Source organism: Staurois parvus, unplaced genomic scaffold, assembly GCF_062004578.1.
Source record: "Staurois parvus isolate SC_StPar_1 unplaced genomic scaffold, SC_StPar_1.0 ptg000230l, whole genome shotgun sequence".
NCBI classification, from domain to species: domain Eukaryota; kingdom Metazoa; phylum Chordata; class Amphibia; order Anura; family Ranidae; genus Staurois; species Staurois parvus.
Window position 1 is genome coordinate 1712407 of NW_028318026.1, and position 288358 is coordinate 2000764.

At 40.3% G+C, this 288358-nt stretch overlaps 1 protein-coding gene and 1 long non-coding RNA gene across 10 annotated transcripts; both read left to right on the plus strand.

The window, feature by feature from the left end:
- The first annotated feature begins 8080 nt into the window (after window positions 1–8080).
- Window positions 8081–10619, plus strand: LOC149460415 (uncharacterized). The gene is made up of 2 exons (XR_016313077.1): window positions 8081–8202; window positions 9945–10619. It is a non-coding gene; the product is annotated as an uncharacterized LOC149460415 (long non-coding RNA).
- Window positions 10620–27795: 17176 nt separating this feature from the next.
- RUNX1T1 (RUNX1 partner transcriptional co-repressor 1) lies at window positions 27796–227915 on the plus strand. Of its 9 annotated transcripts, none has more exons than XM_089679680.1 (13): window positions 27796–28241; window positions 154839–154976; window positions 162823–163064; window positions 171202–171291; window positions 183396–183577; window positions 192027–192268; window positions 193858–193943; window positions 195985–196074; window positions 196761–196808; window positions 199184–199382; window positions 209587–209655; window positions 214266–214456; window positions 222586–227915. In XM_089679680.1, the coding sequence occupies exons 1-13, from the start codon at window positions 28214–28216 to the stop codon at window positions 222859–222861; spliced, it is 1881 nt and encodes a 626-aa protein (XP_089535806.1). In that variant the 5' UTR covers window positions 27796–28213; the 3' UTR covers window positions 222862–227915. The 9 variants fall into 9 exon arrangements, with proteins under 9 accessions (XP_089535806.1, XP_089535804.1, XP_089535802.1 ...); XM_089679678.1 differs by lacking the exon at window positions 27796–28241 and adding an exon at window positions 30147–30277; XM_089679676.1 differs by lacking the exon at window positions 27796–28241 and adding an exon at window positions 34003–34024.
- Window positions 227916–288358: the final 60443 nt, after the last annotated feature.

The following is a 288358-nucleotide window of genomic DNA, read 5'->3' on the forward strand; positions in this document are numbered from 1 at the left end:
GGTTAATTGGCTCCTGTTTAACTTGGCTCTAGTATATGTGCATGTGAGATAGGCACCTTAGATTGTAAGCTCCTTGAGGGCAGGGACTGATGTAGATGTACAATACGTAAAGCTAAATTGTCAGCTCTATAGAAATATTATATAATAATAACACTCTGCAATTGTGTATGATTTACAAAAACTCTACACGCCTATCTACACACCTTTATGCTCATTTATAACACACCCTAGTGCTCAGAGACATGCTACAATGAAGGGTGTAGAATGGTAAAAAGGCTGTAGTCACGTGTGGCCTCCTTTCCAGTCCAAGCTTGTGTACTGTTTCCATCTGCAAGAATGATTCTCCAATGTACGGTGTATTTCAGCAATTTCATACACACATCCAAACAGCTGTAGAGTGAGGATCCTCCAGAAACCTTCCTAAGAGTTTCCAGGAACTCAGTGTAACAACTAATGCTAAATGACTTCTACTCTCCAAACATGACAATAACTTGTTTTATAGAACATGACACGTCACCAAGAACACTGAGCACACATGTTGCCAGGAAGAGTAGGAGAAACATCACATGTCCTAGATTAACATGCCGTACTCCTAAAGAAGTTCAAAGCAGGGACAAATTATCATTATTATTATACAGGACTTATATAGCGCCAGCAGTTTGTGCAACATTTTACAAAATAAATGGAGACAGTATAATTAACATTTAATTTGATACAGAAGGGTTTAGAGGGTCCAGCTTGTGGGAGCTTGCAATCTAAAAGGAAATAATTATGAGGTATGAACTGATGGAGAAAGTAAAAGTTTAGTTTTTAGGTGGAGGCGTAATAGGCTTCCCTGTAGAGATGAGTTTTCAGGGATCACCTAAAGGCAGATAGAGTAGGAGACAGCTGTAGTGATTGAGGTATGGAGTTCCAGTGAATGGGAGAGGCTCTGGAGAAGTCCTAATGGCAAGCGAGAAAGGAGATGTTGAGGGAGGTAGATTGCAGGAGATTGGATAAATCTGATAGCAGCCAAAGTAACTGACGCAAAGCAGGTGTGCCAAGGGGAACACATATATGACCAATGTTTTGTAGGGATGCAATGATACCAGTTTTTTAGGAATGAGTACAAGTACCGATATTTTTTATCAGGTACTCACCGATACCAATTACTGATACCTATTTTTCGTGCAGTGCGATTTGAGATCATACAAAATGAATGGGCTCAAATTGCACTGCAAAGAGTCGCATGTGATAAGAACAGCAATGCAGTGCAATTCTCTGTGAAGCCAGGTTGTAGCCACGATGACAAGCCTGGGTTCACACAGGACTGACCTACCTGATTCCTACACTGACCTACCTGATACCTACACTGACCTACACTGACCACTACACTTACCTACCTGATTTTTACACTGACTTACTTGACCACTACACTGACCTACCTGACCACTACACTGACCTACACTGACCTACCTGACCACTACACTGACCTACCTGATTCTTATACTGACCTAACATCCACTATCTCCTGCGCTCAAGAACTCATATCTAACGAACGTTAATAACAAACAGTGTGTTCATCCACTGGTGATCAAAGTTTGTGCAGCTCTATCATGAAGCTGGGGAAGCTTGATAAAACTGTAAAAGGGGATAAAAGAAAGAGCGCACAAACCTTGTGCATTACCTCAATAAACAATGAATAATTTTATTTTATTTAGGAAATATATTCACAAGAGTATCGGTAAAACAGGCATAAATTAACCATAATCCACACAGGGTTACAGGTCAATCCAAAGGGGAGATAAAATCTAACGCGTTTCGAAGGGTGCTCCTTCTTCAACAGAGATTTCGTCTTTTTTTCAATTCCTGGAATGCAGACAGAGGAGTCAGTAGAATCCCTGAAACAGATTACCAGCTGATCTAATTAGCACACACATCCTGTACTGAACTCATTAGTACCTCATTAGTAAATAAAATAAAATAATTAATTGTTAATTGAGGTAATGCGCAAGGTTTGTGCGCTCTTTCTTTTATCCTGTTATACTGACCTACCTGATTCCTACACTGATCACCTGACCTTTACACACTGACCTACCTGACCACTACACTGACATACTTGACCACTACTCTGACCTACCTAATTCCTACACTAACCTACTTGATTCCTACACTGACCTACCTGACCACTGCACTAACCTACCTGATTCCTACACTGTCCTACCTGACCACTACACTAACCTACCTGATTCCTACACTGACCTACCTGACCACTACACTAACCTACCTGATTCCTACACTGTCCTACCTGACCACTACACTGACATACTTGACCACCATACTGACCTACCTAATTCCTACACTAACCTACCTGGTTCCTACACTGACCTACCTGACCAGTACACTGACCTACCTGATTCCTACACTGACTTACCTGACCACTACACTGACCTACCTGATTCCTACATTGACCTGACTGACCATTACACTGGCTTACATGACCACTATACTGACCTATCTGTTTCCTACATTGACCTACCTGATTCCTACACTGACCTACCTGACCACCACAATGACCTACCTGACCACTACATTGACCTACCTGATTCCTACACTGACCTATCTGACTACCACACTGACCTACCTGATTCTTACTAACCCAGACTAGATTTCCTGTACATCTGCTGGAAAGTGATCTCCAGCCCACAGTACAGTCCCCACACACAGTACAATGCAGATCAGTAGAACCTTCTCATCTCTCCATGTCCAAAAGTTGCCATGGTAGATCTATGATTTCTAAACATTTCTGCTGCTTGTACATTATCCAATTAGTTATTGGATCAACAGTAACATCCCTGCCCCTCTGCCAAGATGACCACCTTCACCAAGGGACACAATGTGGAACACGACCGCTGGTTTGCCTGGCCTCTAGTACAGTTAAAGAGGAACCTCACCCAAAAAGGGAAGTTCTGCTTGTCTCCCTCCCCCACTTTATGTTTTGGCGCTTGTATTTTTTTGGGGTGAGCAGGTACCTGGTTTTGATAGGTATCCACTCTCACTTCCAGTAGGATCACCCTTCTTCCCCTGCAGCCTTCTGGGACACATCACAAGTCTCAGAAAGCTGGGGGGCCATTCACAAACCTCAGTGAAGCTTGCCCATGCACAGTGGGAAGCTGGCTATGAAGCGCAAGCTGACAAAGTTGGCTTCCCAAAGTAAATATGCCGGCACCTGGACCTGTAGATGGCTGAGGAGCAGCTCAGGTGAGGACAGCGCTGGATCCCTGGACAGGTAAGTGTCCTATTATTAAAAGTCAGCAGCTACAGTATTTGTAGCTTCTGACGTTTAAGTTTTTTATTTTTAGCCTGAAGAACAGCTTTAAGAGCACTATCAGTAAACAGAACAGTAGATCTATAATGGCAATAGTTGGATAAAGTATTAATTAATAGTCTATGGTGCAATAGCAGCCCATGTTACTACTGATATGGAGCCCAGAAAAACAGAACAGCCAGTACTGCCTGGCTACACTGTGGTTTATGCAGATAACAATAGCATTTGAGAAAAGCTTTTGGATAAAATTAATGTATACAGGTTTGGGAACTAGGTTTGCTATTAAAGCAATTATTTTTCTGTATGATTAGAGAAATCGATAGGGCTGGATTTACCAATAGGCACAGTAAAATAGAGCTGTGCCTATAAGTGGCAGAGGCAAAGGGGTGTTTTTTTTCCCCCCGTACAATCATTGACCATCCAATTTTCCCCATCAACAGAAATATATTCATCACACATAAACCTATATAAGAGCATAGTCACAATATTCTAACAAGATAAAGTACAGGAAAAGAGGTAATTCTAGCACAGGAAGTTATTTGGGCACCTAAGGTTGTGTGTCCACAAACTACATTGATAGAAATCCAGGTAATGGTTTAGCCTTTGTGATGTAGATAAGAAAAGCAAGGGGTCAGAATGGTTTTACTGTGGAGCCCAATCACACAGTGTAGAGTAGATGGCAGTAGATTTAGTACGCAAAAATGAGTAGAAGTTGTAATAGAAATTGTAGTAGTAGAAGTAGTCCCTCTTAGATTGTAAGCTCCAAGGAGCAGGACCCTCCTAATCCTCTTGCATTGAACTGCATCGTTGCTGTATCATCTCCCTTAATATTGTAAAGTGCTGAGCAAACTGTTGGCGCTATACAAATCCTGTATAATAATAGTATTAACACAGTATCATTAGTAGCACTAATACAGCAGCCAAGGTACGATTTTCCTTTAGGTTGAGAAGAAACCTCTCTATAGGTGCAGAGACAAAGAGAGTGTTTTTACTTGTATAGTTGTCAGCCACAATATTTTTGCCATCATTAGTAGAGATACATTCATCTCTTATAAGCTTTACTTGCTTGTTGTCACCATATGCAAAGCCATGTTATGCCCAGTAATATTCTTTGTAACAAAAGTGATTGTAGCAGAGAGGTGTTGCTTGGGTGTCTACAAAATTCAGTGATGGAACTCCAGCTCTGACACTAGCAGTATCAGCATGGAAGTAGTAGTAATAGCACTAAAGTGATAGGAGTAAATCTCATATAAGCAATCAACAACAAAATACCAGTAGCACATTAGTACTAGTGATAATATTATAAACAATACCAAGGGAAATAAAAGACATGCATGTGGGGTAGATTTATTAAAACTGGAGCATTCAAAATCTGGTGCCGCTGTGCATTATAGCCAATCAGCTTATAACTTCGGCTTGTTCAGTTAAGCTTTGACAATAAAACTTGGAAGCCAATTGGTTTTCTGAGTTGCACCAGATTTTGCACTCTCCACTTTTAGTAAATATCCCCAAGAAGTTGAACCATAAAGTTGCTTGCTTATGGATTTTAAACTTGAGTAGGCCAAGTTGGAAAAACGTGGAAAAAAAAAACAAGCAAGCATATATAGCCACCAATTATGCTCCCAAAGTCCATCACATGGGTGGCTACTGCCACATAATCAATCAGCCTTCTTGTAAGAGAACAATTTTATTGGTTTAACATTGCAGAATATAAAGGTCACGCCTTGACTAATGCCACTTTACAGCTAAGAAGTCCTCCTACCCGGAAAACCTCACCCTGTGCTGGTTGTACAATTATGCCTGAGGGAGTGCAACGTTAGTCAATGACCTCTGCCTCATATTTTTGTAGAACTGTTTCAGTGTTCTGCCTTTGATGATCCAAAGAAACAGTTCAATCCATTCAATGAAGTGTTTTATCTCAGTCGGGTGATTAATCCTTTATGCCATGGCCTCTTGTGTAGGACCCAAGTTACAGAGAGCCTGCATTTCCGATGTAAAACCTGCCTTATGTTCCATGTTTTGGAGAAGCATCTGATTACCGAATATATTATTTTCATATAAATGACCTGGTTTTTGCCAAATATTTATCAAGAATGATAAATAGCTTATTTTAGAGCAAACTTTGTATTAAAAACTCATGGCACTAAAATGTCAGTAAAAAGAAGAATGCCATACCAACTCTTTCCAATGGAGGAAATTTTGCAGCCAGTAAGTACAAAGGTCCACTCAGTTGACTTTGTATTTTTTTTTGTATGAGATTTTTCACAGTGATTCCTGGTAGAGCTGTAGACTATTATCACATCATTCTGTACTTGGAAGATGGGTCATGGAACCAGGAAACATTTGTTCTTTATTTTCACAGGCACCTGACAAGCTATGCTAGGATTAATCAGAAAAAAGGATGTGTTAGAGGAAATTCAATGCAGGATAAGGAAGCACATTTCTCGGGGTTCAGTTTTTAAAGAGAGCCTGAGCTCAAAAAGTGAAAATGTGCTATCTTAGAGGAAGCATTTTAATTATGCCTAAGCAGTACCCTGAAAAGTTTTTTGGCTTGAATTCCTCCTGAAAAATAGCAATGCATGCTTGGGCCTTCACGCTATAGCTGTAAACCTGCAGGTGTGGGCAGTGCCAAGACAAGGTCATCCAGTGCCCATGGCAAAGATACAAAACTGCACACCTGCCCCCAATTATGTTTGAGCTTAAGGGTTCCTACCTCCAGCAGTGGACCTGGAAGTGCGCAGTGACATTGTGACGCAGCAAAATCTACCAGACATGTAGAGATTGGCGGATGACAAGCCCACTGAACTCAACACATTCTGGCTAACAACGAAGCACCACAAATGCCCCGTACATTTATGAATGGATTTGTGTTGAAAACTAAGTAGTGCGATCAGTCACCATTGTCCTCACTTCATCTGTCTACACTCATATGAATGACTTTGTTTACTTTCAAACTTATTCATATAATTAACAGATCTGAAAGTATTCAAAGCCTTGTGGTCTGGCAGATCAGGACTTTGCAGGGTTTGCAAAGTTTGCCTACCTGCCCCCTATCGCAATTTCTACTGCCAATGTGGGGAGGAGGTGGCCGGGTGGGAAACATGACAAAAAAGATGCAGCTAGGGAGCGGGTAATTAACACAGCACAGTTCTGATCTGACAGCACTCCTGTATTAATAAGCCGGCAGCTGTGCATGCAGGAAAACAGGAGCACTGCACTGGCAGGAAGAAGGAGGTGGAGGAGAGAGAACTCCCCCTGGCTCTCTCCTCCACTCCTGGCCTCTTCTAGCACTCAGCTATGCTCTCTCTCTCCCTCTTCCCTCCTTTCAGTGCTCCTGTATTCCTGTGAACACCGCCGTTGGCTTCTGAATACAGGAGCAGCACTGGCAAGAGGGAAAAGGGGGGAAGAGAACACAGCCTGTACCTGCTCTCGGCTCTCTCCTCCTCACCTCGCCACCCCCAGCGTAGGCTGATAAGAATAGTGATGCCACTGTCACTACTCCTGTCAGCCTTGTAAGCAAAATGAGCTTACCAGAGGTTACTTCCATCACCATAGTAAACTGCTGTGTCCAGGGCAGCCTCCCTTCTGCCAACCTCTTGTCTTTGCCCGGGGTGTGGGATCTTCTATCTCTGACTTGTAGACTCATGGAATTTGGAGTGAGATTTGATGTCACTGCTGTGCTTCTCACTTTACTCCATGCTAGAGAGGAAGTTGTACCTGAAGGGTTGCAGTGCAAAGACCCTCTACTCTATTTATTCCACATATCTATGATTTCTGAAGCTCTACTGCTGCTGTTTGATCATTACTCCACCACTCATCAGATCACTAATCATCATGATGGGGGCAACTTTAACATAAGGAAGCAAATCCCTGCTTCCATACCAAGATAGTCACCTCCACCAAGAAGCACAGTGTGAAACAAGGCATTGTATGTTGACTCTGGAGAAAAGATCAGCTTCTGGAAGTCTACAGGCAATACTGATGATTAGTCCGTTGTCCTCTGCTTGCCTTTATTGGGTAAAGCTTCTCCTATACAGGTCCTCTTTAACTTCTTTTGGTTAATGTTAATTTCTTTTCATTGTGATGTATGTTATTGGAGTACTATTGTCTAAACAGAAATCATGCTTTATCATGAGAGATGCTCAGATCTCTAAGTACAGTATAAGCTTAAAGCTGAAGTTTAGTTTTTGGGCTTTTATTTATTTATTTGGCTACAGCTTCCCATAACTTACCTGTAACAAAGTGTATTCCCTGTTTTGACTGACTGCAATACATCCTGTGAATAGGGGAGAGGCAGACACATGTCATGCTCCTCTCCTCCATTCACAGAAAATTTTGCAATTTGGGTAAGTAATACAAAGATTTTTCTGAATTGAGAAGAGCACATAAAGGGGTGGGAAGCTGTCAGGAATTCTTCAGTGTAACACAATGTTAGCCCCAAGACAGTTAACCCATACTGCAGCAGAAGTTCAGCACTGTGAAGAGGACTTGCCATCCCTGGAGTGATTTCTACACTAAGGAGCAGTCAGCAGGATAAAGAAACCACTTAATTACAGTAACATATGTGACTGAATCTATAGCTAAATAAAAACATTTTTTAACTAAAAGTCAGCTTTAAACACTGGGGCTGACTAACTGAAAGTGTTAATTTAAAAGTATTAATCTTCAATTAGCTTAGTAAAAATGGAGGGACTGTCTTTGAATACCCAATCATGTGCTAGAGAAATTGTTTTAAAAGGTTAAAGCACCCAAAATGTATATTTCTGTTTTTCTAGGTGCTAGAAAGATATACTACATGCCAATATCTCCTGGAGACTGAACTGGTAATATTTCTATGCTTGAGTTCCTCGGCCTGCACACCTGCTGTGACCATTGTGAGAGGATCCTACTCTACGGTAATTGTGAGATATTGTCTTTATGGTATAGTTTGGAGCAGAGACATAACTAGAACCTCCATTGCCCGAGTGCAAAAAACATGAAGGACCCCCCCTTCAGTCAAAACTGTATGACAAAATGTGAGCATGACCAAGATTATGAAAGATCTGGGGCACCCAGGAAAATGGCAAACATTAGACATGGCCAGTGGGAGGGTCTTAAAGGGGGGTTGAACAGAATCTGTGCCTACAGTATACATTGCACACATATACCACAGTCCTTCTATCCACATTACTAAGGGGCACTTTGGAAGATGTAAGGAGGCATTCTAGAGGATGTAAGGGGGTACTCTAGTTCTAAGTTATTACCTCGAGAGTTCCCCATACATCCTTTAGCGGGACTCCTTACATCCTCCTCCAGAGTGCCCTTCTTAGCGCTTCCAGAGTGCTCCCTTACATCCTTCAGGGTGCCCTCTTAATATTGTACTGAGGGGGCACTTTGGAGAATGTAAGGGGGCACTCTGGAGGAGCAGGAAATAAGGGGGCACTTTGGATAATGTAAAGGGGCACTCTGGAGGCACTAAGGGGGAACTCTGAAGGTACTTCCAGATTGCCCCTTTACACCCTCCTCCAGAGTACCCCCTTATGGCTTGCTCCTTCAGAGAACTCCCTAAGTTAGTGCCCCCTTATATCCCCCTGGTTCTCCAGAGTGCCCCCTTATGTCCTGCTCCTCCATAGTGCCCCCTAAGCTAATTCCCCCTTGTGTCATCCTGTTCCTCTAGAGTACCCTCAAAGTTAGCGCCCTCTTATTTACTCCTCTGCCTGAGTGTCCCCTTTCCCATACCTTCTGGCCTGGCTGTGGCTCACAACTCGCGAGCGGCTGGCGGTAAAACACTTAAGAAACTAAAAAAAATTCTTCTCTGTGATTGTGCCAGGCCAAAAACTAACAAGGAGATTTTTTTACAGGCACTTTTCTCTTGTCTATGGACAGGAGAAAAGTGCTTGTTTTGGCAACATTGCCTCTTGGGGCCCCCCAATGTGGCAGAACGACATGGCCCAGTCGCAAATGCGATCTTGGTGACCCTGGTAGTTCCGCCACTGGTATGAAGAATCATGTCTAGGTAGATCGGAATAGAGTTGGAAACAATGATTGGTAGATATGTAAGATGGCAGACATAAGAAGCCAGGGGTGGACTCAGCCCATGATGCTCCATTTTTAATTAAAATATTTTGAGGTGGACTGATCCTTTAAAATGATTGAGAATAAGTGCTTTGAGGTCATGTTATGTGGTCATGCAAAGAGCTCTTAACAGAGATCTTTATATAAGCTAATGTTTTGAGTTGTATAATAACTATGCCTCAACCAGGCTTTTTCTTGCTTTCAAAACGTATCATAAGGCAAAAAAATCATGTAAATGTACACAAAGAAAGCCAGACTAAATAAGGACATGAAATCATACCATTTGATAGACAAATGTGTGCTGCTTCATTTTATTAATCTCTGCACATTTTAATGAGAAAATAGAGGGTATTAATTACATCTAATTATGTTAATATATATCTTGGCATGTTCTGTGCATTGTAGACATAGGGATGTACTGTCATGGTGCCAGTTTCATAAAAAAAAGTTAATTAAAAATAATTGCACTAATTGTCTTAATTAAACATGTAATTAACATTGTTCTGAACATTTTTAGATGATGCATATTTAAGTCTATTGATCTATGTTTTTGTTTGTTGTTTTCTTTCTTTCCTCATTTTAGATGCAAGTGCTATTTAACTCATTTAGATGCATGTTAGATGCACTGTTTAACAAAGAAAATAACAACAGCACTAGACCCAATTTGTTTCAGAAATTTGATTGCAACAAACTCTTAAGGGTCCGCTAGATTTTCAAGAACCATCATAAGTGCTTCACAATTTGACCACCCTCAGGCATTTCTGTCATGTAGTGCACTCCCAGGCGCAAATGACTGGCTTGGCTGCACATCTGTGTTCACTAAATGGAAAGAGAAGGCAGCATGTTATCACAGGAATGAACAATAGTGATCAACAAACAATTGTTCTTCTCAAGAGCATTCATGCATAGGAGCCTATTTCCTTGCTGGATTGGATGACTGTTGTTTCACACCTTTGGATATGTGGCCATACATGGGATTTTATAGGTTGCTCAAACTTCTTATTCAGTTTTTGTTTTTTTTTCAAATGGAAAGTCAATCAAACACATGACATAGCAATTCATTATAGACATACTATAACCCATATTTTATTAGCCACCAGAATAACACTAACGGAACACTGGATATCAGGCCATATCTCTTCTTACTATGAGACTAATTCCAGGAAGTTGTCCTCAGTTTCTCGATTCCATTAGGCATCCCATACATCCCTTACCCCATCGAAGTTATTAACCTCTTTAATAAAAACAAAAAAACCAAGCTCAATGACTGGTTTCTGACTCCTGGATGCAAGTTCATGAAAATACGTGTTGCCTGGCTGTACAGGACTATATGGGGGACCCAAATACTTAGCAACTCCTAAAGGGATAGTGCTGCATATGGAAGCATTGGATCCTTTTAAAGGTTTTTATCAATGTTGATGTCCCCACTGGGAAGGTTCACTCTCTATTTGTGCTGGTCATGCCCTGGTGAGCAGTCCTGGTGGAGGCCACTAGGACTAATAGTAAAGGAAAATCCAAAATTGTGAGTTGTCACTTGCACAAGATAGTGGGGAAATCTTCCAATGGGAACACACATTCCAGTGGTAGCTGTCCAAGAGGGAGTTTTTCCTTACTTTTGAGAGATCTCTTCTCACTTTCCGAGGGCAACTAGTGTAGGGAAATCTCACCAACGGGACATGTCAAAACAAACATGACAGGTGTTTTAAGACATCCCTACTCTATCCAAAACCAACTAAAAGTTTAAAAACTTTAAAGTGAAACATCAAAAATAAGAAACAGTAAGGCTTAGTTTGAGCTTAAGGGGTTAACCTCCAGCAATTAGAAGTCAAAGAAGTAATGCATAACATTCCAGAGAAGTCCCCCTTCACTAGATAATCACTCCAAGGAACTTCTGCCCTATAGTAAAAGAAAGAGATGAGGAAGAGAAATTGTAAACAATGATTACAAATGATGACAAAAGAGCCAATGTTATCTTCAGTATGTTTCCATTATTCTTCAGACATCTACTGTTTATTAAAAGCCAACAAATAATATATGAGACACATTGTAAAGTTACTGCAGTATTTAAAATTCCAATTACATCACAGCCAAAGCTTACGAGAAGAAAGTGATGGACTGTTTCAATGAATGGCACATACAAGTATATATAAGCTGTTTAATCTTAGTTAACCTGGTTAACCAAACAGTGCATGCCATCAAAATATACACACTTTTCAGTATATATCTATCAAATGGCTCCAATGTCAAGAATGAGTTTTGAATACTCATGGAGTAGTGTTCATCTGCTAACATTTTTGAAATCTATGGAAGACAACCCGTACTGCTTACCCTAATAGCAACTATGTAATTCATCAAAGAATGTTTTTTTCACTATTAACGAAACCTCTTTGTGGGGTTCTGTGGAAATGAGGAATGTATGTGGTACACAAGTAGCCCTGTCAGAAGTGCAGATCATTTACAAAAAGAAAACATCTTTGGAACAACAGAATTATGGAATGCAGGCCTGGTTTTTATTACTCGAAATGATGGAAGTCTTGAAAACTGCATACTTGGAAACACATGATTTTTCACTAAGTAAACTTTTTGAATGCTATAGTAACATTTACTGGAAATTTAGAGGTTTTTTTCTTTTTTATGTAAATGTATTACAGATTTCTTGCTAAATGGTTCACCTGTAGTATCTGTATGTCAAGAAGGAAAGTCATTGAGATTGAGTTACTAAAGAAAAATAGACTGTTAGGCCCTTGACCTCCAGAAGGTTTTACCCCCTTCATGACCAGAGCTGCATTAATTTAGCTGGCAATTGCGCTGTTATTCAACCATGTACCCAAATGAAATTTATATAATTTTTTTCACACAAATAGAGCTTTCTATTGGTGGTATTTGATCACCACTTTGTTTTTGTTAATAAAGGAAAAAAGTCAAACAATGTTGGAAAAAACAATATTTTCTATTTTCTGGTATAAAACATATCCAATAAAAAATGTAAAAATCACATTTCTTCAAAGATTTAGGCCACAATGTATTCTACTACATATCTTTGGTAAAAAAGTGCGAAGTCAACAGGTAGTTAAAAGAACTTCAGCTTCTTTCTAGACTGCTCAGGTTTAATTCACCAGGTTTGAGGTTGTGTGTCCAGTATAGATCAGCTTTTGTCAGCCTTTTTTGCCCCTGAGGTAACCTCTTAGGTTGGTGGTCAGTGGAAAATTGTATCCTTGTATAGATGAGAGATGAAAGCTCCATGGCTTAGGGAAACCCTAGCAACATCAGGAAGAGCCCTTGGGTTTCACAGAAATCTAGCAGATAAAGGCTTGTTTAGGTGGTAATAGTGCCTGCTGGAAATCTAATTTATAAAAACAAAAATCATCCAAGTTGTTGGTTTTGGACTAGGGTTAATGCCCTGTAATTTTAATAATCCCCAAAAAATCCCATGAAGAGACCATGCTGGGGGTTACTCCCTCCACATCCCAAGGAGATCAAGAAAGTTATTGCCTTGCATGTTTATAGCTGCTAGAATAACTGTAGCTAGAGGTTGGCAAAATTCAGTGATTCCATTGGATTTAGTAAAAAACAAACTTACCTGGATCATAGTGAATGACGGGTTGTATAGCTTTTTGAATAACTCACAGACCAAATGTGCAGCCACCTAGGACACATGGATCCATTACTTTTCACCTCCATGACCCATACAAAGTTTATGTTGTACTAGAGCCTTTTTCTTCCCTTCCCATTCCCCTCTACCTCCCTTCCATAATTTTTTTAATTTATATCGATATGATTTCACAGCATATATCGCTGTGGAAGAGATACTTTGACTTTTATGTATGGAAGCTTGAGAAGTTGGTTTTGCTGCCTTTCATACGCTTTTGTGAAAAAGAATATTTATGCTCTTTCTAGTATTCAAATTACTTTCTATGTATAAACACAGTTCTGTAAAACTTAAAAAAATCTTGCAAAACAAAAAAACAATATATGAATAAAATATACACAGATAAAAATATATTTAATTAATGATGTGAAAGCGCCTTTCCATAAAACATAGTTATCCTGAATAAACTCACTAATTCTAGGCAGCAGCCCCTTTATGTGCAAATAGACACTAGAAATGTGAACAAAACATTGAAAGTAGGCACTAGCCTTCCATATACAAACTCATACTACAAATGGTGCAAAATACAAAAATACATCAAATAAAGTTAAATATTATTATTTGGACTTTTAAATTATATTATCACATGCCACTTTGTTTTTTGTATTTTTGTATTTTGCACTATTTGTAGTATGATTTTGTATTTGGAAGGCTAGCACCTACTTTCATTGATTTGTTCAGATAAAAATATATTCATCAACTTTAACTGCATTATTTCAATTGCACTTCATAGTCAGGTTTTTATTTGAAGAAAAAAAAAACATCTAGAAGAATATGGCCAATGAAATTTCCAAAGGAACAACAGCCAGGTGAACATCATGGAAACAACCCTTGGGTTCACAGCACTGTGCATTAAAATGGAATTCCAGTCATTACCTAACTAATGCTAAACTTCCATCCCCATTCTAAAGCTAATCTATCTAACCCTGTAAAGGAAAGATTGCTATACTTACCTATTCTGAAGCCGCTCTGGTCCAGTCCCAGGTTAAGCTGTCTTCTGTGTGCAGGAGGGGGACCAACAACAGATGCCCCATAGTAAGTCTATGGGTGGCATCAGGGGCGGACTGACAACTCATGGGGCCCCCGGGCAATAGGGGATCGTGGGGCCCTTGTGTCCTTGCCCAAACTCAAAAAAGCCTATGAAAAAGGTACCAGGGACATCTCATGGGGCCCCCTACTGACCCCAGGCCCTCGGGCAGTGCCCACGTTTCCAAATGGTCAGTCCGCCCCTGGGTGGCATCAATTCCTAGGCATTTCCCAGCCATAGTTAGCTTTCTCTCCTGCACAAAAGCTGTCGCTGGAGACCGGAGCGGCTTTAAAGTATAACTAAAAGTGAAACTTTTTTTAGTTTTGGACACAGTGGAGCCTGAGTGAAAGTAAAAGAAAATCCCAAATGTTAGGCTTCCCCTAGAAAATAAACCGCTTGACAACCACTCCACAGCATAGTAATGCTACAGGGCAGCCGTGCTGTACAAAATCATGCATATATATGTGATATATAATAATACATGGTATATATAATTCCAGGTAGGAGGCGTGCACGTGTGCACCACCCTGCCCTGCTACTATTGGCTCCTGAGGATGTCAATCACCAGGTCCCGGATGACGATTCCCGGCCGGGACTCGGTAATCGTCGGCGAAGCTGAGAGGGGAGAGATCTGTCTGTAAACTACACAGATCTCTCTCCTGTCAGCATGGATGTGCTGCTTTCTATCTCTGTGCACAGCATGTCTCCCTAGTAAAACACAAAACATTACACTGTATAATCACTCCCTAACGTACAGTTAACCCTTTGATTGCCCCAGATGTTAACTCCTTCCTGCCTAGTGTCATTAGTACAGTGTCAGGGTTTTTTATTAGCACTGATTACTGTATTAGTGTTACTGGAGATGTCAGTAGCAGTTAGTCAGTTCCCCCCCAGTGTCAGAATGCCTGCTGCAGTCCCGATATAAGTCGCTGATCGTCCCCATTACTAGTAAAAAAAAAAAAAAATCCAGTATACTATATATATATATATATACACCACCATTTGTAGACGCTATAACTTTCACATAAACCAATTAATATACACTTACTGGGATTTTGTTTAGCATAGACATGTAGCAGAATACGTTGTGGCCTAAATTTATGAAGAAATTTAATTTTTTTTTTGTTATTGGATATGTTTTATAGCAAAAAGCAAAAAATATTGTATGTTTTTCAAAATTGTCAGTCTTTTTTTGTTTATAGCGCAAAAAGTAAACAACGCTGAGGTGATCAAATACCACCAAAAGAAATCTCTATTTGTGAAGAAAAAAAATGACATAAATTTAATTTAGGTACAGCACTGCATGACTGTCAGTTAAAGTAACGCAACGCCGTATTGCAAAACATAGCCTGGTCAGGAAGGTAAATCTTCTGGAGGGCAAGTGGTTAATAGAAGGGAAATCTTCCAATAGGAAACTAGTTCTGGTGATCTAGGGGCCCCAAGGGATTCCCGTAATTTGCAGGGATTTCCTCTCACTTCCTGTTTGACTATGGGACATGAAGTGAAGGGAAATCTCCCCAATGGGAAACAGATGGCAAAAAAAAACCTGACAGAGGTTATAACCCTCCCAAAATGGAAAAAAAATGTTTTGCCTATAGTTTTACTAAAGGAAGGACTACCCACTACCAGAGGGAATAAGGGGAGGACAACCTCAAGTCTCCCTGACTGAACTGAAGAAAATTGGGGGAAAATATGTACCCTAAAAAATGGGGGTGTGATCTTTGTGCGTAACCGGCAGTTGGGCATTAATACGTGGTACTGTTGTCCTCATCGCTGCTTTTCTACCTAGCCTATCCCTGACCTGGATCCATTATGCAGCATCATCGCTAGTGGAGCATGACGTTAGTGAATCAAGCCCTCAGAATTATTTTCATTTGCATGCAGGAGGGAAGGAGTATTATTTTAGCCGGTAATAGAAGGGACTTAGTGCAGTTGCTGATTACTTAAGCCAAATTAGGGGACAGAGAGAGCATTTACAATTATTAAACCTGTAACCAAAAGCAGTGCAAGTCATTTTAATCATAAATGACCTACATGCATCATGTTATTTAATATCTTCATGAATGTCAGAATTGTGCCATATCTGATTGCAATAATGGACATTCACTTACATATATACCAGGTTATTCAAGAATTATATTGTTCTTCATATTTAGTTCTAGCTTTTATATTACACTGAGAACTTGGTGGTGCGTTGATTCTTATACAAGTATGTCCAATTATCTTGTCATAATGTAGGATAATAATGATATGGGTAATTGAAATCCAACAACAAGGTTTTTAACCTTAAGAAGATACCACTGAAAGAGTAAAATGTGGGAAACATCAATAATAGCAAATTATATTTCTAAGCTGTATGTTCTACAATGGATACCAGGAACATATTTACCTGTGGAAAAAACATAATATTCTGGTCTGTCCAATGAGGCTGTTGAAGTGTTACTAAACCCACAACAGTAAAATCAGTCTGTATATGAAGTAAAGCATGCTTGTTATACTCACTGTGGAACCTAAGGGGTTAATCCTCTGTATTGGTTAAAAAAAGGATGTATGATCCCTTCTTCTCTGATCCTCCTCTTCTTTCAGTGCCCCCTTTATCTTCTGATAAGACATGTGTGGAGTCACTCTTCACATGTTCAGTTTGGTGTGTATTGCTAGATAGGGTTTTTTTTTTCGTGGGAGAGTGCATGTGATCAGCACAGGGCCAATCAACACTGTCCAGACAGCGGTCAGGGGTTCTGCATCCTGCTAGAGCAGGAAGAAAACTCCTCCTACAAGCTTTAACCAGTGTTCTGCTGGACACTGATAGAAGTCACAAGACTGCTCTAACTGCTGATGAGACAAGGTATTTAGCAGTTTATATTTACTAAAATAATTGTATTTCCATTTTATGTGTACTGTGGGAGACCAGATATAGTGAATGCAGAGTCCTGGGTTTAATAACATTTTAAGTCATGCAGGAACTTGTAGTTTCCCAAAATATGCTCTAATGCAAAAGGTGAACCAGAATGGTTGCTTTCATATTTTTTGATATACTGTACATGTCAATCTGATCAGTTAATGTAACAAATCTAATGCATGCATGGTATTGTTTAAAAAATAATAAAACTAACAAAAATGTTTTTCCACTTGTAGCTCATAATTGCAGATGTACATGTGGACAGCCCCTAGTACATATACTGTATGTTATGCTTCCTTTATTAGGCCTCATGCACACTGAGCGGTATTTTCCCTTTAGAGGCAAAAAAAATGCAAGCGCTTCCAGGAGCCGCAGCCTTTTTGCAGAAAAAAATGCTTGATGTGTCTACTGTAAATGCGTGTAAATGCATATAAACGCTAGGCATTTGTAGCACTTGAGCATTAATTCATTTCAGTGGCCAGAATAAATTATGATTCTGGAAAATTAAATGAATTACCGCCCAACAGATTCATGTGCCCCTAAATATGTCTAAATGAGTTTCCATGCGTCAAGCTTTTTTTTTTTTTTTTGCTAAAGCGCTGCTGCCAGGAGGAAAAGCCTTTAGGAGCGCTGGTCAACTGCCCTGCATCTGTCATGAAAGAAATAAGAGAGCTGCCATTGCTGATCTTTCCTTCTGAAAATGCTAGTTGATAGACTGTTACTCTGGCTTTCCCATTTTTTTAGTTACTGGCCGATAACAGGCGTACAGGAAAGTCAGAAAAAAAGTCATTAATTGCATACTTCTTTCAGGTAAGGGGGTCAAAGACTTAAAGAAAGACAATAATCATGGCAGCCAAACAACTAGCATTTTCTAAAGGAAAGCTCAACGATGACAATCTCTGGCTTTGGTAAGTTTCTTTTAGGTAGTAGGTCATAGACTTTAATGGATAGCAAAATCTGTCAGCTGACCACTTTATCTTCAGTCCTGGGTAATGCCAATGGTGCAGGAAGGTGGAGGTACAGCCAGACATTTCCAGTGGTGGCTTATCTTGGAGATCAGAGAAAGTTTCTAATTTCTCCAATCAATCCTTCCCCTGGAGATCAGTTGGCTGGATTGTCTACTTATACCATAGGCTTGAGATTTACATATACAGTAGCTTGTAGTGCTACTCAGAGCAGAAAGAGAGTGTGTTGTCCTGCTGGTACTCAGGAATGGGATGTCGGCATTAAATATCGCCATTCAGTAGTGTATATCATAGAAACGGCACAATCTCTATTAGTATTCTGACGCAGTGAACGCGGTGCCAGACCCCTGACCTTCTCATCAACTCATGACAAAGGACCAGCCAATCTCACACCGCGGTCACTTGCATAACAATGCCACTCTCAGCTGCACCCTGCACAAACTTTTTCCAGCTCGCGGGACCACAATCTATGTGCCAGCAGTCTGAGATCGATTGTCACTTGGTTAATTAATTACGCAATTAACCTTTCAAATTCCAAACTGCCACCAGATAGCTTTGGGACTATCAACCCATCACAATATTAGCAAGAACAAATGTGAACAATAAACGTCTGTAATACACACTGTCACCACATACAGGTATATTCAGAGGATTATTATATACAGTAGCACTCTTCAAGAGACAGGGATTCTTAACCTCCCTAGCGGTATGATTATGTCCATATTTCTGTGCTCAAAGCGGTACATTTTTTTGCACGGAAATATGTTTTTTTTTTATTGTAGGCCTATAATTTTTAGGAATAACTCACTGAAATCTGTCTGAACAAGAGTCTAGTAAACATCCCGGGTATGTTAAAATTTCAAACACGAAATCATAACTTATAATTTAATAAATAATCATAAAAAATAATAATATAATAATAATAAATTTAATTCAATAATATAATCAAACCAAAAACACTGAAATTTGAAATATAGCACCAAGTTCGCACATCACTGAGCAAAGTCGCAAAATCGTTTTCAGTGTCTGATGATGAATTTCCCCACGAATCATTATCACTCAATTCTGCAAGTGGTTCTGATTTACTATCGCTGTTCTCTAGCTGGTCTTAAACCGCTTTTGTCCTAAAGGGACGCTTTTTGGACGCCATAGAAATTTCTCTGTTTCCAGGCAGAAAGAACAGTAAGAATGCAGGCAGGGCGCCGGACAAAGCACTCGGGACAAAATGTATGTGAAATGGTTTGATACAGTAATGTTTTACTATGCAATTTTAGTGATTTTAGCGAATGTCACTTTTTGTCATTTTCAAATTTCCCGCCGTTCCGTCCCCCGTACGTCCCGACGCTCTCAGGGGACGGAACCCAGATAACAGATGCCGCAATCCGCCGGATTACATTGCCGGGGACACTGCAGGAGGGACATCGCGGGAGCGCAGGACAAGGTAAGTGATTGAGGGATCGCGGCGCAGCGCTACATGGTAAGCCTGAGTGTAGCTCGAGGTTACCTCTTGTGGTACTGAAACTTTACCCCGAGCTACACTCGGGAATACTGCCAGGGAGGTTAAGTTTGCATTAAAAGCTTTCAAGACAGTTTCAACACTTTTCAAAACAGGGTCTATTATTAAAATGGTGCAATTAAAATATTTACTGAAAGGGATATTACAAAGAAATGAAAAGAACAATAAAGCAACAGAGAAATTAAAGAAAGTAGTTAAGAAGGCAGAATACTTGCAAAGTCCTTGGTTTTAGAGAGTCCAGTTGTCTGAGCAAAAACATTGCCTTGGCTCTCAAGTCCCTTAAGATGTTCCTTGGTTGATGTTAAACGAGAGCTCCTTTACTAGATCCGGTCAGTCTCTTTTCTATGATATCAAAGGGGTGTAGCCTGAGAACAACTGACAATCATCCGGTTTAGGGGATGGGTGCTAGGAGGTCACCAAATTTATGACAAAGTCCCAACTACAGTTTCATTCTAATATTAATACCTTCCAGTATGTGCAGGTGGTATTCTAGCAAGATGGCAGATTATTATTCAGAATTATATTTAGAACCCAGGGATACCAAACACAGTGTACATTTGTCACCCAGGAGGGGAGAGATGCTTTCTCCCCTTTCCTATGTGCTAACATAGTCGTGTATGACCTTGATTTGTTCGGTATATTTCCCATTCAAATATATACCTAATATTAATGTGCCCTGTTACTGTTGAATTCTATGAATTGTATGCGGAAGAGACTTAATGGCCTAACAGGTCATTTTTCAGGGCTTGACTGAGTTATTATTATTTTATGATAGGGCAGAGAAAAGTGTTTTCCATGGCTCCTGGAAACAGACATCCTGCCAAGACTAATTAGCTGTTGACAGCTGTCATCCAGGCCTAGGGTCTGGCGTCTATTGTGTTTTAATTAAGATAAGAGTCTCTTTTGAAGTTCGTTAAAAGTTACAGATGCAAATTCCAGTTTTTAGGAGGGAGGAGGAGGGGTGGAAGATTATTGCTCATGAAAAACTAAAATGTCTGTCGCGTACAGGTTCCATGTCTCTATTGCGCACAATCGTTACAAGTATATGAATGTGCCAGCCTCAGCCTGCATGGCTCCACAAGCCATGCAAACTGATGAGTTTCGCCACGCCCATCAAGACTTAGTTATATGACTAAGCCCTGATGGGCGGGCAAAATGTGTCAGAGGGCGTGGCTTGTGAAGCAGTACAGGCGTAGGCTGTCACATACATATACTAATACAGATTGTGCTGGAAAAGAGGCAGTTTTTGCTTCTGTAGCCTTGAGATTGTCACCGTTCAGTGATGTGTGCAGGAGGAGAGGCAAGTATATACTCTCTGCTTTACAGGCACATCTTTTATGCGTGACATGGTTGCTTTACTGGAAAATGTTACACATTGTTAAAAAAAAAATCTAGTAAAAAATCATTTTCACATAAACTACGAAATAACATCTGAAAATGTGCATTCATGTGAAATGCACACATTAGTGCTGATATTATTATTATTGTTATTATTATTATTATTATTATTAATATTAATAATATCAATAACAACAGAGGTACAGGTAAATTACTAGTATCACTTGCTTTATTTTTCCATGATGGACTCCAGTTCCTGATATTCTGGGACATGTACTGAATTTTGGCTGATTCCTGCTGAATTGGATGAAATTTTTTCTGTGGGTGGCATTGTCAGCACCACCTGGCTTGACAAAAGTCTATTTTTCAATCAAGTTTTGACAGATCTAGGAGGAATATTGTCAGCTGAGCCATGTCTGCATCCAATCAGATGCAGGCACTGTTTAGGTATTCTGTCAGCTGCGGGTACCGGCTGTCCAAATACAATAGCCAGCATCACCCGTTCATATAAATGGATGGAAGAATCTGGTAAATTTCTTTTGTTCAGGCCATGGGGCTAAATAAAAGCAAATGAATGCATGCCAACTGCCAACTTATCCTTGTGCACTTGCATTTTAAATTGAGCCTATGAGGAAAAACAAAAAGGTATTTCTACTTCTAGTTTATACTAGCGTATGTACACATAAAAAGCTCTGTGTACATACTGTACATGCTGTGCTTCCAAATGAAAGTAAATCTGTCATATAAGGCCCTTTTCACGCGGCCAATCCGATCAAGTCCGCCTGTCAGTTATTTCAGATGGTCCATGTATCCCCATAGACTGGCGGGTGCAAACGAACATGTGTCTTTTTACTCCTGCCTACCTCCAATCCGATCCGGTTTGCTAAAAAAAAACAGAAAGAAAGGAAATCCGTCTCCCTCCTTCTAGGCAGATCGGATCAGAGGGCACTCAGGTGTAAATAGACAGCCGTTACGTTTACACCTGACTACCCATAGAGCAGAGTGGGCTGTGTCCTTGTCTGCACTGCGCTGGACATGGACCTGTCATCTGCCTGTTCTGCTCTGATTTGACCAAATAGAGTCAGCCTTGTGTGAAAGAAATAGTGGGGCTGCCATTGCTGCCATTTCCTTCTGCTGAGTTTCCCATTTTTTTAGGTACTGACTCAGGTGTGCAGATCAGGTGTGCAGATCAGGACAATCAGAAAAGAGTCATAATTCACATACTTTTTTCAGGTCAGGGATTCCAAAAATTAAAGAAAGACAATCTGCATGACAGCCAGGCAACTAGTATTTTCAAAGGGAAATCTCAGCAACTGCAGTCTCTGATTTTCTTTAACCAATTCAATACCGGGCAATTTTACACCTTCCTGCCCTTTCTTTCCCTTTGAAAATACTAGTTGCCTGGCTGTCATGCAGATTGTCTTTCTTTAATTTTTGGAATCCCTGACCTGAAAAAAGTATGTGAATTATGACTCTTTTCTGATTGTCCTGATCTGCACACCTGATCTGCACACCTGAGTCAGTACCTAAAAAAATGGGAAACTCAGCAGAAGGAAATGGCAGCAATGGCAGCCCCACTATTTCTTTCACACAAGGCTGACTCTATTTGGTCAAATCAGAGCAGAACAGGCAGATGACAGGTCCATGTCCAGCGCAGTGCAGACAAGGACACAGCCCACTCTGCTCTATGGGTAGTCAGGTGTAAACGTAACGGCTGTCTATTTACACCTGAGTGCCCTCTGATCCGATCTGCCTAGAAGGAGGGAGAGGTTTCAGCACTCTCACACTTTGAATGACAATTGCGCGGTCATACAACATTGTACCCAAACTAAAATTTTATCATTTTCTTCACACAAATAGAGCTTTCTTTTCGTGGTATTTAATCACCGCTGGGGTTTTTATTTTTTGCTAAATTAACAAAAAAAGACCAAATATTTTGAAAAAAAACACACGTTTTTCTTTGTTTCTGTTATAAAAGTTTGCAAATAAATAATTGTTCTTCATAAATTTAGGCCGAGATGTATTCTGCTACATGTCTTTGGTGAAAATAACCCAAATTAGGATGTATTATTTAGTTTGTAGGAAAGTTATAGAGTTCACAAACTATGGTATAGATCTGAAAATTGATCAATCCTGAAGTACTGACAGCCAATCTAATTTCTTGAGGTCCAAGAATGTCAGAACAGTACAGATATTCCCCAGATGACCCCTTTTTGCAGAGTAGACAGTCCGACGAACTTCATAAGAGGCATGGCGAGTTTTTTGAAGTTGTATTTTTTTTGTCATAATTTTTCAGAAAATTAAAAAATTAAAAAAATTAGTTTCACTATTTTTTTTACATATTGTCACCAGTGCAGTACAGCGTCATCATATAACTGGCATGGCGGTGATCAGGGACACTGACTGGTGACAGTATGAAAAAGAAAAAAATATTTGTTTTTTTTATTTTATTTTAATTATTTTTTATTAAATTTTTTTTAAGATTTTTTTTCATATTTCACTATGACCAAAGTAGTACAATGTTACCATAGTAACACTGTACTACTTTGGGGAAGTGATCAGTATTTTTTTTTTTTTACACAATTTGTTTATAGCAAAGAATTACTTTGCTATAAGCAAGCATTTACCTGAATGACATCGATTCATTCAGGGTTTTTTTTTTTTTTTTGTGCTTAGCTGTGATTTGGCCACAGCTAATCACATGACATGTGCATGTGACCTGCTGTGACCATTCACAGCTAGGCACTTGTATACAATGGATGGCATGAATGAAGCCATCCATTGTATACAACTGTCATGTGACCTGCTGTGATTGGTCACAGCAGGTCACATGGTACCGGCAACGGGGGCCGATACTCAGATCTGTCATCGGCCGTGTCCAAGGTACACAACCAGTGACAGATTGCGCCGCTACGCGGCTCTGCAGGAGCGCAATCTGCGCATGTGCGGGAGGACGCCATATGGCGTCCAACCAGAACGCTGATGACATTTACCGGCTGCCATTCGGCCATAGGGCGGGCGGCAAATGGTTAAGGAGTTTGGGGGAGCATAGACTTAAAAAAGCAAACAATTGAACATATTGCACCCTCCTAGATAGCTAGGGGGAGCTAATTTCAAATTGTTGGATTTGACTGAGTAGCAGCCCAGGTGCAACAGTCAGCAGGGTCAATTGTGGTCAGAGCTAAGAGGGCTGCAGATCAGCTCTCTGAGACTTTCCCCTGCACTAGAACTTTGGAGAAAGTTCTAGATGCAGTGGGTAGAGGTTAGGAATGGTTGATCTGCACTTTTATTGGATCCTGGCCAATCCCCAACATTGGGTTTGGCATGGGGTCAAGACAGCACATAAAAGTGACAGAGCCTTCTCAACAGCAGGACAGTTTGCGTGGAAGATGGAGAAGTGAGGCTAGAGAGTAGGAGCCTGGGATGGAGCCCAGATGGGAAGGGGCTCACCTACAGGCAGGGAAGCTTGGAAGGAGGAAAGCTCGGGACTTCTCCGGTCCCCAGAGTGAGAACCACCTATACAGCAGGGAACGAGCCGCCCAGCAGAAGTCCTGAGAGCAGCCACTGACCCATCAGCAGCATAGGAGAAGGATTGAGTGAGTAGACCTGCAACCCCTGGGCCAGATAGGGGAAGGAGGCAATCTGGTGGGAAACTGGATTAGCTGCTACTTGGGACTGTCTTCTCTTAAAGTGACAGGCACTGGATTCCCTGCCCAGGGATTCACCCAGAAAAGCTGGATTAGGAGAATCTGGGGTCTGAGGTGGTACTATAAGAGATGCTGGCTAGCTCTCCAGGAGATTATTGTTGCTGTAAAGACTTAGTTCAGGAAGATTGCCTTCTATTGCCGTTCTCCTGGGCATCCCATACACCCCTTACCCCATCTATGTTTAAACTCCCCTAATAAAATCCAGAAAAAAAAGAACTGGTTACTGTCTCCTGGATGCAAGTCAGAATGGAAAATGCATGTTATCTGGCTGTGCAGGACTATAGGGGGACCCAAAACTCAGCAACTCCTACGGGGGTAGTGCTACAAACATATTGCAGCTTACCAGTCCTTAGATGGGGTGGCTGTGTTCGTTTCTTTTTTAGTCTTTTTTCTCTGTTTTCACCTGGTAATATGGCCAGTAATACACCCCCTGTGTTAGAGTGCCTCCACTCTGGATGAAGGAGCAACAGAGACATCTCATCGTTAATCTAGGGGGAGGAGAGTGTTAGGTGCACTAGCAGATTTAGATACACTAACAAATTAAAGCCAAACTGCAGCTCACAAGGAGTTACAACAACAATTTTTTTAATTCTACATAAATATATGGAAGCTGATCATTGTAAGCACCCATGTCAATGGTAAATGGTTTGTCCCAACCCTTTAACTGTAACATCTGCAGGACAGCTTGTTCTGTTGAAAAAAACACAGATTTACTGGCTAGATAACCAGGTGAAAATAAAGAAAGAAACCCTAAAAAATAAAATGAATGCAGCCATCACATCTAAGAACTGGTAAGCAACAATATAACAAATATTTGCTTTTGGGTTTTATACCACTAAAAGCAGTAGTAAACCCCAGTTTTTAACGTGTACCTACAATTAAGCCAATAATAAGGCTTACCTGTTGGTACGGTTATTCTCTAAGGTCCAGAATGTGGGTAGGAGGCGGGTACACAAACCCTGCACAGTCCTGAAGAGGGGTGATTTGGGGGGTATCTTTGCTAGAAGAGAGAAGGGAGGATTTGTGCTGGGGGAATTGGGTGGGAGGGGATTTGTGCTGGGAGGGGGAATTTGGAGGGTGATGAGGGTAAGATTTGTTCTAGGAGGGGAAATATGGGAGGGATTTGTGCTGGGAGAGGGGATGGGGAAAATGATTTGTGCTAAGAGGGAGAATTGGGTTGGATCATGTTAGGGCGGAATTGGGGGTGGTGATGTGAGCTGCCGGGAATTTGGGGGGCAGCGGGGAGTAAGATTTGTTTTAGGATGGGAAATTTGGGGGAGAAGCATGTGCTAGGAGAGGGGATTTGTGCTGAGGGGAAGATGATTGCTAGGAGGAGGGATTTGGGAGAGGGGAGAAGATTTGTGCTATGAGGGGAAATTCTTTTTGGGAAGAATGTATGTTAGTAAGGAGGATTTGTGCTAATAGAGATGATTGGGGGGGGGGTATTTATGTTAGGAGGGGAAATTTGAGGAGAGAGAATATGAGCTGGGAGGGAGGATGGGGGGGAAAGATTTGTGCTGGGAGGGGGGATTTGTACTGGGAGGAAGGGTAATTTTTGTTTGGGTATAATTTTGACCTGCAAATGAAATTTATGCTTAGGGGGTAAGTGCTATGAGGGGAAATTTTTTTTGGGGGGAATTTATGTTAGTAAGGGGGATTTGTGCTAATAGAGATGATTGGGTGGTACTTATGCTAGGAGGGGAGATTTGAGGAGAGAGGATATAAGCTGGGAGGGAGGGGCAAAGATCTGTGCTGGGCGGGGGGATTTGTACTGGGAAGAAGGGTAATTTTTGTTTGGGTATAATTTTGACCTGCAAATGAAATTTATGCTTAGGGGGTAAGTGCTATGAGGGGAAATTTTTTTTGGGGGGGATTTATGTTAGTAAGGGGGATTTGTGCTAATAGAGATGATTTGGTGCTACTTATGCTAGGAGGGGAGAATTGAGGAGAGAGGATATAAGCTGGGAGGGAGGATGGGGGGGGGGGGGCAAAGATTTGTGCTGGGAGGGGGGATTTGTACTGGGAGGAAGGGTCATTTTTGTTTGGGTATAATTTTGACCTGCAAATTAAATTTGTGCTTAGGGGGTAAGTGCGCAGATTAGTGCTTGATTTTTATCGGGGAGGTCAATTTTGCTGACACATAATGCACATACATCTTGGGGGGAGGGCTCAATTTGGCATCTTTTCTAGGCACCAGGTGACCTTGTCCTGGCACTGCTGGCATGCATGCGGGAGGAAAACTGGGTGAAGATGGGATCCTTGTCAGTAGTGACAACTAGCCACTGGAGGGATCTGTTTTATAGGGAAATCAGTGCATACCAGCAGTGCATACTTGCAGATTATGACATTAACCTGCTGGGGGACCATTTTTTTTTAGCAGTTTACTACTGCTGCAAAGAGGATAGCCAAGCTTGATTGTCAGGAGATGACATGATTTGCAGTTCTGGTTTATACCAAAGGAAGAACGGCGGAGGCACAGACAGACCTCGCATGTATAGCCAGCTTCAATTTCAAATCTCATTGAAGTCAGCTGAAAAGAACTTTCTGGAAAATAAGGCTCCTTATCCTTTTACGTTAGCATTTTCATTGTGCCTATAAGTGTAGCAGACCACCAAAGGACCATCTGATGATTCCCATGGAAGATGTGTCCCAGGTTCTCACCATTGATGGCCTGCACAGACAATTCTTTTTTTTTTTTTCTCTCTCTCTCCATATTAAAGTCAGATATTGCTGTCTATTGCTGCTTGCAATCTTGCCTGCACTAGATTCCAAATAAAAAAAAAAGTTTTTTTGTCAGATGAAGAGGAAATTGGAGACAAGTCACACCTCTTTGTTGTCCCTTAGACCATTACTTAATGCAAAAACAAACAGATTGAAAAAAAAAAAGAATGTAGTAACAGAAGGGGATTAGGATGTGAGAGAGGCTTGGATTGTGTGCACAGTGATGAGTCCCAGGCAGCCAGGAGGAGCTGTGACAGTCCAGATGGCCAGGGGGGAAAGTGCTTGTCTTGGGTTACTGCAGGCCAGGCAGATTTAGGGAACATGTTACCAGTCCACCAGGTCTAAGGAGGACAAAACATCGACGAGAAAGCAGCAGGCACAGAGCCCAAAAAAGAGCCAATGTGCTGTCCCTATTGTTAGCAGGACTTGACCCCCCCTGACCCCTTCCCGACACAGATGTCTGCAGCTACCTCTATCACCTCCCACTGCTGGGGGAGCCCTCCCTGCCCCGCACCTGGGGAGCACCGCCCGGCCGTCTGCTGCCAGTGTGCTGCCTGACTTTACAAGGAGACGAACTGTCAGAGAGAGGAAGGAATAAACAGAGTGGAGGGGAGGAGGTGAAGGGAGGAGGGGAGGGAGAGATCGCAGCCTTATGGTGGGAATCAGCGCAGATCAGGCTCCTTCCTCCTCGGTGACACAGACACACAGCGCTCCTAATCGACGCGTCTCGGCACCGCTGCAGTGACACCCCCGATTCCTCGCCGTCTGTACAGTGCGGCGCCCCCCCGGCTCAGCCCCCCATCCTCACCTCCTCCGGCTGGACGTCTTCTTCATTGACCTGGGACAGTGGACGCCGAGCATCTGGCCGCAGTCCTCCTCTTCTTCTCTTACACTTTGGGGCTTCCACTTTCCTGACCACCCCATCCCAGCCCCCCCCCCCCCTTTCCTCTGTCCCCCCCACCCCCAGACGTCTCCGCTTCCCCCCGGCACGGAGCAGGAACTTTTATTTGCAGTTACAAGCCTGTGGCGAATGGTGGGAATCTCAAGCCCCTTCCAGTGTAAGTAGGCTGTCAGCAGTCGATGCTTTTCAGAGAGGTCTCTGCTGGGGGTATGGGGGGGGGGGGGGGTGCTGAAAGTTTACATGCTTCATGGGGTGATCAGGAATGTGCAATGATTGGATTTATATGGGGTGATCCGGAATGTGCAATGATTGGATCTATATGAGGTGATCAAGGGGTGCATTGATTGGATCTATATGGGGTGATCAAGGGGTGCATTGATTGGATCTATATCGGGTGATCAGGAATGTGCAAATTTTTGGATCTATATGGGTTGATCAATTATTTTATCTCTATGAGGTTATCAGGAGCGTGCAATGATTGGATCTATATGTAGTGATCAAGGGGTGCAATGATTAGTTCTATATGGTGATTAGAGGGGTGCAATGTTTGGAACTATATGGGGTGATCAGAAGGGTGCAATAATTAAATGTATATGGAGTCATAGGAGGGTGCAATGTTTAGATCTATAAGGGATGATCAGGAGAGTTCAATGGTCAGCTCTGTATGGGATGTTGAGAAGGGTCCAATGATTAGATCTATATGGGGTGATCAGAAGGCTCCAATGATTAGATCTATATGGGGTGATCAGAAGGGTCCAATTATTAGATCTATATGGGGTTATTAGGAGGGTGCAATGATTAGATATATATGGGGTGATCAGAAGGGTCCAATTATTAGATCTATATGGGGTTATTAGGAGGGTGCAATGATTAGATCTATATGGGGCGATCACAACGGTCGAATGATTAGATCTATATGGGGTTATTAGGAGCAATGATTAGTTGTATTTGTTATGACCAGAAGTGTGCAATAATTACATTTATATGGGGTGATTAGGAGGGTGAAATGAATTGATCTATAGGGGGTGATCAGTAGGGTGCAGTGATCAGCTCTATATGGGGTGATCAGGAGGGTCCAATGATTAGATCTGTATGGGGTATCAGGAGGGTGTAATGATTAGATCTATATGGAGTGATCAGGAGGGGTACATTGAATAGCTTTATATGAGTTGAACAGAGAAGTATCTTAAATATCTCTGTATGGGGTGAACAGAAGAGTACATTAAATAAGCAGCTATAAGCATTATATATTGTAAAATTCTATATAGGATGTTCTGTTATACTCTACAGCTCTTTATGGGGTGATCATGATTTTATATTATACAGCTCTTTATGGGATGATCAGAAATGTATATTATACAGCTATATATGAGATGATCAACATTTGATATTGTACAGCTCTGTATGGGATGATCATGATTTTATATTATACAGCTCTATATGGGATTATCAGAAATGTATATTGTGCTGCTCTGTATGGGATGATCATGGTGTTATATTATACATCTCTGTATGGGATGATCAACATTGTGCAGCTCTGTATGGGGTGATCAAGAATTTATACTGTACAGTTCTCTATGGGATGATCAAATGTTATATTATACAGCTCTGTATGGAGGGATCAGGATTTTATGTGCAGTATTGTATGGGGTGATCAGGATTTTATGTGCAGTATTGTATGGGGTGATCAGGATTTTATGTGCAGTATTGTATGGGGTGATCAGGATTTTATTTGCAGTATTGTATGGGGTGGTCAGCATTTTATTTTGTACAAAACTATATGGGATTATCAGGAATGTACATCGTAGAGCTCTATATGGGGTGATCCGATGTGTCACTTTGTACAGCTCTTTATAGGGTGATCAAAATGATGTGCAGCTCTTTACGGGGTGATCAGGGGAACACTATTCAGCTCTGTATAGAGTGCTCAGGATCATATAGTGTATATTTCTGAATGGGGTCATCAGGGATGTATACTGTACAGATCTGTATGGGGTGACAAGACGTGTACATTGTACAGTGATCAGGAATGTACATTGTGCATATCTATATGGGGGGATCGGGAATATACACAGTACATGTCTATATGGGATGATCAAGACTCACACTCTATATGAAATGATGGAGATTGTACAGTTTGTTTTGGGATGATGCAGGAAGATATACTATACAGCTCTATCTGGAGTGATGCAAGTATGCACATTGTACAGTTTTATGTGGGGTGATGCAGGATTATACATTGTACAGCTCTGTATGGGGTGATACAGATTGCAGAAGTGTACTTAGTAGAGTCCTATGTGGGAATAATACAAGATTATGCAATGCACAGCTGTATATGGGGTAGTGCAGGAGTGTACCTTATACAGCTTTATACATTGTACCTGTCTATATGGGGTGATGTAAGTCAGCTTTTCAATGGGTGATGCAGCAGAACAGACCTTTAGAAACTGGATTCTATTACGGATCATGCTAGATACGTTTGGGGTGATATGTAGGTTATGATATGAGCCACTGGATGTGATGCATGGGTGTTATAGTACTGATATGGGATGATGCATAGCTGAATTATCTCACTGACATCCATTATCAGAGCAATATTTACGGTTATGTACCAATGTATTGTAATATTATATTTTTTGAGTCATGTGGAAGTTCCATATTGTATAATAGGAATTAGAATGAAGAAGTGAAGAAGTAGATATTTAAAGTTAAATTGTTCTATTATTATTATTATTATTACTATTATTAATATTGTGATGTGGTTCCTGATATATTTATCATTTTAAGTTGCTCTTGTACATGTTGTAATAAATGTCTGAATTATTGGATTTTCTGGTGCTATAAAGGACAGTTGTAATTTCTGTCCTACTTTGTAGCCACATAGCATGAATAAAGGAGGGGGAAGGGAGAGACTGTCTGCAGCATATTGTTTAAATCGCCTTAATCAGATAGAACAAAGACGTCTTTATTACAGAATTTATGGCAAACATAGAGAGCTCTGTTATATGATGGGGGAAACAGATTTCTGTCTGAGGTTTCCAGTCCTGGCTTGATGGTCTTCCAGGATGTAAAGTTTAAGGAGCTGCTGTCAGTGAACATTAAAGTGTAAGCTCCTGGGTTCAGGGCTGCTCTCCATGTTATCCATGTATGTCCATGCTCCATGTGCAGCTCTGTATACACTCAGACTGAGCAGTGAGGAGTGACATAAAACAGGACACGTCTGGCTTGGTCTCCTTATACAGTATGTGCACAGTAGCCTCTAGTCCTATGTGCTTCTTTCAAGTGCAAATATTTGGCCACAACAGATCCTTGTAATATACCAGGGATGAGTTAAAAAAAAACTCCAGCAAAAACGTCTTGCTTGCAGCTGGCAATCAAATATCACTCTTTACAACAGAATCCTTCATTCTAGGTCATAGTTGCAGTTTTGCCCCAGTTTGTATAAATGAACTGTTGGGTATTTGTTCTGCATGTTATCCATTAAAAATCATGTTATTACATGTAATCAGCATTTTCCCACCAGTTCCTGATCAAGCAAGTGGGCAGTGTGTTCCTGAATGACCCACTCTATGTGTTTGTTTATCTTGACAGTGACAGTTGACACATCCAGGTGACATCTATTGTAGTCCTTGTCCCAGCCTGTGCAGTGCAGGGCTTGCTGGGCTGCCTGTCTCTGGCCACATGTATCTTTTTCCATTGTGGAGCCTTTAATCCTGTCGTGGAAGTGACCGGGCATCTGGCCTTGTTTTCTAACAGATTTGAGGCTTGCCAGAGATAAGCAGCAGCCTGCTTTGGGTGGTTGATAGTGTGCTTTGTGTTTCCTGGTGGGACACACAATGTCATGCACAGTTTCCTTGCAGATCAGCACAGATTTCCTTAGGAAACCCAATGTGAACAGGCAGCTTCCTCCAGCTTTTTGCAAGCTTCATCCAAATCAAGTTCTCAGAGCAGGCTGCCAATCCATAGCGATCAATAGCTGGGTCTTGTATCTCATATTATTCATTGTGGCTCCTGGTGGGCATCTCTGGATGATCCCAGCAGCTCCTCTCTGTCTAGATTTGGTGACAGTGGCATTGGATCAATGTTCTAATCCAAGATATGTGGCACTCCATGAAGCTCATTGTCATGAAGGCTTTGGATTAATTTAAAGTAATGTGCTGATCAATACAGGGCTTCTTTCAGGAGTTCTTTAAGCACTTTAAAATGATCAGGTTAAAAAAACCCTATTGTAGTATAAAAAGGAATAAATCAATATATAAGCAGAGATACCAATGAGCCTAGCCTGAGCTCAGGGCAGCAGTTCTGGCCAAATAACATTGTGTTCCAATTTTAATACTGCTGAGGACTGTTTTCAATAGACTACATCCTGCTGCCAAATATTTAACTGCATCCAGCTTATTATATAGAAGGTTGCAGCTTAGTTAAGCCTACAATTGTGTGCCTAAATTACACTAGGCTGCTGATGGTAAAATCAGAGCTCTGGTCACCACTGGGACTCTGGAGCGTTTGTGGTACTATAAGTAGCAGCAGGATGTTTGCAAGGTATGCTGAGCTATGTAGTGCTACAGCAGCAGAGCTTGCACTTCTTCTGGACAAATGTGACCTATGAGGCTGAGGCTTTTATGGGACTATAAGTAGCAGCAGAATGTTTGCAAGTTATGCTGAGCTATGTAGTGTTACAGCAACAGAACTTGCATTTCTGCTGAATAAGTGTCATCTATAAGGCTGAAGTTTTTGTGGGACTATAAGTAGCAGCAGGATGGTTGCACGATATGCTCAGATTTGTAGTGCTACAGCAGCAGAGCTTGCATTTCTGCTGAATAAATGTCATCTATAAGGCTAAGGCTTTTGTGGGACTATAAGTAGCAGCAGGATGGTTGCAAGATATGATCAGATTTGTAGTGCTACAGCATCAGAGCTTGCATTTCTGCTGGATAAATGTGATCTATAAGGCTAAGGCTTTTGTGGGACTATAAGTAGCAGCAGGATGCTTGAAAGGTTTGCTGAGCTATGTAGTGCTAAGGCAACAGAGCTTGCACTTCTGCTGAATAAATTTGATCTATAAGGCTTTTGTGGAAGTATAAATAACAGCACGATAATTGTAAGGTATGCTGAGAGATGTAGTGCTATAGAAGAGCTTTCACTTCTGCTTTACAAAAGTAGCCTATTTGGCTGAAGATGTTTTGGGAACTATAAACAGTCGCAGGATGCTTGCAAGGCATGCTGATATATGTAGTGTTACAACAGCAGAGCTTGCACTTCTCCAAGACAAATGTGATCTATGAGGATAAAGCACGATGTTTGCAAGACATGCTGAGATTAGTAGTGCTGAAACAGCAGAGCTTGCACTTCTGTTGGACAAAATGTAATCTGGAAGGTTGAAGCTTTGGTGGAACTTTAAGTAGCAGCAGGATGCTTGCATGGCTTGCTGGGATGTGTAGTGCTTGCACTTCTCCTGGACAAATGTGCCCTGATGGAACTACAGATCCCAGCAGGGTCTCAATGGTTTGATAACATTGGCCAATTTGTGGAACTTTAATCCTAACATTGGTTTGTGGTTCTACTATTTATACTATTTATAGGAGCTGGGATGGTTTTTATAGTAATAAGCGTCAGTATATATTTTTGTTAAATAAATGTTTAAATGCACGGTTGTTCTAATCATTAGAGGGCTTTCTGTAATCTGTCACAAGAAGAGTCGTCCTTTCCTTTCCTTCTTTTCCCTTCCTTGGTGTCACCTGGCAATGGGATGTGACATCCTTTGTGTTCTGATGTGAAAAGCCCCGAAATGGGCAGTCATTGTATGCCATGGCTGGGATCTGCATGGAGTGGGCACGCTGATGGCTGGCTTTTGTGTGGATGAAAAGCTGTCACATGCTGGGCCGCGGAAGGTGATCCAGGGACTCGGTGCCCGATTCTCACCCTCCACTCCTCGCTCAGGTCCGGATCGCAAATGGGGGTGTTCTAAGATTCTAGTTGGCGGCCTGGAAAAAAGATAGAGAGTGGGCTCCCAGACAGGCAGATCGCCAATCACCCACGATTAATATGGGCGCTGATTGTGCGTGTCAATGTGGAGGAGCTCGGCTGAGCAATACACAACCGATTACATCTACAGGACACAGACAATCATATCCAAACACAGCCGATCACACATCGACAGGACAAAGATAATCATATCCATTCACCACCGATCACATCTACAGGACACAAACAATCATATCCATACACAACCGATCACATGTACAGGACAAAGATAATCATATCCATTCACAACCGATCACATCTACAGGACACAGACAATCATATCCATACACAGCCGATCACACATCGACAGGACAAAGATAATCATATCCATTCACCACCGATCACATCTACAGGACACAGACAATCATATCCATACACAACCGATCACATGTACAGGACACAGACAATCATATCTGTACACAACCAATCACATGTACATGCAGGGGCAATCATATCCATACACAATCGATCACATCTACAGGACAGGGACAATCATATCCATACACAACCAATGACATCTACAGGACACAGACAATCTTATCCATACACAACCGATCACACACCTACAGGACGGGGATAAACACATATATACAGCAATACAACAACGTGTGTTTGTGTGAGATCTGTAAGCATGCCTGTCTTTTTTTCTTTATTTATATATATCGATATATCATGTATTTTTTATTTTTGTTCTATAAATCTCTCCTTCTCTTTTATTTTCTATTTCTTTCTTTCTTTCTTTCTTTCTTTCTTTCTTTCTTTCTTTCTTTCTTTCTTTCTTTCTTTCTTTCTTTCTTTCTTTCTTTCTTTCTTTCTTTCTTTCTTATCAGCTTCGATAGCTTCGATGATATATGTGTTTGTGTGTTTGTATATTTTTTTGTGTTTTGTAGCTTTTATATAACTGTATTTGTTATATCTGAGTTTGCCCAGTAGTGTTTTGGGGATTTGTGTTTGTAGCATAAACATTATTGTATGAAGTCGTCCAAATTTCCACTTTCTAATTAATTGGACTGTTGTGTGTTTTACTTCATTTATAAAGTAATTTATACAATTGTTTGTAATGTGTGGGATACTCATTTATACGCGTAGATCCTAAGATCCTACATTGAAATATTCTGCATTTACATACAAATGCATTTCTTTTGTGTGTGTATATATATATATATATCCATACACACACAACATCGGGATAGATAGATGGATAGATAGATAGAAAGAAAGAAAGAAAGAAAGAAAGAAAGAAAGAAAGAAAGAAAGATGATAGATAGATAGATAGATAGATAGATAGATAGATAGATAGATAGATAGATAGATAGTAAGTTATTGTGGCTATAAGTAGGTTTGCATACATATTTATGTATATATAATATAGATATATACACATCTAAAGCACAATTTCACTTATATAAAAATGTGTATGTGTAGATAGCTAGATAGATCATTTGGTTATAGGTAGGTGTATATATTTGTACAGTATATAGGTATGCATGCATCTATAGCATTGTTTCTCCCATCTGTAAAATGGAAAGAAAGAAAGAAAGAAAGAGAAAGAAAGAAAGACTATAGCGACTACGTATGCATTTATAGCATATTTTCCTATATGTAAAATGTGTATGTGTGTATGAAGAAAGAAAGAAAGAAAGAAAGAAAGAAAGAAAAGAAAGAAAGAAAGAAAGAAAGAAAGAAAGAAAGAAAGAAAGAAAGAAAGAAAATAAAGAAAGAGAGAGAAAGAAGAATAGAAAGAAAAGAAAGAAAGAAAGAAAGAAAGAAAGAAAGAAAGAAAAAAAGAAAGAAAGACTATAGCGCCCATAGGTAGGTGTGCATATGAGCAGTATATAGGTATATATAGCATTCTTTCACTCATATATAACATGTTGCTATGATTAGACAGATGAATGGATTGATAAATGATCCAAGTGGATGTGCTGTCTGTAGGAAGGTCCTCCTGCGCTGGGTATCTGAAGTGCTGGGGTGTGGTGGATGCTTTGGGCTGACTCCTGGCACAGAGCTGTGAAGACAGGACCGGCTCCCAGACTGAGGGGTTGTCGGAATCCACAAGGACGGACACACACGTCTGATAGACGCCCCCCTCCAGAGGTCACATGGATCTGCACGACATCTGTTTACAGTAATAATGAGCATAATTAGGATGAGAATTACAGATGAAGTGATGGAGAAGAGCTCCTCTCCTACAATGGTCAGATGTTGGAGTTCTCACATTATCGCACGCTACGGTACACCGAATCTCTTTATTTCCCCAGGCTGAGTGTGTGTAACCCCTTCCCTGCCGATTGGTGGCAGCTGGAGAAGATGGGGTTAATGTGAGGGTCTCTGATGATCGGTGATTACACTCATTAAGTGTGATTGAATGTTCTATTTAGTACATTTTGCTAAGGCTAGATAGGTGTAGGTTAATTCACTTTAGTAATATTTTTGAAACTATAGAGAATAATCAGAGCTGAATAAAGATGGATTTCTCCATACAGTTGGTTTCCTTTCCAGTAATTCAATAGAAGAAATGGATCATTGGTTCGGTGCTGTTATATTGCTCTGACCCATGTATCTAATACCATGCCAGATACACAGGAATAAAGTGCTTGAGGGATCGACCTGGTATAGGAACTTCATTTCGATACAATGTTGGATGTGTATTTGGTCTCAAAAGAGTTCTGAAAATATATTTTTGTGTTCTTGAACATAGAGTTTAGTGAATAAAATGAGCAGATATGACACTTTAGAGTCACTGGCCCTTTAAGAGTTCATCCAGTGTGGGAAACAATGTAACAAGTTAAAAGAAATGGTTTGATCCCACGTGACCCAGACGAGGTCCATAAGATTCCATGTCAATTCCTCCACATTCCATCCTGAGATGTGTTGGAGGTGTTCTGACTTTCCTCCAAGTCCTGGTGATAGTCCCAGTGATAGGACAATGTTTGGACATTATATGAATTAGTTCTGGAGTGGAGAAGCACCCCCCCCCCCTCTCTCTGATGTTCCAGAGGGATCCCCTCCCCCCCACCTCCTGGCTGATGTGATCACTCTTAATTCTCACTCACTACATTACATCGACCACACTTCTGTACGATCGTATAGTAAATCAGGGCACATGATATGGAAGCAGATCGCAATGAACCTGATGGGTCAGAACCTGATGCCATCACATTTTATATAAAGAGACTGTAAACAGGATCATTACAGCAGCTCCAACTCTATAGAAAGAGCAATTTACTGCCATCTCTGCATTGCAACCTTACATCAGGCTGTGATCTGCCAACCCAGCATATCACCCCCTGTATATGTCATGGAATGAACAATCATAGGCAATAATTAGCGTGAATAATTAATAAAACTAATTAAAACACCAAGGAGGTTCATACTACTAAACATATGTTGGGAGAGCAAAAGGCATGCAAGGAGCTCTGGTTATGTATTGTAGAATAACAGGCTGATGATAAAAGGGATGGATACATTATTTATATGCAGCTAACGTGTTGTGTGTGTGTATATATATATATATATATACATATATATATATATATGCTCTAACTCCTAGATTGTAAACTCTAACTCCTAGATTGTAAACTCTAACAAGAAGGACCCTCTGTTTCCTCTTGTACCAATTTGTATTGTAACTGTAATGTCTACCCTCATTTTGCAAAGCGCTGTGCAAACTGTTGGTGCTATATAAATCCTGTATAATGTAATAAATATATATATATATATATATATATATATATGCATGTATGCAGCTATATGTATGTATATAGTATATAGATAATAGATAGATATCTGTGTGTGTATCTATATTTAGGATAAAGATATATAGATAGATAGATAGATAGATAGATAGATAGATAGATAGATAGATAGATAGATTTTATATATGTATATATATATATATATATATATATATATACACATACACACCAGTCCCTACCCTACCCAAGCAGCTTACAATTCAAGTTCCCCAACTTAGATGCATACCTAGAATTATTAGGGCCACCTTGGACAGGAGCCACCTACCAGTATGTCTTTGGACATATATATATATATATATATATATATACACAACATCAATAATGTCCATAGATAGATAGATAGATAGATACCGTAGATATTTTGGGTCCTGCAGAGTTTCCAAATTTCCAGGTGGTCTGCTTTTTTTGGCCCCTGATTTCAGTATTACATTTTCTACTATTTTTATCTATTTTCCAATATCATGTATAGCCTTCTAATTATAATTTGATAAATTGCTCACTAATTCCTCTGCTTATTTCAGATAATTTTATTAATTAATAACCAGCTTACCAGATGGTTCCCCTTTTTTTTAAATTATAACATTGCTGAAAATGGTGATATTATAATATAATACAATGGACAGGACAGTGTATATATGTTCTTGCACTGGTCCAGTCACTTTTGGTGTCATGTTTTTTTTTATTTTTGGTCCCTGCCTGAAATCTTTGCCAGTCCCCCCCCCCCCTTTCTCTCTCTCTCTCTCTCTCTCTCTCTCACCTTCCTCTCCTCTCTTCTCCAATCTCACCACTGCCTCCCCTCTACATCTGGGCCATGCTGATACTGTAATCAGTGTGCTGCACATTGCCTGTCTCCTCAGCCTCACACATTGTGCTGTCCTGATGACAAGCCTCTGGCTCTAGATAAGCTAAGAAGGGTGTTTAATGAATACAGAAATCCACTGTACCTCGCCTGCCCTCAACCACTTATTTTTCCTCACCTTCCTCCCTTTCCTCCCGCTACATAGCCTTTTATAATGTTTTGTCACATAATTATTTTTTCTTGTCGTATAAATATTCTGTGCAGGTAGATTTATTGTTCTGGTATAAAGAACAGACATACTTGATTTTCTGATTTTTTTTTTTATTTTTAGCTAGGTAAATACTTATCCATGCATCCATCCTCCCGTCAATATGTATGAAGCTTAACAGGCTATATTTTTTTTGTGAAGCTGAATAAAAGCTGTTTGTGGGATCTGCATGACTCTGACAAATATACACATGTGGAAGAATTCTAAAAATGTGGAGCCCAATCTGACTGCTCTCCCTGGACATGTCATAGATGTCTATGGGTGGGGATGGGGAAGATGGCTACCACTGACTCCCAATGTTTCTAATGTGACCCTGTCACCTGAAATAAAATGTTGTAAAACATGTAGTCTGAAAAATAAGATAAATGCTAAAGGTGGCCATGTGGCCCCAGTTTTGGCGATTCCTGCTGGCCAGTGTTTGACTGCCCTGGCACACCTCGATTGTTCAATCGACCTTTGTTAAAGGACCCTGTCAGAAAATTGTCACTCAATCAGTGTCTGCATCTAGTCAGATGGTTGGGTATCCTGACAATTAGCTGAGTAAAATAGCCCTGTAAAGGAAATTCACCAATCTGGGCATGGTTATTTATTTTATTTATTTCAGGTACTTATATAGTGCCGCCAATTTATTTAGTGCTTTACATATATATTGTACATTCACATCAGTCCCTAACCCTCAAGGGGCATACAATCAAAAGTTAATACCTTACATTCATACATACTAGGGCCAATTTAGACAGGATAAAATTAACCTACCAGCATGTCTTTAGAGTGTGGGAAACCCAAGCAGGCACAGGAGAACATGCAAACTCCAGGCAGGTGGTGACATGGTTGTGATTTGAACCAACAATCCTGGTACTGTGAGGTGGGAGTGCTAACCATTTAGCCACTGTGCTGCCCCAATGTGTTTAGCATGGATGATGTAATCTGTTAGATTTCTTTAGAATATTATTTATCAGAATGTATATCAAGCCAACAGTTTGCACAGCACTTTACAAAATGAAGGCAGACAGTACAATTACAGTACAATTCAATACAAGAGCAATTAGAGAGCCCTGCTCAGTAGAGCTTACAATCTAAGAGGGAGGGTCAAGTGATACAAAAGGTAATAACTGTAAGGGGTAAGCTATTGGAGAAAGTAAAAAAGACAGTTTCTTAGTCAAAGGCAGGATAGGTTTCTCTAAAGAGATGGATTTTCAGAGGATGGAGTGGGAGATAGTAGGACAGATTAGGGTAAGGGGTTCCAGAGGATGAGAGAGGCTCTGGAGAAGTCCTGTAGGTGAGGGGAGGAGGTAACAAGGGATTCAGAGTTTAGCCTGTGGGGTTGATTTACTAAAAATAGAGAGTGCAAAATCTGGTGCAGCTGTGCATGGTAGCCAATTAACTTCTAACTTCAGCTTGTTAAAAAAAAAAATGGAAGCTGATTGGTTTCTAGGCAGAGCTGCACCTGATTTTGCACTCTTCTGTTTTAGTATATCAACCCGTGTGTATGGCCAGCCTTCCTTACCATTTTGCTGGACAGCGAGTCCTATATTTGCCAAAGTCTAAAAATCTCGTTCCGCCAGAGAGTTTTGGGTGTTCCATCCACCTTTGTGTGTTTCAGCTCCTCCTGTTGCAATTTCCATCTGAACGTGCCCTTAATGCATGAACGTTGAATGCATGTTCTACATGTGTTGCATTAGGAAGTCCATTCATTTTAATGTTTGTGTTTTTATGTAGGACACCACACTTTTCTTAACACTGTCCACCGCAGCGTGCAGATTGTTCTCATCTGTGTGCCATGGAGCATTACAACGTCCATGGACTGCAGTGCTTTGTGTTAGTGTATTGGGGTGCTATTCAAAAGGGATGGCAAAGCACTGTGCAGCAGTAGACACACCGCTGTGCGTTTGCAGCAATTCATGATAAAATATGCTTCATGTGTGTTAATGCAATGCATAGGTGTAAACGGGCTATGAAAGTCTAAAAATACAGAAGTGAGAGAGGAAGTTATTATTATTATTATTATACAGGATTTATATAGCACCAACAGTTTGCTCAGCGCTTTACAATATAACAGGAGACAATACAGCAACAATACAGTTCAATACAAGAGGGATTTGAGGGCCCTGCTCCTTGGAGCTTACAATCTAGGAGGGAGGGGCTAGTGGTTCAAAAGGTAGTAACTGTGGGGTAGTTCCTCTCAATGGCCCCCAGCAGGTATGCAGAGCTGGGAACTCACCCTAATCTTAATAAAGCTGGCCACTGAGTTGAGTTATTAAAACTGGAGAGTGCAAAATCTGGTGTAGTTCTGCATGGTAGCCAATCAGCTTCTAACTTCAGCTTGTTCAATTAAGCTTTGACAAAAAAAAAAAAATGGAAGCTGATTGGTTTCTATGCAGAGCTGCACCAGATTTTGCACTCTCCAATTCTAGTAAATCAACCCCCTCATTTTTTTTCAGTAATCCACTGTGCTGTTGTATACTGACAGTGGAACTCCTCCATTGCCAGAGTACACTGATTATCGCTGCAGCTGATTGGCTGCAAGTGCAGACTGAGTGAATATATACCAACAGTCCCATTCAGGAGAAGTCAATCACTAGATCAACTCCTTTCAAATGGGATCAGCTATACATGCATTGAAATTTGGCCTGTTCTTGCTGAACCAGCTGAATTTTGATCCTTGTATGGCCAGTTTGAAGTCCTTGATAGATGTAAGACACTGCCATGTTGTTTAACTCTCCAGCAACTACCAAACGTTGAAATATCTGTTTTGGGTGGACTGATCCTTTAACCAGTTGGCCGCCACCTTATAGCAGAAGCACTGCGACAAGGCAGCAGGGCTGCGCAAATTCACGTGTATATATACGTGATTTGCATTTTGGGGTTTGGGGCTACCCTACCCATGCCACCATTGGCGGCTAAGGATGCCAATCACCGGGTCCCGGCCGAAGATTCTCCGCCGGCAATCGGAGATCACCGATTAATACTGATGGGAGAGAAACCTGAGTATAAACAACACAGGTCTCTCTCCTGCCAGCAACAACATGCTGCTGTGTATTTCTCTGCACAGCAGAAAAATACACAGCAGCATGTTTCCCAAGTAAAACACACACAACACATGTTGTAAAACGGCACACAGCATATAATTAACCCTTTGATCGCCCCAGATGTTAACCTCTTCCTGCCCAATGCCATTAGTACAGTGTCAGTGCTGTTTATTAGCACTGATCACTGTATTGGTGTCATTGGGATATAGGTGACAATTAGTCAGTTCCCACCCAGTGTCAGAATGCCCACCGCAGTTACGCTATAAGTCGCCGATCGCATCCATTACTAGCAGAAAAAAAAAATCCAGTATATATACCGCCATTTGTAGACACTATAACTTTCATGTAAACCAATTTATTTATGTTTATTATTATTATTTATTTCTTTATAACTTTTTTTACTGGATATGTTTCATAGCAAAAAGTCACAAATACTGGGTTTTTTTTTCAAAATTGTTGGTCTTTTTTCGTTTATAGTGCAAAAAAAAAAAAATCGCAGAGATGTTAAATACCACCAAAAGAAAGCTCTATTTTTGGGAAAAAAGGACATAAATTTTATTTGGGTGCAGCATTGCATGACCGCGCAATTGTCAGGTAAAATAACGCAGCACCATATCGCAAAAAATGGCCTGGTCAGGAAGGGGGTAAATCCTCTGGAGGGCAAGTAGTTAATCTCTTCTGATCATTTGACCACTGTGAGAGCCAATCACAATAATCACATGCCAGGAGGTGGCATTAAGGGGTTAATCAAATAATTGTTCCTGCTCAGGGCAATTGAGGAGGGGAGTGAGGTATCAGGAAAAACAATCATGATCAGGCATTCTCATTTTAAGAATTTGCACAATGGGGGAGATTTTCTAAAACTGGAGCACTCAGAATCTGGTGCAGCTGTGCATGGCAGACAATCAGCTTCTAAATTCAGCTTGTTCAAATAAGCTTTGACAATAAGTTCACATCTGTGCAGGTAATGCCGCTGCGGATCCGCACGAAAATCTGTGCAGTTGCACCACTCGCACAGAGGAATGCAGACCTGCGGGTGCCATTATTTCTAATGGCACGCCGCCCACACTGGAAAATGCAACCGTACTGGGAACCGAGGTTCCCATGCGGGCTGCGTTTTCAGAAGAAGTGCACGGGAGTCCATTTAAATGAATGGGCTCTCGTGCCCGTGCAAAACGCGGCCCGGATGGCTGCATATATGTGAATCAGGGGTAAAACCTGGAAGATAACTGGTTTCTTTGCGCAGCTGCACAAGATTTTGCACTCTCCAGTTTTTGTAAATCTCCCCCTATGCTCCATACTGACTGGAGTAAAATAGGTTGTCACCTAATGTTTTTGGATGCCTTGCCCAAGGGTTATAGGGAGCTTGAAAACCTCTGAGTCTGCCTGAAAACTCAGTGCTCAAGGTTATACAGAATCAGTAAGTAACTTTCTGTTAAACGTTTCCTTTTAATCACTGAAAGTGGTAAAGATGTAACTTGTTATCTTCTGCATTTGGTTGAAGGAAAATCTTTTGTATCTCATCCTGCAGCAGTGTGGGTGTGTGTGTGCTCAGTAACATGTTCCTGCCAGGTCTGTCAATGTTCAGATTATGATAAAATATTACAGAAAATGAACACTAGGGTCAACCATGTTGAATATTTAAGGCACCACAAACTCTTGGCTGTGCATTGCTGACTATTAAAGTGTATCTAAACCCAAAAACAAAAATGTAATTTATCACAATTGATCGATCCTAAAATATCATGGCTGCATTAGTTTTCTTTTTTCCCCTTATTTTTACCTGGTGATCTGACCTGTAACACGCTACCTGTCTCCACTGTATAGAAGAGCAACAGAGCCACCTTAGGACAGCAGCATTATCAAACTGGGCAGAAGGTAGTGTTAGATGCACTATCAGATAAAGCCCACCTCCAGGAAAATTTTTTTTTTATCATGTAGTGGGGGTGTATCCACACTGCATGGGTTAACTGCTCATTTTATCTAGGGGTGAGCAGAAAGCTTATACACTCCAGATTCTTCGATCCTATGGCTCCCCCATGGTCCAGTAGTGGACTGTTCCTGGTCTATGGAGCCTGCTCTAGGTGTGATGACATCAGGAGCAGTCCACTTTTTCAAGACTACTGGCGCATGGGGGTGCCTGGACCTGTGTTGCTCTGGGAAGATCGATGGATTAGGTAAGTATATCTCGCTCTCCTCTCTCCTAGACAAAAAACAGCAGTTAATCCGTGCAGTGTGGGCACAGCCCCAGTGCATGGGAAAAATACATTTTACCCAGAGTTAAGCTTTAAAGCTGAACTCCCTCTAAAACCATTTAAGCAGTTACAGCAGTTTTTTTTAATAAGAAATTTTAAGTGGATCAATGTAAGCATTCCTGACAATAGTGAATGGTTTGTCTCAACCCTGTAATTGCAACTTTTACTGGACAGTCTGGTCTGTTAAAGGAAGTGGAAAAATAGCAAACTTACTTGATGGAGCAACAGAAGAAAATAGGGAAAGCCTAAAACTAAAGCCACTACATGTAAGTCTTGGCAAGCTTCAGTGTATTACAGGTTTGATTTTAGGTTGATGCATGCTTTAAACAATGGCAGTACTATGTTTATATCATATAATATATACATATATATGTATTTTTTTGTGGGGGGGGGGCTTGCCCTTTATATTCCACAGGCAGTATACAGTACATACATTGTAGTAAGCAGAAGCTTAGCCCCGAGAAAAACTTTTTTTGTTTCTTACATAGGCACATGTACACCTATAGACCTATGCAGTAGCATGGGTATTGCAATGTGAGTTTGCTCTTTAAAAATGCTATGACCAGAATGTTATTAACAGCCATGGCTGCAGAATGGGTACTAGGGGGGCCAAACCCCAGGATTCCCACCCAGAGTTTGTGATCACATAACAATGTTTCATTGGTACTTTGACATAACAATTACATTCAAGGAGGAAAGAGAGAGAGAGATTCCTATGGTATGTTCATGTTCTTTGTACCTCCAAAAGAAGTATTAAAACCACCAGATCAGAATGACTCTGGTCACAAACGCACAAGCCATGGACTTGAAGGAGTTAATTTGTGAGCATGAACATGTGGGGGGAAGGAGTGTACTTTTTAATGTATATATAGTCTCTATATATTTGTTCAACATGAGTGTGTCTATGTGTGTGTCACACAGTTCCTGCTGCCCCAGGCTAGCTCTTGACTTCATCTGCCATCACCTCTTGCTTCAAAAACATTTCCATGAGTGAGATTAGCAGAGCCTTTATCTGGAATTTGGGGTTAGTTAGTCAGTGGACACAATGGATGAGGGGAAACTGATAATTTATGATCTGGGCCGCTGGACCGGTTAACTTGTAGTGAAGCTATGTGGAGCTAAGTAGGATGTGAGTCACCCTGTGATGGGAGAGCTTTGATTTATGAAGGATTTGACTTCCTTCATCCCATCATTTATTTATCTGTAGATCGATCTGCTGATTGCTCACTTTCTTTGACTCTCCTTTAAGATATAATAACACTTATACTGTATATCCCTACATATATTTAATGTATATGTAAAGATGTCTGTGTGCCCACACATAGTAACACACATATACAAGTAGATCTACAGTATACACAATGCTCTATCTACTACTCATGTTATAGTTGCCTTTTAGGATCACCATGTACTGTAGCTCCTATAACATTACATAACGCTTCCCTATAAAGGGACTCAACATATCAGAATGCCAATTTTTTTGTATGACAAATAAAACTGTAATATATATGAGCTCTGCCATGGAGCCATTCACTTTGGAGAGGCATTTTTGATCACCATACTGTTTGTTACTGATTTTTGGACCTGATATCAGAAAGATAAAAGATCACCTTTCCCATTAAAAAGCATGTACTGTATGTGCCAAAGGTTAGACAACAGCAGTTTAAATGACAGACTTTAAGTGAATTTCAAAAAAAGTCTAAATGTTTTTCCTATTACAAGAATTTAGAAAGACACCTAGAAGTAAAAGTTTGTAAAGAACAACTAAATGGGAGCAGTAATCCTTTATGCCGAAACACAATGGGGGTCATTAACTAAAGTAGTTAATCCCATTCACTTTGCTTGTTCACTTGTTAGCAAAGAAGGTGACCATGAATTCACTTTGAACACCCAGTCAGGAATTTAAAAAATACTGTTTTTGTACCGTAATGAACACAGCTTCACTTTATTTACCAACATTCACTTTGCTAAGTGAACAGTTTCTACGTATTTTGCAGACCATCCACAGTATATATTGCCAGTGGGTTAACACTGATGTAAAGTTTAGGTCTTTGTAAAGTTAGGGAAGAACTGGAGAAGCTGTAGAGGGTAGACATATTGAAATGGGCAGCTCTGCAATTCCAGGTCACATGATCTCTACTCTACATTAGATCGCATTACCTGCAGCAGATTAGTATTGTGGGTGTCAACCTCAATTAACACTTTATGCACCTTGACTGAAGTCAACCTCTATAGGGACATTCTTAACCAAGGTTCTGTGGAACCCCAGGGTTCCTCAAGAGCTTTCTGGTGTTTCCTCAAGAAATGAGCAATTTCTGCCTCTTAAACAAGTAACGACTGACAACAGTCATATTTTCAGCTATCTGCAAGGAGGTAATTCTTCCCATTGAGCGCAAATGTAAGGGGAATTCTTCCCAGTGACCATCAGTGTAAGGAGGATCCTTCTTCTACTGACCATCAATGTAAAGGGGATCTTCTCAGAATGACCTCTAATGCAAGGAGGTCCTTCACTATGCAATGGTCACTTCACCAACCACCATTGTAAAGTGGCACTTTTCCTATGACCACCAGTGTAAGGGGGCATTTTTCCAATGACCACCAACAAAAGGGGGAATTTTTCCATTGACTACCAATGTGGTACTATTTCATATTATTACAGAAACTAACGTTTTTCATAGAGAAGCCTTGAGTGTATATACGAAGGTTCTTCAAAAAGTTTCCGCGCTTTTTTAAAACATATATATACAAGGTGGTATCAGTTTCAAGACTAGTTTTGTAACATGCCAAAAGATGGCAGCACAAGGTTGCACGCACACTCACAGGGAACACCGACCTTCATAAGTCAGTGTGGGAAAAGACATTGTTCTGTGTACATCGGGAGCTGTGCAATTGGTGCTATTCTGACCACGTGCGTTACCAAGAGAGCAAATGTGAAATTCTTTGCGTAACCTGTACACCCTATGCTGTGGATTGTTCTCTGATGATCATGAGCTTGTTGAAGATCTTCCTGATCTCTCGTCGTCTTCCACTAATGTTCTTCAACTATTGAAGCATGCATGCCACTCAAAACACCTCGAACGACGCATTGCAGCATCACTGTAAATTTGCCGAATCATGTTAAACATCTCTGTGACAGATTTGTCCAGTTTCACGCAAAACTTCACATTTGCACTTTGTTCTAAATTTCTGTCTGTGATGAAATAGAAGACATAGTAGTGTATGTGGTCAGAACAGCACCAGTTGCACAGCTCCCAATGCACACAGGACAGTGTCTTTTTGGTGCACTGATTTATGAAGGCTGGTGCTCCCTGGGACCGTGCATGTAGCTTTGTGCTGGCATCTGTAGTTACAAAACTAGTCTCGTAACTTTTTGATACCACCTCTTGTATGTGTATAGAAGTGCAGAAACGTTTTGAAGATCCCTCGTACATTAAATATCCCACATTCCTTATTCTCTTATGTCCACAACTCTCTGTTTATGCTGATGTCCTGTGAGCTGTAAATATAATAATATTTCATGAGACCTGAAGGTCATTTCAAGGGTTCCTTCATGTAAAAAAGGTTGAGAAAATCTGCTCTAGTACATGATTGTTGGGAATGTCATGTAGGTCACCTACAATTGAAGTGCCATGGGATCTTATTGCCAGAGGGGACATCATTCTAGTATCATTACCATACTTTCCTAACGCAATCCTATTTTGTAAAGGGGACCTACATCTTGAGTATAGATTGGCTTTTAAAGGATATAAATAGCCTATTGAGTATAGATCAGCTTTTAAAGGATATAAATATCCTATTTGTATACAGTCTTTGTGATTAGCATAATGTTATGTGTGTTAATGTTTTACAGAATTGTTTCTGTGTTGTGTGTAACTATAAATCTACTTGCGATAGTCATATTGGACCTTTAAATCTGTAGGCTTCCTTCAGTAGTGCTGTACAGTACTTCTATGTTACTACTCTTCTTCCTTATTGTAAGGCTATCAGTCCTATTCCTTCTTTTCCATGAAGTGAACATATTCCAGGCCTCTGGTTTCTGCAATGACCATGATAAACCACTACCATTCATAGACCCGATGGCCGCCATGACACTTATATTATTGGATTTCAGCTGTGTCTTCAGGTTCGCTTATCACCAGGGCTGAATAGTGCAGGCACGATGACACTGGGAATTACAATGGGCTGCAGTTCAACTTTTAATAGACTGAGACACAGCTGAATGTAGCAGTTTAATTGCAGCTGGGATTATTTAGTGGGAAGGTGCTGATTCCTTTGCAGTTTATGTACTTTTTAACTCACTCAGAATTTATCAGCACAGACAATGTGATTCATTGTGTTTTATTACAGTGGAAACAACTACTCCTAACACATGCACAGCTGCAGAACCTAGATTCCAGTGTTATCAGCCATGCTGGAGAACATATGTGAATCCAATAGGCCCAATGTATCAAACAACAACCACGCACAACACAAACTTTTATCCCAAAAGTATCAAAAAGTTGTATCTGAAGGCAAATACGACTAGAAAGGAAGCTTTGTCTGGTGCTGATTTTTTTTTTTGTATGATCAGCTCTTCAATTAACAATCCAAAGTAATAAAAGGTTTGTTCCTTGTTTAAGGACAGAGAGTGGAGCTATGCAAACCATTCCTTTATGTTCCCATAGCTATGGCCACAGGGGCATAAAGAAATTAATTACAATCCACCAACAGTCCTTCCTTAAATGGGGAGTAAACATCATTTTTATTATTATTATTATACAGTATTTATATAGCGCCAAAGGGTTTGCTCAGCGCTGTACAATAGCAAGGGGGAAAGAACATGAGACAAGACAGAAACAATACAATACACAAGGGGTTCGAGGGCCCTGCTCTTTCGAGCTTACAATCTAGGAGATTGTTTGTTTTGTGGTAGAAATGATGGCTTGTATATTTTGGGTAGACACTTCTTACCTCACCATAAACTGAGTGAATTTAAAGGCTGACTTTGCAGTACAAAATAAACAGTGTATCATATCAGTGTCTTCAGTTTAGCTTCTTTGGGTTTTTCAAGGGCCCACATTTCCTTTGAATCATCTGAAACGCTTTACATTGCTTCTTATGGAACAAAAAATGCCATAAAAGGCACTGTTGACATGAACCTTATGCAAAAAAGTGTTAGAAGCAAAAGCAGCTTATACAAAGATCTAATAAGTATATGCAATTGCAAAACAAAACATGTACAAAGCTACAACAGTAAAGAGAGAATTGCATGTATGCATACCGACTAGGGGTAAAAGAGCTAGGAACAAAAATTAAAGCCCAAAGAACAAAACATTGACATATTGCAGCATACTAGTTCTTAGATAAGGTTGTTGCATTACTTTTCTTTTTAAAGCCCATCTCTGGGTAGTGTTAGATACACTAGCAGATTTAAATGGACTTGACTAACAAATCACAGCCCAACTCAAGGCAAAAAAATTTTTCCCATGCAGTGAGACTTTGCCCACACTGCACGGGTCAACTACTTATTTTGCCTAGGGATGAGCAGAAAGCTTATACTCACCCAATCCTTCAATCCTCCAGAAAACAGCGTTTCCCCACAGTCCAGTGGTTGACTGTTCCTGGTCTATGGAGCCTACGCTGAGTATGATGATTTCAGGAACAGTGCACTATTCCAGACTGCTGGAGCACAGGGGTGCTGGACCGGTCTTGTGTTGGGAGGATCGGAGGATCAGGTACGTATATCTCTGCTCTTCTCTCCCCTAAACAAAAACAGCTTCACTGCATGAGGAAAAAAAGGTTCCTGGAGTTGGGCTTTAAAGGTTTTTTCCATTATTTTCACCACATTTCCTATCCCAGGGTGACATTGCGCACCTATTGTACAGTATAGATAATCATCATTGTCAACCTAGGATTGGACTACATAACACCCCCCTCCTCTTCTCCATAACTCAAGAGAGGTGTTTTGTAGTACACAGAAATGGTTGGGCACAATGTAACTGATAACACTACAGCACAGGCAGAGAGTACAGGAAGCTATCAGCATACCTAAGAACTTTTGAAAATACATGGGCCTAAGAATGGGGGTGGGACAGAGGGAAAAGTAAGGAGTGGGGTTACAGTGGCATGCATTACATGCTTCGCTAAAACATATACAATGGTTGTGGCATACGCCAAGTAGTGCCAATGGTTATTATTGCTGTGTCAGTGGGAAGAAAAAATGCTGCTTCGTCAATGGTGTCAGTCCAAGGAGGTATGTCTTGGCTTTCGGGAGCTGGGGTGGGGATCTCTTTGGGGTGCACTGAACTATGGTGATAGTAAGGCTGATGATGGAGCGATAGTGATGGACAGGGGCAGACTGAAAATTCGTGCACTCAGGCACTGCCCGAGGGCCCGGGGTCAGTAAGGGGCCCCAGAAGAAGCCCCTAGTACCTTTCATAGGCTTTTTTGGGTGTGGTTTGAGTGTGAGTGAGGACACAGGGGCCCCATGATCCCCTATTGCCCGGGGGCCCCATGAGTTGTCAGTCCGCCCCTGGTGATGGAATATATTTATTAAGCCAGATTGTATGCATGTAGAAAGTAGGTAAGTTCTAAGAAGATATACAAAGGTTTCTTAGGGATGGTCATTGTCAATTGGTATGTTAAAGAGGGTTCCAGAACAGCAGACAGGCACATGAGAAGTCTACACTGAGAGTCTGAATAACCTAGAACAAAGGAGACTAGAAGTCTGTTTGCAATGGGTAGGTTATGATTATTATTATTATACAGGATTTATATATGATTGGGATAAAACCTGAAATTATTGAGTATAGGGTAGAACCAGCTTGGTTGTTTTGTGGTCCTACCTCACTATTAAATTCAGTGTAGTTGGCCTTTAAGTTAGAGGAGTGAGGACTGCAATTTGAACATGGTAGGTTTTTCAGGAGATCAGCAGATGCCATGTGTACATTTTCTGAAGGCCAAATGCTTCAATTCAGATAAGATAAGCTATAAAAGGAAAGGGAAAAATGCAATCATTTTTATTTTGTGTTTTTCAATTTGTGTCGGATAGGAAGAGCTATTTTGTTAAACTGCTACATCTGCTTCAATATGAATATTGAGCCTGTACCACTAAAATAGCACCCTGTAATTTAGGAGCCTCTGTAATCTTTTGTTAATGCAAGTGGTTTTCAAACAACATCAATTTTCTATTCTGAAATTCCTTTGCCTAATGTGAATTTTTGGTTCTCTCCACTTATCTTTGGTGGATAAAAATGGTATTCTACAATTAGAACGCTGTGCATAAGGCAGACCCAGTGTTTTACTCTAGACACCATTAGAGACACAAGCAATAAATCATAGGGCATATTTCACATATTTTAAGTGGCATGTAGTGCATTTTCCTGTTTGTGTAACATTCTTTCAATCACTGACATTTTGGGCCTTGATTTACATAGGTCGTAAGCTTGCTCTCTAATTTTTTAAACATGGGCAATACACTGGGGATAGCTGGTAAAAAGCAAACATAATGCACATGAAACATACATACATACCCGACCTCAATAACTCAGACTCACTTAAAGAGAGACCTAAGAGACCTGTTTTTTGTTTGTTTTTTCGTTTTTTTTGTGAATCTGTTGCATAGTTGCTTTCCCGGTATGCCAGTAACAGCAATGTTTGGCCATTGCCTTGGAATTAACATTAGTATTGTCAGCTTGTTGTATACGCACTTGGCCATTGGACCTCCACTAGGCAAATGGGCTTCCTTTCTGCTAGACCTGATAGTAAATGGAAGGATTTATTTCCGATTTATTTACAGAATATTAACTTTTCATTTTAATTTGATACTGTGCAGATGATTTCATTTATTCATTGTTCTGGACATGAAAATTTGAAAATTTAAAATGCATTTTGCTAAATTAATGCATATAAAATACTCACATTGCATTATAAATATAAGAAGGCTGATAGCTGGTGAGGTGAAAATTCAGATGAGTTTTGTTTTTTGTTATCTTTTTTAAACCTTCACTGTTTTTCCAACATGTGACTATTTTTTTGGCAGCCTGTTGCAAATGTCTTACAAATTATTGCTCAAAAACCTATTTTAACCCTTTTTTTAGAGAGCTGCTCCAGACAATTAATGAATTCATCCATCAGTGGAATACTATGGAGTCATGTTGCAAGAGGACTATGTAGCTCTAATATGTGATATCCTAAATACAAAACAACTCACAGCTAAAAACAATATTCATACAGTCAAACAACTGCAATATATAAATCATCCCAGCATACAATGAAATGTACCAGAAGTAACATCATATTGAAAAAATATATATATTTTTAAATATTTTATTTTAAAGGGTACGTATAAATATATGTGTTATATATGTTTCCCCTATTCCTCTGTATTATTGACCAAATGATAAAACATTAACGCATTTTATTAAAAAATAAATAAATAAAAACAAGACAATTTACTATTTGCATGTAAAAAAAGTGACAAACAGGCATAAGAATGAACCCTGAGTCTCAAACTATGTTGACCTTCCAACAGCATCTGCACTCCCGTACACAGTGAACAAAAACAAACAAGGGCGCACTCCCTTCGTGCATTAGCGAGGTACACCACGTATTTATAAAAAAATTGTAGATAAATACTCACAAACCAAAAAGGGATAAAAACAGAACAGGTGATCCATAAGGACAGTCCAATGGATTCAACACCTTGTAAGCTACCGCGTTTCGGGAGACGAACCCCCTTCCTCAGAGCTAAAATGTAGACCTTTTTTAATAAATACGTGGTGTACCACGTTAATGCATGATGGGAGTGCGCCCTTGTTTGTTTTTTTCACCATTACCTAGATTTCCCGATCTCTGAAGGGCTTCACCTCAACGTTTGGCATTCAGAATTTCCTTTAGTCTGCATGAAGATTTGAGCGCTGGTTTCGTTTTGTACTCCTGTACACAGGCTACGAGATTAAGCCCATCAATTTGCTGAGATTGCTTTGTATGTATATTGTGCTTATTTAATTGATGTTGATCATAAGAATATTGTTTTGATGTGTAAGTTATTTTGTATATTTAGGATATCATATGAGCGCTATTGAATAATTTATGTATAAAGCTTAGTATACATGATGAGAAAATGGTACAAAAAAAAAAAACATTTTCGTAGCGATCGTCCGAAAATCTGTTTGTTAGTACACAGTTTTCGAGAGCCGATCACGAACGTTCATGCAAAAATATCCAAAAGGACAAACACTAATTTTTTTCTCGTAAGATAACAGAATAAATGATTTTTGTTTATTTAGTACAGTGTCCATCCATGAAAAATCGAGTTACCAAGACTGCGTATGTTGTAATGGACATTACAATACATTACAACATCGCTGTATGATCATTCACCCGACATTCCCATCGTGTGTGCCAGGCATAACTTGTATCAAGTCTAACTTGAAGAACAATTGTAGCAGTTTTATATGTATTGATGTTAGTTATAAGCAGGGGCGGACTGACAACTCATGGGGCCCCCGGGCAATAGGGGATCATGGGGCCCCTGTGTCTTTGCCCAAACTCAAAAAAGCCTATGAAAAAGGTACCAGGGGCATCTCATGAGGCCCCCCTGACCCCAGGCCCTCGGGCAGTGCCCGAGTTTCCAAATGGTCAGTCTGCCGCTGGTTAGAAGCATTACGTTTGTGTTTATATGACAACTGAGCCAAAGTTACTTAGTCACAAAGGCCCAGGTTATCCCAACAGCACCTGCTTTTAATTAGATACAGTATTTTTCCATGCAGTTTCTTACATTTTTCAGTTGAAATTTGATGGTCAGAGAGATGGTGACAGGGACACCTACTGATAGAATTTCAGTAGGTTCATTTGAAATTCGTTTAGTGTATGGCCAGCTTAGGACCTCATTTATTCTTGTAGTTGTCCTTGTTATAGGTGTAGGCCATTTACATACGTCAAGAAGCCAGAATGGAATACTCCCAGGATGTTACTAAATGAAGCCTAGTCATTACTGCTCGTCCCCACCATCACAGGAGATGCTGAGCTCAGAGCTACTACATCATGGAGAGAAAGATCATGTGAGGGGGTCTGAATCAGAGCAAGAGCTCACTCCTGTGATGGAGGGGGGGAGCTGTAATGACTAGGCCTCACTTAGCAAAATCTTAGCAAATTATCCCCCATGTGCTATTTGGTGAATACAGTTTTTTCAACTGGAGCCATGTCGCAATCAATCCGCAACAACCTGCAACACAGTGCACAGTGGTTTGAGTTTACTCCCTGGTTCACACTGATGTGGTGTGGAATTTGCAGCGTCTTCTGTGCGAATTCCGCACCACGTCACAATCGCATCCCATTCATGCGAACCGCTGCGGTTGTTAACAACACCCCAAAAGCGGTCCGCAAAACGTGGTGTGATGTGCAGAATCAGATCTTATAGGTGTGAATACCCATGCGATCTGATTCTAGTGTGGACCAAAAAAAGTGTCCTGCGCCTTGTTGGTGCAGGTGTGGTGTGATTAGAGCCATACAAAATGTATGGTTCCGATCGCTCCGCACACAAATCGCATGTGTTTTGCACAGGAATGCGGTGCGGTTCCTGTGCGAATCGCATGCGATATACCGCACCGCAGAGGATTAGAGATTAAAACATTCGGTGAGGAGATGACATAACATGATTCCACCACAGAATGTAACAAGCTGTAAGTCCATTCCTGTGACTAGGATCAGTAGACTTTGTGTCAGCGCCTCTTATGAGCAGCCTCTATGCAACTTTTCTCTCAGTCCCTAGAGAGGGACCAAGTAAACTGCAGCAGGTGGAGTTGAGAACACCTAACCTGCAGGCGAGAGAGCCGGTGTTCTCAGTGCAGAGATTAATGGAAGCTGTGATGGGGGGGACATGATGAGTCTGCTGCAATAAAGCAATATCCAGGGCATATTGGTGGTTTCCTATAAGCATTTCAAAGCATCATCTCTAAATTCCAACTGGAATGTACTTCAAACTCTGCTCTGTGTAATTACTTGTAATCCTCTTTACACACAATTCCTCCCTTCCCTGACCCACACGCTGTCATTTCAGTTGTGGCTGACAGACGAGGTACCTGCACTGGCTCCTGAATGTGAGGTGAATGGAGTGAAATCCCAACACTGGACTCTCCTAATCACAGTAGGAATTGTATTTACATTCATATATTTACAGTCACTGTGGAAAATATTCGGAGTTCAAGCACACGTTAGGCATATTTCAGGTTCATTTGTTGCAGTGCCTCTGTGCGGCCATTATACTGGGGAGAGTTGGAGAGATCAGGACTGGCTGCTTATCTGCTGGTCTACAGAAATAATATTATGCTGTGAAGTCTGACCTCCCTGGCCTAGTGGTGGTGGTCACTTGTAAATGAAGGCCTGCATGAGATTGGTAGTACCTCTAAACCTAGGTTCACATATGTGCAGGTTGGGAACGTGATAATCGCACATGTTCCTGACCCGCAGGCAAAACAAGCTGCTCTTTAGCAGATATGCGAGGTGCCAACAGTTATTTATTTATTTCACATACTTATATAGGGCCTTCAATTTACGCAGCGCTTTACAGATATATTGTACATTCACATCAGTCCCTAACCCTCAAGGGGTGTACAATCTAAGGTCCCTAAGGCCCCTTTCACACGGGTGTTCCGTATGTCCGTTTTTCATCTGTCCGTTTACAGATGAAAAATGGACACCCATGTATATCTATGGACTAGCAGATGTAAATGGATGATTATCTGTTTACTTGCCCGTATCCGTTAACATCCGTTTTTTGAACGGAAGAAAACTCTATTTTTCTTCTGTAAAAAAACCCGGAACGGTCAAAAAACTGATGTAAAAGGACAAAAAACAGATGTAGACGGATTAAAACGGACAAAAACGGATGTAAATGGATAAAAAACAAATGAAAAACAGATGAAAACGGATGAAAAAACTGATGTAACCTGATGTAAAACGGATGTAAACTGATGAAAAAACGGATGTAAACTGATGAAAAAACAGATGTAAACTGATCCGTTTTTGCTTGAATAAAACATGACTGAAATTATGAAAAAGAAAAATGCAATGCCTGTGTGAAAGGGGCCTAACTCACATTCATACATACTAGGGCCAATTTAGACAGGATCCAATAAACCTACCAGCATGTCTTTGGAGTTTGGGAGGAAACCCACACAGGCACAGGGAGAACATACAAACTCCAGGCAGGTTGTGCTGTGGTTGGGATTTGAATCAATGACCCTAGTACTGCCAGGCAGAGGTGCTACCCATTTAGCCACTGTGCTGCCCGCATTCTTAATGCATCTTTAAAACACCCGCAATGGCGTAACAGCACCATGTGGTTCTGTGCAACATGTTTTTATAAAAGGAGTGGGCTGCTGTACCTGCGGCATACACACAAACATGCATGCATAAGTGTGAAGCTGCACTAGGGGCTCATTCGCATATGCAGACATTTTTGTTGTCTGCCCATCTAAAAAAAAAGCCATTGGCGATGGATCGCTCTTGACAGGAGGTGAGGGAACGATATGACTCACCGTACTTCAACTACATACATTGCACAAAGTTGCAGGGCACTGCGAAATGGCCCCATTCACTTGAATGGATTGCGTTCAGCAGCATTACCGCCTTTCAAATACAACATGACATTTGATTTTTGCTGCGGCGGCGAGTGGCTGAATTTTTATGTTTAGGTTGGTGCTTGGCAGGACAGTAACACCGCAGCTCAACCACCTGTTTTGCCATCCTCTAGCCTCCCATCTAAATGAGCCCTTAATAAAAAAAATCTAAACTGGGTATTTGCCCTCCAAAATAGCTGCATTGTGTTTGTGTAGGTGACAGGTACACTTTAAAATAAACACAATGGCAAATGCTGGCAGGAAATTGTGACAGTGTGATAATTATAGCTGGCAGTCATTAGAAGCACTAATTACACTTAAAATGAGGATCTCCAGTCACATGAGGTGGATGGTTTATCAGATAATAGAGTTGTTATTTGGTAAACACAAGCAGTGGTGGGGATTGTGGCCTGCAGGCTGAGGCCTTCCATTCATCTCTGACCTACACATCACAACTTCTGTAGCATCAACTGCTGGCAATAGAATCTGCAGAGAGAGAGAGACGGCCTTAATCATTCCATAGACATTAAAGGAAGGCCAGTTATGTGAGTAAAATCCATTTCCAACAATTCTGGTTTTGTTTGAATAATCATTGCATTACCACGAACACGCAACCTAGAATAGTAATAGGCCCTCAGAGTAACTTGGCTATTTAAATGAACCCTTCTTACCGAGCCTAGGCATCCCTTTAACTGGGTTAATACGCTCTGGGGAGCAGGAAGGATTTCCTGATGTCATGACCATGGACACATACGTGTAATGTATGAGCAATAAAGCCCATCCTTTTTGGTGCCGCACAAATGTGTTACATGGGTGGCAAATGGTTAAGCTCCAACCAACTGGGCTAATATATTTTTTTTTCCTTTGTTGTGCTGTAATCTTATATTTTAGCTGTTATTTTCTGCCCACCTCTCTTTTGCACTTCCCCAAACTTCCGGTAAAGAGCGCGACCTGAGATCATTCAAGATCTTCAGGGCTACAGGTCCCATGATTGCTGCACATACTGTGCATGCATCCAGACAAAACACCAGACCACTGCTCGAACTGCACATGCGTCCCCAAGCACTGCGCCAGTGTGCTGCCTGTAATTCATCTGTGTCCCTCGAGCATAGCAGCAGAGTGCTTATGTCCCCCATGCATGGCACCAGATGGTAGGAAGATTTAGTCTTGGCCAGGAGCACATCAGGGTGGCTCCAGGGAGACACAGGAAGTTGAAGGAGCCACACAGCCTCTACACTCCAGACTTTTAAAGGCGCATTAAAATGCTGCAAAGACTGTACAAATAAGCGGACAGAAAACAATGATGGTGTAAAGTATGTTGCTACATTAATTATTTTTATTTTTTTTCGTGGAGAGGGGGGTTAATAACGTTTTATTATTTATGGTGGAGAGCTACAGGAGAGTGGTTAGACACACCAATGACCCAAAAAACCCAGCAAACCAGTGTGTTGCCTTTATCTTTGTAGACGATCAGCTTCTGCAAACACAGTGATAGAGGCCAGACTTGACCAAAATGGACCTAATGTAACTGGTCTTTCTCCAATCAAATGGTTCTTGCATCAGCTACACACTGGTCAGTTAGATAAACTGCCAAGGTCTGTTATTTTTTTAGTACCTAACAAGAATGCACAAGTTGCATTGGTTGGATGCAGGCCACATCTGGTATGGAGGAGGACTTGTCATCTAGAAGTAAGGTCCTTGATAAGCAGACCCAGCAGATAACTTTCCCTAACAAGTTAACAAGTATCTTATTCCTCATTATACCAGCATTGAGGTAGAAGGCACTGAGTTAGCACTTTGTGTAGAGGTACTGGAAACCTCTTAAAAATACATTAAAATAGAAGTCCACCTTTTCTGGCCCATATTTAGAGTGTAACATGAAACATGGTCAAAGTCTGCAGCACCCCACCCTAAAACCAGCCCCCCACCTATAGAATCTGGGGATTATTCTCCCCAACGGCTCCAGTTTTTATTTGAATTTGGCGTGATTGTGCATCACTTTGCCACAGAGTCCCATCTACCATTGTTAAAGAGAGGTGTGTAGTTCTCCATGGAGCACAAGTGCTGTGATGTCATTGATTCTTCCTTTAGTTCCATAACTGAAGGTCCATATCTTCGTGTATCTCTGTTGAAGGAGAGGATCCCAGTTCATCTAGTGCTCATTTTCATTAGAGGGTTTTGGTCATGTGTCCAGCACTGAAAGAAACCCGGATCAGCATTTTCTCCAGGAAAGGTAAGCATTTCAGCCCTTCTGCTCTTTATCTATCCCACCTCAATGTAATATAACATTTGAGTATAGATCCACTGCAACTTTAAATAATTCAGCAATTATTCAATGACTATAATTAATGATACAGTTAATGTCTCAGCTGTCTGCTTAATAATAGCAATATTAACAATAACAATCATAATAATAACTACTTTCATGGAGTCCTTCTGCGCCAATCCTGCTCATAAATATCAATGTTTCATCTATGTTGCGGTCCAGTCCTACAAAGCCTAATTTATTCAGAAGCTGCTCATTTTACCCAGCACCGTGGCTTTGATGTCGGTGGTGGAAGCTGCACAATGTATATGTGTGCAGTTGTGGGATCAGCTGACGGAATATTGACCGCATCATATCTGCAGCTGGGCAATTACAATGCACCCTAAGATCTGTGAGCTTCAGCCCTGAACACAGATGCCTTCAAAGTTCTGTTTTTCTTCCATGTGGAAGTCATTGGCATAGAACAGATGCCTTCATTTTGGAGAAACCAGTCTCTGGATATAATTGGTTCTCTCTTCCCGTGTCCTCTAGGGACAGTCTATTGCAGATTAAATTAGATAAAAAAGAAAATGAACACAAAACAAAAGCTTTTCATGGCGCTTTCACCGCTCTTCCCAAGGAAAACTTCTCGGTTCGGAGAATTTGGCATCTTTTAATGACACCGCGTTCTCTTCAGTCCACCGTTGCATAAATTAAATACATACATCACGATGGCATTCAAAAGCAGCTCTCATTATTAATTCATTCTCCTTTCTGGTTATAGTATAGGGATTATTATAGTTCATTTTTAATGGTGAATGCCATTAAGTTTGCCTTTGCATTGTGATTTTGTAAAGCATTTATTTTTAACAACCGCCGTGCATTTGCTGATAGTTAAAGTAGATGATAAGGCAGACAGGATGTACGATAATCAAAATAAAGCGCTGTACGCAGCACGGCTGTAGAGCTAATGGATCGCTCCCATTATAGAGACAGTCATTTAAAAAAGATGTGCGTTGGATCAAAGGGTTTGTAATTTGTATTGATGAGGGAGAATGTAGACTTGTTCAGTGCCTTTTACATATGGGCTGATTTAAAGAGCAGGATATCGTTTTATAACAAGAAGCAGTTGAAATCGCTCAATATATCCACATCTCACTTTTATTTCCTCTCCCAGTAATGACAACTCATTGATATGTAACCACTACCCAACAGCCCAAGGCCCTGTTCTCACTGGCATTAGAAATAGGCGTTGAAGCATGTTTTTGATGCTTCTTGAACTCCTGGAAAAGCAGCCTGCAGTGGATAATATGGACAGTAGACAGAGCTGTTCACAATTGAAAAAAAAAATGCTGTGTGGCAGAAATAAAGCTGCATGTCGAGTCTGGGAGAAGGTGAAGCTTGTCAACTCTTTCTATTCAAGTCTATGGTAACTTGCCATAAACACGCCTATAGCGTTTGCAGCACGTTTACGGCACATTTACGATGCTTTTGACAAGCATTTGGCAACCTTTGATTATATATCAGTGAAGTGGAAGGTGGAATATGACTTGGAGGGCATCCGGGGCGTGTTTTTTTTTTAATGCTCCTTAAATGCACATTAAATGCATAAAAAATGCACATTAATGCTATAGACACATTGGTTCGCGTTACTGTAAGCATTAGTATTCTTAGCAAGTGTGAACCTAGCCTTAAAATGCTGTGTCAGTGCCCTATGACTTACATACTGCTGATGCTTACACAATACTAGTATAACCGCTTGTTGACTGCTCACTGTAGCTTTGCTGCTACAGTGTGGTCCCGATGTGCTGGATCACATATTTATTTATATATATATATATATATATATATATATATATATATGATCCAGCCAGGGGTGGACTCACAAATCATGTGGCCCCCGGGCAATAGGGGATCATGGGGCCCCTGTGTCCTTGCCCAAACTCAAAAAAGCCTATGAAAAAGGTACCAGGGGCATCTCATGGGGCCCCCTACTGACCCTGGGCCCTCGGGCAGTGCTCGAATGGTCAGTCCGCCCTTGGTCGGTGGAGAAATTTCAGCATTGCATGACCGCACAATTACCAGTTAAAATAGCGCAGTGCTAAGTAGCAAAAATTGGCCTGGTCATGAAAGTGGTAAAAACTTCTAGAGCTTACGTGGTTAAACTACTAATAGCTCCTGCTGCATCATGTTATCTAATCTTTTTTATTCCTTGGCACATATTGGCTCAGCCATGACACTGAGAAAGAACAGCAACAGACAGGTCCTAATGTTTTGCGTTTCTTTCACATGTGCCTGATTGTTAGATACATGAAGACTCCATAAAAGGTAGATAGTCTTACACCCTAAGGACCCATTCACATGTGCAGAGTTCTATTTTTTGTCCAACACAGTGCACTACAGTACTCGGCACATTTGAGGATTGTGTAGTGCTGAACAGCACTACAATTCTTTACACTGTATAAGTGCCTTTGGGTGGCATTTAGAATGAATAGTAATGAACCCCAATGAACATATGCTACGTGTTTTTGATGTTAACGTATGCACAAGCACGAGTGTGTAGGTGGTAATCGAGTCTAGGGGTTGTCATTTTTTTATTTGCATTAGAGTTATGTTATGTGGTCTGTCTAGACACAAACAGTGCTTAGGGGAATTGTTTAATAACAGAGTGCAAAAAGCAATAGGATGCTGTAATGTAGAGTGAGATTTCAGGGAACAGTTTCCTTACGTTGATCATTAGACTGAGTGCTAGCCACTGAAGACTATAGGGGAAGATTTACTAAAACTGGTGCACACAGAATCTGCTGCAGCTGTGCATGGTAACCAATCAGCATCTAAGTTTTATTGTCAAAGCTTAAAGTGACACTAAACCCACAACAGTAAAATCAGTCTGTATATGAGTAAAGCATGTTTGTCATACTGAATGTCGAAGGTATTAACCCTCTGAATTGTGTAAAAAGGATGTTTGATCCTGTCTTCTCTGATCCTACCCTTCTTCTACTGTTCCCAATCCATCTGCTGATAGAATAGAGCAATGGGGCAAGCTGTTCATGCTCAGTTTGGTGTGTATTGCTAGCGAGTTGTTTTTTTTTTCTTGGGAGAGTGCATGTGATCAGCACAGGGCCAATCAGAGCTGTCCAGACAGAGGGTCAGGGGTTCTGCTGCCTCATAGGACAGTCAGAGAAGAATGGAAACTCCTCCTACAAGCTTTATCAGTGCTCTGCTGGACACTGATAGAAGTCACAAAACTGCTATATACTTAGGTATTTAGCAGTTTATTTTTACTAAAATAATTGCATTTCCATGTTCTGTGTACTGTGGAAGACCAGATACAGTGAATGCAGGGTCCTGGGTTTAGTAACACTTTAACTGAACAAACTGAAGTTAGAAGCTGATTGGTTACTATGCACAGCGGCACCAGATTCTGTGTGCACAAGTTTTAGTAAATCCCCCCATTGTATGGGCCTCATTTGTGAAAATGACAACAGATAGAATTACCATAGGTGAAACAAAGTCCAGCCAGCTCAGCATGATAGAATTTATTGAATTTTGATCCATTTAAGGCCAGGCTGGATATACTGAAGTCATTCTAACGATTGACTTGTGTACAACCAGTCCTTCGAGTTTTTCCCAGTCAGTGCTGCTGGCTATAGCCAGCAGCACTGATCAATGTATTCTGATGGCAGGGAAGGCTCTCCACCGACCAAGGGCGGACTGACCATTCGAGCACTGCCCGAGGGCCCGGGGTCAGTAGAGGACCCCATGAGATGCCCCTGGTACCTTTCATTGGCCTTTTCATAGGCTTTTTTGGGTGTTGGCGATGACACAGGGGCCCCATGATCCCCTATTGCTCGGGGGCCCCATGTGTTGTCAGTCTGCCCCTGCCATCAACAGAACACAATAGCACAGTGAGAGGGATTTCTCCATCTACCTCCAATGTGTGAATGGGGGAATTGAGTTATTTTTTTTTTTCTTTCAACCTGCCAGTGGAACTAAAATAAAAAATTGCATTATGTATGGCTATCAGAAGACAGTCTGTATAAACCCACCAATTAGATTTTCTCTTTCATTCTCCCATATTGCAAAGGAAAAATTGACTGGTTACTGTGGAGCAACACAGACTGTCCAGAGCTACCCAAGAATTTTAACGGACAGTTGGACATGCTCTCACAATCATAATATTACATGATATTAGATAAGCAAGCACCTAGCTTTAGAAATCACAGCACGTACATCTGCAATGGAGCCTGCCACGAATGGGTCTCCCTGCATAGACAGACTGCATAATGATTTATCTCAGTCTTGGTAGTGTTTGGTGAGCTATTTAGGATAAAATGAATGCATGTTTTTTATAAAAACATAGTATTTCTCTTTTTCTTCATATCAGTTTTTCCTTTTCTTTTCTGCTATCTACATAGTGTTTTAGGGACTGAAAAATATTACTTTTATTGGTTAGAAAGTATTATAAAGTATTATTATTTATTTTATTAAAAACAGATTTTGCTGAAGGAATAAGAGTCTGTTCAAGTAGTGAATGCTCAGTGAACTTAGTAAATAGTATGAGGATGTGTTCACTTCAATTGACCAAACATGCTAGCCAAAAATTTAGTTTTTCTTTTTTCCCCTTGCACGCGATTGGGTATCAATTGGGATTGGAGATAATGAGGACAAAACAACTTTATTTACTATGATTAACTTTGCTAAAGCTGGCCATGCATGTTAGGATTTGATACATTGACTCTGCAGCTGTCAGAATACCTGGACAGCGACTGCATCTGATTTGATATATTCATTGTACAGCCCAGAATTTTCCTCCCTGTTCCTTTGATTTTCAGATCGAAGTTTGTCATGCAGAGTGGTGCCGACAAGGCTACCCATGCCTTGAATTTAAACATGAAATATGAACAAAGCATAGCACTCTATAGTGTGTACTTGCCTGAATTGAGAGCACTAAGTGTAATATCTGTCTGCTGCTTTGTTTCTCTGCTATCAGCATGCATCATTTCTGACAAGTTTTCCTCTCACCAAGAGTAAAATGGTGACCGGGAGGGCCCTCCAGCAGATTGACAGCCTCAGCTCTATTCCTATGAGCTGTGTGGAGCAGGGTGTGTCTCTTCTCTCCAATCAGCTCTCAGAGCTTTCCTCTCTGAGCTCTGCAGAGTGTAGCTTCAGCTCTCCACCCCCTTTTTTCTGAACACTTTGAACAGATGTAGAGAACAGAAGACTACAGATAAACAGGTACAACTTATGCTGGAGGATTTGTTCCATCTCTGTGTATCACCTAAGGCCAGTCAATTCACTGAGTATAAGTAAGTTTTACAACCACTTTAAGCCAATTCAGCAGGAATGGGCTGATTCAAGCCATGTATGGACATCATAAGTGGACAGCCTCTACTCCTTTAGTAAATCCAACCCAAACACTTAATGGGAAAAGGTTTTTTTTGTCTGGGATATGAGCGGCCTTTGGTTTCGGGGCTTTTAGATGTTTAATCACACCTCTGGTGTTCACAGTCAGATTGTTTATTAACTACAGTGTTTATTAACAATATACAGTTGTTAAAGTAATATGTTGTTAATTTAATATACAGGAAGAATATCATATAACACACCAACGAGGTATAGCGCACATATTAAATCATCATGTTTTCCATGGAATGTTTATTTTGAAAGTATAAAATCCCGACATTTACAGAGCAGAGGTGACATTAATCAGAGACTTATTGGTGAAAGCCACCTGCAGTTCATTGACTACACCTGGACCCTCTTCTCAAGAGGCTGCCATACAGCTGCCTGATCTATTGTGTTTTTATGTGTGTCGATGCATTTATGGGAGCGTATGAGTGCAACTTTCTGTTTGTTATTATTACCATATGACCTGCGCCACCAGGAGTGCCATATAAATCTAAAATATGATATTCAATGTTCCATGATCTGCTGCTAAACCTCGCTGCAATCTAGAACTCACACAGGCCGATGTCACAGCTGCAATCTTAGATACCATATTGTACTGTTTGCTTGTTGTAGGTATACCAAGGGGATCATTGCTATCATGTTTTACTAAACTGACAGTCATATCTCATAGCACTTGCACTGGTGGGGATAATTATACTTAAAAGCCTATAGATAGAAACTGACATGCATATGCAAACATGTACAGATGTATATTGCCTAACTGTACACACGGGGGGTTATTTATTAAAATTGGAGCATGCAAAATCTGGTACAACTCTGCAAAGAAACCAATCAGCTTCCAGGTTTTATTTGCGAAGCTTAACTGAACAAGTTGAAGCTAGAAGCTGATTGGCTAGCATACACAGCTGCACCGAATCCTGAGTGCACCAGTTTTAGTAAATCTCCCCCAAGTTGTCTTGCCAAGAGAATAGCATTTGTCTTCCAAACTGTGGGGGTTATTTACTAAAACTGCATGGTGCAAAATCTGGTGCAGCGCTGCATAGAGACCAATCAGCTTCCAGGTTTTTTGTTCAAAGCTTAATTGAACAAACTGACGTTAGAAGCTGATTGGCTACCATGCACACTTGCACCAGATTTTGAGTGCGCCAGTTTTAGTAAATCTCTCCCATTATTTCTTAGCTTAATTTCACCTGTAAAATTGCATAGTATACAGATAGATGGGAAGTTAGTTTAATGTTGTTATTGGGAAGTACACCCAAAATATAACCTTTTCTTCTTGCAATTTGCATTTAGGCCATTTTCACACGGGTGCTCCCTGTTCCGCCTCAGTAGGGGACACTAGACTTATCCTCTGCTGAATCAAAGCAGAATGGAAATGGATGTCACTTATATGACATCTGTATATGTTTCCTTATGATGCAGGAAAAATGGAGTCATACAGTTCTTATTGGTTGCTAGATGCCCCCCCTATATCTGGCTAAATCCGGTCAGGTCTGTACAAGCGGATTTGGATGCAAACTTACTACTTTCTTTCCGATCAGCCTGAACAGACCTGGAAGCACATTCACTTATATCCGGCTGCCCATAGGAATATATTGTGAACCGTTTTTGTTTCATCTAATCACAAGTTAGAAATTAGTGGAGCCAAGTGCAGGAACTTGTTCAGGTACTGGAGTCCAGGACTCAGCCCAGATCCACCTGGATCACCAGGGACACCTGGATTTTTCTTAAATCTCAGGACAGTCTTGCGGAATCTGGGATGGCTGGGAGGTATGAATATAATCTATAATGTACAAAAGTTTCTATACTACCAAGGTGCCATTGCTGCAAGGGACTGCAGTTGAAGCAGCATGGTGAGTTTAAAGACTAGATTGGAAAATCCATCACTTTTGTACGTGAAGCTTTCGTATGTGTTTTTCTCTTAGTGAACAGAAAACTGGAAATTCTAAAGTAGATGTAAGCTCTAATTGAGTATCATAAACAATAGCCATTTTTTACAAACTCGTTTTCACTTTTTTCCTTCTTTTGTTGCATCTCAGTGCTGCTGATCTCCTGCAGCCTTTTCTTTCTGTCTACATTTCCACTAGTGATGGCTACATGGCATTTCTCAGGATGCCTTTCCTAATGGTGACAGCAGTGCACCATGTCTGCACAATGGGTGTCAGCAAGGCCACTTGCAGTTTCCTTCAGGACCCCCCCGTGACATGATGACAATACAGGTGTGCTATCAGGAGACAAAATGCTGTCACTCAATAACAGAAAGTGTCTTTACAAGGACCTTAGTGACAGATTAAAAATATTGAAAATCACCTTTGAAACTCGATTGATATTTTAAAGTTTATAAGAGATTTTAGTAATTGGCATTCATATGCTTTAAAAAATAAAACAGTTGTTTTCTTGACCTAACTGCGGGATCCAGTTGGTTTCTTTGGATAACATAAATTCTTAATTTATTTCCACAATAAGCACATAAAGCTCTGTATATATAGCATCTACCAGACCAATCATTCTGATATGCATAACCCATATTTGTTGAAGCTACAATCTGGGGAAATGAAAACGAAATACCCTTTGCATTAGGACTTCCCCTATGCTGTAAGGGTTTAATTGCTTCTGTTTGCCTAGGGTACCATTAAAAAGCAAATTTACTTATCTTATCTCCCGCTCCCGCAAGCTCGCCCCCTCCACATGACTGAGCCCTCCACAGCCTCTTCTCTTCAGTACTATGGCTGGCAATCGTAGATGTCACACCATCATGTACAATGATCATGTACAATGAAGGGCCAGTGGTCCTGCATTGTAAGTATGGATTCTGGAGGCTACCCCGTAGCTGGAGCATTGGAGGAAGAGAAGAGCGATGTCTGTTGGGGGAATAGGGGGATAAAGTCAGTATCTAGCCGCTCCAACCAAAACAAAAAAAAAGTTTTGCCTTTAGTTAACTTTAAGGAATGAGGAATTTTTTAAGGAAGGAGCCCCAGTGCAATGATAGTTTTTTTTTTCATTTTCCTGGAGTTCAGGTATTAAAAACAACTGGAAAAATATAAATTTTTTACCATTCATCCTAAGCCTATTAGTGTTACAGTATATATATATTTTGGAAAGGGTCTTTAGTAAAACTGCATCGTTGTACCAAAGTGTTAATTTGATAGAGGACACATCGCATTGGGATAAATGAATACCAAATGGTGGCAGCACGCCATGGGAAATATGTTTAGGCCATGAAGGAATTCCGTAATGGATAATGGCAATTGATTTCTTATGTGGCTGATTCATAAGCTCATATTGTTTGCATCCTGTTACACTCTGAAAAATAAAGTAATGTAAAAATGATTTGCCAACAAGTTTCCTTTTTGTGTATGAAGTTTGGCTTCAGTGTAGCCAACAGTGATGCTTACAAGACAGCGATGATGTGACAGCCCCATAGAATAAAACAGATATTGCTTTAAAATTAAGAATTTTTGTTAACAGGGCTAATGGGAACTGTACTTTATGTTTGTATATTACCACTGTGTTCTCTGTTTTTCACAGTACAAGTTCATTGTATTTCGCTGGAAAAATTCAATAAACCCTTTGTGAAATAAAATTAAGAATTGTTGTTATCACTAATAGAAGTTAGAAGTGCTTCTGCTATCACTTTGACCTGTTTTATGTACAAACACATTGGTAGTCCAATATTTAAGATGCATGTAAACTCATTATCTATTTTTCAGTATGTTCAGCCTTATGCCTCACTGTATATATTTTTTGTAAGTTTCTTATGTGGAGATCCTACCAATAACAACACTTCCTGTTGCAGACTGACAACAATAAGACACTGCCTCGCAATTAGACAAAGTGTTGTCAACCTTTTGTGACAGAGCTGATGGGCAAATCTTCAGTTGACCATTGGGCTGCCTATCTGGTCTGTCAGATAGGCAATCAAATGGCCAACTAAAGGTACTTGAAAGCAGATTTAGTGTTTCATCCCCTTTTAAAACAATGTAACAGAGCACAGTTGGGAGACAGGAAAGAGTTGTCATCCTTCCTGTTGAGTTCCTTATCAGGTCTATCAGATAGGTAGACCAATGGCCAACTGAATGAGTTTCTTATAACGAAGCTTTTTTTTTACATTTTGGATAGACTGTTGGACTGCTTGAGTTCTGGGCATTTATCCCTGGGTACATACTGCCCTAAACGTTAGTAACGCTTGGTACATCAACCAGCACCATCCAGCTGCAGTATCTTTCAGACCTTTCGTAAAGTTATAGACGCTGCCAGTAGTGTGCTTGTGCCTTCTGCCATACAAAAATGCCGGAATCACATGCACCCCATCAATAAAAAAGTTGTCTTTTTGCATTCTGAAATTGCATTGTGGTTGTTGTTATATGGCCAGTTTACATGCATATTAGTGGAGCATTTCTTTAATGGCCCATAAGATACTAGTTTGGATTCAGATAGAAACCCCAATCAAATGATTGCATTCTTTAGTAAAAGAAATACATTTTGCATATGGTTAGGATTGATAAAAAAAAGGATTTTGTGTTCCAGTGATTACATTCCCATCTGTGATTAAGGCTCTCTGTCTACATCTGGCTTTCACATTATATTGCTGTAACAAGAATCCTTTATAAGGCAGGCTCCACTCTGTATTTTGTATTAGTTGCAGCCGCAACTACTGCACGCCGTTCAGCTTTCACATGTGTTGCTCATTACTTCATACCACTGAGAAAAAGTAATATTTGTTTGGGAATTGCTGTTTCTCTCCATTTCCATAGCAATGCAACATGTTGAGATTTTGCTGTTCTTTTTTTCTCTTTCCCCTTTTTACGGTTGTCTTTGAAAGTTCCAGATTGTTGGTGACATATTTTTGGATGACTTATTACAGTTCAGCCGTCTATCACTTGACATTTCAGGTAGAATGGAAAGCAGACACAAATAAGGCATTGTGGGGGGGAATTGACAGCTTGAGCATATGTAGCAGACACAGAATACCCAATGGAATATATAGAAAGAAAAACATATACTTTTCTGTTTTCAAAGGAAAGAATAACAGTAAAGATGCTCTAAAAACTTGTTTGTAAAAAAAAAAAAAAGCTATTGGTAGACTTTTAAACAGGTTACCATGCCAACCTAAAGACAGTTGCTTTAGCCAAAATTGTTTCTGTTTTTTGTGGAGGGGTCTGGGGGGGTTGTATCACACTCTGGCTTCTTTTATTTCCTGGCGACTAGAGAGGCAGTATTACCCTTCCATAGCTCTGCTCCCCCACCTTTGAGTTTCACATCTCTGGAAACCAGGGTTTTTTTCTAGGTGGACATACTGCATTTATTGCATGTTGAAGTACATAAAATCAGTACTTAGAAGCATTTTGGGGCAGAAAGAACTCACTGCCAGTGCTTCTAGGAGCAATGGCTTTTGGGCAGAAAAATCACTTGACACATGTAACTGCGTCTAAACTTGCGTTCATGCTAGGCGTGTTTAGAGCTTGAACGTTAATTCAGTTCAATGGCCAGAATAAATTATTATTATGGGCAATTAAAGAAATTAATGCCCACATACTTGATGTGGCTAAATGTGCCTAAATGCGTTGCACACGATTACAAGCGTCAGGAGAAAAGGTCAATGAGAGCTACAAAAACTTCCACTGTGCATGAAGCCTTAAAAGGCAGAGTGGGAACCTCTGATAATTTTTGCATCTGCTGTGTAGGTGTAGAAATCTCAGGTCCCTGAGAGATAGACGAAAGTGGTAGGTGAATTTATTTTTCCAGCATCTCTCCCAAAAACTATAATATTACTTTTGGGTCAACCATTTCCTTATTGAAGAAACAAGGATATCCAACACATCACTGGTTTATAAGACAGACACAATTTGAAAAATAAAGACCTTTTAAGCCATCTAACATGCATATAATGTTCTCAGACTTATTAGTTATCATCAGTGAATAATATGGAGACCATAACTTCATTAGGTCTTTGGGAGAAGTGAGACAGCACAACCCTTAAAGAGGAACTTCACCCTCCTGCTATAATTATTTCCCCTTTTACCTGGTTTCCTGGGTTATCTCCAAAATACATGCTCACATGTTCAGAAAACTCAGCACTGTTCTGATCTAATCCATGCCCTGTGCCAACATTGTCTTTTCTGACATCATCAGAAGCCAGTCACGGGTCCTAGAAGTTGGTCCTGATGCTGCTCCACTGTGCATGTGCATTGTGTTCAGCGCAAAGCCTCCTGTGACACATGACATGGTTAACCTCGGGAGTGTATTTACCACAAGGCAAACAAGGCATTTGCCTATGGTGGCATTTTTTAGGGGGGCATCGGTGCCCCCGGAAGAAGGGACATAAGTGGCATGGAGACCAGTTAAGATCTGAGGGAGGCTGTGGGCTGCTTGATGGTGTATGCAGAGCCTAGCTGTTGTTCCTGGGGATGGCCAGAGGGGGTGGGGTTGTTAGTGGCAGGCTCTCTCGGGTGGGGGCGTCCAATTTTTCTGTTGCCTAGGGCAACACAGAGCCTAAATACACCACTGGGTAACCCAGGAGTCTTTGTTCAGTTGGGGACATCCTTCTAGCCTTACAAAGAAAGAAAGAAACACAAGCTGCACTTCCCAAAAAGGTATTTCACCCTAAATGTTTTTAAATAACTGTGTCCTGAAGGGGGGAGAAGTAAGATTCATTAAAGGCATACATAAGAGTAAAGGATCACTTTAAGGCAATCATGAGCTAGGCTAAAAGGAACAAAAGTACTCTGAATGGCAAAAAGAGACCTGACCATCGCACCTATATGATCTTGTTGGACATTCCATTCTGAAACATAGGCATTCTGTTGTTCTGTCATTCTATTTTTTCATGATTTATTTTGCTTGATTTATATATTTTTTTACTCACATTGTTATTATATGCTGTCCCTATTATAATTTGTTTGTTGTGATTATTCAATTCTGGGAAGGCTTTCTATAAGATTTTGGAGTGTGTATGTAGGCATTTGTAGCCATTCAGCCAAAAGAGCATTTGAGAGGTACCTATATTGGATGACAAAATATGGCTCATAATTCATTCCAAAAGTATTTAGGAAAGTTGGTGTCAGGGCTCTGTGTAGGCCATCTGAGATCCTCCATCCTCCTCCAACTAAAATCAATCTTTATGGACCCGACTTTGTGCGCACAGCCCTACTGGGAAATAAAATGGCCTTCCCCAATCTGTTACCATAAGGTTGGAAGTGCCATACTGTAAATGTCCATGGTCATGATAATGAGGTGTACCATGGTCTACTGTATTATGAAGCACCTCATTGCCTTCTTAAGAGAAGTGTTGACAGTTTATCACTTCTATCCACCAAAAATAAAGAAAATAAGGCCAGTGTGTGGAGCCATGCAAATGATTCCATTATGCCTGGTGGGTGACTGTGCATTCATTTACAGCACAAATTCAGGTTGAAATGTGGAGCCATTTATCACAAGTGTCTTGGCCCACATTAGGTGTCCCATTTATTTTACCATATATTTGGGCTGCACTTTGGTTCATTCAACTACAATATTAATAGCACATTTTACAATAATAATAATTATTGATGGCAGCGCTGACCCTTGCAGAAACTGTCTGTATTGACTCTGTTCAATATAAAAAAAGGAATGGTAATGAGCTGTAAATGACCTCTCCAACAAATTGCTGTGTTGTAAATCACCCTGCAAGAGTGCCCTGTTTATGGCCCTGCAAGTGTAAATGTGAACACCTCTACTGTTCTGTGTACTTAACCTGTCATCCATCATTAGTCTTCTTCTGTCATCAGGATATAAATCCATGCACAGTCCCCACACAGCATATTATCATTAGGGCAACTGGAGATCCCCACCCACACAATAAGAAAGGGCTGATGATGAGCTACTAGTGAAAACCAAGTACTAAAAAGCTGCCTATGGACTTCCACATGACGCATTTGTCCACTATTCAGAAATCTGGTTGAATTCATTAAATGAGTTATGCTAAAAGTGGTCATCATACGATGATAAAACCATGGAGAGATCTAAACATTCCTGCCCATTAAATTTCAAGCATCTAATTCATCATTTGGATTTAATTTTACCCCATAAAAAAAGCAATATTTATCTTATTTGGTCTGAAATGTATTAAAAGCCATCACAGTTGCCCCATATAACCATGTGTATGATTATTAAAAAGGAACCAGCTTTAAAGATACACTCAAGTTAAAAATAATGAATTAATAGGACTTAGTAGACACAGCCCACTACTTATGCTGCTCTAATTTCATTTTGGCATTTATGTTCAGCACCTTCCTGGCCCTTTAGCAAAATCTTCATACTTGCAGGTGGTTCCATCTTCTCCTTGGCCCTGATTTGGTGCCTGTGAAAATGGAAGGTTGTTCCCCCTGGTCCATGCACTGGTCTCTGTCCAAGATCACATGGAGGTTATATGGTGCTCACGTGACAAAGGCTTCTATCCCACTCAAAGCATTAGAAGTTCTCTAATAACTTACACTTGTTGATATTTCATCTGAGTGTATGCTGGACAATAAAAACAAAGGCAAAGCTATGTGATTTTATGCAGCTGCTTACCTAAAAGCAATGGTAGTGCACTTTTATATCTGATATTTAAACATGGAAAAGTGCTGCAAAACATAAGAGCTATTTAAGAACTGATTTATAGGCATTTGTATATAACATTTATAAGTTTTGGAATTCATGAATATTGGCTTGCTTGATTTTTTTAAAAGCTTCAGAACTGTAAAATTACAATTTTCAAATTTAAAGGGCTGCTAAATCTACAACACAAGACAGAGTTATATAAAAGGTCTAGTCTAAGCATGTAGGATTCTATGTCAAGTGGGATTATCAGAATTACAGACATTGCATATAATATGTTAACCACTGGGGCAATATTGTTCCAATTCCACCCATTCCATTAAAGGACCTCTTGAAAGTTTGCAGTTGAAAACCAATAGTTGAAATTTTTTTGCATTTAGCTGAACGAGTAATATCAAGTAAGTAAGAAATATTTTAAACCATGTCAACACCCATTCAGTTATATATTTGTTATTTTTTTTAATGATCCTTTGATAATTAATCAGACTGTGACACTTTCCTGGTTATCTCATGGTGGTTTGTTCATTGAAAGCTAATCCATGTTTACATCTGGTGTGAAAAATAATCCCCTGCTCATATGACTATGCATGCAGCCGGTTTTTGAATTATGACATATACATTCTTGCTTTTATGATGGTGGAAAAGGTTTACACATTGCCATATGGTAAAACTCTTTTTAATCTTAACCTTTAACGGAGTGGAAATAGATTGTAGTGGACACAGTGCTGGTTAGAAAACCTGTCTTCTCTTTAAACTTCCAATCAAACTAATAAGAAATCTGTTTTTTAAACATTTTTTAAGTCATTAGTAAGTCAGTGTCCTAAATCTGCAGTATCTGTGTTCAATATTAATGGATGAGTTACTTTTAATTCCAGTCATTATTTTATCTCATGATAATTTCCGCCAAAAATGTTCAGTTCACCAACAAATAATAAGCCTTAGATCAGTGGTCTCCAAACTGCGGCCTGGGGGCCAGATGTGCTTTGCCTGTCTTTATCTGACCTTTGAGGCCCTATTCCACCCACTGACAGCATTAATAGGGCACCAATCCCCTTACTAATACCATCAATGGGGCACTATTCTTCTCACTGATAGCAACGATGGGGCACTATTCCTCCTATTACAACCAATGATGGGACATTTTCTACTCCTAATGGCCACAATCCATCCCCCCCTAAAGCCTGAGGAACAGTAAACTGGCCCTTTCCTTAGAAAGTTTGGAAACCCCTGGCTTAGATGAATAATTGTTATATCGTCCCATGTAATAGATATTTTAATTTTCTCTTCTCCTAGGAGGAAAGGTAAGATTTTAATTTCAGATGGTACAACATGATATGAAGTTGTTATTTTGCCCCATGGACACCAGCAGTACCCTGGACACTGCCTGTCTATTTACGTTGGTGGATATGGTAGGTGGATAATCCATCTGCCACTGCTCACTGCTCAAGGAACCCCTAGCAACCTATGGAGGAACCTTAGGGCTTCACATAACCCTGGTTGAGAAAGTCTGTACTAGTGATTCAAACATCATAAACAGGGATTTGATGTAAAATGTGGTCTATCATATACAGAATGCACAATTTCCGAGGATACAGCTCAGAAATAAGGGGCCATGGTGATGCTTGAGCACCCTGTCTTACCTTTACATGCCCTGTGCCCCTGTTGATTACCCCTAACCTACCACTATGGCATCCATTCTCAACCAGGGTTTTGTGAAACCCAAAGGTTCCTCCAGAGATTGCTGGGGGTTCCTGGAACTGTTGCTGATTGACCTTTCTTTTAAAGGTGCTTGCATAGTTCTTGGGTAAATGCCACTGGGAAGAGTCAGCTGCATGAACCCAATGATCTTTTTGGCTTTCCATAAGGGTGACATTATGACCACCACTTTAAGGAAGACATTCTTACCACTAGTCGCCAATGTAAGGGGCATTTTTCCTACTGATTTCCAATGGATTGTTTTTTGCAAGGTTTCCCTGAGACTTTAAAATTATTTCAAGGGTTCTTCTGCAGAAAAAAGGTTGAGAAAGGTTGTACAATAAGTTATCCATTCTCAACCAGGGTTTTGTAAACCCAAAGGCTCCTCCAGAGGTTGCTGGGGGTTTCTGGAACTGTTTCTGATTGACCTTCCTTTGATAGTGCTACCATAGTTCTCGGGTAAATGCCACTGGGCAGAGTCAGCTGCATGAACCAAAGGGTCTTTATGGTTGTCTGTAAGGGTGACATTGTGACCACCACTTTAAGGAACACATTCTTCCTACTAGCCGCCAATTTAAGGGACATTTTTCCTAATCATTTTCAATAAATTGGGTTTTGCAAGGGTTCCCTGAGACCTTAAAAGTATTTCAAGGGTTCTTCTGCAGAAAAAAGGTTTAGCAAGGCTTTACAGCGAGTTATATTGTGTGCTTTGTCTGTACGTTGGTTAGTTAGAAAAAAAACATATTGCAGTCCCAGATATCAGGTCAGTGTTTACAGGAAAGACTGAATTTCCTCGTGCAAATGTTTCCATTCATAGCCCCCGTCTGATTTATCTCTTTCTGTTCTGGGATGTAGAAGTGGTCTACGGCAGCCTTAATGGGCTGCGCCCCACACAGAGCTCTGAGAATAATGTAACTGCGCTGGCTGATCCCAGGTCAGTATGATGCGTGAAATCAATTTATTTGAATCTCTTTGCCTCTATAGGAATTTGGCTGTTTGCCAGTTGTTTTCATTTAATGTCCTTTGTGTTGAACACAGACAAGCAGAATTGCTTTTGTGTTTTTTTTTTCTTCGCTCCTCTGACGGTTGTTCGAGACCACATTATACTTAGTGATCTCTGGGATGTGAAGGGAATGGATTTTTGTATTGCTTTTAAAAATTTGGATTAAATTAAATTGAAAATGAATACATGGATAAATTATTAGCTAGTTTACCATTCACAAATCATTTTACTGTGTTACTGGGAGTAACAGCAATGCTGGAGGACATGGCAAAAGGTTCGACTAGTTTCTCTATATTTTGTTAGGTAAGGAAGGGCTGGATTATATGTTTTGCATTGTTCCCATCAATCTGCAGGCACCACACTGACTTCACTGTGTGTTACATAATAGCTAATAATATAGACAAGACAACACCCATATCCATTTACTGGTCAGGGGAGCTGCCGAAAACAAATTGGCACTTATCCGATAAACAATGAAAAAAGAAATGATGTGCGCAAACCCATGGCAACCAATCAGAACTTACCTTCCTTCTGTTGAGTGTAGGTTGATTATTAAAAGTTGATTTCTGATTGGTTGCCATTGATTGCTGCACAATTCTAGCTTTTGCATTATGGCGTTTGAAGTGTCATTGAACTGCCCTCTCCTAAGTTGAGAGTATAAATGCATTTTTAAGAATTAAAACAAGATGTTTTTATTTTCTAATGAACTTTTACTCGGATTTCAAAAAATACTCATACATTAACAACATAAAAGAGCAATGAGAAATGAGAGTATTAGCAAAAAATGTATTAATACATTCATCCTGTGTATTCTTACTTGAATCTTGGTGTGCTCTGTGTAATTCTTCCAGATCTGTGCAGTAATTCAATGTGAGACTTTGCTTCTGTGTAGGATCTTCCTGTGATAGAGACCTATCGATACTGTACTATCTCCTTGTGCAGGGTGACTAGTCTTGTCTCCGCCCCCTCCTGTAATTTTCCGCAGGCAGCCTGTGGTGGGTGGGGTTTTCTGGGTACCTACCTCCCACAATTCTGCTTTCTGCACAGGTTATGTACAACACAGTGGTGATGTCACTGTTACTTTTACAAGGTAATCTCTGAGTTTGCAAAGATAATTAGTGCACACAAAGTGGATTTATATCCTTTGTGGCTATTGAGAAATATATTTAAATGTTTTTGTGCCCAGAATTCAGGTTTTATAATCACATCAATAGCAGCCCTAAAGGCGCTACAAATTAAGTGCAGTTTAAAGTTTAATAAGGATGAATTAAAATACATGGAAGTGAACCACAGTAAGAGTGTTGATGCGCACTGTAGTATCTGTGTATTACCTCAATGCATAGTTACGAATGGGTCTTCCTTTACCAGATATAGAGAAGGCCATTGGCTATAGTAACCTTTCTCAAACATTTTACCATGGAGGAACCCTTGAAATAATTTCTCAGTCTCAAGGAAACACTGCTAGCATATACTATATCTACATGGAACATTAGTGTGATGGTCCATGGATAAAATGCTCCTTACCCATGTGGTGATTGGGGAGAATCCCATCCTTACAAATAGCTAAAAAGATTGTCTTTGTCAGTAGTTACTTATCTGAGAGGCAGAAACCTCTTAGTTCAGAAAGGATGGACTATAGTATGCATTGTAAAACACTCCAATGGTATCTTGTCTTCCCTTATTCCACAACAATAGAATAGTGTTGATTGGTTAAGGTTGAGACTGTTCATTCTGCAAACGTAACATTGGTAAATATGGTTTTCACTTCAACTAACCAATCATGTGCTAGAAAAAATTAAATATTTATTACATTTCCCTTTCACATGATTTGGATTCAAAGTAAATACCATCATTGACTTCGTAAGAAGACCGGCCTCTACCCCTGTAGTAAATGAAACCCAGAATAGAATAAACGTGATGAGATGTTGTTGTTTTCATTTCTTTGTAGTAAAGGTAATATTAAATTAAAATAAATAAATTTGATGTAAATAGAATCAAACAGGATGTCAGTGATCCATGATATCAATAAAGCCCTGCCCGTGCAGAATAAATGGTTGCAGAGAATATGTTGCAGACATTGTACTATTATAGCTGATTGTTCAGTCTTTTCTCCTTGTCCCCATTGTATACAACGAGGACTGGAGACGCCGTGGAGATCAGCATGCTGCTTCCAGTTTATTCTGCATCTTCTCTATGTCACTGTCAGTGTATGACAAGTCCAGATCACACAGTCCAGGACCAGCCTGGCCTGCACATGTTTCAGTGGAGTGCTGAAACAGCACTGAGCTCTGTGGGGAATTACAGCTCATAAACAAGACTGTCTCTGATAATCTAGAGCCATATGGTTCCCCTACACTAAACCCATTTCACATATCCATCCAGGCACACTGCAAAACAACGCCACTGATTGCAAATGTGCTCAGGATCTGCATACTGCTGACTTTTACATGGGGACCCTGAGGGGATGCGTTTAACCCCTTCCAGACTGTGAGCGCCAAACACACACGCTGGGGGCAACAGACCAGCAGAGCAAGATAGGCAAACAGTACATACAGAAATACAACAGATAGTCATATAGGGGTGAGAGAGATAGAGTACTGTAAATACAGAAAGTGAGAGGAAAGAGAAAGAAAGAAAGAAAGAAAGAAAGAAAGAAAGAAAGAAAGAAAGAAAGAAAGAAAGAAAGAAAGAAAGAAAGAAAGAAAGAAAGAAAAACCAAAACAGACATTTATGGAAGGAAAGGGCAGAGATGATAGATAGATAGATAGATAGATAGATAGATAGATAGATAGATAGATAGATAGATAGAGTAAATAAACATTTATAGAAGGAAATGGCAGAAATAGATAGATAGATAGATAGATAGATAGATAGATATAGTAAATAGACATTTATGGAAGGAAAGGGCAGAAATAGACAGATAGATAGATAGATAAATAGATAGATAGATAGATAGATAGATAGATAGATAGATACAACAAACAAGAATAAGACAGAAATTAGAGATATGATAGATGGATAAAGAGAGATTGAGAAATAATCTAGATAGAAAAAGAAAAGAAAAAAAAGAATGAAAGCGAAAATAAACGAATATAGAAGGATATGATAGATAGATAGATAGATAGAGACATTAGGATAAAGTTCTATATACAATACAGAAGGGCATGAAATCAGTTCTTCCACGTTGTATAGATAAAAGAGGGGTCAGGTAATGCTGTGAGATGTACAGGGACAGGACTTGGTATCAAGACACTTGTCACACACAGGCCATGTACCATGCCCCCCATACATCTGGGTAATGTAAGTGTGGTCGCTCCCTGTGTAGCCTCCCATGGACAGACATGACATACACACATCCAGCTGAGTGTGCGTTGTCGGTTTTGTAATAAAAGAGAAGTGTGTCTATGAAATGATTGCTTGCGAGTGAGAGAGCAGAAGGCATTATCAGTGAGCATTTGTTTCCAGGGGCTGGCCAGGATGGGGTGGGTGGGGGATGTGCAGCGGCAGGCTGTTCTTGGGGAAGCTGATAGGCAGAATATTGGAGCCGAGGCACCGGGGTCAGATCCATGCACGCTTCCTTGTTATAATTACCCGCAGAGCAAAACATCTCCTCACAGGGTGTGTGAACGGGCTGTATCTTGGGCTGCAGATCACACATCCTGCCGGTCTGTGACAGCGGCCTATCTGTGCACTGCCTGTGTTCCTTCCATTCACCGAGCCCATTGTGTGCAGCAGGGTTGGGTCAGGAACTGGCCGCTCTCCCTCTCCTCCTGCACTGCTGACAGATACACTTTTTGCTCATACCTTGGCCTATGCCCAGTGGCTGTGCAGGATCAGTCAGGACAACGAGGGACTAGGAGAGGAAAGGCAATACAAGCATGGGGTCTGCAATCTGATTTCTACATGCTGCAACCAAGGGCAATGGCTGAGCTGCCTTTAGTTACCATCCCCATTTCACCTGTCATTTGTCTCAGATTTAAAAATTAAAAAAGGACACCTGCTTCAGTGGTAGGCCAATGCAGAGTACAGGCCCAGACCTGCAGAAAACCCAAATAATTCCAGGGGGGGGGGGGGGCAAAATGCAAAATGAAAGGGAATATCAAATGAAATAATAACAGGAATTATACATTTCCACAGAAGTTAAATAATCTTTACGTAGAACAGAAGGCAAAAAATGTTAACGGTTTAAAGTAAGGGAGTTTTATAAGCCCTTTTAGCTTTCTGTGTCCCATTGTGGATAGTCCCCTTCTTTTCCTGCCCCATAGTTACAACAGAAAGAGAGAGGAAATCCCTGGTAGTCACCAGAACTACACTCACCAGCCACTTTATTAGATACACCTGTTCAATTGCTTGGTTATACAAATTGCTAATCAGCCAATCACATGTCAGCAACTCAATGCATTTAGGCATCTATATGTGGTGAAGACTACTTGAAGTTTAAAACGAGCATCAGAATGGGGAAGAAAGGGGATTTAGGTGACTTTGAATGTGGCATGGTTGTTGGTGCCAAAAGGGCTGATCTGAGTATTTAAAAAACTGCTGATCTACTGGGATTTTCATGCACAACCAACTCTAGGGTTTACAGAGAATGGTCCGGGAAAGAGAATATATCCAATGAGTGGCAATTGTGTGGATGAAAATGCCTTTTTGAGGTCAGAGGAGAATGGGCAGACTGGTTCGAGACAATAGAAAGGCAGCAGTAATTCATGTCAATATGGACCAAAACGTCTGAGGAATATTTCCAACACCTTGTTGAATCTATGCCATGAATAATCAAGGCAGTTCTGAAGGCAAAAGGGGGTCCAACCCGGTACTAGCAAGGTGTACCTAATAAAGTGAGTGTAGTGACCCCCATTGGACGATTCCCCCTCTGTTCTTGTTCTGGTAGCAGCTCAAAATGTGGGATTTGGAAGTTTTGCCTTTAGTTTTGCTTTTGAAAGCCTCATGCACACTGCAGCTAAACACCCCCATGTTACAAGCATTTTTCTTTTTCCCCTCCATGTTAGCCTGTTCCTTGCACACAATATGACTGAGGTCAAAGAGCAAGTCTAGCCAAGTACATGTCTAAAACTGTCCCTTGCCACTACAAAATCTACAGTTGGGTTCAGTTAGCTCTACTAGTAATTAATGGGAGGCGACCCAAAGATGTATTCATGGGGTCACATTTTTGTGCCCTTTCCAAGTCTTTAAGATTTAGTCAGATATGTATAGTGAATTCATTTAACTATTTGGGTTCCCATTCTTGTGCAAAAGTCCAGTTGGGTGATCCACTCTTAAAATGTATGCAGAGCTTTAGAGCTCATGCAGGCAAGCTTTGAAATGCACCTAAAAAGCATGTCTGAAGAACATCATTTACCTAAACTGTATAGAGTTGATGGCCATTCTAAGGCTGGCCATACGTGGAGTGAATTTCAGCAGGTTCCTCCCATCCGACATTCTTTAATCTGAAAATCGATGGAGCCAAGCAGAAACATGTTGGCTAAACAGTGCCTGCATCCAATCATGTGCAGCCACTGTTCAGGTATTCTGACAGCCGCGGGTGCCCACCCTTGTTCTCTGCTGTCTAAGCCTATGGATGGACGTACAGGACATTCGTATGTGGGTGGAGTATTTCAAACTGATAACCACAATATATGCATATGTTTAATCCATATAAACAATAGCAGAAGTTAGCAGCACTGAGGGCTCATTCACAATGTGAGGTGTGTGCTACCATGCACTTTTCTGTGCGTTCCTACACATTGTGTCCATTTCAGGGGGCTGCCCTGTGCATGTGAAACACGCAAAAAAGAGCATACATGATTTTTACAATCACACCCCACCAAACCACATTTATTTTATTATTTATTACAGGTATTTATATTGCGGCATCAATTTACACAGTGCTTTACATATATATTGTACATTAACATCAGTCCCTAACCGTCAAGGGGCGTACAATCTAAGGTCCCTAATTCACACACATACACATAATAGGGCCAGTTTAGACAGGAGCCAATTAACCTACCAGCATGTCTTTGGAGTGTGGGAGGAAAATGTAGTACCCAGAGGAAACTCACGCAGGCACGGGGAGAACATGCAAACTCCAGGCAGGTGGTGCTATGGTTGGGATTCAAACCAATGACCCTAGTACTGCCAGGCAGAAATACTAATCATTTAGGCACATAGTACTGCGGTACCATGTATTCTGACATCTGTGAACGCACGCCCGTTTGCTAGTGGGGATGCCATTAAGATGTATACTGTATGTACCTGTATATGTCCCTCTCTGATTTAGTGCAACTCTGCTGTGTGTGAAACAAAGGGGAGATTTACTACAACTGGAGCACTCAGAATCTGGTGCAGCTGTGCACAGTAGCCAATCAGCTTTTAACTTCTGATTGTTCAGTTAAGCTTTGACAATAAAACCTGGAAGCTGATTGGTCTCTAAGCTGAGCTGCACCAGATTTTGCATTCTCCAGTTTTAGTAAATCCCCCCTATTGCCTCCAGACACAATGCAGTCCAAACACTCCAACTACCCAAAACACAAATTGCATTTATGGAGCATTTACAGTTTTTTTTTCTTGAATTCAGATACTTACAGCAACCAATCATATTTCGGATAACTGTTTGCTAACAACTTTAAAGCTGAGTTCTGATTGGCTGTGTAGCTCTTTGCAGCAATTTAGTGAATTTGCCTGCTTTCCCTTTTATTTTTTTGTTCTCAGCATATTCCAATGCATCAGTGTTATTATTTGTATTTTTTCAGTGAAAGCAAGAGTGGCATTTAAATAGTGATTATTTGTTTTGTTCTTGCCACTCATCTCTAGTTCCAACTGATAAATCACTTCCACTGTCAGCCCAGATTCCTATCACTGCTCAGTAGCTCCACCTGGCGGATCCTACGACTAACTGCGCCAACATGAACATTCATGGCATTCCACACATAGCATAGATGAGTATGAGTGTGTATCCTGGTGACAAGTGTGGAAGAAATATGGTTTAACCAAACACCCTTGCAGCAAGTACCTCTTTGTGTTCATTTTAAATGCTGCAATACACTGGGCCCAATTACCTATGACTGGTAGTTGTAAGGCGCAACAATTCCCGTTCCTTCACATCTGACTTTTGCGCATTGTATTTCAAATAAATTATTAAGTATAGTTTATTAGGTGCAAAGTAGAAGGTTTCGAAACTGCGCAGTTTTTGAACCAATAATAATTTGAATTAATCTATTATTATTTGATATATTTCTTGTGCAAAAGGTTTTATTAAGGGTTTTGCATATAGTATATAGAAGAAGAGCTACGTCAACATGAAATGTTCAAAACCTCCATACAGGGAGGACAGTATGGGTCAGAAATAAGAAAAAGAATAAGACTGCATTACAACTGTAGCAGCAACAAATAAGACATTTCCTGCTTTCGTTTTTTTTTTTTTTATGGAATTCAACATCACATTTCTTGCATACAATGCATGTCTACAGGATAAGAATAATTCTTCCTTTCAATATAGGAATGTGTATTTATATATATATATTTTAGATTACCCATCCATTTTACTAATGCCACCCACCTTAAATTGTTATCCACAAAAATACCACTGACATACATGTTTACATTAATAATTGCACTCCAAACACATTCCAGTGCACTTGATAAGTATGATCTGACCGACTTGCACCATTATCCTCTTGGCACACTACTGCACACCTCTATTGCACTAAATACTGACAAGTGCTTTTTCTGAACAATTATTTATTTGGAGCAGAACATGGGGCATTTGTTCATTTTGGGATTTTTTTTAACATTTGGTGCACTAGTCGCATCTGACTTTCAAACCTTTCAACAGGAACAGACGTTTGGCTCATTCTATAACTCAGTTTTCTGTGTGCCAATTACTTGGCACACTATCAATAGTTTAGCATATATATATATGTTCTATTTTTATTTTAGAACATAAATCCTCTATCACTGTGCCAAAATGAACTGGAAAGTGTCCTTCTCCAACCCAAAGGCACCAGCCCAGGCTATGGTTAGGTACGCTTGGTCAGATTTCCGGACATGACTCACCATGTTAGTATCTGATGACTTCTTTACTTAATCTTAACCTTTTTCATATTAAACTGAACTCCATGCAAACGGCTTAATACAAATGTTAAGAAAAACGTTCCTACCCCTGCCACCTGCCTATCCTACCTAACCTGTGTACTTACCTACTTTTAATCTACTCCAGTCTGGTCACATGATCCCATAACTCTGGTTTCTCTGTGACAGTAAGTAACTGCTGCAAAGGAGAGAAGGGAGAGCCAACATGGGAGCCTAAGAGTGATGTATGACTCCTGGAATTCAGAGTAAATTGTTGAGCGCTCCCATACATAGAGCTTCAGGATCACGTGACCAGAGTGGAATAAAAATACTGTAAGTACACAGATCTTTGTTATACAGGTTAGGCAGGATTGTGGGGGGGGGGGGGGGGGTCATTTTTAAGAATAGATATAGTTAGGGTTTTCTTCCACTTTAGGTTTACTGTTCTTACATATCTGAAGAACAATCTAGCTAAACTTTTGGCTGAAATCTTTGCAGGTTTGCCACCAATATTATAATGCAGTGCATGGATTTTGCCCCTGGTGAGCTGAGTCCAAAGAGCAAATAACTTTTTAGGAATTGATAATCCTGACCCCTTTCTATAAAAAGGTGAGCTCACAGCAATCTGTTGGGGACAGCTGACAATTCTGTGTAGGGAGAGGGATTCTGGTTACTTTTTAATTTTGGTATTGGTCCCCATGACAATGGCTGGCTTCCCATGCCTTTGTTTGATAGTAGCTTGCTTATTATAACTGAAAATGGACAAAAATTGAAAAAAAAAAAGATTTCTGCCCCTTAGACGTTGCTGCAAAGTATATTTATTACAGGTATTTATTTAGTGCTGACTATTTATGCAGCACTTTTACATACTGTACATTCACATCAGTCCCCACCCTCAAGGAGCTTAAATCCAAGGTCCCTATTTCACATGCATATATAAACTAGGGCCAAATTACCAGCATGTCTTTGGAGTGTGGGAAGACACCCTGGCAAGCACAGGGAGAACATGCAAACTCCATGCAAATTGTATGCTAACCAGTATTTGAGCCAGAGACCCCAATGCTGCAAGACAGAAGTGATAATCACGAAAGCTGGCCATAGACGGTGCGATTTTCTTTCCTGCAACCACAAGTTGCAGGATAGAAAATCGCTGTATCCCCCATCACCACAGTCATTGTTGATGGGGAAATCCCTCTTGCGGAGCTATTGTATTCCCCCGGTGGGGGGGGGGGCGCAGGGTTGGGGAGATCCATCCCTGCCGGGAGAACACAGTGATTAGTGTAGCGGCTATAATAACCGCTAGCAATAATTACATGTAAAATGTTGTTCAATCAATTTGGGTACATTCAGAATGCCCATACATGGTTAGAAACTTGGTTGGTTCCTGCTGAATCAGCCGAGATTATGGCTGGTTTAAGCCATTATGTTGCCTGTGTGTGCAAATGTCTAACTTTGAGAAAATATCTGCAAACTAAACCTTGACAATTGGCTTATCTCTATCTAGAAGACCTATTGAATATCTCCTTACATTCAGTTCCATTTTATCTGCTCCTGGCCCATTCTACATCAGTCAGGATCCAACCCAAAAAAATATAAGATATTGATCAATGGATCATATTGATCAATTGACGGTGACTTGGAAAGACAAGATGTCCAAACTGGTTTGCACAGTACTATACTTTGTACCACCTTTGCAACCTCTATAGCAGCAGCAATGTCAATAAGAGAGGAATGGGGACCCTTCACTTTGTCTATTTTTAATTCTCAGTCTATGTGAAAGAAATTTATAGACCTATCTCATTGTCTTCATAATAATAACACCAGTCATGGTTGTCCTGATTAGCATTTATTGTTGGAAGCGGACAAGTCGAAAACGTGAAATTGGTATGTCATGAATAGCTCAACACAGCTCGAGAGCCTTGTAATGGAGCCCGTAGTGAGACGAGGGGTGGGCATGGAGGGGAGGCTGTCCAGATGGCAGCCAGCAGACAGCAAAGCTGCAGGTTTTTGTCCCTGCTGATGAGAGGAGGGGAAGGTTCACTGGAGCATATGCAATCACCCTCGCATTTTAACAAAACTAACTCACCATCACTCACAACCAAGAGGGGCTGACATTAAAACAATGGCTTTTCAATAAAATGTTAAGAGACCTTGTGCAATGAATTTAGTTGAATTTTAATACCGCCATCTCTTTTTTTTTTTTTTTTTTGCCTGGAAGAATCGCCGTACTGAAGTCTGTTTGCTGCACAGTCTGTTCAGTTAATACCGCCTAGGAGAAGGCAGAGTGAATAGACAATCCTATTTTATTTCATAGACTGTTTGCAATTCATTGGGATTCTATGCAAAGCCACCTGTTCTTTTAACTGATAGATTAATTTATATGCGGCAGACATAGGCAGATAGAAGCTTGTGTATATTTGCTACCAGACCTTTTCTCCCAAGTGGATGGGAATTATTATCCGAGTCAAATATTTGTTTGGTGTTCTTTTAATACCATATATAGTTTCATTAAATAACACGGTCAACGTGGGCATTGGCTTCCCCCAACAGCCGTAATTTAGGCACCTTCTTTTTATACCTGGTATATATGAACACATTAATGATGAGATTCAAATCCTGTACAAATCATTATGGGACCTTTATATGACAGTGTGTGCATTATACAGGACCACGGGAAATTGGAATTGTTTATATGTTAGAAAAATTCAGACGACCCACCATTGTTCTCTGCTGTCTATGCCTATGGATGGACTTATAGGATGTTCGTATGTTGGTGATGTATCTCAAACTGATAACCACAATATATACATGTGTTTAAGCCAGATAAACAAAGACAGAAGTTAACAACACTGAGGGCTTGTTCACACCATGGAATGTGTCGGCATGCAATCATGCACTTTTTTGTGTGTTCCCACGCATTGCATTTTAGAGTAACCTAGTCAATTCAAAGGGCCACCCTATGCATGTGAAATGCAGGCATGATTTTTAGGCCCCATGCACACTTGGGCTAAAAACGTTGCTTTTACTAGTGTTTGAGCTTTTTTTTTCTCTGCCTCTGGTTTTTAATTTTTTTTTTATGTTTATTGTTCATTTTATTGTTATTTAATTTTTATTATTTTAATTATTCTTCTCTATTATTTCTCCATGTTAGTCTATGTGTCCAAGCACACTATAGGCATTTACAGGAGTTTAGAGGCAGAGGTGTTTAGAGGCAGAAAAAAAAACATCACTTGTGCATTCATGAGAGTAGCATTTAGGCAGGAAAAACGTCTGGCGCGCCTAAAAACAGGTGAAAGCGTGCAAACATGTCTAAATGCCCTTGAGCGCTTATTTTTCATTTATTTATTTATTTTGTTATTCTATATTTTTTTCCATTTCATTCTATGTGTCCATGCACACTATAGGCATTTACAGGAATTTAGAGGTAGAAAAAAACCCATCACTTGTGCATTCAAGAGAGTAGCGTAAAAATGTCTCTAACCACAGGTAAATGTGTGCAAACATGTCTAAATGCACCTGAGTGCTAGGTACATATAGCACTTGAGTGTTTTTTTCATTTCAATGGCCAGAATAATTAATATTAAATAATCACCTAAACATGTTTGCAAAAATGTGACTTAGAAGCATTTTTTTAAACTGCTTTTTTCCTGCAAGGAGAAAATCATTTATAAAAGCCCCTGTGTGCATGAAATCTTAAAATTGCGCCTCACCAAACCACATGGTACCATGCACTTTGGCAGCTGTGAATGTACGTGCGTGTACTAGTAGGGGTGCCAGAAAAACGCGTGACTTCACGTGAACCTGGTGTGAACTAGTCCAGAAACAAATTTGGAACCAAATCATTTTTGAATTGCTATGTCTTAGAGGGTCATATGTTTATAAAATTATAGCAGACCATGTAACTGCTATGGGACCCAACAACATTGTACCAGTTAGCAGGTAGTTTCTGATTACATACATGTGTGCTACTACATGTTATCCAGAGCTATAGTTTATGTCTGACTGAAAATAACTCATGGGTGTTGGTCATAACATTTTTCCATAATCAGCTATTGCTTTGGCCATGACATCCAAGTTGGGTGTATGGAGGTGTGATCCTTCCGGAGATATAGCCCTACCAAGGTCCAGGAGACCATCCAATATATAGTACATTTTGGGTGTACTTGCACCATTTTTGGTTAATCAATATTATTTGGTCTAATTTTTTTTTTTAAATTATAATTACTTTATCTATGTACTCTCTATTGTTTTGGCAATGCCGTCCTAGTTGGGTGTATAGAGGTGTGATCCTTCTGGAGATATAGCCCTACCAAGGTCCAGGAGACCATCCAATATATAATATATTTTTGGTGTACTTATGCCCTTTTGGTTAAGCAATATTATTTGGTCTAATTATTTTTTTAATTATAATTAATTTATCTATGTACTCTCTATCTAAATATTGTACGCCTTCATTACAAAAACACTAGCTAGAGCACTTACCATTCATCCCTGCACCATAGCAATGATAATAATGAATGTTTTAAAGCGTGTGAATTGATTGCTTTTACTGGTGTGAAGTTAGGGCATCCAGCACAGCTCTACCCACCCATATCGCTCCCCCCATTAGGTGGGTTTTCCCTATCAGTGGGATACTTTAGGAAAACACTAATAGCCTCCAGCTAGGTGGAAAATTTGAGAGGCTGAAAGAAAACCTTAGACAAATTTGAATTTGAAAGACCTGCAATTGCACATACTTCTATGTCCCCCAAAGAGATTGCTTTCTAATGTGCCAGCCACAATTGGTAGCCACTGGTCTGAGAGGAAAAATGGAGCAGAATGTGGACACTAGCAAATCCGCCCATCCAAGCTGGTTTGTCACCGAGTCCCAGCGCACACCCGAAGAAGAAGGGTCTATTGACCATTCATCAATGCTACTTGGCCGATCATTGAGTTCCGCCTCCTCTTTCAGTTTATCAAGTCTTGCACAGAGAAAGGCAAGAATAAAAAGGCTTCATTGAGCTTTGTTAAAGCCAACAAGGAGTAAAAGTCGCCATTTGAACCCTTTCTGGCCCTGTTTTTTTTTTCTCTCTGTTAATGCAGCCCTGCTTAGAAGATCGCCTTTATTTGCCGGGTTAGAATATCTAAAACTATTATTTCTCTTGAAGAGAATAGCTGGTGGCAGGCCAGAGCAGATGGGAAAGGGGTGTATTTGGTCGGGTGTATTGCTTTCAATTAGGATCAATCAGGTGTCAGCTTCTTTTGAATGCACTCACTTAATACCCACTGTGTGAAGTCATGAATTCTCTATGCATCACCAAAGAGGAGCTTATAAGTAGGGGGGAACTTAGCGAGAGCCTCAGCAGACACACCATATCCCGGTTTATTCCTGGTCAGCGCTTGTCTTCTCTGACATCCAGATGCATTTTTATAGCAACTTACACCATGCTGGTAAGTTCAGTTTACAGATCTGTCCAGTCTAGGAGGCCTATCAGTATCAGCTTAGCACTTGGCTCTAGTAAAATGTGTTCATTAGAAAGCTCTTAAGATGTGTATCAACTAGTCTCTTGGTACCTGCCCGTTTACACGTTTATTAAGCCAGCTATGTCCTGTATTGTGTTCCATCTTAACTGCTAATCTTCCATCCATCTCCGTTATTCCGTGTCTTAATTCTTTGCCTATTTTGCCTTGTTTATCACTTTTTTTTTAATGATGCAAAATGTTATTTTAGCTGTATTAAAAAAAGGCGCACATCTAAAGAAATATGTATTCAGGGAGAGCTGCCAACAACGCTGAAATCTGCAACTATTAAATAATGAGGAAAAGTGAGCTTGCAGCTGGCTTCTAGACAGGGGAAAAGACTGAAGTGTATTCAGATGCTCCGGTATCCTGTCAACCCTTTTCTACAACCGGCTTCAAGGTGACAATCCCCAGGGATCCTGCTTCTGTTGACATGGATCAATTTAAAGTGGCAATTACGCTAGTCAGATAACGACTTTAAAAGGCTTTTTTCACAAGGAAAGGATGTATAATCGTGCAGCACATGGGAGCTGAATTTTAAGTCAGGGCACGGTGCAATGTTTTTTTTTTTTTCATCCATTTTTATTAATCTTGTATCTGTTTTTAGGGTTTTAACTGGTTGCAGCTTTTTTACACAGAATTACACCTTTTTGCCCGGCGCTCTTAACACATTTTTTTTTTTTATCATCAATAACTTGAAACTTGAAATCTTTACCAGCTAATGTAGCTTGTGTTAAGAATCCAGCACGAGGCTCAGTTCACAGGCCTTAAGGCTGCATTCACATTTGGTTGCTCTAAAAATGCAGGACGAATTGTGAATTTTCAGAAACATGGCAAAATGCACTTTCAGTGCCATTATTTCTTAAAGTGGTTTTAAAGGCTTGTTTTTTTTTCTCTTTAAAATAATAAACACATAATACTTACCTGCTCTGTGCAATGGTTTTGCACAGAGCAGCCCCAGTTCTCCTCTTTCTTGGTCACTCACTGGCACTCCTGGCTCCTCCCCCCTTCTGAGTGCTCTCATAGCAAGCCACTTGCTATGGGGGCACTTAGCAGGAGGAGGAACAAGGAAGAAATCCTCCTCTTCCTTGGTTCCTCACTGGCACTCCTGGCTCCTCCCCCCTGCTGAGTGCCCCCATAGCAAGTCAATTGCACTCGTGCGTGCTCGCGTCCAAGCTGCCTCTGTGTGTCTATGAGACACAGAACGTGGCTCAGTCCCACCCCCACTCCCTTCTCATTGGCTATGTCTCAGCCAAATGAGAAAAGAGAGTTCTGGGAGAGCCACTGCTCTCATGCACATCGCTGGATTGAGGTTGGGCTCAGGTAAGTATTAGGCCTCTTGTACATGGTACTGATGTTTGAGCATCAGCATTTTTGGACGTAATTTGAGGTTTGTTTTGAGTGTATTTTGTTCCTTCAAACATACAATACATTCCTAGGCAAAATCCATTAACCGCTTTCCCACCACCCTATAGCAGATATATTGCTACAGGGCAGCAGGGTTGTGCATTTCTGGGTAGGGTGCGTGCGCCCTACCCGCGCCGCCATTCGCAGCTGTCAATCGTTGGGTCCCGGCCGGTGATTACCGATCATCTCCGACAGGGAGGAGGACTGTTTTGTTTACTAACAGTCCTCTTCCCTGTCAGCTCGGGCACACTGCTCTGGACGGCTGTGCACAGGACAGCCATCCAGAGCAGTGTGGTTACAGTGAAGCACACAGACACCGCCCCCCAGTAAAACACTCCCTGCACACAGTTAACTCTTTGATCGCCCCTCATGTTAACCCCTTCCTGCCCAGGGCCATTAGTACAGTGTTGGTGCTTTTTTAGCACTGATCACTGTATTGGTGTCGCTGAGAATGTCAGTGACACCAAGTAAGTTCCCCCCAGTGTCTGAATGCCTGCTGCAGTCCCGCTAAAAGTCACTGATTACTAGTAAAAAGTAAAAATTTTAAATTCCAGTATATATGCTGCCATTTGGAACACTATAACGTTCACGTAAACCAATTAATTTACACGTATTGTGATTTTCTTTAGCAAAGACATGGAGCAGAATACATTTTGGCCTAAATTTATTACGAAATTCGATTTTTAACTTTTTTTTACTGGACATGTTTAATAGCAAAAAGTCAAAAATATTATTTTTTTCTGAAAATTGTCAGTCTATTTTTTTTATAGCACAAAAAAAAACATAGAGGCAATCAAATACCTCAGAAAGAAAGCTCTATTTGTGGGAAAAAAGGACGTAAATTTCATCTGGGTGCAGCGCTGCAAGACTGCGCAATTGTCAGTCAAAGTAACGCAGCGCCGTAATGCAAAAAATGGCCTGGTCGGGAAGAGGGGCAAATCCTCAGGAGGGCAAGTGGTTAATTTTGTGTATTTGCGTTCATAAGAGCATTCACACGTACAATACATTCCTAGGTAAAATCCATTAATTATGCTCATGTTTCTGTATTTGCATGCATTTGCATGTACTGCCACAAAATACTGACCAGGAACGCAAATTTTTCAGTTTTTTTTTAATTTGAGAATACGCAGTACTTGCTTACGTGCCTGTGTGTACAGGCACATAGTAAACAATGGGCTGCATTTTAGATCAGTAAAAAAATATGCTGAGCTTTTCAAGCTGTATTGTGCAAGTGGCCTTGGGGGGCTTCAGGGGGAGCTGCATACTGAAGGTTTTTTACCTTCATGCATGGAACGCGTGAAGGTAAAAACACTTCAGCCTTTAGAGCCACTTTAATGGCACCCCAAAAGCGGTGCAATTTTTCCACATTCACCAATTGCATCTGGTTTGTTGCCAGAAATTGTCATACAAGCGCTTTTGGTGCGTTTGTTGCATTTAGGGCAGCATAATTACTTGAATGGGCAAACGCACCAAAGGAGCTCTCTTGAATGGGCTGCCCTTGGCACAACCAGTGAGAAAATTCGCAACAAAAACTCTAGCTTGGTGTCAGATTTTTGCGCATGAGCTTCTTTGGTGTGTTTGTGGCGCATAGGGCAGCCCACTCACTTCAATGGGCATACGCACCAAAGAAGCTCCCTTGAATGGGCTAGCATACATGACCAGTGGGAATGCATGTTCCGCTACACAAAGTGTTAATGGGGCCTAATACAAGAGTAAGGATTGTTGTTTTGGGCATGTGACTGTTGTTTTCAAATATCTTTGGACTCTCAAAAGAAATCATCTAGCTTTCAGAATCCTGCATAAGGACACTGTCTACACAGATCAACACTGGCTTGACACAAGGGCACATGGAAAACCATTTTTGGTATACGTGTCCTGTTCACAGCACAATGTTGCAGTGCATGGCGCAGTGCGTAAAAATGCCGACGTGCTACATTTTTACACAGCGCAACTTATTGCATCAGACTGGGGTGCATACACTTAAATGTCGTTCTGTGACACTTCAATAAACGTCTGTACAAATAAAAAAGGTAACAATGCAAAGCACCGTCCCTACACAATGGACACCAGCATGCATGTGTTTTTGTGTGTGGGCTGGTGTGTGTGAACAAGCCTTTATACAAGGAACAAGGACAAGGAAATGTTACACTGAAAAGCCCATGTTGTGCAATCAAACGGCATTAACACACCTCTGCTGTAAAATACTCCGAACACGTAGAAAATGATATTATAGTTTTTAAATCTATTTAAAGGAGAAGTATGGGGTTATATATTGAAAAAAAAAAGCTTCCATACTCATCTCTATGCTGCAGCATTGGTCTGATGCTGCAGCTGTCTACTATCAACTCTAAGACCGAGAACTGAAAGATCATCTGACCGCTGATTGCACTGCTCTCTGTCTGCTTGGAGACCAAAAGCAGTGCAATATCATCTATCTATCTATCTATCTATCTATCTATCTATCTATCTATCTATCTATCTATCTATCTACCTAATCTATCTACCTAATCTATCTACCTACTTACCTATCTATCTATTCTGGTAGGTGAATTGGCTCCTGTCTATATTGGTCCTAGTATGTGTATGTATGAATGTGAGATAGGGACCTTAGATTGTACAGCCCTTGAGGGTTAGGGACTGATGTGAATGTTCAATATATATGTAAAGCACAGCGTAAATTGACGGCGCTATATAAGTACCTGATATAAAGAGAGAGAGAGCGAGAGAAAGAGAGAGGTTTGTCCTCTTATTACATCGTTTTGGTAAATCCAAAGCTGACCATACAATCTGATTGTACAATCTCTGTACAATTTCCTTTAGACTCATCAAAATTAAGTAATCTGAGGACAAACCTACGCAAAGCATCACATTTGTATCACATCATATAGGCTCTTATACTACATAGTTGATGATTGGAGATTGTACAATCACATTGTGTATGGACATCTTAAGGCCTTGGTCACATGGGTGATAGTAAAAGGTGGCTGAGCCATGGTTATATTGCTCCTTGCTGCCCACATAACGTTGTATAATGTACATTGTATAGTCCTTTTAAAAGAGATTGTATGGTCAGATTGCACCTTGTGTGGTGAAATTATTGTGTCTTGCTCTGTTGCCTTTCAAAACAAGCACCCTCATGCAAGTAATGCCTCCTCCATGCAGCTGTCAGGGGCCCAGTAATGCTCTGGGTGAATATAGATGCTTCATTCTGTTGAACCTTGGAGCTGCCGCCTGTGGGAACAAGCCCTACAGGATACAGAGATTGTGTAATCTGATTGTATAGTGTTAAGGAGATTGTACGGTCAGATTGCACCATGTGTGGTGAGATTTAAAGTGGAATCATAGGCTGGCCATACATTATACAATTTTCTTACAGTTTTCTGACCAATTTCTGCCCAATTTCCTTTAGATTTACCTTCCACTATGTAATGCAAGGGCCTGCCTAATAAGATACAATTGAAAGTGTTGTTTAGGTTTGACCTCCATATTATATGGTTTTTGGTAAATCTAAAGCAAAAATCTCAAGAAAATTGTGTAATGTATGGTCAGCCATACTCTCCTCCAATCCAGCTCCCTTGTTGACCACTGACATCTCTGGTTGGTCTTCTTCCACGTTGTGTCCTTTGGCCATTTTGTTTGGCTGGGGCATGATTACGTCACTCCCACCCATGTGTGAGCGTTCATCCATCATGGCAGATGCTGAAATTGTGCGCAGAGCTGTGCATATGTAGCAGGCAGATAAGAATACTTTAAGGGCTCATACACACCATTGTTGCTGTCAGAAGAGCGGTCTACATTTGGATCACTTTTCAGACAGCATTTGGCAGGTAGTGAGGAGGTGTTGTATCTCATCCTCATCGCCTGCTTTAACCCCTTGTACCCTGCACTAGCGTGCCGCAATCACAGTTGGCGGGATGGTTGCAAAGCAGCCTCATTTACTTGGGTATCACCAACTGAAAGTGACAGGGGGTATAATTCCTGCCACAAAGCAAAGCATCTTCTGGCTGCTGTCTCTGCAGCTAAAGGGGGAGAAGTTGGGGAGTGGCAGAACTGTGGCTGAAATGTAAGGTTTTACCAACCCCAAGCACTATTGTGAACAAGGGCCAATTCACATCTGACGATTTGGGATTGCAGGCAGAATCGCAGCAAATCTGCGCACAATTCCAAATCGCACTGCAAAAATGGCCATTCAATGTTAATGGCACCTCAAACACATTGCAGTTTTGCTGCGACTGTCAATTGATAAATCATGCGGAAGTCACAGCAAACCACATTGTGCAAAGCTTGTTGCCCAAAAAAGAGCAGGAGCTTTTACTGGGCGACAAGCTTTGCGAAATGCAGTTTGCCATGCGACAATCGGGGCAAAACTGTACCACGTTTAGGTGCCATTAAAAACAAATGACACCCAAACATGCGTGGTGCATTTTGCTAATATTGCAATGCGATTTGGAATTTCGGGCAGAATCGTGATCCCAAATCTCCAGGTGTGTATGGGGCCTAATACAGATGAGGCTAAAGCTAGCCATACATGTATAGATTTTCGTTCAAGAATTTTTGTTTCAAGAATAGTCGTTTGATTTTCTAATTGTTAGTGGGATCAAATCGATGTTTGTTTTCGACAGCAGTGACAGGAAAATTCAAAGGGGCAGAATGGAAAACTTTTCTTGATCAAACAAATTTTCGGCCAGTATTTATGGTGATCATTCAGAAATTACATTCATTTTAAACGTGAATGTTAAAAGCAAAAGACAATTTTCGAACCACATTCATCCATTCACTGTATGTTCAAAGAATTTTCATGACTTTTTGTATGAATATTCATGTCCGAAAATCTACACGTGTATGGCCAGCTTTAGTATGCCTCTTCTGAAATAAAAGGCCCGCATGCGCTACACTTTTACTGCTCCCCAACTGCCCCTCCTCCCCCCTTAGCTGCAATAAGCAGTGCAATTGGGGTGTTTGAGCCCCTGTTCACACTGATGCGGTGCGGGAAATGCAGTCATTCCTGTGCGTTTCCAGCACCATATGGCAATCACACTGTGTTCTGCGATCTGCTGCTGGAAAGTTAACGACACCCCAAAATCAAGTCAAAAACGTAGTGCGTTTGCTTGAACCAGATTGCATGAATATAAACACTCATGCAATCCGGTTCCAGTTCGAATTAAAAAAAGATACCTGCACCTTTTTGATGTAGATGTGGTGCGATTTGAGCCACTGAGTCCCAGCTCACAGTGATGTGGTGCAGGAAAGGCAGCGATTCTTGTGAGTTTCCTGCACCACATAGCAATTGCACTGTGTTCTGCAATCTGCTGCAGGTGTCAATGGATAGTTAATGACACCCTATAATGAGGTAGCAAACACAATGCGATTGCCTGAACCGGATTGCATGGGTATAAACACTCATGTGATCCAGTTCCAGTGCAAAAAAAAGCTGCCCGCACCTTTTTGATGCAGATGCAATATGTTTTGAGCCATTCAAAATGAATTGGCTCAAATCGCACCACATAGAATTGCATGTGATTTGCACAGGAAAGTGGTGCAATTCCTGTGCGATCTACAGTGTGAACCTAGGCTAAGGCCTGGTTCAGGCCTATGCAGGTTGCAGTTGATGCATTTTCCTAGTGCATTTTGCATTCTTTAAGGGCTAGTTCACACTAGATGCAGTTCAGTGTGCTTTTTTTCTGCACCAAAAATGCATGCATAGTGTTGGTTCACACCAGTGCAGTCAGTTCCAGTTTCCGGTGCAGAAAAAAAGTAGAACATGCATTTTTGCTGAACAGAACCATACTGGGACATAGCAAACTGCATCACAACTGCACCGGAACTGCGTGTGGTGGGAACTGTAAGAAACAATGTATCCAGAATGCATCCGGAGTGCATTTTTGGCATGTGCCCTGGCCCTAAGGCGTTTTCGACACGTTACTGTACTTTTTTATGTGTTCCAGTGTTCTAGTTCATTTTTTCCCCTCTCATTTCCTTCAATTTAAATAGAGACATCTGTGTTCCAGTGCGTTTTTTATGCGTTTTGGTGCGTTCCCGTACAGTTCTGTGCAGAAAAAAATGCAGCATGTTCTACTTTTTTTTCTGCACCCAGAACGCACTGGAACTGCAAGCATTGATGGTGAACCATGACATTGACAACCATATAACCTACTTTCTGTGCGTTTTGGATGCAGAAAAAAAGCAACTGAAATGCATGTAGTGTGAACTGGCCCTCAGCCTGTGTTCACACTTGGGCGATGCAACATACCGCATGTGATTCGCACAGGAACCACACCGCATTCCTGTGCAAATCACATACGAATTCTGTGCGGTGCGATTTGAGCCATACATTTTGTATGGCTCAAATCGCACCACATTCGCACCAAAAAGGTGCAGGACCCTTCTTTTGTCCGCACTAGAATTGGATCGCATGGGTGTTTACACCTATGCAATCCGATTCTGCACATCGCACCTCATTTTTTGAAGTGATTTCGGGGTGTCGTTAACTTAAATTACACACCCGCAATGGTTCGTGTAAACGGGATGCGATTATGATGAGGTGCAGAAATCATTTTTAGTGCATTTTGATACGTTTTGGGAGGTGTCTGTTGTCTTGCGGGAGAAACCATTTGGAAACTCGGGCACTGCCCGAGGGCCCGGGGTCAGTAGGGGGCCCCATGAGATGCCCCTGGTACCTTTTTCATAGGCTTTTTTTGAGTTTGGGCAAGGACACAGGGGCCTCATGATCCCCTATTGCCCGGGGGCCCCATGAGTTGTCAGTCCGCCCCTGCCCCTTTCCAAAAAACACCGGTGTTAAACGCAGAGATGTAAATGTGACCCATAGGAAACCACGCTAAATGGACTGTAATGTGTTTCTGCAAAACTAAAAACGCACTAAAAAATGCATAGGTGTGAATCAGGTCTAAATACCTCAATCGCGATGCCTCACTTTGCGGCCGTGGCAAAAATGACCCAACGTGGGACTCAGAAAGCCCAGCAAACTTGACGCAAACAGGTGAAAGGGGAAGAGCCATAAACGCCCTGCAGCGCAGTTGCTGTGCATTTGTCAGCAAAAATGGGGTTAAACAGTTGTCAATTGCCTCTGAAAAGTGATCGGAATGCGGATTGCACTTCTGAGCAGAGCTACATTTAGACGCACATGTAAATCTAGGCTAACATTCCACTTTAATAGCGCAGTGACACCTTGCTGGGTTTGGCAGCATGTTGCTGTGCTTTGTGTGCATCCTCCATGCAGCTGTCAGCGAGCAGTCTGGTGCTTGATTGTGGTGAGGCTTGTAGCTGCCTGCTGTGCGGAGCCCATTATCCGGAGATGTGTTCCTCGGCAGACGGAGGAGGAAGCCAGGCAGGAGGAGGGGACGCGGTGTCAGCCCATAGATATCATTAGCCGGCTACACACAAGTGTCTGGGTGACATCAGATAACACAGCGCAGCAGCCGACTATTCACACGGCGACCATTGAGGGCCCCGGAGAAGAAGACAAGGAGCTGGAATGATGCAAAGGGGCCCCCCCGGGACTGTGGAATATAATCATCTCCTGACCTCCCCCGGACTGTAGCCGACACTGGACAGGTACATCGGAGACGCGAGTTGTGCGCGGTGTGTGCGGCGTGTGCCCCGCGGGGGCTCGGCCAGGGGTCAGGAGTGGACGGAGCGCTCCTCCAGGTAGAGTCCCGGCCCGGGCGGACACATTGCCGGGACTTGTGTTCTCCGGAGAGGTAAGGATCTCATACAAAGGACTGAGGAGACACCGCTGGGAGGAAAATCGTCCTCCGCCGAACAAAAGGCACTTTATGTATCATGGTGTCCATTAGAGCTGATTAGAGGAGAGTGCTCGGAGCTTTTCTTCTATCATTCATGGCAGGATAAACACTGGGAGCGTGCTGATTGTTAAGGCTTGGCAGGAGACACTTTGTTTCCTGTCCTATGGATCAGCATGGCACATGGCTCAGATTGGGGGGGACGCTGCCAATGTTTGGAGCCTGTCAATGCGCGGAGCCCACTGGGGGGGCCCGGACCGTTCTTTTTACACACTTCAGGGGCCAACAAAGAGCAGCACACTGAATAGGGACATAGAAAATAAATCTCTCTAGAGGGGGGGGGGGGGGATCTTCCACAGCCAGACAAAGAGCATCTTCATCAGGGATGGGAGGGAGCCAGGTGATCGGATGCTGCACGCAGACATACTCCATGCGTACACACATCCCTAGCATTGTTCTGCCTGGAGAGACGGGGCTGGCTTCAGGGACACATGTGCTGCTGTCATCTCTCACATCTCCGCCAGCCCGACTGTCACACCTCCGCCTGTCCGCGCCTGGCTCACGGCTCCGCATGGACGGGGGAGCTCCGCACTGCCACCGGGCCGGGACACTCTGCTAGGACCGGGGGACCGGGGAGGAGCTCACAGCCCTGTCCGTGCAACATGCCCGGTGAGTCCTCTTCATTACCATCATCCTGACACCTACTACTACAGATACCATCACAGCACCATGCCTGGGATATACACCAGAGAGAGATAGATACCCACCCTATATAATAGATACCCACCCTATATCATACTACTACAGCGACCACCACAGCACCATGCCTGGGATATACACCAGAGAGAGAGAGATACCCACCCTATATCATACTACTACAGGGACCACCACAGCACCATGCCTGGGATATACACCAGATGGATAGATAGATACCCACCCTATATAATACTACTACAGGGACCACCACAGCACCATGCCAGGGATATACACCAGAGAGAGAGAAATAGATACCCACCCTATATCATACTACTACAGCGACCACCACAGCACCATGCCTGGGATATACACCAGAGAGAGAGAGATACCCACCCTATATCATACTACTACAGGGACCACCACAGCACCATGCCTGGGATATACACCAGATGGATAGATAGATACCCACCCTATATAATACTACTACAGGGACCACCACAGCACCATGCCTGGGATATACACCAGATGGATAGATAGATACCCACCCTATATAATACTACTACAGGGACCACCACAGCACCATGCCAGGGATATACACCAGAGAGAGAGAAATAGATACCCACCCTATATCATACTACTACAGGGACCACCACAGCACCATGCCAGGGATATACACCAGATGGATAGATAGATATCCTTTATAATAACAATACTACAGTATAATATCAATAGAATGTTCATCTAATGTGTGGACAACATGCCCTGTGAGTCCCCTTCATAACCATCATCCTGACAACTAGTAGAGGGATCAGGAGAGCACTATGCCAGGGATACACAGGAGATATATATATATATATATATATATATATATATATATATATATATATATGAGAGAGACTCATATGATAATACAATAATGATGTACTAATGGAATATATATATATATATATATATATATATATATATATATATATATATATATATATGTACACAGAACATTCCTGGTGAGTGACCTCTATTACCATCATCCTGACAACTAGTACAGGGATCATAACAGCACCATGCCAGGGTTATACATAATATATACAGTATATATATAGCAAGAGTGATCGTATATACTGTGTGTGTGTGTATGTATGTGTATATATATATATATATATATATAGAGAGAGAGAGAGAGACTCTTTAGTATATAATATACTAATCGAATGTAGATCCTAAGATAAATATATATATATATTTATGTGTGTGTGTGCAACATGCTTGGTGAGTCTCCTTTATTGCCAACTAATAGGGGAATCAGACTAATAAATTATATATGTCTATATTGTAAATAATATTATACAACTATAATGTAGATTTTAATGTGTGTCGACATGCAGGGTGAGTCTCCTTTGCAATATTGCAATACCCTACTAGCTACCAGGGGGAATGACACTATTATATGTGTGGTTGTGTATAATAGAATATAAAATTAAAATGTAGATCCCAATATGTGTGCAGATATATCATACACATATGCAACATGCCTTGTAAGGCTCCTTTATTGCAATGCCCTGTCAACTACTAGCAGAAAGAAAACAGAATTTTATATATATATATATATATATATATATATATATATATATATATATTATAACTGTGAATGTATATATTTATATAGAAAGAAAGGGCAAGAATGACACGTGTATGTGTTTATAGGTGTGTGTATATATATGTGTGTATATATATATATATATATCTAAGACTCACATGTATACAATATGTATATATTAATATGTGTGTGAATATATCAGGGGCTCACACAATATACAAATGCATATATCCTAATAAACAGATTATATACTTATAAACACTATATTGATAAGTGCATAAAGACTTGTGATTATATATTAAAGATCATACATGTCAGTATATAAAAGATGAAAACCTTATAAAGCCAGCAGGCATGTGTAGAGAGATATTGGCTTTATAATATAAATAATATTTGATGGCAATGTTTCATGCTTCGAATTCCTTTGCTGCAAACATATGAAGTATGAAGTGTGATTTCAGAATAAAGGACGGTTTTCTGCTGCTAGCTTTCCTTACTTTTATCGTCTCCTCCATGTAGCTGTTTGGTGATGTCGTCTGTCTGTTGGATGATTTTATAGATAAGTGAGGAGGATTTCGGTTTTGTATTTCCTGGATGAAGGGATTACAGATAAGAGATGGGGTGTCTGTGTATGTAGGTGTTGGTTTGATGAATGCTATATCCTGTGTAAAATGTACATTTAAATAGCAGTAACGTGGTTTGGTCTGGTATGGTCTGTATCTGTTTAGCTCATTACTGGTCTTTGATGATTAATGCTGATTAAGGTCCTTGTTCATATCTCAGCTGGGCTGTAATTTGTATTTAAAGTGCTTTTTATTTGGGCTGAATGAGATGTAAAAATGTCTGCAGAAGTAGTTATGCTGTGTATACTGTGGTTGGAACTGTGATTTTTTTTCCTCCAAGTCAAATATGCAGAAGAAAATATTAATGTTGGATGAGGGTCCGTTCCCCAATTTAAGATGCAGAGCCAGTAAAAACACATCTGGCTTAGCTGGATAGGACCAGTGGAAAGAGCATGGCTGGGGTGGAAGTGTCAGGGGACAGGGTAGGCCGTGTAACACTTTGGATTCTAGCGGGCATACGGTACTGCTAGAGACAGGGAGTGTTCTGTGCTGTCTCCTTGCATTCCTGGATGTTGTCTGATTTCGGCAGGACATGCTGCTTTTTTGGTTGGAGAGCCTGTGCACAGCACAGATGGTGTTTTGAAACACTATCTGGCTGCCAGCTTGCTGTGGCCACATTTGTGTGAAGGTATTGGCAGTTGTTTGAAGAATGTCTTTTCTTAGGGTTGATATGTGGTCACAGTCCTGGGCCGCCGTGTGTGCTTATATTGCAGTGCCGCCAGAGTGACAAGGTAGAAAAACCTCAATTGATTTCTGAGGGATGCCTGGCCAATTCTTTAATTATATATGCATATTAATGAGGCTATACTTTCCAAACACCTTGGAGCTTATCTGAACCTTTCCTTCCTTTGTTTTTTTTTATTTTTCCTTATTTTGTATTTGGATAGTTTTTGTTTTTTATGTAATTTTTAAAAATGTGTATTTTTCATAGAATTCTTAAATAGAAGGTTGTAAATCAAATGGATATTTTTGCACCTTTGTTATCTGCTACTGTGTGCTTGGTAGTGTTCTGTGGGGAAGCATGTGATTCTCTTCCCTTCCTTACATGTGATAGCACTAGTTCTTTGGATTTGACTCTTCCCTTCCCTCGGTATTTGACTCTCTTCCTTCCATGTGACAGCATTAGTGCTGGCTCTCATGTTTTCTTTCCATGTGACAGCACTGGTACTTGGAACTTGACAATATTCCCTTCCTTCCATGTGAGATGCTTGGAATTTGACATTCTTCCCATCCTTTCTTGTGACAGCAGTGGTGCTTGGAATTTGACTTTCTTCTCTTATTTCCATGTGACAGTACTGGTTCTTTGTATTTGACTCTCTTCCCTTCCCTCTGTATTTGACTTTCTTCCTTCCACGTGACAGCATTAGTGCGGACTCTCTTCTCTTCCTTTAGTTTGACAGCACTAGTTTTTTTAATTTGACTTTCTTCCCTTCCTTCCATGTGAGAGCACTGGTACTTGGCATTTGACTCTCTTTGCTTCCCTCTGTATTTGACTCTCTTCCTTCCACATGACATCACTAGTTCTTTGGATTTTACTCTTCCCTTCCCTTCCCTCGGTATTTGACTCTCTTCCTTCCATATGACAGTACTAGTTCCTTGGATTTGACTCTTCCCTTCCCTCACTATTTGACTCTCTTCCTTCCATGTGACAGCATTAGTGGTGTCTCTCATCTTTTCCTTCCATGTGACAGCACTGGCGCTTGGAATTTGACTTTACTCCCTTCCTTCCATGTGTGATGCTTGGAATTTGACATTCTGCCCATCCTTTCTTGTGACAGTACTGGTTCTTGGCATTTGACCCTCTTCCCTTCCTTCCATGTGACCGCAGTGGTGCTTGGAATTTGACTTTTCTCTTCCTTCCATGTGACAGTACTTGTTCTTCGTATTTGACTCTTCTTCCTTCCATCTGTATTTGATTCTCTTCCTTCTATGTGACAGCATTAGTTCTGGCTCTCTTCTCTTCCTTTAGATTGACAGCACTAGTTTTTTAAATTTGTTTTTCTTCCCTTCCTTCCACGTGACAGCACGGGTGCTTGGCATTTGACTTTATTCCCTTCCTTCCATGTGACAGCACTGGTTCTCAGCATTTGACTCTCTTCGCTTCTCTCTGTATTTGACTCTCTTCCTTCCACATGACAGTACTAGTGTTGGCTCTCTTCCATGTGACAGCACAGGTTCTTGGAATTTGACCCTATTCCCTTCCTTCCATTTGACATCAGTGGTGCTTGGAATTTGACTTTCTTACCTTCCTTCCATGTGACAGCACTGGTTCTTGGTATTTGATCTTCTTCCTTCCACGTGACAGAATTATTGCTGGCTTTCTTCTCTTCCTTCAATGTGACAGCACTGTTTCTTGGAATTTGAATTTTTTTTTTCCCTTCCTTCCATGTGTGGTGTTGGAATTTGATATTCTCCCCTTCCTTTCTTGTGATAGCACTGGTTCTTGGAATTTGTCCCTCTTCCATGTGACATCAGTGGTGCTTGGAATTTGATTTTCTTACCTTCCTTCCATGTGACAGCACTGGTTCTTGCCATTTGACCCTCTTCCCCTCCTTCCATGTGACAGCACTGGTTTTTGCCATTTGACCCTCTTCCCCTCCTTCCATGTGACAGCACTGGTTCTTGCCATTTGACCCTCTTCCCCTCCTTCCATGTGACAGCACTGGTTCTTGCCATTTGACTCTTGTCCCTTCCCTTAGTATTTGACTCTCTTTCTTCCATGTGACATCACTATTGCTGGCTCTCTTTCCCTCCTTCCACATGACAGGACTGGCTCTTGGCATTTGACTCTTCCCCCTCCCTCTATGTGTCACCCTTAGTCTCCTAAAAAAAAAATGTCAGTGTCACACCTCCCAAGGGGATGTGTTTCTAGAAGGGCCTAAACATTGCAATATTCTGATGCTCATGGAAACGCGTACACAAAATGATGGCATTAGACGTTTGTCTGTGTATGTGTGTACGGGGGCTGACTAGAAGAAACAGCCAGCTCTCAATGATGGAGGAAAGAAAATGGTGAGGCATAGGGGGAGAGGTGCCAGGAGAGCTTCATCTGCAAGGGGGACTGCTGGGTTCCACAGCCTTGTAGTTATTTTTATTATTCATGATCTATAGGGAACGTTTACTATAGGTGGTGCAAGGTCCTCTGGAGTCTAGGAAGCTCTGCAAATGTGCTAATACCAGAAAATCATTCTAGTTCTCATATTTCGGCTCTGTTACCCACTGCAACCATAGAATGCACACAACTCTTCACAGTGACATTGGATGTGAACTTCTTGAAGTCTGAAGTTCCTCTCTGTGATTGCTGGCACCAGTAGGGTTGGATCTTATTGGTGGCTGTAAGAAATATCTTAATATTGAATATATTTTCACTTGGTGAGGCTTGGATAAAAACCTGGACCACAGAGCACAAAACTGCTGCCCATATACATGCCAATTTTAAAGTAGTAGTAAACCCTTACTAGATGACCTCTAGTTTGCTAAAGCCCTATGTATCATAAATCATCCTTTTTTCTTTAAGATGAAATTCCAGTGTCTCAGATCTCCTGCCACTCGTATTCGTTCTATATGCATTGCACTCCAGCAATGTGGCTCCATAACCTTGCTTGGGGTAGGATTTGTGATGGTGACCACAGACGGACTGTGCCTATATAGTGTGTGTTGTAATCTCCACTGGCAGCCTGTGTGCCAGAGTGACAACGCAGGAGAATGGGACAGAGTGTTGTCACCCTAAAACAGGAAGTGCCTGAACAAGGACCTTCATGGCAAGAGGTATTTTAATAAAAGCTACGTTACATATAAGCATTACATATAAGCTTTACATACATATTAAACGTTACATAATTGCATATATTTAATTTTTGATCTTGGCTGGAGGGTAAATGTTATATGGATAACAGGAATGATGTTTTCATATTTACTCCTGAACAGTAGCTTTTTTTTTTTTTTTTAAACAGTAGCAACTTACTCGAATAAAAATAAATCAGCAGCACAATAATAACCTGTGATACTAATATAAAAAAATCCAATTGAATCTGTCATCAGTATTTATACCACATTCCCTGTTAAACAAGCTTAAATTATTACTGCCTTCCTCTAAAAGTAGAAGCAAGCACTAGTGTTTTCAAATGTTTGCAGCGAGTGCCAGCAAGGCTTGCACTTGGAAACAGAGAATACATTAACAGCTGTGACTACGAACATGTGCCAACAGAGAAATACTCCAGCAAATCTGACACTTGGCTATTTTTGACACCCATCTGTATGTTTTTTTTTAATACTCTCTCCAGTAGGATGAACTGTCTTTCAGTCCGTTTATTGCATATTTGCCTTTTTTGAAAATACAGGACTCTGGGATGCTTGCTGGGATGGAGCCCTGTTTTAAAGTGGCATTAAACCCAAAAGCAAACATTTATTATATTGCAGCTTACCAATTTTTAGATGTGATGGTTGCATTTTTTTTTTTTTTAGGTTTTCTTTTATTTTCATCTGATGAACCAGCCAGTAAATCTGTTGTTTTTTGAACAGAACAAGCTGTCCTGCAGATGTAGCAGTTAGAGCACTGGGACAAACCATTTAACACTGACAGGGGTGCTTATAATGATCAACTTTTATTTATGCATGTAAAACCTTTATCCCCAAAGGAACAAAACTATTGCTTTAACTGCTTGTGTAACTGCAGTGTGAGCTGGAGTTTGTCCTAAAGTTGCTAGTGAATCTAAATCTGCTAGTACATCTAACACTCCTCTTCCCCCAGAATTAACAATGCACCTGTGCTCCCTGTGCACTTTCAGCCCAAATGGGGGCACTCTAATACAGGAGGGATGTTACTGGCCAGATTACTAGGTGAAAACAGGGGAAAATGACTAAAAAAGAAAACTAATGCAGCTATTACATCTAATGATTAGTAAGCTGCAATATGTTACATTTTTGGTTTTGGGTTTAATCCGGCTTTAATGACGGCTTGTGTTTAACCCTGTGAGTGGTCTTGCACTTTCTATGGTCCTGTATGATTACCGAGGCTATAGGTCCTTAGAATATTTATTATACAGGAATTAAATATCGCAAATAGTTTGAGCAGCACTTTACAAAATAAAAGGGGACAGTACAGTTATAATTGAAAACAAGAGGGTCAGGAGGATCCTGGTTATGAGAGCTTACAATCTAAGAGGGAAGAACAAGTGATCCATAAAGGATGTGGGAGATGAGTTGATGGAGAAAGCAAGACCTCTTTCCCATGAGCTGTAGACTTTACCGCCTTCTGAAAAACAATTCACAGTGGACCGGTTTTCAGATGGAGTTGACAGCTTCCTTAATGTCTGTCTTTCGATTCTCAGTGGTATTTTTTTTTTTTATGCTATCCCAATGGGGATTTTACATGGAACTACTGTGTTGCAACAACCAGAGCCATGATTGGCACTCAGTTGAAGCGGGATCCCATGACTTCAAGGCGTGAGTTTGACAGGTGGTGCTGTTTGTCAGAATTGCCACACTGCGGTGGACGGTCGGGGTGGTGGTGGTGGGGGGGGGGGGTGTTATGAAAAAAAAAGAAGCCCCCGTGATGCCAGTGTGAACTAGTGAACTAAGCCTAAAAATTCAGTTTTTAGGTGGAGGTGGGATAGGCTTATGAGTTTTCAGGGATTGCCTAAAGGCAGACAGAGTAGGAGATAGCCGGACAGATTGAGGTAGGGAGTTCCAGGGAGGCTCTGGAGAAGTTCTGGACGTGGTGACCAGGGTGCTAGGGAGCAGGACGTCTTGGGAGGAGTGAAGAGGACTCTCACGTATACAGTATGTAAAAGCTGAAAGAGAGAGCCCACAATATGTAGAAAATTTTGATATTTATTTGATACCTGAGTCTCTTGTGGATGAAGTGAAAGCCGTAGCATTTGGCTACTGCTGGTGACATGGCTGTCAGATCTCAGCATTAAATCAAACACTGCTGTGCTGGTGGGATGTGTAGCCTTCTATGATATCAGATGGTATACTCTGTTACAGTGCCTGCAGTCCTGGTTTGGGAACATGCATGGCAGGCTGACAACCCAACCACAATACTCTAGTATCTGAGATTAGCGCTGCCACCCGTTTACAGCAGGAGGATGGCACTGGCAGGATCAACAGATATTTTATTGTACTTTGAAGACACCTATAAAGAAAAGCTTGATATAATAAATGTTATATTTACAAAGGAACTGCTTAAAGGCATTTTATAGTTTGGGTTTACAAAATAGTTAATGTTTGAACTCTGGAGGACTATGTAGACCACTTTTAATGAGATTGGATGCAAATAAAATAAAGGTATGCAATACAGTATATAATTGTGCATAGCCAGACCCAAGTGTGTATGTTTTAAATGAATACACCTACTGCCCACCCATATAATTCACATACATGCTACCAAGCAGCAGCATATAAGGATGTCGAATAATCTGTTTTTAATATGAAATAATATTTAGGAATCATTTCACTATGCACATGAAACCTACATAGAAGGCTGATGAAAATGTTGAATGTGACTTGTTTATTTCTTCCTTAAGCCTTGGTTCACATATATGCGATTTGGATGCGTTTTGAACCGCATCTGATTCACATGACGTGAACTAAAAGGCTTTTCTGTGGAGGCAGTTCACATGTGTGGGCTGGCCGCAGTACGATTTAAAAAAAAGTTCGGTATGATTTTCATGCGCGATTTCCAATATCATAACAGGGATTGAAAGCACGCTGCGAACCGCCCCCGCACATATGTGAACTCAGGCTTCAAGTGGAACTACACTGCATCTGAGCAACACAAACCAAAAAATGCTATTTAATTCATTTCTAATATTCAAAACAAACTCCCCCACCCATCCATGTCTCCATGATTTATTTTGCTGAGAACCCCCTGGCATTTCTGGCAGTGGCCATATTGAGTAAGGGCAGAGGATATATGTAGCATTTACTTCCTGGAATCCATCTGCCCTTAGCTCAGCAATAGGTTGAGCTGAGAAACCTCCCTCCCCTCCTGAAGACTCTTGGGATGTATGGCATCATTTGCCTAGGCACAAAACCAGGAAGTAACTAAAGAAATGTAAAAACAAATAATATATAAAGCAAGTAAATATAATATACTTTCCCATCTATTTGCTAATGTTAGCGGCATGAGGATTAAAAATAGTCCATGTTGATTGACAGAGTGAAGTTTCCGCTTTAAGCTGAACTCCAGGATAAGCAAATCTTGAATCTTGGTGTGCTTTGTGTATTTCTTCCAGATCTGTGCAGTAATCCAGTGTGAGACTTTTCTTCCTGTAATAAAGACTGGTCACTGCTGCTCTCTCTCCTGGTACAGGGTGACTGGTCTTGTCTCCACCCCCTCTTGTAGTTTTCTGCAGGCAGTGCATAGTGGGCAGACCTGCTGAGTCCCTCCCACAGCTCTGTCCACTACATGGGTTATGTCCAGCATAGTCCTGATGTCACGACTACTTTTACAAGTCATTGTCTGGGATTGTAAAGGCATTTGGTGCAAAGTGAATGTATATTCTTTGTGTTTATTGAGGACTATATTTATATTAAACATTTTGTTTCAAGGGGTCAGCTGTAGGCTGGTTCACATCCTGAATTGTACAGGAATGCACCATGCCTTCCTGTGCTATTCACATGCAATCCGAGTGCAGCGCAACAGTAAAAAAGCAGTAGCAGACTGATAAGGTCACGTTTCTGCTCACTCTGCTCTATTCCCCTATCAGCATGATCCCTGTCAGCACAATAGCATGCAGCATACCTGATTGGCACATAGCCTGACCCCTCCCTGGGTATAGGGGATTGCAAGAGGGTGATGCAAAGTCAAATTCAGGTACCTACACTAGTTGTGTCTTATTAAAGTGTTACTAAACCCAGGACCCTGCATTCACTATATCTGGTCTCCCACAGTACACCTAACATGGAAATGCAATTATTTTAGTAAATATAAACTGCTAAATACCTTTTCTCATCAGCAGTTAGAGTTGTCTTGTGACTTCAGCAGGGCACTGGTTAAAGCTTGTAGGAGGAGTTTTCCTTCTGCTCTGGCTGTCCTATGAGGCTACATAACCCCTGATCCTCTGTCTGGACAGCGATGATTGGCCCTGTGCTGATCACATGCACTCTCCCAAAGGAAAAGGACTGAAACAGCTTTGTATATGACAGAGAGGAGCTGTAGGGTCAGGAATCATGAGGGTTGGGTTTTCAGGCCTTTTTACACAGATTAATCCATTATTTAACTATGGCCCAAATATGTTTTTATTTTGAATATGTTGCTAAAAACTGACATTTTTTGAAGCAGTAAAGCAGAACTGACACTCTCACTTCACTGTCACATGCAAAGAAGTCCATATTCTCCATAAGACTCGTGTCTTGCACTCCATTGTTCTCTCCATGTGTTCTGCATATTTGAAATACTGCTTGGCAGTGAAATGGGATCTTAATAAGGGATGTCTTAATACAATTAGCCTGCTTTGGTTACTGTTCAAGGAAGAGTTAAAATAGCGATCTGGTGACCAGACCTGTGCATATATGGTCATGGTCCAAAATAGTGAAGCGACTTATTGTCAGGATACTAATTTGGTGTCATGTCAGTATTTTTATTACAATAAAGTAAAAGACAGTAATGGGACTATTAATTGATTTCTGATGCCCATTGGTGAAACATGGTCATGCCAAACATATTATTTATGACGCATTCCAGTGCGTTTTTGATTCTTTCCAGTTAATTTTTTTCCCACTCTTTTTCTTCAATTTAAATAGGGACATGTGTGTTCCAGTGCATTTTTGGTATGTTTTACAGCACTTCAGTGAGTTCTGGTGTGTTTTGGATGCATTTTACCCCATTCCACTACAGTTCTGTGCAGGAAAATGCAGCGTGTTCTACTTTTTTTTTTTGTACAATTGGAACACACTGGAACTGCAAGCACTGATGTAAACTATGACATTGATAACCATATAACCTACTTTCTGTGCATTTTGGATGCAGAAAAAAAGTACACTGAAACACATGTAGTGTGAACTGGTCCTTAAAGAGGATCTGTACTGTGGAAGCTCTACCCAAGAGACAAGTAGAGGGCAAAGGTCTAGTCACCAGTATAGGCTCCCTACAGCTGATCCTTCCTCATGTGCCTTTATTTTGTACTGTTTTTGGGTAGGGCCATCTTGGTCCATGGCAGGACTTTGCTTTTTCATTGTTACCTACTGATGACTGGTTGGGTAATGATTAAAAAGCAATAGGAGAGTACAGAAATCCTATATCTACATAATGAATGAAGCAAGAGCAGGGTTATTCGTGCACTGCAGGTCCTCAAGTACAGCTTTCTCTTCAGCAAGTAAAACAGTGAGCAGGATGGTAGGAACATCACCAAATGTTACCCAAAATCTTCTGAGATTAGCAGTCACAGGTAGCAGTACCTTAACCTCACACTACAGATATACAGTTACGAGGCACAAACTATGTCAGGGGTGGGCAAACTTTTTGACTTGAGGGCCGCAATGGGTTCATATATTGGACCCGGGGGCCGGACCAAGAGTAGATGAATGATGTGTATGTGTCATCCATAGTAGGTATAGTAATATTCCCCCATAGTAAGCATAGTAATTAATCCCCCATATAGTAATTCATCCCCCATATAGTAATTCATCCCCCATAGTAATTCATCCCCCATATAGTAATTCATCCCCCATAGTAATTCATCCCCCATATAGTAATTCATCCCCCATAGTAATTCATCCCCCATATAGTAATTCATCCCCCATAGTAATTCATCCCCCATAGTAATTCATCCCCCATATAGTAATTCATCCCCCCTATAGTAATTCATCCCCCATATAGTAATTCATCCCCCATATAGTAATTCATCCCCCATAGTAATTCATCCCCCATAGAGTAATTCATCCCCCATAGTAATTCATCCCCCATATAGTAATTCATCCCCCATAGTAATTCATCCCCCATAGTAATTCATCCCCCATATAGTAATTCATCCCCCATAGTAATTCATCCCCCATATAGTAATTTATCCCCCCTATAGTAATTCATCCCCCATATAGTAATTCATCCCCCATATAGTAATTCATCCCCCATAGTAATTCATCCCCCATATAGTAATTCATCCCCCATATAGTAATTCATCCCCCATAGTAATTCATCCCCCATAGTAATTCATCCCCCATATAGTAATTCATCCCCCATAGTAATTCATCCCCCATATAGTAATTCATCCCCCATAGTAATTCATCCCCCATAGTAATTCATCCCCCATATAGTAATTCATCCCCCATAGTAATTCATCCCCCATATAGTAATTCATCCCCCATAGTAATTCATCCCCCATAGTAATTCATCCCCCCATATAGTAATTCATCCCCCATAGTAATTCATCCCCCATAGTAATTCATCCCCCATATAGTAATTCATCCCCCATAGTAATTCATCCCCCATATAGTAATTCATCCCCCCTATAGTAAGTCCCCCCTGTGTCAATTTACTTACCTTTGCTCCGCGCATTCTTCTCGCCGTGTTCCCGCGCCATTCCGGTCTTCAGGGCGGACTGTGAGAGGAGCCTAGCTCCCCTCACGTTCGTCACGCTGCCCCGCCTACACACATCCTGACAGCCTCACATCACGCTCCGCGGGCCGGATTAAAAGGTCCGCCGGGCCGTAGTTTGCCCATTGCTGAACTATGTCCTGTGCCTAGACAGTAGTTCCTAGACCCAAAAAGTGCTCTACTATTTTTAGAAAGAATTCAAGATGAAAGTTAGAATTTTCATGGTACTGCATACACACTATTACCTTCTCTAGATATTCCCCATAAGCTAGCAGATCTTCACTTTTTGAGTTCAGGTCCACTTTAAAATGTACACATAATTTATTATTTATTATGGAGCGCTGTATAGATCATATTTGATTCGTTGGTTCAAAATGTGAAAGTATTGAATGCATTGCATTGATAAGCAGTAATTCCCCATTACATTTCTCTACTAGGGATACTGTTCAATGGCCGTTTATTATTCCTGTGTGCGATTCGCAGACAGCCATTAAGTGAATAGGTTTTTAAGCATATGTGAGGTATCAAACAGAAAACAAGCTGTTTTAACGTGTATGCCTGCCTTGGTTTACTGTAAGCCAGCCAGTGCTTTCACGGGTCTTTGAAAGTATATTTCATATGCTAATTGAAGTCCCTGAATTAATGAAAGTTAATTCATGCGACAATGGCATTTCAGGTGAAAGGCTCTATCTTTCATATGTTCCTTATGATGAAATATATATATAAAAAAAGCAATCATAGTTTCCAGTGAAAAATAGAATTACTACATTGACAACCGTCTTAAGGTTCCAGACGTATTTATGTCTATTTTTACTGTTCCATACAGAAAACGCAGGGCTGTAATAATGGCGGATGGATTTGTGAATGTGAGAAAACAAGCAGAGTTCCTTCCCATAATGACCACTCATCTTTCGCATTTCCTTAACTCCTTTTACTTTGATGTAAAATAGGGGTCTATAAACTTTCTAAGCAAAGCACCAGTTTACTGTCCTTCAGGCTTTAAGGGGGCTGGACTGTGGTCAGTGGAAGTCGAAAATTCCCCATCAGTGTTAGGAATAGTGCCCAATCGTTGGTGTCAGTGGGAGGAATAGCACCTCATCTTTGGTGTTAATGGGAGAAATAGTGCCCCAATGTTGGTGTCAGTGGGAGGAATAGCACCTCATCTTTGGTGTTAATGGGAGAAATAGTGCCCCAATGTTGGTGTCAGTGGGAGGAATGGCACCTCATCTTTGGTGTTAATGGGAGAAATAGTGCCCCAATGTTGGTGTCAGTGGCAGGAATAGTGTCCTATTGTTGGTATCAGTGGAAGGAATACTGCCCCACTTTTGGTGTCAGTGGAAGAATGTGAGGGATGCCATCGCTGACTAACTTGTGACTTTACCTGGCAGTATATAACTTCAGTACCTCTGAGTTATAGACCTGGAACTAGAATGTAGTAAACAGACGTCAGAGAAAGGTCAGAGTTCTCTGTACTAGCCCTGGGTCAGTGGCTTGGGAAGTGTGGAAACTAAAGCATCACCATGACAGCCAGAGAACTAGCATTTTGCATAGGGACATATTTCTACCATGACTAGTTAAAACATGATTATTGATGATGATGTAACAATAACTGTGCGTTAGAACTGTTTATTTATACTTAAATAATTCCAGTTAAACAGAAGATGAGGATATTATTTTAAAATTGCAGGTATTTGCTCTATTGCTTTGCACAGTGCAGTCAGTCTAACACAGTGAGCAGACTTACTGGATGTTAGAGCACAAGCGTAACCTCTTCAGCGTACTGCAGATTCTTTTAAGACTTGTTGACATCAACACTTGACGTATGATATGAGTTACAACATGCGTTACTGCAGTACATGGTAATTCTCTGTAGATTATTGTTGCATTGTAATGCAAAGTTATTTAAACTCCAACATACATCTAGAGTGTACACCATATTAATAGATACATATGGTCTACATGCTGTGCTCAAAAAAAAAAAAAAAAAAAAAAAAAAAAAAAAGGACTTTTTTTGGGTTGACAGCCAATTACCTCTATTGCCTATGTATTGTAGCACTGTTTAATAGGTTCCTAGAGAATCGTTGGGGTTAAGGCTGTATGTGGGAGACAGGTACCCTTTGATCGTGAATACATACATTGATACGAGATGTCAATAATGTAGACTGCAGCTAGAAACATTTGATAAATCATTCATGTTTACTTTGCAAGCATCATCTAGAAACGATCCAGGTCGAATAGCTTTGGCTTAGTAGTAGGAAGGAACAGATGCTGGCCTACAAAACATGTCTGCATTGCCTGTGGCTCAGTTGGATTCTGTTTCCATAAAAGGACAGTCGGTTATCAGTCAACATCGGCCAGCAATAATAATCTTCCTTAGAAGATGTCCTGGCATTGGGTCAGACCACCCCTTTCCAGGCTCCTGCTGGCCAGATGTGCTTGGATCTGTTCCTTTTTCAAAGTTCATGTTTCAAAAATGGATTTGTTTTTAGAATCTGGTTTTACTTAAGACATCTCCATCACGGAGTGCATTTCATAAATTACCCACATATTTTTTTAGCAGAGAACTTAACTGACTGTAATTTCTAACACATGGCTACATCATGTGAGATTTTCAAAACACTTGCACATAAGTTTAAGATGGTCCCTGAAGAAATGATCCATCAGCCCACAGCCAGACCCCCTTTTTCTTCTTTTACTTTTTTTTTTTAATAGCGTGTCCGTATTTTCCATTTAGTCCAGCTATATATCATAGAGGCATTTTTCTGCTGTATTATAATGGTACATTGTTTATTGAAAACTCTGAACAACTTTACTGCCTGCTGAAAATTGAATTGGCATTTATTGCCTGTTTTCAAGACCACTTTTGTTTTCAAAATTGCTTATTTTTTGCCCGTAATTCTTTGCCTAAAAAAGTGAAGACTTCTAATGAGTGCGGACACTTAACTACCAGTTATCTTGGTAATTGAATGTTTGGGTAATACATGCATCTCGGTTATGTTGCAGTCTAAGGATCTTTTTGCCATCAATATTTTGAATCAGGCTTCATTGCTGCCAATTGTTGAAGTGCTTTCAGTAATAGGCTAAAAACTGTTCAGGAGCTCTGCAATTCAGCTTTAGACAATCCGGTTAATATCAGAGCTGGAAGGCTTGTGTTTTTTGAAACATTGGAACAGACTCTGGAGCATCTGTAAAAAATAATTTTAAAATGAACTTAATAATAATGTCACTATGAACAGTTTTTTTTTTCTGTAGAAAATCCCTAAATTGTTTCAGCAAATTTGGTTGCAGTCATGTAACTGCTAAGTTCTGCTGTGAAGTTTGTGGAGCTAGGGTTGTGGGAGTAGAGTAGCAATGGCAATCACCTCTGTCCATGTCACACTTGCCATGCCAAGGGGATCAGGAGTACAGTCATCTCCACCCACGTCACTTATACCATGCCAGGGAGAATAGGCATACAGTCACTTCCACCCATGTCATCCTTGCCATGTCAGGGAGATAGAGAGTACAGTCACCTCCATCCCTTGTCACTCTTGCCATGCCAGGGAGATCTGGTGCACAACCACCTCCACCCACATTACTCTTGCCATGCCAAGAAGATCGGGAATACAGTCACCTCCACCCACATCATTCTTGCCATGCCAAGGAGATTGGGAGTAAAGTCACTTCCATCCATGTTACTCTTACCATGCTAGGAAGATGGGGAGTACAGTCCCCTTCACCCACATCACTCTTGCCATGCCAGGGAGATCTGGAGTACAGTCACCTCTACCCACTTCACTGTTGCCATGTCAGGGAGATCGGATGTACAGTCACTTCCGCCATGTCATTTTTGCCATGCCAGGAAAATCAGGAGTACAGTCACCTTCACCCACATCATTCTTTCCATGCCAGGGAGATCGGGAGTACAATCATCTCCACCCACATTGTTCTTACCATGCCAGGGAGATCGGGAGTACAGTCACCTCCACCCATGATTTTCTTACCATGCCCGGGAGATCGGGAGTACAGTCACCTCCACCCACATCATTCTTACCATGCCAGGGAGATTGGGAGTACAGTCACCTCCACCCACATTATTCTTACCATGCCAGGGAGATCGGGAGTACAGTCACCTCCACCCACGTTATTCTTACCATGCCAGGGAGATTGGGAGTACAGTCACTTCCACTCACGTTATTCTTACCATGCCAGGGAGATCGGGAGTACAGTCACCTCCACCCACATCATTGTTACCATGCCAGGAAGATCGGGAGTACAGTCACCTCCACCCACATCATTCTTACCATGCCAGGAAGATCGGGAGTACAGTCAGTGGAGGTAGCCACTAATAATCACAGAAACACCTGACAATGTTGTAAGAAATGTAAGAAACTCAGTGGGCATATTACAACGTTGTTCCCCGAAAATAGCAAAAAAGTAAAAAGCACCTCACTTATTGAAGGTTAGGTGTTTTCTACTTTACAATGTCATAATTTTAAATTTTTTCCTTAAAATTGTTGGTTATCGTCTATGGTTATGTAGGTAAGAATCTGTATGAAAATGAATGTGTTAAAGGTGATTGAGTAATTAGAGCAGAAAACAAAACAAAGCTCATTAAGGGCTATGCTCATTACAGCAAGAAAGGTTAATAAAACATAGCCATGTGAACTGAATTTGTGAAAGGCAATGTGTAGATACTAATCCACAGACAATGTTGATTTCACTCTTTGACTGAGGTCTATGGCCACTTGCATTGCAAATGTGATTGCCTAATAACAACACCAGCTCTTCAGTATGAGACCATTCTACATGCACTATGGCCCATACAATATGAAAATTTGGTTCTGGCAACAAATGCCTCAGATTTGAAGATACACACTTACAAGCTAAACACTCCTGGGAGAGAGTGATTTCTGTCCTTCTAGTAGATCGTTGGCATTAAGTCCAGGTTCGCTCAAATATGGGCTGTTAGAGTTGGGTAGATGTCATAGGATAAAAACAACTGGCAGTTTCTTTTGATTTCCAGATCCCCATTGAAAGAACACCACTTGTGAGTTCCTTGCTATAGAAATTACCATAACTATAACTGTTTCAATCCACTGGGCAGAGCCCCTGATTGGCGTTTTGTATGGATATGAACAGTTGGAAGCTGTGTCAGCCCACTGATCTCTAGCCAGTCATTGACATTTCAGTTTTGATTCTTTAACTGTGTTCTGTAGGTTTTTTTGGGTACTTATAGGCAATGGTCTCATCTTACCACCCATTTTGAACCAGTGCTTGCCAATGTAAAGTTCATTTTTGTGCATGAGGATATATTTAGGTGTAAACTGAATAATGGTATTTCATCCAGTGTTGGGATTTTAATTGCTATTACACCCCGGTCACATCAAAGCCAATTTTGAAATCGTGCGACTTACAGTGAAGTTGCATGATTTCAAAATCGGGTGACCTGCTGAATTCCTTGTGATTTGCAAGACATCTGACATAGATGTCTATGCAAATCGCAACAAAAGTAGTGCATGCACTACTATAGAATCGGTGCGGCAAGTCATAAACACAGCGTTATGACCGCTCTAAAAGTGGACAATAGGGTGCGATTTGGCATACGATTTGCAAGTCACCTGGCATGCAAATCACATGCCAAATCGCACCCTATGTGACTGGGGGCTTATGCTTAAACCAGTACGCAGAATACAATGTATAGTTTTATATATTATATAGTAACAAGCAACATTAAATTTGGCCATTGGTCTTGTGTCCTAAAGCTAGTTGGAGAACAGGAGTACACTATATTACAGTTGTAGTGAGAAATAAAAATGTTAAGTTCAGCAGGGCAGGTAATCTTTTCTATCACCATCCCTGCTCTTGTTCATCTTTTATCTTGAGACAAGTTCCTTATTTCAGTTGTAATTTAATTCACACTGATAATAGAGTCCACCAGTTCTATAATAAGCTCAATATCTCCAATAAAGTTGATATCACTGAAATCACTTCTGTCTGAACAAAGTCTATTAAATTCCTCTATCCCCTCTCGCACACTGGCTGTGCAGTCATCAGACAATTAAAGTTTATTTCCAGGAAATCTTAGTTTTTAATAGCTTTTGTCAAATTGTGGTGGACTGACCTCGAGAGTGATCAGGATTCTAAACAGCCCTAAAAACAATTCAGTCATTGGCAATCGCTCCCATTTAGAGAGAAAGAGAGAGAGAGAGAGAGAGAGAGAGTGCATTAGAGGCTGTTTTTGTCTTTTGTCGATAACAGTCATCATATTGGATCATTAAGCTTTCTAACTGATATATATGGCAGGAAGGGACTTTGAAGCTTTGATGTTGGTTTTCTGTTATATGTGCACAATAATGGTTTTTGTGTATATCTTTTGTTTCACTTAACTGAAGGTACATCTTTTGATGAAGAAAGTGCAGTATGTACGAATCCAGTTTACTACAATATGATAATTGTGCTTTTTACTATCCAAGGTGAAATTGTCACATTTTAAAGTATATGTGAACCTTCACCTTGTAAACCCACCCACTCGGTTTAAAATAGAAATGCAAGGTAAAAACATGTTAAATACCTTTTTATAAGTGATCACATACTCTCTTTTCTCAGCTGCATAAAGAGCTCAGAGAACAAGGAGATGAGAAGTAGTATCACACTGAACTTCCCTGTGAATGGCTGGGGAGCCATGTCAGCAGAAGTCTGATCATTGGAGGAGGGCAGATTGAGTTCCCAGCACAGCTAGAAAACTGACCACACTGTGCTCTTGTGCCTAGTGTAGTCAGTTTTTAATAGGAAAGTAGAGGGACTGGCAGGGACACCAGGTATTTCACACAAAAGAAGCAAAGTAAAGACAACAGGATACTTTTTCATACAGATATATGGTACAGCAGGCACATATCAGGAATATGAAATGTTGGGCTTATATATTCTGTAAAGATAGGTTTTGGCAACTGTAATACACTAGCCCTGTAGATTATAGGTTTGATTAATTAAAACAAAGTAAATGTACACTTAGCTTGGTGAATATGGCTATGCTTACTTCAATCATCCAATCACAATCAAGTAATTGTTTTTCTTTTGGCACATTATTTTTTTTTTTTTAAATCCAATCACCCAATGCAACACAGTCTTGCCTTATTTATAAGCAAATTGAATATTCATTTTTGCAAGGTCACCTTTCCTTTAGTTTTCAAATAGTAAACCAACTCCACTGTGTCATACCAAGGTACTTTGTCCAATAAGTCCAGCCATGAAATTTCCTTTCTACTAAATATTCCACAGTCAACTGTTAGTGGTGGAAGCAACTGGGAATAACAGCAAATCTGCCACAAAGTGGTAGGCCATGTAAAATGGCAGAGTGGGGTCAGTGCATGCTGAAATGCACAGTGCACAGAAGTCACCAACTGTCTGCAGAGTCAATAGCTAAAGACCTTCAGATTAGCACAACAACAGTGCGTAGAGAGCTTCATGGAATAGGTTTCCATGGCCAAGCAACTGCATCCAAGCCTTACATCACCAAGTGCAATGCAGAGCATCGGATGCAGTGGTGTAAAGCACGCTGCCACTGGACTCTAGAGCAGTGGAGACGTGTTCTTTGGAGTGACAAATGACGCTTCTCTGTCTGGCAATCCGATGGACATGTCTGGGCTTGGCGGTTGCCAGGAGAACAGTACTTGCCTGCCTGCATTGTTCCTAATGTAAAGTTTGGTGGAGGGGAAATTATGGTGTGCGGTTGCTTTTCAGGGGTTTGGCTTTGCAGTGAAGGAAACTCTTAAGGTGCCAGCATACCAGGACATTTTGGACAATTTCATGCTCCCAACTTTGTGGGAACAGTTTGGGGATGGCCCCTTCCTGTTCCAACATGACTGCGCACCAGTACACAAAGCAAGGTCCATAAAGACATGGATGAGTGAGTTAGAGGTGGAGGAACTTGACTGGCCTGCACCGAGTCCTGACCTCAACCCCATAGAACACCTTTTGGATGAAGTAGAGCGGAGACTGCAAGCCAGGCTTTCTCGTCCGACATCAGTGCCTGACCTCACAAATGTGCTTCTGGAAGAATGGTCAAATCTTCCCATAGACACACTCCTAAAGCTTGTGGACAGCCTTCCCAGAAGAGTCGAAGCTGTTATAGCTGTAAAGGGTGGGCCAACTCAATATTGAACCCTACAGACTAAGACTGGGATGCCATTAAAGTTCATGTGTGTGTAAAGGCAGGCATCCCAATACCTTTGGCAATATAGTGTATGTCCAATATATATCCAATGTAGAGCTCAGTCTCATTAAGACTGAGATTGAGCTCTGCAGTCACTTTTGCAGTAGTTGTTTCCTTATTCCGGGTCACAATCCTTTGCAATGTCCTTTTTGTCTCTTTTGGTCAGTTGACCGTGCTTATGCTCATTGGACGACGTTTTACCGGAAATTGTATATGCCGTCATAACCTTTGATACTGAAGCTCACATGACAAATAAATTGGCAACTTCAGTCACAGAGGCACCAGCTGAGTGGGCACCAACACTTTTCCCCCTTTGAAACTCAGTAAGCTCTGACACAACTATATATTACTAGCAGCACACACAGTGAATGACGAAAGTGAGGCTTCCCACCTGTTAGCTAGGTGTCTCATCACACAGCACATGCAAAAGTGTTACATCACTTGTGCTTTAAACGCAGAACATGTCGCACTTTCACACCTGCAAATCATGTAGTGTTTTCATTCTTCTGTCCAACCACTGTATGTGGCAGGTGGTATTCATAGCACACTGCCATTTTTCCTGTCTCAGGGAAGTGTCCTCCTAAATTAACATGGAATCCCAGAAATTTTCACACAGGTGTCTGGTTTTGGACAAGGCAAATATGTAACAACCTTGGCAACAGGTTCTCTTTAAATCTATCATCTGTCTGTGTCATTAGCCACATACTAAAGTCAAGCACAAAGGAGAACGGTAATTTAATTGAAGGAATCACTCTGGTAGGTTTAATCCGGCAGATAATATTTATTGAAAAAAAAAAAAGCATTTGAGATCCTCCTGTCTATTGACTCTTCCTGCTGTCTGCCAATTGAATCAGATCTCATTCCAAGCCACGTTGGCATCTATGGATTAAGATGAGAAGATTGTTTGCCAAGCAGATGTTTAAGGAATCACAACACGCTCATCTCCCTGGAGGAAAGAGAACTGTTTATTTAAATGAGGAATTCCTGCTCTGTTCTGGAATCAACACCTTGTGCCCAAATCAGTTCATATCTCTTTGCCACAGTAATAAGCCGTTCTAAATTCCAGAGAGGAAGTCCAATCAGCGGCCAGGCATAGTCCGGTGTGTGTAAACATATGCATGTGGGTCTTGCTTTTTTGGCTGATAGTGCTGCTTTTTATCTGATGCTGTGTAGTTCTGCACTGCCTCAAACTGGACGTGAATAAAAATCCTTTCAAGATAACAATTAAACATGCACAAACATTTGGTTAGCGTTAAATCCATCTGAAAAGTGTTTGCATACATTATGTAGATGTAAATGTTTTCATCATAGGATATACTGTACAACTAGCTCTGGTTAGATATTATTATTTATTACAGGTACTTCTATAGCACCATCAATTTACACAGTGCTTTACATATATATTATATATTCACACCAGCCCCTAACCCTCAAGGGGTGTACAATCTAAGTTCCCTAACTTACATTCATACATACACATACTAGGTCCAATTTAGACAGGATCCAAATAACCTACCAGCATGTCTTTGGAGTGTGGGAGGAAACTGGTGTACCCAGAGGAAACCCACTCAGGCAGGTGGTGCCATGATTGGGATTCGAACCAATGACCCTAGTACTGCCAGGTGGAAGTGCTAACAATTTATCCACTGTGCTGCCCATAAAACAATTTATTCTTGCTATGTATTCATTAAAAAAAAGAAAATAGGGCCCATTTAGATCTTACACAATTCTCTATGGCTAACACTCCTCTGCAGGTCAATGGACATGACCCTTTTTCCTTTGTGACTTCTGCACTACAGTGTGTTGTGGTGCCATTCACCATCAGTGGCACCACAACACACAACAGTAGGACAGCTACGTTGCCGCATGTTGTAGCGACCTGCATTAATGTGTTTTTAGATGCAGCTAGTTTAAGTGCCTGAATCTGGTTTGACTAATATCAGTCCACTGTTGTTCCCAGTGACCAAGGTGTATTGTTTAACTGAAGTGCAGAGAGAATAGGTCACAGAAGATATATATATATATATATATTTTTTTTTTTTCTCAGAAAATAGGTGCAGGAACTCCAGTCTCCACTCCTACCAACCTCCAAGCATCATTTATTGGTTCCACCCCCTAGTGCCATGCTTTAAGAAAATATAGAACCAAGTATCATTTTGCAGGGCTAAGTAATTTGTGTGGAATTTGTTATTGATGGCAACAATGGACCCCCAGCAGCAAAAAGAGATTTCCCCATAGCCAGCTTCAATAGACCCTCCAGAGGCCAGAAAAAATAGACAACTTCCTCAACAATATATCCCTCCCTGTAACAATTGACCCCCCCAGCAACATAAGACCCACCCCAGCAACAATAGATCCTCTACCAGCAACAGTAGACCTCCCCAGCAACAATAGACCTCCTTAAAAAATAGATCCCCTCCAGCACACCCCCTTTCCATTACATTCAGTGTTGGAGATGCCGAAACTGCGTTCCCGCTGAAAAAACTGCATACATAACTGTGTATGTTAGGTGAAATCAGTGTACAATAACTGGACAGGAAAAAAGTATATATTTATGTAATAGACAACTGTTTTTTTTTTACGTGTATATGTCAAGATTTGTCTTGTGTAGTGGCTGGCAAGTAGAAGGTTGTATAATATGCCAACATAGCGTTTTTTTGGTGGTCTCCAGTACCAAGGTTTCCTCCAGGATTTTCAGTTCTTTCTGACTGTGCCTGTTGTTACAAAACCAAATGGTGGTGTCACACTGTCCCAATGGATTGTTTATATTGTACAAATAAATGGTCCACCTGCAAGAGAGTGATTCCTTTGTTGTGGCTTTGTGGGAAATAATGGCGACTCATGTTACTGAAAAGAACTCTTGTCTTTGGGGTCTCTGAAAACCTGGCTGGTGATTTGACACATTTTTGGGTGGATTTTTTCCTTTGATATTCATTCTTTTTACTTTGAAAGACAGACTTCTTTAACCAAAAAGGTGAGCAGGGAGCATCAGTCTTATATGATCTTTTATTGCTCTTATGATGGAGATGCATGGAGGATCTGATCATACAGAAATGAGAAACCAGACCTTCAGAAAATTCTGCATGTGCCTATCACTCGCTTTCATATTCAATACATGTCAGGAAATCTTTCAATTATAGCTTATATGAGGCACCATTGAGGAGTACAAGGTTGTCCTTGCTTTTTAATGAACAGATGTGAATACAACAAAGCACATGGCAGAAATGGCCTATTCACTCGGTATGAGCTGTATTTGTAACTCTTTCTAGTCTGTCGCAGGTTGTCTGTTGTGATAAATGTACCCCATGCTCTGTGAGTCTGTTATGTGGTTTTTGTGTGACTGCACCAGACATTAATATCATTCAAGAGCCTCTGGCTAGCATTGGCTAGTGTTAAACGTCAACTGTAATGTATATAGTAGAGGTAACACTGTGAAGGTGTGGATACAATTGAGAACTGTGTAAAGCCTGGGGAAGGGTCATGAGGAATGTCCTGAAAGCTTGCATCTTTAATAACCTAAAGCTGGCCTTAGACTGATAGAAATGAATCCAGTTCAAGCAGGGACCTACCAACGTTTCGGTCAGTGTGTGGCCATTCCCACTTGACTGAAGACAATTGTTTGATTGACGTCTGTCAAAGGAGAATGTTGGAAAACATTCTTCGATCAGCGGCTGCAGCACTGATCATTGTATTCTGTCCCGGAGAGGGGTATTTATTCCTCCATCTACCTTGTTTATGTGGATGGAGGAATCTGTTAGTATTTTTTGTTCAGCCCAATGGGTGAATGAAAAAAACTACCAGTCTATGGCAAGCTTAACTTAGCCAATATAAGGTATTACTTAAAGAGGAACTCCAGGCCTCCCCCCAAAAAATTAAAAGTCAGCAGCTACAATCACTGTAACTGCTTACTTTTAATATAAAGACACTTACCTGTCCAGGGATCCAGCGATGTCATCACCCGAGCCAACTCTTCAATTAGCTTCGGGTGCAGGGGCCAGCATCTTAAGTAAGGGAAACCTAGTAGCTTGACAGCTGGTTCCCTACTGCGCATGCGGAAAGTGTGCCACGCTTTGTGAATGGGTTGCTGGCTCCTGGGATCTGTGAAGTATCCCAGAAGGCTTTGGGGGAAGGGGGGCGGGCCAAACTTCCAGCTCAGATTGCGGCGGTGCATCTGACTGGAAGTGGGAGCTGGTACCTGTCAAAACCATGTACTCCATCCTCCCCCATGAAGTGCCAAATGTGGCAATGGGGGGGGGGGGAGATGAAGACAAGCAGAAATTCCCGTTATGGGTGAAGTTCCGCTTTAACGCATAACTAAGATCCCCTCTAATCACGCCTCCTTCCAGTGTCACATCTTCAAAATCCTTCCCCGATGTTAGCATCTTCTCATGATCTAGTCTTTTAGCTTGGCATCTTTGGCTCTTTTGATTGGCTGGCCTGGGATGATGTAACTTCTGCTCCTGCAGATGGAAGTTATTTCATCATTGAACCAAAGCATGCTGAGATTGTACATTGCTTAACAATACCTTTCAAAAATACACCAAACCTTTATACTCGAAGGAAAAAGGAGCGTTGTCTAACTTCTGCATTGCTGCTTTACAACTTACAGTTTATTGCTAAAATGACAGGTGCACTTAAAAGGCTATTGGCTTGAATTACTCATCAGTTTCTAGTTTTCTGTAAACTTGATGGTAGTATTTTCTTACAGAACTATGTGTGTCTGTTCTCTTCTATAAAAATAGGAGTAACTCTTGCTGCAGAATTCTGAGTATTTGTTTATTCCAAAGGGAAATCCAGGGGAGGGGAACCTTTCGGGACTTGGGCACTATCTTTTGGCTGATAGCTGTGACGTTTGAGTGTTAGTGGAAACTCTGCCAGGAATATCTTGCTCCTGGACTTTAACATATTTGACAGCATGAATTACAACTTGTTAGCAAACTTACAAGATGGAAATATATATTTTGGGTGGAGTTGACCTTTAGATGTAGCTTTCACTTTACTATAAAGAGCCAAAGGGCAATGATCACATGTCAGATCATAAGGTAGGTATGTGTGATCAAGAGATGACTTAAAACTTTATCCTAAACTCCCCTCACTCTGCAGTCAACACCAATCTTCATAATAAATACGACTCTAGTTATTTTTAAGATGCCATAACTATACACAGGAACTTCCGAAATGTTCACATTTTGTTTGTTAATATTTCTCCTTCCAGGTTGTTTAGATAACATATCAGAGGATTTCCTCTTCATAGAGCAAATGTAAATAAATAAAAAAAAAATTTGGTTGCATTTACTGGAAACTGGTAATGAGTCCATTCTGCTGAGTTAACATACCACAGGCTGGAAAATGGAAAAAGGATTGCATTAGGAATACTGCTTGCTTGTCTAGATGTTTAAGTGAAGTTTGCTGTCAATAATTGTCCACTTAACATGAATCTGAGAGGCTGCGTTGTTCTACAAGCAGTGTCTGAATCTGATGAGATCTACAAAACTGCCGGCTACCTAACTGGTCTTTAACTCTGAAGAGTAGATAAAGTGGTCCTGGCAGGGAACCTGAGCTATCTGCGATTTATGATGTGAATGGTAAAGTATTTAGTCTAGATTTTGTTTTGTGCTCATACACTTCTCCTGTAAAGCCATGCCAGTTCTTTTTTTTAATGTTTTACCTTTCCCTTGGAGGCACACTATCCTCTTCTTTGCCCCAGTATTGTCATCACAGGGTGTTGCACAATCTTCAAACACCAGAGCCAGAAGGAGGTGTTGCAGAGGACTTCCTGCCTCATTTCCACTAGGCGTGACCAGCCATGATTGAAGTAAAGTAGGTCAACGTGCTGACAAGGTGACCCCCATCTTCAAGGCATGTTGTGACACAGTGCTGTAGTCCTGGAGGCTGAGAGAGGGTGACAACGCTGTCGTGAATTCACTATAGGCTATTCAACATTGTCGCCCTGCCAAAGAAAGGGGAACCAAACCACAGAAATTTGAACAGCTCTTTGCTTTCACTGGTGTGAAATATAAGCAGTTAATTTTTAAAGCATTGGTGTGTTTTAACACTTGTATGATTTACACATATACTGAAGCGTTGCTAAGAACTGTTTATATCTAAACTGGTAAGATAAAGTAACTATGGTGTATTTTGTTTGTGGAAATACACTGTTTTTGGTATCCTCATAGATCTAAATTTAAAATCATAGAACAGATGGGATGGAGACTGGAAATATTGAATAGCCACATGGTAAAGCAGAACTTGGGCATTACCAGTTTATTTTTCCTGGAATACGGGATAACTTCCAGGTCCTTTATTTGGATCTCCTGACGTAATCTATTTCCTTACCCTCACTGTTGGCCTTTAAACTAAGATTGCATATCCACCTCTTGACTTTTGGTCCATATGATGTTATGGGTTACTCAGCCCCATCATGTTAGACTGGCCTTTCAGGAACACAAAACCTGTAGTCCTGCAGGGGTCATAGATGCACATTCATGTATAACTTAGCCCACTATAATTTGCTGCAATGGGAGACAATCATCGTATGTGATATACACTCCCAAAAATATGGGCACCTCATTTCTTTGCTAAGTCTTAGCTGTCAGTGGTATTAAAGAGGCAGCAATCATACCAGTTACCCTAAAACACATACATTATCCTGGGTTTCAGTCTTAGAAGATCTGTATATCTGAATAAAAGTGGACCTCCCAGGTGCAGACAAAATTATGCTTCAGGATCTAAACAGCTTTAATGTAGACCACAGAACATTTTTAGTTTGTGTGGGCCAGAGTTTTAGCAGTTTTAAGAACATTTAAAACCACAAAAGTGGTTCACATTGTCAAATTTTGAACATAATAAATGAGGGCACCATTTTATTTGGTCCTTCCAAATTGGTATTGTGTGTATGACACCTAAACTTTCCAGCTCGGCAGTAAAATGTCCATGGAAAGTATTTTAAAAGGATTACAGTTGCAGTATGAACATAACACATCTGTGTGATTTTTAATGTATAGATATATTTTTATTTGTAAAAGGCATTTAAGGGATTGATACACAGTAAAAGGATTTGTTTCTTTTTCCCATAGGGTTTAAATATAATCCTATTACTCAACCCTATAGTATAACAGCAAGAACCAAGCGGAATCTTACCATCCTCAACCTACTCTCTAGCGGCAATTATTGCTTAATAAACGACGTTGTGCTTCCTTTATCTCTCTTTGAATAATTCATGTATCATACATCTAGGCCAAATTGTCTCATGTTGGTTTGAGCCAATACTGTAATTTTGTTGGGTTTGCACAGATACTGTATCTGTTAACGTTCACTCTTCATGTACTGGATCAAACATAACACTTGTTTGATTTGAAATCCATAGCGTGCATTTCCCATAGACAATTTAATGAACTGCGGTCTCTATTTTTTTCACATTTTGTGTCCATTCTATTAAAGAAATGGTATAACAAGGCAAAGAGGAGGCCTTAAACTGGTCCTACACCCCATATGTATCAAAAAATCGAACTTATAACTAACCTTGTGAATCTCCGTCACCTATAATGCATTGTGGCATTTAAAACAGTGACAAAGGGTCTTCTACTAATGCTGGTCTTTGCCTATTCTTACGACTGTGCCCCATGTTAGTTTTAAGCACTTGGTATATTATCATGTTAATTTAGGAAAATCTGTCCTGCACTTACCTTCCAGTGTCCAGCAAAGGAAATTTTGTTTCCTTAATTTGTATCTGCCCTAGCACATCTGATCCACCACCATTGATTTTTGCACTATGATTTTATCCATGTTATTTAATTGAAATAAATTAATATTTTGAATCTTTTATGGCTAACTAAACCTTGTTGTGGTGGGGTAGCTTACATGTTTTTTTCATGCAAAGACAAGTTGGAGCTTGTTCTTCTTCTATGTCTACCATTGCCAAACCAGTCCAAATTTAGAGTTCAGAGATTTGTAATCCTGTGCTTCAGATTTAGGTTAATTCAGGTTAATTTCAGGACTAACAACCTTCACATAGAAATGAACACCACTAAAATACTTATCATTGAGCAGGTTTGGGTTCCTCCTAGGAGGTGGTGGGCTTTCTTAGGGATAAGCCCCCCATTAGGGTGCCTATAAACCTTAGATACATTTTCCTTTGGTAATATTAAGAATAATACCATGCAGGAAAGGTATCCATGGGAAGACAATAACAAGTTTGCAAAATCCTGCCTGAACATTCCACAGCACTGCTAGTACAATGTATTGTGGGCAGATTAAATAAAAGTGTAACACTTTGTCAAACTCGCTATTGCTGAGTTTGTAGGAAAATAAAGCTTGCACATCAACATCAAAGCTTTAATTCAACTGTGAAGTGTAGTGAAAAGAGCATACTGTTTTGGGACCGTTTCTTTATCTAGGGGACTAGACAGCTTGCTATCAGAGGAGGAAATATATTAATATAGTATAAAGAAATTTTATGGGAAAATGTCACGGTGGCATTCACCTGAAACTTAATGGAAGTTGGGTAGTGTAACAGAAAAATTACCTTAAGGAATAAAAAATCATATGACTTACATAGAAGTACATATATATTCTAGAATGCCAGTTTTAAGTACAGACCACAACCCAACTGAAATGCTGTTGCATGACATGAAGCAAGATCTTATACCAGAACAGAAATTGCGACTGCACCATCAGGACATGCTCGCAATATTTACTACAAATCAGATGCCAATTGTGCTATGGGGACTTGGTTTGAAATTATGTTTTGGGTTCGACTTTATCAAGCAAGATCTATCTATCTATCTATCTATCTATCTATCTATCTATCTATCTATCTGTGAAATGGCGTAATGGCTATGGTTTAAGTAGCAATGCTCTAAAATTCCTTGACTACATTGTACAAATATGAAAAGCAGCTACAGGATGGGGGAAATCATTGCTTCTATTTCTTTCTATCTATCTATCTATCTATCTATCTATCTATCTATCTATCTCTAAATTTTAGAATATCTTTGTATAAATGCAGCAATGTTTTTTCCATGTTTTAAATTCAACATTTTAATACAGCCCATATGGCAAGGCTTGCAGCCAATATGCTGGGATCATAATTTGGTCCAGACAGCGCTGGCTAACAAGGGTGGAGTACGGCAAAGGAGACGGTCACAGCATGAGTGTGTAGATGATCACAGATTGTGACAAAAGCCAAAAAGGGCTCTTAGTTACAACTAAATACAGTTCAGTCGTGTTTTCATTGTTGACAGTCTCCATTATGGGATAAATGGCTAGTTGAAACCATTATCAGCAGTGTTGCTAAATAAATCATTTTTCACGGGCCTTGCATTTTGTGGCGTTAGGTTACACTGGTAACAGAAAATGTTCGTTTCTAAAGCACACCACAAAATATTCGGCTATCTCCCATGAAATCTGTTGGCCTCTTTCACGTTAAATAATAACACATGTTTCAGTATTGCAATAGGCATACTTTTCTGTTGAACAAAGTAGTTGTATCCAGACTTTTCCATTTTTGTGCTATTTGTATTTTTCAAAGAATACCAAAACTGCAGTCAAAGTGAAAAGCTAGCCATCATGTTTTTTATTTCCTAACTTCCTTTAAAGGCGTTTCCAGAAAAAAAATAGCCACCAGTTTTTAACAGAAGCTTCTAATTCAGTTAAAATCCAGAAACAATATTAGCTATCTGGGAAGTTTTTTGCATTACAGCACTTAGAATGTCATAAACCAGTAGACTTTCCAGTTTTCATTGAAATTCCCTGCAGGCCTCATGCGCACGGCTGTCTTGGTCTGTATGACATATCATTTGGGCATATTTCCCTGCCCAGGAACCACAGCTCCTGCGTACATCCGCCCACAGAAATCAACACACGGACGGTTAGAGTAGGCCTTAATTGCCTCCAGTTTTCATCACCTACAAACCGGAGGTAATTATTTTTTATTTTGATGCATTAATCGCTTCACTTTGTAAAAGTGGCACTTGACTGCACGTCAGTAAAGTGACCAAAACACATGGTAAGGATTTGTGAAATGGCGCAGGCCATTTTAAAGGGTAGTGCTTTATTAAATTCGCCCAATCAACTTTATTATGGAAAACCATGAGATATGCAAATTATTTCCTAGGAATGCGCACAACAGTATAAGGATTCTTTCACATAGGTGATCCCATGTCAGTTTTTCAGGTGGACCTGATCAGATGGTCCATATATCCCTATAGGCTCGCCTACTTCCAATCTGGTCCAAAAAAGAAAACCTGAAAGGGATTCGCCCCTATCTGACTAGGCAGATAAAATTGTAGGGCAGTTGGGTGTAGTGGAGTCCATTTACATCTGGCCGCACATAGAGCAGAGGGGGCTTTGCCTGTGTCCATGCTGCAGAAAATGAGCAGACACGGATGTTTCATCCACCCGCTCTGCTCCAATCAGCAGGGGATCTGTGAGTAAATCCCCTGCTGATCCAAACGGAGTCATGCCCTGTGTTAAAGAGGCCTAAATGGCCCTCGATCTTTACAGGTTGCAGTTGATGAGTGATCACATGACCAGTGAACAAGCTGCTTTACTTGCATTTTTTTCTAGTTGCTTTAATTGATAGTATGATAAAATGGTACTCATAGAAAAAAGAAGAGCAATGTGACTTCTATTGGCCCTGTTTTTTTCATCCATTGAAACAGGCATTCAACTGAAAAAGTGTTAAAGGTCCATTTAGAAATACATAAGATTTTTTTGTAACATGATCCTTTTCTAGCTTGCTGATCATATAAAATGCGTCTGGTTCTCTCTATCTCTTCACTGGCCTTATATTTTCCTGTAGTGTTTGGCTGTTTTCATGCTGCCCAGTTTAAAGCCTTTCATGATTAACTAACCTTTTTTCATCATTCGAAGGATCTGCAAAACCTTTTTATTCTCCTATCATCTAGCCGATTTTTGTGCGCTCTGCAGCTGCCTCATTAGCGTAAAATTGCCAATTTATTTTTCAAAATAGTAGCTATTTCTGTGACACCCGCAAGCAGGTGGCAAATTGTTTACATTCTCTCCACAAAATTGCATTGTATCACAGGAGTCAAGCTAAAATCAATAATATTATCTCTTAACACAGCCTTTTGATTTTTCTGCTTTTGGTTTTGCCAGTCAAAAGAATCGCTTGAGAAAAGTCACGTTTTGAAAGTACAGCATGGACATGTAAATAAATATATGGAAACCAGGATGAAACTCTCCAAGCTGCTCTGAAATGGTCTGAAATCTCAGACTTGAAAAGCAGCTTTGTCATCGCGGAGCTAACAGGGAATAAATATGGAACAGGGTGCAGGGTTTTCTTTTGCGTTTTGTGCGCTTTTAGAAAGATACATGTAAACAGGAAATCGTTAAGTTGTTGCTCATGTATTTTTCTCCAACATGTGAAGCCTTGTAGAATTTTGTCTGTTAGCAATAAATGTTTTGGCTGTTTTTATCATTTAATTTTTCTTTGGAAAGACAAATGTAGATACCATGTAATCACATTCTGTTGGACTGACTGGGTATTTTAAGAACACATGCACACCAAATGAAACATTTGTTGTGGGCACAGAAGATGGAGTACGTGTTAAATCATGCTGTAAATGGAAATATGGACAAATATAAAAACGCCATGCAATAGACCAGTTAAAGCCTAAATTTAGACAATATAAAAAAAGAAATCTGCAGGGACATTACTTACAATCGGTGTGATGTGTCCCTTGTGCTGTTGCTTTATTTGAAATCTTCTGTCCTCAAATGGCCCCCCCACCCTCCTGCTGCCGTGATCTTCTGATGCAGCAGGGATTAATAGAGCTGAGGTACTTGTCATATGCACTTATCAAGAGTGCCAACTATGCCTCCCCTTTCATGCATAGAAGGTGGACTATAGCTTGAAAACAATAAAACAGTGGAGGTGGCGGGCCTTTCATTCATCTGCCTGTCCTCCATTCATAGATCACTTGGAGCAGGGGACAAAAAAAGGGCATAAATAATTGTTGGCACTCTTGATAGATGGCCATTTGGCTCTGTCAACCCTCGTTGCTATAATCTTCCAGTAGGGGGGGCATCAGAGGATAGAAGATTTCAACCAAAGCACCAGCCAGCAGCACAAGGGACATATCAAAGTGATTGTAGGGAATGTCCCTTGTGCGGATTGTATTTTCTTAAACTAAACTTGGGCTTTAAGGAACCCAGCTGAATGACATTTAGTTTGCTAAAGCTTTCATCATACTTTCCAATCGTCCCTCTTTTGGAAACAACTCCCTCTGCCCTTCTTTCCTTTTCAACCGCCCCTCTTTTTGGCCTGTTCTAAGAATCTTTTTGAAAATGTATTAACTAACAGCAGTGGTTTACTGCTAAACCTTTTATATAACCTTTCTGTTGTTCTGTTTGTTGGTTTTAAAAGCCAAACAAAAGGAAAGGTAGTGATAAATATTGGCTAAAACTAAACATTTTTGTATCTTAATCCTCATGGTCCGTGTTCCTGGAGGCATGGTAGGGGCACGTTGTTTGCCTATATACGTTGTGCTAAATGCATCCCTATTTTCCCATTTCACAATGTTGGGCAGTATGACATCAGCAATTCCCCTTTTTTATTAATACACTGTTTACACCCTTTTTTCACTCTTTTTTTCATCCTAGTGTTGTGTTATCTTCTGCAGCCTCTTTTGTCATCCATTCCAGTAACTGCTGTACCTAATTGATAGGCTAGGTTTCCTGTTGGGGACAACAATGGACCAGGCCTGCATAGTGTTTGTTGGTACGACCACTTGTAGTCACCCTTGTGACAGGTTCACAACGCAGGAGTACAGTTGTGAGACAAAGACAGAATGCTGTTACCCTATGACAGGCAGTGCCTGACCAAGGACCTTTCTGGTAGGATCTGCAGGTGTTATTTTGTTGAAAGATGATAATTTATAACGTTTGAAAATTACTTTTAAAATTGTGTTAAAATAGTTTATATGAGATTTTAGTGATTGGGTTTACATGTGCTTTAAATTAGAAGGAAAGGCAACAGATTAAAAATGTTCCCAATGCTACCTCCAGAATTGCTTGTACATTCCTTCACGTTGAACAACATTGTGCATTAAAATACTTTTTCCTTCATTTTATCTGTGGTTCTGATCCTGTGTGTATAGTAAGCAGAGATTTCCTATAATAGTGAGATGAAGACAGGAATTAACATGAAGGGATGCATGTCCCTGTCTGCAGAGAGCAATGAGTTCATACCAGGCATATGAGTTCACTGTATGCCTTGATATCACTGAAGATTGTTGGTGCTCAGAATACCGACACATGTTCAATAGACAATAACTCAATGGACAAAACTGGCACAGATTTTGTAAATGAGTAATGATTTGTTGATACTTTAGGTGCCGACAACACTTGAGGCATCAGCCATTTGAATAGCAGCTGAGTAGTGTTGTCGGCCCGCCACTGGAAACCAATTTGAAAGAAGGGAGAAGGCAGGATCTCAAGATTATCCATTTGCATTAACGAACGCTGGTAACATTAGCATATAAGGAATGTAAATAGATTATGAAAGACTTGCATATGACTTTTTAAAAATTTTGCCTTGAGAGGCACATTAAATAAAATAGTAAATAAACAATTCAACACTAGTATGAGTACCTGATATATTTGTGTATTGGCTTTCTATAGTTGAATATTGAATATTGAACTGAGAGAGGCTGACCCAGAAAGTGAGATTTTCAAGTTATTTTGTATATCACAGTGCTGTCAGTCTAAAGCTGGCCATATACTGATCGAAATCCAGTCAGTTAGAATATGACTGTTCTTGCCATGTTGGAAAATTTTCCTCGATCAGTGGTTGCACCCACTGATCAGTGTATTCTGACAACAGCGGGTGCTAGTCAACCAATGGGAATAGAAAAAATGGGTCAAAGGCTCCCCAATAGATTGCTTTTTCCTGGATAAGGTATATGGTGGTAATAAAAGCATTCATTTTTACTAGAAGGCAGAAATTTTTTTATTGTCTATGTGCAGAAGATTAACACACATGGGCTTATTTAATACAGTAATATAGTTATTTTTTGGACAATATAGCAAGTCCCAACAATTAGGTTTCACTTTACAGAGGTCAGGCCAGTGAAAAATGAACAAGCAAATGGCAACCATCCCAACCTATAACTGGCCTTTGCAGCAAGGAGCACATGGAAGAGCGACAGATGTCAAAAAACAACAAAGAAAAATTCCCAGCTCACTTACCAGCCGGCCTGCAACAAACTGAATTGTCTTGTCTAACAGTTTACGTTAAAACAAGGGGTTTCATTTGCATACATTTGTAAATATATGTGTAAGCTGCAGGGCCACTTAACAGAACCCTAGTGTACTGCAGTCCTAACTCTATAAATTTTGAGAGTCACCAAAGTTGGAGCACATATATAATAATGGGTAGATTGAGGGCAGGTATGCCTTTAGGGAGCCCACCCCTCTTTAAAGGTATAGGGACGCACTAGACAGCTAGCAATAGCACGTTGGCAGCAAAGATATCCAGTGTGCCCCCTCACCAATTAAGCAGCAGTACAAACATGGGCTTATTTATTACAGTAATATAGCTATTTTGTAGGCAATAATAGCAAGCCCCAACAATTGGATTTCACTTTACGGGGGTCAGGCCAGTGAAAAATGAGCAAGCAAATGGCAACCATCCCAACCTATAACTGGCCTTTGCAGCAAGGAGCACATGGAAGAGCGACACATGTCAAAAAACAACAAAGAAAAATGCCCAGCTCACTTACCAGCCAGCCTGCAACAAACAGAATTGTCCTGTTTAACAGTTCACGTTAAAACCAGGGGTTTAGTTTGTGCACATTTGCTAATTTATGCATACGCTGCAGGGCCACTTCACGACACCCTAGTATACTGCAATCCTAATTCTATAAAGGTATTAATATCACTGCTAGTCAACCAATAGGAAGAGAAAAAATGGGGCATAGGCTCCCTAATAGATTGGGTTTTCCTGGGTAAGGTGCATATGGTGGTGTTCAAAGCTTTCATTATTGTTACTAGAATACAAAAATATATTTCCATATTGTCTATGTGCAGAAGATTAACACACATGGGCTTATTTAATACTGTAATATAGTTATTTTGTGGAAAGTATAGCACACCCCAGCAATTAGATGTCACTTTACTGATGTTAGGTCAGTGAAAAATGAATTGTGGTTGGTTGATATGGGTTACCGCACATTGTACATGATCCATGCAGATTGCCCTAAAGTGCATTTCAATGATTTTCTGCTTGGAAAGCCAGCTCTATAAATCCAGGTGTGGTGTTTCAGTCTATTGTTCTAGTTGAGTTAAAATGAATTGCCATGCTCCATCTCTTTAATATACAATGTCTCATCCCTTTTTTTTTGGTCTATGTGTGAATGCGTCTTCCTACTGTCCGTTCAATATGTGCTGATTCAGAAAGCACATTTTCTCCGCACCACCTAGCAGAGATGGCTTTCCTCTGGAGAGGGGAGCAGTGCAGGGGAGGCAGGTGATGGAATGTGAGGAAATAGGAAGTCTAGAGACCTGGGCAAGAGACGGCAGTGAAAAACATTGAGTGGGGACATTAATACATCGTCTTAAGGTTTGATGGGACATGTACTGCCTACTGTTCCATCTGGTGCTTATGATAGCTTGGAGTATTAGCATGCTGCCAGTTCCTAATGTATTCAGGGCAGCATCCCTTGCATACCAATTGAGGAATCTTCACTGTGAAAGCTGCCTTTGAATTTCAATGATGTTTTTGCCTACCGTGCCATGACTGAACTCGCCACCTCGTTCATAAAATAAACACCTCCTGCTTAGTGTTTTATAGAATTTGGGAACGTGTGGCCTGCCATCCTTCTGCGCTGTCTCTCGTTTGCCATTACTCTCACTCTGTCTTCATTCCCCAACATATTGTCCTTAAAGTAGATCTAAACCCGATCACTAAAATCTTTTATAATCTTCAACTTGTAAATGCAATTTCACATGTGAGTTTGAATCATTTTAAATCTGCAACTTTCCCTAAACAACCACCTGGTGATCCTGCCATCAAAGTCCTTGTTCACACACTTCTTGCTATGGGGCAGCAATGGTATCTCAATTGTGCTTCTGCATTGTCACTCAATCACAAGCACCTCTGGCGGAGACTACCATGCTAATGCACATTGCTCAGGAATGGTCCACCATTGTTATTATAAGGAATCTGGTTCTGAGTGATGCTAGAACATGTGTGTGTAGTCAGGAAGCTGCTAAAACAGGTCAAAGGAGATCAGCAGAACTAAGATGCAAAAAAAATTAAAATATATTAAGATTATCCACTTGTATCTTTAAATGGAGAATTGACCAACCCAGTTGGAAAACAATCTTAAATACTTTCCGAAAAGGTCATTTGCACCAGGCAACCAAATATTTGTTAGCAGTCAGATCATGCTACAAAGGCTGATCTTCATATTATGCTTGGGTAATGCAAAAGCTTGTTTGCCATAGAGGAGATGCTAGAGGCACCTCCTCTATTTGGATTATAGTCTAGTATAATTTTTTCAGGTATGCAGGAACAAAAAAATCAATACCTTCTGTTGAGAAAGGGTATTCTCACACTAGAAATGGTTGCCTTGTATCTTGCCCAAGCACGATTGTCCTCCTTCCCAGTCCCCTTCTGAACTACACCCATCTTGTGCCAGTCCTGAGCAGAGTTCCTTACCTCACATTGTACTAGGCCTGATCAAGGTTAAATCATCTAATCTGCTCAAGCATTTGATTTATGTACTCATGCACATTTAGGGATCACTGAAATGCACACATTGACCAAGTCCAACAGAAACTTGTCTCTTTCAGTACACTGAACTGTACACAAGCACAATATGGGGCGATCACACTAGTCCAACAAACTAGATTTTGGGGGTCAAAGTGCTTGGATGCAGTACATACACCCTAGTGTGAGTACACTATGATAGACGCCATCCTTGATGACCTTAAACATGGGAGTAAGATATATATGTGTGTGTGTTCGTGTGTATATGAGCAGCTGGGTTTTCCTTTTTCACCAGTTATGCTTTGTTCTTCTAATTGCATTACAATTCAGTTTGTATTCAGCGTGAACGTTGCAATCTACATTCAGTCCTTCAGCCCTTCCATATAATGATTTTAAATTGTGCTTGCCGTGGATTTGTTCTGATATGTGTATCTGCAATAGAAGCGTGCTCATTTTACTCCCCCAAAATCAATCGTTAACAGGATTATGCTATGTATAAGATTTTTCACAGTAACTGGCAATTTGCCATTGATAAGCGGGCTGTTATACCAACATGTGCAGAGATAATTGAGGGTCATTTTCTGTTTTTATATTGGAATTCAGGACTGAAGCCAGCCGTGCATCAGCAAAATGTTCAAGTCATCCAGCTCCTCTCCCTAGGGGCTGAATGACTGCTGCTACTGCTGTGCCCTTAGCAAGGAGGTAAGTTATCCTAAAGAAAAGCTTTTCATCCTAATGGAAATGTATTGCAAGGGATGGCACAGAAATATAGCTCAACCAATAACAACATCTCAAGTATTGCGATATATCACTTGCAGTTAGACTCTTAATCACCGTATTTGGAACATAACTGGTACATTAGGATTAAAATTACTGCTGTCTAATTGGGAAGCCTGAAGAGTAAAGGGCAGGCTGCTCAATCAATTTATACGTGACAGTACTCAAAAAAATCTATTTATGAACAGATAGGAAAATGCACAATGGGAGGGGTAATTCACTAAGTGCACACAACACAAAAACTAAATTCCTAAGCGCTCAGCCCTATCATCAAGCAAAGAAAACCTATTATACCTGTTTGTAATTCATGATAAAAACAGAGGTCTCAGTTATTTGCTTTTGCAAATGTGCACTCAGTGGCCACTTTATTAGGTATACCTTGCTAGTACCGGCTTGGGCCCCCTTTTGCCTTCAGAACTGCCTTAATTCTTCGTAGCATAGATTCAACAAGGTGTTGGAAACATTCCTCAGAGATTTTGGTCCACATTGACATGAGTTACTGTTGTCTTTCTATCATCTCCAACCAATCTGCCCATTCTCCTCTGACCTCTGACATCAACAAGGCATTTTCGTCCACACAACTGCCGCTTGCTGGATATTTTTTCTTCTCCGGACCATTCCCTGTAAACTCTATAGATGGTTGTGTTTGAAAATCCTAGTAGATCAGCAGTATTTGAAATACTCAGACCAGCCTGTCTGGCACCAATAACTATGCCATGTTCTATCTCACTTAAAACCCCTTTCTTCCCCATTCTGATGCTCGGTTTGAACTTTGGCAAGTCGACTTCTCACGTCTAGTTGCCTAAATGCTTTGAGTTGCTGCCATGTGATTGGCTGATTAGCAATTTGTGTTCCCAAGCAATTGAACAGGCATACCTAATAAAGTGGCCGTTGAGTGCACATGGAAGCTATGTGGGACATCAAGGCTTCTCTTTGTCACATACCCTTACTCTAATCTATGTAAAAATTGACACAGGGACATGCATAGCCATAAATACACTGAGGACAGGCATTAGTCTAGAGGCTACCAATTTTCACCCTATGGAACAATAACACATGAGAGATCAGAAAAATTTAAAAAATGGCAGCCGCCGAGTGAGTTTATAACCAGCAAGGGAAGTGCACAATGAGAGAGAAATTCAGTACGTGCTCAATACAGACCTGTATTTGGATTCTAAAACATAAACTGTTTTAATAGGTTTTCTTTTCTGCTTATTGCTGGAACTGTTTGTTGTGAACCTTCATATTTTGTGGTTATAACTAGAAATGGAGGTACACAATAAGACAGTAATTGTTAAATCTTTTAGTCAATCCTTATTTCTGCTAAGTGCTTGGGAATTGTGTGTTGTGCACCTTCATATTTTATGGTCATAAGTAAAAAGGGAGGTTCACAATGAGACAGTGATTCACTATGTGCCCCGATATAAACCTCAGTCTTTATTATAAACTGTTTAACGGGTCTTTTTTGCTGCTTAATGCTGGGAAATTGTGTGTTTACCTTTTTATTGGTTTGGAGATGAAGATGTGGAGACATGGTAGTAGGCTGCCATGTGTAAATCTGGTGATATTATACCAACGAGAGGACTGGTTTGGTCTCTTTCAGTCATCTAATCAGCTAATGATCTTTCAATGTATTTATTCCTGTATATGTCAGTACTCATATAATGTAGAGTGCGATCAGAGAGTGACCTTGGCATGTGGATTCTTTGTATGCAGATCTTATATCACATATTTCCTTAGATCCTCTTTGATGGCTATTAGGGCAGAGCTCTGGTAAATGTTGTGTTTTGTAATGTGCACCTAGTAAAAAGCACAAAGATTATACTTATTTATCACAAGGCTGTTCATTGCTCACCATGGCTATGTGCAAAGTGCTGTAACAAGTGGCAGCCAGTCAGGTTTCTTCTGATTTCTTGCTTGACTACATTAAACTGAACCCTAATTGGTTGCTTTGGGCCACTACACTCCAAACATTTAAAGCGAGGAATTAAAAAGCTTAAGAATTATTCTAGGTATGAGCATTTTATACATAGTTACATTGGACCAATGTAACTATGTATATATAGCATACTTGGCCCATGCCCTTGGAAGCTGGAAATCACTGAAGTAGACACCGCTACTACAGTGATTGCCACTCACTTCCGCATCCAATGCTGATCAGCTGATCTACTCCATTGTATAGACAGAAGGTTGTCCATGGGCACTCATGCCATTCAAAAAATGCTTTGCATTTTTCTTGCAATAGTGGAGCAGTAAACATGCCAATGACCAGCTCTCCATTACCCGGCCCAGAACATGATCAAAAGAATAACCTTCTTAGTTTGTATTTAGGCCACCATATCTAAGCTGTAAATCTAAGATTTTCACGTCTGGTGTCCTGCTAAAGAACATTTTAAAGCACGGCAGAAAAAATTAGATCGTTAAGTGAGGAACATGAAGGCTGCCATTCAACTGCAAACTTGTTCTGAGTTGGCGACTCAAAGCAATGAATCAATCAACTCCACATAGTAGTCAGCCAACTAGCATTTTTAAAGGGTCAACAGTGGCAACACCGATATTGCTGTCATGGCAGGTTTACTTTTATGCAATTTGCTTTAGTATGTGAAGGCTCACTTGCATAAGTATGACTTGGGATCAAACCTACATGACCATATAAATGTAGTATTCACAGCTCATTCTTGATGAGAGTAGAAAAATTGGTGGTTTCCTATTTTTTTTTGTTTTTTTTTAATTTTGGTTCAGTCTGTTTTCATTTCCAGCATCATTATATATGAAAATATACAAGTAGTATTTAGTCCTAAAGGTATCATTTTTACTAACCAGCTGTAACCTTGTCCAAATAAGAAAGGCATGGGTTTTACGTACACTTAGTTTGACATGCATACTTTTAGTACGTTGGTATTTTTATTTGTCTCACTTGGCCTGCTGAATTGAAATTCTAATGGATCCCAGTAACAGAATTACCCTGGTGTCACCCTTCAAGGAGCACAGAGATGTACAGCAATAGGCATCAGCGGGATTAGCCTGTCAACACTTACAGTATAGCTTGTAAATAACATGAAGCGTTTAAAGGCTGTGCAGAAAGAACATCATTATTGCACAGTGTAAGTGAGTGTTTGACCCCAGACAGGTTCATCATCAGTTTAACAGCGTCTGGGCTATTTATTAGCCTGCTTAAAAGCATTATATTTTAATTATTTTCCCACTAATTCATATGGCATATTGACACACAGGAGACTTGTGTTTTCTATATGTATAAGCTGTGTCTGTGTGTTTTTCTTTCTTTCTTTTTTTTTTTTTCATTGCTATGCTACCGAAGTACATTTGTGGTGTGTTGAGGGAGAGCCCAGGCAGAATAAGAATTACAGAATGTCAGAAAAAGTGTGCAGTTCTTATTAACAAACTCTACTATTTTGACTAAAGTTCTTATTTAATCGCAATAAATTATTAGCTAAGAGTTTTGCTGACTTCTTCTACTGCTGTAATATATACTTTAATCATTTGATTTTATGGTTTGCCAGTTGCAAATGTTTTAGATAGTGTAATTCATATCTGTGGAATTTTGCTGATGTGTTTAAATTGTCAAAAGCTGAATGCAAACTTGTATGTCCACACAATGCTAAGTTTATTTTGATCAATATGCCTCTTATTAAACTAGCCATAGACGGATAGAAATTTGGCTGGTTCAGCAGGGACTGGCTGAATTTTGATCCATCTATGGCCATTCCCATTCAAGTCAATCTAAGGACTGACTGCTCCCCATCAGGCTTGGTGGAAAATTTTGTGTCGATTAGGATGCCGTAATGATCAGTGTGTATTCTGATGACAGAGGATTCCCGCTATCAGAACACAATGAAACAGGATTCTCCTGTCCAACTTGATTGTATGAATGGGATAAACTGTTTAGTTTTTTCAATCAGTCCACTAGCTGATCAAAAAAACTGATGTGTATGGCCAGCTTAAGTCTTCAGCAGGGACCGGCCAAAATTTGATCCATCTATGGGCAGGCTGATTGTATTGAAGATGATCCATTTGCTTGAGATCACTGACGGTGGCTATAGCCGCTAGCAGTGATCATTGTTTTCTGTCATCAAGGAAGGCTTCCTGCTGGCAGAACACAATAGTGTTGTGGGAGGGATTAAACACATTCAGCATTGACGGGGGAATTGAGTAATTTTCTTTCCTTGCACCCGTGGTGGAAGGAAAGAAAATTGCATCATCAATGGCTTGCTTTAACATCAGGGTCCCTACTCAACTCTGTGGTTGGCCACACATACAATTGCTATAGATGATTTGGTAATATAGTTTGTTAAAAGGTTAGTATACCCAAAACAGTCAACTGACAGTCGAGTTTTGATAAATCCTATGGCTTTAAACCAAGTGACAATTTCTTCTATCTGTTGTGGACATTATTGGTGAGATCTCGGCATTTGGGTCTGCATATATGCTTTAGTAATAGGATCTTGCTCTTATCATTCAATAATTATTTATTTTATATTAAGGTGAATTCAACAGGAGGAGCTAGAAGGTGGGCAGAAATGCCCAAAACTCACCAGTGGACAGGCAAAAAGTTGGAAATGATAGCTGGAAGGCTTTAAGGGAGTACCCAGGTCACATAAGGAACCAAAGGCTGACTCAGCCAACTAGGCTTCATCTATATTTAAAATATCACTTGTTGGTAGGACAGACTCTTTAAACATATACGCAGAGATAGTCTTCAGTACAAATGAGGTCTTTACATAGCAAAAGGCTGAGGAGATTCCCTTAGGAGAGTCCTAGCAGCTTTCACTGAAGTACACTATTTTTTGGTGAGGTGCCTAGGCTAAGGTCACATGACAGACTTGGCACACTAAGGGGCTGACAGCCTGTTGCTGCTGTTACTGAGCTTCAGCTGTACTGGAACATCAGCCTTTAAGACATGACATGTTTTCACTGCTTCTTCAACACTTAACTTTTCAAAGCACTACAACAGGCTTAGGTTTCTAAAGAGGGATGTGGGAGGCAGTGTGGGTAATCCAAACTAGTATTGTCAGCACTTACAAGATTCTTGAAATGTTTCACGATGGCCAGCAGTGCTGTTAACATCTGCACATCTAATTAGACAAGTCCCATTTATTACAGTGAAAGGAGAACATTGTACAGCTGGCATTCGCTCTGGATTTATCTTCTTGGGTCTGCAGCGGTCACATTGGCTCGCCAGACAGTTTAGTCTCCCTGAACTTGAGACTGATGATTTCAAAGCATCACATTCACAGCCGTAAATTGTTATGGACTTATGGACTACAACAATGAGAATAATGTGTGCTTAATTACCTTGATACTTTGCTTTTTTTATAATCACCATGCCATTTATGGTTAATGCTCTTTCTTCAGCTATATATTTTGTGTTAATAGCTATAGACGTTGATTCTGCATTCAGAAGACAGTTTGGCGTGTTTTGTTAATTTATGATATGTTATGTTATGTTGCATTTTGTTGGTTGACAACTGGAATTTGTCACTCTGGACTGTGCTGTCATTTCAAAGATTTTAGATAATGTCCCTTTTGTAAGGAAAAAAAAAAAACCAAAGCATTGAACACATAATAAAAAAATGCATAAGCAGACATTAGATACAGTGCAGTGGACCTTATCACCCCCTAATAAAACTGACAACAGATCTCATTTAAAAAAATAATAAAATTTTTTGTTCAAGATTTATATAGCCCAATATTTTGAAGAGGGAGGCAATTACAAAACAATTCAATACAAGAGGGTTAGGAGGGCCGTGCTAATGAGAGCTTACAATCTAATAGGGAAAGTTATTTACCTCTTTCTTTGGTGTCTTCTGTAGTCTCTGTGGTCTGTTCTCTCTCCTGCATGTAAAATTTACACCACCATTTTATAAATGCTGGCTTCCTCCTTATTTTAGGCCTCGCCGACAAATGACGTTTGTGCCTGATCTTGCACATGCGCCATAAGATTCAATAATTTAAATGATACATATGATCTAGAACTGGCACATTTCCTGTACAAGCTACCATTGCAAATAAGGCATCTTTTATTTTTAGAACTGGCACATGCACCATAGGATCCCTTGGGGGCACTATTCTTCCCAGTGACACCAATAATGGGGCAGTATTCCTCCCAGTGACACCGATAATGGGGCACTATTCCTCCCAGTTACACTAATGATGGAGTACTATTTCTTCCACTGAGACCAATGATGGGTCGCTATTTCTTCCATTGACAAAGATGGGGGACCATTCCTCCCACTGACATCAGTGATGAAGCACTATTTCTTCCATGGGCACCAGTAATGAGGCACTATTCCTCTTAATGACACCAAAGATGGGGCACTATTCCTCTCAATGACACCAAAGATGAGGCACTATTCCTCCCTCCACTGACCACCATGTCTCGGAAATTGTTTATTCTAACTGACACTGGGGCATATTTTGCCCCCACTGGCCACATCCTGGCCCCCCTAAAGTCTAACGCACAGTAAACTGGCCCTTTGTAAAGTTTGGAGACCACTGGGGTAGGTAATACGAATGTTTTAGAAATTCTGAGTGCGCCGATTCTAAACTGAAGTATTATCTGCATTGGTAGATGCTGGAGTGAATTTTTCGGCTGAATTAGTAGATCGCACACCGTATGTGCCAGTTCTAAAACAAACTTGGCGCAAGATCAAGCGATAGCTCCCTGGAAGGCACTGGTGACGTAGTCTTTCCAGGGAGCAGCTGCGAGATCCTGTCTATGTCACCAGTGCCTCACTAAACTAGGAAGTTCCAAACCTTTTTTTTTTTTTTTTTTTAATTCTAAAAAAAGCTTATGGATGACCAAGGATTTGCATGCAGCATTAATTTTTGTGTTTAGGGGAGAAGTCTGTTTTAAGTCAGAGCAATTATTGCTGTGCCAATGTAGTTGGCATGCTTGCTTTTAGGTTGTAGACCTAGTTCCATTCATACATACTTACTTTTTCTGGTAGTTCTGGTTCCGGTCTCGAGGAATGTCTATATCCCCTCTGTGCAGGGGCGGACTGACAACTCATGGGGCCCCCGGGCAATAATGGATCATGGGGCCCGTGTCCTTGCCCAAACTCAAAAAAACCTATGAAAAAGGTACCAGGGGCATCTCATGGGGCCCCCTACTGACCCCGAGCCCTCGGGCAGTGCCCGAGTTTCCAAATGGTCAGTCCGCCCCTGCCTCTGTGTTGTCTGTGGGTTTTCTCTGGGTGTGCTAGTTTCCACCTACGATGCAAAAACAGCAGGCTTCCAGCAAAAGTGAACCTAGTGTGTGCATGTAGCTGTATGAAAAAGGACAAGGACCTCATTGTAAGCTCCTAGAGATGCTGAGATTGCTGTTAATGGTTTGTGTACTATCTGTGGAGTCTGCTTTTGCTATATAAATGAATAAAAGAGAAATATAGTGTTTATATACTGGACAATAGCTTATGGCTTTGTACAGTCCTCTGACTTTTCCCTACCCTTCAGTCAGACAATGGAACAAGTATTAACTATTTTCATATGTCCACAAATTCCTTAAAACATAAATATTAAAATGTTTACTTTTTTTGTGTGAGAGCAAACTCGTCCTGCTAGACATATGGAAGTGTTTAATGCGGCTGACATCTGTGAATGAATACTGCGCAATATATTTTTTCCATCTGGGAAAGGGAAGAAAAAAAAACCTTGAGATTTGACATTAAAGTCCCAATTGAAATGCTTATAGATTCCATATTGTTTCCATAAGGTAAACATCCAGGGTACCTTTGACCTGGAGACACAGCACACTGCCGGGGTGGTTCGGAGACATTGTTTAACTGTTCCGTAAAACCACACATGCTAAAAAAAATGATATAATTTAGATTTTACCAAAGCGTTCCTGACACGTTAGTGAGTTGTGGGTCTTATTTACAGAGGAAGAGCTTGATCTTGGAAACACTTATTGGTAAAAAGACCCAGGATGGAGGCCAGACTCTTTCTAACAGAGCAGGACCCAACACTCATGTCAACTGTTAGCTTGATCAAAGGCCTTTCATTTAGCCCAGGAGACAGTTAATGATATGTGTTCTCCAACTATGCATAAACACAGCACAACAGCACAAGGCAACGCTCTACTCTTATTTCAGGAATCTTGGACTCATTAAAATCCATTGAACATCTTACTATAGAGTAGACAAAGTATAGTCCATATATACACTAATCTGCCACTTTATTAGGTACACTTTACTAGTGCCGAGAAAATATCCCCCACACCATTACACCACCACCACCAGCCTGAACCGTTGATAAAAGGCAGGATGGATCCATACCTTTATGTTGTTTACACCAAATTCTGACACTACCATCTGAATGTCACAGCAACCAGTCTGCCCATTGTCCTCTGACCTCTGACATCAACAAGGCATTTTCATCTACACAACTGCCGCTCACTGAATATTATCTCTTTTTCGGACCATTCTCTGTAAACCCTAGAGATGGTTGTATGTGAAAATCCCAGTAGATCAGCAGTTTTTTAAATACTCAGACCAGGTCATCTGGCACCAACAACCATGTCACTTAAATCCCCATTCTTCCCCATTCTGATGTTCGATTTGAACTTCAGTAAGTCGTCTTTACCATGTTTTTTTTTTAAACTTGTTTTTCTAGTTCTGCAAACCATTTATCAGAAGCATAATTAAAAAAAATATTATGCCTATGGAACATGTAAGATCAGTCTTTCTCAACCAGGGTTCCATGGGACCTAGGATTCCTGTAGAGTTTGCTAAGGATTCCTTGACCAATGAGCAATTTCTGTCTGTCAGATAAGAAGCGACTGACACCAATGATCTTTTTAGCTATCTGTAAGGAAGACAGTCTTCTCAGTGACCACAAATGTATGTCGAATTCTTCCCAGTGGCCATCACTCTTATGGTACTGTGAGCTGTAGCTATATTAATTATTAGGAAGGACTCCCTGAGACATTGAAAAATATTTCAAGGGTTCCTTTATATTAAAAAAGGTTGAGAAAGGCTGCTTTTGAAAACATCTTTGAAATATCTTGCCTGCCAGATGTGTAATTCTGCCCAGCCAGTCTTGTGGTTCAGACACCCATGCCAGACAACACAACCTGGTTGGTAAGCGTACTCTTCTTCCCAGCAGGTATACATTACAGTTGGGTTAGAGACCTTCCCCCAGCATCACTGTAATGTATCTGGGAATACACTTATCTATACACACCATTTTATTTGCTTAGGAGATTTCACCCCCATTTTTAATATATGCAGGTCTCTGTTGTGTTCTGAAATTGTGCCACTAGTTATGCAATTAATTTGAATATATACACAAGAACAAAAAAGTATTAAGTTGAAGCTTATCAGTCATTAGAGACTGCATTAGAGTTCTTTTTCTCAGACGACTTCCTTTATTTTCACCTGGTGATCCTGCCAGTAACACACTTCCTGTCCTAGGGTGTCAGTGCTCACTCACCGTACTGTATCTATGGATGAACAGCTGCTACCTTATAAGGGGACTACAGAGCATCTCTTTCTTCCTGTTTTCCATAACCTAAGGGAAGGTGTTTTTTAATCTACAGAGATAGCTGGAAACAGTGTAACTGATATCGGTGCCGCACAAGCAGAGAGTGCAGGAAGTTTTCTGCTCACAAGTTCTCTGGCAAGATTAACATTATTATTTTGCAATTATCAGACAGATCTAACTAAATGCTTTCAATGGTATATTGAAGGCAGCAAACAAGAATTTCATAGGTAGCATTTACATACATGTGATTGATAGCAAATTATTGTGTATCTGCTCTTCATTTCAAGTATATCATGAAAATATTTTATTAGCGTGTTTTATAATTTAAAAGAAATGCTCTCTATGGAGAGTATAATGTGTGCCTTGCAACTGTTAGCCATTTGCTTAACTATTAGAGACTGAATGTCAATTGAGCACCGTTTCTTATCAGTGTATATAGCTTATTGGCCCCAAGAGGAATCCTACTTTGTAATTCTTATACCTGCCAAAGAGGGCAGCACTGAATTCTTTTATTTTAGGTCAATTCATAAAGATTATCACCAAGGTTATTGCTTGCTAAAATGTTATTAGGTTTTGACTGTTTATGGTTCTATGAAATGTGTAATAAATGAGGAGGCAGAGATAAAATGTAGATTTCTGATATGAAATACCTACTTGTGAGAAGTAGATGCTTTATCCATTTAATGCAAGAAATACTGATTATGTATCTATGTGATAGTGACATTTCTGAAAACAACATTTTGAGAAAATGTTAGATAAAAAAACAAATGTAGCTGAAAAAACTTGTTACATTTTGAAAAATGACTCTATTCTCTATTTTACAGTTTCACTTTTTTTTTTTTGCTGTAATCCAAAACAAATGTCATAGTTCTTTTCATGCTTATAACATATTCCTGAATTTATTTCTAAATCTCCTACTTCACCAGAGGCTTGTATACGTGTATGAGGATTAAGTCTGACCCATTATATCACCATGTATCTCCATCATGAACCGACTGCTCTGAATGTGAAACGAGGAGCAGATGGTATCATTTTGGCTTCCATTCAATGACCTTTGGGTTTTAGTCCTGGTTGGTCAGACATGAGTCTCCAATCTAAGCTAGATCTTGACTGACAGCCAAGTTCCTTGGTAGAAGCCTGATGGAATCCTTGCCAGTTCTTTTTCATCCAACTGGAACATCCAACAAAAGCCTTAGTACAACACCAAAAACACATTCAAACTCGTTATTTAAATGTGTCATAAAAACAACAAGCCTCAAGCCATAGTCCACAGAAAGACAGGAATGGGGGGCCCAAGCGAAAAACAATCAACGTACCTAAAGCTGTCACAAGTACCAGTTCTTGTGCTAATGTTGGCATCCAGCATTTGGTAAAGGTTAGCGTGAGACGTTTTGACCCACTGTGTAGTCATCTTGTTTATTTGGCAGAGAGGTCATTTTTTCTTAATGATAGCCATTTATTGGATAATTCTTTCACAGAGAACAGATTAGGAAGCTCATATGCATGTGGCAGCCAAGTAGCAAAGCTGGTTTTAGCCACTATATCACCACCGTGCAGCCATCTTGCATCCTTGGCAGATACATCTTTTATTCTAAACAAGAGCCTTTTACTGGATAATTCTTTTAAGTGAAAACAGATTAGCTGGGCTGTTTCCAAATGACAGAATGATGTTTTGTTGTAAATAGTCAAATTAGAGGATACACATTGTGCCTTATTTCTGTACAAAGATCTCTGCCGAAATGATCCCTCCTCCCTTTACTGGTCCCACATGTTTCAAATCTGGGTCTCTGAGCAGTCTCTTGCGATAGTTCAGAGTGAGTGCTAGCAGAATGCATTCCAGATGGACCAGCGTTCTCTCTGCTATCTGTACACACATTCTGGCAAATGTTCTCCTATCTTTATTTCCTTGGCAGGAGAGGAATACTTGGGTTTATTTAGTTGGTGAGCATTAATTGTCACCTTCAGACTCTAGCAGACTGAGCTAAAAGCAATTTATTCCATGACTGGCAATGATGCAAAGGTTGGCTGAGGTGAGCAGAGGGATGTGGTGAAGGACAGCACACAAGATGGATTTGCTTTTAGGAAGATGAGAATGTCCACTTGTCATTAGCTTCTAAATTTACTAGATTTGCAGGTAAATATATTGACAGTAGGAAAAAGTGGAGGTGTTACTTGTGGAAACAATGTAGATGCTTGCCTTGACTAAACTGTTATATGGCTGCTATAGGCTACCACTTGGTTTCTTTGGCCTTTTTTAATAGTCTGGCTATGTTTGTATTGTTTCTAGCTAGTTAGACACTTGCAGCAGGACACAAATATTATCATTCATTTAATCATTAATTGAATCTGCTGAAACCATGGATGAGGGTATATAAAACTTATTTGAAGGACAAGTTCACCTTTGAGAAAAAAAAAATAATGCACATGTTTTTTGTAGGTAAAAGCAGAGCAGATTACGGGTGCAATCTCAGGTTTTTGCAGACTCTCAGGATAGCTGTCTGGCCATACCTCGTATGTGCAGGCAGTTACCAAAATGGCTGACGATATGACGTGGCTGAATGGGCAGAGTTATTTTCAAAATGTGACAGTGGATGCAGGGAGAAGATCTTCTGCCCACTGTCACAGGGATGGGGGGGTGGTGGTTTGTAGATGCTGGGTGGAACATGTTATGTAAACTTATCCTTTAAAGCGTTAGTAAACTGTATAACAAACGAAAAACACTCCTTGAGAGGCAATGGCATAATGTGCTAGTGTGCATCGCGTACTAGCACTTTTATGTGAAACTTACCTTAAAGCCAAGCCCTCCAGCAAAGCGCTGTCACTGCTGTAAAGGCTTCCATCTTCATCCGGTCTTCCTTCAGGGTTCGCGATCTTTGACCATCTGATTAGCTGAGCCACAATGACGTCAGTCCTGCGCATGCGCACAGGGGTCACAAGCCACAGCACACTGCTCTAAAGGAATGGCATTTCCTCAGAGAGCATGCGCCAACTAAAAACAATCCTGAATATCTCCTAAACAGTAGAAGCTTAGGAGATATTAATTCTACCTACAGGTAAGCTTTATTATAAGCTTACCTGTAGGTAAAACTTAACAAGGTGGGTTTATTACCACTCCTATCTAATGGGCAGTGGGTTATTATGGTGGAGGTGGCTTTTCTTACAAAGAAAACTTTTTTTGTGAATGGGGATGTTGGTAAATCTAAAGTGCACCGGTCATGAGATGCTTTTATTAGGCTTCCGTTGCTTCACTTTACAATGTGCTTCTTCTATTGCTTTATCCAGTAGGCTCATATGTGTTATTTGTTATTATAATGACCCTTCATTTTCACATTCTGGGAAGAAAGGACCGTGTAAAGAGAAACCGTAAACACACAAATGTCATTTCATGATCTCTTCATATGTTAATGTTACATTATCTCCCTGATCAACGCTGTGTGATTTAATACTGTGTTTACTACATGTGATACAATAAAAAACATTTTAAAACACTTGCAAAAAAAATCATTACAAAAATTTCTGTTTTTTAATTTCTGCTCTCGAAAGAAGCATGTGTTTACAAAGTTTTTCAGTTTATCTGCATCAGCTTGTGCCTATTTAAATGAACATCATTGTCAAATGAGTTGTCTTTTGGCCTTGTTCCACTATCTTCATCAAGAGCCACACACTTCTCCTTTGTGTAGCCAAGGGTTGGGGTTGCGTCTAGTTTAATAGCTTGCTGAGAAAATCTAGTACACAGGTGTTAGGCATCATCTCAGCCCACTTCTGAGATCCTTTAGCTAATGTTCCCAGCTGAAGGCTCCATTGTTTATTCATTTGAACCAACTTGACCCACAAAGAATGAGCTAACCCAGTAAAAAGGCTCTGCAGTTTTCTTCAGTCCATCTAAGACCAGCATGCTTCAAGAAAAGGAAGCTTTGTGGCCAGAGAGGATTTAAATAGTGAGATCTTCTTATATGCAGCCCTTAGAAACCCAGCATACCGAAGACTTTTTTTCAGATTTTCACGAGAATGTGTATCAGGGAAACCTATACCGTGCCAACCTCCAAGGGGCAACATATCTCCAGCCAATAGTTGTAGCTTGGACGTTCTTTTCCAGCAAATCCCCTCAAGAACACAGTTTCATAATTAGTTACCAGACACAATTATTTGCTGCTCTGTGGAAACAATACTTCATGTCATAAAAGGGACCAGTAGTGAACAACAAAGCCCCAGTGTCTTAAGGCAAGGGGCACAGTGCTACTAACTTTTAATTTTGGTGGTTGAAACCCCTGGGAGATTTGGATGAATTTGGCACCTGCTGAGACAATGTAGACCCCTGCAGCCTTTCCAACTTTCCCTTTCCTTTTTATGGACTTGTTGAGCTGTTTGATAGTGGAGCTTGTCATCCAGCATAGTGCTGGAGGGATAAAATATACATCTATGGTCATTACTGCTTTTAAGGCTAGGCTATCTAATTATTCAAATTCTTGGAATTATATGATTTGCTATGTTATATTACATTACGGGTTGGACTTTGTAAATTCCCACCCTGTTTGGTTCTAATGAGTGTTTTGTGGCACTGTCTATTTATTTATGTAGCCTTATATTTATTAGTTTACTATATTCCTCCCATAGTTCCTCTAGTACACATAAAGTTCATTAGACCTGCCCATTCAGATTAATTGGCAATTCACTGACCACTAACCTGGTGTGACAGGGAAAGCATCCAGACCCCCTTTCTGTGTGACCCTAAATTATGCAATTGAACAAGGTCTGCCGTTCCTTTTGTAGATCATTTCCATTTTTCTAAATTAAACCTTCCAAAATGAAGGTAATTTTGTAATATAGTCATATACCTAAAGGCAGAGGTGCAACCATGGCAGGGAAGCAGGAGCAGCGGCTTAGGGTGCAGAGAAGACGGGGATCATTTTAATTAGAATAAAAAATAGCATGAAGGTGACAACTGAACTGAAATGCTTACAGTTATGACATTTTTTCTGGGTAGTAAATTAAAAGAGTGTTAGGTTTGAGGAAGAGGGTTTTTAAATTTGCATAGCTAGGGAAAACATAGAACCTGTTCAAACTCTTTATTTCTGTCTGTGTTCCCAATTGGGAGAAATACCCTCACTTCCTGTCTGTTCAATGGGTGTCAGACAGGAAGTGAAAAAAATCACCAGAATGGTGAATTAAACAAATTAAAATATTTTTCTTGTAGATACTTTTTTGTCTGCTGGATGATTAGGGTGATTTCAGTTCTCCTGTTTAATGAATTGTATATGAAATGCAAAAAAGGTTTTGGCTTATTAGGCTTCAGAAATGGATGCGGACTGCAGTGACTTGAGGATGGTGCTTTTTAAAAGTCTTTACATACTCCCCCTTCCAAAGGGTAAGCTCATCTTTAAACAAAAAAAAAGGTTTATGCAGGTAAGGCGCTCCTGTAGATAGAAGCAAACTGTGCAGCTCTAACCAAAGTTGAATAATGCCTTTGCTATAGGTTAAGTCTGTTTACTTAGCTCCCGAACCATGGCCAGAAAAACTCTTAGAAATGGCAACTCCCTGTTCTGCCTTGTTACTAGAATGTTGGTAAGAATCTCCCAGCCACCACTGCTCACCACCAGTGGCACCAGGGGAACCTCCAGTTCAAACCTTCCAACATATGCTATCTATTCCCCCATCAAAGTGGATCTCAGCATAGCGATGCTGTGACAGTGCAAGGGGTTGAGAGCTCTCTTCTCTGATGGTCGAGGTGAGCAGTATCTGATGGAGCATCTTAGCAACATCCTAGCAACAAGGCAGGACAAGATTTTGCCATCTCTGGGAGTTTTATTGGCCAGGCCTCAGGATATACAGTGATGATTTTCACCTATAGGGCCTTATCCAACCTTTGTCAAAGCTGCACAGTTTGTATGTACAGGTGGAACATATTTGCATAAATAGTTTTTTTTTTATTAATGATGAACTAACCCTTTAAAGCATACCTAAAGCACTTGCTTTTTCCATTTTGGAGTATGTATCTTCCTCTCTCTCTTGTCTAACTATTGTCACCAGGACTTAAAATTCAAACTTTTGATTTGTTGCCGGAATCAAGCTGGCCATAGATGGACAGAAATTTGGCTGGTTCACCAAGGACCAAACAAATTTCAATTCATCTGCTCGACAGAAGTCAACCTTGCGAGCAACTTCTGTTGAATGGGACTATTGGAAAATTCTCGATTGGCTGCTGAACCAATCCTGTAGTGCTGATCAGTGTATTCTGATATTAGAGGCATCCCCGCTACCATAATACAAAAGTGGGGAGGATTCCTCCGTCCACCTCACTTGTGCGGATGGGGGAGTCTGTTTGTTTTCTTTCAATCAGCCCACTGGCTGAACGGAAAAAAGATCTATCGTTGACCAGCCTAAGACTAGTGGGGACATCTGCCAATGGGGACCACTTGTTCCCAGTGAGAACTTTCTAAGAGGGAATTTCCCTTACTTTAAAGAAATTTCCTTTACCTCCCATGAGACAACAGATCTCTGAGACAGGAAGTAAAGTTTCTCCAATGAGACACAGAGGGCATAAAAAATTGGCAAAAAAAAAGTTTTGGCTTTAGACATACTTTAAATAAGGAGGCTTTGCTGCACTTAGGATTACCCAGGGGCAGACTGACCATTTGGAAACTCGGGCACTGCCCGAGGGCCCGGGGTCAGTAGGGGGCCCCATGAGATGCCCCCGGTACCTTTTTCATAGGTTCTTTTGAGTTTTGGCAAGGACACAGGGGCCCCATGATCCCCTATTGCCCGGGGGCCCCATGAGTTGTCAGTCCGCCCCTGGTATTACCCTTAACTATGTTACACTTTTTCTGTTTTATATTTTATTTTTAGTATAAAAATGTCCTATTTGTTCATGTCTGCCTTCCTCTCTTTCTTTCCTTCCCGACCATCCACGTTTACACTGAACCTCTTCTAGCACTAATAACACGTCTGGATCTGGCGTTGTCACACAGGAACTGCAGACTGTGAATTACACCAGCTTGCAATATTTACAGTAATTGGAATACACCTGTAATCTTTTTCTTTTTAAGCTGCAGCATCAACTGGACTATTTGTGCATTTTCCCCCCTAATGAACAAGTATAAACAATCCGCCGCTGTGTAAACAAAGAAAAAGCTTTTTACTATGTGACATATGGTATTTATCCATTGTTGCTTTGGAATAAAACAAGAGAAAATAGGGTGGGAAATAGGGCCAGGCGACTCGCAAGCATTACACGGGCTCCTTGCATCTCTCAGTATGACAACAATAGGCAGCCGAGAGGGCAGCAGGTGCTGCTTACAAGGGGAGCCTAAGAGGAAGCGAATCGCTGCCAATAGCTCACCTGTAGGACACGGCATCAGGTTGGGGTTTGTCGGAGCTGTCATATGGGGATTCATTACCGTCCTGCCTTTTCATTCCTTTCACATCCATACTTCCATTAAAGCTTTTGATTTCAGCTGCTGTTATTGCTTCCTCTTGGAAGCATCTGTGCACACTGAATTTCTAAACCCTAAAAAGATTATAGGATGGGGGGTTTTCACGTAATGTCCGTCTGGGGGGTTTTCATCTAATCGCAATAAAATAAATTGCAGTCGTGTTTTTAATGGAATAACGCTGATTGCTGGGGATTTGTACTTTTTTTGCAGGAGAGAAATATTTTGTACAGTGAAAATGATGGGTTGCGTTTTGTGTTTTTCTTGCAGATCGTACTGAGAAGCGCTGCACGATGCCAGACTCACCTGTGGATGTAAAGACGCAATCCAGGTTGACACCTCCAACAATGCCCCCTCCCCCAACGACACAGGGAGCTCCAAGAACCAGCTCATTCACACCCACAACATGTGAGTAATCCTTTCATGGCAAATAACTCGCTGCTTGTAATGATTATGGTTTAAAGTAAACTTGTCGTACACATGGGCAATTCACACTGAGTTTTAGACGGTGGAAATTGTATAAGCCAAGCCATATGTCAGAGTGGTGACTAGATCCAGAGACATAGACAGCTTCATTTATATGCAAATATTGACCTTTGCTTTTCCAGTAAGTCTGGCCATACACTGATGAAATGAAAAAATCCAAAACATTCCTCCATTCATACTATAGAGCTCGGATGGAGCAGTGGCGTATTTAGGTTTTGTGCTGCCCTAGGCAACACAAAATTTGGCACCAGCCCCCCCCGCAGAAAGAGCCTGACATTGACCAAGAACACCCAAGCCTTCCACTACCAGTGCCCCACATACACCAGCCACCATCCCCCAAGGATAGAGAAAGACACTCAGCTTCACAGCTCCGGAAACCCACAGCATCTCTCGGAACCCACCAGGTCACATGTATCCCTTCTTCCATCCCTTCTTCCAAGGGGCAGTGCTGCCCCCCCTGAAAAATGCCACCCTAGGCAAGTGCCTTGTTTGTCTTGTGGTAAATACATGGATGGATGAAACCTCCTGCTGGGGAGTCTGAATATCCCAAACAGCAGCTGTACTTGATTGCATATAGCCACTGATCAACCAACAATTTTCCTTCTGACTTTTTAAATTTTTCAGCATGTTGAGTGGGAAGGAACCAACAGGGCCACCCCCAAAGCAAATTCACACGGTGTATGGCCAGCTTAATACCTAAGTTAACCTTTAACGAAAATAAAAAAATGCACATATTTTTGAAGGTAAAAAAAGTGCTTTTATTTATTTATTTTTTCATCTGGGGCCTGCAGTACATTGCACCTGTGATCAGTGGATCATGGGTGCAATGTCCGTCTCCTGCAGACTCCCAGTCAGCTGTCTGCCAGTACTTCCTGTATGGGTAGATAGTTACTTGAGAGCAGGAAGATCAATGAACTATGAGAGCCCTCAGGGCTGTGGATAAGAGGTAACCACCAGGCCAGCAGGGGGGCCCAGGCATCTGGGTAAATCAGATGTGCGCAGGGAGGTTGATTGGAACAGCGGAGGGGCGATTGCTGGAACCAATCCCCTGTATGGCTCTTTCTGCAGCAGCTGAAAGCCGACTTCTTCTCCTCTCCCTCCCGTCGACGTTCAGCTGCTGCAGAGAGAGCCATACAGGGGACCGATTCCAGTAATTGCCCCACATCACCCTCCTTGTGCACCATATGTTTCCCTCTGCTGCCCAGGCCCCCCACCCCCACAGTACTGCCAGGTTCCCTCCTTTCCTTCAGCAGCTGCAGGCACTAGGACAATAGGATCCCTCAGGATGGAGAGTGGGGGAAAAGTTTCAGTAAATATGTCCCATTTACCATCCCCTTCCTTTCCTGAATGAACACAGTGAGATATTAGTACCGATCACTCGCTGCATTCATTCATAACTGAAGTATAGTAAGCTGTTTTTTTTGCATGGGGGGCCCTGTCAGATTGGCTGTATGGGGCCTTGTGGGTTTCTGACAGCAGCCCTGAGAGCGCTCACCAGCACCCTCACAGTTAATTGAGAACAACAAGCCATCTGCTGCGATGGAAAACAGTAGTTGTAGTTCATTAATTCACAAATCGCTGTGAATGAATGATGCGGCCGTATGGGTGGAGCCCTGAACAGCCAAGCTCTTTTTTAAATTGTGACAGCACGTGCAAGGAGAAGATCCCCAGGCAGGTGCTCTTTGACAGAATGTTACATGTTACACCCTAAATACGGGAGTAACATGTTACTAAAGGACAGTGTTTCTCAACTCCAGTCCTCATGGACCCCCAACAGGTCATGTTTTCAGAATTTCCCTCAGATGAAACAGCTGTGGTAATTACTAAGGCAGTGAAACTGATCAAATCACCTGTGCAAAATAATGGAAATCCTGAAAACATGACCTGTTGGGGGTCCATGAGGACTGGAGTTGAGAAACACTGCTAAAGGAGAACTTACCCTTTAAACCCCCTTTGTAATGTACAGCGCTGAGTGAACTATCGGCGCTTTATAAATACTGTATAATAATAATAATAATAATAATAATAAATCTGTCCTTTCCCTGTCATAATTTCCAAGTGTTCCTGTTGGTTAATGTACCCCATTAAAGGACCAATGGGGAGTCTTAAAAGGGAAAGATGACAAGCTTGACTTTTGAAAAAGCCAAAATTTGCATTATTCAGTTTATGCATAATATGAGATTATGATTGCCAAAAACCATGTATCAGAATAAGTAAATCTGAAAATATAGGCAGCTGGAATCATATGCAGTGTTGGACTTTGTAAAGCTTGCAAATTTTGACTTTTTAATTTAGGCTTGTTGTCTTCCTCTTCCTCTACAGCTGAATTTTGCATAAAATGTCCTTTGGAGGAATTGGTTGCTTTGATGTGCACATTTCTTTTAGGACCTACTTGCACCTATATGTTGCAGGCATGTGCAGCCCATGACCTGTGCTTATGCATTATTTTGACATGCTCATCTTTAATTGCAAATGTTTAGACAAGGCAAACTTTAGTACACTTTTAGTGAGAACTCTAGCGTTTATTTTGAAATGCTTTGTTAATTTTTACTTGCTTGCTGTCACGTTTCATGTTGTTTCATGTGCATATATATATATATATATATATATATATATATATATATATATACGCATTCCCTGACATTCTGCACCTATTAAATGTGTTTAGCATCTTTGCAGATCTATTGCTATGACCTAAAAAATAAACCACCTGGTGAGCATATTAGTTTCAAAGACATTGGTAGGCTCGGAATAAAGCAGTCCAGTGGCGTATTTACGTAGATCATCCAATGATATACAGTATTTTACTGTACATTATAATATTTTGGAGAGCTACTAAGTTTCCCTGCTGTCCACCTCTGTTATATAGTAATGAGTGTGACACTTCCCAAGTGTTGGGTCCTCATACCAGGTAGAACAAGGCAGGGGACATTTGCCCCTGTACTACTAATACGCTTTGTTGCCTGGTGACCATGAATGGAGATATTTCACCATTCAGACATCAACCAGAACAGAACTTCTAGTCAGTGATGCATGCTGGGCATTATATACTGTAACTATCTGCACCTTTTGCAGATCTGCAATCATGGCATCCTGAAAGCTCTGAGATGGCATGTGACCAAATTCCAAGGAAAATGGTACTGGAACATGTGAAAAGGTGTGTCACAATAAGCCATGTCCTCTAGGAACACTCACATTTCACCATGCCCACCATTCAATGGGATGCTGTACATCACTTTGCATGGTACACTTAATTTAGCTCACAAAAATTTGTCCCTGCTTTGAAACCTCCAGGACAAAGGTTCCCAGCCCTTCCCTGCCCTCCCAGGCCTTCCCTGCCCTCATACAGAAAAATAGTGTTAATTAAAATTCACTCATGAAAGTTCTAAATAATACATGAATGTCTCCTGGGAGATATTGAACATTTTAATCCTCTTCATATTTCAATTGCTGCTCAAATAATAACAGTAAATCCAAGTGATCGCCACCACTTTCCTTCTAGCCGGTCACAGGTGGTACCTTTCCCTAGTGTCTCCCTAGCCTAGATGCAGCCCCAGGGCCTAATGGACTCATTGTCACACCAGGTAAGCGATCTGTCTGTTTTGACAGCAAATTGTAGCTTAGACTGCTTTTTTTTTAATTTAGCTGTGTTGCAGTGGTTTACGGTTTGGTTGGGTGCTTGGTTGTTTCTAAAATAGCTGTTTATTTTTTGACTGGTTGACAGGTGTGTGGTACAACCTGTTTAGTCATTTACATAATCCAGTTAACTATTTATTAACACTTTTGTGACCAGAGGTTTTTTTTTAAGCTTACAGCTAGCGATAGATGGATCGAAAATCAGACGGTTCAGCAAAGACCGGATGAATTTCGATCCAACTATGGCCGTCCCCGCTTGAGAGAAGTCTCTCGAATGCAAAATGTTGAAAAATGTTTAGCCAATTAACTTCAGCACTGATCAGTGTACTCTAATCAGTGTACTTTGACACTGTCAAAATACAATAGCACAGTGCGGAGGATTCCTCCATCCACCCTGTGGATGGGGTTGTCTGTTCATTTTTTTTGATGAAAAAAAAAAAAAACTATCCATCTATGGCCAGCCTTAGACATTCAGACCAAGTTTAGCAGCCTTGGTATGCAACAGTTAACTTGACAATAACTTTTTTCCAATTGACAGCAGGTCTCCGAATTAGGAACACACAGTTGCTCATTCCTAGTTGTCTGTTGTAAGGTTAACTAAAGTTCTTATGGGGGGGGGGGGCATTTTACATTTGGGCTTATAAAGTCAAATTGTGGTCACAAAGTGAACCTCTACTTTTTTGAGACAAAACACAATCCCCTCCAAGCTGGTTTTATACATTGAAAGCTGTATGGCCAACACCATTTCAGATTCTTACCTGCTCTTCATCTGCACATATTAAGAGAGGCCATAGCAGTAAGTGCTAACTGAGAGGTTCTATATGCTATAACTGAGTCCAATTGTGATTAGAGAATAAAATGTATCTTTAGTACCCCTGAAGACACATAGCCAGTGTATCCCCAGAGAAGGACACTGTGGTAATCCTAGTCATGGTGATTGGGATGCCTGAAACATTTCTACAACTGCCCACACAAATTATCAGCGTCCAAAAGCCTGCAGGTAAAGCCAAATGCTGAGCCTTTCTGAGGGCAAAATTGCAACATTTTTGGTTGGTGTTGGTCTTAAAGCTTGCTGCTACCTTCCACTCTCTCTTAATCCTATAGGCCAGTCCCAATGATAGGCTGCTTTTCTTAGAAAGGGGAAGGAGGCAGTAGGAAATGATAGTGTTGCGTGTATGCACAGGCACCTCTTTCCCCTGACTTTTTAAATTCTTTTTGCTTCTTATACTATCTCTTTAAGCTTCCTATACATGGTTACATTTTTCATCTGTTACACAAATCAGTCCAAGAAAGTCTTTTTTGCAGGGACTACATCACTTTTTTTTAACAAATTGTTCTGAGACACCACTAGTAATTTCCCCCACATACCTCACCTAGCTGTTGCAGACAAGACTCTTAACTGTCTCACTGCTTGAAGAAATCAGTATTTAGCCAATATATGGAGCGCAGTTTGATTCTTTTCAGCTCATATTGACTCACATGAACAATTTTCTACCTTGAAGATGCTGACAGGCACCACATATCTTGTCTCTGACACAATACCTAAAGACTTAATTTCAAAAGTACCCTTCCTCATCATCCATCGTCATTTTTCATGTAATGGCTTAAAAAATTAGGACATAGTATTTCTTACTGAAAAGCATGCACAGAATAGAAACCATAATTTTCTATAGCACACAACTGCCTGGGGTCTAGAGAAACTGCTCTGCTCTGTTTACCCGTGAGCCTGTAACTGCTGTATGAATGACATCATCACGAAAATTGTAGAACTATAGGATGGTAACTACCCCACCAATTTGGCATTACCGTCTGTTTGGGCTGTAAACATGATTGCTATATTTAGGATAAATTGTGCAAATGGTTTGCTGTGAATAAATAGATGTTTTATAAAGATACTTTGATGGGACATTCAGAAGTGTATATCCTGCTGGTTTAATGCCACTGAAATGGCTAGTCAAGTCTGATGAATCGGAAAATTATGAATTGTATGCTGTGACATTCAGCCATTCTTTCCGGAAAAGGGATGCTCTATAAAACATTGTTGGAACTTGGAGTCTTCTAGGAAATCATACAGGCTCATAACAGAGTTGTTACCTATAAAATATAGATTTTACATTTGCAGACTAAAGATAAAACAGGTATACAGTATATACTAGCCTACTTAATAATTAAAATTTGAAAGCGTGACTAGATTGAAAATATGACAAATACTGGGTTTGTTATATTTTTAAGTATTTGTTATTATATCCACCTGGTGCCCCAATGGCATTGCCAAGTAATTCTTCCGTGCAGCAGTCCCGGGCACCCACAAATTATGGACCTCTTGGCTTTTTGGACTGCATTATAACATTAACTGGATATAGGAAATCAGCACTAGCCATTTGATTTTCTTCCACAACTTCACCAAGTATATCTGAGGTGTGCCATTAGGTGTATCCCTGGCACCAACATGCTGAATTTCAATATTCAGTAAACAAGCAGATAACAAAGTATCCCGAAGAACAGAAACAGAGAATAGTGGTGTCACTTGTCTGGTTCTGAAGTGTAGTTTACATTTGTAAATTGTAAGAATGTTGAGGCAGAATTACAAATCTTTTGGCACAAAAGACAGTTCAGGTATCTGCAACTAGACTATTGTTGGAATAGAAGTAAACCCAAGGTCAAAAGGACTTCTTTGATGTGTTTTGGGTTGATGCCCTGGTTGATGATGTCAGATGGAGATGGGGTTACTTGGTGATAGCCCTACCCCTTAATTTATATAGCAGCGGGAGGCATCATAGCTGTCAGATGACGGGAGCCAGCATTGGGTGCAGAGCTCTTTTTTTTCCAAGGCGGTGGTATTCATCGTGATTGACGCTGGATTTACTTCGGGGGGCATTGTTTTTGTTTTGTTTTTAGAAATTACTTGTTGAAAACTGTCTTTCTGTTTTTATTTATTTTTACACTTTTTGTTTTGTGAATGAGTAGGGCTACAATGTACTCATTAACATGGGGGGTGGGGACTGGGGGCCCCCTTGTTAAAGGGGGCTTTCAGATTCCGATAAGCCCCCTGCCCGCAGACCCACACAACCACTGCTCAGGGTTGTGGGGAAGAGGCCCTCGTCCCTAAGTTGCCTCTTCCCCACAGCACCTCCCATGTCGAGTGCATGTAGTCTGGTATAGTTCAGGAGGGGGTGGGGGCGCTCGCTCGTCCCCTCCCTTTCCTGGCCTGCCAGGCTGCATGCTCAGATAAGGGTCTGGTATGGATTTTTTTTTTTTTTTTTAGCGTGAGGTTCCCTTCAAAATTAATACCAGATCCAAAGGGTCTGGTATAGATTGGGTGGGCACCCCCATGCAGTTTTGTCTTCTCAAGTTTTATTGCCGGTAATTCTTTTGCTTACATTCAACTGTCAGTGGGGAACCTCGCTGACAGCTGATGAGTCATCAGTTGTTAATGACAAGGCAGTGGGCTTGCTAGCCCTCATTTTAACAACCAGCTATTGTTAGTGACACTGGCAGCTGCCCACTCCCAAAACCTAACTTGCCAATTTGCATCTGAATCACAGCTGAACCACTGAACACTACTTTGGAAATTTGCACTGAAAAACTGACCTGAAAATCACTCCGCACGTGTGACCCCGGACTCACTAAGCTCTGGGGAAATTGAGTGCAACGGCACTTGCAAGTGCACAGTCTATTTTCCTGTGGGTCATCCCCTCTGTGTAGCATATCCTTTTATCTTATTAGTCATTGTGTAATGGTGCATAATTGTATGCTCTGAGGTATAGTAGCCATGGTTTAATGGAGAAAATTCTGTATATAAAATAACCCCATGAAAATAGGAGAAAATCAAGCAACTAAAAATGAATATTGTATAAACATAACTGTATGCCAAAATATGCATTCACTGTAAACACATTTCTATTGCTCTGTACCTGCCCGCTTTTGTCCACCATGTCTTTTGTTTTGTAATGTGTATCTTTGTAGTTTTTTTATGCCTGATCTATTATTGCAAATCAGCACGAAGTGTTTAAAAATGGTCAGTGTCCAAAAGACATTGCTACTACACTGAGATTTTAATATGCATTAATGCTCTAATGATATAGTAAGGTTTACTAGAAGTGACGCTACTATGTTCTGCTTTATTCATCAGTAACAAATGGCACAAGTCATTCACCAACAGCACTGAATGGAGCTCCATCCCCTCCTAATGGCTTTAGTAATGGACCTTCGTCCTCCTCCTCTTCCTCGTTGGCAAATCAGCAGTTGCCTCCAGCATGTGGTGCGCGGCAGCTCAGTAAATTGAAGCGATTCCTTACCACATTACAGCAGTTTGGCAATGACATTTCACCAGAAATTGGGGAAAGAGTCCGCACACTTGTGCTTGGATTAGTGGTGAGTAGATTGACACAGTTCTAGCTTTTTATGTCTTGCATGCAAATTTTACCTGTTTATGCCTAGGGATAAATTGTGCAAGGCAGGACTTCAGACCATGGTATTCACTCTTTAAATAAACAGTATAACTGCATTAAATTATTTTATGTCATCTGCGAGAGGCCCAGGCATGAGCAGAGGTTTGAAGGATTTTCCAAATTGGGCAACATATTCCTTTTTCTTTTACTCTGTTGTTTTAGATTTAGTTTTCTAATAATTGCTCTGCATATGAAGAGATATCATTTTTGAATTCTAATCAACTACCATCTAGTAAAGATCAGTGAAAGATGGTTGATTTATGTTGTGTTATCCATTAGGGTTTTGTAAATACCTTGTTTGGGTGTTGGAACAATTGCTGTGCACAGATGGAGCATCAAATTGCCAAATCTTTAAGTATCTTATATGGTTGCATGGTCAGTTGTGTTGGTGTGGTCAGACCACAGATGGTGGTTATAAAATGGCCAAGTATATTCAAGTAATTCAGTCTATACAACAATACTTCCAATTGTTGGTAAGCACTCAAGTGTTTGGTTATTTTTACCTCCAATGGAAAGAAAAAGATTTCATCTGTTTGAGGGACATAAGAATGTTAAATTCTGGCAATTGTTTCTTTTGGATTCATGGCATGCTAAAGGTTAAAACCTCTGCCATGTTTTTATTTCTAAACACAAGAGCAATCAGGATGCTGGATTGAGATGTTCTAAGGGTCACTGAAATTGTTACTGAGCAACTCTAGTTTGGCAGCATTCAACAAAATGAGGACCACCCTCAGGAAAAAGGGAAAAGATCCAAAGTTGACAGTACACACACACACAATTTAATGAGAGCGCCAAACAAATGTCCAAGAGTCCAAGGTAATTTAATGATAAAACTGATTCATAGCAAAATAGATGCAATGCATTTTGGAGGCTCTTGTTTGGTCCCTGAAACACGTTGGCTCTATTCTACTATAAATTAATTTCATAATTAAATTACCTTTGGACTCTTGCAGGTTTGTTTGTCACTCTCATTGGATTATATCCTATAATTGCTGTCTGTGTTTGTTTGGCACTCTCATTGGATTGCATGTTTTTATTGCTGTCTGTGTCCCTGTTGGATGGATTTGCCCTGGGGCAATCTCCCAATGAATGAAAGTTTACAGGCTATTGCACCACCTTATTGAATAAACACATACATGATCTAGCTGATAATCAGACTGGGGGCGGGGTGGTATGTTTCTGAAGAGCTCACAGCTCATAATTAAATATTCCACTTTCCAGGACTGCTAACATTAAGCCTTGGTATTTGCTACTGAGAGATAGCAATACAAACATTAAGTTTTCATAGAACACCCATAAGTGAACAGGACTTTCTTTTAAGACAGTGATCAAGACAGTGATCATCATGTATGTGTTATACAATTTCCTATAGGATTAACCTGTTTCCTCATTTTGGACACTTAAAGGGATCTCAATAATATATAAAAATGCCCCTGTAGGGTTAAGTAAAACTCATCCTAAATATATCCAGGCTACTTAAAGCCTTTGGTGCATATATATGGGCAGGGGTGGACTGACAACTCATGGGGCCCCCGGGCAATATGGGATCATGGGGCCCCTGTGTTCTTGTCCAAACTCAAAAAAGGCTCTGAAAAAGGTACCAGGGGCAACTCATGGGGCCCCCTACTGACCCCGGGCCCTCGGGCAGTGCCCGAGTTTCCAAATGGTCAGTCCGCCCCTGTATATGGGTAGATCTATTGCAGCCTGTCATTGTCAATGGGATATGTTCAGGGTATAGTCTTCCTTAGATCAGTGGTTGTTGTCTTCAAAGTATGCTAACATCTTTTGCCAGACCTCACAATATATTTGTAGAACACACAGTAGAAGCCCTTTTGAGGCTACCAGTATTATTATGACTAGCAACCGAAACAGGTGTCGAAACAAATGTTAAAAACGTGTAAAATCTAGAAATGTCTCTTATTTTATGTTTTTTCACATTCAGTATGGATAACTTTCTATAGCATTCAAGCCATGTAAGCCAGTTTGTTGTAGGAACCAACCAGGATTCAGATGCTGCAATTGATAACAAAAAAAGGTTAATAAAAGGAAAACGTCAGCACTAGTATACTATGCACCTTGGCTACCTGGCTTTGTGGGTTTGCCATCATTCATTAAAATGTTTTATTCATTTACAAGTCTGTCTCTCAGATAAGCCATCCCCATTACAATGCAGTACTTGAAGAAAATAGGTGGAGCTGCTATACCATCAATGACCTGTTTAACTGGAAACAAGAGAAACCTTCTAGTGTGCTGACATTTCTATTCATGGTTACACACTTGTTCCTGTGAAATCCTTGAAACATAACATAAAATACAGCACTTTCGATTTTTAATTATAAAAATAATTATAGAATTAACATATGACAATGACTAAACAATAAAAAGTGCAGCCTATTCACAGCTCCATGTTGTAGAGGAAGGAGAAATCCATACACATTATTGCTGGAATATGTTGTTTAATTACTGGCTGCATTGTGTTATTCTGTTCCGCATTGTGTCCTAAATACATCCTTGCTTGTGAATAGTGAAATGATGTGCTGACAGATTTATGTTCTATACATCTTCTTTCATCAGATAACATATTTAGAGTATGCAAAGAAAAAAAAAAAGAATTAACAGATGATAAGTAGTAAGTTACCTGTAACTGAATGATCCTTTTCAGGCTTTGATTTATATTTGTAATCTCAAAGGAAGTAAATATATAATATGTGACAACTGAGCAGAGTTTAGGCAAGTATGCATTTAAAGTGCACTTACTGTAAAGTATGAAGATCTCTTCAACCAGAAATTTAAACAAAGTAATGGTGCTGTGCAGTGCAGCTCCTCATGGTTTGACCTTCGTTATATTCTAGCTAAAGCCAGGTCTGGTCACTTAAAGGAGGGGGATTGGAAGAAACACAAACGTGCATTTCTTTTCTTGCCCCCCATAACAGTAAATAGTACTGCAAAACCTGTGATGGGTAACACAGGGGCTAAGCAGTCAGCACTTCCGCCTGGAAGCTTTAGGGTCGTCAGGTTGGATCCCAACCACAGCACTACCTTTAGCCTTCGTTCACACTGATGTGGTGCGGAATTCGCAGCTTTTTCAGTGCGAATTCCGCACCGCATCACAATCACATCCCGTTAACACGTACCGATGCGGGTGTGTATGTTAAGTTAACGACACCCCCACATCAGTCCGCAAAACGCGCTGCGATGTGCAGAATCGGATCACATAGGTGTGAATACCTATGCGATCCGATTCTAGTGCGGACCAAAAAAGGGTCCTGCACCTTTTTGGTGCGGGTTGCGGTGCGAATAGATCCCTACAAAATGTATGGCTCTAAACGCATGTGATTTGTACAGGAATGCGGTGAGGTGCCTGTGCGAATTACATGGGATTTCTGCGACCGCTGTAGTGTGAACCTAGGCTTACAGAGATGAATGTTCTCCCTGTGCCTGCGTATGTTTTCTCCAGGTTTCCTTCCACACTCCAAAGACATGCTGGTAGGTTAATTGGATCCTGTCTAAATTAGCCCTAGTATGTGTATGTATGAATGTGAGGTAGGGACCTTAGATTGTAGGCTTCTCAAGGCCATGGACTGATATAAATGTGCAATATGTATGTAAAGCGCAAATTGACGGAGCTATATAAGTACTAATAATAATTATAATAAACTATTTGCAATCGGGGCCAGATTTGCCATAAGATACAGAAGGCCCATGCCTGTAGTGTCAGAGGCTAAGAGGTGCCTTTACGTTGTATAGATATGTGCTGTACACACTCAGAATACCATCATTTCATATAAGCTGATTTATTACCAGTTAGATTAAAGAAAATGTATTTGTAAAGAAGAGGTTACCCTAACTTTGCTTTAGATGTCAAATGTTGTGTGCCTAGACACTCCAGTGATGGAAATTTGACCCTACTCATAACGGAGGATATTTAGATGACTTAAAGGGTAAGTTCACCTTTTTGGCCAGAATTTAAATTTTCGTAATAAATGGAAGCGTTTTCCAATGCCATTTCTGGCCCAGTCATCCCAATGTGATTTTTTCTCACCTCATCCACAGGACATTTCATTTTTTGTCAGTTTCCGTGAGATTTTGAACAGATTTTCAGATTGCATCATGTCTTGTCGATGGTCTCTCAACATTCACTTTCTGTAGGCCACTTCCCAGAAGCCTTCACTTCCTTGCAGGGGCGGACTGACAACTCATGGGGCCCCCGGGCAATAGGGGATCATGGGGCCCCTGTGTCCTTGCCCAAACTCACAAAAGCCTATGGAAAAGGTACCAGGGGCATCTCATGGGGCCCCCTACTGACCCTGGGCCCTCGGGCAGTGCCCGAGTTTCCAAATGGTCAGTCCGCCCCTGCTTCCTTGTTGTATCACAGAAGAGGGTGTGATAAGGTGTGTTCACCACTCTGGACCACACCTCCCTCATTACAATACTACCTTCCTCCATCAGCTATGTAGTACAAGGGCCTGTCTGATTTGGTACCAGTTGAATAGATTGTTCAGGTGTGTCCTTCTATTCCAAAGTTCTGGTAAATCTAAAGGAAATTGTACAGAAATTGTACAATCAGATTGCATAGAGTATGACCATCTTTATACAAGTACATAGGTGGGAGTGGATGGAGACGCTCAGTTGTCAGGCTCCATTCACATCTCCATGTAGTGAAGACTCACATTCCAGCATGTGTTTGTTTTGGGTGTTTTGGAGTGTTTTCACTTGTCACGCATAGGGCAACAATTGCCCCAGAAAAGCTCCAGAACTTTTTTTTGGAGCTGAGAATGGTGCGTTACTGAAGTTTTTGGTGCCTTTGTCGCACTTGGGGTGCCTTTAACATGTAATGACAACACAAACATGATGCATATTTGCATCATGTTTCCAAAACGCATGGCAGAGTGTGCATTTTCTGTGCAGATTGCCTTGTGTTTGGAAACACATAGATGTGAATCTATGTTCTTGTTCTTGTGTAAACGCACCCATTTCACTTTCAGGCCCCATGCACACTGAGAGTAGAGGGAGCACATGTTTTTTGGCTCGTTTTTCCAGTCACACACATAGGGTTGCCAGTTGATTTCAATGGGCTGCGCTACAAGTGGCAAATTAGCTCATGGGACATTTTGGCGTGATGTGAGTTGCACATTTTTTACTGTGCGTTTTGCTACGTTTGTCACCTGTTTTTTCATGTGGCAAAATGTGTGCTTGTTTCTGTGTTTGGTGTGCCATTAACAATTAATGACACTGAAAGAACAACTAGTTCATTTTAGGTGTATAAAGGTGGCCATACACTATACAATCTGATTGTACAATCTCTGTACAATGTTCTTTAGATTTACCAAAACTGTATAATTTGAGGACACAGCATCTATCCAATCACTCTATATCTCCTAGATTGTAAGCTCCAAGGAGCAGGGCCCCTTTATCCCTCTTGTATTGAACTGTATTGTTGCTGTATTGTCTCCCGTTATATTGTAAAGCGCTGAGCAAACTGTTGGCGCTATATAAATCCTGTATAATAATAATAATATCCAATCAACCAGGCCCTTGCATTACATCAGGGGTGTCTGTGGGCTGCATGCAGCTTGAGCCCATCTGAAGGGACGCTGGGGTAGCCAGGCAAATGCACTTGGGGAGAGATTCCGAGGATGCTGTGAAAAAAATAGTTGTTGGGTGAAGCGTGTGTACTAATGAGGTCAGTGCAGGATGTGTGTGCTAATGAGATCCGCTGATAATCTGTTTCCGGGGTCCTACTGGCTCCTATGTCCTGTCTACATTCCATGAATTGAAAAAGCTTTCTAAGAAATTTACCAAAGGCTAAGGTAAGGCCTTGTTCTCCAGATCAAAGAGAGCTTGTATATTTTTGCAACTGAGGTACGTTAATGGTATACTGGTGCATAGCGGAGCTGGATTTTATTTAAAAAAAAAAAGTAATATAGCCTTTCACTGCTGTATATATTTTGCTATTTACTACATCTGCACAATTTTCAGTTTACATACAATGCAGTACTTTCTTCAAATTATCTAGTGTTTTTATAATGAATGTTTGTGTTCTGTGTAGCAGGGCATGTAGTCCTAGTCTGGGCTTAGTTATGTGATACCTTGAGACAGTCAGTCTAGTTTTTTGGCAAATAATATGTTTTACAATAAAAAATAGGGTGTTCCCAGTTCCCCCCCTACCCTCCATGTCCCTGATCCCTCTAAACCTTGCCCAAGTCTGACTTCAGTTTATCAAACCAAACATGCTTTAGCTAAACCTCATCCTTGTGGGGTCATATCTGCTGTTGTGTTCTCCCAAAATGAGGGCAACTGGGAGATTACTCTTCACATTTTATGAAATTAAAAACTGGTGCACTGCCTGAAACATAGGTCCTTCTCCTTACTAAAAGTGGTTACAAATCTAATGTTTGCTTGCAATGATTGGATGAGGCTTGGTCATGTAGCACTTGCCTATGAGATAATACAAAATGATTCCAAGTATGAAATCAAGTTGTTACAATTGATTGGAAGGATAAAATCTGTGTATGTGCATGCACAGAATTGTCAGTTTTCCCTAAGAGTTTCAAAATTCATTGACAATGCAACTGCTGTAAGCCCACCCTTTTATAGAAATGGGGCTGAGGTATTTATTATTTTAAGTTGTTGGATGTTATGACTAAGCTGACCAGGAGCAAAGGCTATGACTTGGCTATAGGTTGGTCCTATTTATGATGACCTACAAAGTGTTTGGGCAAAAGTTCACTATTAGCAAACGTTACAAATTCCGGGGATTCCTGGGGAACCCATGGTAGCAACTCATCCCTCATTGACAGCTTTTGTAGCTTGTTGGATTTTTTTTTTTTTTAAATTGAGCTGCAATATTATTATTTTCTGTGTAGAAAATTTAGCAAGTGTTTCATCACTTATGCACCCCCTAATTCCTATTAGCAGTCAATAGAGAAATTCTGTGCAGGGCCCCACAAAGTGCCAATGTAAGTGTGAGCAGATGTCTTAGCACTCATTGTTCTTGTACAGACATCCACCAGGCATTGGCCAGCTATGCTAACATGTATTAGCTATTTATCAGGCCCTGTCCAAATATCATGATGCTAGCTTTAACATTGGCAAGATACAGCAAAGCTGGCCATACACCAGTAGAGCTTTGTTTGAATATTTTCATATTTGGAATGTTTGTTCAAATTTGTAATGGTTTGTAGGGTCAAATCTACTTTTCTTTCAACCCTAGTGGAACAAAATGTAAAGGAGAAGGATGGACATTTTTTTCTGAACAAAATTCTTAACTGACAATGTGTTTTTCGTTTTGGGATTCTATTCAAATAGCAGGTCTGGACAAGATTTCAAGGGCTTTAGAAAGGAATTAGTGATTACTGTTAGGTGCACATTGCTGAAAACTGCATCAAATGCAACAAGCAAGACTTTTTCTAACGAACTGTACCTACAATGCACCTAAAACAAACAAAATGTGAATGGGATCTTTTCAGTTCTTTTGCTTTATTGTAAATGCCTGCTAGAGTTAATGGCATGCCTCAGTAATCTGATTTTTTAACTGCTTATTTAGTCTAGGGGAGAGAAAAACATTTAACTTACCTGATCCTCCGCTTCCCCGGCAGACGGTGCTCCCCCATGCTCCAGTGGTGGACTGTCCCTATGGACTCCGCATTAGTCTTGATGACGTAAGGGCCTTAGACTACTAGAGCATGGGGGAGAAGATGCTGCAGAGACCAGTCTAGCAGAACAGATGTGTGGAAGATCGGTAAGTAGATCTTCTACTTTTCTAAGCCTTCTAAAACTAAATGAGCAGTTAACCCTAGAAGTGCGGGCAAAGCCCCTCCACATGGGCGAATTTTCAAGTTTCCTGGAGGTGGGTTTTAAATTTTGTCCAAACATTTTCCACATTTAGCCTTAACAGTCCCTTCTACATTACACCCATAAAAATGTCCACTTCATCCATTCATTTGTGGCTTCTGAGTGCCTATCCTGTAATATTTCTGTACTGCTAACCTTTAGAATGTGGTGGCAAACCATTAAATTGCATTTTTCTTGCTTTTCCTTTTTTTTCCACTACCCAACAGAATTCTACGCTGACAATTGAAGAATTTCATTCCAAACTGCAAGAAGCGACCAACTTTCCACTCCGACCCTTTGTCATCCCATTTTTGAAGGTATTGCACAGTTCATTGGTCTGGAAAGGATTTCAAACCTTATTGTTGCTAGGTCACAAATATGTGTTTTACTGTTTTGCTTTTTAAGAGAGAAAATGGAAAATAAATCTGAGGTGTAAGCGCTGCGCAGTGACTGACGTGCTTGTCTAGGTGACTTTTTGCCCTTTCGCTTTTCTTTGTGTTATTTACGGTTATGGGGCATAAAAGAGACATTAGTGAATAATTTAGGAGGTTTCAGTGCTTTCTATTAAAATCTGTGGTAGAAAGGATGGACTTTATAGAAGAGATAATTATATCTCCATGTATCATAATGGTGGCTGTAGTGTTCACTCTTTGCTCTGATCATTAAAGGGGATGTCGGCAGAAAATGACCCAACCTAAAGAAAAGAATTCTTCATGCAGTGGCAAGGATTGGGATCACCCATCACAAGTGCCTGTTTTTCATTGAAAGGGCCAAACTTAAAATGAATGTAAACAAACCATCTTCTTGTCACTGTATTTATTAGTGGGTGCAAACACTGCATGATTTTACACAAAGGAGGAGATTTATTAAAGGCAAATAGACGGTACACTTTGCAAGTGCAATTGTGCTAATTTTCCCCAGAGCTTAGCGAATGTGGTAATGCTCTGCTGACTTCCACCATCCAATCGTGCAAGCTAAAAATGATGATTTTTTTTTTCCTTGCACCTAATTCAATATACTTTACAAAGTGAAGCTTTTCTAAGTTCTGGGGAAAATGGCTGCAACTACACTTGCACAGTGTAGTTGTGTAGCTGTTTAACCTGCATGTAGATCAGTTGATTTGTAGCTTTTTTTTTTCATCACAATATTGTTCGTGCTATAGTGAAATCACTGCAGTGTTGTCACCCCCTTCATAGGTAGCTTTAGATGGAGCTACTAACAAATTAAAGTTCAAATACAGATAATACGTTTTAAGCAAGCATGTAGCTTTTTTTTTTTTTTTTTTTATTATTTAAACTGGAAACCATAGTATAGCTGTTCGTCCTAAACTGTTTTTGGAAGTTTTCTTGGACAGCTTGGCATGCATGGAGAAAAATATGTGAAAAAATATAGCGTGAAAAAAATTTAATAAAAAAAAAAATAAATAAAAAAAAAAAATATATATATATATATATATATATATATATTTTGAACTTTATCAATAGTCACATACTGTACCAAAATACAATATTGATCAAGATATTGGGTCTGTATCCACTTCAGCTCTTGTACCTTTAAGGCCCTCATGGAGCAGAGTAATTTTTACATTTCCACTATAGGCCTATGTATTTGGCGATAGGTTTGCCATTATTTAAGATAACAAAATAATACGTAAGTTTGTTTTTTTGGGACAGACTAAGCTTTCTTTAGGCAATATTGTCTTGCAAAATTCTTTAAATTGCACTGTAATCTGTAGACAAATGCATATTAAAAAAAGCATTTTTTCTTTATATTTTGTCCAGTATTAGTTTTAAAGACAGCGGTTTTACTGTAAATAAAAAGTATATATTTTATTTTATTTATCCCACTTAAAATGACACTAACATTATATTTCGAATACAAAGCATGACAAAGGTATTTTATTTTTCGATTTTGCACATTTTGTCATGTGAGATGAAAAAATTAAAAACCGCTAATAAAAATTAAAACAAATAAATACAGTTAATGGTAAAAAGAGAGAAGAAAAGCTGATAATACCTTAGGGAAGAAAGGTAGAAAGGAATTAGAGCTGAACTGGAATACATTTTATTTAAAAAAAATATATATATATATATTTATATATATATTTTTTTACTTGTAAGGTTTTAACGGATAAGCAGATGAAAAGTCACACCTTTTTTCGGCATGGTAATAGAATGGTAAATACAATGAAGCAGTACTCTGTTACATTGTATTTATGTACTCAATGACACTTGCAAACTTTCAGCAAGTGTATTTTACACCAAAGTAGTGCTGTTCCTGCTTGTAGTATCACTCCTGCTGTGTAATAAAAAAAATCAATTTGCTGATAATGGTGGTGGTGGGTGGCAGGGGGAGAGAAGCTGGATGTGTGAGATGTGTCCAAAATATTTTGTAGTTTCTTTTCGGGATGTATCTTGCGTTTAAAACCCTTAAGTGATTTGGATGATTATTATCACTATTAGTGGCATTCAAACCTTAAACCTGAACTTCTCATCTAAACGTCTGAGGTTCTCATGTTACAAAAGTACAACAAATGCCAAACTTACAGGAGCACTGGGATGATCATCATGGTGCCACTACTCTTTTCTTGCTAGTCCCAACCTTGGTAAGATCTAGACCAGGCTGTATTGCATAAGTTAAGTGCACTCTTCCTGGAAGTCCAGCCTATGCATTGTGGCAGGCGTTCACAAGACTGGTTAAGCAGAATTACAAATCCTTTGTATTTCAACCTTTGATGAAGCTGTCCTTTATTGTAAACCCATATATCCCTGAGTGCAGGTAGCCTAGACTTATACTTACCGTTAGACCTAATCCAGTGATTTTACCACCAACATGGATCTGACTACTCATTTTGTACATACGCACTAGAGGCACACTGAATTTTATGGGTACCCATACTCAAGGCGGCCTCCAGCAGGCCCTTCCTCATAGGAATAAGTGGACCGTGGTACACATGCAGACGCTGGTGGGGTCCATATCAACAGAAAGATTGCTGGATAGGGTCTGATGTTGGGTATAATCCCAGACTTTCTGCACTCTGGGGGGTGGGGGACTTTAAACCTTAGGTAAGGTTGCCCTTTAATAGAGTTACACATTGTTCAACAAACCAAGAACCAGAGAATGTCAAAGTTATTTGGGCTTCCATTCTTCCAGGTAGGAGCAGAGAGGCAATTAGTTGAAATCCTGGAGGCCTGGACAACACAGACTGTTAGAACTAGATATGGCAAAAACTGCTTTCACAGACTCGAGAGCACATTTTTAACTTGATAGCTTCTGTTTAATTACATAATTTCGTGGTTTTGTTCAACAAAAAAAATTTTCAGAATTCTAATGTGCCTTAAGCCACAGAGTTAGCAGTCTCTGTGACTTAGCTGTGTTCTCAGGCTGTGTGCATATTTCATCATCCCACAAAATATCAGCAGTACACATGTAAAGCACATTACATTCAAAACGCATACTAACAGCACTCACACAAGAACGATCATCTGCCAAGTCAGAGCAATTACACAAAATGGCAGACATGTGGGCACTAAGTGTTTTAGTAAAGAAATGTCAACAAGTGTTTGATGTAATCATTTGTATCCCACTTGGGTTATCACAAGACACATGGCTTATGACAGACTTGCCCTAAAATGAAGCCCTCCAGCGGTGTGCTGTCACTGCTGACAGGGCTTCTGTCTTCACCCAGTCTTCCTTCCAGGTTCACATCCTTGGTCCGTCACTTGTGTGCGGAGTCACTTCCACTCATGTGCACGGGAGTCACAGCCCTGGGACAGAGCACTGAATGGATGGCAGTGTCCATACAGAGTGCAGTGTGCATGCAGGTAATCCTTATTATAGGCTTACTTGTAAGTATAAAACAAAGAGCGGACTCTACTACCACTTTAAGGTGGTATTAAACCCAAAAGCAAATATTATATTGCAGCTTACCAATTCTTAGATGTGGTGGCTGCATTCATTTTCTTTTTTTGGGGGCTTTTTTTCCTTTATTTTCAACTGGTGATCTGGCCAGTAAATCTGTTGTTTTTCAACAGAACAAGCTGTTCTGCAGATGTAGCAGTTAAAGGGTTGAGCCAAACCATTTACTAATGACGGGTGCTTACAGTGATCAGCTTTTATTTATTTATGTAAAACCTTTATCCAAAAGAACAAAACTGCTGAAACTGCTTGCAAAGTGTTAGCTGGAGTTTGGCTCCAACTTGTTAGATCTAAGGGCTCATGTACATGGGGCATTTGGAAAACTCTTCTGAAAGATGGAAACTGACTGCTGGAAAACGTAGGTTAAAAAACATCAGTTTAGATGCGTTTGCATACCGCGTTTAGAAGCGTTTGCATTTAGAAGCATTTTTAAAAGATAACCTCAGGAGACCTTCCAGAATGCACAGAAAAATAGTATATAATTAACTATTTCAGACATTTTGAGAGGAATAGAGAGAACAGAAGCAGAGAGAGCAGTATGTGTTGAGATTACCGGTCTTTTCTGGTTGTATTCACTATGGATCCCATCATGAGCATAATGCGGCATGTTCTACCATTTTTTCCTTCACGCGAAACCTGGAACTGACTGCGCTGGTGTACCGGGTCCATTTGAATACATGGAAAACGCTTTGGATGCATTTCTGATGATGAAAAAAGGGTCTGGACAGCATCTGGATATGGAACAGTTAAAAAGTGCTTCTAAACGCAAACGCTTATAAATGCGGTTAACCGCATTTACACTCGTTTAAGCGAGTAGAAAGCAAGTTTGGTGTGTTCAAAAAAACGACTGTAAACTCAACTGCCTGTAAATGATTGTAAACGACATAGTGTACATGGACACATAGGAAAACATTAGGGAGAGTTCAGGTGCTGCTGAAAAAAACGCAGAACAGCTCCTGAACGTCAGTTTAGCAGCTGCAGTGTACATGAGTCCTAAATCTGCTAGTACACTCCCCCATACTGACAGTGCTGCTGTGCCCCCTGTGCTCCTTCATCCAGAGTGGGGACACTGTAGTACAGGAGGTGTGTTACTGACCAGGGAAAAGCAGAGGGGACAAAATGCCTAAAAAACAAAAAGAAAAAAAAAAGTCAAACGAATGCATCCACCACCTCTAATGATTAGTAAGCTACAATATATTACATTTTTTGTTTTGGCATTAATAGCACTTTAAATCTTTATCATGTTAGAAGTGGCATCTACAGCCAGCAGCAAGGAATTAATACAGCTCTTCAAAGAGTATTGTTTGCAGAGTGCCAAAGGCAGGTCTCTCAGCAGGAATGTCTCTAGCTCAGGGGTGGGCAAACTTTTTGACTTGAGGGCCGCAATGGGTTCATATATTGGACCCGGGGGCCGGACCAAGAGTAGATATAGTAATTCATCCCCCATAGTAATTCATCCCCCATAGTAATTCATCCCCCATATAGTAATTCATCCCCCATATAGTAATTCATCCCCCATATAGTAATTCATCCCCCATAGTAATTCATCGCCCATAGTAATTCATCCCCCATAGTAATTCATCCCCCATATAGTAATTCATCCCCCATAGTAATTCATCCCCCATAGTAATTAATCCCCCATATAGTAATTCATCCCCCATAGTAATTCATCCCCCATAGTAATTCATCCCCCATATAGTAATTCATCCCCCATAGTAATTCATCCCCCATAGTAATTCATCCCCCATAGTAATTCATCCCCCATAGTAATTCATCCCCCATATATTAATTCATCCCCCATATAGTAATTCATCCCCCATAGTAATTAATCCCCCATATAGTAATTCATCCCCCATAGTAATTCATCCCCCATAGTAATTCATCCCCCATAGTAATTAATCCCCCATAGTAATTCATCCCCCATATAGTATTTCATCCCCCCTATAGTAATTCATCCCCCCTATAGTAATTCATCCCCCATAGTAATTCATCCCCCATATAGTAATTCATCCCCCCTATAGTAATTCATCCCCCATATAGTAATTCATCCCCCATATAGTAATTCATCCCCCATAGTAATTCATCCCCCATAGTAATTCATCCCCCATATAGTAATTCATCCCCCATAGTAATTCATCCCCCATAGTAATTCATCCCCCATATAGTAATTCATCCCCCCTATAGTAATTCATTCCCCATATTCCCCTGTGTCAATTTACTTACCTTTGCTCCGCGCGTTCCTCTCGCCGTATTCCCGCGCCGTTCCGGTCTTCAGGGCGGACTGTGAGAGGAGCCTAGCTCCCCTCACGTTCGTCACGCTGCCCCGCCTACACACATCCTGACAGCCATCCTGACAGTATCACGCTCCGCGGGCCAGATTAAAAGGTCCGCCGGGCCGTAGTTTGCCCATTGCTGCTCTAGCTCCTGTCCTCCCTTGAATTCCTGAAATCTGTAGCCAATATTACAGTGGTGCAGGAGCGATTCCCTTTTCTTTAGAGAAAAGAACACTGAGCAATCCTACATCTAAATATTTATTCACTTATTACAGGTACTTAAATAGCACCTTCAATTTAGGAAGCTTGTTACATATTGTAAATTCACATCAGCCCCTAACCCTCAAGGGGCGTACAATCTAAGGTCCCTAAACTCACGTTCATATATACACATGCTAGGGACAATTTAGACAGGAGCCAAATAAGCTTACCAGCATGTCTTTGGAGTGTGGGAGGAAAGCGGAGTACCTGGAGGAAACCCACGCAGGCACAGGAAGAACATGCAAATTCCAGGCAGGTAGTGTCATGGTTGAACTGACAACCCTAATGCTGCTAGGTGGAAGTTCTAACCACCTAGCCACATTGCTGCCAGTATATATTTTTTCAACATGGTGAAAAATAAGTGTGACAGTGAGTGATACTAGCACATGTTTACTAGGTCCCAATTTTCCCAGTCAATGTTTGAATCTGGCTCTCTCTTGCCATTACTGGACCATCTCTGGCCACCCTTATACAGGAGGAAAATAAACAAAGCGAGACTGGTTGCTATGGGTGACACTTTTTTTTTCCATCTCCATTTTTCTGGGAACGCTCTTGTTTTTCCACTTCACTGCATACTTTAAATATTAAACAGGAATGTTTATAAAAACACTCATCATGCTTGCTTCATAAAAGGACGCTTTCTGTATGAATTTCATCATGTTAACATCATTTCCTCTGTGAATTTCAATGGTTTCTCTGCGTTGTAAAAAAAAAAAAATATGCTTCACTTCAGGGTCAAATTGGCTGCCACAAAAATTTGAAAAAAAAGTAAAAAAGCTTACAAGGACACTTCCACATTCTTCCATCAGAGCTGTGCGCCATATGGTCGCCATATCATTTACTTTGGATCACTGGAATCAAAGATGCAACTTTTTTTTTCTAATTTTAGTGCTTTTCCTCAAAGGAGACATTAATGACAAAAACCATATGGTTGTGGGAACACGGGGCCTTAATAAGTGCATTCAAACGCAGCTGTAACAATATGCATTAAAATCTTGTTTTCATTAAGCTAATGCAACCCGCAGACCCGCGATTCCATTCTACGTTTATGGAGAAACATTTACTGGAAGGATATTAGACACCATCCTAATTACCTAATCTGGCACCAGAACTAGAACAAACAAAATTGCTTTGTATTACCATTTTTTTTAAATTGAAAGAAGATGTTTATAGAATTGCTGAATTAAAAAAAAAAGGCAAGGAACGCTTTAACCATGTCATACTTACTTTTACATTTGTCAATAACCGCATTTAGCCTGAAAAATAGTTTTTAAAATATTTTTTGTTAATTGGGTCAGTGTTAATGTGACCCTTACCAGAAGTCCTTGTCTTCAATCTCCGGTGCTTTGCTGCTCCTCGGTAGCCACTGGTATTCCATATTTTTGTGTATCTGGATAATGCCTCCTCCCGCCACACTCTGTATTTTTTCCTCCACTTGTATGTCACTACAGGACATATTGACCTCCTGGAGAAACCACAGCATGTAATTGGAGAAGAAGGTATTCACACACCCCCAAGTGTAGAGTATTTGCAGTGGCCTGGGAACAGCAAAACGCCGGAGTTGGAAAACATAGATGCTACTGTTTTACAGACTGTGCTTAGGTAAAGTGTTGGTAAACTGCATCCCAAAAAAAAAAAAAAAATCCCCTGCAAGGTAAAGGCATACTGTGATAGTATTCATCGCATACTAGCATGTTATGTAAAACTTGCCTGAAAACGAATCCTTCCAATGGGGCGCTATCACTGCTGTAGAGGCTTTCATCTTCACCTGGTCTTCCTTCCAGGTTCATGTTCTCTGGCCATCTGACTGGCTGAGTCACGATGACGTCACTCCCACACATGTGCACAGGAGTCTCGGGACATGGCACAATACTCTGAAGGAACGGTACGTGTATGCCGTTCCTTCAGAGCACATGCACCGGCTCTAAAAAAAAAACTAAACGAATATATCCTTAACGGTGCACATTTAGGAGATATTCATTTTACCTACAGGTAAGCTTTTTTAAACTTTTTGTCTGTAGGTAAAAACTAACAAAGTGTCCTTACTATCACTTTAAAGTGGTTGTAAACAATTCCAGTGAAATGACTGGCTTTTCTTCAGATGATACAAATCCATCTGCATACATTGTACCTATTTACCTGTAGCCATCTCCTCTACAGCCATTTAAAGTGCAGAATTTATAAAGCTTGTCTGAGCTGTCAGAAAGCAAGGGGCAGAGAACTAAAGTTACACTCTGCAGAGCTAAGTGAGGAGAGCTGATTGGAGAGAAGGGACACACCCCTCTTCACACAGCACACAGGAACAGAAGAAAGGCTGTCAATCAACTTGAGGTCCCTCCCTTCTCACCTTTTTTTTTCTTCCTCTGTCACCTTTTTTCTCTTTGTGCCAGGAAAACGTGTCAGAAGTGATTCATCTTGATAGCAAAGGAATAAAGCAGCAGATAGAAATGACACTTAGTGCTCTTAATTGAGACAAGTGTACACTATAGAGGTATATGCTTTGTTCATATTTCATGTCTGAGGTTTATAACCACTTTAAGGCCCCTTTCACATGGACTGTTAGATTTCAGCTTTTAGAGGAACTTACCTATCGCAGCTAAATGCAGATGATGCATCCCTATGGCTCCATTCACACACTGCGTTTAGCAACGTTTTCATAACATACGGTTTTATGCGTTTAGGAAAAATAAAGTTGGCTGAGTCCAGGAGCGATGTACCGCAGCTATCTGTACATAAACGCAGTTAATCGCAGAACAAAGAAAAGATAAGTAAACAGTTGTATTACAAAAGGCAAGAATTTCCAACCTTAGCTGAATGCAGCCACATGTAAATGCAGATAAACGCAATGTACAAACGCAAATGATCTCTGTGCTAGGAGTGTTTGAATTTCAAAATAAAGAAACCTGCCTTTACAAGAGGCAGAACAACCGCCCGTGTGGAAGAGGCCTAACAATTGCCTTTTGGTGATTGAGTCACTTTGAAGTGGACCTGTCGAGAGAAATACCTGTGCTTTTCTGGCTTCACTTACCTCAGGCAGGTATATAAGAAAAATTAAAGAATAAAGCAAAGTATGCATGTTGAGCTTTTTTTTTTCGTTCAACCAGAAGGTTGAACAAAAAAAAAAACAAACTTACAGATCCCCACATCAACACAATCCATGTTGATGCAGAGATCTCTCCCACTGAGCTCTGAGTTATTGTATCCTGACAGGGGAACGGAAGGGTTAGACCTCAGGTTTTTGTTGCTATCGTCATCACATCTCCCCAAAATGAAAGAACCCTGTCCCTATTGAAATAAACAACTTTTATTTTTTTCTCAGGGACAACTGAAAAATAGTTTTACCCCTAACTTTCACTCATGGTGTCTCAGCATGAATAGTGTGGTCAGATCTGTCCAATGCGACACATACAGATCCCCTCTTAGGCAGTTGTCACCAGAACCAGTACCCCCATTGGATGATGTTACCAGAACAAATAGAGAAAGTGTATCTCCCAGAGAGAACATAGACTGTAATACAAACATGACAGTTTTCATTCTTCCAAACTGTTTCTAAATTAGGAAAAAGTTTTGGCCGCAGTTATACATAGTAGACCTTTTTTTTAATGGCTATAAATGGTGCTTAGGTCTTCAGTAGGCCAAATCATTGGCCCTCATCTAGCTAAAATTGCAGTTCATACTCCATTCTTTTCCTCCAGTGCATGAATGTTCTGCCATCCTGCATCTTGTATTGTGAAATATACGGATATTACCAAATGTCCTATATTTTTTACAGTAGGATTTTTTTGTCCTATGATTTTTATAAATATTATATTTCGGGTGCAAAAAGAATGTGCTGCTGTGCAGTCAGTGAATAGCAGTTGGTCCTGGCTCACATCCAGTTATCCTTTGTCATATGTCATCTGTACACAACATGGGCAGCATGTTAGTCATTTTTCCTAATTACCATTCTGGAATTTTTCTCTATGAGACTGCAGAAATAAATGTATTTTCTTAGTATAATACTGCTGTCTTTCTGATGTCTGTGAAATATTATCAGATTTGCAAAGGATAACATCTTTACTTGTCAGCTTCACTGTTCATGGGAAAGAAGTACTAGGGCTCTGTCATGGAAACATAAAATAACTTTTAAAACAGATCTGCCACCTACACAACACATTAAACCTATGCCTGAACAAGCTTCGTATGCAGCTTAACCTGTGCTCCGTTAACCAAGTACCAGCTGTACAGTTCTGTCTATAAACCCCCTTTTATATATCGGGGAACATTCACTAAATTCTGCTAAGTGTATTTGGTTCGGGTGGGGGGATTCAACAAAACTCTTAATATGCTTTAACGGGACGGTTGCTTATAGCACACCAAAACTCAGTCACTGACATCCACAGACTAGATAAAGAACATTAGAAGGCTGAGAGCACCATAACGCTTGAACAAGTCCAGTTAGAATTTTTTTTCACAGCACAACCATAATCCAAAATGTTTTCAGTAGCTCCAAACGCTCTCTTCATCTTGAGCCCCCACAGACATTGGCTTTTCAAATTCATGTTGTGAAATCAAATTCTTAGTGAGCTAAGTGCCAGTTCACATATATGCAGATTAGATGCGGTGTGAACTGCATCCAATCTACTTGACATGTGAAATATCATTGCTTCCTATGGTGCTTGTTCACATGTGTCCGGTGCACTGGTGGTGCAGATTCAGTGTGGTTTGAAAAAGAGTCATGTATGATTTCTTAGCAGTGCCTTCAGGCTCAGGTGTGGATTACATGCTATTTACTTTTATGGAAACCGTTTCTAAACCGCGCATGTGTGAACAGGATAAAAGCCTGGCCTAATCCTGTCCTGAACCTGAACCTGAACAACTACTGTATCAATTAGCTGTGAAACCTGAGCTTCAATCCGCACCACACATGTGTGAATCAGCTCCAACTCAAGCTTTGTGGTTCTCTCATCCTTCCAATGTTCTATAGACTGCTTTGGGAACCCTTTGAAATACCCCAGTTGACAGAGAGCTTCCCTTAGAAGTGACTCTGACTTCAACCTTCTGTCTACCATGGGGTCCAGGGCCTGAAAAAAAAAATAAAACAAAAGCATGTCTAAGGACTGGTGGGATGCAGTATATAAAATATAAAATTTTTGGGTTTAAATACACTTTAAAGTGGAGCTTCAACCAGGTTCCAATAAATTACGTCAGCAGCTACAAAAAGTGTAGCTACTGACTTTTAATAAGCAGACACTCACCTGTCCAGGGATCCAGCACCATCCCTACCCAGTCCAGTTCTCCACTGGTCCTAGAGTCCTTGGTGCTGCCATGTTAACTGTTGGAAGCCAGCTGTGACTCCTTGCAGCTTTACAGCCAGCTTCCCACTGTGCATGTGGGAGCCACGCCATGCCTTCTGAATAATCCCACAGCTTCATAGGTATGTGTTTCAGAAGGTTGGGGGGGGGGGGGGGGGGCAAACTTCCGCATGGATCACTTGTCAGGGTAGCTGGTATCTGCCAAAACTAGGTACCTACTCCCCTCCCCCCTCAGAAAAAAATAAGGAAAAGCAGGACCTCCTATGGTGAGGTGTTCTTTGATGAATACATGATCAATAAATCATCAATTTGATTTTTAATATAGCACTTTTGATTTTTGGGAAGTGTGCATAACTACTATCATACTGTAATACAGTCATTAAACAAATAATTTTGTTAATGTAATGCATTGGTAAAAATACTAGTTGTTGCTACTAAACAACCTTCAATAGACAAACTATTACCACGTTAAATTACCTTAATATTGATACTGCAGACTGCTCCTCTGCTATTTTACCCTGGTGATGGCAGCTTTGCATGGAGTAAAGAACACAAGGAAGAATGATTACAGATTCTGTCAAACTGTTACAGGGATTTGAGAATAAAATGACATGCTTTTCAGAGTTCAGAATCTGTAACAAGCTATTACCTCTGTGTTTTCTGTATATTTCATAGGCCAATCTGCCTCTGCTGCAGCGAGAACTTCTGCACTGCGCAAGACTTGCCAAGCAAAACCCAGCCCAATACCTGGCTCAGCATGAGCAGCTGCTCCTGGATGCCAGCACCACCTCGCCTGTTGACTCATCAGAGCTGCTTCTTGATGTGAATGAAAATGGGAAGAGGAGAACTCCTGATAGGTAAAGACCCAGGATCTAGATTTCAGTCTTCTGATACTTTGCAAAGAGCTACCATGAGTATCTGTACAGGTTTACATTATACTTTGGAGTTATTCTAATGAGGAAATTACTTATTACTTTAGCGATATAGCTAGTTCTGCATGAGACTCAGCTTAGTTCTCAAAACTGGGAAGGTAGTATAAAGAGCAATGTGCAAAGTCATAGTCATAAGACAACTATTTAAATGTGAGTCAAAACTGTCAAAAGTGATATTTTAGTATTTGATAGATGCTAATGGTATGAATCACCAGCTGGCATTTTATAGATTTTTGGCTCCATTGCTGAGACCTGGTGACCTGAGTTCAATCCATCCTGCATGGCCATTTTGATAAAGTATCACTCTCGATATTGGACTTTTATCTATTTTTCATTAGTGTTCACACGGCAGAAGTGGTAGGTAAGAGCAAAACCTGGAATTCCATTGGTGTGATGGAGCACACAAGAACTTTAAGATGCCAAAGGATGTATCTATACGTCATTACTTCCTTGCGCTTAAACTTTTAAATGGGACGACAGTATAGCGCAGTCTTGACAGGTTTCTCTGGGGGTACTGTATTTTGCATATGATCCCTGTTCTTGAAGTCATCTTGTAAATCAGACAATTTCCTCACAGGGCTGCCAGCTGCAAATTATATTTTTATGAACAATTGGACAAAAGTCAAGGACAACCGAAAAAACTTATGGATACATCATTATAACAATACTAAACTGCCTAGAAAGATACAAGGGCTCATTTTTGTAAGAAGTCCTTCTATTAGAAGCACGTTAGTAATTATATTGTGTATTATTACCATGCTACTATTAAGTATGGCAGATACAATTTCTGCTTAGGATGGCATCACAGTGTAGAGATCTGCGTAGCACGCAGTACTTTGCATAATTATTAGCTCCCTTTGATGTCTGTACATTTTATAGGGCTGCAGCCTGGAATTAGGATGGGTTTCATTGGGTTTTATGCCTCTGACCTATAACGTCAGTTTTTTCCAAAAATATTTTAAAATGTAAATTATTATTACCGCTTGCTCTTACACTTTACAAAAAAACTCAGGTGCCTTCAGAAGTCTTATATTGGATGACATTTACCTATTTGTAATGAAAGCATTGCTTGACCTTAAAATACATACAACTGTTTGTGTAAAACTCCACTCAGGGTTTATGGAAGAACAAACAGCGTCATTAAGGGTTGGGGATATCATTAAATATCTAAACTATTAAATATCACTTGGAGCACCTGTAAATCCATTATTCAAAATTGGTAGGACTATAGCACAAGCTTCCCAAAAGGCAGGTGGAAGACAAAAAAATTGGAATTTTGAAAGGGATTCTCTGATCTGATAAGATGAGACTGAATCTTCTTGTGTGTTGCAAAAATACATCCCTGCTCATCACCCTGAGAAACGTGTTGTGGGATGCTTCTCATCAGCATGGATTGGGAGAATGGTGAAGATTAAGGTCAAGATGGATGGAGTCAAATGCACAGCAGTTTTGGGGGTCACTTGTTTCACATTAAAAGAAATCCGAGACTGGATGGAGGTTTAATTCCAGCTGGACAATGACCCTGAACCAAAATTACACTGTTGTTTAAAACCAAATGTTAGAATGACCCAGTAAAAGTCCAGACCTCAATCCTGTTGAGAATCTGTGGCAGGAAGCTGTTTTTCCGGTACAACCAGACTAAAACAACAAAACTCTACTAAGCAACAAATTGCAAGATCCAGATATTGGAAGGAGATTTAGGTGGATGAAAATGTATGTAACCAACAAGTGCCCCCTTTTATTGATTGATACGTTTTGTGTCCCAATTAAAAATAAACCGTAAATACATTTCCTTTGTACAACTTGTAATAAAACATTATCTGGTTGATAATTACCTATATGAAGAATATATTTTTACAGATTTTTGTTTTCATGGACATTATAGACAACCTTAAATTGTCCCTACTTTTTACCAGCTATGTATGCACTATCTTGTCTCTGGATGGTTGGCAATCCTTCGGTCTCCCATATATTTTAAACAGCATATCTCTAAGATTAAAAAAAGAGAATGCAGTGGATTGCTCAAAAAGTTGTTAAAAGTTTAAGAAACTTTTAAGAAACTTTGATGTATAAAACTGAAAAACCTTTTAAAAACAAAAGAACGTTATCGCTTATATTACAGCTCATTTAAATTGTACTAAAGTCTAGCAGCACAAGATAAGTTCAGTTCAACAAATCATCTTTCACGTTGCAATATCATGCTGCAAACTAAATACAATTTTTATTTCTAATATGCTCATAAAATAAGCCTTATCTGGCTGCTCCACTCGCCCTGGCCCCACAAATGCTTCCAGAAGACATTCCAAGAAATATGTTCTAAGAATAAAATAATACATAAAACATGGTTAGAAAGAAGAAAGACGTTTAAATTACAAGGTCTAGTCGCTTTCATGTTTCTTTCATAGTTCCAGTATAACATATATGTGGTTTTAGTCTGGTGCCTACTAACATATGTTTGTAGACTTGATATGTTTTATTATCATGGAATGCAGCTAAATGGTCTGTCAAAAGTACTCTGTATATGTATAACAGGATGTGGATTGGAAAGGCATTTTGTGGATATTTAAAAAACAAAAATCCATCACAAGTGATATACCATTCTGTTTAGACATCCAAAAGTATATCTAAGTCTGTCACTGGCAGTAATGTATTACTTAATGCAGCTTTAGTGCAGGTGCTCATTAGGAGCCCAGAGGGCTACCAGTTTGGGCTCAGCTACCATGCACAAGTGCAAAAATCCTGGGGCACTTCAGCAGCATATGGGAATCATTTGTTTATTAAGTTGTCACAATAATAATTATGATTTCAATGCCTAAATAAACTGGTTGTTCCTATACAATACAGGGGTGCCCCAGGCAGGAATTGTACTCTCTGTTAATGATTATATCATTGAGGAGGTTACTATGAGCCCCAAAGTATGCCTTTGTGAGTACCCTGAAATAAAGTTTATTGAAAGCAGAGGATTATAGAACTTTAGTAAAAATCTGTAATCACTGAGATGTAAAATATGAACTTACCTAGATTTGACTATAAAGTCCATCGCCAGTTGTCAGCTCCAGTACAAATGACACCCCAGTACAACTTCAGAGTAAAACTACCATTCATCTCTAGAAGACCCCTATATGCAGGCATGATATGACCACGCGTAGGCATCTTTGCCAGCCACTAATTCCCTAGCATGAACAAAGAAGACCATTCTTGTCCATGTCCATCCAGAAAATTAAAGTTACAAGTCCTGCATACACCTCCAGCTCTGACTCATCTGGGACAAAACATTGTGATCAAGGTTTTGCAGCCTGTGAGATCGCTCTTCTCCTTAACAAGCTGATACCAACAGTTTCTACAACTGCACAATAGACACTGAACTATTGCCTGATCCCACCAAAAATCATTAATTTGGGAGACTGTTATCTAATTCTGTGGGTACCTATACTGGGTTGCATTAAATGTCCTTTGCTGGAATTACTAAATAGCAGATCATGTAAGAGAATAACAGTGGTATATAGTAAAGCCTTAGCAGGCTCATTTTATTAACATAATTCTATAGCGCCATCAGATTTTATCTTTTATGCCCTTAAATCAACTCTGTCACTTAAAAATCCTTTTAAAAAGTTGCTTGCAAAAAAGACTCTTAATAGACTCTAAGTACTAACATTGCTCCATCAAAAGCTAGATCCTCTAGCAGAATTTCAGTGTCTGACAATCCCAGGTGTGTCAGATGCCTTTGTATCTTGTTGTGCACCCAAGTTCCATTCAACAACCACTATGTCAATTCACAGCCCAATACGGATGTAGGAGCCAGTGAAAAAAATCATAGAGCACACTGGACATTTGTCAGGTAGGAAGATTCTGCTTTTGGTAGGAAGATTTTTTTGCTTTAAAATATACAAGGAACAAAACGCTTGGTGATAACCAGTGGCTATGGATTGCTGAATTTCGCACCTCTCTCGTACATAAACAAAACCTATTTATGTCAAGGGCACCGAAAAGACCTTTTTTTGTGAATACCTTTATTAGTTTAAAAAAAAAAAAACCTCAAAAATTACATTTTTATGGAACTGGCATTATTCTCCAAGTCTATTTGTTGCATTCTTCTTTGTTGGGGTTGTCAGCACAAACTCAGTCATTTCAAGCGTGAAATTAGAGATGTCAAACATTTTAGCCAGAAGCTATTTTTCTACAACTCATCCCATGCAAATTTCTTTAGCGCCGTGTTGTGAAGAATTGTCCACAGGAAAAAAAATAATAGTACATAATGTTCTCTGGTCCAGTAATTGCTTCTTTTGTGGATTTTTAGATCTTTGTTTGATAACATTTATTTAAAATATGTTAATTTTAATTTAAGCCACAGTTCATATAGAATATCATGATGAAAGTGTCTGAAAGAAAAAGAAAACATTTTTGTTGCCTTTTCCTGTCAGATTTTCTATTCCATGTTTCTTCTAATTCAGTATGGAAATTGAAAGTAGTTTTATTTGTGGCTATTTCTGAAGATACCTCAAATGCAATTTAAATGCCACCTCTCTACACATCTGCATCGTTTGTGCCACTAACTCCCTTAAGAATTTTAGTTTGTGGAGGGATTTGATGTCACAATAATGATATGAAGTGCTGATTGACAGTTAAATTTGTCACACTGAAATCTGTCAATAGACATAAAATTATTGTTGCCCTATCTGGTCAGTTTTGGTTGTGGCTTATACCTATGGCACTTCTTCTGACTCCACTTGGCTGGTCAGCTGTTGTGGGTTCCTTATCAATCAAAGTTTTTTGTTTAAATCAATTCACTTGATGGGGTTACTTGGATAGTTGCTATTGTCTACACCCAAGAAAGTCAACAACATACTGTATGGACATTCACTCTTTTATTTTTATAAACTTGCATGGTCAGGGTATCTGAGGGCATTTATAAATTTTCATTTTTTTTTCTTTTAATAAGTGCAATCTTGGTGGAGAGGTCATACTTTGTCCTTTAGACCATCAGTTGATGTGTATGGCCTCATCTTCCACTGGCTTATCTAAAAGCATATCCATAGTTACAAGCAAATGACACACAGAACTAGTGTAGGGTTTAAACATGACATTTCCAAATACATAAAAGACCTTCACTGGAAGAACCAAGTGCAGTATCTGCCTTTGTCACCTTCCTGCAATACTATGCTTAGGGAAAGCGGTCATCAAAAGTGACAAGGCTGGTCTTTGTCCGTCATAGGAGACCGAGCTATGACGAGAGCTGAAGATGGGTACTTTACATCATTGTTATCGGACAGAGCTTTAGAGTTTTCTGAAATTGGCCAAATTTAAGGCACATCAAGCTCCACCTAATCGTTTTCTGAAACTGTTATTCAAATTAAGGCAGAATTAAACTCTAAGTGAGGGAGTGACCAATTTATTCTTACACAGAAAACCGGAGTGTACAGTTGCATCCGGTCAAACCAGGTGGTCCTGTACTATCTCCAGGGAAAAATGGGACTTTGTATGTGTCAGCCTCTGGGAGGTTAATCTGTAATATCACATCGAACAACAGTAATAGAAAATATATATACTTTTATTGGTTCATCATTAAAAAATTAAGTCACACTTCACATTTTAAAACCAAAATGGTCGTTGATAGAACAGGACCACTTAGAGGATAAGTTCACCTTTTAGACAAAAATAATGTACATTTTGTTGCAGGTATAAAAATGTGCATTTATTTTTTTTGTCTACAAGAGCCTGGAAAGCATTGCACCAGTGATCAGTAGATCGCTGATGCCATGCAGGTCTCCTGCAGACCTGTCAGAATATCTGCTTGCCATGCAAGATGTATGAGCAAGCAGATTGGAAGCTTCAATGAGCTATCACGGCGCTCCACAGCGCCGTGGTAGTTCATTGAAAACTACAAGCCGACGGCCGCTAAGGCTGCCGGGACTTGTAGTTCATTCATTCCTGGAAGTACCTGAATGAATGATATGGCTGTGTGGGCTGAGCCCCGCATAGTCATGCTGTTTTCAAATATGACAGATAGTACGAGGAGACTTCTCCCTGTGCTATCTGTCAGAGGGAGGGGGCGGTGGCTGTGGGAATATGTTACAAAAAAACGGGTGGAACATGTAACATGTTCCCAAAGGTGAACTTATCCTTTAAGTCATTTCATGGACTGGTAGTGGCGCAAGTAATTGTTTATGGAACTATAGATGCCAGTTTTTGTAATGAAGGAGCCCAGTCCACATTTAATTCTACTTATAATATACAAAGTTCTGGAACCTGCTGTCTTCAGTTCACTACCTACATCTGTTCTTGACAATGGTATATGCATCATTCCCTGCGTGAAAATGACTGTAGCTGACTGCCATGTACAAAATTAGTAGCTTTTTTGCTTTTATTAAGTCGGCTGCGACCAACCTTTTGTCTGACACCCACTGTCCTATAACTGTTTGTGTTATCAGGGAGAACAATCATTCAAGGTTCTGATTATTCATAATGGAATAATGGAACAATCGGAAATCCCCAGCATATGTACTTGTAGTGGATGCCCAACTATCACAATCCTAGGAGTGAAAAGCTCATTAGAAAGAGCTTCATTTTTATTTCCATTATGCTTTAATATAGTAATTAGACCTCTTTTAAGATGCCTTTTCTAATTCAGACCTAGCTTGAGTATTCTTTATTAGCCTTTCCTGTATTCAAATCTGTTCAAAGAGAGGGTTTAACAGCACGTGTGAAAAAATATATGCCATTGAAGATGAAATATTATTTTCTAAATCTGCTCAATGTCAGCACTAATATGTTATTTTGCATCTATTCTACTGCCTGTGATGTTATGTTGAAGTCTAGATTTAGGCTTAAAAGGCGTTTGCAAGTGTGACAGGGAAGCTTTATGTTTTACGGAATGTTTTCTTGGTGCATATGGTCTGACACGGATGAGCAACCACGGTGAGATTTTGGTGTCTATTAAACTGGCTCATTAAAAAGATCAATCTGTTTCAATAATAACACTGGGAGCTATCAGTCACTGAAAGAGTAAAAAAAAAGGGAAAAAAAACTTGACACGTGAGCAGAAAACACAACTAAGTAATTCATACACGACATGTCACAGTAGCAGGGAAGTCATGTTTATTGCTCCATTAGACTCCATTCTCAGCAAGACCAATGATTGTTCTGTACTGTTCATTTTGTATGAATATACATTTTATATTACAAAATATATATATACTTATGTCAAGCAATTTTCCTCATCCTTCCCTGTGCTTTGTAAGCTTAGGTATCATGGCTGCATCATGTAAACACTGCACTGTTTACACTCAGCTTGTCTGCATTGTCCTTGTAACTGCAAAAAAAGTGACAACAAAGGCATCTACTCCACATACCTGGATGAATTTACAAAATGAAAAAAGCATGTACATTAATTTTGAAAAATAGATGTTCACGTAACAGCAGTTACATCACCTTGAATACCCAAACTTGTGCCATGGAAATGAAAAAAAAAAATGGATTTTTTTCTTTGCTTATGGTTGGATGATTGAAGTGAATATCACTTTACCTTATTTATTAAGCTAAGTGATCATTCACTTTGCAAAGTGTTTTTCTCTTTCAGAACTGACCATTGGTAAATTAGTCACAATGAAGCTGATTTACTAAAGGAGTTGAAAATGTTCACACAATAGAATGCGCAAACATTCACTTCACATATCCAGTCATGTGCAGATGCAATCCATAAACAAGGATTTTTTTTTTCAAATGTTGACACAATTGAGCATTATCAACTCAACTCAAATTTTGTAAATCAGCCTCAATGTCTTGACAGGAGCCATAAATTCTGATTTCTGCTATAAGCACACAGTTTACATTGTTTACATTGTAAAGTGAGTGTAAGTAAAAGTTGAACCTGTCCTTATGTTTACACGGTTGGGAAGAGTGATGACAGCTTCCAAAACTCATGGAAAAAAAAGTCAGATCTAATTGGTGATATTTTTTAAAGTTGTTTGGAGAACATGGATTTTTTGAAAGCACTATTTTGATGTGAAAGTGCAGTTATCCTTTAAAGTGAGTTGGCTAGCTTGGAGATTGCACTCTCTTTCACATCCCTGCCAAATTCCGTTCAGTATCTGAAAATCGTGAGGACACTGTCAAAATGGAGACAAAGCTGGACTCAACCTTCCTTGCATTTCTACATTAAAAGAGTTTTATTGTTTTTGCTATATGACAACTCTTTTTCATAAGCATTGGGGAGGGTATTTGGCTTGGAGATGACTCAAGCTGCCTTGTAGAAAGCTTTGGGTGTCAAGAATTGTCCCTTGATGTACATGATCTTTGCTGTATTTTTCATCACATAAGGGAACTAAAATACATTTAAAAGACAACTGCAGTATGTTATACACATTCTTTTTTTCAGAACCAAAGAAAATGGCTTTGACAGAGAGCCTTTGCACTCAGAGCATCCAAGCAAGCGGCCGTGCACTATAAGCCCTGGCCAGCGGTTCAGTCCAAATAATGGCTTATCCTATCAACCCAATGGTCTGCCTCACCCTACCCCACCACCACCTCAGCATTACCGTTTGGATGATATGGCAATTGCCCACCACTACAGGGACTCATACAGACACCCCAACCTCAGGGACAGAAACAGACCTATTGGTAAGAGCTCTAGAGGTCTTTCCATATTTCTCCTGTGGTAATACAGCTTTGTGGAGAATATTAAACGAGAACAAATGGAAAAATGTACATGACCTTTATTTAGTCCATTAATATATTAATGTTTTAGTTATTTTAATATGTGCTTGTGTAATTAATTCTTCATTATATTAAACTCCCACCATCCCCTGTATACCAGCTAAAGTTTAAAATCAGGTTGATGGAGAGTGCCTGTATGCTAATATTGGAAAGAATGTACAGAACATAAGTGACTGACATGAAATTCTGTCTACTCGGTCTTTGAAATGCAGCTCCAACATTTATATGTTGCATGAACTGGAATTGCCTTGAGGGTGTGTTTAATACAAACCTGTGCTCACATAGAGCACAACTTAGAGGACAACAATGTTGCTGGAAAGTAGTAACCTATGTGTGTCATGTTCTCTCTTTACTAATTATGTCTGAAGAGCACTACTAGAGCCCTTCCCCTCTTCCCTAAAGTGCCAATGACCCCCATGGCACACCTTCACTAAATATTATCTGAAGAGCACCACTATAGCCCTTCACCTCTTCCCTAAAGTGCCAATGACCCCCTAGTAGCAAGTGCTTATATAAATGCTACCAATATCCAAAAAGGCATTGCTATAAGCATTATATTGGTATAGGCATTTTACAGGGCTCCACTGGAGGTTTACAGACATATTTAGTAACACTAATGGGAAGCTGTAGCTTTTTATGGTGCATGGTATCCAATGACATGTTGTTCTGTAAGTATTTATGTCAGCACAGGTTCACTTTGACCAGCATTCAGAGTTCGGGACTGAGGCTCCACAAAGTAACAAATGCAGTCTTCAAAATGGACTCTCACTCTCAATAAGTAAATGAGTTTTGTTGCAAGGGGAAAACTAAGAAATGGCTACACTGGAAAAGGAAAGGTTACAAAGCCAGTCAGTGACCATAAGGACTAATGAAAAAGAGATTGTCTTCTTTGCTTTGGCTAGAGTTTTACTTTAACACATTTAGTTCTGTGGATGTTGAGTAAATAAGGCTTTGGCCATTGTTATAGTACAAAATATGATATAAAAAAATGAAAGTCAATAAATCACATTTTGATATTGATTTTGGTGTAGGAGAAAAGCTCTTGAAATAACAATCATTTGCTTTCTGCTGTGAAAGTAGTAATTAAACACTTGGAACGCCACAGAAGACCTGACAGCCAAACTAGCGCAGCTTATCTCCTACTCTTCAAATCAAATTTATCAACGACAAAGGGGATGTGAACATACAAATGCATGGTGTGCACCGATTGTTGCACAGCTAGGAATATAGTACATTCTGACATTCTGTCTTGCCATTGTCTCTTTTGAGCTGTATACTTTTTCTGGCCTTTGCTGCTTTTACTTATCCATGGAAAGTAATACAATTTCCTATAGATTCCTTTGTTTTTTTCATCAAGAAAATTATATTATGTCCCACCATTACCACCATCATGAATAAAAAGCATTCTTTGAAGCTATTGTTGAAAGACGTTATCCATTTTTCAAAAGGGTGTTAATTAGTGTTATATGAGACTATACATCTGCTTTGTCTAGGGTTGCCAGCAGCACGTCAAGAAGAAATCATAGACCATAGACTAACAGACAGAGAGTGGGCAGAAGAATGGAAGCACCTTGATCACGTAAGAACCTCTAAATATTCATAAAAGCACAAAGGAATGCCAGCTTATAATTTAATTTGCAAGTAATCATGAAACGTAATTATAAAACACGAACAGTTTGCTGATTTGAAGTTTTTAATACATTACAAAGATAAGTTGTAAGGGTGACTTTAAGATATATATATATTTATATATACTACAGTATATATATAAAATAAACATGCTAGCATACATTTTATAATGTAATGTTTTCCATCTTTAAAGTCTCCATTGAGAGTGTTGGTGTATCAGAGGGTGATTTTCACCTATTGCACTTAGCATAGGTTTATAAATATGATATACATTTTTCTAGATATGAAAAAAAAGTCTTGCAGTGTGTCTCATGAAGAACTACTTTATCAGCTAAAGCTTTACAAATTCTGCTGCCTATTTGTGCTATATTTTCCAAAGCAGCATTAGCATTCAAAAATTAATATGATTCATTATTAAACAATTCTTCCAAACCCAAATATAAATTTACAAAATTTAAGTGATAGGTTCAACAGCAATACATATAAGCAAATATAAATGTAAAACATGAGAAAATGTTTTAGCTTGTTACTGGTAAGCTGACCATAGGTGGATCGAATCTCAGCTGGTCCCTGCAGAACCAGCCGAGATTCATTCCATATATGGGCAGGATCATTGTGCTGAAATCAATCCATTGATTGAGACTGTCAGGTTTTTTTGTATGCAATTACTGCTGCTGGCTGTAGCCGCCAGCAGTGATCATTGTGTTTTGCTGTCAGGAAAGGCTCCCTGCTGACAGAGCACAATAGCGATGCGAGAGGGATTCCTCCATCAACACACATTGTGTAGATGGGAAAATCAACCAATTTTCTTTGCATCATCTATGGCTTGCTTAAGTCTTTTTACATGTTAAAGCAAACATAAAACAAGGCAACTAATTGAATTGGAGTTAAATTGTTTCTAATTAAACTGATCATTATGTTGGCACATAGAGAGACAACAGTCATGATCAATAAAAGCAGAAGGTCCAACTTTTGTCCCAACACAGACTATATTCAAAAGAGCATTTGTGGGTTTAATAGCACTAGATCCAAAATGCCCAGGCTTCATCTATGAGGCCTTAGGGCTCCACATCCCAACGTAGAATGATTTTAGAAAGGCAGCTCTTGAACCAAAAGTCAATTAGATGGCATTTTATATATACAAAAATACAAAGCAAAGGCCAGACCAGTTAAAGTTAACAAATCGAGAAACCTCACTTAAAATACAGATAATGCAATTGTTGCTTGTTATAATTTCATTTTGTATGCATTCCCATGTTTTATAGCCCTGATGAAGGGGGTCTCCTATAGACCCCGAAACATGTTGGTTTGTTAGAGGACTTTTATTAATCTCCCTATTGGTCTGATTATGTCAGTATTTCTGTGCTCAAAGCAGTACATTTTTTTGCATGGAAATATGTTGTTTTTTTATTGTAGGCCTGTAATTCTTAGGAATAACTCACTGAAATCTGTCCGAACAAGAGTCTAGTAAACATCCCGAGTATGATAAAATTTAAAACACGAAATTATAAATTATAATATAATAAATAATCATAAAAAATAATAATATAATAATACATTTAATTCAATAATGTAATCAAACAAAAAACACTGAAATTTGAAATATAGCGCCAAGTTCGCACATCACTGAGCTCAGTCGCAAAATCGTTTTCAGTGTCTGATGATGAATTTCCCCACTAATCATTATCACTCAATTCTGCAAGTGATTCTGATTTACTATCGCTGTTCTCTAGCTGGTCTAAAGCCGCTTTTGACCTAAAGGGACGCTTTTTGGACGCCATGGACGTTTCTCAGTTTCCAGGCAGAAAGAACAGTAAAAATGTAGGCAGGGGACAGGAAAAAGCACTAGGGACAAGATGTATGTGAAATGCTTTGATACAGTAATGTTTTACTATGAGATTTTAGTGTATTGAGTGAAAGTCACTTTTAAAAATTTTTAATTTCCCACCGGTTCTGTCCCCCGTATGTCCCGTATGTCCCGACCCTCGCAGGGAATGGAACTCGGAAGATGGATGCCTGCATTGGCTGGAGAAGATGGCCGGGGACGCGGCAGGGTGGACATCGCGGGAGCGCAGGACAAGGTAAGTGCTGGAGAGAATCCCTGAGCAATGCTGTAGAGTAATCCCGAGTGTAGCTCGGGGTTACCGCTTTTGGTACTGAAAGTTAACCCCGAGCTACACTCGGGAATACTGCCAGGGGGGTTAATAAACTTTCTCACTTGGATTTTACTACTGGTCTGATTGTTTTTGTTCAGTATTTCACATATTTAGGAGTCCCATGTCAGGCCGAAACATTACCCTCTTCCCTTGCCATGAGTTTGTTTCATGTCTTTATAATCATGGTCTTTCTGGATAAAAGCTGCTCTATATCAGTAGAGATTTAGATAAATGTTTTCTTAGTTACAGTTTACCATCAGCATGTTAAGTATCAGTCATGTACCAGAGGCCTTTGACGCTAGTTTTCTCTATGTATTCGGCCTTTATATGTGCTTCTGGACCTGAAGCAGTTGAAGGGAGTTGTTGTGCACTTTGTAGATTAAAAGGAAAAAACTTTCATCATATCAAGTCATATCGGAAATGTTAATTAGCATTATAACTGGATAGAATCTTTAATAGGCAGATGCATATATGTTTGCCCATATACAGTATGTGTGTCTATGCACAATGGCAAAGTGGTTAGCACTTCTGCAGCACGAGGGTCATTGGGGTAAATCTCAACCACGACACTACTTGCCTAAAATTTGCATATTCTCCCTGTACCTGCATAGGTTTCCTCCGGGTATTCTGGTCTCCTCCCAAACTCCAAAGACATGCTGGTAGGTTAATTCGATCCTGTCTAAATTAACCCTAGTATGTGTATGTATGAATGTGAGCTAGGGACCCTTAGATTGTGAGCTTCTTGAGGACAGGGACTGATGTGAATGTACAATATATACATATATATATATATATATACACACACAGTCTCACCGGCGACTTTATTAGGTACACCTTTTCAATTACTTGGTAACACAAACTGCTAAACAGCCAATCACATGGCAGCAACTCAATGCATTTAGGCATCTAGACATGGTGAAGATGACTTGCTGAAGTTCAAAAAAACATCAGAATGGGGGAGAGAAGGAATTTAAGTGACTTTGAACGTGGAATGGTTGTTGCTGCCAGATAAGCTGGTCTCAGAATTTCAAACACTGCTGATCTACTGGGATTTTCGCACACAAAAATCTCTAGGATTTACAGAGAATGATCCAAAAAAGATAAAATATCCAGCAAGCAGCAGTTGTGTGGATGATAATGCCTTGTTGAAGTCAGAGGAGGAAAGGAGGAGGATGGAAAGACTGGGTGCTGTGACATTCAGGTGGTAGGGTCAGAATTTGGCATAAACAACATAAAAGCATGGACACATCCTGTTTTGTATCAATGGTTCAGGCTGGTGGTGGTGGTGTAATGGTGTGGGAGAGATTTTCTTGCCACTAGCAAGGTGTACCTATTAAAGTTGCCGGTGAGTGTTTATGTGTATGTGTGTGTATATATGTATATATATATATATATATATGTAAAGCGCTGCGTAAATTGTGTATATATACTTGTCTAGTATCCGACTTTTTGCAACAGAGAAGAGAAAACAGATTTATAGCAAGGCTTTCTCTAAACAGTATTGCTCAGTTCAGACAATTTCTCAGCGCTTTCCAAAGTAGCTGCCTGAATTGATTATTCTCCCTTTGCCACGCTTCAGTTGCCTAACTAATTTACAGTATATCATCTTTATACGTTGTACATTGTCTTCACGCACTGTTGTCGGGAGCTAAATAATGACACACATTCCAGTCCCTGTTTGCAGCAGCCCTATGCAAATTTCAAGGAAGCAGAATTACTAAGTCATAATATATTTAAAACGAATAACTCTACCATCATCACAGATGGCAGATGAAAGTACTTTCCTAGTGTTTGAAAGCTCGGCTTAATGAATGTTGCATGTTCACAGACAGATCTTGTGTCTTTTTGAGTCATTATACTTTTATGCTGAGAGGAAAAAAAGGCAGGACTGTAATATACATTGGTCATAGTGGAAGATTCTAACTACACATTTAGTCTAAGGAACAATTGGGGCATGTACTCAAGGGCAGTTGGGTTTGAAACCCTTAAAAGTAGGTTGTCATAGATTTGCCGTAGTGGTTATTGTGGATCATTGTTGTAAAGTAATGTCATTTTGCACATGATTTACATATATTTACTTGAATTCTGTGGTATATTTTACGGCCATCAATACTAAATAACTATTGCAGGAAAATCAATTACAATACAAAGTAAGAACCTATTTACGAATGGGCAGATAATTGAATAGTGGAATCAAGAAATGTTCGCTAATGCTCAGCAAAAAGCAGATGCACAGTACAATTCACCATTTTAACAACATACAAGTGCTGTACGATCTTACACCATTTTTATTAATGATTCCCTTTGGAGACCTGCCACACATTTAAGTCCAAAATCCTCATTTGCATACATTGCATGCGCTGCCTGCATGCGCTGCTAGTAAGTTATGTCTGCCATAAAATTCGGATGAAGAAGAAGAAAAGCAAGTATATGTAAAAAGCGAGTGTGGCTGCTTTAAGTACATAGAGCATAAACAAAAAACTACTTTTTAAACACCTGGACCATATTATTCACACATAGATGATCATATACCATATATTTTCATTTAAAGAGACTTCCCTTTACCTATGTAATGGGAAGCTCACACTTAAATTTTGAGTATTTCTTTACACCCATCAACATGCTATATCGCAGTAGTTGCTGGTATTCTTATACTAAAGATGACTCATTTTGAACATATGAAAATTCAGCCCAAGTGTTGAATCATTCTGAGCTCCTCCTCCGTTCTCAGAAATGGAGGTACCGTGCAGAATCGAGAGGCTTCATTGTGCATTACTTGCTAACTATGGTTGTAGTGGATAATTAATATCAACATTAGAGATTAACTTATTGGTCTTTCCAGCCATAGAACAAGTTTGTTGGATAGCGTTAGCAAATAACTTTTTGCCTGATTGATTGATTGATTAATTGATTGATTACCAGGGTTGCTATGTTGAGATAACATACCTAAAAAAATGCCTGTATGCATAATGCTTTATTGCAGTGTTAAGTACACATTGAATTTATGTAATTTTCCCCCCATTTTTTCTTTTAGCTTTTAAACTGCATAATGGATATGATAGAAAAAACAAGACGATCCCTCACTGTGCTACGGAAATGTCAGGAAGCAGATCGCGAAGAGCTCAATTACTGGATCAGGCGGTACAGTGATGCCGAGGATTTAAAAAAAGGTAGCAGCAGCACCAGCCATTCCAGACAACAGAGTCCAGTGAATCCAGATGCTGTCCCCCTAGGTACATTAGAATAACTCATGGGTCTCTGTACACTAATGCATTTTTGTATTTTCTTCACAGCCACCCAAAAACATGGCCTTGTGTGGAGAGACTGACCCAACTGTAATAGGTGTTAATGTGTACCTATACAAAAAACAAATATAATATATTGCAGCTTACCAGTCCATAAATTGTAGTGGCTATACTAGTTTTCATTGTTCAGGCTCTTTCATTTACTTTCTGTGATTCTGTGAATAACCTATTTTCTGTACTTTGATGTCTACTCTTTATCTTATTTTTAAAGGGAACCATGGTTGTCACACAGAACAGCATACTCAAAGAGGTGTTGGGGATGAGGGGGGGGGGGGGGGGGAGAGGATGGAATGGCGGAGAGTTAGGGGGTGGGGAAGGGGGAGAGAGAGTAACCATTGCAATTCTGGGTTCAAAATAATTAAACATACCAGTCAAGTCAGCTGGGTTGTTTTTATATGATTGTTTGTTGTACTCCAAAGAAACAACAGACTTTGCTTTTTTATATATTTTATTATAGTTACCCGAGTATATTTACTTGTATCATTTGGGTATATTATATTGATTTTGTTATAATTTCTATTTATTTTATCCTGACATTTATTAGCGCTGCACTGTTTTATCTCATATTTGTATAAGGATTTTTGTTGGTTATCTTGAGTGTACAGCGGCTTATTGGGAAAGCGTTCACTTCCATTTATCTAAGTCAGCTAGGTTGTTTTTATATGATTGTTTGTTGTACTCCAAAGAAAAAAGGTAAATGCCGTCATATTTGAAATGTGCATTTTGGGTGAAGTGCCCATATATGCCAGGCTTTGTAAAATTTGTTGTATGAAAGATTAGAGCTAGAGAAACTCTGTTCTTTCACATTGAAGATTAAGATTGGCGATTACTCTTGCTAGAGAAGGGGATTATGTGGTTTTCCATAGACTAGTTATATTGTTCTTAGCTGCGTAGAGGAGGTGTATTAATATGACTTTTTTAATCAACAATTAAAATTATTTTGGACTCTTATCCAAATTTGGTCTGGTGCTCCTTTCTGTACTTCTGTCACACAGGCTGACATCAGAACATGTCTGCCCTGGTCATTTTCATTTCATAGCGAATTAAGGGGACTAGTTTACACACAAAAGATAAGGTTCGTTCTTACAGTTTACAGGAAGTCACAAGGACACTGCATGTCTGGCAAGATCAATAGGTGTTTTCTGTATTTGCTAAAAAGTTCTTAGCCTAAGTGAAAACAAATACAGCCACCAAATCTATGGGCTGGTAATCTGCAATATATAACAGTTTTGTTTTTAATTTTAGATACTTTAGTGAGATAAGGGGATGCTAAAAAAAATCCACACGATCGAGGAGTAGCACTACAGGTCTCGTGTGATGCTGTTCCTCTTTTCGATGTATATCAGTGTCAGGTACCACCATTAACCATTTCCACTAAATGAATGCAGGAGTGGTTTAAAAAGCCAGTCAATGCAAAATTGAAGCATGACATGGAAGATATCCAAGGGATGTCATTGCTAACCTTCTTCTGAAAATGCAATATTTTTACGTCCTCCAAGCCACTGACTAGGAATACGCATACTTCCACTGAATTCAGAGGGAAGCCACAACACTGATCTGCCTATTTGTTCATGGTCACTGATTCAGAATGTTTTGAAACTAGAAGTTTATCTAGGGAACCAGCATTTTTTAAATGAAATCATCAATGGCAGTCGCCATATTTCTCTCATGACCAGTTTTCTGTAAGCTCTCAGCCAACATGTTCCAAGCACACCTCTACGCAGGAGATGGGTTCACAAAGCCAAGTCAGAATTCAGAAAAGAATCTGCAGTTTTTATTGACCTTGGCTGTTTATCTAATGTCTACACATACAACACTTCATATGCATTTGGTTGGAATTATTTGAACATGTTTATCTCCTCTTCAACGTATATTATTCATCGCTTATGTTATACTTTCCACAGAAGTGTCTGCCAAAACACAAACATGAGAATTGCTTTTACACTGAGAGATTTTCTTTTTATTGCCCTTGTTTTGGCAACTGATTCCCCTGTTAGGACGACCCACTAAAATTTATTGACCAAGCCTAGATGTGGAGTTTTGAATGAAAACAAACCATGTAACCACTCCTGTTTTTATTTCACAATATATATTTTGCTTAAATCCTCATATTTTGAGAACACAGAAATGGATGCTTTGCTTCTTTTCATAAAAGCTTGAAATGATACCGTTGTGAATTACGTCAGTGTTCCTAACTGGGGGAATAGTATCTTATGCCTTGTAGCAGGGGTCGTGCCATGCCACTATGCCACAAGCAGCTACACTTAAAAGTTTCAGTTACACATAGTAAGCTTAGTCTAAAAAAAGTAATCAAACAGGATGCTTGTCATTACATAATATTTTACATATTTGAAAGATATTTTGTCTTTGAGGATCTGTTGAGGATTTGTAGCCCAAGTTAAAGTATGTCTAAAGCACTTTTGGATGGTGTAGTGAAGAGTTACTCCCCGCTGCACTGAATGGAAAATAAAAGACATCCATCTATGGCCAATGGATTCCTCCATCCACACAGTTGGGTGGATAGGGAAATCCTCCTTGCTATGTCTATGTATTCTTTCTGCTGTCAGAATACACTGATCAGTGGCTGCAGCCTTGGATTGAAAATAAAAATCCCAACAAGCCCAATTCACAGAAATCAATCGTTAAAAAACCTTTGTAAAGCAGGAGCAGCCACACATGGATTGATATTCGGCTAGTCCCTGAACGCCTATGTCCAGCTCTAGTCTTTCACTCACTCTAGTCTCAGTAGCAATGATCACCAGGGTATTTAGAGAGGGCGAATCTCTCAGGGTAAGGCACAGACAACAATAAAAGCCAGAGAGGTTCTAACCCCCTCCTATTATACCCAGATCTTAAAAAAGAAATGACTTTAGATAGTGTAATGTAAAATTCACCTGAAAGCCATTGTTTTCTTTTGCTTTTATATTTTTATGTGCTTGCTGGGACTTATTTTCAAAAAATTTGCAAGTTCTCTCTCTAAAAAACAGGTTTGCATGTCATATAGTACAGAGAGCATCCTTGCTGAATGACCGCTTCAAGAAAGTGAATACAGCATAAGCCAATTAAGAGTACAATGTCTTGTGAAAAGCAAAATCAGAAAACACAGCATGTATGCATATATGTAAAACAACCACATATGGCCACCACCTGTCTATATACAACTAAACTATAAATAGAAAGAAGTATTTTTTCTTTAACATTACATACCTCAGTAAGGTTGTTTACATTGAGCTGAACATGCATATAAAAATAATATAATTTCCTTTATTAATCGTTAAAGTCCAGCAATATTGGAGACAATCTGACCACAACAGGCAGTGTTGAATAGACGTCTATAGCCATTATAACTATTTATGTGGGTCTAGTCAGTAGACTGATAGCTTGCACTTATGGTAATAAATGCTTGTTTGTGGAGAACCCTGGGTTAGGCCGTCACGCCGTCTCTTTAGATGATTATATGTCTTTTTCCCTGTAGCTTAATTTTTAACTCCAGTATTTTGGCTAGCAGCCTCCCAGATAGAATAACACTGCAAATAATCAGATATAATTTGAATCTGATGAAAATCATAACAAAGTATTTTTAGTGCCTAATTTGTAATACCACATAGTTTTGTCATATATTTTTCACAGCTGTTCAGCAGCTTGCCTAATCTGTTCTTGGACGCGTTTTCTCCCTCTGCTCTGAAATATTTCTATGGTTACAGCATGTCATTTCATTCTCACGGAAGAGCGGTTTATGAGGTAAACCCTTTATTGATAAAGACATCGTCAGTTCAAAGTACAGTGAGGAACAAACACAGTTACAGAGTGCTTTATTACATCACAGGATTGTACACTTGCCAGTATGACTACTGGAAAGCAATCAGATAATGGGGCTGCTGAAGCCACTGTAACAATAGTTTTCGGTTTCTGCAGGCAGACTGCACTTCAGTCCACAGTTTAGGAAGTGAAATACATTGTCATGATGGCGAGTTAGTCTTAAAAATCTGTTTTTTTTCTTCCTTAGAGAGATCACTGTCATTTTTTTATTGCTTTATATCATGGCTAAAGGGTTAATATTATAATATGTTGATAACGGGGTGCTAATTAATTAAAGCAGTCATTTATTTATTTTTGTGATCAGATAAAGTTAATTTTACAGTTAATATTTGTACTTTTTTCCAACCTTTTTTTATTGATTTTTATCATATACAGAAGTACTAAACAGAGCCAATTGGGCATACCCTGGCTCACATTATATACAGATAGAAAGAAAACAAAAACGTATAACAAAACATAGCAAAACCGTACCTTCTTGTGCACTCGATTCAAAGCAAGAAGGGAATAAAGATATGGAGGCAGCATATTTACTTATACATTTTCTGTGATACTAAAACTCACTCTGATTATATTTGCACACATAGTGGACTGCAACACTACACAAAACAGCTTTTAATTGTAACCACTACTATAGGCATCAACACCAAGCTATGTCCAACCCTGGGAAGTCAATTTATTTTAGATTTTTCCTTTGTGGTTTTTTTTTTTGTTATTTTTATGCTTAGAGAAGGATGAATTGATTTCTGTCACTAAATAAGGGAAATTGTTGAAGCGTTCATAAGCAGGACACCTTTTGTTATGTTCTTAGGCTGGCATTAAATGGATCAGTGGGCTGATCGAAAAAACTGAACAGATTCCCCATCCACATGGAGGAATCCTCCCTGCTGCATTGTATTTTCACAGTAGGGACTCCTGATCTGTGCTGCAGCCATTTGGTTGCAGTGCTGAATGAGAGACCATTTTCCAACAAGCCAGTTCAAGAGATGTCTGTCATTAGATCGACTTCTTTTGGAACAAGAATGACCTTAGATGGATCAAAGTTTAGCCGGTCCCTGCTGAACCAATCGAATTTCAATATATCTATAGCCAGCTATAGTCTTCTGTTTGTTCTTTGGCTAAGGGTTAATTGACCTTCATAACATGGTACTCTGCTGCCACAATTAAAAAATCATATCTATTTCACTGACATATAATTCCAGAATGCATAATTGCACTTGTTTTGAGTTTTTTTTTTATACCTGCCTGGGGTTCATCTTTACTGACAGCTGTAAAATAAAAAAAAGTCGATTCAGCAATACTTGTGTAATGTATTTTGCAATGCAAATATGGTTTACATAACTGGATTTGTGTTGATAGTAGCCTTCTGCAGTTCCCTGTACAGCATCACTCAGACTTTAGAGAGGGAGTGTCAGCACCTAGAACCAGTCAGACTCTGCTGAAGTGCACATGTGCTAAGGCCTCATGCACACTGGATGTTTTTAAGGCTGCTCTTAGGGGCATCTGGCATTTTTTTTCTGCCTTTAAATTCCCCTGCATGTTAGCCTATGCGTCCATGCACATGTAGGTGTTAACCTCCCTAGCGGTCTGATTATGTCAATATTTCTGTGCTCAAAGCGGTACATTTTTTTGCATGGAAACATGTCATTTTTTTATTGTAGGCCTGTAATTTTTAGGAATAACTCACTGAAATCTGTCCAAACAAGAGTCTAGTAAACATCCCGGGTATGGTAAAATTTAAAACACGAAATTATAAATTATAATATAATAAATAATCATAAAAAAATAATATAATAATAATAAATTTAATTCAAGTTCACACATAACTGAGCTTAGTTGCAAAATCGTTTTCAGTGTCTGATGACGAATTTCCCCACAAATCATTATCACTCAATTCTGCAAGTAGTTCTAATTTACTATCGCTGTTCTCTAGCTGGTCTAAAACCGCTTTTGACCTAAAGGGACGCTTTTTGATTGCCATGGACATTTCTCAGTTTCAAGGCAGAAAGAACAGTAAAAATGCAGGCAGGGCACAGGACAAAGCACTAGGGACTAAATGTATGTGAAATGCTTTGATACAGTAATGTTATACTGTGTGATTTTAGTGTATTTAGTGAATGTCACTTTTTAACATTTTTAAATTTCCTGCCGGTTCAGTCCCCGTACGTCCCGACGCTCGCAGGGAATGGAACCCGGAAGACAGATGCCGGCATCAGCCGGAGGAGATGGCCGGGGACCCTGCAGGGGGGACATCGCGGGAGCGAAGGACAAGGTAAGTGCTGGAGGGAATCCCTGAGCAACGCTGCAGGGTAATCCCGAGTGTAGCTCAGGGTTACCGCTTTTGGTACTGAAAGTTAACCCCGAGCTAAACTCGGGAATACCGCCAGGGAGGTTAAGAGGCAAAAAAAAACACTGCCAGTGTGTCCAGGAGCAGTGGCGTTTTTGCCAGAAAAACTACTTCACGTATCTAAATGTGCATTAACGCTAGGCACATTTAGTTCTTGAGCATTAATTAATTTCAGTGGCCAGAATAATGGAAGTGAAATGAATTAACACCCAAGCTCTTGACACACCTAAACACATGACACACGTTTACAAGCGTTAAGCATTTTTTTCTGCCAAAACTCCACTTGCAGTAGGAAGGGCATCTAGGAGAAATGGCCAAAGCATCCAGTGTGCATGAGGCATAACAGTGCAAAAGCTGAGAGGAGGAGAAAGAAGAGTGATGAATCATTTGTTTGCTGCCGATCCTTCATCTTCCAATCGGCAGTCTGGGTTTTGACCCAGCGATCTTGACCAAGCAGTCTTGCTACAAATTCTTTGTCTATTTAGCTGCCTTTTGGAGTTAATCTTTAATGCTGTCATCCAATCATGTGCAAGCAAAATCCTATTTTATTTGCACATGATTGAATATTTAGATTTGCATAGCTTCACTCCATTTTCTAAGCTAAATGAACAGTCTTTTCTCCTTTAGTAAATCTGCCCTAATCAGTTTGTTCAGACTGACTGCAAACCATACAATACCTAGGTGTAGCTAATTTATCTCGACATTCATTCCGCAACGAGTGTTAGACACACTTGTTTGCTTTACAAATAACCACTAGAGGGAGAATCTTCAATACTGTGAACTATGAAATGCAATCATGAAAATATCGAATAGCAAGCTGGTAAAAATGTGAAAATTGCATAAAAAATCAATTTCAGGTAAACATTACAATAATAACTCAAAATGTGTACTTACTGAAAACACTCTCTCATTTTCCTGTAATACTATATCCATTGAAGAATACAAAAACAATTGCCTTGATGCGTTCTTTAAAACCCCTTATTTGTTTTTTGGAAGATTAAAAAAAAATCACAGTATGAAATGGGAAAAAAAAGGAAAATCAAACATAAAAACGTTCCCTTTGTATAATACCATATTGCATGTCCAGTTTAACAAAATTGGTGTTTATATTGCATTTATCGTGTAGGTATTGATGCAAGCCCTTTTTCCCAAAAATAACAGATCTCAACTTCTACTGAGAAAACTGAAGATTGAGCCACCCCTCCTTACTTATGCAACTGTTTACTGATAACTGAATTGAAAGAGTTCCTAAAGTTTCCATGAATACACAGGAAGGGTGGGCTGTCCTTCAACATTTTCTGCAGAACTTGAGAGTTAAAAGCGATAAATATGCAGCGCTAAAGAACATAAGATAACCAATAATAATAATAGTAGTAAAATAATGTAAAATTATGTTAAAAGTGAGCGCTACTGGGGGCGCAGAAATAGTGAAGTGATGGTTGCGTCTTATAGCAACGCGTCAATGCTAAATATTAGGGTGACAACTGTGATTAGTCCAATCTAGAAATATAGCAGTCCATAAAAAGGGGTGATCCGTGCTCCGTGCTGGTAATTGCAGGTGCCAAGAGCCAGTAAGGTTATGCACTTACCAGAAGCACATATAATATGCACATTATATGTATATCCTATAATAGGGTCATCTAGGTCTGGTCGAGGGCTGTGGGGTCATCAGGCTCAAATGTGGACAATCAGGATGATGTTGCTCACACACAGGGGTCCCACTCCGCTCACATACCCCTCAGAAACAGCTCCAAGTAATGGCTCCAGATCCAAAGATGGTTCCACCTTATAGGGCTCGTAATGACCAAGCCAGAGAACAAATTTGTGCCAATAGTGTAGTATGTTTTATTAATTTGTAGGCTAAAAAGATCCAGGTAAAAGTAATAGACTCACATGATGGTTGATGTCACCCCTTTGACAACGTGCTGGTGCACGAAACGCGTCAGTGAGCCCACCGGAGTGATGTCACACCGCACACGGCCGCGAGGAAGGCCAGCGGCCATCTTTATTCCATATTGTATGATCACATGTGACTCTATTACTTTTACCTGGATCTTTTTAAGGTGTTGAGGTTTTACCTTTTATATGCTAGCTGCTTTTACATGCTTCTGCACTCGCAATCACTTCCAATATATTGAGAACTTGAGCGCTGCCTAGCTCTTAAGGGTTAGAGTAGGGTATAACCCCTGTGAAGTTTTTTTGCATCTGTATCCCATTGGGGAGATTTCCCTTCACTTCCTGTCCTATAGCCAAAACAGGAAGTGAGAGGAAATCCCTCCAAAGTGAGGTTATCCCTGGCTGTCACCAGATCTAGTGTTCACATTAGACTGTCCTCTCTATTACTGTTCTGGGGACTACCCAAAATTTGGAATGTTCTTTTACTTTCACTTTCAATGATAGCCCTAAACATGACAAATAGAGAGGGTGAATCTCCCTAACGGGTACACAGACTGCAGTAAAACCTGGCAGGTGGTCTAATCCTTCTCCATTCTGTCAAGAACTAAAAAAAAAAACCATTTGCCTTCAGTTATACTTTAAATAGTAAACCTATTTTTTCAGTATGTCTGGCATTATGTATACAGTTTTCTTAAGCATTTTTTTCATTCATCTGTTCCAAATTTTCTTACCCATAGAGGTTGTCAGTAACAAGACTTCCTGCTGCGGCTTGGTAACGATAAGTTGCTGCTTTCTGATTACTAGCAGTGTTGTCAGCCTGCCATGTGGACTCGTTGGGGTTGATTTACTAAAACTGGAGAGTGCAAAATCTTGTGCAGCTCTGCATGGTAGCCAACCGGTTTCTAACTTCAGCTTATTCAATTAAGCTTTGACAAAAAAACAAAATGGAAGCCGATTGGTTTCTATGCAGAGCTGCATCATATTTCGCATACTCCGGTTTTAGTACATCAAGCTCTTTGAGTTGGCTGTTGGATGGCCTATCTGATAGACCTGACGAGCAGCAGGCTGACAGTACTGCTGCTAATTACGAGGCAGCAGCTGTTGCATTGTTAGACTGCAACAGGAAGTCCTGTTATTGACTAGATCTACACGTAGGAAACTTTGCAACAGAATCAAAAACTGTATAAAATGAATTATGATGCCAAATACTAAAATTAGATTTTGACTTTACATACACATAAAGGGCTTTAAGAAGTGTCGGACAAGCTGAGTAATGTATGTGCAAGTACATGAAAAAGTATGTATTATGTACTGTACATGATATAGTGCAGAATGTCTTGTCAGACCTTGAGTTCCAATATTTTATTCCCCGTAACAAAATCTCACTTAAGGAGTGCAGTGGTACAAAAGGGAAAAAGACCACCCTGCTGTTTCCTTCTTTGGATTAGATTACACCTTTCAGTCATGTACAAAATAAAACAGACTGCCATAAGATTTACTGATGAGTACATTTCTCTATCTGGCCCAAAGAGAGTTGTTGCAAAATGAGTTCCAAAAGCTGAGACCTCCATCATGCCAATTCAGTTGGCTGCTGTTTGTACCTTTGAACAGGATTTCCATGGTTGTCCTACATTATAATTGTAAAAAAAACAAATATAAACTCTTTAAAACTGCATAGGCTTCTGCTATTATTGGAGCCATTAGTACATTTTTTTTAACGATAAAGGAGAATAAACAAAAATAGTGTCAACGTACCTTTAAGCTCAGATTGCCAAGCATGACGTTGGCTTTTATGAATTTAAATGCAGGCACAGCTATTTCCAGTGTTGCCTAGTGTATAAACATCAATTTACATTCTTTCCTTCAGAATATTTGCGATCTGTCAAAGAATGTCATGGTGTACACTGCAGACATTCCTACAGAAGGCATGAAACAGCTGTGACAATGAGATTTCTGTGTGCTGGAGACAATACTTGCAGCATGATAACGGAGTGGGTTTTACTGTCAGTCTGAAGTACTTATAAATGAGCAATACTCACAAATGTTCTTTTTTTTCCCCTTCCTCCTCTACAGAGTCACATCGGGAATTCCTTCATAGGCCTGCTTCTGGATATGTGCCAGAGGAGATTTGGAAGAAAGCGGGTAAGGATTGTTTAAAAACACAGACCTAGTATCTGACAGATGTGTGCATTTGGTAATGCACTGATTTGAGGAATCCAAAACAAAAAAAAAAGACTGATTAGTAACAGCAAAATTGCAATAATCTCCAATAACTGCTTGAAATGATAATACTGTTTGTTTGGAATGCCTTTGTAGAAAAGCTCCATCCCCAGGAGGTAGTATTGATCTTTCCTGTTTCCTGTGTCATTATTCTGTATTACCAAACAGTCTTTAATACACGGGACCCCATTGTTGAAATGAGCTCTTAATAGGTCAGAAAACTTATGTTAATTGGAGAATAAAGTTTAAGTTGAAGCTTATAGGCTGATCACATTTCTTTTGAACCTATGACTTGTTTGTCATTATTTCCCAATTTTAATCCTATTTTATACTTTGTGATTTCATGTCAGCTGTTGTAGCCTTGTCAATTACAAGACATAAAAATGTTTTCATTCAGTGGTTTAGTCTTCGTTTTATTCCCTTCATTTACAAGAGTTTGTTTTGGTCTGCTTTTGGAGCATTTGTGTCAAATAGAAGGATTTTTTTACATTGGATATGGTTGCATACTATGCTCTTGTACAGCATGCTCACCAGTTTAGGGCTTGTCACTCTGCTGTTCCCCATAGTTGCTGCAGTTTTAAACCATAGCCATTGACATTGTATGGTACAGTAGTTTAGTCCTCAAAATAGTGTGCTGCAGATCCACTTTGAAGGTGGTTTCCAGTTTAACTTATTCAGTATAACCTAATCATTTGGCATCTCACCATGTTGTTACACAAAGGTCCTCTCCGCACCCCATAGTTACCAGGTTTTATCACAATAAGGCAGTGTAATTCGTGATTTTCACTACTGCACTACCTTCCATTAAATCCTGATATCAACATGCAACCATAAGTCTCAAAGCAATACTGTGTCTGAATGGTTATATTCGCATAGATAGGTAGTGAGATAGATACAGCGATAGAGATAGCTACAGCGATTATATAGATATAAACTTTTAACAGCTGGGAGCAGTTTAGTTTCTGATGTGATAATCACGATTCAATGCATACAGCAATTTCTTTGTGTCCTATGCATATTATATAAACATGTTAAACAAATGCAAGGCTTAAGAATAATGTTCAGATATGCCAGTCATTCTGTAATAAAGATAATTAATTGTGCTACAAAACATTTTTAAAATGCATGTATGCTTCTATGTAGCGTAATTAGCAAGACAATACTAATAATAATAACATTCGGACATTGTATCAGGAAGACCTTTCCTCAATCACCTACAAAATATATAGTTTTAATTTGTTCCTCTGTAAAAACCTTTGCTATTATTTTCTGCTTGGAACAGATATTTTATTATTATATTGTCTATACATTTTAATGTTATAAGTATATAATATAAAAGAACTATCCATTAATGTTCAGCTCTGTATGACTTTTTCAACTTGGTATTATTGAACAATGTTTATGAACTAAATGAAATGTAAAATGACAATTTATACATGATTGTCATTGACTGAATTATGTAAAGGTTTTAAATAATAAAAACATGCATTAGCTATACTTACATTTATAAATCTCACATATATTTTTATTGTTAAGGTTAACACCTTCTTGTCACCTAAAAAATAAACTGTTCGCTTAAAAAACTTGATTAAAAAAAAGTTCATGTAACATATTCTGGGTTGGAAATTGTTTTTTAAATATATGCATTTTTCATTTAAGAATATTTTAAAATATTCTTAATAATAACAACAAGCTATTAATTTCCTCAAAAACAGTATTTATTACAGATTCTGGGAGAAAGTCTTAATAATATCCCATCACCCGTGCAATATTCTATGTATATTTCATTTTGAGTAAACATGGTTTGTTTGCATTTAATAATAAATATGCAAGCACCTTATGAACATGCTATCAATTCTCCTAGCAGATCTGTGCGTGCCTGTGGGACCAGAATAGGAATGCATAATTTAAATATAAATTGCCTGATTAGCATATACAATTAGTCAAGCTGTAGCTTTGATCGTAAGCAAAAATTATTGTCCTGTATTGCCACTTAGATAGAATTTTAATTCACCTTGAATATTCAAAGTAAATTAGGCCCAGGCTGTATTGTTCACATCTGTGATATTAAGTACCATCACCTCCTCCACAATACCCCCTCCCTGCGAAAAAAAAAAAAAATGGATTTCAGCACAGGCATGATGTATCAAAAGGACAGAAAAAAACATAACTGCAATTTTGAGTCATGCTTTTGAAGACTAAATATTTAGTGTTTCCCCTTATTACTGCTTTGTGTCTAATATTTTAAAATTTGTGTAAAAATAAGAAATGTTCTGAAGTTTCACTAATGGTTTGTGGGAAAATTAATTTCTTGAGTGGTTAGCAAAGAGTCTCCTTACAGAATGCTTCCTGAAGCGTATTCATTTGCTCTTAATTTTTAATATCTGGTAATATGATTCTATTAGAAATCTATGTTCTTAATTAAACAGAACATTTAATTAAGGTGCTTTTTAAGTGAGTGAAACAATTAGGTGAAAACACTTGAATGAAACATGTCATAATTAGTTTTAATAGAGTGTTAATTGGCGCAACGTTTGCCAAGTTAATAATTACTTCTTATTAAATTTTCAATTATTCATTGTCATTTTGGTTTCAATAGAGATGAAAGTTAGATAAAATGAATCAAGTAGGGGATTTTTTCACTGATAATGAAATTTCTTTAAATTTAGACAAAGTCTAGTAATTATTCTTTGTGCACAAAAAAAAAAACCAGAGTAAAATCTTTTTTTGAAGTTATTCCTAGTCTTATTGGTGTTAGCATGGTGTATTGTGCTACTATAGCTCAATAAGAATTTTACATAATTATCCCAGAAAAAAAAAATCAAGCTTAAAAGACAAAATTTGGTGACAGCCGAGAAAGGATGCTGTTCTCCGTGTGTAATATGTATAAAACCGACAAGGAATACCCTGGTCATGTTCTAATTAGTATCAGAAATTAAAAAAATCTGTCATACTCAGCAAATATATTACAGACACATTGCAGTCATTAAATATCTATAACGAGTGTCTTTTATGTTAGGTGAACTTGTAACTGATAAAAAGAAAATAAGAACAATGGATTATTTGAAACCTGTACTATTTTCCATTGTACGGTGAACGTACATTTATGGAAAAACGTTTTTCTGTTTACAAATTTTTAAATAGAATTATGCAGAGATAAGGAAAAATTAAGTGACTTCAGTGGAGGATCTTTCTAACTAGTCAAATACCAGGAATATTTTACTATTGATAATTGCATTGATGAATTGCATTTTATTATATTTATGTATTAATAAAGGGAAAAAAATTAATTGTAAAATATAATTTCCACATAAATAAATCCATAACTTTAAAAAGTAAAAAAAAAGAAAAAAGCATAAAATGGGAAAAAGCTAAATCCACCACATGCTAATCAGTTTGATCAAAGTAAATTTATGTCAAACTCATATGCAGGTTTGACATAACTTTAAGAATAGGGAAAACACCAAAAAACGGTGCTTTGAAATTAAAACTATGTACATTTAATGATTGTAATGAATGATCTAAGTATATTTATTTTTAGCTCCTAGGCTTAATTTTTAACCATTAAAACCTAGTACTTCACATTGGTATGATTTAAAAATAAGGAGGGTTAGTTGGGGATTTGCAAATATTTTCCAAGTGTATAGATTTTTGGTTGATACTTGGGACTACCATACGGAAAGATGATTGCTTGTAAGAAATTAAGTCGTGCAATATCTAATGAATAATTCCCACATTTATTAAAATAATCTTTTTTTTTTACATTGCACTTGCAAACCTGAATTTCATTAAAATATTCAGCACAGTGAATCTAAAATGTTTTGAGTATTTTTTGATGAACTGATCATTTATCTATATTTCATAATTATTGTTAAAAATATAAAAATGTAAGACAGAGTTCTTCCATTACGTTTTTCCTGAATTCTACACTTTCTAATAACAAAAGCCCAGCACTTATTTAACTAATTGTTATAAGCAGACCTCAAAAGTAGGTATCACATTTTGTAGACTATTCATAGTAGTAAGTCAGCTTAGTGAATAAACAAGAGTAGGCTTGTGCACCTGCTTGCTACACGTGAAAATATGATCTTAATGTGCACTTTTTTATACTTACTGTATTATAAGTATATTTTTATTTTTTAGGCCTTAACATAATAAAGGAAATATATAAATAAAAACTATAGGTTTCTATAATAGATGTGTTTAGGCTATAGCTGCAATAAAAACAACAAATATATTTTGTTATTTGAATGTGTAATAGGTATCTATTACAGTTTGGACCTATTCATTTCAGCAAAGCGGAATATAAAGAAACTCACATTTAATCCATTGTTAGCTTTCTTTAAGTTTATCCTTGTAAACTGTCCTCAAGGGTGAGATTACCTTTACTACTGTCAAATAGCCGACAGGCTTTGACTGTTACCTTTAAATACACATGAATAGCCAAGATAAGGTTCTTTCTTTTTCCACTCTTCCTTCTGGATCTCAGTCTCCATGTGCATATTTTTAGAAATCTTGTATTTCTTTTACAGAAGAAGCAGTAAACGAGGTGAAAAGACAGGCTATGGCAGAATTACAGAAAGCAGTGTCTGAAGCAGAAAGAAAAGCCCATGAAATGATTACGTCAGAACGAGCAAAAATGGAAAGAACAGTGGCAGAAGCAAAGAGGCAAGCTGCAGAGGATGCACTGTCTGTTATTAATCAGCAGGAAGACTCAAGTGAGGTAAAACTTTCTAAAATATATATGCGTGTGTGTTTTATTATTAAGTCAAAAATACTAAAAACCAGGATTACAATAGTAAATTGCATCTTTGAGTTATAATAAAATTCAGCATTTAACCACTTGCTTATCGGGCACTTATACCCCCTTCCTGCCCAGGCCAGTTTTCAGCTTTCAGCGCTGTTGCACTTTGAATGACAGTTGCGTGGTCATGCAAAACTGTACCCATATGACATTTTTATCATTTTTTCACACAAATGGAGCTTTCTTTTGGTGGTATTTTATAGCCAATGGGTGTTTTATTTTTCGCTATAAACAAAAAAAGAGCAAAACATTTGAAAAAAAAATTATTATATTATTAAATTTTGCAAGCAGGTAATTTTTCTCCTTCACTGATGTGTGTGGATGAGGCTGCACTGATAGGCACCGATAGGAAGCACTGATGAGGAGGCACGGATAGGTAGCACTAATGGGCACTGATAGGAGGCACTGATAGGCGCCATTCATAGGTGGCACTGATGAGCTGGCACTGATAGGCGGCACTGAGGAGCAGCACTGCTGGGTGGCACTGCTGGGCAGCACTGATGGGTGGCACTGCTGGGCACAGGTGGGTGGCACTGCAGGGCACAGGTGGGTGGCGCTGATGGGCACAGGTGGGTGGCGCTGATGGGCACAGGTGGGTGGCACTGCTGGTTGGCACTGTAGGGTACAGGTATGTGGCACTGATGGGCACAGGTGGGTGGCAATGCACAGGTGGGTGGCACTGATGGGTACAGGTGGGTGGCACTGATGAGCACAGGTGGGCGGCACTGCAGGGCACTGATCATCCGTGCCGATCATTTCTCTCGCAATTGCCGGTTATCGGCAGTACTTTCCTCACGCTGTGACAGCGTGTGGAAAGTGTAGCCGATAACCGGCAACTGTATTTACCCGGTGATCTGCTGAGGCATTGGACACAGCTGATCACGTGGTAAAGGCCTCCGTGATTGGCCGTTTACCATATCCCGTGATCAGCTGTGTCTGTAGGACACACCGATCACCAGCGGCGTTGGGTGCGCACTGCTGGGGGCACGCAGGGGGCGTGTTCTAGAATGACATCCATGGATGTTGTGCCAGAACCAGACAACCGCGCTGTAGCTGTCCTTTGGCTATATAACGATAGGGAACTGGTTAAAACAAATGATTATGAGCCAAATGGATCAACACATAAGGGTTGATTTACTTTGCAAAGTACATTTTCACTTATCTTCATGAAAGAGGTGACGTACTAAATTCAGTCATCCAACCATGTGCATGCAGGAAAAAAGTATTTTGTGTTTTTTTCTTGCACATGATTGAGTATTCTTTGCAAAGTAAATTTTCACTTACATTCAAGTAAACCTAATAATTTATTGATTTAATAAATCAGCCCCATGTTTTTTTTGTATGTCTTTCACTTTCCAAGTTTTCAATTCCCCTCCAGCCGATTATCTTGGCATGATAGGTCATTCATACACCTCCCATGAACAATATATGCTAACCTGCAGACTAGACCCTGATGGCTAGTCAAGGGTCACATGCCCTTGTCCCCCCTTCACGGGCTGCAAACAGAATGGCTGCAGATTCACTCTACCACAGATGGCTCCCACTGTTCCACAGATCCTCCACTCACATAGTAAGCATTATTTAATTTATGAAAGAAGAATAGGGACTTGTAGTGCTCTTCGTACAATAATACATTTATTCAATATGTAAAATGACAAGTCAGTGCACAAACAGTAATGCGGTGTCTTCCATAAAATGGGCTCTTCAGACGTCTGATCTGTCCAGGAGCCATCTTGTTTGCAGCCCTTGAAGGTGGCACAAGCACACGTGACCCTTGACTAGCCATCAGGGTCTAGTCTGGAGGTATGCATATATTGTTCATGGGAGATAAATGCATGAGTAGCACTGGTGATCAGTTATAGAAGATATTGGTAGACAGAGATATTGGGACACGTGGAGAATTTGGTGGTACACATGGATAATTTGGTGAAAGATCTTACTACTTTGGACTTTATGTTTTGGACTTTATTATTATTGTATAGTGAAGATTTGTGGGTTGCGTGGCATCTTTTGCTGCGTTATTCACAAATGACTATTGTTTACTCTAATATTCAAAGGACAGAATAGTATACGGGGTGGTATTACTACTATTGTCTGCTCTATAGGCTCTATAGACAGCATTAAAACATAATTCCATGATACAGTGAACACTCATTGCAGAGTTAAATTTCTGTACCTGTAAACATGTTTAAAGCAGAATTCCTGGTTTGATATTACTTTGCATAGTTCATTTGGGACTGGCCCAAAGTCATATTACACCAGAAATTCTGCTTTAAGTCTCACTTCCATGCTTCCAGTGACAAGAGCCATGAAGTGGATGCCCTGCACTATTCTAAGCTGCTCTATCATTGGGCGCTGTGAGTTAATTGGTGTGGGCATACAGTTACCTAGTTCCATTTATTAAATTACTTAATTCCACCAGTAGGAAATATATTGTGTTGTGAACAGTTAAGCTACTCTCACATAGGCTCATTATAGTGTCAGAAGGTAATTTAGAGTATTTCCTATATTCAGTTGATAGGTAGCCACTAATTTGTAAAGCCAACAAGTAATCAAATGGATGGAAGAGATGCAGACTATATTTGAACGTAGATTTCACTTATATTGTCCATTTCACAATGTGGTTAGGCAGAGGTGTAATTTGCCCATATCCCATGCTTGTGTGTTTTGATATTTTTATGATATTTCACTGCACACATCATATTCTTAGTGCATTTGGTCCTCTGAGAATTTAAAGAAATTTAAAGAAATCCTGTTCAAATGGGAATTGTGTTTTTTTTCCAACAGTAACAATATAAAGAAGCCATTTCTGTGTTTAATGAATGACCTCCTCATTACTATTCTGACCCTGGTTTTCTACAATTTGGTGGTCTGTTATTTTTTTTTTCCTGACAAAATAAACAGGCAGGATAGGAGATAATGAGCATGCCCCTCTCTCTGTCTGCAGACACTGCCTGTAATTATTGCAATCCATAACACATTAGTTGTATATAATAGACATGCTCGCTATGCATGAGTTGGTTCTTCCTTTCATCTTTGTGTACCTGCATGTTTTTGCAAGCTTATTTTTGTTCTTTCATCTCATGCATAAAATACTTTAAAAAACTAATAAGAAAAGTATTTTGTTACATTTTATATAAAGTAGCTTTATTCTGAAAGCTAGTTCTGTGTAGGTGTTTTCATAAGTGAGATTAGGTTTTAAAACACTGCAATTGGCCATTATATTGTATTGTGTAGCCAGCACTAAACAGACTTGACAGCTTGTTCAACCTTTTTGACTCTGTATAAGATTTAGTCACATAAATATAACTCTGTGCTATATAATAAAAGGAAAAGGGATCTGTTTATTCCTCAGTCAATATACATTAGATGTCAATGTGCAAGAGTGCAGCAAGAGTACTTTTATCTCTTTATTGCTCACAGCTGCCACAAAATGGCAAATTTGAGATTTACGGTTACCTATAGACCAAAATCTTGCCTTATGTTGACTCCTAATTTGTTTTGTAATTGTCACTAAAGACTTGTCCCTTGAAGAGTACAGTATTTAAAGGTTGTTGATTAAGGAATGTGTCAATAGTGCTGACTTCAAAGGCATTCATAAAGAATATAATTTTGATCTTCTGAGCTGTTAAACTCTTGTCCTCTATCGTGGTGGCCCGCTTTTTTGTTACTGACATCATCAGAAACTAGCCTGTAGAGAAGTTTTGTAAAAGTTTCTCCAGTAGAATAAACATTCCTAATATTGCCACAACGTTACATACACAACATACAAAAACCCCAAGAAAACGCCATATTAGAAATTTGCTACTTGTGTATTTGGCCAATATGTTTTTGGATTACCAGAAAAAATCAATGTAAAAAAAACCAAGCAAAATTAGGACCAGATTTAGCCACGGTAGCTGTTATTAGTAAGCTAGCACATTGCATCATTAAACCATTTCAGATTAATAGTCTCTCTCAAACATCAGGCACTGCCTACAACGTGTACTGTATACTGCGTAGTCATGAGATGCTGAGCACTCTGACATAAGATTATCTTGGTTTGTGATTTTAGGCATTCAAAGATAGGTTACACACTCCAATTGGAAAACTGTACAAGGAATAAACGGACACACAGCTCCATCACCAAAGTGTTGCTGTGACTTAATAGAGCTAGAATTTAATTTGTTGCAGATTTCTATGAGGATGAAAGACCCTAGCTGGATCACTAGATGCCCAGAGTTTCATTTTAATGCACAGCAGATGAGTTCCCAAAGACAAAAGGAATTGATTTGCAACATCTGAAAGTTTCTCAGAAAGAGTTGAATGGAAGCAAACCACACCGTTGCAGGAATCAGACGTGACCGGCACATAATTGGCTTGGCTTCTTGATGTTAACAAGTCAAATAGTGATGAACGTGTTTGTACACATTCAAATGGTTCTTTGTTCTGTGACATAAATACTCCACTCCTCACAAATTGACGACATGTAAACCGAGTCTCATGATCACAATTTGTTTTTTTGGGCAGAGACCACAATTTAATTACCGTATGTGATAATTTTAATTTAGTCGAAATAATTTTTCCTGTTGTTAACCTCTGGCAAGAGTTATTGTTCTCCTATGTTTAGCCAGCAGTAAAGTCAGTGTTGAGTGAACCCTTACTGATAAATACTAGGTCCTCTGTCTACTTTCCTCTCTGGAAAGTCGGCCAGCTAGATTCACAGGGCATCTCCTGTTTACTGTGGCTTTTGCATTTAGCTTAAGATGACATTTACATTGAAGATCCATCTACTGCACCTCCATTTACAGAAATATTTGTGATAGAAGGCAGTCAAACTGCGTCTATATGTATCCCCTGAAACATGTATTTGTCTTCATTGCATTTGGCACCAGACTAGTAAGTGTAGCTTCAGTATTTTAGGGGTAAAGTTTAGGGTTAAGGTTATATTTTGGTTTTGGGAAACAAAGTTCCAGTTTAAAGAATAAGTTTACCTTTCGTAACATGTTACATGTTACACCCCTGCTCCCCCATGATCCCCGCTTTGACAGCTTCTCCCCCCCTTGCTAGCTGTCAAATTAAAAAAAAAAGTGGCCATGTGGGGCACCACCCACACAGCTGCATCACTCATGCACAGTCATCTGTGAATGAGAGACGACAAGTCCTGACAGCTTTAGCGGCTGTCAGCTTGTAGTCCTCAGTGAACTAAGTAGTTCATCCATTTTCCTGTTATTATATATGCTTGCTTGTACATCCCTTATGAGCAAGCAGACATACTGAAAGATCTGCAGGAGACCTGCTGATCGCTAATGCAATGGTTCCTGCAGACAAAAAATTTCACCTGCAAAAAAATGTTCATTTATTATTTTTTTCTAAAAGGTGAACCTATTTTTTAAGCTTTGGGTTTAGTTAATTATGTGTGCTTAAGGATTTGGTTAAGATTGTTAGGATTATAGATAAGCGCTTATAGAAAAGTATAAAACAGTTTTTTGTCTTTTGCTTGGCAACAAAAACTACTCACTGAACATTACTAGCATTAGTATTTGGGCACAGAAAACTACGATGGTTGATTTTCTTTATGTCTCTAGGCACTCATTGGGGTAATTTCTGTTGACTATGGTTCACCTGATCTAAGTGAAGCTATGAACTTGTTAAACATGCACTATACAAGTGTAAAATATATATCCCTATCAAGTGAATTGTACATACTTGTTCAACTCATGCCTAATATCATTCAGGCTTGCAATAAAGGTGGAAGTGTGGAGGGGACCTGATCACTGATAACAGATGACACAAATACTTTATTATTTAATAACTTTAGAATACAACGTACAACTTGTAAATCCACATTTGAATATAATTTTATTTTGTTAACAGAAATTTTTATCAGACATATCTCATATTTTAATATAACATGTTTTTGCAATAGTACACGTTCTGTGCTATAGTCTTGCCAGTAAATGAATTGAAAGGCCCATTGTTGTGTCTTTGTCTTCTTAAACACTACACTGTAGTAAAAGTAAACATATCCTGAATCCATTTGTAGTGTGTAGTAATAGGTTTTGACATCTCCGAAAGGCAGCTAAGTTTAGACAACGCAAACCTGGAACCAGAAGGATTGAATTAAAACCAGGTGATGCCAGACATCCAGTCTACAACCTGAACGTTTAACTACCAAAAAACATCTGTTTCTGTGTTTGGAAAGTTTTTTTTCTTCTCTGGGATATTTTGAAGTGTTTTCTAAAGATGGGAACAATTTTAGAAAAAAAAAATTCCTGCACATGCATTTGTAATTATCTGGTTGATTCTGTATATTCCATGCTTTTGAGCAGAGCCACATATGATTTTAATCTGATGGAGCCAGTATGTTTTGGACAGATCCCATATTTCCACATGGCCAACTTTCCAGTACTTTCCAAAGTCTGAATATACTATAGTTTTATAGGCAGATACAGATGCTCTATTTAAGGAAATCAAATTATATTCATGTTTGGATTACAGTTTTTTTTAAACGTCTAGAATTTTCTAAGATTTGCAGTATCCTTTCATTTTAAAAATGTAACTTGCTTATTTCATGTCTGTACAGCAATGTCGAAATTTACATTTGATATTAAAATGCTGATTTGTTCATTAAAAAAAATGGTTGATTCCCCAAGATAGCAATTGGTAACCTATAAAGTGAACCTTGCATGAAAAAGCAAGGTCCACTTTTCTGGGAGACCCCAACCTTTTTACCCCCCTGGGAAATAGAAACCTTGAAATAAAAATTCAAATAAAAATGCAAAAATACTAGACTAACACCTAAGCAAGGGTGAGATCTCTACATCTTCTCATGGGAATGCCGAGAATCTCAACCCCTACGAGAATGCTCTCCTTTGCAGTGCTATAGCTTCTCAAAATAATTGGTATTCTCCATGCTCTAAAGACATACAGTCATATGTGAAGCCAAAACAAGGCAACCAGGAAAGTATATGAGGAAGAAATGCCTTTAGTAGAGTAAAAAAGTGTCCTAAACACATGTTTTACCACCCTCCAGGAGCAGTAGCAAGACAAAAATGTCTCCAGGTTCAGTTGTACTCACCGGGGTGGTGGGAGGGGGAACCTGAATGAAGCCACAGCATCTGAGAAATTGCTCTGACTGAAGGCATGCAATATGTTGGCACAGCATCCTGTTGATCCTAATATGATTGAGAGTATAGTGTGCTGACAATGTTATCATGGGATTTGCAGCCCATGGCTATTGTTAATCCAACACAGAAAGTGCTGCAAGGGGAAAGATATCAGCAGAATCATCAGGTATCCAATATTAGTATTAGAAAGCACACACAAAAAAAAAAAATAGCATTTAGAGTTTACAGGTTTACATACATTATATGTGTTTTTATTAGGTTGACATGCTCATTAAACTAATACAGGTACTAAATGAGTCAAAAGGTCTTTTATTTCAGAATTAGCAGTATTCCTGTTATTCAAATTCCCTTATTAGGTCTCCAGACTTAACAAAATTTTGTGATACTAAAAAAAGTCCTAAAATATGCCGATCGAAATGACCCTTAGAATCAAAGGAACCCATCTCTAATTCATCCTTTTTCAATAAAGTGAATTTTTATATAAAGAGCAGAGCAATACTTTTCCATCTTTCATTTCTAACTACTTTTATCATAGATTCTTTGAAAACTTTCAGTGAAGTTAGGCAGATGATCGAAAAATGATAAAATATCAACTGAATTTTGTAGACCTAAAACTAAGTCACTTGAAAGAAACAACTTGCAATGAAGTTTTTTTTTTTCTTCTTCTTGAACATGAACATGCTTTTGCTGGTAGCATTTTCTGTCATCTGCTGCTGAAAAACCAGAGCAGATTGTTTACATAGCATTTTGCAATTTCACTATAATAAGGCAAATTCGGTGGATTTGCACAAATGTCTCACCATGTGTTCAGAACACATTTCGTACTTTTTCCACCTGTGCTTGTAATTTACAGTTCGTTTAATGTTACTCTTTGAGGCAATGAATATAGTTAGGCTATTAAATATTCTAACAGAATATTTGCTTGTTTCCATTTTTCAGAGTTGCTGGAACTGCGGACGGAAGGCGAGCGAAACTTGCAGTGGCTGCAACACCGCCCGGTATTGTGGATCTTTTTGTCAGCACAAAGACTGGGAGAAACACCACCACATCTGTGGACAGACTATTCAAGCCCAACAGCAGGGGGAGACACCAGCAGTCAGTTCCTCGGTTACGCCCAGCAGTGGTGCAGGAAGCCCCATCGACACACCACCAGCAGCCACACCACGGTCTACTACTCCCGGCACACCATCCACCCTAGAGACAGCTGCCCGTTAAAGAAATAAAATACTGATAAACTTAATTCTTTGAAAACTTTAAAAACTCAATGAAACCAAGTCCTCATACTCAGATATTCAAAGATGTAAAGAAGAACTATCCTAATTCAGTGCTACAATAACAATGAACTACTTTTACCTTGAGGTAGTAATAAAAAAAAACCGTGAAGGCCAGTAACGGGTCACAATAACTTCTTAAAAAATCAAAGATATCTTTTCATTAGAAAACTGAGAGTACAAAATATAACACAATGTTAAAATTGACCTCTTCCCTGGTATTTTTCAGTAGCTGGGATTTTAAACTAGATGACCTCATTAACAGATGCTTTACCAAACAGCGAACCAAGAGATTGCTAACTGCTGTTGAGAGCAAAAAAAGAAAAATGCTAACATGAAAAACAAAATTACATTGTTCTTTCTAGCGATGAAGGAGAAAGGAAACGGTGACAAAACCTCCTTAAGGGCATGAGAGTCGGATATGGCAGTAGACAGTTAACAAGATAAAGAATGGCATCCAAGGGAAACAGACTGATTTCTGAAGACCCGCTACAAAAAACCTGCAGATGTGCAACAGATTGGAAAGCAACGCAGATGTTCTTCTTAAGTACAATAATATCCAGGTCAACAATACATAAGATGATATGCAGCGGGTTGTGTGATTACAGCAGCAGCGAAATACCATCATGGAAAGGCTTCCTTTAAAAAGGGACGGTCTCATCGTATCATTAAGTAGCAAGCTGGCAATCATGACACCAAGCAGTTGCCCCAAAAATAAATAAAACTTTTCAAAGTTTAATCACTTTTGCAAAGTTCCACAGAGACAATCGGGTCTATTCTAATATTTTTTTTAATCAAAGCAACAAAACAAATTAAAAAAAATGTATACATAGTGGCTTCAGCTCCAGCCCGCATTTCAAAAAAAGAAAAAAAAAAAAAAAAAAAGATTTTTCCATCCCATACTCTTTCACTTAAAAAAAAACCTAGTAGTTCTCTCGGTGTTTTAAACACTCCTGTCCTGTGAGGTTCCCCAATGGTGTTTTTTCTTGTAAATGTGATGGACAAATGTGAATATGCATTGTAGTTTTAACCATGCCCACATTTAATCTCTTTATTCTTAGCTGGTGAGATAAACTGTCTCTTTCTATGCTGCTTTTATAACTGTATATGTAAGTGATACTTCTCTAGTAGTTACAAACAGCCCTTTTTATTTCATCTTCAGAAAAAGAAAAATTTAACGCTATCTACCGGAGCTGCTAATTCACTCTGTTATATGATTTTTTTAATGTCCTAAAACTAGCATGCTTCACGGAATGCTAACCTATCAGTGTTTTTGTAGGAGGGATGTACATAAATGTATTTTTGCACTGTCATAATGATTCCCTAGGCATGCATTATTTTGGCAATCTCCTTTTTAAATACTCGAGAACCACATCATCGATCTGTTTGCATAAAACCATAGTGGATTTTGTATTTTTTTGCATTTTTTTTCTAGTTTTTGAATTATTTAAGATTCACAAATAGAGATTTTTTTTTTTACAAAAAAAAAACAAAAACAAAATTTCACTTAAATGTTAAAAAGGCAGTGCATGTGTATTGCTGTAACACATTGTGTTTCTAATTTTTACAATGACAAATTAGATTTCCAAATGCTGAGGTGTAGATTGACGGCTTTAACTGCTGAATGTCAGGTCATAAAGTGTTCTGCATAAAGGGAAGTCAGCCAAAGACTGATCTTAAGGACCAAAATGATTTTTTGAAAGTACCAATACTAATATTCCAAAAGATCAGATGATTAAACTTGTCAAATAAGGTATAGTATAAATTCAATTACCCTTTTGTTGTCCAGTGTCCAGACAAGAATTTACAGATAATGATTATTATATTAAACTAAATAGGAAATATTTAAAGCAAGCTTAAAGCAGACCTAGACCCAATCACTAAAGATTTTACTAAATCACTAAAAGCTTTAACATGTTATTGCAATTTTAAAAGGATGCAGCTTTCATTAAAAAAATACCTTGTGAGCAAGACATGAAGGTCCTTGTTCAGGCAGTTCCTGTTATGGGGTGACAGTTTCCCAGTTATGCTCCCGCATTGTCACTCTATCACATGTACCCCTAATATAGAGTACAAGTGGCACTGCCATCACACATTGAGCAGGCATGGTCCGCCATTATCACTATCAAGTAGCCGGTCCAAAGCAATGATGTGTAGATGATGCTGGAATGAATGCATCAGCACTGAGATGCAAAAAAGAATGAAAAAAGGTGAAAACAAAATTTTATTAAATATAAGCCATTTTTATATACAGTAATTTAGGAAACAAAGGGTTGTCCAGTTGGGGTTTAGATTGACTTTAAGCCAAAACTTTATTTCCCCAAAGAGCAAAGCCAAAAAGTAAATCACACTGGAAATTAAGTTGTGACCTGGTTTGTACTTTCATATAATAACTGTACTAAAACACATAGTAACAGACCCTTGAGTGAAGTAGAAAACACCACCAAATCCCAACAAACACCCTCCACCCCCCATCTAATTGATCCTTTCCCAGAAACAGTGAGATATTTGAATTTTGCTTAGATCTCTGTAATTTAGCTACACAAAAAAGTCTGATCTCTAAACAAAATGAGTGCTGGCCAGGAGAGTGTATGAGGCATAATGGCTTCTCTGCAAAATGTGAGCAAGTTACTTTATTTCCTGTATACCAGGAGCTCTTGCTTCAACGCAGGACTTTTTTTTATAACATATTATTTTCTTTGAACATTGTAGTCCTTGTGGTCATATACTGTAGGTCATAAAATAAAAATCAAAGGGCATTTAGTGACTGTAACTAAGATTTAATACCCCTGTTTAGTCAATTATCCATAAGCAAGCATATTTGTGTCATGTTGATCCCAGGTTTGATGTCATAGGGCTTTCAGATATACTTCCATATCATGCCACTATGTCTTGTCATAGTGTTTATCACCATTGCTACAGCTTTATTAACATAGCAAATCCAAATATAATGTCCTTTTATGTATGTTTATTGAGAATCTGAAAAATTCCCAGTTGTGGTGCTTCAAATTGTATCTGCATTACTAAAGCAGCATTGCATTTAAAATGAAGCTGCAATAATCCTCTTAGAACCATAGTTATGGTGCTGCATTGGTGGTGTTTTCCTAAATGCATTTGCATATTATTGCAGTGTTCTTTGACGTCACATTGTCATACACAGATCTGGGTTTATATTTCTTGCCCTTGCTTGGGCAACTGTCTGGTTCCCCCTGAATCTCTGTGGAATGGCTGGCCTTAGCATAAAACTAACAAGATCAGACACCATGGCCGCACAAAGCACACTGAGACGGTGGCAAAATTTACACTACTAGCAGTTTCATTGTAGACTGCATATGGATGAACTGTAAGTGGGCATTACACTATACCGCCAACAAAAATACATAAACTGTGCAGGCACAGTAACAATAAGAAGCTGTCTGGATGACACTGGAAGGCAGGAAGGCAATCTTCAATCTTTTATTATAAATAAGAACAAGCTACTGTCAGCAAAATGATGTGTGAGTGTCTCTGTGCCACATCTGGCAACCTTGCTTAGGACCATGCACCTACCCACATTCATTGCTATGGTGCTTTTAACTGCAGTGCTGCTAAATCCCGCTTCCAATATCATGGTATCCCAAAACCAACTGTGATGTTGCTCTGTGATTGGCTTCTGTAAAACTCCCAGAGACATTGCCCATGAACTATTAAATAGATGTCATTTATCAGTGAAATCTTGTCTGTACGTGACACTGGATAATCCTTTCTATTTGAGCTCTTGTGCATTCAGGGTAGGAAGGAATGGTCAAACCCAAAAAATACAGTAACTTACATCTATAAGTCATCTGTCAATCAATGTAAGCTGTTCAGTAATGGAACAGCTTGTTTTTTTCTGTGTTGAACATGGGTTAGTAACAATATGTCTCATTTTTTTTAATTCAGGGCACCCTGAGTAACTCCAGATACGCCCCCCCCTCCTCCTCCTCCTCCCAGCTCTGATCTCTCTCTCCTTTTCTTCCCCCTCCTTTTTTTTTTTGCTCCTATTTTGCTACAAACTCCTCAGTGGCAAAAAGTTTCACTCTACCTCTGACAGCATGTATATTGCACCAGTAGCTATCAAAACTGGTCTAGATAAACCAAATGGGCACAAAAACAGGATACCAAAAGCAAAGCTCATACAGCTGCAAACCATATCACTTCTTGGTAACAAAGCAGACCTCATTAACTTAAAGAAAAAAAAAAGTTACTTTCCTTTTTTGCTTGTCATTTATATGCAGGCTACTTGAGAATATAATTTGTAAGTATAACTCATTAAAAGCTAAGAAAAAAAGCTAGCTTTATTGGAAATATCTAAATGGTGGTCGCTGATAGGTTTAGGGCACCCTCGCTCTTGCCCCTTCTTTCTACTTTCTCCCAATCTGTCTCTTTAACCCTGTCACAGGGCTGTGTGATGGGGTTGCCTGTTGTCTTGTTTTCTTATTTTTAAATTTTTTCAGATTTTTAAGCTTTAATTTTGTGTAGGTGCATGTCTTGGGGATTTAAAATACAAGGCTGGTTTACTAATGCAAAGCATGCCGAAGTCTGGAACACTTAAAGTTGGGGTGGGGTGGGCAAAAGTGACTCCGTGTTGTCCGAACTCTTCAAAGGACAGTAAAACAAATTGGAGACTGTTGAAATGCAGATCTGAAGTACTTTTTCAAAGAAAAAAATATTATTTTATTTTGGGTTCTGCAACGTTATTGTGAAAATAAAAAAAATCAAAAGTTGTTGTGCAATACTTAATTCAGACATGTACCACAAGTGGATGGTAGACTAACACTGGGTGCAAAGGGGATAGACATCATGCTTTCGTCGGCATAATCTTGAGCTTTTAGGTCTACTATGTCTGAAATGTGGGTTCTTGTTTATTCTTTTCCTTTAGTTGGACTGTATTGTATGGTCTGTCAACCTGTGAATCTTTAAAGTATGATTCAGGTATTGTTGTATTCTTTACTGTGTAATAAAAACGTGAAAAAGAAATGTATATTTTTAATTCAATATAATAAGTTCTAGACTCCAGAAACAGAAAATTTTAACAGTACAAAATCGCTCAAAACAATGTGTACACACTCAACAGGTAGATACTTATCCATCATTCCATACCATCAAGAAAGCGTGATTGACCCTAAATTTATTCCGCAGCAGTACAGCGACCCCAAACATGCAGCCAATGTCATTAGGAACTATCTTCAGAGTGAAAAAAGAACAAGCAGTCCTGGAAGCGATGGTTTGGCCCCATAAAGCAAAATTTAATTTAACATTAAAGTGCATATATCCATTTTAAATTAAAGTGTTACTAAACCCAGGACCCTGCATTCACTATATTTGGTCTCCCACAGTACACAGAATATGGATGTGCAATTATTTTTGGAGCTGTAAACTGCTAAATACCTTCTATAAGTGTCCAGTCGAGCACTGGTTATAGCTTGTAGGAGGAGTTTTCATTTTGCTATAGGAGGATGCAGAACCCTTGACCTCTGTCTGGACAGTGCTGATTTTCCCTGTGCTGATCACATGCACTCTCCCAAGAAAAAAATAACTCAATACACATCAAACTGAGCATGTGCAGACATACTCCACACGATATTTCTTATCAGGAAAAAAGTTAGGATCAAACAGGGTTTTTGCACGAAGCAGAGGATTAACCCCTTAGGTCCCACAGCGAGTATAGGATGCTGTACTGCATATACAGACTGATTATACTGTTGTGGGTTTAGTAACACTTTAAAGTATAAAAAGCACTAAAAAACAAATGTATACTGTATACTATATACACATATATATGATTGTAGCGCTACCCCCACACGGGCTGCTGATATTAACCGGATCTTTTCCAAAAAGTACAAAGACCACCAGTCAGTCAAGGAACAGTCTATTCACTCTTGCTCCGATAAACATTCTAGGGGTTATTTACTGCTTGTAGAACTTGTAATAGGAGAGGGATTGAGGCAAGGGATACTCCAAAAATACTCAGTAGTAGATAGTAATCAAAGAAGCAGTAGTTAGTGGAGAACAGGCAAAGTCCCACAGCTGGAGACCATAGGGACACCTTTGGGTGTCTGGTTACCTTGTAATAATGTGCAAATGTTGGTACCCAGTGCAGTTTCCAGCACACAATTGCAGGGATCAACTGAAAATACCTACTCATAAGTCCCCAGGACAGCTGCCTCCTTCCAGGTTCCTCTGGACACAGTGCAGTGAGTGAGAGGGTACCTCTCAGGACTAGATCTGTAGTGGTGCGGTTCTGCAATCAGCGCAGAGCAAAGTCCATGCAAGCATTTAGTCCTGGCATGTCTGAGGCCTCTTAGAGCAGCTGTTCAGTACAGGAAACACCAGCCCCTGCACCTTTGGGAGAGGGAAGCCTGCTCTCCAGTGTCTCAAACTTATCCACATTCCAGCGCTCTACTGGACACTTTCCCTCCAGGGATAGGCTGGAACCTGATAAATATTTAGGCTGTCAGTTTGAATCTCATGCCCTAGTCTCTGGAAGCTTCTTTCAAAGGCAGGGGGAAGCAATCAAACTCCCAACCTGTGAGACACTGAACAGGACAGAATGAACAATTACTGTTCCCTTGATTACAGAATTAGCCTAAGTTAAATTTGCCTAGCAACCTATTCTAGGAAGGTGCTGCATGATAAGGGGTATAAAAAGGAAAAATATAGTTAAAATATTTTACATAATCTTCTCTTTATATGGTCTTCTCTTCACTCCAAACTTGGTCAATTTTCTTGCAAAAGAGTGCTCTTGTGTAACAAATTGGAATCACACTTACCAATGTTATTACCTTCCCGTTACAGGAAAGTAAAAAAGTTCAGTCGATAATCCCTTGGGTTCTCCATACTTCCTCCTTACGATATAACCAGGCAATAACATTTCACTTCTCCTCCTCTTCTCACCAGATGGGTAAAATCTCAAGAGCACTAGTCTGGGAGAAAGTTGAGCACATAGTTTGAAGTGAAAATTTAAATTATGTAAAAGACTTTCACTAAAGCTATGTTTACTGTTTTAGCACGGCAATCATTTAAAGCAGGTACAGTGCATCCAGAAAGTATTCACAGCGGTTAACTTTTGCCACATTTTTGTATATTACAGCCTTATTCCAAAATGGATTAAATTTATTTTTTTCCTCAACATTCTACAAACAATACCCCATAATGACAATGTGAAAGAAGTTTGATTTGAAATCTTTACAATTTATTAAAAATAAAAAAAATGAAAAAAAACCCACATGTACAGAAGTATTCACAGCCTTTGCCATGACACTCAAAATTGAGCTCTGGTGCATCCTGTTCCCACTGATCATCCTTGAGATATTTTCACAACTTGATCGGAGTCTACCTATGGGAAATTCAGTTGATTGGACATGATTAGGAAAGGCATAAACCTGTCTATATAAGGTCCCACAGTTAACAGTGCATGTCAGAGCACAAACCAAGCAATGAAGTCCAAGGAATTGTCTGTAGACCTCCAAGACAGGATTGTATCAAGGCACAGATCTGGGGAAGGGTACAGAAAAATTTATGTAGCATTGAAGGTCCCAAAGAGCACAGTGACCTCCATATTCCATAAATGGAAGACGTTTGGAACCACCAGGAATATTCCTAAAGAGGGCCGCCATAATGAGCGATCGAGGGAGAAGGGCCTTTGCCAGGCAGGTAACCAAGCACCCGATTTTTACTCTGAAAAAGCTCCAGCATTTCTCTGTGGAGAGAGGAGAACCTTCCAGAAGAGCAACCATCTCTGCAGCACTCCACCAATCAGGCCTGTATGGTAGAGTGGCCAGACATAAGCCATTCCTCAGTAAAAAGTAAATGGCAGCCCGCCTGGAGTTTTGCAAAAGGCACCTGAGGAAACCAGGCACCGCTCACCACCTGGCCAATACCATCCCTACAGTGAAGAATGGTGGTGGCCACATCATGTTGTGGGGATTTTTTTCAGCGGCAGGAATTGGGAGACTAGTCAGGATTGAAGGAAAGATGAATACAGCAATGTGCAGAGACATCCTTGATGAAAACCTGTTCCAAAGCACTCTGGACCTTAGACTGGGGTGACGGATCATCTTTCAACAGGACAACGACCCTAAGCACATAGCCCACATAAAAAAAGAGTGGCTACGGGCCAACTCTGTGAATATCCTGGAGTGGCCCAGCCAGAGCCCAAACCTGAACCTGATTGAACATCTCTGGAGAGATCTGAAAATGGCTGTGCACTGACACTCCACATCCAACCTGATGGAGCTTGAGAGGTAATGCAAAGAAGAATGGGAGAAATTGCCCAAAAATAGGTGTGCCAAGCTTGTAGCATCATACTCAAAACTTGAGGCTGTAATTGGTGTTGAAGATGTTTCAACAAAGCATTGAGCAAAGGCTGTGAATGCTTGTGTATATGTGTTTTTTTTCATTTTCTATTGTTAATAAATTGCAAAGATTTAAAAATGAACTTCTTTAATGTTGTCATTATGGGGTATTATTTGCAGAATGTTGAGGAAAAAAATGAATTTAATCCATTTTGGAATAAGGGTGTAACATAACAAAATGTGGCAAAAGTTAAGCACTGTGAATACACTGTAAATGCACGTTAATATTTTTTAAATTTTATATATATATATATATATATATATATACTGTATATTGGTATAAGCTTTGCATGTTTTGTTATATAATTAGCTTGAGAATCCAGCCAACGATGAGTCACATATTGTGTGATGCCCTGGAAATCTTTTTGTTCAAGATATTTTGGATTCCAAAGAAATAACAGCGTGATCATTCTCTCCACTCCCCAGACGTCACTCCTCAGCATCTGTAAACAGCATTAACTGAAAGCACACCCTTTTTTTAAGTTCTAGTGGAGTGGGACCTGTCAAGTGTTTATTGCTGTCTGTGTCCCCATTAGGGAGATGCATACTCTCTATATGTCCTGGTGACTGTTATCCCTGAAAGTGAATCCCAAATTGTGAGTGGGCACCAGAACAGAAATAGCGTGGAAACTTAACTGAGAGACTAGTTCTGGCTGCCCTGGTGATAATTAGACCAGAAAAATATTCCCGAAGCACACATTCCTTGAAAAAGGCTATCGGGTGATAACACAGGATTTCCCTCACTGACCTGGGTTTTAACCCTCCCCCTACTCTATCCAAAATGAAAAAAAAATGCCTTTAGTTCTACTTGACGTTGTTACATATTTAATAGAGTTTCTATTCTTAGATGCAGTAATTGAAGGCACTGCTAGGAAAATGCAATCCCTCGGCAACCAATCATCATCCATTGTCTACTCATCTAACATCAGTAAAAATACATTCTAGTTCATAGCTATATATTACTAAAATTTACATGTATTTTGCTATTGAATAAGCCTGATATGCCTTAAGCAACAATGGACTACAAAGCCTGGAGGAAGGGTCACCCCATTCAGCTGCATACCTAATACCTAAAGGTATTTTACAAGGATTATTGCACTGAATCATTCACATTACTCCATGAGTTAATGGAGCTCACATTATATAGCTGGTCATTAAGGTCACATGATCCTGAATTTAGCTCACAGATCTGATTGCTCATGCATGTATGTTTCTGTTTATGAGAGTAAACAACCAAAGAAATAAACTATGTCTGGGGGAAACTATAACAAATTAAATTACCCAACATTGGCAGTTCTTTTCTCCCACAAGATTGTTTGGACAAGGCCAAAAATCATTTTAGGTCAAAGGCCACCTATATGTCCCCACCAGATTCAGATTATTGTAGCTGCCCATGACTGATCTAATATGTCAGATTTGCAAGAAAGCTTTGCTTTCAGTGACAACATTGTCACCAGCACAAGGAGTTAAAGGAAACATTCCCAATACAGCAACAGACAAAAAAACATAGCAGTGCATCTAACTTTTCCAGCTTGAAAACTAAAAAAAATATGAATAAGTGACACTTTCGTGGCTAGTTTTGCTCATATTTCAGTGTCAATAGGATAAGTACAAATGTGTCTTTAGTGTACCCTGTACAATATGTCAAAGGTGTGTACGCATATCTTTAGTGTACCCTGTGCAATAACATGTGCCCAATGTACATATGTACCCAGGGTCCACTCACACCAGTCAAGTCCAATGGGTGGGGTTTAACGTGCGCATTTATGTGTTGTGTTAAGGCAGGCCATACAGTACATTTGAATTAGCTGCCTAATGCATCACAATGGACCACAAATTGAATTTTAGGTAGTGCACTGCAATGTACAGGAGTGCAATGTTGAGGAACACTGCAATGTAGGTGCACTGGGGTGCTATTCACAATCAATTCCACTGAAGTGCACCAATACACATAATGTACATTACCTGTGTACCCTGTGCATTAATATGTGTCAAAGGTATGCTCTGTACTTGTCAGTTTGATGAGCTCCCATTGTGTATGTTCCATTATACTTGAGGTACCACATTGGTTCTTACGATTCCACAATGTCTGAGCTGGTCACCCACTATTACAACTGATATTGTTTCTAAAAAATACAGGTACTGATCCAGGGGAGGAATAAGCTCAGGCTTGTTTCAGTTCATGGATCCAGCCAGTTTAATGGAACTGGGCATAAGAGTGAGTATAGACAGACATTTGTATTTTGCTCATGATGTGTCTGTGAAGCATTTTTAGAGATCCAAAATGCAGTGTTGTGCTTTTGTATTGTATCTTATGGTGCAGTATACACCAACATTTATTGTTCCTTTTGTTGTGCATTCTTATGTAAGTTAAAGTGAATGCTTCTCAAACATGTCTTAAACCTCCAAACATAAACTATTTCTACCTCAAATCATGTTGCATTTGACTTGAGTCTAAGGCCTCATGCACATTGGATAGTGTAAAAACGCCAGTAGTGTTAGCTGTAGAATGCCGCTTTAAAAACGCAAGTTTTGTTGCATTTTTTTAGTATTCTCACATTAGCGTTTTTCAGTGTTTGCATTTTTTAGCAACACTATACTCGCACAAAAGCTTGAGGCTCAAAAAAGATTATAAACGCTGTATAGTCATGTTTTTTTAGTATTTTGCAGAGTTTTTCAGAGCGTTTTTACAGCTAAAAAATTCCTCTTGAAACCCGCTAGTTCTGTTTTTTTCCAGCCAGAAAATGCCCCTGTCAAAAAACGCTGATTAAAGCCTATGTGTGCACGGACACATAGGATAACATGCTGGGGAGTTTACTAGCTGTTGAAAAAAACACCAGAAGCCAAAAAGACCAGCTGCAAAAATGCCCAGTGTGCATGAGCCCTTACACATATGCACACAAACCACCACCAACAAAGATACAAAAAATAGAACACATGCTCACATAGCTAAAATTAACTTCCTACAAAAACCTTGGAAGTGCAGAATTTTGTAACATTTCTATGGGCCCCCTTGGACTCTGGGTTCCCAGGTAGCAGTCTCTTTGGTCCTTATTATAATTTGCTCTTTGCCACTGTGCTGTACAACAAAAACAAGGACAAACTGAAGCTGGTATGCATGGTATCCAGGTCCATTGCTACACTCAGAATCCTGCTCACTCCTGTGTTCCAGATGTTGTAAATTACTGTATCCCCATGGGACCCCATTGATATTTCTTGGTACTGCCAAGGCTTGCTCATAATCTCTCACTTCTCATATTGCTTCTGGCCAATAAGGGAGCACATCATAATAATGGGTCAATAGGAATACAGTCATGGCCAAGAATACTGGCACCTCTGCACTTCTGTCAGATAATGTAGCACTTCACCCAGAAAATTGTTGTAATTACAAATGTTTAGGCATTCTCATGTTTATTTAGTTTGTATTGGTATGACACAGAAAAGTGGGAAAACAAAAAGCCAAATCTGACACATTCCAAAAATGGACTGGACAAAATTATTGGCACTCTCAATTTAACATATGGTTGTACACCTCTTGGAAAAAATAACTGAAATCATTTGCTTCCTGTAACCATCAATGAGTTTCGCACACCTCTCTACTGGAATTTTGGACCACACTTCTTTCGCCAACTGATCCAGGTCTCTCAGATTGAAAGGGTTTCTTTTGCCAGCTGCTGTTTTGAGATCTCTCCACAGGTGCTCTATGGGATTTAGATCTGGACTCATTGCTGGCCAGTTCAGTACTCTTGAGCGATTTGTCTGAAACCATTTCTGGGTGCCTTTTGACTTGTACTTTGGATCATTGTCCTGCTATAAGACCCATGACCTCTGACAGAGACCCAACTCTCTGACACTGGGCCCTACAGTGCACCCCAGAATTCTTTAGTAGTCTTAAGATTTCATAATGCCATGCACACGGCCAAGACATCCAGTACCTGAACCAGCAAAGCAACCCAAAAACATCAGTGAGCCTCCACCATGTTTGACTGTAGGAATTGTATTCTTTTCTTTAAAGTTCTTTTCTTTATGTTTCTGTGTCCACAGAGGGGTCCTCCTGGGTCTCCCACCATAGTGTCCCTTTTCATTCAGATGGTGACGTATAGTGTTGTAGTGGATTGTGATAGACAGTCCACGTTTTATTAGATGATCAGTAAAATGACAATTTTATAGTCTTGCTACTTTATGTTTCTTGCGCTTTAAAAATTCCTTACTCTCAAGTAAACAATCAGATATAGGTTGACAGAACAATGATGATAATTAAGATGGCGCCTTCATCCGGAGTCTCACCCTTGGTGACTCATTAGGAGAAAAGTATCTTTTAATGTAAACAACCCCCATAAAAGGGAATGAGTCTGTTTGGGGACAATGATTGGAAGATATCAACACGGATGGAAGAACACGCAGAAACCCAGTGGACTTTTCACCCAATCAATGTATATGCTTTGCCTGCATCATAAGCCCTATAAATGATACTGTTAGTTCCTCAATAAAACAGAATTTTAGGAAGTTGGCAAACTGCGAAGTGTCAGTGTCTTACTTCCACGTGCACGTATTCTCATATTAATTTGGCTCACTGGTAGATCACGGTAAATGGTCTGTAAGTGACCTAGTCCAAGACATTTGGCGCCCAACGTGGGGCACTTCGTTTGTGCTTGGTTGCATGGGGGGGGTTGGGCGGCCCCTTAAGTAATGGATCTGGGAGGATGTGCAATGGCATTATGGCATTGGCAAGGGTACATTCCCCTCTCCATTTCCCTATCAGTCGGGTCCTAATCTTCTGATCACCACAGATCCAGAATATATCCCCCAATGATATGACCTGGTTCTGGGTTAGATCCGACAGGGCTGTACTATAAGCAGCACAGAATCCCTTTGTGAAATTCCCCAGGAACCTTCCTCCTCCCTCGTAGTTGGCATAGCAGGTATAATTACCGGGATATATAGTTAAACCATTTGGGGCCTTTTCGTCTCCTTGGATTAAGGGGTAACACTTCTTCCAGTCCTCACATAAAGACTGGTTCGTAGAGATGTTAGTATACAGGCTTAAGACACACTCCTCTATGGAATCTGGTAGGGTTAGTGGCACCATCCCCAGATGTGGTCTGGCATGACCACACACATAACAGTTGGACCTATTATGAGAGTTGGCATTATACCTCATCCATTCTAACCACAAGTTAATGTCTGAGAATCCTGTCTCTTCTGCCATAGTGTCCTCAAAGGATGGGTTTGCCAGAGCCACCATTTCTCCCAACTGCTGAAATTTAGGCATCAAGGGATTGGGAGAAGGGAGAGAATGATTAAGGGGGGCCAACCACTCTTTTGAAAGGTATATATCTTTCAGTTGGAACTCACAATGGTGGATTGTGCCACCTCTGGGGTATAACATCCCTAGAAGGTAAGTTCCCTGATCTCCTGGACTCTCTATGGTCAGAGTAAGGGGGATGGCTACAGTGAATTCCTTGTTCATTTTTGTGGATCACCTATCTACCTTAGGGGTGGTAAGTGAGTGTCATTCGGGAAATTAGAGATTTTCCATACCGGTCTTTCCGCTCTACTGCACTTTGTGGCTTATACCCCCAAACCGGTCTCGTGTTCCATCCCACTGATCCCCAGTAGCCACAATCTGCTCCCCAATAATTATCTGTAACACATATATATATTGTGGAGGCAATGGGGACAGGTGTGTTCTTGCACAGGCTATGATTGAAGAAAAATGTTGCTACTTGTGTGTTGGATGAATTATACGAAAACTGGGTGGAGTCACCCTTGTGAGTGATGGCCACCTGTTGGCCCCCTCCCATTTCCACCAAAAAAGGATATGCAGCACAATCATTGTGGTGTGGGTGACATAGACAGGGCCTCGTCCTCTGGAGCTGGAACCTTCTTGCAATGTGAGGCGTGTATCCAGGTGGACTTTCCTCCAACTTCACTGAAGTGGCAGTCACCAGGAGCACCTGGAAAGGACCGTCATATCTGGGTTCCAATGTATGTTTTCGCAGAAACTTTTTGACCAAGACCCAGTCTCCAGGTTGTAAAGTGTGTGTTCCTATGTCCGCCTCAGGATCTGGAATGGAGGAGAATACTTGCACATGGATATTAGTCAACACACGTGTCAAAGATATCACATACTTTGTCAATGAGTCAGACTGCAATTGTAATTGTTGAGGATAGTAGGTACCCAGTCTAGGGGCGGACCCAAACAAAATCTCATAGGGAGACAACCCATGACTTCCCCTTGGTGTGTATCTAATGCTGAAAAGAGCAATAGGCAAGCTGTCCGGCCATCCCATGCCTACCTCTTGGGCCATTTTTAACATTCTTGACTTCAGGACCCCATTTAGGCGCTCTACCTTCCCACTACTCTGGGGATGATAGGGTGTGTGAAACGCAAGTGTGACCCCCAGAGCCCCCCAGATCTCTTTTGTAACATTGGCAGTAAAAGCCGGTCCCTGATCGCTTTCATCCACCTCGGGCACTCCATATCTGCAGACTATCTCCGTGAGCAGCTTCTTGCCGTCTGGTTGGTTACTGCGAATGCCTCTGGCCATCCTGAGAACATATCCACCACCACTAGGGCATATTCAAATCGTCCACTTTTTGGCATCTGGATATGATCTATCTGGATCCTCTGAAATGGATATAGTGCCCTGGCCAGATGTTTGCTTGGAGGTTTTTCAGGTCTTCCAGGATTGCACTTGGCACATACAACACAAGACTTACAGAATCTGTCTGTGTAAGCCGTAATTCCGGGTGCCACATAGTATTTACTGATCAAAGAGTTCATTAGCATCTTGGACAGATGTGACGCTCCATGTGCCCACTGCACTGTTGCCGGATATAAGAATCTGGGAAGCAAAACCTTCTTCCCCACCACCCACAATCCTTTGTCCTCAACTGCTCCTTTCTGCATCCATTCCTTCCTTTCTTCTTCTGAAGCGTTATCCTGGGCTTCCTGGAGTTGGTTGTCCTTGGGCTGATGAATTAACACAGGCATCACCTCACTGCACATCTCTTCATCCTCTTCCTGCTCCCTGACCGCAGCTTGCTTAGCAGCCATGTCTACCAGATGATTTCCTTTTGCTTCCATAGTGGTCAATTTACCGTGGGCCTTCACCTTCAGTATGGCCACTTGGGCTGGTAGTAAGAGTGCTTCCATAAGGTGGTTGATCGCCTTTCCATGCTTTACAGGAGTCCCAATTGCCGTGAGAAAGCCCCTCATTTTCCAGATTAGACCAAAATCAAGTGCCACCCCCAGTGCATATCTGGAGTCTGTGTAAATGTTAGCTGTCTTTCCTTTTGTTAATTCACAGGCTTTGGTGAGGGCCCTTAGTTCAGGCTCTGGTGCAGACATAAAAGGTGGAAGAGGTCTAGCTTGCAGTACCATTGTGTCGGTAGTCACAGCATATCCAGTGTGGTAGGTGCCAGCATTATCTGCAAAGCGGGATCCATCCACAAAGAGTATTAGGTCAGGATTTGATAGGGGCGTATCATGGACTGTTGGTAGGTGTGTAGTTTCTGCCTGCATAAGTTCCAAACAGTCATGTGCCATATCCTCTGGTGCCATGTCTTCAGTGTCTTCTTCTGTTTCTTCTACCCTCCCCCCTGGAAGAGGGAGAAGAGTTGCAGGGTTTATCTGGGTGCATCTGACCAGGGTGACATGATCAGGTAAAAGGAGGGAGCCTTGCAGTCGCAGATGCCTGGCGGCAGATAGATGTTTTGGTTGGGTTTGGTTCAGTATTGCGGTAATGTCATGGGGGGCCAGAAGTGTGAGTGGATGTCCTAAGACCAAATCTGCCGTTTTATCCAGGAAAAGATGACCAGCAAAAACAGCCCTCAGACAGGAGGGACCACCTCGTGCAACCGGGTCTAGCCTGCAGGAGTAATAACCCAGAGGCCGGAGGCGACCCCCATGGCGTTGTGCCAGAACTCCTGTTGCATGACCCTGTCTCTCAGCCACAAAAAGTTTGAAGGGCTCATCATAATCTGGTAGACCTAATGCAGGTGCAGTGGAGATGGCTTTTTTCAGGCGATGGAAATCAAGTACAGCTTCTTCTGTCAGGGAAAAGGGTTCAGATTTCAGGGCATCATAAAGGGATTGCATCAAGATGGAGGCTTCTGAGATCCAGGAACGACAATAGGAAACCAACCCTAGAAAAGCATGCAGGGTTTTTGGTCCCTGAGGTATTGGGACATTCTGGATAGCCCGTACTCTATCCAGCGTGAGGTGACGAGTGGCTTGGGAAATGCAATGTCCCAAGAAAATGACAGAAGTTTGGCACCACTGTAACTTGTCCTTTGAAACCTTGCAGCCCTGTTCAGCCAGGTGGTGGCATTGCAGACTCTTCCCACCCTGAGTTGTAGTCATTGGGTCGCCGTGGACGTCTGGGAGCTCTGCATTCCCTTCTGAAATGTCCTGGTTTTTCACAGTTGAAACAAACAAGTGGGTTTCTTCTGGGGACCTGCTCTCTAGCTGACAACATAAATGGTGTCGGCTTTCGGGCCACCTGGGCGGTCTCCAGACCCTTTGCCACTATCAAACCCTTGCGAATAGACTCCTTTAGTCCTGATACAAATGCAGAGGCCAGCATTTGAGTATGTACCTTGTTATGGACACTGAATCCCAGGTCTGTAAACACCTGTGTTAGTCTGGTATGGAACTTTTCCACCGACTCAGTCTTGTCTTGGGTAATGTCCTCAGTGTGGTGGCCTGGTTCGCCAGTCTGCGTGGTGTCCTCATTTGGCCTTACTCTGGTGAGGTCCTCTTCCATTATAGGCCAATATGCATCTCCAGCCTTGATCTCACACAGACTGACCAAATCCCTCCAGGCTGTGGAATAGGTCTTGTGGATCTGGGCTATGCGCCGGTAAAAAGGCATCGGGTGTTTCTCCGGGTCCGGGAGAGTTGTGACTAGTGCGGAGGCTTGGGATAGAGTGAAGGCCACATACATGATAGGAGCATCAGGTAGGTTGGGCACCGGGTGGGGATGGTCTTCTTCAGATCCTTGGGGGCGATAGACAGGATTGTGGTAAGTGGAAGAAAAGGGATGAGGTGCTGAGTCTGCTCCCATTCCAGACTCATACATAGATAATTTTTGACAATGGGGTTGTGTGGTTGGGGGAAGTTGAACGAGTGGTTTGCTTTCTGGACCATGGCCTTCTGAGAACGGATCATTCCGTTGGGAACAAATGGAAACAGCATCATCCTCTCGGGTACCCTGGCGGACTGCCGCAGCCACTGTCTTTTCTTGAGCCCATCCTCTTCTGTCTGGCAGAGAGGTAGGGGTTACCAGTACCACATCTGTAAAATTCCAGCCCGGCCATTCTGTGGGTGTCTTCAGTTCAACTTGGTCTGAAGCCTCTGTTTGTTTTGGTGGTGGTGGTACTACAGGCATTAGGGGTGTGTGGAGGGCCGAAGGTGGTTGGGAGCCAGAGACAGTAAGCACTGGGCAAGTATACCTGTCACTTTGCTGATCAACGGACAGCCAGACGGGTGAGTAGTCCCGCTGGGCAATTCCAGACTACGCAGGTAAGGAATTATTAGACATAAAAATTCACTTAACGCTTTCGGAGGTGATCAGTCTCCGCGTCTGGAATGCTCCACGGTCCCCCTCATCCACTCTGGGTCGGCTGATCCGGTGTTCAGATCCCGGGCCTCCACGCTGGGCGCCAAATGTCTGTAGTACCACCACCACCAAAACAAACAGAGGTTTCAGACCAAGTTGAACTGGAAATCTTCCAGAGATACTGCTCCCACCTATAACCCACTTATGCCAAAGATCAAAACTCCCTTGTGGGGCCCCGTATCCCAACCAGTAAAGCCCCTCATCTCCTGGGCTGGGGTTCTCTATGGTGAGGGTGTACTAAGCCCAGAGTCAACATGGCTTCCGGTGGCCCCACGTTGGGCGCCAAATGTCTTTTTACGTTCGGCTTTTTGTTTCTCCCGGAAATCTTAACTGAACACCCCTTACACATCCGATGCTTCCAACTCAGTCACCTCCATTTCCACCTCCGGCCCCGCCCCTTCCGCTTCCGCCCTCTTCAAAGATGGCGGCGCCAAGTGAGGCCACCGGAAGCCATGTTGACTCTGGGCTTAGTACACCCTCACCATAGAGAACCCCAGCCCAGGAGATGAGGGGCTTTACTGGTTGGGATACGGGGCCCCACAAGGGAGTTTTGACCCCCATGTCTATATAGATGCGACAGGAGTCCCAAGGGGGGTACCCGATGAATTCAAGGCCAGAGACCAGGTGGCCGCAGGATTTGAATCCCTATTCCTCTTCATCACTGAGAACAAGAATGTAGATTGGATAAACTACATCTACTATAATCATTAATCAACAACGGTTTGTAAATTATACACGAGATGTCCTAAAGGGGATAGCAGAGCAGTTGGAGGCTACTTCAAACATAGTTTTTTAAAATCGTATGACACCCGATATGTTATTAGCTGAAAAACGGGGGGGGTCTGTAAAATGATACCAAAGACCATGACCTGCTGTACGTATATCCCAGATAACAAAGGCCCAAATGGGAAGGTGACACTGGCCATCAAGAGGTTGGAGGACCTGTCAAATGAACTTAAGGAAAACTCTGGTATTACACATCCCTGGGATCAGTGGTAAGGATGGCTGAGTGGCTGGCAGAAAGTCCTCACCCAAGCAGGGGTGGTTATCCTGGGTATTATCATTCTAATGGCAATGGTCGTCTGCTGTGTGATCCCTTGTATTAAGAGGCTAATAGGGAAAGCTGTGAACGAGATCTCCCCTACATTCCTGAACTATAACATTGTTGAACTCCCCCGTGAAGAAAGGGAATCCTATACTCCCTTACAGACCATGGCCCCTGATCATCATATTTCAGACTTATAAAAAAAAAAAAGGGAATGCTACAAATTTTCCCCCCCTAACAGACAACTATAAGCAGGGAAAGACAGTGCCTGACTGTGGCCTTCTCAGGACGTATCAAGACTCTAGGGATGGATTAGCCACTCAGGGGCTCTATATGCGTCTTAAAAGAGTTCCAAGGGGAGGGCCACCAGGCAGTTAGGGAATCAGAAGACATAGGGACAGTCAGGAATAAAATAGCCATTTTAAGGGGGGATTGTAGTGGATTGTGATAGACAGTCCACGTTTTATTAGATGATCAGTAAAATGACAATTTTATAGTCTTGCTACTTTATGTTTCTTGCGCTTTAAAAATTCCTTACTCTCAAGTAAACAATCAGATATAGGTTGACAGAACAATGATGATAATTAAGATGGCGCCTTCATCCGGAGTCTCACCCTTGGTGACTCATTAGGAGAAAAGTATCTTTTAATGTAAACAACCCCCATAAAAGGGAATGAGTCTGTTTGGGGACAATGATTGGAAGATATCAACACGGATGGAAGAACACGCAGAAACCCAGTGGACTTTTCACCCAATCAATGTATATGCTTTGCCTGCATCATAGGCCCTATAAATGATACTGTTAGTTCCTCAATAAAACAGAATTTTAGGCAGTTGGCAAACTGCGAAGTGTCAGTGTCTTACTTCCACGTGCACGTATTCTCATATTAATTTGGCTCACTGGTAGATCACGGTAAATGGTCTGTAAGTGACCTAGTCCAAGACAGTGTGAGCTGACACAGTTGTACCCTGTGCCTGAAGGTCAGCTTAAATTTATCTGAAGTTGACCGAGGTTCTTTAGCCACCATTCGAACAATCCTTTGTTGCAGTCTTTGATAAATTTTTCTCTTGTGTCCACATCCAGGGAGATAAACTACAGTGCCATAAACGTCTTGTAAACTGTAAATTTTTTGACAACATTGCACACAGTGGACATAGGAACATTAGGATCTCTGGAGATGGACTTGTAACCTTGAGATTGTCCATGCTTTTCCACAATTTTTGCTCTCAAATTTTCAGACAATTCTTTGCTGCTCTTTGTCTTCTCCATGTTCCATGTGGCACACAGAGACACACAACAGGTTTTTTTAGTAATTTTTTCACCATTTGAACTAGTTGCCGGTGTGATTTCTATATTGTCAGCACCTGTTAATTGATATAGATGAGTTTAATTACAAATTACAGGAACATCACAAACTTGGAATGCAATTATTTCTTACAATTTTGAGAAGGTGCTAATAATTTTGTCCAGTACATTTTTGGGGTTTTTGCGTGGAATGTGTCAGATTTGGCCTTTTTATTTCTCCACTTTTTTGTGTCATACCAATACAAACAAAAGAAATAAACATGAGAATGCCTAAATATTTGTAATTGCAACAATTTTCTGGGCAAAGTGGCACATTATCTGACAGAAATGCAGAGGTGCCAATATTTTTTGCCATTACTGTATATAGAGGGTCGAGAGGAGCAGGCAAGTTCTGACACTGTTGGAATACAGTGTTCATGTATTTTGTGCAACAACTACATCAGTATTCAGTAGAGATATATTCTTCAACCAATGGATGGCAGTGTTTATAAGTTTGTAGCTGCATCTATGGTATACTCTGTCTTTTCTCTGAATAAAGTTTCCTGATTTTCTTGTTGCAGTAAAGCAGAAAAGCACATGTGGACTGTGCACTGTCTGTTCTGTAGGGCTATATGCAGAATTTATAACAGGTTATGGGCCTAGTCATAGCCGGCTTCAGTAAATAAGTGCAAGATACAGCAACAGAAAAAAGACTGCACTAGAATAAAAGAAAACGGCCAGCTGAAACAAAGCTTACATTTGCAAATCTGATAAATCGGAACTACCAGTCTTGGAAATTTGAGATGAAAAATCTGCTAGCAAGAGAAGATACGTGAAAATGTATAAATGAAGTCTGGACAAAACACCCTTCAGATGAGTGAATAGAGAAAGATCAGAAAGCTCAGAACACAATCTCTCTTAGCATAGAGGATGATCAAATCATTCATATATGTAAGGGTGAAACTGCTAGTAAAATGTGGGAAGGATTACAAAAGGTGCATGAAAGAGCTAATCTCAGCAATGAGCTGTGTTTGAGAAGAAAGCTATATCAAACCTTGCCGATGAAAGACCAGGATATGCAGGATTACATAAGGCACACCCTGGAAATGACTGAATACCTGAGAGTTCAGGAGAAGAAATAAACCATTTTCATGTTGCAGCACTATTACTTAGTGGTTTACCAGAAAGTTATGAAATGCTTGTCACAGCACTTGATGCACGTCCAGATGATGAAGTAACATTGGAGTATGTTAAGGGCAAGCTTGTGGATGAATATAACCATAAAACAGAAGGCAGTACTTCTGTCACAGAGTCTGCTTTAAAGACGAGAAAAAGAATAAGTAACAGAACAGTAACATGCAACAAGAAACACACAAATGCTTTGTGTGCAAGAAACAAGGTAATTTAAAAGCAGATTGCACAATCTGGAATGCTAGAATGCAAAAACAAACTAAACTACAAAAGGCCAAAAGTGTGAAGGAAGAAACTGATTTTTCTTCAGATAATGAATATGTTTTTCAATACAAATATTGCACCTCATCTTTTCAGGCATGGTGTGTTGATTCAGGAGCTACAAGTCACATGACAAATGACAGAAATTTCTTTATTCACCTTCACCATAGTAAAAAAGAAAATAAAAATCACCACGGCTAATGGTCAAATAATGGAAATAGAAGGAATGGGAGACAGTTTTTGGGGATATCTTTCCTGCAATGAGGTGGTTAATACTGCCAAGGAGGAAAAACATTGAAACTGCATTCACACATGGCAGACGATTTAGCACAGAAGTCCTGACATAATAAAGAAATTAACTGAGAATGATTATGCAAGTGGAATAAAAATGAGTCCATGTGATCAAACAATGAAATGCACCAGCTGTATAAAAGGAAAAATGACAAGAAAAGCCTTTCCAAAGCAGAGTAACAGCAGAGCTAGAAAACCTCTGGACTTAAAGTGGAGTTCCAGCCATTTTTGTGTTTATAAAAGTCAGCAGCTACAGCGCCTTCTATTTGTTCCGGCAGTCTCCTGGCACCTGTGAAAGTTCCCAGGAGACTGCAGAAGGGAATAGGGGGACAAACATCTGGCTCACTTCACTGCAGCAAACTGAGCCAGAAGTGGGAGCGGGTTCCTGTCAAAACCAGGTACCCGCTCCCCCCCAAAAGGTGCCAAATATGGCAGTGGAGGGGGTGAGGAGGCAAATAAGCGGAGCTTCCGCTTTTGAGTGGAACGCTGCTTTAATTCATTCAGATCTTTGTGGTCCAATGGAAACATTGACTTCAGGAAAGAAGAAATATGTTCTCACTTTTATAGATAATTACTCTAGGCATACTACACTATATCTGTTACACAAACAAAAAGTGAAGTACCAGAACAGTATTTGGCTCAAGTAAGCAACAAATTTGGCAAAATGTCGAGTGTATTACATACAAACAATGGTACTGAATATACAGGTGATAACACACAGGTGATTCTCAGAAAACATGGCATAATATTTCAAACTACTGTATCATACAACCCAGAACAAAAGGGGGTTGCAGAAAGAATGAACTGTACCACATACTGGGGTCAGGCAATTATGACCACATGCTATCTCCAAAATTGACTACCAGGAAAATCATCTGAGAAAACTCAATATGTACTCTAAAATGGAAAGGCCCCGAATTTGAACCATCTAAACATTTTTGGAAGCAAAACCTATGTGCACATCCCAAAAGAAAACCATATGAAATGCTTCCGCAAAGGAATGTGTATAGCGAATCTCAAAAGGGATACAGTATTCTTCATCAAGACACAAACAAGGTAACATCAGTAGAAGTGTAATTGTCAATGAAACTTAAGTGTGTTCAAAATGTCATGAATCAGAACAAACAAGCAGTGGAGGCATTGCCAGGGGTGTCCCTAGGCAGGTGCAGGGGGGTTCGCCACACCTGGTGACACCTACAGCACGGGGTGACACCGGACCCGCTCCAGGAAAAGGTAAGTTGTAAAGCACGCCGACGATCCCCGCAGGATGGATTGGATCTGTGGATTGAGCATAATGGATTAGACTCCGATCCATTATGCTCAATCCGCAGATCTGATCCATTCTGCGGGGATTGTTGGAGGGGGTGTCACCAAGTGTTATCGCACCGGGTGACACCAACCTTAGGGACGCCCCTGGGCATTGCTATATACTGCAACCATTACACATCCAGACATCACAGCTGCCATGTTGCTTCTTTGTTGACGCGTGAATGAACCACATCAAAAAGATTGGACATAAGTCAAGAGAGTCATGAGATATCTCAAACAAAAAAAAAGACTTGAGTCTGAAACTGTCTGCAGTTGGTGATTTGAACCTCATAGGATATGTGGACCGATTGAGCAGATGACCTAAGTACTCTCAAATTTACGGGCGGTTACTTGTTCAAATTAGGAAACAGTCCTATATCTTGGTCCAGCAAGAAGCAGATCTCAGTAGCTTTGTCTTTTAGGGAGACAGAATATATTGCTGCTGCCCGTGCCAGTCAAGAACCTATGTGGTTACATCAATTGCCTGAAGACCTTGGAGAGCCAATATCCCAGCCTACAATCTTTTACGAGGACAATCAAACGTGCCACAAATGAGAACAAAGAATATTGATATCAGACATTATATTCATGATCTGGTTGAACTTTGTAATTGTGTAATTGTAATGTAATTGTGTTTGCATATTGTGAAACTAATAACCTGATTTCAGATGCTTTGACAAAACTATTTACAAGAAACAGATTTATTGAGCTGATGGGCACATTTAATGAGTGTGCCCATCAGAGTGTCCCTTAGCATAAAACATGCCCATCAGAGTGCCCCTTAACATAAAATGTGCCCATCAGAGTGCCCCTTAATATAAAATGTGCCCATCAGCATGCCGCTTATTTTATGTTAAGGGGCACTTTGATGGGCACATTTTATGTTAAGGGGAAAACTAATGGGGACATTTATTTTTTCGGACCTCAGTCAGAAGAAGATTTTAGTGACCGGACCTTCTTGAATTTGAATTCAATACCCCTGCTCTATGTCTTTCCTCTAATAAGGTTTCCTGTTTTCCTTGTTGCAATGAAGCAGAAAAGCACATGTGGACTGTGCACTGTCTGTTCTGTACAGATATATACAGAATTTCTTACAGGCACTACAAGGAACCACCCAGCATTTAGGCCCAGTAAGGACTCTGAAAGCTGTTATAGATATGTGCAAGCACCACCAAGTGCCGAGCACATTTTTTCCAACAGTACTTATGTTCATAGGAACCACCTGTGTTGCTTTGTATCGTCAGACCTGAACTTACCTTTTCATGCTGCGATTTAATCAGTACAACTTAAATCTGGTTGCTATGGGATAATGCTTCAGACTGTTTGAAAAAGACTGATGGGGTTAAGTCGGCTCCAGCCACTTGAAATGAAAATGAAATATCTTCTCTTACTAATTCCACTGCTATCAAATATTCAATTAAAATGTACTTTTACCTCCTGTTGTTATTAAATTAAAGACTACCTCTTGAGTTGTACTCTGGCTCATGTTCTTAGGCTGAGTGCTTGTGGTTTTATTCATGAAGGTAATGTCCTGTACAATACTTCTTTTTTTAGAGAGTGTTCATCTTCCCAGCTACGCAGTATTATAGAATTAATAATTCAGTGATACTTTAGTATTACACGGATCATAGATTGCACCCTGCATATCCCAACACTTTAAGCTTTCTAAAATATTAAGACATCTTTCCTAAAGATCTAAAGTTTTATTAAAGAAAAATGTTACCTTTACATTTTTACTGTCTTTTATATATTTAATGTTTAATTTTATGAGCGGGAACATATAGTACTCCAGAGGTAACACCTACTTTTATATTCTTTAAATGGTCTCTCTGTTATGTGTACATACTGGTTGGTTAAAAGGATTATAAACCTTCCTATCTGTACTTTGTATTTTTGACCTGCATAAGATTACATTGATCACATACACTGATGAGCCATAAATTTATAACCACTGACAGGTGATTAACATTATTTATCTTGTTACAATGGCATCTGTAAGTCCGTGGCATATATTAAGCAGCAAGTAAACATGTTGTCCTTGAAGTTGATGTATTGAAAGCACAACAAATGGGCACCGCTGTTTGGTGAGCATGGGGCTGTGTACCTGCAGACCGGTCAGGGTCCCCATGCTGACCCGTGTCCATAGCCAAAAGCTCCTACAATGGGCACTTGAGCATCATAACTGGACCACAGAGCAATGGATGAAGGTCGTCTAGTCTGATGAATCATGTTTTCATTGACATCATGTGGATGGTCGGGTGTGTGTGCATTTCTTACCTGGGGAAGAGATGGCATCAGGATGCAGTATGGGAAGAAGGCAAGTCGATGGAGTCAGCGTAATGGTTTGGGCAATGTTCTCCTGGGAAACCTTGGGTCCTGCCATTCATGTAATGGTTGCGTGCCATGTATCACCTACCTAATTATTGTCCTTCCTTATGGCAGTGGGCTCTTTGAGCAGGATAATGCGCCCTACCACACTGCAAAAATGGCTCAAGAATGGTTTGTGGAACACAACAATGAGTTTGAGGTGTTAAATTGGCCTCCAAATTCTCCAGATCGCAATCCAATTAAGCATGTGTGGGATGTGCTGGAAAAACAGGTCTGATCCATGGAGTCCCCGCCACTCAACTTAGAGGAACTAAAGGATCTGCTGCTAATGGCTTGGTGCCAGATACCACAGCATACCTTTAGAGATCTAGTGGTGTCGCCGCCTCGACGGGTCAGGGTTGTTTTTGCAGCAAAAGGAGGACCTACTCAATATTAGCTGGGTGGCCATAAAGTTATGGCTGATTGGTTTAGGTTCATGGTGTTATTTGTTACCCTGGGCGCACAGCCAATAGCTTCCTGTGTCAGAAGTTGTTTGTGTTCAAACACGGGCTATGCTGCATGGCACTGCACAGGTTAACCACTTGCCTACCAGGCACTTATACCCCCTTCCTTACCAGGCCAATTTTCAGCTTTCAGCGCTGCCGCATTTTGATTGACAATTGCGCGGTCATGCAACATTGTACCCATATGAAATTTTGATCATTTTTTTCTCACAAATAGAGCTTTCTTTTGGTGGTATTTAATCGCCACTGGGTGCTTTACTTTTTGCGCTATAAATTAAAAAAGTGCAAAAAATTTGAAAAAAAAAAAAGTTTCTTTGTTTCTATTATAAAATTTTTCAAACAGGTATTTTTTCTCCTTCACTGATGTGCGTTGATGAGGCAGCACTGATGGGCACTGATAGGCGGCACTGATGGACACTGATAGGCAGCACTAAAGGGCACTGATAGGCAGTACTAATGAGGTGGCACGGATAGGCGGCACTGATAGGCAGCACTAATGAGGTGTCACGGATAGGCGGCACTAATATGCAGCACTGATAGGCGGCACTGATAGGTGACACTGATGATGGGTACTGATAGATGGCACTGACTGGCATCACTGCTGGGCACTGACTGGCGACACTGACTGGCACAACCGCTGGGCACTGACTGGTGGCACTGACTGGCAGCACTGCTGGGCTGCACTGGTGGGCAACACTGGTGGGTGGGCACAGGTGGGTGGAACTGGTGGGCACAGGTGGGTGGCACTGGTGGGCACAGGTGGGTGGGCACAGATGGGTGGCACTGCTGGGCACAGGTAGGTGGCACTTCTGGGCACAGGTGTGTGACACTGCTGGGCACAGGTGGGCGGAGCTAGTGGGCGCACTGCTGGGCACAGGTGGGCGGAACTTGTGGGTGGCACTGCTGGGCACCGATCATCAGGGCACTGATCATCAGTGGCCCTGATGATCAGTGCCGATCTTTGCTCTGACAACTGCCGGTTCTCGGCAGTACTTTCCTCACGATCTGACAGCGTGAGGAAAGTGCAGCCGAGAACCGGCACTTGCATTTCCCTGTGATCAGCGTGTCATTGGACACCGCTGATCACGTGGTAAAAGGCCGGTATGATCGGCCTTTTACCACATCTCGTGATCAGCTGTGTCCGTAGGACACAGCGATCACGGAGATCACCGGGTGCGCGCCCCCTGGGGCGCGCAGGAGAGCACGTTCTGGGGGGACGTCATATGACGTCCACTCAGAACTGGCCGGCCGCAGTTTAGCCGTCATTCGGCTATCTGCGGTCGGCAACTGGTTAAAGCATGACCTCTGTCTGTAGTCTGAGAACTGACACTTCCTGTGAAGAAACTATATATCCCCCAGATTCCTGGATCTCTCAGTCTAGTGCTCTTCAGATGCAGAAATTAGACAAATACAAGCAGGCAAAGCTTTCAAAGACACACAGAGAGCTTACCATGCAGTTGGAATATATTTTTATATACATTTGTGATGCAACACAGAGTAAATGGCAATGCATACACTGGACACTGCATGACCAAGTCCAGAAGAAATGGAGCTGTTGTAGCTGTAGCACCCTCTGGTGTACATAGTTGTTTAGTGTAGGTAGAAGCTTGCTAGAAGCCTGGATTTAGTTCAAGGGTTTACTTTAGGTCAGTGCTGGAGGGCTGTACAGGTCAGTCCTCTGGTGCTTCTCCCTGCTCTAGAAACTTGGATAAGCTTCTGAAAGTCAGTAGGCAGAGGTGAGGAGGGGCAGTTCATGGTTTACTCAATCACTTGTCCTGGGATCAAATACCATAGCCAGGTGGGCTGGTATTTTGAACACTTAGGGGACTTAGAGTTCCTGCAAGTTGCTGTACTTTGTTAAAGAGACTGTCAGGGTTCCCGCTGGACCACAGTCATTCATCTGCCATTGTTGTAGCATTTTCTAGAGAAGGGAGGAAGTTGTCCTCATATTGTTATTCTGCAATCAAATTGGGCATCTCATAACCCCTATACCCTATTTAAGTTAAATTCCCTAATAAAACTAAAAAACAAGTCCATGGACTGTTTCTTGTTTCTGGATGCAAGTGGAAAATGCATGTTGACTGGCTGTGTAGGAAGTAAAGGGGGACCAAAAGTTAGCAGCTCTCAAGTGGGTAACACTACATAAACAAGTTGGTTAAAACCCCTACCACATATTTTTTTACTGTCTATTGGGGAAATTTTCCTTCCTATTCCCTATCCTGAGTAGGCAACAGGAAGTGGCAAGAAATCTCTTCCAAGTGAGGAGAATTTCCTGTTTGGACACTTTTCACCACAACAGGTATTCTCATTGACAAAGTGTTACATTTTGTATTTCCCATCACTTTCTATCTCAGTGACAATGGTCATCAAGACAAATAGTGAAGGTAAATCTAACTGACAGCTCTGATGGGGACTCACATGTAAGGTATACTCTGATGTAATGGGGACTCTGATCTAAGGGGACTGTGAAGGGACCTCTTATGTAAGGGAAGGCTCTGATGGGCTATGATTTGGAATTTCTTTGCTATGTTATTTGCTAGGAAGTTTTTTCTGTTGCTCTAAATCCTATTATTCTGATTACACAAAAAACAGGCCAAGTAAAATGTATTCTCTAAATTACATTTGATTTGTTCATTTATAAAACTGTTTTTTTTTTCAGCCCGTAAGGATTTGTAAGATATACAATGTGGCCATTGTACTGAAAAATTTCAGCATGTAAAGATTTGTAAGATATACAATGTGGCCATTGTACTGAAAAATTTCAGCATGTAAGGATTTGTAAGATATACAATGTGGCCATTGTACTGAAAAATTTGAAGACCCTTGCTTTATCCAAAGGCTAAAAAACAATCATATTGGCTATACATATGGAAAATGTTAGCAAGTGCATATATTGAGACAGTATTTTGGTGTAATAAGGGCCATTTCTACCTTTCTTTCATGACAAAGGCCATGTCTACCTTTCTACCTATCTTCATGAACAATTGAGTACTGTCCGTGATACTTTTTTCATTTTCACTAACATACAATTTTGAGGTCAAGCTTTCGGGGAATGTCCCCTTCTTCAGGTCTAAGCAGTACTGAAACAAAGATTTAGCAGAATGTTGGAAGAGATATAGGGGATGGGAAAAAAAAAAACAGAGATAAGATACAGCAAAACCAAAGTCTGGGGGGGGGGGACCACTAGCAGAGGCAGTCATGCTTGAGCTAATAGTCATATAACTGTTGGATAATGATTGAGGAATCCCATGTCCAAATTCAGACCGTTATCTCTTGTGTCAAATAGAATTATCATTCTTAGTTCAAAAGTTTTTCTTTCCTGAATGGATTTGAAATTTCCTTTAAGAACTAAAAAATTGAGGTCTCCCAAATTGCGGCCTGGTTGTGCAAAATGGTGTCCCACAGGTGTGCAAAGGTCATCCTCCCTATGTTCCTTGATGGTATGTCTGTGCAAATTCATCCTTGTTTGAAACTTCTGTCCTGTTTCCCCAACATAAGATCCTTTGCTGCATTTTCTGCACTGGATAAGGTACACAACATTACTGGAGGTGCAGCTGTATGATCCGGAGATATTGAAGATCCCTTTTGAGTGTCTGACACTTTTTGATGGATTGATTTGGTTGCACAGTTTGCAGCGTTTCTTATTGCAGGGTGTGCTTCTATTTGTGACATCATCATCAGAAGGAAGTTTCCTACTGATTAGTTTATTTCTGAGGTTGGGGGGTTGTCTGAAGGCCAGTATTGGGGGTTGCTGGAATATTTCTTTCACAGTTCCATCCTCTGTTATGATGGGTTGTAAATCTTTGATTATTTTTCTTCCTTCTAGTGCTGGGTTGTATGTGGTTACTAGAGGTACACGGTTGTTTGTTTTTTTCTCCTTGTACTGAAGTAGATTTTCTCTTCGGGTTTTCAAGGCTGTGTTTATGCTGGTGTTAATAGTTTTGTCCTTGTAACCTTTCTTATGGAAGGCGTCTGCTAGTGTCCCGAGATGTTTATCTCTGTCTCTTGGGTCAGAACATATTTAGTGGTATCTTATGGCCTGACTGTATATGATGGCACGTTTTGTGTGTTGGGGGTGAAAGCTAGAACTGTGGAGGTAGTTGCATCTGTCAGTGAGTTTCCTGTATATTGGGGTGTGAAGCGTATCACCCCTGATGTATACTGTGGTGTCTAGGAAGTTGAAGTGTGTGTTTGAGTATTCCATTTTTAGTTTGATTGATGGATGAAAAGTGTTGATCAATGAGGAAAATTATTTTAGGTATTTCTCACCTTCTGTACATATGATGAAAATATCATCAATATAGCGATAGTATCTGTATGGTTTTTGTTCCATGTTGTTCAGGAATTTTTCCTCCAGGTCAGCCATAAATAAATTGGCATATTGGGGTGCCATTTTACTTCCCATCGCAGTACCCATACATTGAAGATAGATGTCTTTATTGAAAGTAAAGTAGTTGTGTGTAAGTATAAATTCAATGAGCTGTGTAACATCCTCAGCAGTGTATTTGTGATTTGGTGAGGATGATAAGGATCTGTGACATGCAGCTAATCCATCCTTGTGAGGGATATTACTATACAGGGATACTACATCCATAGTCACTAGAAGTGTATTAGATGGTGATTGCTGTATGTTGTTGATCTTGTTCAGAAAGCATGACTGCCTCTGCTAGTGTTGTCTCCCCCCCCCCCCCCCCAGACTTTGCTTTTGCTGTATCTTATCTCTGTTTTTTTTTTTTTTTCTCCCCATCCCCTACATCTCTTCCAACATTCTGCTAAATCTTTGTTTCAGTACTGCTTAGACCTGAAGAAGGGGACATTACCCGAAAGCTTGTCCTCAAAATTGTATGTTAGTGAAAATAAAAAAAGTATCACAGACAGTACTCAACTGTTCCTGTCGCAAATGCACTAATACGGCTACAATTACCTATCTTCATCAATTCTTTGTTCCTGTAGACCAACTTGATTACAAGGAACCATTCAGACTTATGCATTGCGGTAATGCACAGTTTGGGTCCATTCACACCACTTTCGCAGGGACTGCATTGGGCAGCTGTTCCAGCACAGTCTCACCACATGACAAGGCAAAATGCTTTGTCTCCCTATTTGCCACTGTGTTGTGGTGGTGTGCACTGAAAAAAATTAATGCACGCAGTACTTTTTTTTTTTCATTGTAGCACAGTGCAAGGCAATTTAGCTATGAAACTTTATGAGATGCCTGAGTGACATCTGAATAAAGTTCATTTAAAAAAAAGGAAACAGTGTGATGCACCGAGACCAGTGCATCACCACTGTGCTGATCTCGGCCATACTACACCGCACACAACACAAGCTGCTGCCTTACTGGAACATTCAGCAATACAGTAGCAGCCAATGCACTCACACTGAAGCACACCACAATGCACATGCCATACTTTGTGGTGCGCTGCACTGAAAAAATGGGTTATTTCGTGGTGTGTTAGAAGTCCATTCAAAATGCATGGGCTGCCTTTATGTAATGCATCTTAGCCTGCAATACAACACATTTGTTAATGTACTGCAATGCAAAGCTAAAGTGTGAAGGAGCTCTAATGTGTTTTTATTTTATATTAGGTTTTAATAAATTACAGCATTTAGATTGCAAAAAAAAAAAAAAATCCCTGTTCTACTTTTAACGCATAGGTTATAACTGAGTATACAACGGCTTGTGACCCTCTACACAGTGCTGCATATGATGTGATGAACTTAGATGGTAATGACTCTACAGCAAAAATGACCTTGGGAATTATTTGACCATGTTGACAATTATGAGATCACATACACACGCAGTTCAAAAGCTGTTTATCAGCAACATATGTGGATTAAAATAAAATAAATAATTTAAAAAAAACCTCCACCCCCCATCTGTGACTGGCTTGTTTTTGGGATAAAATAAAAAATATTATTCCTCGTACATTTATCTTATAAAATAAGAATTTAGGAATTTCTCATTTCTCACTGGAAGTCATTGTCATTTGCACCCTCTTAATTAAAAGAATCATATTGGAAACATTAATTGAAGCAATTAATAATATATTGACATGTTTCCTGCAGCAGTGGCAAGCATAAAACAGTGTAACAGATTTATTATAGCAGGTATAAATTACATTGACATTTCTGCCTTGTTAAGAGACCTTTATCAAGGCAAAAGCTTTGATGTAATTTATACTTGCTCTTAATATATCTAGTAATCTGGTTAAGGCTTGTGAGTGTTCCAGCTGACTTATCTATTTTTATCTGCATAAACATATTTATATTTTATCTTACATCGCTGGAAATGTGTGAGCCTGCTGCAAGATGATAATTAGAGGGATGAATAAATGGTGCATTGCATTGCAGACAAGGAGACTGATTTTGGATATACTGTATCAGTGTAACAAAAAAGTCAAAATTTGTGGGGGGTCAATGATTGGTGCCGATATAATGGCAAAGTGGGGATCTGAGTATGCCAGTCTGGATTCTGACAGTATACATATCCATTAAAGATGAGATTCATCGGTCCAAATATATTTGGCTTACAGTTAAGGCTAATTGGTCCATTTTTACATTTTGTAAGTGTGGGAGGTTTATTTGTGGACCTATGCATGTACACATATTGTACAACACACATATTGTTAGTTCTGACCAAAGATGGATTAAGGAAGAATCAGGCCCTAGGCATAGTAGTAGCTTTGATCCTTTGACATTAAAGCGGAACAACACTGCACAGAAGCAAAACAAACTAAAAACAATATTTATTATTATTATTAATATTATACAGTATTTATAAAGCGCCAATAGTTCGCTCAGCGCTGTACATTACAAAGGGGGACAGAACATGTGACAGAACAATACCAATACAATGCAAAACAGGAGGGGATTGAGGGCCCTGCTCTTTCGAGCTTACAATCTAGGAGGGAGGGGATAGTGGTACAGGAGGAGATAGCTGTGGGGGATGGGGTGGTAGGAAGAGTGGAGGAGGTCGGCAAGTTAGCAGGGGGTGGGGTAGGCTTCCCTGAAGAGATGGGTTTTCAGGGTGCACCTAAAGGAGAGGAGAGTAGGTGATAATCTGATGGGTTGGGGCAGGGAGTTCCAGAGGATGGGTGACACCCTGGAGAAGTCCTGGAGCATGGGAGGAGGAGACCAGGGAACTAGAGAGAAGGAGGTCTTGTGAGGAGCGGAGTGTGCGTGTTGGGCGGTACTTGGATATTAGGTCAGTGATGTAGTTCGGGGCAGTATGGTGGACAGCTTTGTACGTCAGTGTTAGGTTTTTGAATTTGCGCAATCGGAAGCCAGTAGAGGGATTGGCAGAGGGGGGGTGGCGGAAACGGAGCGGTTGGAAAGGTGAATGAGTCTAGAAGCTGTATTCAGGATCGACTGAAGCGAGGCAGGCCAGTGAGGAGGGAGTTGCAGTAGTCGAGTGAGTGGATGAGCTGTTTAGTGGTTTCTGGAGTTAGGAACGTGCATATTTTGGCGATGTTGCAGAGGTGGAGTCTGCACGAGTTTGTATTATAAATATTTAATTTATTTTTTAATGTTAAAAGCAAACTCACCCATTTATCCATGCCTCCATGCTTTATTTTAATGAGAAATCAGTTTGAAAAGCACCCTCTAGCATTTCTGACCCTGGCCATCTTGAGTAAGGGCAGTGATTCATGTAGCAGTTACTTCCTGGAATCTATCTGCCCTTAGCTCATGCATGCAGGCTGGATGTGCTTAGCTGAGAAAACCCTCCTGAAGGCACCTGAGATGTATGACATAATTTGCCTAGGCCTGAAAACCAGAAAGTAACAGAAGAATCTGGAAAAAATCCCTTTAAAACAAAAACAAAATACGATATACGTTCCTACCTATTTACTAATGCTAGCAGATGGTGGTTGGATCCCCCTGCACCATCAGCATAGCTGCAGGGATAAAACCTAAGGATATAGGCTGGCAACCCTTGCACAATGGGTCTTTGGCAATGAACACTTGTTACAGACACAAACAATGGTGCCTTTTGTTTGATGCGTATTTGTCACATACCTAGTGGAGATAAAGCTGAAGAGGGGGCTTCTCTTGCACCTCTTGTCCAACAGTTCTGTTAGTGGTAGCAGGAGATGTAAAGACACAGAGTGGTGTGAGGGCCGATATTGTTTGCAGTGCCAACTGTTGGATGAAAGACACAAATGACTGTGGAACACCTGTTAAGGACCAAAGTCAACTTGTTCATGTCACATCCCAGCTTAAATAGGCCATTTGATGCCAAAACAAGTATTGAGTATGCACATGCACCTACACATGTGCTGCTTAGTGTTCACACTTATGCGATTGCATGTGTATGCTAACACATGTCTTGCAGAGTGTTTACGCTTGAAAACATGCAGATGCAATGGTCTTCTCGTAATAGCATACACCGGACCTTTCTCATAACATTACTGCATACTTGTATGGTAGAGTTGTATGCAGCACAGCATCACACATTTATCCCCTCTATTGCCATAGCTGTCAATAAATTTAGGAAATCCCTTCTATTAATAAACAAGGTCAGGCAGGTCAAAAGTGAGACACAGAGGTTCTGCATTCTGAGGTAGCAGGTTTTTTTAAACAGTATTTTGCATTTAAAGATTTGCAGTTTTTAATTTATCTTTTTAAAATATATTTTAATTGTAAGGACCTGCCGTAAAGAAAACTTGGGCAGAAGCATCAACACAATTTGGTTACAAAACTATCCTAGGCCTAAACACCACCTTGTTCCTAATCAAAAATTAAAAATGTGTTCCTGCTCTCATCTGCATCCCTGGATTTTTCTGCCCATATGGAAGGTATTGATGGCATATTGGAAAATGTGGACAAAATTACTGGAGGTCTCACTCAAGGGCCCAATGAAAAAAGAACAGGAAATAATAATTAACACATACAACAGAGTTGTAAAGGAGATCAATGAAGAGATCTGTGTTACTGAACCCATTAAGTAAAAAACTGTTTATCCAGTATTGAACTGAAAAAAGTATTGTACAGTGGATCAATAAAAATCCAAATGTGGATGATTTAATAGCAATTATGAAGACAATTAATAGAGATGAAAGGTCAACTGAAGTTTAACCTGCTACAAAGCAGCTACATGGAAGAATCAGATAAATACAATGAAATTGTCCATTTATCCATTTCTTGCAGCAAAAAAAAAAATGAACTGGACTGTCATGTGATGGCTACAAAGAATATCACCGTGTAGGAGAGAGCAGAGAGAACGTCTCAAATAGGGTGAAAAGGCCTGTAGGCAGGTGCAGTTAGTTTGCCTGCCAGTAGGTTGTTCTATTGCCATGGAAAGAGGAAAAACCTAAGCAGATGTTAACTTCCCTTTTAGAGAAACCCTTCCTGTAATGATGTAAAGGGTTAAGAAACAAAGTGTGGAGGTGGCCAGCTGGGCAGCACCAACAAGTAGAACAGATAAACATTTTCTCAGAAGCAAGTGGAGACGCTTTGCCACCCCTGGCCCTTAAGCTGCAGGTTTGTGACTTGGTGCATAGAGACCTTGAGGCCGGGAACTGAGGAAATATTTGTTTAGCTGAATATTTTGAGGTGCTTATTATAGAAGCATAGAAAGATGGCTAACCTAGTGAATAGTGTTCCGCACTAATGTGAATAAGCTGTCAAGATGTCACTTGTATGTGACAGTGATTCAGGGAAGATGTAATGCTGTGTTGGAGATATACAGGTGCATCTCAATAAATTAGAATATCATCAAAAAATTAATTTATATCAGTAATTTAATTCAAAAAGTGAAACTCATATATTATATAGATTCATTACTCACAGAGTGATATATTTCAATCATTTTTCTTTTAATTTTGAGTTTCACTTTTTAATTGAATTACTGAAATAAATTAACTTTTTGATGATATTCTGATTTATTGAGATGCACCTGTATATGTGAGAATAGCTGAAGTAAAGTGTTGAAATGCATCTAAGAGAGGATATCCTGTTATTTACCAATGGGCCTCTGGTCAAGAATGATGTGAGTGGGGCCTATTGTCAGAAGTGTGCCCAAGATGGTCAGGATGATGGATCCAAAAGACAAAAGACTCTATCCAAGAAGAAGCAGGGCAGTACCTGTACAACTTGGTGCCAACAGTTGTCCAGTCAAGGTCCCCTGCATGCCATTTTTGAGGCACAGAGACTACCAGATTGTGAATTGTTTACTTTTTGTGGTATCTGAGTGTTGAATAGGGTGTGATTGTTAGAAGGAAAGAGCTATAGAGTATAATCACACACATAACGATCTTCACCAGAGCACCATGCACCACGATCTTCACCAGAGCACCACGCAAGGAGTGATGGACCTTACTAGTAGGCAGCACTCAGACACACATGTACAGATGGCAACTGAACAGGAATAGAGCCAGAGCATGGTACACGGTCTATGGGCAATATCAGAAACAGGGACAGACAAAAGGTTAGGGAGGGAGGCAAACAAGAGCAGTTAGATACAAGCTGAAGTCTGCAAATAAAGAAACAAGAAAGCAGAAAACAACATGGACTGGGGCTAGGAACTGAACCTGATGCTTGGACAACAGTTGTTGGCTTGAGCATGGCTAAATAGTGAGCTCAATTATCAGACTGGGCAGGGACTCATCATATAGGTGCAATTTAAACCAGCACTGGGCAAACTTTAAAATGGGATAGCAGCTTTTTGTCCTAGTGCACTTCTGCGAGACTTGGCAGGAGTGGCAAGCAGCCCTAAGCCCAGGAGCTGAAATGATCTGCAGCAGAGTGCTTTAAAATTGAAAGTAAAAAACATATGCTTCTGCTTTCTGTTTACATTGGGAGTGTAGTATTGTTTTGATCAGCAGAGGGGCCAGTACAGGGCTGTTCTAGTTCTGTCCCTCCTCTTCCTGGAGCACCAATCATTATTAAGCTCCAGGTCCCAACAATGACTTCGAATGATCTGGATGACGATTGCATTCACTGGGCAAGCATCAAAAGTGAACATAATGTCATTCAAATTTTTGCATATCGCAAACCTGTGGAAATGTTGCCATTGTGCTAATTTGTGCCCAACAAAATACGTGAACCATTTTTTTTCTACTGTGTGCATAGCATTGTAGCATTGAAAGGGCAATAAAGTAAAACATGCATCCACTTATTTTACCATTTTGTTATGTTGTATAACAGTAACACTAATGTGATACCATTATAATTAGCAGCCTTCATTGCACTGGGGAAACTTACAGTTTTCTAAATAAATATGCAAAACATGTGGCACTTCACTAATATTAAATATGATATTTACACTGAAATATAAACATAGGATTAATATGTATAATCTAAAATAATTTAAGTAACAAAAATGATTCCTGCTTTAAATTGCAATCCTGTGTGCTTATTTACAAAAACAATCCATGACTTGTGTTATTCACTAATGAAAAATAAATAATATAAAATCTAAAACAGTTTTTTTAAAAAAATGTTATATATAAAAAAATCATATAAAAAATTATATTTGAAAAAGTCCACAAAAACTTAAAAACTTGTGTGCTCCTTCACCATTGTGCGCTCACCTGACGTATATGACCAAACCGTTACGTGAGGTCAAATACAGCTTGTGTCCCTTTAAATGGACTTAGAGATGAGTGGACATATATATCCCTGTCCCAGATGGATGGATAGATGAGTGGAGTGTTTGCCTTTTTCCAGCAGGGGGTCTAGCTGTTTCCCAGAGGCCTGCTTTCCTGGAGTTGGATGGATGGATGCAGTAATCCCTCTTTCCTCTAGGGGGTCACTTCCCTCCTTTCTGACTTATCTGTCTTCTGGATGACGTGCTGACTCCGCCTGCTGTCCATGTGACCATCATCTGGCACTTCATGTCCTTGTCCCTGTTCACATGCTGACATCACACCACTACTGTCGCACATTCAGCGCCATGTGTGTGGAGGAGGGGGTCTCACTACTTCCAGTATGGGGACTCTCAGAGGCTACCCAGAATGCCTTATACCAGCATGGCATTCCTGTCACCTAGCGACCAGATCTATCTCAGCAGCAGCTCTAGTTTTCTAATTTGTTACTTACCAATAAAAACAAGGAAATTAAAATGTATGTTTCCAAATTGGCCTTACCAGTGCCAAGAAAACATGTACAATACGTTAGGGAAGACAAAAATGCTAAAAAGTATAACATGCAGAACTGAGACATTGGCAAAATGAAAATAACACTCTGGGACCCAACATTGTTTAGGGAGAGAAAGTTGGGGGCTGAAGTGAATATAGATCAGAAAAAACCTGAGCTTTAAAATTGCTGAGAGCCAAACGTTGGTCCATACCCAGCCATTTTCCTACCCTCTACTATTTTCTTTTATATAGAGCTTAGTAAGTGAAATGCTTTTGAGTGATCATATCATCTGAAATAAAGGTAGGACAGCCTTTTTCTGCTGACAAAGACATGTATATCAATAACATGATCTTGTATGGCTTTGTATAAGTGACTATAAGATATCCCACTTAAAGTGTTACTAAACCCAGGACTCTGCATTCACTATATCTGGTCTCCCACAGCACACAGAACATGGAAGTGCAATTATTTTAGTAAATATAAACTGCTAAATACCTTTTCTCATCAGCAGTTAGAGCAGTCTTGTGACTTCAGCAGAGCACTGGTTAAAGCTTGTAGGAGGAGTTTTCTTTATGCTCTAGGAGGATGAAAAATCCCTGACCTCTGTCTGCTGATTGGCCCTGTGCTGATCATATGCACTCTCCCAAGAAAAAAAAACAGTCTCAAGCAATACACACCAAACTGAGCATGTGCAGAGTCTCCACACAATATGTCTTATCAGGAGATAAGACATAATAACACTGGAAGAAGGGGAGGATTAGAGAAGTCAGGATTAAACAGCATTTTTACACAATGCAGAGGATTAACCCCTTAGGTTCCATGGTGAGTATATCAAGCATGCTTTACTGCATATATCGACTGATTGTGGGTTTAGTAACACTTTAATGATGAATACAGAGCTTCACTAATGTGTGTATATCTGCCTGGAGTTCAGCTTTAACTTAGCTTTATGGTAATATTTCCAATTTAAAGTGGTATTAAACCCAAAAGCAAACATTTACAGTGGGACAAAAAAGTATTTAGTCAGCAACCAATTGTGCAAGTTCTCCCACTTAAAACAATGAGAGAGGCCTGTAATTGGCATCATAGGTAGACCTCAACTATGAGAGACAAAATGAGAAAAAAAAATCCAGACAATCACATTGGCTGATTTGGAAAGAATTTATTTGAAAATTATGGTGGAAAATAAGTATTTGGTCACCTACAAACAAGCAAGATTTCTGGCTCTCACAGACCTGTACCTTCTTCTTTAAGAGGCTCCTCTGTCCTGCACTCATTACCTGTATCAATGGCACCTGTTTGAACTTGTGCTGATTATATGCACTGTCCCAAGAAAAAAAAAAACCTCTCTAGCTATACACACTAAACTGAGCATGTGCATGTGGCTACGGGTTCAGTCTGTCTTATCAAGTGGACATTTGAACAAGAGTAGGGACAGAGAAAACTGGATCAAACAACCTTTTTTACACAATGCAGAGGATTAACCCCTTAGGTTCCACAGCGAGTTTAACAAGCATACCTTACTGCATATACAGACTGATTTTAGTGTTGTGAGATAAGTAAGTCCTGATCTAAAGAGGATTATTGATATACTGTAGATATCAAAGCAAAAGGGATTCTATCCAGCTTACTTTGTTGCGGTGATAGCATGGAGGCCAAGCAGATCAAAGCTCATGAATATTTTTTTTCATAATTATATTTTCTTGAGATTTTTGAACAAGGAAAACTGACAACACATGCAATTAGTTAAGACATACAAAAGGTGATTGTAACATTGTGAAACGATAAGAAATATCCAGAATAGAGCAATAAAAAAAACAGTATACCAGACATTATGAATCACATGAGTCTAAGAACTTATTGGAACTAAGGGCAAGCAACAAGACATAGAAAGAGATAAGTGGACTTATCAATGAAAACTTTGAGTATAAATATAATGTCGTAGGAAAACAATGGGTTAGCTGCTGAAATCAGGATGTCAGAGTGGGTGAATGAAAGGTAGAAAGATCCCATGGTTCCCAAACAGCTTCAAATAGAGGGATAAGGTTATCATGTAGAGAAGTCAAATATTACATTCTTCTAACTTCACCAATGATTTTAATCAATTTCAACTGGGAGGGAGGCATAGTGGATAACCAATGCATGGGTATGGTTCTCCTGGCCACTGTTAAGACTTGACAGGACAATTTCTTGACTTGCTTGGAAAGGTCTGTAAAGGGTAGACCTAGTAAAAAATGCAGAGGGTCAAATGGATTTGAGACCTAAAAAGAAGTCGTAAAAGATTTAGAACTTCCCTCCAAAAAGGTGTAATGTGCTTGCATAGCCAGAAAATGTGAAAAATAGATCCAGTTTCCTTACCACATCGCCAGCGGACAGGAGAAACATTTGGGATATGAGCACGAAGGACCTCTGGGGTTGTATACTAAAACAGTAAAACCTTTTAAGTATTTTTCCTATACACCACACATCTAGAAGACCTGGAGGCAGCCTCCCAAATCTTACTCTAATGATCCAGAGGAATATTACACTGGAGGGCTTGAGACCATTTCCTCATATAGAGATGTAGGCTTACAGTTAAGGGGGAAGTGGCTTGTGATAATTTATAAATAGAGGAGATTAGGCCCTGTTGGTAGGGACCTTGAGTGCAGATGCGTTCAAAATGTGTAGGCTTCTCTAGAGTTAAGGAAGGGATCCTGGAGGAAAAGAAATGTATCTGCAAGTAAACATAGTGTTGTTGACGGGATATATGTTTAGCAGTTTGCAAATAAGCAAAGAATTTAAGCTTCCGAGACACTGGGTTTACCAAATGTCTAAATTGAAATAGGTTTGCTTTAGCCCAGGGGCTGATACTACCAGGGGTTAGACAATCCATAAGATTTGGGTTAAATATAATGTTGGTCAAAGGTGAGCAAGGTGAGGACAGAGAGAATTTACATTGACAAAGCCTCCTTATTAACAAGGTAAATTGCATTGGTGCAAGCAATTGATGTTTATGAAGGGAAATTTCAGTGGGAGTCATAGACCAAGGTAGGGAGCAGGGATGTATTGGGTGCACCTGTAACCATTCAATCTCAGACAATTTATTGGGAGGGTGTTGGGAAGACCAAGAGACAACAGAGTGGAGATGTGTAGCCAAATAGTACTTCACTAGGTCTGAGACCCCCTTTAGATCGTAGTGAAAATAAGACTGAATGTGCAATTTGGTGAGATTTGTTATGCCAGATAAATTGGAGAAAAGTTTTCTGGAGAGAGCAGAGCTTGGACATGGGGAGAGGTACTGGGAGTGTCTCAAATAAGTACAATAGTTTGGGTAATATGTCCATTTTAAGTACATTTATCCTTCGCAGGAAGGAAATATTGAATAGGTCCCAAGTTTTCAAAGATTGTGTGATGGTTTGAAGCAAGGGTGGGAAATTAGCTTCATAAAGGGAGTGATACGAGGAGGTAAGGTTAATACCTAGGTATCTCAGTGAATGGTAACACCAGTAGTAGGGATAATTTGACTTAAGAGAGGATAGGATGGTGGAGGGGGTATGAAGTGGTAACGCTTCTGTTTTGGAAGTGTTAATCTTCTGGATAAGGCACCGAAGAGTTGAAGAGTACGATGGAGAACTGTCAGATTTAAAAGTATATCATCCGCAAATAAGGAAAGTTTGAATTCATGGTTATGGGTATACATTCCATGAATATCATGGTTGGATCTGATGGCCATTGCCAGGGGTTCTAAGCAGATAATAAATAATAATGGGGAAAGAGGGCATCCCTGGCGGGTACAATTGGTCATCTGAAATGTGGGAGATAAATAAGAAGCCAATTTGACCTGGGAAGAAGGAGTGGAGTAAAGGTATTGCAAAGCTTTTACAACTGGGCCACAGAAGCCAAACTTCTCCAAGGTGTGAAACATATAAGGACAACCTAATCTATCAAACGCCTATTGGGCATCCAGGCTTAACAGGAGAGTGGGAGTTGGAGACCTGTTTATGAGGTCAATCAAATCTATGGTTTTCCTAGTGTTATCTCCCGCTTGTCTGGCCAGGACAAAACCCACTTAGTCCCCATGTATAAGTAAGGAAATTAATTTGTTTAGGCTATTGGCCAATACTTTCGTGAATATTTTGTAGTCAGAGTTCAGCAAGGCCATGGGTCAATATTTATCTGGGAGAGAGTGGTCCTTGCCTGGCTTCGGGATTATAGAGATATATGAGTGCATAAAGTCATTATGTGGCCGGACCCCTCTCAAAAGAGAATGAAACAAATCAAGTAAGTGGGCGCTAAAATGCCAATAAAGGATTTATAATACGAATAGGGAAAACCGTTTGGGCCTGGGGATTTATGTGAGGGTGGGTTCTTAACAACATTTAAAAGTTCTTCCATAGAGATATCTGCATTTAAAGAACTGATGTCAGAGGCTGATAAATGTTGCAAAGGTAGTGAGTTGAAGAAAGCGTTGAAAGCATCCATTTGGGGGGGGGGTGTTATAAAGCTTTTTGTAATATTTCACAAATATTGTAGCCATAGTATAGGGGTCAAAAGTGGGGGTGCCATCAGGTTGGTTTAAATGACCCGGAAGGAAAGAGGGTATTTGAGATTTGAGTTTGTTCACAGCATGCAGTGTGGTTTATTAGAATACTCATAACATTTTTGCCTATCCCAGATAAGGGATTGAGCTGTTTTGTGGAGATCAAGAGCCTTGATTTGGTCTCGTATATGGGTAACCTTGTATAACCGAAGAATAGAGGGTTTAGTAAGCAATCTGTGTTCCGCTGTGGACAATTGGCGTAACAAAGATTACCTAGCTTGGGTGAAGTTTTTCTTTAAATGGGCGCCAATAGAAATACAAAAACCTCTGATGATGGCCTTGTGGGCTTCGCAAAGGGTGGAGGCTGAATCAACTGTACCAAAATTTACCTGAAAGTAAGTTTCTAAACCTCGAGACAGCTCCTCTCGAACCTGCTCCGAACATAGAAAGTTTTCATTGAGGCGCCAATGACAAACTCTGGGAAAGGAGTTGGAGAGGACAATGTCTAACGTTAACGAAGCGTGATCTGACCACGTTATCAGATTATTCCCTGAAGAGACTAGAGAGGAGATCATGGGGGCGGTAACAAAGAAGTGATCCAATCTAAAGTACATGTGGTGAGGATTAGAATAAAATGTGAACTGTCTGTGGAGGGGTGGTTAATCCTCAAAGCGTCAAAGAGGCGGTGCTCTCTGATTAGTTTGTGGTAAGTTGCAGATGCAGAGCAGAGCCTCTTCAATGATGTGGGAGAGAATAACATTCTTCTGTCTTTATAAGGTGATATGACTAGATTAAAGTCTCCTCCAACTATCATGTAAGGAGTCGATACTGAGCATAGCTTGTTCAGGGTTTCAGAAAGAAATGAAAGTTGACCAGAGCTGGGGGAGTACAAGTTCAAAAGTACCAGCGGAGTACCTGCATACATGCATTCCAATAAAATATAACAACCATGTGGGTCGGACTGAGAGGAGGAGACCCTCAGGGAGCAGTTTTTCTTGATTAAGATAGCTACTCTGGTTTTCCCGGAGGGATCAAAGGCTGAATAAGATTGAGAGAAACTCTTAGAGGCAAAATTAAAGGTGCCATCCTTCTTAAAGTGAGTTTCTTGTATAAATATAACATCTGCCCCTGAGGATCTGAACTCTTTCAAAGCCAGCCACCGTTTTTTGATTGAGTTAAGTCCCTTAACATTATATGAGAAAAGCCTTAAAGCCATTATGAAATATTGTTAAAGAGTATTAGCTTTATATCCTGATATACAATATAGATATCATCGATAAGACAAGGAAAATAACATAAGTAAGTAATCAGAATTCAAATAAGGCAACAGGCCTAACAGTAACATATTCATAGTTGTGTGCAGAAAGATCAAAGGCTGTAAGGGAAACAGCCAAAGAGATAGAAAAGGATAAAGATATCATCAAAGATATAAACCCGAGGCATCGAACACAGCAGCTGCCTCCAGATGAAAGGTGCCTGCCACATCTGGCCTTGAAATAACTATATTTAGGACATTAAGATTAGAGATGAGCGAATTTCTCAAAAATTCGATTCGGCTGATTCGGCGAATTCCAGTGTGAAATTCGATTCGATGCGAATTTCTTCGCTACGAAGATGACTTATAAAAAGGGTTTCTAGGCTTCAGAGAGCCTTTAAATTAGTGCAGAACACTGTACCTTTAATTTAAATGCCCTTGGAGATGAGGAAAGAGAAGGAGAAGGAGAAGGAGAAGGATGAGAAGAAGGAGAAGGATGAGAAGAAGGAGAAGGAGAAGGATGAGAAGAAGGAGAAGGAGAAGGATGAGAAGAAGGAGAAGGAGAAGGATGAGAAGAAGGAGAAGGAGAAGGATGAGGAGAAGGAGAAGGATGAGAAGAAGGAGAAGGATGAGAAGAAGGAGAAGGAGAAGGATGAGAAGAAGGAGAAGGATGAGAAGAAGGAGAAGGAGAAGGATGAGAAGATGGAGAAGGAGAAGGATGAGAAGAAGGAGAAGGAGAAGGATGAGAAGAAGGAGAAGGAGAAGGATGAGAAGAAGGAGAAGGATGAGGAGAAGGAGAAGGATGAGAAGAAGGAGAAGGATGAGAAGAAGGAGAAGGATGAGAAGAAGGAGAAGGATGAGAAGAAGGAGAAGGAGAAGGATGAGAAGAAGGAGAAGGATGAGAAGAAGGAGAAGGATGAGAAGAAGGAGAAGGAGAAGGAGAAGCAGAAGGAGAAGGATGAGAAGAAGGAAAAGGAGAAGGATGAGAAGATGGAGAAGGAGAAGGATGAGAAGAAGGAGAAGGAGAAGGATGAGAAGAAGGAGAAGGATGAGAAGATGGAGAAGGAGAAGGATGAGAAGAAGGAGAAGGAGAAGGATGAGAAGAAGGAGAAGGAGAAGGATGAGAAGAAGGAGAAGGAGAAGGATGAGAAGAAGGAGAAGGAGAAGGATGAGAAGAAGGAGAAGGAGAAGGATGAGAAGAAGGAGAAGGAGAAGGATGAGAAGAAGGAGAAGGATGAGAAGAAGGAGAAGGAGAAGGATGAGAAGAAGGAGAAGGAGAAGGATGAGAAGAAGGAGAAGGATGAGAAGAAGGAGAAGGATGAGAAGAAGGATGAGAAGAAGGATGAGAAGAAGAAGGATGAGAAGAAGGACAGTTCTGTGACAGTTTCTGTCTATTTCTGACAGTTCTGGGACATTCACTCCATACAGCTGTTTCAACCGCTGTATGGAGGGAATGTCATGGAACTGTCAGAAATAGACTATTAATGACAGTTCTGGGACTGTCCTTCCATACAGCGGTTGAAACATTGTATGTATTTGTTTCCATAAATGGATCCATTTATGGAAACAAATACATACAATGTTTCAACCGCTGTATGGAAGGACAGTCCCAGAACTGTCATAAATAGTCTATTTCTGACAGTTCTATGACATTCCCTCCATACAGCGGTTGAAACAGCTGTATGGAGTGAATGTCCCAGAACTGTCAGAAATAGACTATTTATGACAGTTCTGGGACATTCACTCCATACAGCGGTTGAAACATTGTATCTATTTTTTTCCATAAATGACATTCTGCAGATACACTTAGAGGAGCGCTGCAGATACACTTTTTGCCGGCTTGGAATTATTCTTATTTTCATCCTACTTCTTCTTTTTCTTCTTATGAGGATGAGGATGAAGAAGAAGAAGTAGGATGAAAATAAGATTAATTCCAAGCCGGCAAAAAGTGTATCTGCAGCGCTCCTCTAAGTGTATTTGCAGAATGTCATTTATGGAAAAAAATAGATACAATGTTTCAACCGCTGTATGGAAGGACAGTCCCAGAACTGTCATAAATAGTCTATTTCCGACAGTTCTGGGACATTCACTCCATACAGCTGTTTCAACCGCTGTATGGAGGGAATGTCATAGAACTGTCAGAAATAGACTATTAATGACAGTTCTGGGACTGTCCTTCCATACAGCGGTTGAAACATTGTATGTATTTGTTTCCATAAATGGATCCATTTATGGAAACAAATACATACAATGTTTCAACCGCTGTATGGAAGGACAGTCCCAGAACTGTCATTAATAGTCTATTTCTGACAGTTCCATGACATTCCCTCCATACAGCGGTTGAAACAGCTGTATGGAGTGAATGTCCCAGAACTGTCAGAAATAGACTATTTCTGACAGTTCTGGGACAATCACTCCATACAGCTGTTTCAACCGCTGTATGGAGGGAATGTCATGGAACTGTCAGAAATAGACTATTAATGACAGTTCTGGGACTGTCCTTCCATGCAGCGGTTGAAACATTGTATGTATTTGTTTCCATAAATGGATCCATTTATGGAAACAAATAGATACAATGTTTCAACCGCTGTATGGAAGGACAGTCCCAGAACTGTCATTAATAGTCTATTTCTGACAGTTCTATGACATTCCCTCCATACAGCGGTTGAAACAGCTGTATGGAGTGAATGTCCCAGAACTGTCAGAAATAGACTATTTATGACAGTTCTGGGACATTCACTCCATACAGCGGTTGAAACATTGTATCTATTTTTTTCCATAAATGACATTCTGCAGATACACTTAGAGGAGCGCTGCAGATACACTTTTTGCCGGCTTGGAATTATTCTTATTTTCATCCTACTTCTTCTTTTTCTTCTTATGAGGATGAGGATGAAGAAGAAGAAGTAGGATGAAAATAAGATTAATTCCAAGCCGGCAAAAAGTGTATCTGCAGCGCTCCTCTAAGTGTATTTGCAGAATGTCATTTATGGAAAAAAATAGATACAATGTTTCAACCGCTGTATGGAAGGACAGTCCCAGAACTGTCATAAATAGTCTATTTCTGACAGTTCTGGGACATTCACTCCATACAGCTGTTTCAACCGCTGTATGGAGGGAATGTCATGGAACTGTCAGAAATAGACTATTAATGACAGTTCTGGGACTGTCCTTCCATACAGCGGTTGAAACATTGTATCTATTTTTTTCCATAAATGACATTCTGCAAATACACTTAGAGGAGCGCTGCAGATACACTTTTTGCCGGCTTGGAATTAATCTTATTTTCATCCTACTTCTTCTTCTTCATCCTCATCCTCATAAGAAGAAAAAGAAGAAGTAGGATGAAAATAAGAATAATTCCAAGCCGGCAAAAAGTGTATCTGCAGCGCTCCTCTAAGTGTATCTGCAGAATGTCATTTATGGAAAAAAATAGATACAATGTTTCAACCGCTGTATGGAGTGAATGTCCCAGAACTGTCATAAATAGTCTATTTCTGACAGTTCTGGGACATTCACTCCATACAGCTGTTTCAACCACTGTATGGAGGGAATGTCATAGAACTGTCAGAAATAGACTATTTATGACAGTTCTGGGACTGTCCTTCCATACAGCGGTTGAAACATTGTATGTATTTGTTTCCATAAATGGATCCATTTATGGAAACAAATACATACAATGTTTCAACCGCTGTATGGAAGGACAGTCCCAGAACTGTCATTAATAGTCTATTTCTGACAGTTCCATGACATTCCCTCCATACAGCGGTTTCCGGCAAAAAGTGTATGTGCAGAGTTCCTCTATTCTGCAGATACACTTAGAGGAGCTCTGCAGATACACTTAGAGGAGCTCTGCACATACACTTTTTGCCGGCTTGGAATTATTCTTATTTTCATCCTACTTCTTCTTCTTCTTCTTCTTCTTCTTCATCCTCATCCTCATCCTCTTCTTCTTCTTCTGAGGATGAGGATGAAGAAGAAGAAGAAGAAGAAGAAGTAGGATGAAAATAAGATTAATTCCAAGCCGGCAAAAAGTGTATGTGCAGAGCTCCTCTAAGTGTATCTGCAGAATAGAGGAACTCTGCACATACACTTTTTGCCGGCTTGCAATTATTCTTATTTTCATCCTACTTCTTCTTCTTCTTCTTCATCCTCTTCTTCTTCTTCTGAGGATGAGGATAAAGAAGAAGAAGAAGAAGAAGAAGTAGGATGAAAATAAGATTAATTCCAAACAGGCAAAAAGTGTATGTGCAGAGCTCCTCTAAGTGTATCTGCAGAATAGAGGAACTCTGCACATACACTTTTTGCCGGCTTGGAATTATTCTTATTTTCATCCTACTGCTTCTTCTTCTTCATCCTCATCCTCATCCTCAGAAGAAGAGGATGAGGATGAGGATGAAGAAGAAGAAGAAGAAGAAGAAGTAGGATGAAAAGAAGAATAATTCCAAGCCGGCAAAAAGTGTATGTGCAGAGTTCCTCTATTTCTGACAGTTCTCTCACAGCTTCTTCACATGTACAGCGGTTGAAACATCTGTATCCTAAATGGAAACTAATAGATACAAATTGTATCTATTAGTTTCCATTTAGGATACAGATGTTTCAACCGCTGTACATGTGAAGAAGCTGTGAGAGAACTGTCAGAAATAGAGGAACTCTGCACATACACTTTTTGCCGGCTTGGAATTATTCTTCTTTTCATCCTACTTCTTCTTCTTCTTCTTCATCCTCATCCTCATCCTCTTCTTCTGAGGATGAAGATGAAGAAGAAGAAGTAGGATGAAAAGAAGAATAATTCCAAGCCGGCAAAAAGTGTATGTGCAGAGTTCCTCTATTTCTGACAGTTCTCTCACAGCTTCTTCACATGAACAGTGGTTAAAACATCTGTATCCTAAATGTAAACTAATAGATACAATGTTTCAACCGCTAAACATGTGTTCCTTCTGTCAGAGAACTGTCAGAAATAGCGGAGCTCACTGCAGGGACACTTTTGCCGGCTGATCGGGAAATGTTCGATTCGCGCACCCGAAGTAGGCAAAATTTCGGTTTCGCCGCGAATCGAATATTTCCTGAAATTCGACTCGAATTCCGGTTCGCCTGGTTCGATTCGCTCATCTCTAATTAAGATAGTAGAAGGAAATGGGTATGAATATTTGTAGGAAGTTCCAGTTGTGAACATACACGTGGGATTGCAGAGGTATCTCCTGGGAGATAAAAAAAGGGAATCAAGGCATCAAACCTGTTACCAGGAAAATGGACATTGGGAAGTCTCAGGTAGGGAAACCAGGCGAAACAGGTAGTCTTGGCCACTGGGGAGTACAATGGCCACTGGGGAGTACAATGGAACCTCTTCATCTTAGACTTGACTGGCATCTAGATCTTGCTTGGAGATGAAGGCCTGGAGGGGGCACATGGTTGCAGTAGGGCATCTTCCGGTAGAGGAGGTAGGCCCAGTTGTTTGAAGAAAGCATCTGCTTCATGTAATTCTTGAAGTAGAGTTTGAGAATTGTCTTTAGAGACAATGAGTTTAAATAGGAACCCCCACCGATAAGTGATGCAATGCTATTGAAGATGAGCTGTGACTGGCTTCAGGGCACACCTCTTGGCCAAAATGATAGGGGAAAGGTCACTGAAAATCTGGAGTTTGTCCCCTTTGAATTCAAGGGAAGTTTTGTTACAAGTGGAGTTGAGCAGGGCCTCTTTACTGTCGAAGTAGAGAAAACGTATGATAACGTCTCTGGGTCTAGCACCCTCAGGTGGTTTCGAGCCTAAGGATCTTTGGGCTCGGTCCATTCTCCAATTAAGATCTGGGACCTTGGGGGCCAGAGTTGTAAAGACAGCAAGTATCGTTTTATTTGGGGGTCAGGGACAGATTCAGAGATACCACGAACAGAAATATTTTGGTGGTGTTCCCTGTTTTCTAGATCTTCTTGTTGGAGCTGTAGTTGGGTAATGGTATGCTGTAAATTTGCATTGTCTTCTTCCAGGACTTGCACATATTGTACCAGTTCATCAAATTTTGTTTCAAGATGATCAGTGTGTTCCCACAACTGTTATCTCTCCCCTTTTCCCAATTTCAGTGGAGATTGTGCGGGTAATATTGTGAAGAAATACCTGTAGCTTTTCCTCCAGTATGTCTGCCATCAGGTAGGAAGCTGGAGGGGTTGAAGGCTGCGGGGTTGGAGTATCTGCATCCGCTCCTGCTATTTTAGCGATCGGTTCAGAGCACTCACCTGGGCCACCGCAACCACTTGAGGCTGAGGATGTAGGCCTGATAAAGAAGTAGTCGAGTATGGAAGGTCTTGGTTTCCGGAGGAGGTGGTGAGGGTGGTTTCCATTGCTCGATATTTCCCATATGTGGGCTCGCGGTTGTCCTGAGGCGAATGAGGGCTCTCCTGTGGCTGTAGTGGCTGTAGAAGAGGTTCAGGAGGCTGATGCAGGCTGAGGATCGGCGGAGCTTACCTGCTATACGTGTGTCATCTTGAGATGCCGTGCATGTACTCTCTTGCTTGATAAAGATGAAGAGTTTGATACACCAGCTGACTGCTTAAACAATATAAGGGATATTTAGTAAAACTGGTGCACACAGAATCTGGTTCAGTTGTGCATAATAACCAATCAATATCTAGGTGTTATTGTCAAAGCTTAATTGAACAAGCTGATGTTAGAAGCTGATTGGTTACTATGCACAACTGCACCAGATTCTGTATGTGCCAATTTTAGTAAATCTACCCCTACTGTATATGTTTATGATGTTTATGCAGCTCACTGGCCTAAGTGTGTTTAGGCAGTTAGAAAACAACTTACTGTTTTGTGAGCATTTTATAAAATGTTATGTAACTGTAGTTTGTTGTTTTTTTCTGTTAATACATACTATTTGAGTTTATATTTTGGTAATTGCATAAGTAATTTCTATATTAAAAAAAATTAAGAAAGAGAATACAACAGTGTAAACTGTCCAGCAGCAGTACAGTTTTAATCAGGGATAATAGGCTTAACCAGTATATGCCTAACTGTTATTTTACCCCATGTTGGCCTCCAGAACTTTTCAGAGCCACTCCCATTACCTGGAACTCCTTAACCCAATCTGTTCGATTATCTCCTATTCTGTCAACCCTTATGCGATACCTGAAAACCCATCTCTTCAGGGAGGCATATCTTACCATTACTTCAGGAGTTGTAAGAATGGGAAAGAGGTGGAGAGGGGAGGGGCCTGAACATGGTGCTGGCCGGCGTGTGTTAGGAGCTCCAGTGACAGCCGGAGAAAATGGACTACAGAGACACCTTCTGATGTCTTTAAACCCCCTTTTTTTTAATCAGCGAACTGTGCTGGATGAGCTTGGTTTTGCTAGGACCCTTGTGGCGAGTTGGAGAACCAAAATTGGATGGAACCCGATGTGAGGTGGTAGTGGCTTGAGTGCGATTTTCAGGCTGCTCCTTCTCGAAGTGTTGCTGACAGAGGAGGCGTGACAAGTCGGCGTCTGGAGTGGAGAGAGCAGGGAGAGACCCGGGATCAGTGGGCCGTGATCACCAGGGCTGCTGGGTGCAGTGAGCCTGAGAGAGAGGAAGTGCAAAGGAAGCCCTGTGGGGGAATCTTTCTGTTTTAGAAATTGAACCCCACTATTTTTTACCTTCTGCTATAAAAGATATCCAGTAAAAATCTAATTTTATCATAAATATATTCCAAAATGTATTCTGCTACAGAATCCCAATATGTATATAATAATTGGTTTGGATGAAAGTTATAGCGCCTACAAATGATGGCAACTGGTCTTTTTTTTTTGTAATATTAGTAATGGCGGTGATTGGCAACTTATAGTGAGACTTTGATAGTATGGCGGCAATCTGACACTAACTGTGACTGGGGGGAAACTGGCTAAATGACACTTACCTCTCCAGTAACACTAATACAATGATCAATGTTAATAATATATACCAGGGGCTCCAAACTATTGCCCTCCAGGTTTTGGAGAACTGCAAGTCCCATGAGGCCTTGCAAGACTCTGAGAGCCACAGGCAAGACTCCCAGAGGCTGAGACATGATGGGACTTGTGGTATTTCAACAACTGGAAGGCCATAGTTTGGAGACCCCTGATATACAGTGTATTTATGACACTGGCTGGGAAGGGGTTAACATTTAGGGGCAATCAAACGGTTAACTGTTTGCCTAACAATGTTTACTGTATTTAATATGTGGTGTTTTCGGTTTTTATTCCCTGCTTTGCAGGGAGAAAAAAAAATGCACATTGCTGCTGTCTGTAGAGAGCCCTGTGTTGTTTAGCAAAACAGGGCTCTCTTCTGTTATTCATTCAGCCAATCAGTGGATCCTCCCAGCCATAAATCATTAGCCAGGACCCGCTGATCAGCATGTGCTGGAGCGAATGACAGGCAGGGTGGCTGGCATGCGCACGTGCCCCCTACTCAGAAGAGCCAGATCACGTATGTGTGTAGGTGGTTGCCAACTGGTTAAATATCTACTGTGTTGTATACATACAGTGGATATACAAAGTCTACACACCCCTGTTAAAATGTCAGGTTTCTGTTATGTAAAAAAATGAGACAAAGATAAATAATTTCAAAACTTTTCCACCTTTAATGTAACCTATAAACTGTACAACTCAGTTGAACACCAAACTGAAATCTTTTAGGTGGAGGGAAGTAAAAATTAAAAACTAAAATAATATGGTTACATAGGTGTGCACACCCTTAAACTAATACTTTGTTGAAACACCTTTTGATGTGATTACAGCACTCAGTCTTTTTGGGTATGAGTCTATTACCATGGCACATCTTGACTTGGCAATATTTGCCCACTCTTCCTTCCAAAAACACTCCAAATCTGTCAGATTGCGAGGGCATCTCCTGTGCACAGCCCTCTTCAGAGCACCCCACAGATTTTCAATCGGATTCAGGTCTGGGCTCTGGCTGGGCCATTCCAAAACTTTCATCTTCTTCTGGTAAAGCCATTCCTTTGTTGATTTGGATGTATGCTTTGGGTCGTTGTCATGCTGGAAGATGAAGTTCATCTTCATGTTCAGCTTTCTAGCAGAAGCCTGAAGGTTTTGTGCCAATATTGACTGGTATTTGGAACTGTTCATAATTCCCTCTACCTTGACTAAGGCCCCAATTCCAGCTGAAGAAAAATAGGCCCAAAGCATGAAGCTGCCACCACCATGCTTCACTGTCGGTATGGTGTTCTTTTGGTGATGTGCAGTGTTGGTTTTGCACCAAACATATCTTTTGGAATTATGGCCACAAAGTTCAACCTTAGTTTCATCAGACCATAACACATTTTCCTACATGCTTTTAGGAGACTTCAGATGTGTTTTTGCAAAACTTAGCCTGGCTTGGATGTTTTTCCTTCGAAAGAAAAGGCTTTTGCCTTGCCACTCTACCCCATAGCCCAGACATATGAAGAATACGGGAGATTGTTGTCACATGTACCACACAGCCAGTACTTGCCAGATATTAATGCAGCTCCTTTGATGTTGCTGTAAGCCTCTTGGCAGCCCCCCAGACCAGTTTTCTTCTCGTCTTTTCATCAATTTTGGAGTAACGTCCAGTTCTTGGTAATGTCACTGTTGTGCCATATTTTCTCCACTTGATGATGACTGTCTTCACTGTGTTCCATGGTATACCTAATGCCTTGGAAATTCTTTTGTAGACTTCTCCTGACTGATACCTTTTAACAATGAGATCCCTCTGATGCTTTCTGTGGACCATGGCTTTTTCTGTAGGATTTGACTACTAAGAAAATGTCAGGAAAGACCTACCAGAACAACTGAACTTTATTTGGGGTTAATCAAAGACACTTTAAATGATGGCAGGTGTGTACTGACTCCTATTTAACATGATTTTAATTCTAAACACAGCTACATCCCCAGTTATGAGAGAGTGTTCACACTTATACAACCACATTATTTTAGTTTTTTATGTTTACTCCCCCCCTTAAAAGATTTCAGTTTGTTTTTCAATTGAGTTGTACAGTTTACAGTTTATAGGTCACATTAAAGGTGGAAAAAGTTCTGAAATGATTTAATTATCTTTGTCTCATTTTGTTACATCACAGGAACCTGACATTTTAACGGGTGTGTAGACTTTTTATATCCACTATAGAATGTTACAACATATTTAAATGCTGTGTGGTATGTACATTTTGGCCATATATTGTATTTTTTTCAACATATAATTAACGTTTTGTCATGTATATTTTTTGTCAGTATAAAATATGCCACCAGAATGTATTTTACCCTTTAAAATATTATGTGCATACTGTTCTAAGTAAAATGTGACAAGAGACAAGAGACTAATCAATTCTGTTCTTTCATTTAAGTAAAAATAATTACATCCAGTAACAGAAGATATTATTAATACACTGGTATGTGCCCTAGAAAAGCCATACCATTTTCACCTTTGAAATCTAAAAGTTTAAACTGAGTTTGCATAGAGCTGCCGAGGAGAATGCCTGCATTTTTCATGCCATGAAAAGATGACAAGGTCGTCGACAGGCACATATTGTGCAGGTTACAGGCAAAAGGCTCAGCGAATGCACAAAATGATTACAATTCTTTTATGGCTCTGCACTCCAACAAAGTACACTGCAGCAACTGCCATCCACAATAATACTACCGCTATAATAAACAACATGGCCATTCAATAGGGCCCCAGTGTTCTCAAAGGGAGTGCTCCCAATCACATGTCACTGTGACTTTTAACATGCATTAAGGAAAATGCACTCCCATGTTGAAGATGTCAAAATAAATTTTTATGAATATCAGTCAGTGTAATGCAGCCAACAAAAGTCACTCTGAGAGACAGTCACAGGATGGATTGATCTGTGAAAATGAGTGCATGAAAAGAAAAGCAAAGGCTTCCATCATGACTGACCACTTAATTATATTTTTATTTATGAAGGCCAAAAACTGTTGCACTGGGTGAAATAATAAAATAGACTGAGACATATTTTTTTACTAAAAGCCAAACAAATTGCAATACACAGGAAAGTGGAAGCAGTGGTGGCTGCACCAATTCACAGTAATACTCATAGTTGGACTCACACATTTGCAATGCCAATACTCCATGCATGTTGACATGTTAAATGACATGCTGAATGTTAAGGTCTATTACTGTAAATTGGCATTTTAACTTTAAATGGGCTGTCAATGCTTTAAAGAGCATTTCTTCCCAGTGCATTACAATCCACAGATATTTTACATCTGTGCATTGTGGTGCACTGGGAATGTGCATTGATGTACCATTTGAACTGCAGTGTTCAGCATACGACATGTTTTCATAATGCTAAGATGTGAACCCAGCCTTTGTGTTGTCTTTTTTTTATCCACCTCTGGCCAATGCCAGGGCAAGGTCATCCAGCGCTCAGGGCAAATAAGCCAAATTACACCCCATTATGTGCAAGCTTAGGGGATGCTTCACCAACAGTCATCTGCTAGTGAAAATGGAAGGAGCTCACTGGCACCCCCCATCCATAAAGTAAACCACTGCTTCTAGGGCAGACTCCCCTCCTGCCCACCCCTTCTCCTGCCTATGGCCATCTTTGGGTAATTCCAGACTGTTGAGAATGGTGCTAGAACTCTTTAGCTGAGATCATATTCACAAGTCACTTCTTCCTGTGCAGGCTATTGACCAGTAGCCTGTACAATCCAGTAGGAGCTCTGGTTATAAAAAAAAATACAGCATGCTGTCTCCAAAAGTAGGGACATGCAAAGAATTCTTCAGGGGTATGTGCACATATAAAAAATAACAAATGTCTCCAAGGTTCTAGAATAATGTCTGGGTGCTATATCTCAGCACAGGGAAATTCCTAAATACAACCTATACCTGAAAAACATTGTTTTAACACAGGAAAATTAGCCAGACATTGAGATGTCGAATCCTACCCTTTCATTGGCATTGCTGGCTGCAAAAATACCAGAAACTTGCATGTACAACATCAAACAATAAGGCACATGTCACTTCCATAAATCTTCAGATAATTTTATTAGAATCAAGCAGAGAGGACACTCCACCTCCTGGTTGTCCTGAAGCATTTCACCCCTCCTACTGGGGTTTAGCCAAAGAGTTCAGAAAACTCTTAGCTCTTGCCGTGTGCAAGAGCTAAGCTCATCATTTTCCAGTAATGACTGAACCATCAAAGGCTAGGCCATACTTTCCAACTTTCTGAAATGGGAAAGAAGGACAGCTAAGTGGTGCTCTACGTTTGCCACGTGAATATACAATATATATGTAAAAGTGCTTCATAAATTGACGGCACTATATATGTACCTATAATAAATAAATAAACATGTTTTTATCAGTGGTATGTCAGAAGAGGAAAGAAATCTTAAAATAATTGAGTTTGCAATCTCCTGTTTATAAACATAAGTATTCATCAAAAAAATGAAACATGTCCCAGTATAAACACCTTGCATTATGTTTCTACATTTTGTCTCTGAGGGCTGCATTCAAGTGTTCCATTTATTGAATGTAAATCACCCTGGCAAACCATTGAGAGATAGTAGAAGGAGACTGATGTTTCCACATGCTGGGGATGCAGGCCCTGGCGGCATTCAGTAAGTGTTTTAGCAGCGACTTTCTGTATCTCTTACTTGACAAAACAGTCAAGTTGAGGAGCTTTGCAGCAGGATCATAAAAAAGAGAAAAATCTGTGAGTTTGTGTACAATTTGCAAAACCTGTTGCCAAAATGGCAGAATAATAGGACAATCCCAAAACATATGCAGAATCATGTCAACCTGGCTCTGCATCACTACTGGCTGTGGCGAGGAAACAATGTACTGATGAGATCCAGTACCTCCTCATCAGGATTATATATGTCATTTCTTGGTTTGCTACACAGGGAAGATTTGTGAGCAAAAATGAGGATCCAGTTCTTTTGAACTGCTGAAAATGTCATGTTCAGATCTCTTTCTAATTTATGCAAGTACTGAGGGTCCTGCTGAGACGATACATCAAGCAGGATATGGTAAGAGGAAGAAAGAGATTTGTGAATGCAACCTTCACCAAGACAGAAGTCATCAAATGGATGAGATGTCTGTCAAAGCCCGTATGTTTTGGGAGAGAACACAAAAAGTTGGAAAGTTGCAGCAGTTTCCATCTACCCAAAGCGGAGGTAGTGACGGTGCTAATGATGTCCGAAGTGAGGAGGTGCAATCCAAGGAGAGTAAGAAAGTGGAGGCTCTCACTGCATGTGAATCTGGCTGGAGCTGAAAGACCTTGTCAGTGAGGGTCGGGGCAAAGTTTGGGTGGCCTATAATGGGTATCATTGGAGAAGAAAAGCTGGGAGTGACAGCTAGTTTAACCACTTGCCTACCGGGCACTTGTACCCCCTTCCTGCCCAGGCCAATTTTCAGCTGTCAGTGCTGTCGTACTTTGAATGACAATTGTGCGGTCATGCAATGTTGAAATTTTTATCATTTTTTTCATACAAATAGAGCTTTCTTTTGGTGGTATTTACTCACTGCTGGGTGTTTTTATTTTTTGTGCTATAAACAGAAAAAGAGCAAAGTTTTTCTTTTTTTCTATCATAAAATTTTGCAAACAGGTAATTTTTCTCCTTCACTGATGTGCGTTGATGAGGCTGCACTGATAGGCAGTACTGATGGGCACTGATAGGCGGCACTGATGAGGTGGCATGGATAGGCAACACTGATGGGCACTGATAGGCGGCACTAATTGTGCTACACTGATATTCAAAAACGATGAGCACTGATAGGCAGCACTGATGGGCACTGATAGGTGGCACTGAGGGGCAGCACTGACAGATGGCACTGATAGGTGGCACTGATGGGCAGCACTGATGGCACTGACTTGCGGGACTGCTGGGTAGCACTGCTGGGCGGCACTGATGGGTGGACATAGGTGAGTGGCACTGCTGGGCACAGTTGGGTGGCACTGCTGGGCACTGATGGGAACAGGTGGGTGGCACTGCTGGGCACTTGTGGACAGCATTGCTGGGCACAGGTGGGCGGCACTGCTGGGTGGCACTGCTGGGCACCGATCATCAGGGCACTGTTCATCAGTGCTCTGATGATCGGTGCCGATCCCTTCTCTGACAATTGCTAGTTATCGGCAGTACTTTCCTCACGCTGTGACAGCGTGAGAAAAGTGCAGCCGATAACCGGCAACTGCATTTACCGGTGCTCTGCTGTGCAATTGGACACGGCTGATCACGTGGTAAAAGCCTTTTACCACATCACGTGATCAGCTGTGTTCGTACACAGCGATCATGGAGATCGCCATGTGCTCGCCCCCCAGAACTGGCCGGCCACAGTGAAGCCATCATTCAGCTATCTGCGGTCGGCAAGTGCTTAAAGTACATGTTGAGCTCAAGTAATGTCAGTTCTAGTAGAGGGTATGACTGGTGTTTACGAGATTGAAAAATATTTTATTAAGCATTATTTGATGTGGCTTTATTGATTATCTGTTGCTGGTATTATCATTACATTTTAGCTCTGCACCCTTAGAAATGCCATATCTGGTTATCTATTTTAAGATAAAGTACATCAGCTGTAATATAATCAGAGTATATCATTTTGGGGCAATTCATTTAATTTATTTATTTATAATGCAGAGTATTTAGTATATTTATGTTACAAGAGACTGATAGGACTATCTATCCTGTTTCTTGTTATTGCTTTTCATTCATACAATTGTATATACTTTTGAAGCTGGAACACATTATGTTTTATTCATTTTAGTACAAGTACTCCCTTTTTTCTTATATCCATGGTCACTCTAGCCTTTAGAAATATGGTTAATGAAAGTGGAAAGATAGTGGTGGACCCAAAAGGTTGTCTCTTTGGTATTGCTATTCAATCTTATAATAGTAAGAATGTGTATGAAGGTGATCTAGTTCCTGGGCAGGTGGGTTCCACACCCAGAGGATCTCCAGTTTCCTTGGCTTGATTTGCTATGTAGCAAAATATGTAAATTTAAGCATCACACCACTTCTAAAAAGGTTCAGATATGAATTTATTCCTGTACGGGTCGGCGGAACAATCAAAAGAACAGCCAACGTATCTTGGGGGTCCAAAACCACTGCCTTCACTACGGCATGTGATAGAAAACAACATATATGGGCTAGACGTTATTTGGACCTTTAATTGTGCAAATAATCATATACGTATATATAAATAACCAAACACTTTGTACTTTTTGCATATACCATTTGCTTTATACATACTAAATATTTTGATTTAATTATTCCAGAGGTCAGAACTCAAAAGGAAGTGACACACACATAAACTCAACTGCCATGATTTAATCATTAGGGGTTGCATTTACATCAAACAGCAAAACCATTTTCACAAAACTAACTTTTCTTTTCAGAAATTAATAGCAGAGGTTATTAACGTGAGTAATATAAAAATATGTTAACTGTCTGGTTCATTTTAAACTGTTCTCTTCTCACTCATAGGAATAGTTCTGTTCTTCAACACTTGAAAAACAATTAATGCCCAATGTCTCTAGTCTGGCTTCGAAACCCCAGGAAGTGTGAGGTTGCTATAGCAACATATTCCAAAGCAGACGATCTGCAAAAGATACGGCTGGGACATTGAATGAGAATGAAGACAGGGAAGACATACTAGGAAAAAACAGGTCAGGTTGGCGGATACTACAAAGATGATACAAATGAGTTTACTATAATGTGACATTGGAAAATGTTACAGAAAATGGAAATGTAAGCATGATAGAATTGTAGACGTTGTTTAACCCCTTCACACCTAAGGGTAACACAAATCTTAACGTCTAGGCACAATTTTTCAACTTTGACATGTGTTAGTAAAACCATAAATATCATCATAACTACTTTGTGCATCCAGGTAGATTATTCCTTGTTTTTTTTCAGGACAAACTGGGCTTTAATTTGGTGGTAAATGGTAATACAGTATATATTTACTGATTTTTTTTATTATCAAAGGAAAACTGGCCCAAAATAGTAAAAACAATATGTATTTTTTTAAATGTAGCTGTGTATTTCTTGTTACTACAATAACCAACCACCAAAGAACAACCCACAATAAATATTCCAGCTCTTGATGATCGCAGCGATACCATATATGTGTATGTTATTTGTTGTTTGTACCCTGACACTAACTGACACTTATACAAATTAAAAAAAAAAATCCTAACCTCTGACCCTGAACTTTGACCTTGACTTTTCACCCTGACCTTGACCCAAACACTAGCCCTGGCACTGAACTAGATCAAACTTTGATCTAGGTGTTTTTTCTTTATTTTTTATTGTATTTTTAATATATATATTTATTTTAACAAACAGTTTTTTTTTCTTTATGCAAGGAGAGAGAGAGATGCAATGTATCGCACTTGTAAGGGATTTCCGGTGAGATGAATCATGAACAGAAATGCGCAGGCGCATAGAAACGGCCGGAGAACAGTGGTCGGTTGTGCGCATGCGCGCGGAAATCTGCGATCACACACACGCACGCACGCGTGCACATGCACGGTGAAGATTGGTGCCAGACGGGCTATTTAAAGAGTGCCTCTGCCCATGATAGGTGCTGACTGGTCTTCAGCTCCCCCGTGTCCTGCTTGTTCCTTTGTGATTCCTTTGTTGCTGACCCGGCTTGTTCCTGACCTGACTCTGATTGGTCTCCTGATTGATACCGGTTCCTGACTTCGGCTCTGCTCCTGACCTTGGCTTTCCTTCTGATTCTGTACCGTGCTGTCCGCCCGTTGATGACCCTGGCTATTCCTATGACATTGCTCCTGTCTCTTTCCCTGGCTACCTGCTTTGCACTGGTGCATGCCTGGTGAACTACAAAACCCGCTCTGCTTGTTACTACTGTGCCTGAATCAGAAGATCATCAGTCTTCCAAGGTCATCATCTGCAAGAGCTGCAAACAACATCTACTGGTGCTCTTGTCCCCCTGGTCCCTAGACTCCCTCTGTTCCAACTCCAGTGGAGTCAGGGCTAGTGACACAAGTGAGGCCGACTGTCAGGAATCAAAGAATGACCAGAAAGGTGTGGACTGACACAGGGAAACGCAGGTCTCAGGTACAATACAATACAGGTTATTATTAGCCACCCAGATATATATCTATATAAACGCACAGTGAACAAACTAACCTTCCACTAATCTTAGGAGGTGCAGGAACACAGGCGTAGTCAGGGCTGGAGAGGTGGAATGGTCAGGCCGGCCGTAGGGTTCTGTAACGACTGCCTGGTGGTACCTCTAGCGGTCCCCAGGGCAGGATTCCCCAGGGCGCGGAGTCTAAGCCCCAGTCTGCCTTTTCACCAGAGCCCCTGATGGTGGGGATGGACTTGGCGCAGGACTGAGACCAGGTCGCGGCCCCTGAGTACACCTGCTAGTAGTAGGGGGATCCGCCAGAGGTATGTGCAGGTACGGCTGGATCCGTGCAGGATGGATGGATGGCAGAGTAGTTAGCGTGGTCAGACAAGCCGGGTCGGTAACGGTGGAGGCAGATCAGTACAGAGCAGCAGGCAAAGAGTAAACGGGTCACAAGCCAAGGTACAGCAACAGGAGGTCAAACAGCATAGGAGTAGGCAGAAGAATAGTCAGGGATGAGCCAGTAGTCAGAACAGGAGACGGTCAACAGAGATCAGGATCAAGCCGGGTCAGCAACGAAGCAGGAACACAGGGTACAGAGGCTCATGGGAAACCATACACCAAGGCCCAGAGCACAGGCCTGGTCATGCCTTATATACACCTTTCTACAATCAGCCCCAGGTTTGGCTGATTGTGAGCTTCTGGCTGCTAAGAGCACCCGCTGGTCAGCTCTGGTACTGTAGCCCACACAGCAGGTGAGTTCCACCACCAGTGCTGAGAGCACCCGCTGGTCAGCTCTGGTACTGCAGCCCACACGGCAGGCGAGTCCCACCACCAGTGCTGAGAGCATTCCTGACACCGACCTTGTCATTTCAGTCTCCCATCAGGTACGTGACTGCTCTCCTCCATTCAGAGAGAAAAAAAAAACAAGGGGGGCAGGCTGTATAGTGACTGATCACTGTGACAGTCAATCAGAGGCTATCACAGAGATTATGTGACCCGGAATCAGGAGTCCCGGGTCCAGATCGCTAGAACAGGACCCGGGGCTCTCAGTGACACACTAGTCTTTGTGCTGGGAGTGCGCTGTGTGGCATGCTCCCAGCACAAAGACAGGCATGCAAATATGCGGCCCCACGGAAAGAAGCCCAGTTCTTCGAGGCCACATATTTGTGTGAGGTTGGCATTAAGGGGTTAAAGTGAACCTTTCAGTAAAATACAAGGCTGCATATTAGATTCAGCCCCCCCTACAAAAATTGCTGCATTTAGGTAGTTGAAACAGGTAACTGTAAGGAAAAAAGTTAGATTGTACACTTTCCTTACCCGCATCCTCTGTGTTGCAAGGTGTAACACCATTATTTTTTCAGAAAGCTTCATGGCAATTTGTGGCAAATGATGAGTACCCCAAACATTGTGAGAAGCGCAGTGCAAGAGCATCTTCTCGTGAGATTTTTGGATCCCTATCATTACATAGCTACATAGCTAGACAGGCTGAAAAAAGTCCATCTAGTTCAATCAACAGCAGAAATCAATCAATCAAATTAATAAATAGAAAAACTTCTTATACAGAATCCTATGCTCACAGTTGATCCAGAGGAGGGCACCCCATCCCCTTCCCCAATAAAGTTTGGTCCAATTTTTCCCTTCCTTCCTGATTCCCCTGAAGGCCATTGGATATTCCCCTGGATCAGCAATCCCTGGTATTATTACCTATAAATGTTAATATCCAGTAATGACTTGTGAATGCATCCAGATCTTTTTGAAACAATCTACTGATCTGGCCACAACAGGTTCCCATGATCTTGCCGGAGGGAAAGTGACCTCACCCTTGGCTAGATGCCATGGGGGGGAAGACAGATGTAAAGTTAAAAATAACTATTTTTTCTTACAAGTTATTTTTATCAAATTCCAACATGCAGCGATTTTTATAAGGGGAGGGGTCCAGCATTGTATTGCAAGGTCCACTTTGAAGTACACATTACTTGTGCAGTAATGGCCTGTGTGCAGCTTGATATGCAGTCATTCCAGTGCAGTAACTCCCCACAGACTATGGCCATACTTCTATCCTTTCTACTGTAGGAGTACAACCAGGGGCGGACTGACAACTCATAGGGCCCCCGGGCAATAGGGGATCATGGGGCCCCTGTGTCCTTGCCCAAACTCAAAAAAGCCTATGAAAAAGGTACCAGGGGCATCTCATGGGGCCTCCTACTGACCCCCGGCCCTCGGGCGGTGCCCGAGTTTCCAAATGGTCGGTCCACTAATGTTGACAGGAAGTTACAATGCCAGGTCAGGAGAAGTTTTCTGTACCTGGAATGTAAGCACTGTGAATGGCCGCCACTGTCACAGAGACGTAAGTATGTCCCATGGTGGTGGTGGTAGGAGGGGGTTCTGGTGGTGAGATTACTTCATGATGAATAGGGCAATGGGACTGAGTTTTTTCTGTAAGAAAAGTGCAGTAGTACTTTAGGACAGGTGGAAACCAAGACCACCTTTTTAAAAATAAGTTACACATTTACCATTTGGTACAGGGAAACTTTAAACATTTTTAGTGACACAGTAAATCAGGATACGCAATAGAGAAAGCAAAAATACAAATTATGTAATTTTACAATCAGAACTAGGGAAGAGATAAGCATAATTGAAAATTAATACTCCTTGTATAAAAGGTGTGTTTAGCCTGTAATACAAACCACCCACCATATTATGGCATTTGTCATTTCCAACTCTCTATATAATCATGTTCATCACGCTTGGAAAAAAAACATTTTCCAAGAAGAGTACATACTTGTATGTGTTCTTTAGTTTCTACTCACTGATCCTTATGTTCCCCCTTGCCCTGATCTTTCAATTTTCCTACCTTAGAGTAATGACTCTTATGGTTCCTAATTTGAGTTCTTCAGAAACATTTGCATTAGCATTCATAATTTCCATTAGTACCCATTACATTATTGCTTCTTTGACCCTTTCAAGCCCAGAAAAATGTTTTCCTTTGTATATAATTATGACTGCATATTGTATAAATAATATGTGAAATTATATTACAATGAATAGAACTGCATTAGAAAATACAAACACTTTCATACACTACAAAGCATGGTGACCAGAATTCTACACAGAAAGACACAAGTGATAGAGAAAAAATCTTTATTTTATACATTAGTCCTCATTAGGATCTTTTTAAAGCTTTGCTCATTTTTTAATTAATGTGGAATTCCAGTCATATACTAACTAAGCCTAAACCTGTTCTGAGGCTGCTCCGGTCCGGTCATATGATCAGGTCCCAGCACCAGCTTCAGTGTGGAGGAGGGACAGCCGACAATGGAAGCCCCATAAAAAGCCTATGAGTGATGTTATCACCCAGGTTCTGCAGCCGTTGTCAGCGATCTCTCCTCTCTGAAAATGTTTCATGAGTCTGGGGTGACCAGCGCTCTCATGTATATGGTGGCATGCTGGGGAAGCAGGCTTATGGTGGCTGACACCAACAGGCTCAACAAACTGATTTACAAGGCCAGTGATGTTGATGGATTGGAGTTGAAGTCTTTAACAACATTGTTGAAGAGAAGAATGTTGTTCAAAGTACATTCAGTCTTGGACAACTCCTCCCACCTACCCTACAATACGAAATTAAGTTTTTTTTTTATGTAGCTGGATTTAAATGGCTCTTGAAGGATATAGAAATAGTCAGTTTATTTCACAGAAAAAAAACCCCTGAGAAATAAATACAAATTTTAAACAGTTCAAATACAAAGAGCACTAAATGAAATAAACTAAAATACTCAAAATGCACTCTAAATAAATAGAAAAATGAAGATTGTTCTTTTTTCCCAATGACCGAATGTTTCCTTTGGATAGACTGGTCCCAATTTATTCTCCTAATGACATCCTGTCACCATAACTAAGGAGTAAAAAATCTCCCCAGAGGCGGCACTCTAACAGTAATTAATCCTAACAGAAGATCTAACCCAGTGATGGTAAAATTACTTAAAATTGGGGGCCACAAGTGTGGCCCCTGACACCAACAAATGAATGCACTTCATTTTCAGTAAATGTAGTAATGCCACTGAAAGCTGTCTGTAATAATGCCACAGAAAACTGCATACCACAAAAGATGGTCAGAGACTACAAGTGTACGACAAAAGATGGTCAGGGACTGCAGACTGTAAAAGATCCAGAGACAGTGGTCATGCTATGGGAGCTGTTGGAGACTGGGGAAATGCTTCAGGAGACATAATGCTCACTTTACAAATACAAGGTTAAGTATCTTTTATATTTTTCATCTCATGGCTATTCACAGATTACAGCAACATGGCTGAAAATAAAGATTTTT

What these genes read in the sequence shown, in the direction of transcription:
- RUNX1T1 (XM_089679673.1), top strand. Translation starts at nt 98,976, where the DNA reads ATGTGCTGCTGTCATCTCTCACATCTCCGCCAGCCCGACTGTCACACC. An exon ending in CACTTGTGCTTGGATTAGTG is followed by an intron (nt 163,065 to 171,201) that starts GTGAGTAGATTG and finishes ACTACCCAACAG; the next exon opens with AATTCTACGCTGACAATTGA. An exon ending in TCCAGATGCTGTCCCCCTAG is followed by an intron (nt 199,383 to 209,586) that starts GTACATTAGAAT and finishes CCTCCTCTACAG; the next exon opens with AGTCACATCGGGAATTCCTT.